This window comes from Scardinius erythrophthalmus, assembly GCF_964197995.2.
Source record: "Scardinius erythrophthalmus genome assembly, chromosome: 12".
Taxonomy (NCBI): domain Eukaryota; kingdom Metazoa; phylum Chordata; class Actinopteri; order Cypriniformes; family Leuciscidae; genus Scardinius; species Scardinius erythrophthalmus.
In genome coordinates this window covers 28,763,385-29,051,742 of record NC_138232.1, presented here as the reverse complement: position 1 = coordinate 29,051,742, position 288,358 = coordinate 28,763,385, and the positions used below count along the sequence as shown (strand labels likewise).

General features: G+C 41.0%; 3 protein-coding genes across 3 annotated transcripts; 1 reads left to right on the top strand and 2 right to left on the bottom strand.

Annotated features, from left to right (window-relative positions):
• Positions 1 to 37,792: 37,792 nt before the first annotated feature.
• On the bottom strand, positions 37,793 to 39,982 carry LOC308699616 (uncharacterized protein; the record flags this gene model as incomplete). Its single annotated transcript, XM_081380511.1, has 2 exons — positions 37,793 to 39,656; positions 39,775 to 39,982. 2 exons carry the CDS (start codon positions 39,980 to 39,982, stop codon positions 39,322 to 39,324), a joined length of 543 nt encoding a protein of 180 aa, XP_081236637.1. The 3' UTR covers positions 37,793 to 39,321.
• A 15,053-nt stretch (positions 39,983 to 55,035) lies between these two features.
• On the bottom strand, positions 55,036 to 62,652 carry LOC308699421 (uncharacterized protein). Its single transcript, XM_081380212.1, has 3 exons — positions 62,635 to 62,652; positions 55,741 to 56,005; positions 55,036 to 55,158 (listed from the first exon to the last, which is right to left on the bottom strand). Exons 1-3 carry the CDS (start codon positions 62,642 to 62,644, stop codon positions 55,131 to 55,133), a joined length of 303 nt encoding a protein of 100 aa, XP_081236338.1. The 5' UTR covers positions 62,645 to 62,652; the 3' UTR covers positions 55,036 to 55,130.
• An 8,457-nt stretch (positions 62,653 to 71,109) lies between these two features.
• On the top strand, positions 71,110 to 265,415 carry cygb2 (cytoglobin 2; the record flags this gene model as incomplete). The annotated part of the gene is made up of 3 exons (XM_081380168.1): positions 71,110 to 71,390; positions 263,920 to 264,151; positions 265,251 to 265,415. The coding sequence occupies 3 exons, from the start codon at positions 71,110 to 71,112 to the stop codon at positions 265,413 to 265,415; spliced, it is 678 nt and encodes a 225-aa protein (XP_081236294.1).
• Positions 265,416 to 288,358: the final 22,943 nt, after the last annotated feature.

Sequence of the window (288,358 nt, the reverse complement as noted above, 5' to 3'; positions counted from 1 at the left end):
CCCAAGTGTTACTAAAGACCACCACGTCGTCTAAGTACACTGCACAACCCTCTAGACCAGCGACCACGGTGTTCATCAGTCGCTGGAAGGTGGCAGGAGCGTTTCGTAACCCAAAACTCATTACCTTATACGAGAACAACCCTTGTGAAGTAATAAAAGTGGACACCTCTCTTGCACGGTCAGTCAAAGGCACCTGCCAATAGCCCTTAAGGAGGTCGAATTTACTAACAAATGTCGCGGCACCAACCTGGTCTACACAATCCTCTATACGAGGTAAGGGAAAACTATCTGGCTTTGTGACCGCATTAAGTTTCCGATAGTCGGTGCAAAACCTAAAGGTACCATCTGGCTTGTTAACCAGAAGGCATGGTGATGCCCAGGCCGATGCAGAAGGTTCAGCCAGCCCACTGTTGAGAAGGTACTCTACCTCTGTGTCGATGTACTTCCGCTTCTCTTGAGAAGCACGATAAAACCGCTGCCTAATTGGAGAAGCCTCACCAACATCTATATCATGTTCCAAGAGATGCGTCTGAGTCGGAGTATCTGAGAAGAGAGTTGGAAAGTCATTAATTAAATTAATTATCTCAGCACACTTGTCCCCAGACAAAAAAGTGTCCCCAGACAAGTGTTGCAGCAACTGTGGAAGTTGCTTCAATGTCTCAGAATTGTGCAAACGCGCACGCAAAACCCCATCATCAGGAGTTCTGATCTCCTCTTGCTCCTGCGCTGCCACCGGAGGAACAAGAGAAAAAACAGGAAACAAACTTGCATCACTTAGAGCTACAGGCTGTATAGCAGTTTTACTCTTAAATGCATCTGAATGTTCGTGATATGGCTTAAGCAGGTTAAGGTGACACAACTGAGTACTTTTCCTTCTGTCCGGAGTGGCAATTACATAATTAACATCTGAAACCTTCTTGACAACCGTATACGGTCCAGAAAACTTTGCCTGGAAAGGAGATGACACAACCGGCAAAAGAGCCAACACTTTATCACCGACTGCCAAAACACGACGCTCTGTTCGCTTATCATACTGCTCCTTCATTTTAGACTGAGTATTTGTTAACTTCTCACGAGCCAACCTCCCCGCCTCATAAAGACGTCTCCTAAAACCATTGACATAATCACACAAGGCTTTTGGTGGTTCTTTGAGGTCCAAACCATCTTTTAGGACAGCCAAAGGTCCACGTACAGAATGGCCAAACACTAAATCATTAGGGCTGAACCCTGTACTCTCTTGAACGACTTCCCTAGAGGCAAGCAACAGCCATGGCAAACCTTCCTCCCAGTCACGTCCCAACTCCATACAATATGCACGGAGAAGGGACTTCAGTGTCTGGTGGAAACGTTCAAGAACAGTCTGACTCTGAGGATGGTAAGCCGAGGCTTTGTTGTGCTTAATATGAAGCTGGCGTAAGACCTGAGCAAAAACACGAGACATAAAATTTGACCCCTGGTCAGTCTGGACAACTTTTGGTATACCAAATATAGAAAAAAACTGCGTAAGAGCCCTTACAATGGCCCTGGTAGTAATAGAGCGTAGTGGGTAGGCAGCAGGATAACGGGTTACCTGACACATTATGGTCAGCAAATACCTAGACCCAGATTTAGCACCAACTAATGGCCCTACACAGTCCAACTGTAAATGTTCAAAAGGACCAGCTACAACAGGTATTGGATGCAGAGGTGCAGGCTTTATAACCTGATTGGGCTTTCCAGTCATCTGGCAAATGTGGCAGGTTTTAATGTAAGCCGCAACATCTTTCTTTAATTTTGGCCAATAGAAATGACGCATAATGCGATCATACGTCTTTCTCACCCCCAAATGCCCCAACATGTCATGAGCAGTCTTTAACACCAGCTGTCGAATGGTGATAGGCACAACAACCTGAAACCATGGTTCCCCCAGTGAAATGTTTGTTGCGGGTGTCCATTTCCTCACTAGCAAGCCATCTAGAACACCATAACCATGATCCACACTCTCAAAACAATCAGCAGGAACAGCTCGCTCAAACAATGAAGACAGAGATTGATCTGTATGCTGTTCCTTGACTAGCTCTTCTTGAGAAAGAGTCAAGGGAAAATCTGTTAAAGCAAAGCTAACCTTTCCTGCAGCAGCCTTAACCTCCAGGTCCTCCATGTCAGCACGACTAGCAGCACGAGTCACCGCACAAGCAGCAAACACCTGAGGAAATTCTTTAAAACAGTCATCAGATTCATTCCCCAGCTGAGGAGAATCAGTCACCACAGGAATAGGAGTAGTCTGCCAAACACGGCCACCAGCCAGATTATTCCCTAATATAACAGACACCCCATCAACAGGGAGGGCCGGGCGTACTCCCAACTCAACTTCCGCCTCTACCAACTCAGAGTAGAGTACAACCTTATGTAAAGGGAATTCTAAAGTACTAAGATCAATACCTCTCACCAAAAGTGACCTCCCGGACCTTGAGGAAGAAGAAAACGGCAACACAGACTCCAAAATAAAGGACTCTGATGCTCCTGTATCCCGCAAGATTTTTACAGGAAACTTCTCCTCGTTGCCAAGTAGTGAAACAAATCCATCTGAAATAAATGGAAGATAATTAGGCTTCAGTTTACCAAGCACAACATCTGAATTACCAGGCGACACAGCCAAAGCAGCAGGTTTCACAAACGAAAAACGAGCTTTAGCTTTTGACTTTAGCACTGGACAGCTCCCTTTCCAATGACCTTTCCCTTGGCAATAACGGCAAATTTGCTCTGCATCAGACGTTACACTTGAGCGATCCTGATTTACCGGTAGAGGATTAACGTTTGGAGTTTTATTACGAAAAGAAAACGCGTCTCTTTGTCCACTTACTGAACGCACGCGTTCGCCAGAATGAGCTTTATGCGTCAGTTCGTATTCATCTACCAACACAGCAGCATCAGCCTCGTTTGTTGCCTGCTTTTCAGCAATATATATCGCAACACGCTCCGGCAATGTGTTCTTAAATTGCTCTAAGACTATTAAGTCTGTCATGTTATCAACTGTTTGAACATTAGAGGCGACGCACCAGCGTTGGTATTGTAACCGCAAATCTCTCGCAAACTCCACATTGGTTTGATCAAAACGTCTTCGCATACCTCTGAATCGCTGCCGATAGGCTTCTGGAATTAACTCAAATGATCTTAAAACTGACGCCTTTATGATTTCGTAGTCTTTCGCATCATCCACACTGAGAGCGGAAAACGCTCTCTGTGCTTTCCCCGTAAGAGTGCACTGCAACATAAGAGCGCGATGTATATCAGGCCAACCCTGCGCGTCTGCCACCCTTTCAAATAATAGGAAAAAAGTGTCGACATCCTTCTCATTAAACGAGGGAAGAAGCCGTAAACTAGTGGAGATATCTAATTTCGAGTCCCCTAAACCAGACATTCTCCCTTGTTTTATTAGATCCAAACGTTCAGCTTCAAGTTCAAGCTTTTGCTGCTCTAGTGCTCGTTTCGCACGTTCATTTTGTTCGTTTAGACGCAACCTATCCATATGCATTTGATGTTCTAACTTACGATTTTCTAATTGTAAAAGTAACAATTCTTTTTGTTTAGCAAAGGTTAAGTTTTCAGCATGACCTGAAGTCGGAGAAACTATTTCATCATCATCATCTTCAGATGCATCAGACGCTATCAGTAAACCCTTGGCACACAAGGCTTCATTCACTATACTTTTGATCTCCGTTTTATATCGCTTACTTGTAAGCTCTATTTTATAATGATCAGCAAGTTCTATTAATTGTTCTTTTGTCAATGCATTTAACAAAAACTTCGAGGGTTCCTCTACAAAGATTTTTACGGGTGACGCCATCCTTCAAACAATGCAGACCGCTATTATTAAGAACTCAAATCAACGTTTCTTATTACAGTCTGTACGATCTGAATGAATTAAACATGAGCCGTTTAGGCCAGCGACATATTCAAAAACCATATAACCATTTCTCTTAAGCTTACAAAAATACCCCATACAAATTAACTATAGACGCGGATCTTCAAACAGGCCTGCGGTGGGATGGATTAAACACCAAGCCCGCAGGAGTGGCTAAACAACCAGTAATCTGGCGATTTCCCCAATTCCTCGGTAGTGCCCCCGAGACCAATGCTCTAGCCACAGACCTGTTCAAAAACAAAAAACCACACGACCCAAAAAACACGCAACCTACAATGTAAGCACAAAAAGAAAGGTTATGGCTAATTGATTAAATACATATCGCTGAACTTACCCTCCATGTCCAACATTCACGTGTAGTCTGATTACAATAGAAAATCCATTGTCCTGGCTCCAACATGACAACAAACACTCATATTAGTCCCAGAAACGCACAAGGCACAATATAACGTTTAGGTTTATCCTACTGATCGACCGCACAGCTTTTTCCTCTGTTCACATTACTTGCAATCGCAAAAAAACAACGCCAGATTTAATAACGGAGACACGCGAGCGAGCGTCCCATCAGCCTCCGATTATAGATTATAGGCTAAATTGTTTTTGGACGAGCCCCCACTTTGTTACTACTGGCTCTCAAATAGTAACAAAAGAGGCAGGAGAAAGTTCGGCAAACAAATGTCTAAGGATTTATTTGTTAACTCAAAAGTTTACATAACCAAGGATCAACTTAACGCAACAATTCAAACACAAAACAAAGCCGCTCTCTCCCGCTCTCTCCCGCTCCACGTGCCACAACCAAGCCCTCTTTATGCCATCAGCTGGGACACGCCTCGCGCGCTGGCACACCCCATCAATTAAGCACAGGAACTGACCTAGGATAACAACAAGACACGGAAATACAGAACAGGAGAAATACAGACAATCGCTGGATGTAACAGTAAGTATAACAATTCGGACTTTTCCACAGCCATACGGTTCTTCACGAGACTTGTACTTTCAGAGAGAGGAAGAGGATTAACAGGAGCCTTCAAATGAGGAATTACTTCACGACAATATTCAGTGGAAGAGAGGACAATACAAAGCATTACTTCACCAGTTCAGTTGTATCGTTCTGGGATTTAGATGGAGACCAGTAGATCATCTCACAAGAATGAAAGCAGGCGTTGGAAGAATCTTCTCAGCATAGCACACAGCACTCGTGTTCACTACAAATCCACAGCATTAATTCGATGTGCATCAGGTAAGGCAAACAACTGCAAATCACTCACACAGTAGGGCTGATCAGAAGCCTCGCTTCATCCATGCATTTCAACGGGAATATTCAACTCTCAATTCCTCTCCAATGTATCTGAAACAGATGTCCTCCTCAACAGTAAATTTCACATTCACAGTCTTTTCTTCAAGCTTTACATTTGATTCAATGATGAAATTAATTCACTTATCTTTCTTCCTTCCTCTTCCAGCGCAGATCCAAGCAGCAGATCAATCCAGTAGTATTCCACAAGCAGTTCTAAACGACAGACTCCAATGGCAGTTCTTCACTTGCACAAATTTCCAGGATCACAGCATCAAATGTAAGCACTCAAACAGGAGATCTTCTACCCCAAAACACAACGACAGAGACCCAGCCAAAACTGATCAACTGAACACCGATTGACTTTTACCAGTTCCAACCTCGACCTCAACTCGACTCTGAATGGCTCTTTTATCCTCCTCTTGTGAAGCGAACAGCCTGTGCAAACGCCGCTCCTCTCTCTCTCACACCTGCCGTGCATCAGCGGTAATCAGGTCGGACAATATCTCCGCTACACCCGGAACCGGAGTGAGGCGTTACACCAAAATAATCCCCTCGGGGAACATGGAAAGAAAGAAAGGTTCCGCTTTTCCCGGCATTTTGTCACCCGTGACATCCCCCCCGCCAATCGGTTCTAGTCCCTAGAACCGGTCTTCTCTAATGCCATTCGCCATATCTCTCAGGCGGCTGTCCTTGGTTGTCCCGCTGGGACCGTCGGGGTGGCGTGGGTGAAGCCGCTCGGGCCTCCGCTTCGGGGTTCCGCTGGGGCCGTCGGGGTGGCGTGGGTGAAGCCGCTCGGGCCTCCGCTTCGGGGTTCCCTGGGACTATTGCCCACCCTACCATGGGCACATTGGGGGCAGGCGGCGCACTCTGTGTTTCAGCCGCTGGCTGTGGATAGTTCGGACATGGACGGAGCAAATTTCGTTGAAGTACTCGTATAGGTCCCGGTTTTCCCTCAGGCCGTACCGAGTAGACTGGAGCATCAGGCCCCTGCCGGTGCTCCACCACATATGGTGTCGATTCCCAACGATCATGGAGCTTTCCTTTCCCTGGACGTCGGTTGTCCCTTACCAGCACTCGCTCTCCAGGCAGTAAAGGGGCTTCTCTGGCAGTTCGATCATACAGTCGCTTGTTCTTAGCTGCTGCAGCACTCAAATGGCCTGAAACTCGCTTGTATGCATTTAGTAATTGTTGGTGGTGTCGATTTACCCAGTCCGTGGTGTTGTACTCTCCTTCGGTGGTCTCGGTGCCCAGAAGCAAGTCTACAGGTAGACGTAGATGACGCCCAAACATGAGGTAAGAAGGGGCATACCCGGTGATGCTGTGCACGCTATTGTTATAGGCTTGTAGTAACGTAGGGAGGCTCTCGGCCCATTGACACTGCTGCTCACTCTCCAACGTTCCCAATAGCCCCAACAGGGTCTGATTGAATCTTTCACATCCCCCGTTGCCTTGGGGGTGATACGAAGTCGTGTGTGTCTTTCGACAACCATAAAGCTGGCTCAGGGACCAGGACTCGGGACTCAAAATTTGGACCTTGGTCCGAATGCAGGGTCTCTGGACAGCCGAACGGCTGTATTACCGTTTTCCAAAAGGCATTGGCTGTAGTCACTGCCGTCTGGTCTACTGTGGGGACGGCCCAGGCGTACTTGGTAAACAGATCCGTCATTACCAGGATGTTTTGGTATCGATCTGCGGGTCTCCCTAGGGTCAGGAAGTCAATCCCTATGATGTGCAGAGGTGCCTTCGGCCGAAAGGGAACCAGTGGGGCTTGAGGTTCCTTCCGGAGTTTAAACAGCGTGCATCGTGGACAACTCTGAACAAACTCTTCAACTTTCTTCTCCATCTTTGACCAGTAGAAATACCTCCTCAGCAGTGACAAAGTCTTTTCTTGGCCCTGATGGCCCGCATGGGTGTGATAGGCAGTCAACAGCTCTTGGACTTGGTCCTCTGGGACCACCACTTGATACCTGATTTCCTGAGTTCTTGAATCTCGCAGTGAACGACAGATTACCCCTTCTCTGATTCGCAATCTCTTCCACTGTTTTAGGAGTTGTCGTACTCCCACTGTCTGAGCCTGCCTTTCCTCGGCTCGCAGCCTGAATCCTCGCCTGAGATGCGAGGCGACCTGACACAGGTCTTCGTCTCCCTGCTGTAATCTGCTCCACCGTCCGGGGTCCCATCCCCAACTGGACGGAACATCCCCCTGGGTCCCGGGAGCTTCCACGACCGCCACCAATAATTCATCCTCTTGACCAGGGATATCGAGGTGCGTTGGACCGTCTCTCTGAATGGCTGGGAGTCTGGACAAGGCATCAGCATTTGCGTTTTCTCTGCCAGGTCGATACTTAAGCCGATAGTCATAATTAGCAAGCTGAGCCACCCAACGCTGCTCCACTGCTCCCAACTTGGCAGTCTGCAGATGGACTAGAGGGTTGTTGTCCGTGATCACAGTCACCTTAGCTCCCCGTAGGTAGTCTTTGAATTTCTCGGCCATGGCCCATTTCATGGCTAGTAACTCTATCTTAAAGGAGCTGTAGTTTGCTGCGTTCCGCTCTGCAGGATGTAAGCTTCGACTGGCATAAGCAATTACCTTCTCCACTCCTTGTTGCTCTTGAGCTAGTACCGCCCCCAATCCTGCGTTGCTGGCATCGGTATACAGGAGAAACGGCTGAGTGAAGTCTGCATAGGCCAGGGTAGGGGCCCTCAAAAGTTCCTGCTTCAGATTTTGAAAGGCTGTTTCACATGCTGAGTCCCATTGCACTGTCGATGAGCCTTTGCCACGGGAACGTCCAGTACCAGCAAGAAGCTTGTTCAATGGCTTCGCAAGCCCCGAAAATCCTTTAATAAATCGTCGATAATATCCTACAAAGCCTAGGAAAGACCGCACTTGTCTCACTGTTCGTGGGGGCTCCCAGCCTTGGACTGCTGCAACTTTCTCTGGATCAGGGGATATACCGGCAGCGCTGACTCGATGTCCCAGAAACTGTACCTCTTTGCGAAACAACTGGCATTTATCTGGCCTCAACTTTAGCCCATATCTCTCCATGGCCCGAAAGAAATTCTCCAAGTGATGCAGGTGAGTTTGAAAGTCAGGGGAAAAAACGATTACATCGTCCAAATAGACCAGCGTGGACTCCACTAGTTGCCCTCCCAGGCACCGCTGCATAAGTCGCTGAAAGGTCGCGGGGGCGTTGCACAAACCGAACGGCATCCGGTCCCACTCGAATAGCCCGAACGGTGTGGTGAAGGCAGTTTTCTCTCTGTCGCGGTCATCCATCTGTACTTGCCAGTATCCGCTGGCCAGATCCAAGGTTGAATACCATGCTGCTTGAGTCAAACTCGTGAGAGAATCTTCGATCCGCGGCAACGGGAATGCATCTTTCTTGGTCACACTATTGAGCTTGCGGTAGTCGACGCAGAATCTCCAGGCTCCCGTTTTCTTCTGTACTAGGACAATCGGGGCTGCCCATGGACTACTACTTTCCCGAACGATCCCTCCATCTAGCATCCCTTTTAGCAGAGCGCGGACTTCAGTGTAGAGAGTGGGGGGCACCGGACGGTACCGCTCCCGACTAGGTGTTGCTTCTCCGGTGGGTATATGGTGCTTAATCACTCCTGTACAGCCATAGTCTTCCTCATGGGTTGAGAACATGTTTCCACCTCTTCAGGAGCTCCTGGAGCTGTAACACTTGTCCTTCCTCCAGGTCCTCACCCTTCAAAGATTCCCCCATCAAATGGGTCGGCATTTCCCCTCTCACAGGGCCTGTACTGGCCTCCACTGGACGGACGGCAACTTCTACCACCGCAGGGCTCATCTGCCTGAAACAGACATCTTGTTGCTCTTGGACTTGGACAGGACGGACAGATGAAACTAGAACCAGCCGTTGGTGTCGACGAAGGAGTACTGGGTAGGGATGGGCATTTCGCACCTTCACGGAAACTCGCCCTTGTCGTATGACCGCTAGCCCATGGGCTACTTCGATGGGTTGACAATCTTCATGGGGCTCTACCAGGACACAGTTACCTGACTCACGGGGTCCAGCAGGCACTCGGACCCAGAGAACAGCCTCGCTCCGGGCTGGAACAGACAGAGCGTACCGGCAGGTGACTCGACCGATATCTTCCCGCTCTTGCACCTGACTTGCTGCATGGACTCTTCGGCAATCGGCCAGGATCCGATCCCAGTCCTGCCTGGCTGCTAACGGGGACGTTCGGGCCGGTCGGCCTTTAAACAGCTCTTCCCAGCAATCCAGAATGACATTCATCCCTAGCAGTGCTCGATGGAGACCCAAGCAGTGGTCTCGAACAATGACAACACCCTTCTGGTGGACAGGGACCCCTCGAACCAGAAAGTCTACCACGATGTACCCAGTGTAAGGGATATCCAATCCATTCGCTCCACGTAATGTGAGTCTTGAAGTTTCCGTCCTGTGAAGCCGATGATCCGCAAATAACTCCAGAGCCAGACTCTCTGAAAACAATGTGACCTGAGAACCTGTATCGACCAGACAATTAATCTTCATTCCATTGACTTGAACTTCTACGGTGGGACAACGCCCAACCCAGTCGTCTCTCATCACCGGAACAGAACAAGGGTCTCTTGAAGGGGTCCCGGCCACTTGACCCACAGTGACCGGTGGGACTAAAAACCCCCTTGAGAACTTCGACGACGGTCGCACTGGCGGCTGATGTGTCCCGGATTTCCACAATTGATACAGATGGGTCGACCCTGATGATCCCACTGAAACCGGGGGCCCGTCGGACGCGGAGGGCGGCGTACAGGTCTTGGCCCTTCCTCTGAATATGATCTTCCTCGCACCATCGGTCCACCTTCGACTCGACCTCGATGAAGCTCACCCAAAAGACTCCGAGACAACTCTGCCATCTGTCCCTTAACATCCTCCAGTAATTCTGTCCTCAACTTCTGCTTCCACTCACTTGACTCAACAGGCGCGGGCACTGTGGCGCTGCTGGCCGCCACACGAACCGGTGTCCGAGTCGTCTCTCCCTGATCTGACTCCAACGCCAAGGCCTCTTGTCGAAGAGCCTCAAAAGACATAGTGGGGTCTCGTCGAAGCTGGAGCCGTATGCCCTGGCGCACCGGTCCTTCACGCAGCCCCAAAACAAACTGGTCTCTCAATAAGCCATCTCCTTCTCCCAGTCCATGATCTTGTCGACCTTTTAGCCGGCCAAACTGCTCTCGCAGTTTCAGGGAGTATGCTCGCAGAGTCTGCTGAGGCCCCTGCTGACAGTTAAAGAACTGGGCACGAAGGATGGCTACCGGGGTAGAATCTCCATATACTCCAGACAAGAAATCAAAGATATTCTTCACAGTGGCCCGCGTGGCTTCTGATGCAGCAAGAACTTCCCTTTTGGCTTCTCCTTCTAATGATCCTAGCACAAACTGTACCTTTTGCGATGCGCTCAGTCCTTGTAATCCAGCCAGATATTCTGTCTGCTCTTTCCAGTCCTGAAAACTCAGCACCGATCCTGGTCCTCCATAGCGTTGTGCCCAAGGGGCTCCCATCATGATGGGCATTACTTGCGAGCGAACTGGTGGGGCCTCTTCGTCCACCATCGCGTACCTGTGGCCGCTACAACTCACGGTGGCAATCCTGCCGACTTACGCTAAATTGTGTCACCGGTGCAGGCCGGGGCGGACTCGGATGGCCAGCCGCCCCTGACTCCAGACACCACCGTGAGGAGCCGACACCACAGGCACGCAACAGACGGACAAAGGAGGAGGCAAGTAATTTAGTTCACAAGTAACAATCTTTATTGAATAATAATCAACTTGAGGAAAGAATAAGCAACTCTTGTCTTCTAAGGCTATTCGACCGGAGTAGCCGCTGGATCGACTATTCACTGTCTTCGAGACCCAATGGTGTAATAGTGGCTGGGAAGGCTTACTCCACAGCGTTGCTGCACATCTGCAGGATTCAGACGGTAAGTAACAGGCAATGTTTCGCTCAGCAGCAGATTCTCTTATCAGGACATGCAAGGGAAATCGTAACTTTAAAACTCACTTCACAGCGTTGCTGTACATCTGCAGGACTCAGACGGTAGGTAACAGGTAAGGTTTCTTCTCTTAACAGCAGCTTCTCTTATCAGGACGTGAGAGGGGAATTGTGACTTTAAAACTCACTTCACAGCGTTGCTGCACATCTGCAGGACTCAGACGGTAGGTAACAGGTAAGCTTTCTTCTCTTAACAGCAGCTTCTCTTATCAGGACGTGAGAGGGGAATTGTGACTTTAAAACTCACTTCACAGCGTTGCTGCACATCTGCAGGACTCAGACGGGAGGTAACAGGTAAGGTTTCTTCTCTTAACAGCAGCTTCTCTTATCAGGACGTGAGAGGGAAATTGTGACTTTAAAACTCACTTCACAGCGTTGCTGCACATCTGCAGGACTCGGACGGTAGGTAACAGATAAGGTTTCTTCTCTTAACAGCAGCTTCTCTTATCAGGACGTGAGAGGGGAATTGTGACTTTAAAACTCACTTCACAGCGTTGCTGCACATCTGCAGAACTCAGACGGTAGGTAACAGGTAAGGTTTCTTCTCTTAACATCAAACGCTTTCATCAGACATTAGCGAGAGACTCGATAGGCAGCTTTACCAGCGATGTTGTACATCTTCAGAGCTCGGTCAGTAAGTATAACAATTCAGACTTTTCCACAGCCATACGGTTCTTCACGAGACTTGTACTTTCAGAGAGAGGAAGAGGATTAACAGGAGCCTTCAAATGAGGAATTACTTCACGACAATATTCAGTGGAAGAGAGGACAATACAAAGCATTACTTCACCAGTTCAGTTGTATCGTTCTGGGATTTAGATGGAGACCAGTAGATCATCTCACAAGAATGAAAGCAGGCGTTGGAAGACTCTTCTCAGCATAGCACACAGCACTCGTGTTCACTACAAATCCACAGCATTAATTCGATGTGCATCAGGTAAGGCAAACAACTGCAAATCACTCACACAGTAGGGCTGATCAGAAGCCTCGCTTCATCCATGCATTTCAACGGGAATATTCAACTCTCAATTCCTCTCCAATGTATCTGAAACAGATGTCCTCCTCAACAGTAAATTTCACATTCACAGTCTTTTCTTCAAGCTTTACATTTGATTCAATGATGAAATTAATTCACTTATCTTTCTTCCTTCCTCTTCCAGCGCAGATCCAAGCAGCAGTTCAATCCAGTAGTATTCCACAAGCAGTTCTAAACGACAGATTCCAATGGCAGTTCTTCACTTACACAAATTTCCAGGATCACAGCATCAAATGTAAGCACTCAAACAGGAGATCTTCTACCCCAAAACACAACGACAGAGACCCAGCCAAAACTGATCAACTGAACACCGATTGACTTTTACCAGTTCCAACCTCGACCTCAACTCGACTCTGAATGGCTCTTTTATCCTCCTCTTGTGAAGCGAACAGCCTGTGCAAACGCCGCTCCTCTCTCTCTCACACCTGCCGTGCATCAGCGGTAATCAGGTCGGACAATATCTCCGCTACACCCGGAACCGGAGTGAGGCATTACACCAAAATAATCCCCTCGGGGAACATGGAAAGAAAGAAAGGTTCCGCTTTTCCCGGCATTTTGTCACCCTTGACACCTTTTTAACCGAAGTTAATTTGGGTGGGTTTCTCCATCCCCAACGTCCCTGACGAGAGCGTTGCTCTCCTTGGCTGTGAATTGCTCCTGGCGCGCGCCTGGCAAATCCGCCGTTACAATAGGAATCCGCTTTAGAAAAAGCGCGTCTGCTCTTAAAGGGAATGTGAGATGACGCTCTGATTGGTTTATTTCACGTTACGCCCAAATCACACCTATGAATAATGAAGCTACTTCAGACCAACCCATTTTAGATTTGCGCCTGGCGCAAGAGTCATTTATTCCGCCGGGAAAATAGCAACAGCGCCAAGACCCGCCCACAAAGTTACTTGCGCTTTGCGCTTTGACACTTGTGTTTCAGATCGTTAAAATAGGGCCCTGAGTCTTCTTACCACAGGACAGCAATGGCAGGATGCAGCAGCGGATATCAGGATCTCTCTCTCTGTTCATATTAATCCTTGGTCCCCCACTGGGCTGGACGGTCTCCGACCGAGCTTTAGAGTACTGGTAAAATCAAGCTTTCAAATACTCGTGCATGTATCAAACCACTTTAAATCTTCACACGTGCTCCCTTCAATCATCAGACACTGCAATGACACCACTTAAAAGTGAAAAGGGTACCTTCACCTCAACTCGTAGGGCCGGCGGATCCGTAATTCAAAGCACACTCGCTCCTCCAAACTGCCGCCTCTGCCTCTCGTCTTCTCGTACCTCAGTTTTGATCAAGTCCGCTTTGCTTGTCTGTACCTCTCCTCTTTAAACTGCCGCTTCTCTCTTCTCAAGCCGCCGTGCACACTGAACACCAGACCGCTGCACAACAGAGCATCTTTTCATAATGCCACTCTCCTCTGCTTCGGCCGAGGCCAAGCTCGCCAGCTGCCCGCTGCCTCCGTTCTGCCCTTCCGCTTTCCCGCACTGCTTGAACGCTACACGCCAAACGTTGAAATAGCCACTTCATAATTCAGTGCAGCTGTCGCTCATCAACACGGGCAGCCATGACAGGCCACCGGAACCGGCCTGGTGTCCCGCCAGAACTGTTTCCCCAAGGGAACTCGTTCAGTTAATTATGGTTCCTAGTTGTCACTCCGTGACAATAACATTCCTAATACCTAATGATAACAGGGTAAAAAAACAGGGAGAACAGGGTAAAACATTTAATAAATATATTGTTAAAAAAAAAAAAAACTTAATACTTAAGTTTACTTTCTTTGGCTTTCAGGTTTTACCAGTTATGATAAGACTTGAATTGTAATGACTATTGTATGCATTTTAATGAATAAAGAGATAATTAATCATTTAATTATAAATATTGTGTTCTATCGCTGCCAGTTTAGTCTTGTATTGTAATGATTTATGACTGCTGTGTGCCTAATGATTATGATATAACGCTTTTTTAATGAATGTAAAAAAAAAACAAAAAAAAACACATCTAATTTTAATGAATTAAATATGTGTTATATTAAAATTAAGTTTTTAGTGAAAGGGTGGATTCTGGAATCCACTGTTGCTTTAATGTATATCTAATGAGTGATTATAATCAAGGTATTAATCAATATTTTTCCTTCTAAATATCAAATGAGTTTAATGACTTCTCTAGGCTTGTGCGATTTTACTTTGTTGTAGAAGTTGCCAGTGTGATTACTAAAATGTTCTTTTCATGTATTCTTTAATGTCTGTATTAAATATCTGAGAGGTGACTGAAAGGTCTGGCCCATGCCAGCCAGGAATGCAGTAACAGTGCTTGCTCATTTAGCCTGGCTTCCAGAAATGAAATATTGACTCGTTTAAATGTAAATCCCCTAACATTAGTGTAATCTTAAATGTAGTTTTATACACCCTGCAGTGACTAGTATTTTGCAGCTAATAGAGATATTTGTGCTCTTTTTTTCCGCAGTAAAGCACATTCCACAAACAATGCAGACTTACTGTACATTTACTAGCAATATAATTATGACCGCCGCTAGCGTAGCTAGCGAAAGCGGTCATATAGGGATTGTCAAAGTTTTTTTTTTTTTTTTTCGTCATCTAACTGATTTTTTCGTCAACGATACCAGGGACACCGAAACACCGGGGAACATGAAATTTGGTGGGCATGTAGCCCCACTAGACTTCTACGGAAAAATTTCGTTTGGTCCCCGGGGGCCACTCCCCCCCCGCGCTGGGCCCCCCCAAACCCAAAAAAATGCAGTTTTTCCTAAATAACTACCTGAAACGTGGCACTGAGGATGAAGAATTTTTTATGGTATGTTGGTCTACTAGACTTTTACGGAAAAATTTCGTTTGGTCCCCGGGGGCCACTTCCCCCCCCGCGCTGGGGCCCCCGTGAATTTTTCGTCAACGATACCAGGGACACCGAAACACCGGGGAACATGAAATTTGGTGGGCATATAGCCCCACTAGACTTCTACGGAAAAATTTCGTTTGGTCCCCGGGGGCCACCCCCCCCCCACGCTGGGCCCCCCCAAACCCAAAAAATGCAGTTTTTCCTAAATAACTACCTGAACCGTGGCACCGAGGATGAAGAATTTTTTATGGTATGTTGGTCTACTAGACTTTTACGGAAAAATTTCGTTTGGTCCCCGGGGGCCACTTCCCCCCCACGCTGGGGCCCCCGTGAATTTTTCGTCAACGATACCAGGGACACCGAAACACCGGGGAACATGAAATTTGGTGGGCATATAGCCCCACTAGACTTCTACGGAAAAATTTCGTTTGGTCAGGGGGGGGCCACCCCCCCCCCCATGCTGGGCCCCCCCAAACCCAAAAAATGCAGTTTTTCCTAAATAACTACCTGAACCATGGCACCGAGGATGAAGAAATTTTTATGGTATGTTGCTCTTAAGGGCCCACATCAACCTAGCCCATAATCACTCTTTTGTGATTTGCGCCCCTCCCATAAAAAATGAAAATGCAATATTATTCTGCTTTAATCGCCCCTATATTCAGTTGAGATGTTCAGAACTGCACCATATTGTCAGGTCCGGGATTCGAACCCAGAGTGTGTTGCTTGTAACCCAAGGTCTTAACCACTGTTCTATAGGACAGTGTGGACTCAATTGGCAGATAATTGAGGCAGATCACAAGAGGCAGGTTAGAAGGGAAAAAATAGTCTTTACTAGTATTCTTCCAGAGCCAACACAAAGGATCCAGCATAAGAGCTGGGTTGAACAAGGTACAAAATCCACACTGGATGATGCAGGCAAAAAGAGTCCAAAACATAAAAGCTCTGACAAAAAGTCCTTCAGGGTAGACTAAACAGGAAAACACAAAAGCATGGGCTAGGCAAGAGACCTTCAAGACTGAGCTAAGATACAAGCAAATGCTAGTCTTTAAATATACACAGGTTACCACTAACTAGCTAGGCACAGGTGATTTCATTGAACCAATAATGAGCAGAGAATTAGGAGGAAGATGTGGAAGGCCTTGTGCTCTCAGTTTCCCTCTGCTGGACAGACCGTGGTGTGACACATATTTCATGTGTATGATTAACTTGACATCCTCTGGGGATATGCTAAGTTTCGTAGAATTTCAACCATGGGGGGGTATAAAATAAATTCATTTATGTACACATTTAGTGACTGTACACTTATCGGCCTGTAGATGGTGCTGTTGAGCGAAGGGTTGCTGGTTTAGGATGATACTGTCACACACACACACATGCAGGAATACAAACAAACGTAAGCATACACACACACTGACATCCACACGCACAGACACACACACACACACAAACACACACGCGCACACACATGTACGCACGCATACATACACGCACAGACACACACACACACAGACACACACATACACAAACACACACACATACACACACACACACAGACATGCACATACTACTACTTTTTTTAGGTATCAGCCATATACCCGATTTACCAATACCCAATGTGTTATTCTTGGGCAGTATACTAATGAGGTGGGTGGGACATGTTTCATGCCATGTTAGATCACATCCTGAGAGTCTACGCTTTCAGAAAATATATAGTTTAAATAGTTGAATCAGTTTTCTCTTCATAGTACAGACCAAAATGTATTATGTGTACACTTTCTTCACCCAAATCCATAAAATCCCATTAATTTCAATGGGACATTTACTTAAGTGTTCTACTAGGTACAGTGGGAATGAGTTTAATTTTGTTAACATTGTTTTTTTTTTAACTCTGGGACCAGGGCTACAAGATAAAACCACTTTTTTGGGGGAAAAAATGTTTTTTATTTCAGTAAAACAACAAACCCATGCCAAAGTCAGATAACTGACTTTTACCATCAACGGGTACCTCAACCGTTTGGTAGAGGTTTGTAGAAATTGAATGGGAGGGTCCTTTGAAAAAAAAAATCACAGATTTTTCATACTTAGTATGTATAAGTATATTTTTTGTGGAAAGCCAGTGCAGGCCTGAGCGGCGGTCATATTTTGTACCGCCTTGCGGTACATCTAGTTAAGGTATCATGTACATCCAGTCAGTTGTTATCTCAGAATAACCCAGACAGGGTGATGAGGACTCCGACGCGAAGCGGAGCTTATTACAAGGCTACTTGCCACATAAGTAAATAATTAGACACGAAATATTGATCTGAGTAGGGATATTTTATTATGCCTTTAAACAAAAAGATAAGTCTTACCACTTATTACACAGCATTTCGCCACATAAATTAGTATGGGGGTGGTTGTATTGAGGAATAACATACTGCTGGATGACCAATCAGAATCAAGTATTCCACAGAGCTGTGTAATAACTGAGATTTCACTGAGGCTTGATAATTGAGACTGTTTAGGTTTTTGGGGGATTAAAAAAAGGAGTGAATGAATTATTACACATTTAAATTCAAACCATGTAAACCAGCGGTCCCCCCCACATGGAAATAACCTATATAAACATATGTTTTAATATAGGTTTTGATATAGGTTTTTAATATATGTGACATATATAAAATTGGCCGTTTTCCTATATTATATGTACATATATGTTCACTTATATATGCACCTATATGTTCACCTATATATGCACCTATATGTTCACCTATATATGCACCTATATGTTCACCTATATATGCACCTATATATGCACCGCAATTGGAAGAAGTCGAACTGGAAGCCATGTTAATCTTGGAATAATACGGCCACCGTAGGAGTTAAAACGCCCTTGAAATTGAAAGGAACAGAAACTAATATTCACTGGGTAGTCATATACAATTTCACCGCTAGATGGGGGAAAATATCACACAGTGTAGCTTTAATATATAGTTTTTCTGTGTATAATAACTATGAAGTTATGTATAAAAATGCATTAAGTACATAAATTCAAATACAAAGTTTGTATATTTACAGTTTTAATTTTTGCATTTCCAATTTCACAACTTTGACCAATCTCTAATTAAGTACTTAATAATAGCAAATGTACAGTCAATTTCTGTTAAATTAATTAAACGTATAAGTACAGAATACCTGCACATTTACAGTATTACTCATTAAACAAACACTGAACATCAGTGTGAATATAGATATGTGAATGATATGAAATACAATCTTAGTATATAATTTAGAACATGTAAAAATATCCACATTAAAAGGCAATTGCTGTATGCCTTTATACTCTAATATAACTTATTTTACACATTTACAATTACATTTTATCCAAAGTGACTTAAAAATTAAGAGAACAATAGAAGCAACAAGTGCAGTGACAAGTCCCAGTTAGTGTAGCACAGTACACAAGTTTATTTATTTATTATTAAAACAAAGATTTAGTATTATTGGGTCAAGTGTTTATGAAAAGATGGATCTTTAGCAGTTTCTTGAAAATGTGTTGAGTTGGGCAGGTCATCCCACCAACAGGGAACAGTCCAGGGAAAGGTCAGTGAAAGTGATTTTGTGTCTCTTTGGGATGATGGCACCACAAGGCACCGTTCACTTGCAGAACACAAGCTTCTGGAGACACATAGATCTGAAGCAGTGAGTTTAGGTCTTGCTGCAGCATCTGGATCAGTTGCAGAGATTTGACTGATTCTGGAAGAGCTGCCAGGAGAGCATTACAATAGTCCAGTCTGGATAGAACAAGAGCTTAGACAAGGAGTTGTGTGGCTCCGATAGGAAGGGCCGGATCTTTCTGGTGTTGTATAAGGCAAAGCAGCAGGATCGCATGGTTTGGCTGAAAGTGAAACCATAAGCAGTTCTGTCTTGGCAAGGTTGAATTGAAGGTGAAGGTCATTCATACAGCAAGAATTTTCCATCAGGTAGGCTGAGATGTGAGCAGCAACCGTCAGATCCTCTGGCTGGAATGAAAGGTAGAGATATGTCATTAAGAGATAGGAAAACCCATGTTTCTAAATGACAGAGCCCAGTCATAATACAAAAAAAAAAAAAAAATAGATGGGTGGAATCTAACACAATCATAGTCTTACTGTAGCAAAACCAAACCTTGTGCAGCTCCAGTGGACAAGGATCAAATGAATATTCACATGGGAAAATATAGTATAAAACAAATAAACTGCCATAGAACCGATTGTGGGAAAGTTGTTTTGGTTTGACATTCTGATAGAGGACAGTCCCAACGTTAAATACACCAATTTTGGTGTTTCTAAGTCATTCCCTCTAGCGCCACCACCTTGAAAAGTTTCACTTTTATTTTGTTAATAACTTTTGAACCGTAAGGCCAATCAGCATAATTCTTTTTTCCTCTGATTTCTGAGCTCATGACGATTCTATTGCACCCTATGACGTCATTTTCCGTAATTAAAATATGGCCGCCATTTTGAATTTTTCTAAAAATCTACTTTTTCGAACTCGTCCTAGACGGTTTGTCCGATTTGCATGAAAATTGAACCAGATCATCTTCAGGCAGTGATGACCAAAAGTTATGGAATTCAAATTGATTCGTCAAACCGTTTTCGATAAACGCTCGAACAAATTTTATGTAGCACCTGCAAAAACAGTCGTAAGGCTGTATCTCCGCAACGGTTTATCGTATTCAGACCAAACTTGGTACATGTCATCACAAGCATGACCTGAGGCTATATGCTGCGTTTCGGCGCAGCGCCACCTACTGGTCCGGAGATATGAATAATGGCTATTTTTGCTTATAACTTCTGAACAGTTTGTCCAAAAATCATAAAATTGGTCTCGTTAGATTCAGGGCAACATGCCGAGTCGACTGATATCCAATTTTACCATATCGGCCATTTTGACTGTCGGCCATTTTGAATTTTGTGCTAAAATGCTGTATTTTAAGAACACATGAACGGATTGTTACGAAACTTGGTATGGGTCATCAGCACGATGTCCTGAAGGAGTGTGAGAAGTTTCGAAACAGTGCCACCTAGTGGTGAATTTTTTTTTTCAAATGCTTATAACTTTGGGTGCGGTCGACTTATTTTCACGAGACTCATCTAATTAGACTCCTGAAACCTTGCCGAGTCCTACGATACCAAACATGCTAGGTTTTGCCTTACGGTTTGTGTAGCGTTGTGATTTAGCGCTTAAAAAACATTTGGCTATATCTTCGAAACCGTTTGTCCGATCGAGACGAAACCACCGTCAGAAGTTTGGAAACATAGGTCGATAGTCATTTAACAATGCCCAAATGAAAAAATATTGATTTTTAGGGGTAGTAAATTCCAATCAAACTCATGTGTCAGTCATTTTTTACGTGTTTTTTCATATAAATATCTAGAACTCCGAAGCGAATTGAGATATTTTCACCAAAATCGACACACATATGTATGGGCTCACTCTGAGGACACATAAAAAAAATGGTTGGACAGAGCCTCTTGGTGGCGCTATAATAGAACAAAACATGAAATTCCCATTGACTTCAATACAGTTTTGTGAAATAAAATGCTATACTAAACAAATGCATTGGTGTAATATTACAAAACTCAGAATGTGCCATCTGCACCATCCCCTGAAGGTACCCAACATATTTAGAAACAGCGCCACCTAGTGGTCAAAAGTTATAACAAAATTTCCAAAACTGCTAATAACTTTTGAATAAATTGGCCTATTGTAATGCAACTCATCTTAGTAGATTCCTTGGGTCAAGCTGAGAACATAGATACCAAGTTTACCTTATTTGGCCTAACTTCCTGTCCACCATCTTGATTTTCATTCAAAACCTACTTTTTCAAACTCCTCCTAGACCGTTTGTCCGATTTTCACCAAAATCGAATCGTATCATCTCCAGACCGTGCCGACTAAAAGTTATGGATTTCGTGTCGATTGACGAAACCGTTTTCGTATACCGCAGCAGCAAATTTAAGGCATAATGCCAAAAGGACTATTCAGGCTTTATCTCTGCAATGCCTTGACATATTGACACCAAACTTTGTATGTGTCATTGTCACTTCACTCTGACCACATCACATCAGTTTTGTAACTGCGCCACCTATTGGTCGAAAGTGATAAGCCATTAAATCATATTTTTCATTACTGTTTCCATGATTTTTCAGGCATTTTGCCTAAAATCCTCTTTAAATGTCTTTAATTGCTCATTGTTGCAGTTGGTCTGACACGTCTTGTCGTCTTATTCTGCTTGGCCCCGGTAATGGCTGCTTGCAGCTATATTTTTAATTGTTGTTTCTATGCTTTTTCAGGCATTTTGCCTAAAATCCTCTTTAAATGTCTTTAATTGCTCATTGTTGCAGTTGATCTGACACTTTCAGCAATGTTGGCATGTCTTGTCTTCTTATTCTGCTTGGCCCCGGTAATTGCTGCTTGCAGCTATATTTTAACCCTCAGAGGTCGGAGATCACGCCGGCGTGATCTGCTCGATTTTTTTCCTTATGAGTTGATTGAGACCCGAAATTCTCTTTTGACTTTGATTTTACAAAACAAGTTTCATACATCAATCGATTCTGTTAAATGTGTATTATTTTTGTGTATACTCACAATAAAAACAAAGTGTTGTGCTTTTTGCCAAATGAAGAAAAATAAACACGAAGCGAGTTCTGCCTTCTCTGTGTCCGTGTAGTCCATTCTAAAACGCGTCCGAAAATGAGCTGTAGCTCAGTGAATACTCAGTCAAACAGGCATTCAGACACACAGGCATGAACCTTGAATTCTCTTCTTTTTACTGAAGTAATTTATATAAAAAACAAATATTCTCATCTTGTGAAATCTGTATTAAAAGAGAGCGATTCCAGTCGACCTCATTAGAGCTAATTCAAATGTAATGTGACTCCGCCCACGGAGAGCGCGTGCTATTCAAACGCAAATGGCTGAGGTAATCCGCGCAATCCTGTGAACGCCCCCTGTATCAGCTCGAGACAACCAAAACACAAGTTTATTCAGAACATTACTTGTTTACAACACAGCGCTGTGAGGAATAATGAGGAATATGAGGAATACGAGCTGAGGAATACTAGTAAGTTTTTCCTTCTCGGGTTTCTGTTTATGAATGAATGAACGGCATAGATGCGCGCTGTTTACCACAGCTGGCAAAAAACAATATTACCTGACAGTTCTCCATTATGGACGCGAGCGCTCTAAAACTTTCACAGAGACCTCAAAACAGAAAGTACAAATCCTTTCTTTAAAACGAATTTCGTTTTGTATCAATTGTATCTTAATTTTAATAATTTTTTCATTAACAAATTTCCTGGATTTAAAGTAAATAGGCCTATAGGCAATCACAACATAAGGTGCTTGAACTGGAGATCATCATGAATCATGAGCCTACTCGCCTCACATGTCTAAAAAATGTGAAATATATTTACAGAAAGCTGTTTCTAAACAAAACCATCCAAAACAAAAAAACTATAGCCTAATAAATGTGCATTTATCCGGTGCGTTCACTAGCCTACTGCAAAGATCGCGAGTCAAAAGCCTATCGTCAACGAATGATGATTTTTTTAGCAAACCGTATTGCTATACGGAGATGGGTAAAAATCGACTGAAATATGTTGAAATAAAATGTAGGCTATTTGTATAAGCAACGTAAACTGCAAATTAACATTTATATGCCCTAATATTTCATGAAATCAACGTTACATTCAGGCGAAATACGAAAGACAACATTTTGTTTAGTAGATTTGGGTACAGTTTTTACTGTAGAATATACTGCCTCGTCAAATAAGCTTTTGTTTAGCAATTTCTACATATAAAATAGCCTACTATTTTTGTCAAAAATAAAGTCATCAACTAAGATGTTAGCTGTAATGAATACATAGATAAAATGTAGGCCTATAATCTTTTTTTTTTTTTTTTTACAAAGAAAGAGTACACTTGAAATATTGTTGAAATTGTAGGCTAATTATTGTTGTAATTGTAACCTTTTCAATAAAATAGCAAAACATATTTACAAGATAAATGTAAGCAAAATCTTAAATGGTCAATATAAGTCTTCTTCAAAAGATCCTTTGTCCTTGCATTGTGGCTCAGCCAGTTTCACACCTGTGTGAATGGCTAATTATGCAGAGTGGGATGGGACATTGTAATTTCAGGTGTAAACCACTCCTCGTTCACGCCCCCTCGCATATTGGCTTTCCAAGCAAAACCTGTTTTACATCAATTTAAATCAATGTATGGCTTTATGTGAACAATAAAGCAAGACTATTTTCACATAATTTTGAAGAAAAAATTATAGGCGAGGACATCCATTAGTCAAAAGTCTTATTGACACATATTTACTTTGTGTTTTGAGGCCTTATTTCAGAAATTTTAGTTTTTAGTTTTTTCAATATCCATGCATAAACATTATTCTCTCAAAAATGAAAACATGTACATTCACGTGGCTCACATATTATTGGTGCCCTGTTTGTGCTTTATAGAGTGAATTTACACCTTTGCCATTAATATGTTTATAAGCAACTGAAAAAAGCACAAATGTCAGGGCATGTCAGAACATCTCAAGGGCCCCAAAAACAGCCCAGACTCCAGAGGGTTAAATTACTTCTTCCCATACCTTGTTTGCCATGATCATTCTGCTTTCCACTTGACCTGAAATCACAAAAAAATTATTATTTTTTTTTTTTACAACTCAGTATTACATTTACACATGTCAGAATATGTTCCACTTGGACAATGCAAAACCTCAACTGACTTTATAAGCCTAATATATGCACATATATGCATTCTATAGCTACGTGTTGGCAAGCAGATGCAGCCAGAATATGCAATTTATCATCTGGTGTTCATATTCTAGCCTCATGTGTTTTCCTGTATCATCAACGAGTACAGTATTTACTGAATTCGTTTTCTTAACTGTCTTTATAGCCACGTTAACCCTTATGAAAATCAACTATGGTTTAACAAAAAAAAAAAAAAAAACCTTGGTAACGTTAGGCCTATTTGTAGTATAACTGTGGTTATTAAAAATGGTAATAAAAATCCGCCAAAAACGTGGTTACTATTTTTTAAGAGAAGAGTTTTCAGCTTTCAGACAGTGTTTCAAAATGTCCCGCCATTTAAGAGATTGATTTAAGTTACTGACAGATAGCCTACTATCGCATATTAACAAAGATTTTATACACAATTAAACGGACTTTATATATAACAAGTCTACGAAAGCTTGCTTTAGGTCTTTTGAAGTGGGATATCTTTCTTAAAAACACATGGAAAATGTAAAGATGCATGCTACATTTTCAGTGTTTTGCCCCCAGCTCTCGTCAGTTAACTGAACATCATTTAAAATGCTAACGTTAGCTTGAAAACTGTAACGTAAACTTAACACAAATGTAATATAAAATATCGTTCACATGTAGACTCTTACCTCAGCCGGTGATCGGTTGGCATGATGTCCACTGTGACGAACCAGGCTCACTGAAAAGGGCGTTATTTCCTCTTCAGGGAACCGAGGTTACAGTCGTAACCGAGGCATTCCCTTTCAAGGGAACTCGCGTTGCGTCGAGATTGACGCTATGGGGAACGTCTATACCAACGCCACCATAGCTACAAATGTCTGTCCTGTGTGAAACGAGTGAGCAGCACTAGGATGAAAAAACCTGAGACCCTGGAGTAGAGTCTAGATCCAAAGAGTAAAATCTGACGAAGGTGTGCGGTGAGGACCAGCCTGCCGCATCACAAACATCCTGAAGTGAAACTCCTGAAATAAGGGCCTTGGAGGCTGCCATACTCCTTGTAGAGTGAGACCGGACAGCCATAGGGGAAGGCTGTTCGGCCGCCTCATAAGCAAGTGAAATGGCCTCGACCACCCACTTGCTCATAGTTTGCTTAGATGCCGGGACCCCTTGTTTGGGGACCCGAAACACACGAACAGTTGATCTGTTTTACGCCACAGGGCAGCTCTGTGGACATAAGCATCTAACGCCCGAACTGGGCAAAGCAAATTATTTCTTTCCTGGTCCGCATTCTGAAAGGGAGGAGGACAGAAGGCCTGCAGAATGATAGGTCTGACCACATTAGTGGGGACCTTAGGGATATAACCTGGTCTTGGATAGAGAAATGCCTTGACCATACCAGGTGCAAACTCTAAGCAAGAGGGGGCAACCGACAATGCCTGTAAATCCCCTATTCTCTTAAGAGAAGAAATGGCGAGGAGGAAAAGAGCTTTCAATGTTAAAAACTTAGCAGGAACCTCCTCTATGGGTTCAAAGGGAGCCAGGGAAAGACCTTGCAAAGCAATGGCCAAATCCCAAGTGGGCACCCTGGAACGAGCTGCAGGCCTCAGCCTCAAAGTGCCACGGAGGAAACGAGATACCAAAGGGTCCTTCCCCACAGACATTCCACCCAAAGGAATGTGGTAAGCACCTATGGCCGCCACATAAACCTTTAAAGTGGACGGGGTAAGACCTGCAGTGAACCGTTCCTGCAGGAACTCCAGCACTGTACCCGACTGGGCAGTTAACTGGGTCCAACCGACAGTCACTACACCAAGAAGTGAAAACTCTCCACTTCAGGGCATAAAGTTTCCTTGTGGAGGGAGCTCTGGAATGTAGAATGGTCTCTACAACCTCAGTTGACAGACCTGACTCTATGAGCTGGGCCCCCTCAGGGGCCAAGCCCACAGCTTCCACAGTTCTGGTCAGGGGTGAAATATCGAGCCCTCCGCTTGGGAGCCACGAGATCGGGGAACCATACTCTGCCCGGCCAGTGCGGGGCTACAAGAAGTAGGTGAATCCGGTCCCTGCAAACTCTCTCCAGAACTCCCGGGAGCAGAGCGATCGGAGGAAAAGCATAGAGGAGCTGGATGCGTGAGGGAGAACCAAAGTGGACAGTGAGATGTCTCTCGAGACGCAAACAGATCCACTTGTGCTCGGCCAAACACCCTCCATATCTGGTCCACCACCTCGGGGTGGAGCCTCCATTCCCCTGGCCTCAGCCTCTGTCTCGACAGAATGTCTGCTCCTAAATTCTGGTCCCCAGGGATGTAAGCTGCTCTGAGTGACAACAGCTTGTCTTGGGACCACAAGACGATATGGCGTGCCAGCTTGCATAACGGGCGTGAGCGCAAACCCCCTTGATGATTTATGTAGGCGACTACCGATGTGTTGTCTGTATGAACTAAAACATGGTGTCCCCTGAGGTCTGTGAGAAAATGCTTGAGAGCCAGAAATACGGCCAACATCTCCAGGCGGTTGATGTGCCATGAAAGATGATGGTCTCTCCACAGACCCTGAGTTGAGCGGCCGTGTAAGATCGCTCCCCAGCCCGTGAGGGAGGCATCCGTCGTTAGCAGCTTGCGACGAATGGGAGCTCCCAGCACGGGGCCTTGGGACAGGAACCAAGGTTTCCTACACATAACCAGGGCACGTAAGCAGCGCCGCGTGACCCTGATTTTGCGAAACGGGTTGCCCCTCGGGGAAAACCCCTTGGTTCTGAGCCACCACTGCAGGGGCCTCATGTGCAGTAGTCCAAAAGGTATCACGTTGGAAGCTGCTGCCATAAGGCCCAACAGTTTTTGAAGCTGTTTGACAGTGAGTGACTGGCCTAGCTTTATACTCTTTACAGCTACAAGGATGGACTCTATGCGTGGCGGTGACAGGCGCGCCTGCATCGACACTGAATCCCAAACTACACCCAGAAAAGTGGTCCTCTGAAGTGGAGTGAGTACACTCTTCTTGGCGTTTAGCCATAACCCCAACTCTTCCATATGTGCGAGAACGACATCTCGATGCCAAACCGCCAACTGATGCGACTGAGCTAGAATCAACCAATCGTCGATGTAGTTCATGATGCGAATACCCTGAAGGCGCAGGGGCGCCAGAGCTGCATCCACGCATTTGGTGAAAGTGCGGGGTGATAAAGCTAGGCCGAATGGAAGAACTCGATATTGGTAAGCTTTGCCCCCAAAAGCAAACCTCAGGAACTTCCTGTGATAAGGACGGATGGAAACATGGAAATATGCGTCTTTGAGATCTATCGTGACAAACCAGTCCTCGGACCTGATCTGTGGCACGATCTGTCTCAGTGTTAACATTTTGAACTTGAGCTGCATAACTGACTCGTTTAGAACTCGAAGATCCAGAATGGGACGCAATCCCCTGTCCTTTTTTGGAACTATGAAGTACCGACTGTAAAACCCGGCTTCCCTGCTGGAGGGAGGTACATATTCTATGGCCCCTTTCTCTAACAGAGTGTTCACTTCTTGTTCCATAACCAGAACCTGCTCGGGGTCCACCACTGTGGGTAGGACCCCCATAAACCGAGGAGGGCGAGACCCAAACTGTATTTGATACCCTTTTTCTACGGTCTGCAGGACCCAACGAGAAACATTTGGCAGTAGCTTCCACGTTGTCAAAGATTCTACTAGAGGTACCAATCTCACAAGACTGATTTCTGGATTTTGTTGTTGTTGAATAGTCGGTTCGTCGCCCTGTAACGGCGCACTGGCAGGGAACGACTGAACGGACTGCTCTAATACCCTCCTCAGAGGGGGCGGGCATCCCGAGGCCACTACATCTTCGGGTGGTCCTTGAGATATGTGCCCACCGGAGACCGCTGCGCCCTGAAGCACCAGAGGTGGCAGGGTTGGCAGAACGGTCCCCTGAGGGAACTGAAAAGAGGTGTTGACCGCTCTACTTCGGGGGGGGGACTACCCTCATTTTCCTGAGCCCTCGAGCGTCAGGGTTTTTTCCCTGCAGCCTTCTTGCCGATAATAACGGTCCGCAGATCCTTTCTACCCCTCGAAGGCTGCTGGGTTTGAGAGCACCTTCCGTGTCCCCGTGATTTTTGTGGGGGAGCACGGGAGGAAACGCTCTGTTTCTGAGTGGCACGATGTGATGAAGAGCTCATTTTGGATGTGTGAGGCTGCTCCCGCTCAGCAGCCTCTTGATAAGAGCGGCGGGGAAGGAGTTTTTGAAGGACAGCTGCCTGCTTATATGCCTCTTGAAATTTCTCAACAGCAGTATTGACAGCGTTACCAAAGAGACCTGACATAGAAACAGGCGAATCCAAAAGAATATTCTTTTCTTTATCTTTGATGTTACTGAGGTTGAGCCACAGATGCCTCTCAGTGGCCACCAGGGCTGCCATAGACCGGCCGATGGATTTAACGGTCTCCTTGGTGGCCCTGAGAGACAAATCTGTGGCTCTACGTAGTTCACAAACAACCTCAGGACCAATCCCCCCGCCCTCATCTAGATCGCTCAATAATTCAGCTTGATAGGCTTGCAAAAGTGACATGGTGTGAAGACACGCTGCAGCCTGACCAGAAGCAGAATAAGCATTGCCCACCAGAGAGGATGTTACTCTGACGGGCTTAGTGGGCAGAGCTGGAGCCTTTAGGGAAGATGCCGTCGCTGGAGAGAGCTAGTTCGCGAGCGTCTCCTCCACCTTCGGCATTTCCCCATAACCATACTCTTTATAGTTAGAAATGGAAGAGTGATTGGATGTTTGTGTAGTGTAAACTCTGTATGACACCGGTTTCTCCCACGATCTCGACACCTCGGTGTGGAGATCGGGGAAAAACGGCAGGCTCTTGCGCTGAGGCTGTGATCTAGTAGGCAGGAAGCGTTCGTCGAGCTTACTTTTAGAACGAACGTCCTGCCTATCCGCAGGCCACTCAATACATAATCTCTCAACTGCTCTAGTCACCACCTCTAAGAGCTCTTCAAATGCGTGAGACTGAGGTGGCGAATCCTCAGACTCAGCATCAATACTGACAACATCTAGCTCCTCAGAACTGGATAGTTGCAATATTGGTGCCTCCATCGGGGCGGAAGGAACCGCAACGCGTGCTTCCGAACCCCGAGAAGAGACACTGGATCTATCAGGTGAAGGCTGAGATAAGGCTGAGCCCATCTCAAACCCCACTGATACATCCATTTGCGAACCCCAGGTCTGTGATCGGCGACCAGAGCCCTGGGGAACGCGAGCCTGAGCATCCTCGCTAAAGAACGCCAGGCGAGATTGGAGCGTACGCAGAGGGAGCGCGTCACAATGCTCACAGCCAGCAACCTCGAGTGCTGACTGGGCATGCTCTTCACCCAAACAAGCAACACACAGAACGTGAGTGTCCCCACCCGTTAAATAACGCGGGCAGGGGTGCACACACTGTCTGAATTGCTGCTTTATATATACATATATATATATATATATATATATATATATATATATATATATATATATATATATATATATATATATATATATATATACATATATATGATATAAAGACAAACAACACCAAATAACGGGACAGTTTTCACATAGAGCGCTACTGAAGACAGAGAAGCTTTCGCCTTGAAAGGGAACCCTGAATGTGCAGCAACGGAGATTTGGAAAAATATTAATAAAATATACATGAAATTATGGGAGAATAAGACAATGAAATAATGATCAAAATGAGCATCTATTTGCAAGACAAGATTAAACGACTATAGCCTAGATGCAATAAAAAAGAATTCAATACAGGTCTACTGTAGCCTATGTAGGGTAGGCTACTGTATGTACAATTACTATTATTTAACCTTAAAAAACTCACTTTAACCCCCACATGCTTAATAATCTGTAAGGACAACATATTGAATAGATGCAGATTTCTGCAGTTATACCTTCTTTTCTTTGTTTTCTAATTTCACAGAAAAAAATCTGTAAAATATTACTTTGTAAAAATACAGACAAGTTCCTTTTAAAAACGTAAAATTGATGTAAAACCAAAATACAAGCAATTACCTGTAAATTTAATAGTGGACCTTTAAATTACAGCAAATATCTGTAAAATATCAGGCATTGTATAATGACAAAACGGTAAAATTCTGTAAAAAAATAAAATAAAATTACCAGACCATTACCTGTAAAATTACACTTTTTTTTTTTTTTTTACAGTGTAGGCAACATAAATAAAACCCCAAAATGTAGAAATTTACATTATTTATTTACTTAAGAACAATCAAATAGTACAAAAACAAAAATAAGACAAAAAACTGAACAGAAAAAAAAAATACATTTATCTTTTTGATCTAATCAGCTCCCTGAGCTTCGAATTGATAGATGTGCCTATCTGAGCTAGGCATCATGTATGACAGTTGCCAAAGTGAGATATGAGCTACAAAATGACCATCCTGCCATGAGCTATATTGGATACATATCTTGTATGTACATATAGGGCTTATATGTGGATATAAAGAAGCAATACAGGAGACCTATATGGCCTGTATATGCACATATATGCACCTTAATTTTGCCTATATGTGGCATATATACGCATATATGCAGCATATATATTATAATATATGTGCATATATGCTGTATATATGCAGCATATATATTATCATATATGTGCATATATGCTGTATATATGCAGCATATATGTGCATACAAACTGCATATAGGTTTCATATATGCGCATATATCCTCATATAGGTTCTTTCCATGTGGGCCAACCTTTTTTGCACCACGGACCGGTTTAATATCAGACAATATTTTCACAGACCGGCCTTTAAGGTGTGGCGGATAAATACAACAAAATAGAATGATACGACCGGCATAAAAACTGGGGTATTTTTTAAATATAATAATAAACGTGAATCCAATGTGTAGGCCTACTCGCAACTTTATTAGCAGCGTCCTCGTAACATTGCGCCTAAAGACAACTGATAAAGCCTGAACACAAACAAAAAGAAAAAAATCTCCATGTTTTCGGTGCTGATGCGTTCATGTAACATGTAAGGGTGGCGCTGCCAATAAAGCACCTAAAAGCTGTCACAGAATCGGCAAAATTAATGATTATGAATATGTAAAATATAGCAGGAGACATTTAAATTGTTTACTAATAAACCAGTTTTTTTATGTCAGTGTCGGCTGGAAAGATTAAGTTGACGATGCTGACTCGCGATCTTCGCAGTAGTGAACGCGTGTCACAATCCACACTCAAGGAGACAGGGAAGATCCAAGCGCAGTATCTTTATTTAGGGTAATCCAATATCGTAATCATCCAGGCAGGGGTCAAATCCAAATAAGCAATCCAAACCGAGAAACACAACAGGAACAGGCGAGGAACAGGCGAGGAACAGGCGAGGAACAGGCGAGGAACAGGCATCAGAAGTGGTGTGATATACAGCAAGGACTCCGTAACAAACACTTAACAGGCAGGGTATTTATACACACAGAAACTAACAATCATGATGGGGAACAGCTGATTGCAATGAACAGTGATAAGTGCAGACAAGGATTGTGGGGAATGCAGTTCCTAATGTGAATGACACCGTGGGGGAAGAGGACCTCTAGTGGTTACCCAGGAAACACAAACCAGACACTGTGACAACGCGCCAGAGAGAAATGCACATTTCATACGGATTACATAAGCAGAGAACAGTCAGTTTTCTTTCGTTTTAAATTGTTCTGTTTAAAAGTACAGATTTCAAGCTTTCTTATACGCTGAGTTTCAGTTCATTAAGGAGACGAGCTCCAGGTTCACGCGCCGGGCGCCTCCGTGTCGTAATTATCTATTTTCTAATATATTTACTACTTATTTATTAAATCCAGATAATTGGTTGATGAAACATTGATTAAAATTAAGATACAGTTAATACAAAACGAAATTAAATTTAAAGACAGGCTTTGTGCTTTCTGTCTCTGTGAAAGTTTTAAAGCAGTCTTTTAGTGCCGCAGAACGCTCACGTCCGTAACGGTGAACTGTCCCGTCCGTAACATTGTTGTTTTTTTTTTTTGTGAAACAAATTTCTAAATAAATGCGACTTATAGTCCAGTGTGAATTAGCTATATGTTTTTTCTTATTCATGCCGCATTTTTTGACTGATGCGACTTATACTCTGGAGCGACTTATAGTCTGGAAAATACGGTAAGTTATTTATTCTTTCTGTGCGGCCCGGTACCAAATGTCCCACGGACCAGTACCGGTCCGCGGCCCGGGGGTTGGGGACCCCTGATGTAAACCATGTAAATTTTACCATGTAAAAGTGAATATTTCATGCAAAGTCCCCTTTAATCTTCGGCAGAAGAAAGAAATGAATCTCAATGATTCTCTCACGAGAAGTGAATTGCAGTTTCTCTATGTTTGCGATTGGTTGTTCCCTACTGATGTCACACTTTCATGTGCACGTGCTCCATGAACTCAGGATCAAAGCCTAAGTTGACAGGGAAAGTTGATGATCGGCGTCATGGTACAAACAAAGCCTGATTTAATTGGTTTGGTTTTGTCAACTTGTAACTTGCCCTCGACTTTAAGCAGCGGAAGAAGAAAGAAATGAATCTCAATGATTCTCTCACGAGAAGTGAATTGCAGTTTCTCTATGTTTGCGATTGGTTGTTCGCTACTGATGTCACACTTTCATGTGCACGTGCTCCATGAACTCAGGATCAAAGCCTGAGCTGACAGGGAAAGTTGATGATCGGCGTCATGGTACAAACAAAGCCTGATTTAATTGGTTTGGTTTTCTCAACTTGAAACTTGCCCTCGACTTTAAGCAGCGCTTCACAGACCGATAGGCGAATGACATCAAAGCACAGAGCGAGGAATTAGAGAGCAGACGGCGCCATATGCTTTCAAATCGCTCTTGCCATACTTTTATGCCATACACTGATCAGTCTGCGCAGCGCCACATCAGGTTTAACCAAATGTGAAGGTTCCACCAGTGGAAGGAAGTCAGTGAGTCGAACATACTTAAAGTGACTGGACCATAAGTCGTGATGTAAGGAATACTGCTTCCGGGTCCATGCCTTCATTCGTTTCTACCCCAAAAGCTGCCTCCAGGATCTTTTTCACAAACACTGGTTGTAAACCTTTTCACTGACAACAACCATTTGCACCATCAAATCTTCATATACTGCAGAAACTAAATATGTAGAGTTGTTCACATTTAAAAATCTGATACATTACCAAATGTCACACAACTCTGAACAAAATTCAGTGACATCAAGGCTTTAATGTGATTTGTTACCAAGGCACACACGGTCCAAGTCAACCAATACGCTTTTTCATAATTTTTCTTAACTTTTTTCGTAAAAAAGTGGATGAAACTTAGCCTGGCTAACGTCAGACCAAGTCTCATTTGAAACTTGGTCTGGGAACCACGTGTTCATTTTCTCGTATTTGAGGCGTGGTTTACGAATGCCCAGAGCCGTTTATTGGGCGCTATGAATGTCTATCAAATGCGCCTGCACGTAGCTCATAGCCAATCGCTTCAATTATACCAGATGACGTATGTAGAGTGACAGAAATTCGACGAGGAAAAAGACGATGGGTCAAAGATTTATTTGTACACGATGGCGTTTAGCGAATATTACCGTTTGTGCAAGATAAACATGAGGGTAGAAGATAACGTCGAGTCTGATGCCATGTTGGATCCATAGATATAAACAAACTGCTTCGGTGTCGTCATCGTCTTGCTGCTCCCTCCCCGTTCTGTGATTGGTTCCCTTTTTAGGGGAAAATTTGGTCCATGGTGTCCAGACTGCCTAGCAGCGTGAATAAAATCGCGCTGCGAGCAAGGCAGTATGTGGAAACCCAGGCTAGATGAAACTAATTACACTGAAGAATTGTATGTAGCTTTGTCTGTCCTTTTCCCCTGTTTACTTCCCTTGTATATTAAACACAATTAGCACAATTCGAACTAAAGGTGATATTTTAATAAAGTTAAACTATACTTACACAACTCTGCAACATTACACAACACAGATTTAAATGCAGAAGAAAACCAAAATGGTCTACACATAAACCAAAAGTGGCATTAATTATTATCTCTGGGAACAGGTTACTTGGAAGAAAAAATAATAATAACACAATCACTTACCCCCTCTTATAAGGAGAATAAATGTTACAAGAGCTTAAACTGTAAATTAGCTTTAGCTTTATGGTTAAGTGATAAAGGTGTTGTGATGTCAGTCTGTGTTCCCCTGTCTTTTCATGTTCAGCAGTTCCCTGTTATGTCTATTAAGCCTGGTTCACATGGCAGGATAATTAGGCCGATTTTAGTCCCGATTCACCCCTTCCGACAATCTTAAGGATGCTCCGATATCGTAAAATAATCTGATCAGATATTCCTGCCTTGTGTGGTGTGTAAAGACTGCTCTCGTCTGCTCGGAAGGTCTTCGGGACCGCTCCGATCTCAAATCGGGGATATCCAACATGTTGGATTGTTTTGGCCCGATTTCTCCTCGTGTGTGGTGTCCCCCGGGGACAAATGAGCACGCAGCCTGTGGAGTGTGGTGTGTAGATTTTTCTTTCATCCATTGGCTGCTCTATACTATAGTATTTTATCATGTTATCATTCATTCAAGTGCTAAGAAACAATTCAAGCGCTATAAAACGCAAAAAAGAACTTAAATCTGTACTGGCGGCGCGCTGTCTGTAAATCTCCTCTCTGTGTGATGCACACACACACACACACACAACTCATGCGCACAGAATGCCGCTTCAGACAGCGCACTGCCGCGTTGAGTTCTCTTTCACGCTTGAACGGACAAAAACACACAAAAGTATGCCAAAATGTTCACTTTGTCAAGTATCCTCATAAGCACAGTAATAAATTACGTTTGATCTCGAGGGATTTTGCGAGATTTCCCGTCTGACATGGGAATGCTCAGGAGTCAAATCGGTTCGTGTGTGATGTGTTGATTTTGCAGTGTGGCTGCGCACCACACACTGTACGACCAAAACTGTTAGACCCATGATTTTTTATCGCCGTGTGTGGGGTCTCTCAGGTTTGGAAAATCGGCCGACAATTTTAAAATTATCCCGTGTGAACCAGGCTTTAGTCTCCCCAGGTGTTTCAGGTTAACCACGCCCCCTTGTTATCTTGTTTAGCTTGTTTACCCTTGTATTTAAGCCCTGTGTTTTAGTTCAGTCATTGTGAGTTCTTGGTTTTGTTTAGTACTGATGTTGGTTGTCCTGCTCCCGAGTCCTGCTCCCGAGTCCTGCTCCCGAGTCCGTGTTGGTAAAGTCTGGAGTCTATTGAATAAAGTGTGCTGCATTTGGATCCTGCTTCCTCCTTGTCTCAACCTCAGCGTAACAGAAGAACTCACCAAAATATGGATCCAGCAGCTGCAAGTAATGGAGCTCTAATAAGATTGCTTTCTTCAATGTTTCAGGATGGCCAGCCTATCGAAAGGTATGTGAGGGACTTTTTGGCTTGCTGTCATTTAGCATCATTAGATGACACCCAGCTCATGGACCTGTTTTGGAGCGGGCTGGATGAGGACATCGCTCAAATGATGCCGGATGAATATACCGGCTGGACCCTAGAAGGGTATATCGACCTGGCCCTTTTCTTGAGTGGTTCGGCATTTACTGTGGGCTTGGCTGATAAAGAACCCCGCAAGCTCACAGTGCCACCTGAGCCTGAGTCAGTTCACGTCCCGCCCATCCAGCCTGAGAATCTTCTCGTCACACCAACCATCAAGCCAGCCACCTGATCAGTCTATTGCCGTCCAGGACTGGTTTCCAGCATGATTCCCCGCTGATGTCAGCACGTGTTGCCAAGAGGGCCATCGTGCCAGAGTCTCGTCCCGCCCAGACTGTCCTGCCTGAGTCTCATCCCGCTGAGACCGTCCTGCCTGCGTCTCGTTCCGCCGAGACCGTCCTGCCTGAGTATCTTACAGCCGAGCCTGCACTTCATGTCAGTCCAGCCGAGCCTGCACTTCACACCAGTCCAGCTGAGCCAGCACATCTTGTCATGCTCGCTGAGTCAGAGACTGTTCGCGTCATGCACACCCAGCCAGAGACTGTTCACATCACGTCTGCCGATCCAGAGACTGTTCACTTCACGTCTGCCGATCCAGAGACTGTTCACGTCTCGTCTGTTCCAGTGTCTCTGGACAAGATGGCCGCCGCCGAGCCAGTGTCTCCGGACAAGATGGCCGCCGCCGAGCCAGTGTCTCCGGACAAGATGGCTGCTGCCGAGCCAGTGCCTCCGGACAAGATGGCCGCCGCCGAGCCAGTGTCTCCGGACAAGATGGCTGCTGCCGAGCCAGTGCCTCCAGACAAGATGGCCGCCGCCGAGCCTGTGTCTGTTCCTGTTCCTGAGTCTGTGTCTGTTCCTGTGCCTGAGCCGGTGTCTGTTCCTGTGCCTGAGCCGGTGTCTGTGCCTGAGCCGGTGTCTGTTCCTGAGCCGGTGTCTGTTCCTGAGCCTTTGCCTGCTGGGGGGCAGTAGGTCCCGCGATGGGACCATGGAGGCCGCGCTGCCATGGTCTCCTGAACTGCCGGCTCCACCGTGGCCGCCCGAAGTGTCTTCTCCACCGTGGCCGCCCGAAGGGTCTTCTCCACCATGGCCGCCCGAGGGGTCTTCTCCGCCAGGACTATCCGAAGGATCCTCTCCGCCAGGGCCACTCAAGGGGTCTTCTCCGCCCTGGTCGCCTGCACAGCCTGCTCCGTCCTGGCTTCCAGTCCTAACTCCATCACCAGGCCCTCTTCCGATCCACGGTCTAGGTCCGCCCACGTTCCACGGCCAAGGCCCGCCATTGCAAGGCCCTGGTCCCGTTCCCTGCGCGGGCCTGGGCCTCCATCCCTCCCCCGGGACTGCCTCTGCTCCACCACCCTCCCGAACTGTGTTTTCCCATAGAGGGGGGGCATGTTGTGATGTCAGTCTGTGTTCCCCTGTCTTTTCCTGTTCAGCAGTTCCCTGTTATGTCTATTAGTCTCCCCAGGTGTTTCAGATTAACCACGCCCCCTTGTTATCTTGTTTACCCTTGTATTTAAGCCCTGTGTTTTAGTTCAGTCATAGTGAGTTCTTGGTTTTGTTTAGTGCTGCTGTTGGTTTTTCTGTTCCCAAGTCCTGTTCCCTAATCTGTGTTGGTAAAGTCTGGAGTCTATTGAATAAAGTGTGCTGCATTTGGATCCTGCTTCCTCCTTGTCTCAACCGCAGCATAGCAAAAGGTCTGCAAACATTTTACCAAAAAACACTTGTTCTGATGAAATGTAAATGCAAATGTTCTGCAACAGCCTCTGTATTCAGTGGTATATCACAATTGCAATAGCTTCAATTACACACAGCTTTAAGTACAATGCGGCCAGTATAGGCAAGTGAATAAAATATCAGTGTGAAAAGCTCTCATTCTTTTGCAAGCTCAATTTTGAACATACCTGTCCTGATACAGAAGAAACATGAGATATTTTTTATATAATACCTTGAACAGTTTAGTTCCATAATGGCTCAATAAGGGCACAATAGTGCAACTGTGCAAATCCAGAATAAGCAATTATCTCAATCAGCCCAATGATCTAATCATGCCATTACTGCATTTAAAATTAAGCAATTACAGCAGTTACTAAATTCAGGCCTGGTTTCACTGACAGGGCTTTGTAGCAAATTAGCTCAAAAGATATATATATAATTAATCATAATGAATTTTATTATTAATTAATTATAAATATTTTAATTAGTTATAGAATTGACTGTAGCAGAAGTAATAGTACAATTATTTAATCAGTTCATCCAATGAACGGAAAGTATAATCAATTATCAATTATCTTCCTGGCCAAGAAAGAATAACCTTTTCCAACTAAAGTAAATAAAATACTAGCAAGGTAATAGCATAGGTACAGCTAGATAAAGATGTTTAAGTGACATTGATCTTTTTGTGAGTGGCAAACACAGAGACAATAAAACATGGATATAATGGTTTAATAAACGAAACTACGGTAGGCTACACACACAACTAAACTAAGCAAAGATTGTATACAGTATCAAGAAAGTAAAGAAAAGTGAAGAAAGAGAGAGAGAAGAAAATAGAATGGCAAGAACACAATCAGTTAACCACAACTTACGAGAAACATCAAAGAATCAGGGTCACCTTAAAGGGGCACAATAACAGAAACGCATCTAAAGGCTGCGAACGGGTACTTGCATTGACTTTGGTTGCTGAACAAGTCCAGATGCAGGAGATTCTTGAGATTCTTGATGATTTTGCCAGGAGTGTGCTGAAAAGCGTTCATTTGGGTTCTTGGGGTGGTCCACGTTGAATCCAAAGAAATTAACTTGGTTCACGTTGAATCCAAAGAAGTTAACTTGAAGATGAAGTTGTCGGAAGGAGTCAGGAAAATGTTGTCTCAAAGAGATTGAGCAAAGATCTGAACTAATCAGACACTCTTAAAGGTCATAGCAGTTCACAACCATTTAGTGAGGTGACCAATCAAAGATGACCGGGAGAAAGTCTTTGTTCTATCTTATTTCCCTTTGCATGTTCATGGTGGCATGGAGAATTTGTGCAGTCTTTACACAAAAGTATGGTACAAACATTTATGATGCAATTTATCATAACATGTTGTACACCATTGATTATAAAATCAAAAAAGGATTCTTTTGATACCAAGAAAAGGGATTTGAAGACATAAAAGCAGTGATACATCATCTTTGGATATCAACATTTGAAGTTACTCTAACATAACTAAAGAATCATAACTAGTCATAACTAATAAACCATAGGGACATGCATAAAACACAGGAGAAATACTATAAAAATTTGGAAAAGTTTGTGGGTAAGAATGGAGTAAATGTCATTTGTGTATTGGAAGTTTGTCTCTAGTCTTTGACCAACTGGCTCGTGCCGTCTGGTCTGCTGTGCTATCTTTTGAGGGTTGCAGATACAGTCTCTTGCTGAGATCGTTCAGGAGAGCAGAGGTGATAACGGTCTTTGAAGAGAACTGGTTTGAGGGCCGATGACAACAGGGGAGGGGGTAAGGTTTTATGATGTCTAGAGCATTTAGGATTAAGTCCATTCGTTAAAGCTTAGATTAAGACAGGATTAGGCCTTAGTTCAATTAGTACCTTTTATAAATGTACCTTAGAAAAACATAACTGGTGTGCATCTTGAGACAAAACAATGGCACTGACCTATTTTAAAATATGTAAGTGAAAATTGCTTTCAGTTAACCAGCTCAAATATGCATTTTTGTCTGGGACTAGGCTTAAGCCTTGTCTTTGAAACCTGGGGTCAGTGTTCTCTCAGGTGATTTATAGAATGCAACCATATCTCAAGACATTTACCCATTGCATTAAATGCTATATATACTATATTATTATAGGTTTATATTTTTTTCATACTTTAAGGAGATCAAATTAAACAGGGAAAGTGAAATGCTGGCATTGGTTGGGAGGAGAGTTCAACATCGAAGACTGAAAAGAAAAACTTCTAATTTCAGTCAGAGTTCCGTTCATTCTTTAGGACCTTCTCTTTCAACAAGTCCAGTATGACCTGCCTTTCCTGACTCTCCAGCTCAAACCGTCGTTCCCGCTCTTTTCTCTCTGCTCCAAGACGCTCTCGATCCAGGGCAATCTTACTCCTCTGGATTTCTAGCTCCTCTCTTCTCAGTGCCATCTCCTCCTCTCGCAGACTCTGCTCTGCTTCAAAGCGCTTTTCTAGAAAGCTCAGGATCTCTGAATAGGTTTGGCAGCAGCACTGACATGGCCTTTTGGCTGTAGGAGCTGTGAGCTCAGCCTCCTCCTGCTCTTCAGGTTCTGGGCTTGCTACCACTGTTAAAATTTACACAAATGTGTTTAAATTATATGCAATAAAAGCAATTATCTTCAGGCTGTATGTTGTTTAATGATACATGTGGTTATAATCATTTCCAAACTAAAAGCTCCTTACCAGCAGGTGGAGCTGTTGTTACTGACAGCACAGTGGATTTGTCAGGCTCAAGTGATGAGAATTCTTCCAGTGCTCTCTTCCTGAGCTCTTCATCCTGATATTTATTTTCCCCACTCGCTAGAAGATTCTTCTCGGCTTCCAGCTCCAGCACTTCATGCAATAGGTCTTCTTTCTGTGCATATAGGCGCTCCGTACCAAACCTGGACATCAAAAACTCATATCTAATAACTTTGGTATGCACAAAAGCCACTCAGATTAAACTTGAATATTTTTTCTTAAAATGTTATAAGCATTTCAATTAAGCTTTCTGGAAATTCCTGACCCCAGCTTTTAAAAGCACTTTTCTGTGCACAAAAAAGTTAACTGACCAATGTAAAGCCTGGTTTATACTGGCCACGTCCGCACAAGCACGAAGGTGTAAACAAACAAAAAAAAAAGATGTTGGCAGTCGCGCGCGATGAGTGAACTAATTTTGCGTGGTGGTGTGCATGGCATTTTTTCTAGCTTTTATGTGGCTCAGCTTCCGAAGATGCCCAATTTTGAGCCAATTCTGGCCGAGCAGGTACGTCTGCACCGTCATCTATACCGACACCCAGTATGCGCTTCTCTACATTTACAAAATTACCCTTCAAAAGCAGAAATAAGCCTTTTTGATGAAAATAAAGGTCCATGTTTAATAAAAATGTACATGAAATTAAATGAAAATGTTTAATGAAATTTGAAAATATTTCAGAGAATGTTGTTTGATTTAGTTTTATATATATATTCTCATGTCCATATATTTTGTTCTAATGCCACAAGTTATAATCTCAAGGTTTACTGGGTTTCACACTATTCTTTGGTTCTTTTGCTACGTGGGTTTGGTGAAGTGTAATAAAAACAAACATCTTCACGTGTGTACCTTACGTCTTTTCACCACTGCTTCATGGTGGTTTGGAGGACAATTACTTTGAGTTGCCCACTGTCGTTTCATAGAATAGTACAGTGGCGATCCACCATGAAGGGAGCCCACCTTTATGTAGAATAAAATAGTTTTTTTAGGCAACTGATATTACTGGAATCTGTAAAGCTTTAGATTACAGCCCGCAAAGTACTGCGTAAGTAAAATTAATTTACAACGTAACTTACAGTAATTATAGTGTACCTATAAAGTTCGTCCGTTTAGGTATACTAGTGCAGTGCCTAGGTTTGGGTATCGAGAACCGGTTCCAAAATGCCAAAAACCGGGGATTCGATTTTTCGATAAGATGCGCACATTTCGATTCCGCTTATCGATTCCTTACTTTGGTGATGCTCGCACGCGCGCGGTGAATGGCAGTGAGCATTTGTTTACAGTTGTATTGATCTGCCAGGACCTGCCTGCCGCACATGCGCTGTACGTTATATTTACGATGGCGGAGCGCGGAAGACGTTCGAAAGTTTGGTTAAGATTTTCCAAAAAAGATGAAAATACAGCCAATTGTATCACATGCAAGAAAGACATTTCATTCAAGGGAGGAAGCACCTTCAATATGATGAAACATTTGCTTCAACACGGGGTCAATTTGAAGGAATGCACCGCATTTGATTTGGTGCGATCTCTCAGCAACAGTACCACAGGTTTCCACACACCAGATAAAGCTACTAGCAGCAGCAATAGCAGTCTCTCACACTCAGGTACAAAACACAGATGAGCGGAATTAGAATTAGAGCCGGATAATTTTTTTTGTTTAAAATTGTTCTTGTTGAGTTGTTTTGTTTAAAATAGAGATCATGAATAAATACATCAGACAATTAATACGAGTCAAGTCTATAATTCCTTAAAGTGTTATATATATATATATATATATATATATATATATTGTAAATTAAGACGCATTGTCACAGTTTTACTGGTAGCCTAATAGCCTAAATGTGACAAGAATAAAAGGTAGAATTTTTACAAGTATTTGCTCTCTTTTTTCTCTCCAATAAATATTGGAATCGAAACCAAGAATCGTTAAGAACTGGATTCGATAAGCAGAATCGGACTCGTTAAAATTGAAAGGATACCCAACCCTAGCAGTGCCCGTGCAAAATCAGTTAATAGTTAAGAGCATAATAGCCAGTTTTAGCATTGAGATCAGGCTATGTTTGACTTGTTGACTAATATCCAGTTAACGACTGATAAAACAACGTTAAGCACAACAAAGGAGAACACATAAACAGCTAACTTGGTTGTTTCAATGATGAAAAGTAAGGATTGCTTACACTGGAAAGATGGGGATTTGCCGTCACGATTGGTAACAGGAGAGTTAACCTCGTTTAAGCCTGCATAGCTTACATGAGCTATCCTGTTGAATAGGCCGGGTAACTATTTAACATAGCATATTCAACATAGTTACAGGCTAACTTCAGCGTGCATGACACAGTAATAACTTAGCATTGAGATCAGGCTATGCTTGAGCAAACAGTTTGTGAATAGGCTACTTCAAATGATGGCCGTGAAAGAGACTGTGAACGCATTGAATAGGATATGTTTAGTTGGTGAATAACATAGGCTACTATTACACTGTAGCGATAACGTTAAGCGCACCAGAATAAAATATAATATTCAGAAGTAAACAGTGTAGCTGACTTACAGATTCAGTTAACATCCACAAATGAATAAGCGCGACGATTAATAAGCGCAACGACTCAGGGAGCAGGCTACACAGTGAACTCAGAGAAAACGCTACTTAAGCTCTCTGTCTCTGGTCCTGTGCTGTGCTCACTCAGTGTGCAGTGTGAGAGGGGGAGTGGCCAGCTTTGCTCACTCAGTGTGTAGTGTGAGAGGGGGAGTGGCCAGCTGTGCTCACTCAGTGTCAGTGTGAGAGGGGGAGTGGCCTCTGGTCCTGCGCTGTGCTCACTCAGTGTGCAGTGTGAGAGGGGGAGTGGCCAGCGGCTAGAGCGGCAAAAGCCATTATGTGCTTCTTTTACTGATATATTTAACGATATCTTTTGCATTTCCAATCCAAACAACGTCAAACTTGGCACTGCACTTAAGTGCCCGTAGCAAGACACCTGTCAAGTTTGAAATCCATCGGACTAATGGTTCGAGAGATATGCGAATAACAGACACAGACAGACAGAAAGACGTACCAGTAATTTATAGATAGATGGGAAAAATATTATATACAAATAGTATATAACAAATTATATACTGCAAGTATTTTAGAACTAAGAGGTACTATATTCCTATATACTATATTACTATATTCTACTACTATGATAGGCAACAATCTTACGTTTAGGAGCAATTTAGTGAGAACATACACTGCATACCTTTTTGTAATAATAGTATACCAATACATAAAGGCTTTTTTTTGGTAACACTTTATTTTACAGCGTCCTTGTTACATATGTTACATGTACTTACCATAGTAATAACAGTAAATTATGCATAATTGCATGCAACTAACCCTCAACCAAATCCTAATCCTACCCTATCCCTATAGTAAGTACATGTAGTTAATTAATATTACTCAGTACTTAAATATATAATTACACTGTAACAATGACACCTTAAAATAAAGTGTGACCCTTTTTTAATTACGGGGAACATATTGTAATGCGTCTGGTGGCTGTAGAAAGGCACACGACGAAGGAGATGGTGATGGATGCAAAGTCTTTTAATACAATGACAAACTTCACACTATGTTCACACAAACAATAACCGACAAGGGACTGAACAGAACGGGGAGTATAAGTACACAAGGCAAATGAGGTAACTAAACAGAAACAGCTGACAAGTCTTAAATACAGTGCTATGCATAAGTTTAGACACCCATGCTAAAGTTGACTAAAAAGAGGAATAAAAAATCATCTTTTGGAAATTGAACTTAATGCCTTAATTAAAAAAATTAGGAAAAATCCAACCTTTAAGGACACCAATTTTCTTTGTGAATGAATAATGTATCGTAAATAAATAAATGTTCTTCCTTAAAATACAGGGTGCATAAGTTTGGACACCCCTATGTTAAATTCCCATAGAGGCAGGCAGATTTTTATTTTTAAGTATTTTTTTTTTATTATTTTTTTAGGAAACTATGCATCCTGATAAAGTTCCCTTGGCCTTTGGAATTAAAATAGCCCCACATCATCACATAGCCTTCACCATACCTAGAGATTGGCATGGGGTACTTTCCATAAGATCATCTCTCAATGCAAATCAAACTAGCTATTAGGCTAACTGAAATAAAACCATGCCAATCTCTAGGTATGGTGAAGGCTATGTGATGATGTGGGGCTATTTTAATTCCAAAGGCCAAGGGAACTTAATCAGGATGCATAGTATCCTGGATCCATGAAGTAACTGGCCTTTAAAAATAAAAATCTGCCTGCCTCTATGGGAATTTAACATAGGGGTGTCCAAACTTATGCACCCTGTATTTTAAGGAACATTTATAAGGGACATTTATTTATTTACGATACATTATTCATTCACAAAGAAAATTGGTGTCCTTAAAGGTTGGATTTTTCCTAAATTTTTAAATTAAGGCATTAAGTTCAGTTTCCAAAAGATGATTTTTTATTCCTCTTTTTAGTCAACTTTAGTATGGGTGTCTAAACTTATGCATAGCACTGTAATTAGAAACCATAGTGACTAACTAGAACTAATACAGACAAGGCAGAAACTGAACTAAACTGAACATACATGTGACACAGTGCATTTATACAGTATTCTTTTTGATAACAAAAGTGCACTGATTAAGTTTGGTCTTCCGTGTTTCAAGGCAAGTAAAACTAAAACTTTTTATACATTTTTATAAACAATTTTTTTATAAATACTGGGGAAATATAGTCTTGTTCCATGTAGTTACAGAGTAAGTGGTGCTTGTTACCCTCTTGTTCGATGTAGATGCAAGGTAAACAAGACCGGTGAGCTGTAAATTAATATGCCGCTTGTTACCCTCTCGTTCCATTAAAGGGGTCATGACATGGTTTTTTCTTTTCTTTTATTATGTTCCCTTAGGTGCAATTATAGTATTACTATAGTTTTTTGGACAAAAAACGTTTAAAATTGAGTGATTTATGACCTTTTCCCACCCTGTTTCTCATGCTCTGATTCAAACAGTCTGTTTTGGGGGTGTTTCCCCTTTAAGAGTTCAGTGTTAACGCCCACTGTTATGATTGGATAACGTCAGTGCCTATGCATCAATTGTTAACGCCCCCTTTTCAAAACGTGCAGATTTTGTGGAGCTGTTTACCGTTACCATAGTAACGGGTGATGCGTGCGAGGCGATTGCAATGATGTTTGAGTCGGAATCAGAGGAAATGAACCATCAACACAACTAAGAATGCATCAGCCCGTCCACTTAGAAAGTGTGAAAATATTTTGTCAGTTTGACAGCCTACATCTTTTAATAGCCATCTTTATAGGTCATAAAAACGATAAGTAGGCTAAACTAAGTAAAAACACGGTGATTATTCATAATGAGTAAAACTGCAATTAACGTTTTAAAAAAGTTGTAAGTTTTAAATAGCCTACATTACTTACAGTTTGCGTCGTCGTTTTTGAGCCCAGAATAGTCCACACGGCCTTATCTTATACAAAAGTTTTCTGGCAAAGCCAGCCTCATACTGCGATAGTTCTCAACCGTCACTCATCCTTGAAATGTGGAGAACACACACACTGCCGTGACTGGGACGTCCGCAAAAAATAAACTGCATCCATCTTCCCCTGAAGTCTGTATCTTTCAGCAGCGTATATTATTCAAACATGTTGTTTGTCCACAGCCAGGAACAGCACATCTGCGTGACATCGCAATCTTCTTGTAAATAGACCCACTCGCTGCACGAGAAATGAGGCATAGTTATCTTGCGCTTGAAGCGTAGTTGTCTACGCTGGAGGCAGTCATATGCAAACGACTGCTACGTCACTTCGTACCGTGACGTCACTTCATACCATGGATCCAGAACGAGCTGTATTTAGAGCTTGATTAAATAAATGATTCGTTTATAATGGGGAGGACGTCTTAAGCTATGAAACTCGCAGGACGTTTTAATGGTACAAAGACCTCTTATATACCAAAAGATCAAGGCAAATTTGGTTTCTCATGTCATGACCCCTTTAAGTTACAGGGTAAGTACAATAAAAATACATACACACAATCTGATATCACTGACTCTGAAACTTTTATTTAAAAAAACTACTTATTTCAAAACAGACTTACAACACTTCTTATTAGTTTAAATTTTTTTTTAAATCATCATTTCATTTCAAATACTGACAGTCCTGACAGAAAGTAGCATGTTTTGTTCCCCTCGCCTACCCCCCCCTTTTTTATTCTCTTGCTTGGCTTCTTCCTCTTGTTCCTCTTCATTTTCTTTCTTTCCACTGATGAATATTAAGAAGGAATCCCATGTCTCTTGCTATTCTGTACTATGACATAAAAAAACATACCATTTTAAACTGTAAACTTATCGCAAAAACTATCGCGGAAAGTCATGTGGAAGTCAGATGCTGTCTGTTTTTATTAAAAAAAAAATAATGCTCACAACAAAATACAAACAATAACAATGAGAAACAAACAAGACTGAAGGACAGAGACACCAGTTTTCGCTTGAGTTTCACAAGGCGGTTACATCAAGCTTCACATTGCGCTGCACAACATGCTTACGTTTACATCAAACGTGAACTAGACTCTTGCTGACAACAGTTGGTCGGAAGCAAAAAGATAAAATAAATTATGTGTAAAATTATGTAATTATGTAAAAAAAAAAAAAGCCTAGGCTATAGCTGTGCCCCAATGCCAAAGCTGCATCATCCGAAGGCCGTATTTGAAGGCCGATTGCGTCACAGCGGCACGACGAAGGATGTCTTAATTCAAAGGCTGCACCCTTGGAAGGTCGCATTTGAAGGCCGATTGCGTCACTGCTGCGCGATGAAGGATGTCCCAATTCAATTCTGCATCCTTCGAAGGTTGGTTGCGTAATCGCGGCGCGACAAAGGCTACCCTGATTCAAAAGCAACGGCAAATGCACTCTTCGTTTCCCCGTGAAAGAAAGGATACTTTGGCCCTGTCCCAAATGGCACACTTCATATGCACTATCGGTCTTGTGGACTTACAATGGCTGCCGCGTGCGCGTGTCCGTGAGACCGTAGGGTGTCCCATTTGTCATTTTAGGCCTCAGAAGGGTGCTCACGAGTGCCCCCTCTGCAGTCGATATGCGCCCTCGAGGCGCACTTTTGCCGAGCCCACGCTGATGTGGGCTCTGCAGCAGACTTCTTCCCGACAGTCAAAGCGGCATTACGTCACGAAAGTGCAGACTCGTTGGAAGACCACGAGTGCTTAGGGTGTCATTTGGGACACGGCCTATGGATCCTTAGCGGCCTATCCTAACCCATAAGTCATTGCGCGTCGGTGACGACAGCATTTTTATTTTAAAAAATTGCGGCCGAGAGTTCGGTGATGGACGGCAAATTCACATTTAAATGTAAGTATTATGTTTTAATTTACTCAAATAGCTAGTGAAACCACAGTTAAAAGCCACAAGTTTTTCTTTCTTATAAACTTCATCTTAACTCCTCCGTCATCGTCACCATTGCGTGGCTTAATTTGTCAGGTGGTTTGAGGCAAAACTTGTGCTAATATTAGTTTAATAATTGTTTCAGGGAGCTAGGAGTAGACAGCTCAATTTATTAAATTGCGGTCTGAAAATTAGCATTTCTTTACGGGGGTGAAAAACTCCGCCTGCGTGGCTTGGAGGTAAGACAACAACCTATTTGTAATATTTGAACTAGTCTGTCTCACTTGTGTCTTTGCTGAAATTGATTGTGTTGTTGTTGTTAACAAGCCATGGTTAATTTGCTCTGCCTTAGGATTGCAAGTGTCCTGGGACATGTGAGGGTGTGAGTGGGAAACCCACTGCTGAAACTTGGCCCTGGTTTGTCCTTATGGATGAGGTGTTGGGACAGAGGCATTGCATCAACTCCCCTGTCCTCATTACCTCAATCCCTGAGGACACACCAGAGCCAAGTTCAGCAGTGGGTGCCCACGGTGAGGAGGAGCCAGGGGTAGCAGCACCAGCACCAGCACCAGCACGAAGGCGGCAAGACAGAGAGGACGAGTTTTTGGACTTGATCAGAGAAGACATGCAACTACAGAGGGAGGCAGAGGCGAGGAAAGCACAGGAGAGTAGGGAGAGGATGGACAGGCTGTTTTCTCTTCTTGAGAGAATAATTGAAAATATATATATTTTTTCTATATATTCTTGTTTAACTTTTTTTCACTTATTTTTTAAAAGGAAAGAAAAATTCTGTACTTTATTTATTACATACTTTAAATGTGTAAATAAAAGAGAATGAATTGTTCTGGACATTGTTTATTTTTGTACTGACAGTCATAATTTCTACATGAATCAAATTCTTCTATACCTTTTTTTTTCAAATAAAATTGGTAAATGAAAATCATTTGTTCTATAGGCTATGTAAATGTACTTTTTCCAACTTTACATCAACATAATCATTTAAATTTAGAGTACATAAAATAAGAAAAAATTATGTAGACTTTTATTCAGCTGAGCAGGGACCAGGGTGGTGGTGCTGCTGGACCGGGATGGCCACAATAGAGACCCAGGTAAGGCCTCTCTGCTGGTGGGACATCATCTGGGATGGTCTCCAGAGTGTTTGAGTGCATATTTCCACTATCCAGTTGTCTACCAACAGGTTTGCAGGGTTGACTGAATAAAGTACTTTTATATTTCTGAAAAAAGTACTTTTAATAACTACTAATACCGCATTGGGGAAAAACTACTAGTCATATATTTCAAACCTTAGTTAAGCAAAATTATCTTGCATACTCTAATGTACTTAAGGTATCAAGAGTAAAACGTACTCGGTTACTAACGTAACCTCGGTTCTCTCTAGAAGAGGGAACGAGTACTGCGTAATATCTTACGCTGGGGAAAATCTCTTTTCCACGAGATATTGAAGCCAAAAATTATCCTTAATTTTTAAATAATGTAAAACGCGTTGCAGCAGCATACAGACATAGGCGAGACGGCTCGCGCGCCTATTGGCTGCCCTGCGGCAACTGCAGCAGCCTATCGAGAGAGGCCCCTCGTGACGTCAGATCCAATGGGGGCGCTTCGCGCCCACTACGTCACATCCCGCCGAAACAGGCGTGGCTTGGGCCTATAAATATTCTCGACAGGCTGATAGAATCTGGTTTTTCATCGCCGAAGCGAACCAGAGCGTGTTGCAGGCACGGCAAAGATATGCAGTACTCGTTCCCTCTTCTAGAGAGAACCGAGGTTACGTTAGTAACCGAGTATATTCTCTTACGAGAGGTCTCTCGTACTGCGTAATATCTTACGCTAGGGGAACACAGTGTAAAACGCCGTGCATGCTGTGATCCGTCACCAAAGTCCCAAGGGCAGGTGCCCGGGGCTCATACAGTGCATAATCACCAGGGACTCACATGGGGCTAGAATAGCATCATTCCTGTAATAAGTAGCATCCTATAAGGAGCTAATCATAAAAACAGTGTTCCACACAGTCAGGGTGAAAAAACTCAGCCTGGACTGAAGATTATTTTGGGTCTTACACCCAGCCCGTAGGGTTATTTAATCGATCAGCGAGCGATGCTCAAGCAGTTTCAGTATTCTGGGCCGATAGCATCGGGGCTGATTTCCTAGACCGAAAGCAGCTTAGCCTGCAAGGCGGGAACCTCTAGGTTATAAAACCTTATAAATGTAGACGGGGAGGCCCAGCCTGCCGCCATACAGATATCCTGCAAGGCAATCCCACTAGACCAAGCCCACGACGAGGCCATGCCTCTCGTGGAGTGCGCTCTGACACCCAACGGGCACTGCAGGCCCTTAGAAGTGTAAGCCAGCGCTATAGCGTCAACTATCCACCTGGATAGACTCTGTTTCGAAGTAGCTAGTCCCTTAGAACGTCCGCTGAACGAAACAAAGAGCTGCTCTGTCTGTCTAAAAACAGTCGAGTGAGACACATAAGCCCGTAATGCCCTGACTGGGCAAAGGAAGCTTGCGTCCTTTTCCTCATTAGAGACCAGCAGGGCTGACAGGGAAATGACCTGAACCCTAAACAGTGTGTTGAGGGATTTAGGAACGTACCCATGCCTTGGTTTGAGTATGACTTTCGAGTCATTTGGCCCAAATTCCATGCACGTCACGCTCACTGAGAGCGCTTGCAAGTCCCCTATACTCTTCACCGAAGCGAGAGCCATAAGAAACACTGTCTTGAAAGACAAGTGTTTAACATCTATTGAATGGATTGGCTCGAATGGTGCACCTTTCATGGCTTCCAAAACCGTAGAAAGGTCCCACATGGGGACTGAGGGAGGTCTGGGAGGATTCAGCCTCCTAGCTCCTCTAAGGAAGCGGATGACCAAATCGTTTCTCCCAAGTGACTGGCCAAGCGTCGGTTTAGTAAACGCGCTATAGCCACCACGTAAACCTTGAGCGTGGATGGGGTTCTGCCCTTATCCAGTAGCTCTTGCAGGAAGGAGAGAACCTCCGTCACCCTGCAGTCCGGCGGTGATATGCCACGAGCTGTGCACCAGCTAGAAAACACAGACCATTTCGAGGAATAAAGCCGTCTAGTAGACGGGGCTCTAGCCTGCGTGATCGTGTTTAACACTCCCACTGGGAGGTTAGCGGGTACCCGTTGATGGCCCACGCATGTAGGGACCACAGCTCTGGGCGAGGATGCCAGATCGAGCCCTTGGCCTGAGAGAGGAGGTCCTTCCTCACTGGTATTGGCCATGGGGCAGTGCTTGTCAGCTGCATCAGAACTGGGAACCAAGCCTGGTTCTTCCAGAACGGGGCCACAAGTAGCACTGAGCATCTGTTTTCCCTGATTCGCTCTAATACCTGAGGCAGGAGCGTGACGGGGGGAAAAGCATAGTCAAGTCAAGTCAAGTCATCTTCATTTATATAGCGCTTTTAACAATGTAGATTGTCTCAAAGCAGCTTTACAGAGATAAGCGTATAATTTAAGGTAACAGAGATTGTTTCGGCTTTACAGCAGAGTTAAGTTATTTCCATCTAAAGTTAGTTTTAATTGATTTGCTTCCGTCGCAATGATCATTTGTTATTAAATTAGGGGCCGCTAAGACGACACCATTCTCTCTACACAGACTTTAAACGCGAACCTGTGAGAAACGCTGATGGCGTTCACATGCGCATTTAGAATGGGTTCTATAGTTATGTGCGTTTGAATATACGCTGGTTTGGAATTCCCTACAAGCCAAGCCTAAACAAAATACTTGTCTTTCCTTATAAATTTTGATAAGGAATTTTATTTTATTTGTTGCTTTGGGGTAGGACCGCGAGACGAATTTTCCCGACAACGCCTTATCTGTAGAGTGGTAGTGGGATCCTCCATAGGGAGAGACTAGTTGGCACTTCAGCACTGCGTTGTCATCGGTCCAGGCGAAGGTCCTTCGTCAGATCTGGATACGGCCTGGATCCGGCAGGCTGCAGGAAAACCTCGGGATAAACACAGACACTAAAATTAGCGTAGATGCCATTCATCTCATGATGTAACGAGTACATCAGGATTTTTGGGAAGTGTTCCCGGTTCCGGCTGACCTACTATATGCAGCCTAACATTAAATTATAGAAGTCTATAATGTATTATGTGAAAGCTAGGTCAAAGAGATGTGTCTTTAATCTGGCTTTGAACTGACAGAGTGTGTCTGCTTCCCGGACAATGGTAGGAAGACTGTTCCAGAGTTTTGGTGCTAAATAGGAAAAGGATCTACCGCCAGCAGTCGATTTTGATATTCTAGGTATTATCAACTGGCCGGAATTTTGAGATCGTAATAGACGTGACGGACTATAATGCGTTAAGAGCTCGCTCAAGTACTGCGGAGCTAAACCATTCAGTGCTTTGTAAGTAATCAGCAATATTTTAAAATTGATGCGATGTTTAATAGGGAGCCAATGCAGTTTTGACAGAACCGGGCTAATATGGTCATACTTCCTGGTTCTGGTAAGAACTCGAGCTGCTGCGTTTTGAACCAGCTGTAGTTTGTTTATTAAGCATGCAGGGCAACCACCCAGTAGAGCATTACAATAATCTAGCCTTGAGGTCATGAACGCATGAACCAATTGTTCCGCATTTGTCAATGAGAGCATATGGCGTAATTTAGATATATTTTTAAGATGGAAAAATGCAGTTTTACAGATACTAGACACGTGACTTTCAAATGAAAGATTGGTATCAAAGAGCACACCCAGGTTCCTAACCGACGACGAAGACTTAACAGAGCAGCCATCAAGTGTTAGACAGTATTCTAGATTATTACGTGAGGAAGTTTTTTGTCCAATAATTAGAAACTCTGTTTTTTCAGAATTTAGAAGTAGGAAATTACAAGTCATCCAATTTTTTTATATCCGCTATGCATTCCGTTAATTTTGTGAATTGATAAGTTTCGTTAGGTTTTGAAGAAATATAGAGCTGAGTATCATCGGCATAACAGTGAAAGCTAATGCCATGTTTCCTAATGATATCTCCTAAGGGTAGCATGTACAGAGTGAACAGCAGCGGTCCTAGTACTGAGCCTTGTGGTACGCCATACTGAACTTGTGATCGATGAGACATCTCATCATTTACTGCTACAAATTGATAACGGTCAGATAAGTATGATTTAAACCATGCTAGTGCATTTCCCGTAATGCCAACATAATGTTCTAATCTATTTAAAAGAATGTTGTGGTCGATGGTGTCAAATGCAGCACTAAGATCGAGTAACACTAATAGCGAGATACAACCACGATCGGATGATAAGAGCAAATAATTTGTGACTCTAACGAGAGCTGTTTCGGTACTATGGTACGGTCTAAATCCTGACTGGAAATCCTCGCAGATATCATTTCTTTCAAGAAAGGAACACAGTTGTGAGGATACTGCCTTTTCTAATATCTTTGACAGAAAAGGTAGATTCGAGATCGGCCTGTAATTGACTAATTCTGAAGGATCAAGTTGCGTTTTTTTAACAAGCGGTTTAATCATAGCCAGCTTAAAGTTTTTTGGTACGTATCCTAGAGACAAAGACGAATTAATGATATTAAGAAGAGGATCTATGACCTCTGGAAGTATTTCTTTCAGTAGCTTAGTCGGTATAGGGTCTAACATACATGTTGTAGATTTAGATGATTTAATGAGTTTAGTAAATTCTTCCTCTCCTATAGCAACGAATGAATCAAATTTTTCCTCAGGAAGACTACAATGCACTGCCTGATGTGATACTGTAGTAGACGGTTGCATAGTTATAATTTTGTCCCTGATATTATCAATCTTATAAGTGAAGAAGTTCATAAAGTCATTACTGCTGTGTTGCTTGGAAACTTCGGTGCTTGAAGCTTTATTTTTCGTTAGTTTAGCCACCGTTTCAAATAAATACCTAGGATTATGTTTATTTTCTTCTAATAGGGTTGAAAAATAAGCAGATCTAGCAGCTTTTAAAGCCTCTCTGTAAGTAATTGAGCTCTCTTTCCATGAAATGCGAAATACCTTTAGTTTTGTTTTCTTCCAGTTGCGCTCCATTTTTCTGGCTGCTCTCTTAAGGGCCCGAGTGTGCTCGTTGTACCACGGCGTTGGACTATTTTCTTTAATCTTCTTTAAGCGCAACGGAGCAACTGTGTCTAAAGTGCTGGAAAAGAGAGAGTTAAACGTTTCTGTTGTAATATCTAGTTCTTCTAAGCTATCGGAGATGCTGAGATGATGAAACTGATTAGGAAGATTATTAATAAAGCAATCTTTAGTAGCAGAAGTGATAGGTCTCACATATTTGTAACACAGAGTCGGCTTTGCAGCCTTGGCTAAATGCAAATTACACGAGACTAGGTAATGATCTGAGATGTCATCGCTCTGCTGCAGAATTATAACGGCATCCACATCTATTCTGTGTGATAATATTAGATCTAGAGTATGATTACGATGATGAGTAGGTCCTGACACGTGTTGTCTAACTCCAATTGAATTTACAATGTCTTTAAATGCCAATCCCAATGCATCTTTTTCATTATCGATGTGTATATTAAAATCACCAACAATTAGTACTTTATCTGCAGTCAATATTAATTCTGATAGAAAGTCCCGGCAGCGCCGGGGCTGAAACATCCTCACCATGTCCTCCAGTAAAATGTAAAACATAAAAATGACAATAGCCAATTCTGGCTCCATAGCTGTTTACTCAATTATATTAAATGAATTATCAGGATGGCAGCTGTCCTCTCGCACCGTTGCTTGGCGCCAGGAGCGGTAATCGGGAACACCTGGTTGTGCAATTAGGAAATCCTACGAAGGCTAAATGGTGCGTCCTTCGAAGGACACATAGGCTGCATCCTTCGAAGTCTGCGGCCTTCGAAGGATGCAGCCTTCAAATTGGGACACAGCTTATATATGAAGAGTTCAGATGCAAAAGCCTCTAAGTGCCATCTGAAATTTTCTTCTAGAATGATAATTTTTATCAAGCTTGTATATTTAAATTCAGTAATTTCACTTAAATGGCAATGAAAATGACCTATTAATTGTCATTTAAGTGAAATTACTGAACTTATATATACAAGCTTGATAAAAATGATCATTCTAGAAGAAAATTTCAGATGGCACTTAGAGGCTTTTGCATCTGAACTCTTCATATATTGGTACACTATTATAACAAAAATGTATGCAGAGTTCACGCTAAATTGCTCCCAAACGTAATATTGTTGCCTGTCATAATAGTAGAATAAGTACTCTTTAGCTCTAAACTAAAGGGGTAAAAACCAGAATTTTTTTATTATTTATACTGTAACTTTACAGTATCAATAATGAATTTTTCCTGGTTTTTACCCCTTTAGTTCCCCCAACTTTACACTTTGTTCCCTTATACTTACACGTACGTACTTTATAGGTACACTATAATTACCAAAGGTTATGCTGTAAATTTGTTTTACTTAGGCAGTACTTTGCAGTTGAGGTCTTCAAGGGTCCACTTGGATCCGAAATCCTGAAGTCCGACCCGACCCGGTTCGGGTCCAAAACTTCGACAAGTGCGTTGGACACTAGTCAGATTCGATATTAGTGGCCTCGGGTTCCGGGTAATTTAAAATAAATGTGCACCGACTGGACCTGTGAAGACCCGAATTCTTTATAACTATAATGGGCATTTAACAAAATGTTATTATTTAAAACAATTATATGGCAACATTATTATCTCACGTTTTCTAAGTTCTCTCTGAATCTGCGCTTCTACATGCAATGGACTCTACTCACGATTGCTTCCGCATTTTGACTGAGTTGCTCCACATTTTTTCCTATTGTTTCAACAGGTGCTGTCAGCATGGATTTTAGAATCACTGCTGGCAAGATCTTCCACTGATTACGGTGAGCAATGTCAATAGAAGTGGCATCTCTCACACCCTCTAGTAAGAAGGAGAAAGGCTTTAGATCAGATGTTTCAAGCTATGTCAACAACTTTGAGGGCAAGTATTCTCAAGCTAACAAGCTACCTAGCTTTGTTTGTGACAGTTCATACTCTAGTTTTCTGTTTAACCTTATTATATCTTCTGTTTTAATAGTTTCACTAATGTTATTATATATTATACTAGTATAATAGTCATCCAGTTTAGTTTTTATCATGCTATCACTTTTATTTTTCCAATCCACTGGTCCCAATTAAAAGCCAAACTCAGAAATAACTTGTATTCATCGGTCAGGCAATAATATTAAGTAATAATAAATAAGTAAATAAATAAATAAAAGTAATGGAGCAGCGGCCAAATCAGTCAGCAGGACACCATGATTTTTCCTGACTGAATGCGGGGCTGCAGGCTGTGGACACATCAATGCCATGGCAGGTTAGAAATAAAATGCCGTTGGACTCTGCCTAATTTTATCGGGTCTGTCTCGGGTCAGGTTTTTCTTCAGTTCACTTATTTCAAATATAAAAAAGTACTTAGTGCACCTTCAAGGCAGGTAAACAAGTGAAGTTGACCTCTCCTAACCTGCGCAGACTGGCAAAGTCCTGTTTTTTATAATAATCGAGTAGTAGCATAGTCCTCTCTCTGCATCTGCGTCCATCCACCTCAAAGTTCTCGTCCTGAAGGGTAGCAGTAATAATTTCACCCACCCTTGCCCAGATCCGGCCTGACTCTTTAGAAGTGAAGGGGTTCTGTGCTATCACCTCACGTAGGAGCAGGATGTCATGACGTGCTGAAAATCGCACCTGACGTTTACGGGGATAAGAAGAAGGTCCTGCAAGAGACAAACCTGCATATGGACAGAAAGACGCATATCTGTGAATATTCTTCCATGTACTGTGCATCAGCATTAATGTACCTTAGTAACACTATTATTAAAGTGAGGATACAATTACTGTATAGTCCGTACATGTTTTTTTTCTTATGGTGTGCTCAAGTAATGTAGAAAACATCGCATTTACCAGTTGAATGCACATAAACGCCGTCAGTCAAGTACGAGTGGTAAGCTAAGGATTTTTGCTGCCTTCACGTCGGAATAATTGTAAATTCGAGTTTCCAGGTTAAAAGTTGGATTTCAACGCCCTCTCATGTCATATTTACCACTGGGAAGCTCGGGGATAATTTTGATACCCAAGTTCCCGAGTTGGGCGTGCCATAAACATTAAACATGACGGAGGGGAGAACGATTGCTGCTGTGACTGGTATTCTTTATTAGTTATTTCACAACAGCTACATCGCCTACATCTTGTAATTAAAGTAATGCATATTTACATATACAGTAGGTAGTCAACCAGAATGCCTATTACCGCCAAGCTAGCTGATGTAATAGGTCACCAAAGTCACCACGGCAAAAATAAACCAGTCGCATTTCAAAGTCGTTTGCGAAATGACCGGCAGGTGGCGCAAAGGGACATTTTGCAAAACAGTTGCAATTGCCGCATTTTGAAACGTAAGTGGGGCTAATGTCAATTAACAGTAAGGATGAACTACAACAACTATATGGTAATTTCCAAATAAGCCTATAACAAACATGAAAAATAAAAAAAGAGCTATTGACATTTGCTGTAGCCTACAATAATGAAACAACCTAATATTTGGTGTAGTTGAAACTGCATGTTATAGTAATAGGCCAATTTTATTATTAAATAAAGAAAGAAAATTTGGTTAATGTTGTTTAAACAAGTGATACAAACATAGACTATTATTTGAACGAACAGTGAACTATTATATCTCTGTCTGTAGGCTATCTGTTTATTAAAAAACAAAAAAACAAAACACACACAGCACAATGCATTGTAAAAAAAACAACACATTTTTTTTCATTATTTCCAGAAGAATTAGACTGATATATATATATATATATATATATATATATATATATATATATATATATATATATATATATATATATATATATATATATATAACAAACAAAACAGAATAAAACAAACTTTTAGAACAAAATAAATAAACAAATAAAACAAATTAAATAGCCTATGCCTATACGCTACAACAGAATTGATTAAATTCAACGAAAGCAAAAAATAATATGTAATAGTAAATTTTGACCCGAACAGAGGAAACTTTTAGCACAGAAAATACAATCAAAAGTTAAAAATAGAGACGACAACAATATAGCTGAGGCCTATATTTCATATTGTAGACGTTGGTGGGCAACAGAAGCCTATTCTTCGGGGGAGCAGCGCAATAACAAACAAACATAAAATACACCAAAATACCATCATATCTCGCAGTCAGTGAAAATAAATTAAGTGCAATGACGCTGATTATTTTTACTATTCTATTGAGGAATGAGACGAATGAAGAGCGATTCTCTCTCCACTTCTGGGCTCTCTAGTAAATTCGGGGTTGAGTGGTAGAACTTAGATTTCAATGAAATGCAATTAAATGAAAATTACTTTCAGAATAAATCTCTCGATGTGTCCAAATATGCCCTGTCTTAATTAAATTATAAATATTGTAGCTAATGTTGCTATTTAAAGTTTTTTCATTTAAAGGTGCTCTAAGTGATGTTGGGTGACGTCACTTCTTGTTGACGTTTAAAGTATAGTCAAACAAAACAGAGACTAGCTGGACCCTCCCTCCTCCTCATCCGCACACTAACGCCCCAAACCCCACCCCCAAATCCTTCTTGTCGGTTATTGGCTGGAACAGTTTGTTATGTTTCGTGGTGCAGATTAGCCCAGTTTGTTTTTCTTGCCGTTTGTGGAGCCTGGGGTGTCTACAGAAACATACCACGGTCTTTTACAGTGTGTTCAGGGGACAGGCAGATAGCGGATGGTGAGGAGATGTTTGCTGTATGTGACAAAAAAAGTTTTGGCCTAAAAAACGTGTGACATCGCTTAAAAATAAATTGAAGTATTCAATCCAGTTGTTTCAACTGGTTTTTAAGAGTTTTAGAATGTTAGAGCAGTGTGTATGATTGTCAACAATCTGGCCTTATTTAAACATGAACTGTTGACGAAACGCGTTCATGCCAACTAAATGATACAGTGCGCTTTAATTCCCGATCAACCTCATTTAATTGTAGCCTAAGATGAATTCAACAAGGCATTCTTTTTCTTTAAAGCAACAAAGTCTAAATAATTTGTTCCAGTTGTTTTTTTGTAATTGGTGTGGATGACATCCAGTGCCATATACAGTATCATTAGCTGTAGGCCTATGATGTGTTTCTACCCTGAAACATTTCATTTCAATAGAGACCCGGCGCATGCAGTGAGGGAGACAAAATAAACTTTTATTTTGAACCAGCGCGTCTGCGAGAAAGAGGCAAAGAAAAATGCCCGATATTACTTTATGTTGCTTTGTACTATTTTCATTTTGTAGCCTACTGTTTTAATTGTAGCCTACACAGCAAAGCTGCAATTTTTTGGCAATATTAAAAAATGTTGCAAGAATAGGGTTCTGTACTTTTCATTTTGCTTCGCATATGGAAACGCTAAACTTGACTTAAATTAATAAACTGTCCCGACTCTTTATTTAAACCTTGAAATGTGTGATGCGGTTTTAAACTGAATTGATTTTAGTGTTCTTTTACATTTTCATTGTTTTTTTTTTATTGAAAGCAATACTATTTAGATACCCAGCGGGCACCTTGATATCAATTTGACGTAAAAAGTTAGTCAAGACTTGATCAAGATACTGCATATCATTTTAAGGTCAGTTTGAAAGGCAATGTCTTCCAGTGGTAATTTGGTGAAAAGAGAAAGTTAATACCCTTACTGAATTTGGTTTATGTATATGCAGGTCAATATGTTTGACATTCAGTTTACATCAAATCAATGTTATTGCTTTTGATGTCAATTTGATTTGCATATTTGACCATTTTTTTACGTTGATTTTGACATCAATTTGATGTCTTTTCAACATCAATTGCCCACTGGGTAGTCTGCTATTTTTTGTATAAGTAAACAAAATCAGTATTTTTTTCCTAATTTGTTCAATGCATGGATCTGTTTTGAAAATATTATTTTGTTGCTAAAGCCGGGTATCACTGTCAGTCATCTCAATTTCGTGAATGATTCACAAAACAATAATTTAGCAGATTAAAGACGAGGATCGTCATCTTCATTTTCTGGTGCGATCGGTTGATAATTGAGAATTTGCCTTCAACAGCACCTTCAGGTTTTGTTGTCTGTAGGCTACAGCGCAACAAGAGGCTCAACTGGAATGTAGCAAATTTATGTTGTAGCCTAATATGCCATAATTAATTAAACAAAAAGCTTGACTTTAATAATCTGTTATATTTAAGCATCAAGAACGGTAAAACATAAACGCTGTCGGCCAACATCGGTTAACAGCATGTAGGTATAGTCTAGGTTCAATGTTATCGTCAAAACGCCTATTAATAAAAATAACAGAAAATAACTCCGAAAAGTGTTTCGAATCAATAAATGAACATTTCAGAAGTTTTTATTTTTTGACAAATAGCCTATTAAACTACAAACAAAATTATGAGAATAGTAGAGCTGAGATTCGAACTCAGACCGTTTGAAGCACATGTTGTAGAGTAGACCACAAAGCTATCGCCTGAACTTTGATTTGTGAGCATGAGCTTAACTTCTTATTCTTACGCAAAGCCTCATTGATGTGACATTTTTCTATTGCAATGTTTTATGTTGAAATGTTTTCATTACTTATTAAAGAAAATTATGCTAATCATAACAACCTACTGTACTGTACCTAATGCTAAAACACAAATGGTGCTGATTAACATTGGTTAGCAAGTCATGACAATGTTTTAATTTTACAATCATTTAGATTTATTTCACTGTTATGTTTTAGTTTATAAACCTAGGCCTACTAACAAATTAAAATAACACGAAGTATAAGACGCATAACCATGACAAGCTAAATTAGCCAATAGAAAAACTGGGCACACAATGTTAACATTTAGCCTACGTTGCTTACATTTGCTGCAATAATAGAAATTTGTTTCAGTTCTAAATTTGTACTGTGATTTCAGTATTGGGGATTATGAATTCGTTTAACTATGTTTCACTTGAATTTATTTGCTACCAGTTCTCAACGAGCCGTGGCAGATAACACAATGAAAAAACTGACACTTTTCAAAGTCTGTGATTGAAGCGCGACTTACTGTGCGTTCACACCGAACGCGAACAGCGCGTCAAATTCGCGCCTGCCGCATCTAGTTATACGCTTGACCACTTTGTGTGCATTCGCGTGTCAAGAGCAAAATTGACGCGCGTAAAATCAAAAGTTTGAATTGAAATTTACGCGCGTCACGTGCGTCAGTTCGAAACCTGTTGGCGGCCATCTTTTTTTAGATGTTTATCGAGCATTAGCATTAGCATTAATCGAGAGAGTCACCGCTCGTATATGCTCTGGAGAGCAGAAACAGCAGCGTAGGGGACATCATGGCTGTACTCGGGTCCACCAAACCCTCCGGAGGGTTTCAGGAGTTTCACAATTTGCTCCAGGAGGTAGGTTTGGTGGACCTAACGATGAGGACGCTGACGAGGACAGCGTAGGCCGTATAAGCCTCGGCCTCGAGTGGTGGTCGCTGCCTGACGAGCCCGCGCTGTACAGCCCGGCGCGAGGTTCACCCTCGCCCGCACCCACCTAATCTGTCATTTATTTTTGTTTTGATAATAAATGGAGCCAGCCTCCGAAAGTGAAACCTGTCCTGTGATTTTTTTTTTTAGTTTTTATACACAAAATTGTGATTGTTGTCTTTACATTAGATTAATAAAGTTTCATATAATCTAGAATAGATATGGAATAAATAGCATTCAATAAAAAATGAGCATTTCTCATATTGAAATCGAGTTTTTATGTGAAAGATTTGCTTTTTTGTGCATTTTAGTCATATTACAAAATAATGTATTGAGGCCAAACATAAAATAACATTATAAACTGTCAGTTCACCACGTGATGCAGCAAGCAGGCTCCTGATTGGTTAACGCGGCGCGAATTGACGCAGAAGTTCAGATTTTTCAACTCGGGCGGCAGACGCGAATTCGCGTCAAACGCGTGAATGCACAAAAAGCACTAATAAAATCATTCGCGCGTAACGCGCTTAACGCACCAGACGCTCAATTCGCGCCATTCGCGCGAACTTGACGCGCGAATGAGGCGAATTCGCGTCAACCGCGCTGCGCTAAACGCCTCATTCGCGCCGCAGGAATTTTTTACGCGCGTAACGCGTCTTTGCTTTGACTTAACATTGAAATCACTCGCGCCTGACGCGCTGTTCGCGTCCGGTGTGAACGCACCATTAGTGGTAAAAAGCAGCCACTACACATCCCAATTATTCACTGTATGAATAATTATTTGAAGCACATTGTACAGCAAAAATAGCCTGTATTTGACTGAAATTTCAGAATAATCAGCAAGCTATCTAGATAGGTGAATGTTTATTGATGTCAATGAATGGGAGGCTAAATATCATTTTGGCTTTAATAAGCATTCTACAAAATAGGCTTCAGAAGTGGGAAATAGAAAATATCCAATAGCACATGCAGGCAGCATTTCTTTAAGCCCCATAATCTTATTTGTCTATAAATTTAATTTACTGGCTTTTTAAATTAAACATTTAAATTTAATTTATAACAAAATGCTAATTCCCTGCACAAAATATAATATATAATATAATAACAAAATATAATATAATATATTGTAATATATATATATATATATATATATATATATATATATATATATATATATATATAAAGTTTACAGTGGCTTCATAAATTTAGTTAAAAACATTAAAATTGTGTAGTTCATTAAGAGAATGTGCACCGCCATCTTGCTCCGTAAATAAGTAAGTAAGTAATTTAAACGCACCTGACGTCCTAATCAGGATTTCCTAACTCATAAAATACGAAATTCCCAGGAGGACTTGAATGCATCATTGGTCCAATAGTATGGTAAAGACTTTAACTAGTAAAGAAACATCATAGTTATCTGGAGAAAACAGACGTCATTGTCCAGCTCAGTTCAGTAAGTTCTCTGTCAATTTTGTCTTTGTGCATAACTATTTTGATTTTGACCATTATTTTTTACTAACATGTCACTTTTAATAAGACAAATACACTGTTTTCTATAATAAATATCGTCATGGTGCCTTTATTGACTACTGACACAACAGTGCAGCCTAGGCTTTTACAGCTCGTTAATTGTATGACGTCGCTTATAATTGTATGACATCTTAGTGCAATGCAGAAGTAAAGACTATATCTCCGCGGAGTCCGCACTACAGAGAATCTGAATAAAACAGGTTCTAATGATTATAGATTTAATAGAATCAATGCATTCTATTCTATTCTATTCAAATGTTGAATAGAATAGATTCTATAGATTCTAGATTTAAGACTACAATCAAAGATTCCTTTCTATTCAAATGTTGTGGTTTATCGGCATGGCAGGTCTTACCGCGTTCCATGTCTTCCCGTCTGTATTTGTGTCAGCTGATACGCACAAACTGCTGAGGTCACTGTACACGTCCGCTCACCAGTACAGGTTCCATTCTGACGTGTACCTCAACTTCTCTGGAAATCTGGCATAACTGGAAGATAAAGGAATGCAGGTGCACTGTTCATCCTCAAGAGGGCAGAAGATGATCAAATTAAGTGATTTTGACTTAAAACGGGTTCATTAACATGAACTGAGAATGAACAATACTTATTCAGCATTTATTAATCTTAGATAATATTAATTTCAACATTTACTAATGTCATTAAAATCAAAGGATGTATTTGTTAACATTTGTTAATGCACTGTGAACTAACATGAACAAACAATGAACAGCTAGATTTTTATTAACTAACATTAACAAAAATAAAAAATACTGTGACAAATGTATGGCTCATTGTTAGTTCTGGTTAGTAAATACATTAACTAATGTTAACTAATGAACCTTATTGTAATGTGGTACCAAAATATCTTAATTTTAAAGCTGTGTAGTCAGCAAATTCTTCTTTTTAGTCAGAACTGAACCAAAACAGTGCCATAATTGTGCCACTAGTGAGCAAATTCAAAAAAAAAAAAAAAAAAAAACAGTTGTGGCCCATCTGTGACCCTTAGGCCTATGCAATTCTTGTATGGTCAAGTTCTGTAACATGCAGATGGTCCATGTGGCTGATAGACCAAAAGCCATTATTTACCCATATTTACACCACTCTTATTTTTTTATTTAAAATGTCCATTACAAAATTGATTCACAGTCATTTTTTCTTTTTTATTAAAGAAAGCATTTCAAACAACAGAAGTGTGCTGATATTGGTAGTGATGTTGGAATCTATCTATAACATTCAAATTGAATATATTCTTTACAAGTACAAATGAATGTGTATGGTCTCCATGGTCGCATCAGGGCAAACAGGAAGTTCTTGGCCGACCTCCGTGGTCGCATCAAGGCAGACTCATGGACCACAAGGCTGGGCTCTGGGACAGTAGCTGGAGTGGATTCATGGACTGAAGTGGACTCTGGAGCGGACTTTTAAACTGAAGTGCAGTGCACGGCCCAAACACACCAAATGGCCATCGCCGTAACAGGGAGTACAGTTGTCAGTGGGACCACCTCTGAGACCTCCAGGCTTGATGCCACTACAGAGATACCAGCTGCATCAGCGGTGTGTCTTATATGCTAGATGGCAGTCTCAAACGCCTAAGGGTTACCTTAATGGCTTCATGTGCAAAGTTCATGACGCCCGGGAACACTGACGCTTTGGCATAACACCCATGATGGCTGGAGACTCTAGCATGGCGTCCATGTCGGCTGGGGGCTCTGGCATGGTGGCCATCTTGGCTGAAGGCTCTAGTATGGCAGCCATGTTGTTAACTGGCTGTGGTGTGGCAGCCATGTTGTGAAATGGCTCTGGTGTAGCGGCTATGTTGTGAAACGCCTCTGGCGTGGGAACCACAGGGAAGGAAGGTACATATAGCATAGGGCTAGCGATCATTAAAACAGGATATGCTGGTGATCGTGGTGGGCCAGGTTCCAAGGTGCATGGTGTTGGAAAACAAGGAAGAGTCTTCACAATGAGATAATAAACAGACAGGATGCAATGAGTGTTGAGTCCGGGCAAAGGAGAATGGGTAATGCAGTCCATGACTGAGTAACAATAGTCTAGGCCTCTGGTGGCTATCAAGGGCACTCCAGCTGGTGATTGCAACACTTGGCTCTTTAATTAATTAAACATTTTCTGTCCTGACTGGGATTCTACTGGAGATCCACCAATGTTGTATAACCATCATATTTAAACTGCCTAACTAGTGTCACGGTCACGTTCTTCAGCCTTCATCTGTGTGTGCACTTCATTCCCCAGAATCCTCCATGGCGCACACCTGCACTCACTCACCCAATCACCAATCATCATCACCTGCACTCCCTCATTAACCACCCTTTATATTCAACACTCTCCCTTCACTCCTTGTCTGGTCTCGTCGATGTTCACCTTAACATGACCCACAGACTTCCGAACACTTACCTGGATTCCTACCTGTCATTTCATCCTCTCCAATCCATCCTGCCTGCCATCCTGTTCTGCCTTCAGCCCGACATCATCTGCAAAGAGAAAGAAAGACAAGGACATTACCAACCAGCTAAGCATCCACTGTTATTCTGTGTTTCTGTTACTCACCATCTGTCTGCATCTCCACACTCCCTGAAAATAAACTATTAACCTTACCATCTTGTCTGCATCCTCTGTAAAACCCTGACAGAAGACCAGACCCACACGAAGCATGGAAGTTGCTCACTTCACCCTAACCCCAGCTGATCGTCTGATTCATTGTTTTCAAGATGGCTGCTCAATCGAGGAATATGTCGCCGGCTTTCTGGAGCTTTCTGTTGGGGTAAGCTGGACAGATGATGTCCTAAAAACAGTATTTTGGGGCGGACTGGATAACCATCTGTACCAGCAAGCTCCAGCGGAGGCAATCCCAGGCTCATTTGCCCAGTATCTAGATCATGTGTTGAGGTTGAGTGGCTCAAGGTTCACCGTAGGTGATGTTGAGGACATCGCCACTCAACCACCATCTCCAGCCATCTTCACCACGCCACCCATCATCATCCGGAATTCAGTCACCAGCACTAGCGAGCCTGCATTTGACGCCAGTCCAGCCGAGCCTGCACTTCACGCCAGTCCAGCCGAGCCCGCACTTCACGCCAGAGCTGCCGAGACCAAGGCAGTAGGCGTCGTGCCCGCCGCCCCTGAGTCTATGAGCGTCATGCCCGCCGCGCCTGTGACTGACAGCGTCGCCTGCCCGCCAGAGCCAGAGCCCGAGCCGGTCGCCTGCCCGCCAGAGCCCGAGCCGGTCGCCTGCCCGCCAGAGCCCGAGCCGGTCGCCTGCCCGCCAGAGCCCGAGCCGGTCGCCTGCCCGCCAGAGCCCGAGCCGGTCGCCAGCCCGCCAGAGCCCGAGCCAGTCGCCAGCCCGCCAGAGCCAGAGCCGGTCGCCTGCCCGCCAGAGCCTGTGAGCGTCGTTCTCCCCGAGCCAGAGCCAGAGTTTTCAAAGCCCTCATCGCTGGTCCTGTCCAGCTCAAAGCCCTCATCGCTGGTCCTGTCCAGCACAAAGCCCTCATCGCTGGTCCTGTCCAGCACAAAGCCCTCATCGCTGGTCCTGTCCAGCACAAAGCCCTCATCGCTGGTCCTGTCCAGCACAAAGCCCTCATCGCTGGTTCCGTCCAGCTCAAATCCCTCTTCATCGCTGGTTCCGTCCAGCTCAAATCCCTCTTCATCGCTGGTCCCGTCCAGCTCAAAGCCCTCATCGCTGGTCCCGTCCAGCTCAAAGCCCTCATCGCTGGTTCCGTCCAGCTCAAAGCCCTCATCGCTGGTTCCGTCCAGCTCAAAGCCCTCATCGCTGGTTCCGTCCAGCTCAAAGCCCTCATCGCTGGTTCCGTCCAGCTCAAAGCCCTCATCGCTGGTTCCGTCCAGCTCAAAGCCCTCATCATCGCTGGTTCCGTCCAGCTCAAAGCCCTCATCATCGCTGGTTCCGTCCAGCTCAAAGCCCTCATCATCGCTGGTTCCGTCCAGCTCAAAGCCCTCATCATCGCTGGTCCCGTCCAGCTCAAAGCCCTCATCATCGCTGGTCCCGTCCAGCTCAAAGCCCTCATCATCGCTGGTCCCGTCCAGCTCAAAGCCCTCATCGCTGGTCCCGTCCAGCTCAAAGCCCTCATCGCTGGTCCCGTCCAGCACAGAGCCCTCTTCGCCGCTGGTCCCGTCCAGCACAGAGCCCTCTTCGCCGCTGGTCCCGTCCAGCACAGAGCCCTCTTCGCCGCTGGTCCCGTCCAGCACAGAGCCCTCTTCGCCGCTGGTCCCGTCCAGCACAGAGCCCTCTTCGCCGCTGGTCCCGTCCAGCACAGAGCCCTCTTCGCCGCTGGTCCCGTCCAGCACAGAGCCCTCTTCGCCGCTGGTCCCGTCCAGCACAGAGCCCTCTTCGCCGCTGGTCCCGTCCAGCACAGAGCCTTCTTCGCCGCTGGTCCAGTCCAGCACTGAGCCCTCTTCGCCGCTGGTCCTGCCCAGCACCAAGCCTTCACTGCTGGTCCTGCCCTGCACAGAGCCTTCACTGTTGGTCCCATTCAGCTCAACGCCCTCTTCACAGCTGGTCCTGTCCAGCTCAACGCCCTCCTCACAGCTGGTCCAGTCCAGCTCAATGCCCTCCTCACAGCTGGTCCTGCCCAGCACTGAGCCCTCTTCGCCGCTGGTCCTGCCCAGCACCAAGCCTTCACTGCTGGTCCTGCCCAGCACAGAGCCCTCATCGCTGCCCAGCACAGAGCCCTCATCGCTGCCCAGCACAGAGCCCTCATCGCTGCCCAGCACAGAGCCCTCATCGCTGCCCAGCACAGAGCCCTCATCGCTGCCCAGCACAGAGCCCTCATCGCTGCCCAGCACAGAGCCCTCATCGCTGCCCAGCACAGAGCCCTCATCGCTGCCCAGCACAGAGCCCTCATCGCTGCCCAGCACAGAGCCCTCATCGCTGCCCAGCACAGAGCCCTCATCGCTGCCCAGCTCACAGCCCTCATCGCTGCCCAGCTCACAGCCCTCATCGCTGCCCAGCTCACAGCCCTCATCGCTGCCCAGCTCACAGCCCTCATCGCTGCCCAGCTCACAGCCCTCATCGCTGCCCAGCTCACAGCCCTCATCGCTGCCCAGCTCACAGCCCTCATCGCTGCCCAGCTCACAGCCCTCTTCGCCGCTGGTTCCGCCCAGCTCACAGCCCTCTTCGCCGCTGGTCCTGTCCAGTCCAGAGCCGCCTTCATCACTGGTCCTGTCCAGCCCAGAGCCGCTTTCGCCCCCTGCCTCTTCCAGTCCCGTGTTAAAGCCTGATATTTCCCCAAAGGAATTTTGGGGGGGGGGCTATCAGTCTTCTCCGCCATGGCCACCCGAAGGGTCCTCTCCGCCGTGGCCACCCGAAGGGTCCTCTCCGCCGTGGCCACCCGAAGGGTCCTCTCCGCCGTGGCCACCCGAAGGGTCCTCTCCGCCGTGGCCACCCGAAGGGTCCTCTCCGCCGTGGCCACCCGAAGGGTCCTCTCCGCCATGGCCACCCGAAGGGTCCGCACCGCCATGGCCACCCGAAAGGTCCTTACCGCCATGGTCCCCTGCTCAGCCTGTATCACCATGGTCCCCTGATCAGTCTGCTTCACCTTGGTTCCCTGCTCAGTCTGCACCGTCCTGATCACCTCCTCTGTCTGTCCTGCCACCATCCTGGAGTCCGTACTCCTGAACCTGCTCCACCTTCCCGTCACGGACTCCAGGATGCCCACCCTCCCTCCCGTATGCTGCCTTCTTCGGCGCGGGACGCGCCTTACGGGAGGGGGGAGTAATGTCACGGTCACGTTCTTCAGCCTTCATCTGTGTGTGCACTTCATTCCCCAGAATCCTCCATGGCGCACACCTGCACTCACTCACCCAATCACCAATCATCATCACCTGCACTCCCTCATTAACCACCCTTTATATTCAACACTCTCCCTTCACTCCTTGTCTGGTCTCGTCGATGTTCACCTTAACATGACCCACAGACTTCCGAACACTTACCTGGATTCCTACCTGTCATTTCATCCTCTCCAATCCATCCTGCCTGCCATCCTGTTCTGCCTTCAGCCCGACATCATCTGCAAAGAGAAAGAAAGACAAGGACATTACCAACCAGCTAAGCATCCACTGTTATTCTGTGTTTCTGTTACTCACCATCTGTCTGCATCTCCACACTCCCTGAAAATAAACTATTAACCTTACCATCTTGTCTGCATCCTCTGTAAAACCCTGACAACTAGTACATTCTGTTGATCCTTGATCAATTTTTTCTGACATTCTTAAAAATACCAGCACACAGAAGCAAACAAAAGAACTAAGATCACTGCATTTGACACTCACACTTCCTCTGCCTCTTTACTACTAACAGAAGAAAGAGAACAGCAAAATTTCAACTGATTAATTATTAATTTATTAGTTAATTAGGCTCCCCAGACACAAAATAACTGAAGCTCTGTTCACTGAACCATTTGAATGATTCTCACTAAATTATTAAAGGTCTGGAGCTCAGTTATGCCCAGGTTCACCCCTTTTTGCTCCACAGACAAATGACTGGAATTATCTTGTCGAACAGATGTAGTCAGATGTATGTCCTTTCCTCTCTTTTTGTGTCCATCTCTCCCCAGACAGCAACAGTGTCGGCCCAGATCCGGCCCACATCTGGACCGTGTGAAATCCACATGAACCAGATTTGGGGTGGATCTGGGCTGATACTATGTTGCTGTCTGGGTCCGTATCTCATGCTTGCTGTCTTCATAGCACTGCACCAAATAGACATATTTAACCCTTGTATGGTGTTCGGGTCTGTTGGAAGAAAAGAAAAATGATACAATTAATTATTTTTTCAAACTGAGACTCATTGGCCTTGGCTCATTTTCTGTGAGGAATATATATCAGAACACATTTTTAATGAAAACACACTGTACACCCCCCCTACACATTTATATTACACACAGGATGTTCGGGTCCACTGGACCCGGGACTAATAAAAGTGTGGAAATTGTAGGTCCTGTGTACCTTTACTCTGTCCTCCTCCTGTCAGGGCCTGCTGTTAGTGTGTGTATGTTCTTTTATATGGTTTATGAGGACACAAATGTGTATAATGACATGGGTATTACAACGTAAACATGGTTTATGACGACATCTGTGTCCTCATACTAAAACATACTAAATGGTGTTTTTTGAAATTCAAAAAATGCCAAAAGTTTTCTGTGATTGGTAGGTTTAGGGGTAGGGTTAGTATAGGGGGATAGATTATACAGTACAGTTTGTACATTAGAAAAACCATTATGCCTATGGAGAGTGACCGTACACCACATATCCAAGTGAGTGTGTGTATGTGCATGTGTATGTGTGTGTGTGTGTGTGTGTGTGTGGGTGGGTGTGTGTTTTGTGTCTGTCTGTGTGTGTGTTGTGGGTGTGTGTAGTGTCTGCATGAGTGTGTGTGTGCGTGCGTGTGAGAGAGAGATTGTGTGTAAGTGTGAAAGAGTGCAAGAGTGAGTTTTGTGCTTCTACTCCTGCCATTCCCACACGAGGTTGCAATTCTTAAATGTGATCTAACAAAGGTAAAGAGAAAATATTAACCATATATGCTCTTTATATTGCTTGTAATTGGGATGAAGTAAACATCTGTTGAGTATTTTAACATAACATTTTTGATTGTGTTGAATTAAAAACCCAAAAATGCAGCGGGTCCACCAGACCCACGAACACTGGCTGAGTAACAAAAATATGAACACCACACAAGGGTTAAAGACAAATATTCAAGATGGTGTTTGTGAATTAAGTGACAGAGATTAAATTGGTTATGTTTTGTGTCAGTATCCTCTTTTATCATTATATATATATATTTCTTTCAAAAAAGAAGTCTGTTGTGCTTGTTTATATGAAGTAAAAATAAAAATAAAATATTTGAGAATAAAAAATAAAATAAAAATCTAGATGATCAGTGTTATACTTTGGGATACAGTTGTGGTGTAAATAAAGCAACAGCATTGCATAATCTCACATATAATCACTGCAGTGCAGTTCATTAGGGCAAATTACATCTCAGGTATACAGACATATTTCTGTAAATAGTAGAAAGCAGCTTTTTTATCGTAAAACAGTGGTCCTTTAATACTTTTTTCAAAAAAGAAAGAAATATTATTATTGTTAATTTGTTATTTTGATTTCTATAGACCCTCTTGGTGAGGAGTAATCCTCTTCATTCTTTAGGCAAGACTGTCATCTCTGGATCTGGACATAATTTCTTCTGGCTCAATGAACAATAATAAAATTAAATAAATAAATACAAATAATAATGATAATAAAAAAAAAATATATATATATACTTTTGTGAGAAAATCTTTGTCTGAATTTATGTGTATTTTATTTTGTGTTATAGGCTTCAGATTCATGTTATACCTTTTTAAAGAATGTGATTGTTAAATGAGCTTGTGCGTGTTTGGAATCTGTGAGTGTAAAGGCACAGCTTGGAAAGGCTTGATAGGTAACACAGGAATTGTCATGCGCTCTCTCTCTCTCTCTCTCTCTCTCTCTCTCTCTCTCTCTCTCTCTCTCTCTCTCTCTCTCTCTCTCTCTCTCTCTCTCTCTCCCTCGCTCTCTCTCCCTGTCACTCCTCCCTTCAGCTCCCTCCTTCTCCTCCACACGTTCCATATCTGAGGTCATTACAAATCCAGAAGTTCCAAGCACAGACAACATCTGTGTTAGAGGGTAGACAAAGACCTTAGCAGCTTGGAAGACAAGGAACGGAAAAGCAAACAGAGAGAGAGAAGACAGTGACAGCAGATATATTCATTGAGCGATTGTCAGTAGTGAAATCATCCTGCCTGCTCAAGGGAGTGAGGGGCACAGGGTGAGAGGGGGGCGGATGCACACTCTCTACTCTCTTGCCCTGCGTTTCTGTTGCCCCCTCCGCCAACTTCGTCGGTCCTCTCCACCACCACCACCTCTCATTCCATCGTCTGTGCCTGCTTCAGGCGCAAGTACCCCGTGGTGTGTCTGTGGCATGGAGAAAGAGAGGGAGGATGAAGAGACAGAGGGGAGGGAGAGACCAGAGCCGCTGACAGATGTGGAGCGAGGCATCATTCAGGACACCTGGGCGCGTGTTTACGAGACCTGTGAGGATGTGGGCGTCACTATACTGATCAGGTGCAGTAATTTGCCAAAGAACTGTTAGAGGTCTTGTTTTATTGTCTTTGCACTGTGTTAAAATCATTGTAATCTTTTAATGTGTTATGATATGAAAGTTTTTGGAATTGTGAAGTTCATAGTTATCAAAAATTTTCAAAAGCAGCAAAGACATTCTTCCAGTTTTTTTCAATCATATGCACTTTAAATTTCTTCTTTAACCACACATTTTCATTCTGCCATTAGATGTGCTTCTTGTACATTTGCAAATGACAGCATGTGCAGCTGCATGGTGGGCAGAGAAGAATACTGGCAAGCAGACCTTTCATGGTGGATATTTTAGCACACAGGGACAAGCCGCTGGCATACAAACACACAGACACACAGATACATCCACAGTACATACAAGTGAAAAGAAAATTAGGAACAATAATGATTTACATGATTTTACATGAACTATATTATTCGGAGGGGGGGGGACTACAGATAATGTCTTTCTAAAATGTGACACTTTTTTGAGTATTTTTTTGCTCTTGCAGCTGGCATTCCCAAATTAGGCTTGATGATGGACAGATGCCAAGGGAAGATGTTCCATGACATATTTTTTCCACATGCTTTTTCCTCAGTGTCAAAGCTTCTCAAATATGCACAACATAGAACAAATCCATCTTTACAGTAGCTCCTATTTTTAACACTCACCAAATAGAATTTAGCAGGTACAGATACCTGCTATAGTATTTCCTAATCCCTGCAATACCTTTGTATGGTTTTTGTGATAATTTGGTAGATTCTGTCAGAGCGCTGTACGTGTTAGATTAGAACAAACTCCAGAGGTAGATTTAACAGGGTTTGCAGTACTCACAATCCCTTGTGAGTTTACAGTGCTGTATTGCATAAACTGAAATAAGCCAAAAATGGGTAACACTTTATTTTAAGGGTCCAGAATAATGCATTAGTTAAGGATTAATTAATGATTAACTTGTTCAAAAGTAAGCATTAGTTAAGCACGAATACACTAGTAATTCATGATTAACTTTACATTGTAAGGGTCCTGAATTATGCATTAGTTAAGTAAGGGATAATGTACATCCAGCCGGTGGTTTTCTCAAAATAACCCCCGACAAGGGCGATCAGGACCCCGACGTGAAGCGGAGGTAATATTTATTATTACACGGCTGCTTGCCATATAAGTAAATAATTACACACAAAATATTGATCTGAGTTGAAATATTTGATTAGTTGTTTAAACGCAAAGCTTCCGCGGAGAGCAGTTGCTAGTAAATGTTGAAATTAATATTAACAATGATTAATTAATGCAGTAGAAGTATTGTTCATTCTTTAGTTCATGTTAACTAGGTAGTTAACTAATGTTAACTAATGAACCTTATTATAAAGTGTTACCAAAATGTCAAAAGCGGTACCAATAGTAGTCCGAATGATGATGTGTTGCAGTCGCAGTCCTCTCTGGTGATATATAACAGTTTTGTGTCTGGTACAGAGCAGAATTTAAGTTATTAATTCAGAAAAAAAATGGTATTCCGCTTCACTTCATGCATGTCGCAATCTGCGACGAAGCAAGCGAGAGCCAATGAGCGCTTGATATCACTGCTGTAAAAGGTGTCGTGTCAATCTTTTTGAGGCGGCAATTTTTGAATTCATAACGAGCGCGGGATTTGTTTACGGTCGCTGTTGAGGATGGAGATGAAGATCCCTTGATAAAGAATTGAATTTGGATCTGTTCCTCGCAGTTGTATGGATTCTAAAGATGTGGAGTAAAGCGGATTAAATTGATGCCTTTTGTGAATTTGTGTTACGTTTGGAGTACTTTCTAGTCCTGTGTCTGAGAAAACACCTTTTGTGTCCCATGGCAAACAAAAGAAGTATTACATGATAAATAATGGTTAAACAATTACAAAAATGTTATTCATTTTAAGGTTTTAAAGTGTAGTTTTGTTCAACGTAATCCTTTGAAACGAGTTTGCAGTGGAAGTCACGAACAGAGCAGGGCTGCGTTTCCCAAAAGCATCGTAGGCCAAAGAAGATCATAAAAACGATCGTACGACTGATCTTAATATTACGGTCTGTTTCCCAAAAGCATCGTAATTTAAGTAGCACTAGAAAATCATCGTAGATCTACGAGTGCTCTGGAGTAATCGTAAATGCGATTACGATTACTAAGTGCGTCGTAAGAAGACAGAGAGGTCACCTGCAGGACAACCAGCAGATTACACCTTTATTCAAGTGCAATGTGATTATAAGGTTTCGATTGTACTTTAAGTTTATTGTACACTTTATTACTCGTTTTTTGTTTAAATGAATTTCTAAATGAAATAATTAAAAAGTGCAGAAAACAAAAACAAAAAAATAGAAATAATTTAATCCAATAATTGTACTGGGAAAAATAGCTTTCCTGTAGCTCAGTGGTAAGAGCATTGAGTTAACAACGCAAGGTTGTGGGTTCGATCCCAGGGGATTGCACATACCTATGTATAAAATGTATAGGATAATGCAATGTAAGTCACTTTGGATAAAAGCGTCTGCCAAATGCATAAATGTAAATGTAAATAGGGATGAACTCCTGCCATCTTTGACCTCCTCCTCCACCACCACCTCTTCATCTTATCCCTCCCTGTTAAGGACACTCTCATATGTCCTGAATACAAGTACAAAGATTCTCAAACTGGTGAGGTGTGTGGCTGCAGTCTGGACAACAGAAGATGGAGGCTGAGGCCTGGGAGGGTTGTTTGGAGGACTAGGAGATGTGCTGGGAGATGGCAGATGAAACTGATAGTTCCTTTGAGCATGAAGGACCTGACTCAGGCTCAAGTTGAGTTACCTTTACTCCTCCATGGATGTCAATACCACCACAAATGCCATCTGAAGCACTTGTGCCAAGTATTGACAAGGCCTTTTCTTCCTCTGCTGTGAGAAGGGAGGACTCTTTGGGCCCACCACCTGTTTTATTAAATGTTGTCCTCTGCAGTGCCCATTTCCTTTTAGCAAGGCTTATGCCACTTCTTCCTGACCTCCTTCCCTGATCTTTTAATGCCCCTTGTTGCAGTCGGTTTTCTAGCAATATCCTCCTAGATTTTTTGTTTTTGTTTATTTGTTTGACTGCCCTTAAACTTGCTGAAAATAATACGTTTGTATAGCTCCACCTCATCTAAAATGACATTAATCTCCTCTTTTAGAAAAATAAATTTTCTTTTTTTTTTTTTGGTTCAGCCATTTTGCTGGTGTCTCCACCCGAAGGTTTGTGCTTTTTATAGATTTCAAAATACAAGCGTGTGCTACAATTACGAGCCATTCTACAAGGTGACATTTCAGCACTTGACAAACGGACAGCGACTCTTAAGTAGCACTTACAGTTTTTTACAATCGCTATGACAATTTTTTCAATACTTTTAACAAATTTCCTAAACTCTTAACGCACCAACACACCTAAAACACACAAATGGCAAAACGGTTAATTTCATGCTCAAAATCACACATTGTAAACTAAACTCCAAAACTAATTTTCAAAATACAATAATACACTAACAGAATACACAATGTCTAACAAAACACTGCAAACATGTTTCAAAATCAAATCATTATTCAAAACACTAACATATGTTCTCTTCCAACAGGAACATTTAGTCAATCATAACACAATGAAAACAAAAAAAAAAAAAAAAAAAACTCTATCATCTGCTGAAATTACAGAAACTGCATTATTTTATGTGTCAGGTCTGCCCTTATACAATAGACAGTATATTGTATTGATCATAGATTGTGTTTTGCACTGCAGTTTTTTTTTTTTTTTTTTTTTTGGAAGTCTCTATTTTTTTGTTTTGTTTGTAATGTAAATGCATGCATTTTTTTTTTTTTTTTTTTTTTTTTTTTTGCAGCAGAAATTCAGTACAACAAAATAAATGACCCTTCTTAGAGTAGCCTTCTGTAGTCTTCTGCATTTGTCCACATGTTCTCATCCACATCACACCTGATATCTTCCCTGGCAAGGCATCTTGGGAAGAATCTTTTACAGTAACATGCCTTATTCACCCCTGGCAGTGTTCAGCTGTGATGTATTGGTATGCAGCATCTTTTGCATACAGGAGGGACATTTGGTTCTGTGGACTATGGTCAAAAACCTTTCATCTCCAGGCTGAGAAAACTCCTCAATGGGGGTTGAGGAAAGGGAAGTAAGGGGCAAGGAAAATAGACATCATCCTCTGATGGGCGTCAAACCAGGCTGTGACTAGACGGGAATGGTGGAATACCATTGTCCCATATTTGCATAACTTCAATCAGCTGTTTCTCACTAGCAATGGAATAATGTGAAAATACAAAATATACGAACAGAAAAAGAAAGAGAAAAAAAAAAGAGTCATCTTCTAATTATTTGCATAATTCAATCAGCTGTTTCTCAGTAAGAATAGAATAAAATACAGGGGATATATTTGTGTTTCAATTCACAATATAAGCAGCTGTTTACCTTGACTTTAGCCTGTAAGGTTAGGTTTAGAACATGGTGTTATCTGTTCTGACATACAGGGTTAAAGCATTGGTAAATTTGGCAGTAAAAATCCATTGTTTTGTTCTTGTTTGAGCTTGTTTGTAAAAAAAGTTCAAGCATTTTAAATTTGTGTTAATTATATGCATTTTGTGTTAAAGCAACAAGAAATGTGTTAATGTCACGGGGTGACAAACAGCCCCGGAACAATTCCCCTCTGGAGAATTGTTCCCGTCGGGACGTTTTCAGCGTAACACCATCCCCGGACCTGTATGAGCATAGACATAATATACATAGACGCCCTATTGGCCGCTTTGGAACGTTGCTGCGATACGTCAACGCGTCCGCCATTTTGTGGAGGGCAAGACTGCGCTGTAATCAAATGCAAGTAAACTGCTGAGCTGCGGTTTTTCTGTATAAAAACCAAAAAAAATTACATTTATCAACCGATTTCAGTGGTTTGTATGTGGTGTACAAAAAAAGTTCCATCTGTAGTTAGTTAAACTCTCGATAGTTAGACTTATATATTATTTTTTTTTTTTTTAATAAGGAATGGCCAAAGCTCTGGCTTGTCATGTATTTAGCTTTTCATTCTTGGATAAGAATTGTGAACACCCCCATACTGAGACATAATTTAATTTTCACATTAAATTAAATAAAGTTTTCTTATTGTGGGAAAAGCATATTCTGTCATTGACCCGATTTTAGCAATAACAAAGATAACTGATGGATCCTTTATGGTACATAAATATGGATATGGTACATGGATATGGTACAACTACAGTGCAATGCAAATAGTAAATATAAGATAAAGTGAGAGGTAGGCTAATAGTAAATAGTTTAGTCAATAAAATAAACAAACAGTATACAGTAAATAAAATAGTAATGAAAAGTATAATTATATAATATCCTCCTGGGACCCAGAAAAAAAAAATTTTTTGAATTTAGTTTTTTTCCATGTCATCACACTGTTTAGATCACAATAAACAAATGGTAAAAAAACATTTTTGCAAAATAATATTTTATTCATAAGTTATGCTATGTCCTCTGTAGTGGACGTCAGGACTAAGTTGTTTAAAAAATAAAATGACATGAAATTATATGTATGGGCAAAAACAATGGGATTTTTTTTTCAATCACCAATAAATGTGTGGGTTTCAGGATTTTTTCAACCAAAATTTGTATGAAGATTATTCTCAACTATGTTATGAAAGAAATAACGGAATGAATTGATACACCATTTTACATTATGCAATATGTGGGTAAAATGTCCATAAATTAATATTCCCATTCAATGCAATGTATCTATACACTGCATCTAATTTGCACCTTAATGTGTTCTTGGAGCAACATTTAATGAAAAAAGAAGTGTAATAATTGGAGTAATAATTGGCAACATTTTTATAATAATATCTAATATTTCATAGGAATATTGATGTATAATTTATTTCCATATTCACTTGTTGTGTCTCACAAAATGCCTGATAAACATGATTTAAGTCCTGATGTCCTCTACAGTGGACACGTTTGAAATCAACGCCCTGTTCTGGAACAGAAAATATTTTTTTTATTTGAAACCCCTTAACATTTTCCTGAGATGTTGTTTTATGAAATACAATTTGAAAAGTAGTCCAATTTAAATTATAATTACAATATATTATCATATTTCCATAAGAATGCTACATTTGATCACTAAATTAATGTCAGACATTTTTAAAGACCAAGGAGAAGTTGTTTTCATGGTGAAACCTCCAAACATTTGGTATCTCTGAAAAGTCCTGAATGTGCTCTTTACAGGACACCCAGGTTGTGTCATGTGACATGTATGACGTCAGAGAAATTCCCTAAAATATAATGTCCACTACAGTGGACAAAAGTCTATTCTTGGGTCCCAGGAGGATATCATAAGTACTAATATAATAATAATAATAATAATAATATATTGATAATAGCATATAGTTTATGTATACTTTAATAATAGCAGTAGAATATGAAATATCAATTACAGAATATAGACAATAAAAAATAATAGGTTAAATAGTTACTATGAATAGTAAAATAATTTGACAGCATAACTATAATAGATTGATAATTGTAAGTGGTATATTATTATAATAACAATAATAAATAATGTAAATTTATACATTTTAAAATATTATTACATAGGCTATATAAAATAAAAAATGACGCAACCCTGTCTCTTTTTGTTAAATTTCAGTTTTTAAAAGGTATAAGAAGCTATACAAATCAAGAAATAAAGTAAACGATCCAGTCAAACATACAGCAGGCTACACTGTTATAATAGCCTAAATATATTAAGTTATGAAACTTCACTTTGCCCTCAGCCAAAACAATCTGCCAAGGAACAAATTATAGATTAATGAAACCAAAGATCGCCCTTTAGATAAACACAAGACGAATTATTCTCACTAGACTGACAGCGACTAACGTCAGAACTCAGAAGCGGTGTACGACAGGCACTATAGCCGAGGCAAGGCTGTTCTCGGCGGGGTACATGAGCGCTGAGCGCCCGCGGGGATCGCTGGATCTCACAACTCCGAAACCGTCAGATAACATTTTTAAAAAGGCGCTATCTTTATAAATAAACCACAGATTTGAGCTTTAAACAACTACATTGTCGACTGAAAAACTCTTAAAACTACATTTCGTGACACAATAACAGTAGTATTTTTAAATTTCGTGGCCTTTCTCCTCTGAAAATAAAAATAGTAAATGAAATGCAACCAGAAACAAATTTTCAGTTTTGCTTGAGAAAGGTAATTCCCTGAGACCTGTTTTCAATTGTGTGGCGATTTGTAAAGCCCCAAGCAGCACAAGAAATAGGCATTTTTCTCAATTCTCGTTATGAGAGGTATGGGAAAGTTGCCCTCCGCAGTATGGCGGCGCCGTTGACGTACGATCCAGCGGCCAATAGGGCGTCTATGTATATTATGTCTATGTGTATGAGTGTTTGTCGTCATGACAACTAAACGGCAGATTGGTGACAGGTGTAAGGGCTTCACGTTGAGTGTTTGATTGAGACCACTCCCGCTTCTTGACAGGATAAAAACACACAAGGAAGAGAAGGCTGCGTTGTGCTGTGTGGTGCGGTGCCATGCCATGCTGTGGTGTTGCGCTGTTCTTCTGCCCCGTTGATCTGGATTGTTCTTCCCCCTGATCGTTGGTGGCTTCTCTCCCGTGGGGATTTGTTTATGGAACTGCAGTTGAGGGGTTGTCTTGAAGGAAAAGGAGTGTTATTTGAGAGGACTCGGGGATGGCCAAGAGGAATGAAATTCGCTGACTGAGCTGGGGAAGAGACAGATGAGTAGTTATCAAACTGGATCTCATAACTGCATGTGTTCTACACTAAATTGGGTATTGGATTGAAGTGTTTGGAGCATGTGTACACCCTTCACCGAGTGAAATATTGATTCTTGTTGATTTCCTCATCTCCTCTCCCCGATTGGAGTCCAGCAGAGTGAAGTCCGTCTGTGACCTTGAAGACAAATCTCTGGAGTGTCCTGTCTGCCCCTGGCGATCATCAGTCCGGTAGACCAGGATCTGTGGGTGAGTGCTGGCCTTATGTGCACTAGAAGAGTGGAATTGCAGTGTGTAAATTGACGTTTCCCCTCACGAATACATGTTTAGAGTTGGATTGCAGTGTGTGTGTGTGGAAGAATACCTGTTATTGCCCCGCAACTGCCCATGTGCCCTGGGGATCTACTATTTACTGTGAGAGCTGAGTGAGATTGCTTACATCTACGTGCGGTGTCTAGAAAGAAGAACCTCTGCGAGACAACATCACCCCATTTGAGAACTGTATATTGCTGTTGAAGTTGATTCTGTCTGTCCTAGAGAAGCCCCGTTCAGCCTGCGACTGAGTCTGCTGCAGCCCTAAGCCTACCTGCATGGTGTGAAGTTATCTGTCCCCTGCAACACACGTGAGAACTGTATACTGCTGTTGAAGTTGATTCTGTCTGTCCTAGAGAAGCCCCGTTCAGTCTGCGACTGAGTCTGCTGCAACCTTAAGCCTACCTGCATGGTGTGAAGTTATCTGTCCCCTGCAACACACGTGAGAACTGTACACTGCTGTTGAAGTTGATTCTGTCTGTCCTAGAGAAGCCCCGTTCAGCCTGTGACTGTGAGTCTGCTGCAGCCCTAAGCCTACCTGCATGGTGTGAAGTTATCTGTCCCCTGTAACACACGTGAGAACTGTGCACTGCTGTTGAAGTTGATTCTGTCTGTCCTAGTGAAGCCCCGTTTCGCTTGCGACTTGGAGTCTGCTGCAGCCGAGCCTTGATCCCTCTACTCACTGGAGATACTCACCTGTCTAACGCTCTTCCACTGCTCTCCCACCGTGAGTCTGGCATCCGTCTGTGAGGGAGCGAGCTGGGATTTCTCTACTCACCTGTGATATTCACCTGTCCAACGCTCTCCCACTGTGAGTCTGACGCCAGTCTGTGAAGGAAGTGATCTCCGTTCTCTCTACTCACCTGTGATACTCACCTGTCCAACGCTCTCCCACTGTGAGTCTGACGCCAGTCTGTGGAGGAAGTGATCTCCGTTCTCCCTACTCACCCGTGATACTCCCCTGTCCAACGCTCTCCCACTGGGAGTCTCGCCGGTTCATACCCGCGGTGCTGCTCTGGGTCCCTGGGAAGGAGAGGACAAGGAATTTTAGACTAGGACTTCTTAATTGCTTTTAATACAAAATAAAGTTGTTATTCCTTTTACTCCTGCCTCCTGCCTCCTCCTTTGATACGCTCCTCTGGGTGATAGTGGGTTAGGGGTGGGTGCAGTCTGGTTTGGCCCACCCCGACCTGTGACATTAATAGTATAGCTTACACAGACGGATGTAGTGCTAACTGTTAAGAGTTTTGGAAAATTGTTAAAGGTATTGAAAACTGTCATAGCAATCGTAAAAAACTGTAAAGCGCAGCTGCGTGCGCTCGTGCTAAGGTCGTTTTTGTGAAACGCACGTGAAATGAACACGAACGTTCGTAAAGTCGCTCGTAGAAAATCCTCGTAAGTGCTAAGATCCATTGTTATCTGGAAACGCAGCCCAGGTCAATAAACTTAAATGTCACTCAATAAGTGCCATAATTAATGAGGATATAACTACTTTCAAATAGGGGTCAAATTGTCTTTATTAATACTGTATTAATGGCAGTTTAGCCTAAATTTTTGGCTTATTCTGGTCAATAAACTTAAATATCACTCAATAAGTGCCATAATTAATGAGGATATAACTTTTACTATAGAACAGGGCGTCAAATTGTCTTTATTACACTATTTTAGCAATTTATAACTGCAAAACCAACAGTAATTAAACATAATTACTAGCTCATTTAACTTAATAGAATGGCACAGTATAATTACATCACTACACAAAATAATATACAGCTTATTAAGTTGTAAATAATGACTAAAAGATGTTTACTGTACATTCAGTTAATTATTAATTAATTGGTTAATTGTATTTATTTATAACATAAATGTGTATCTTTCTAATGTTTAATAATTTGTAAATAATATATATTAAAAATGAATAAACACATAACTAGCAACGTATAATATAATTACAGTTGATTAGATTAACTAGATTATGCATTTTAGCACCCAAAAATGTATATTAAAAATGAATAAGCTCATAATTAACAATGTATACTATAATAACAGTTGACTAGATTAACTAGATTATGCATTTTAGCTATGTTTTTCTGTAGTCTCTTCACACACATAAGCGAACATAAATCAGTTTTAAATAGGCAAAGCCTACATGATTCATTACAATAGAATGCTTTAGGTTGCCAGGACAACTGTCAGGGATAATTTTGTGAATTTAAGTTATTAGACTAAATGTGTGTGTGTGTGTGTGTGTGGTTCAGGTATACAGTACCTTACATTATAGGGACAAAATATCCCCAAAAAGATGGCAATATCCGAAACCTTTTTCCTTTTGGGAATATTTTTTGGTCTCCATGAGGAAAATAACTTAAAATTATAGTGCTGTTTTTTGTTGTTGTTGTTGTTGTTTATTTTAATGTAAAAATGCAGAAAGTATTCTGTGCTGAGTAGTTTTAGGGGTAGGGTGAGGGGATATAATGTAGGCCCTACAGTTTTTACAGTATAATAATCATTATGTCTATGTAAAGTCCCCATAAAACATGAAAACCCAACGTGTGTGTGTTGCTAATCTGTGGATACCGAGTATTGGCACACTCTGATGTCTCTCACTCTCCTGTTGGCCACATAGAAATTGTTTTCGTTGGCACCTTCTGTATGCATTTACATTTATGCATTTGGCAGACGCTCTTATCCAAAGCGACTTACATTGCATTTCAAGGTACACATTTACATTCTTATCAGTTCTTGCTTTCCCTGGGAATCGAACCCATGACCTTGGCGTTGCAAGCATAGCATGTACAGCTCTAATATTTGTGTAACTACACACATGTAACAATCGACTGAATGGTATGGGTAAGTACAAATGTGTAACAGGGCATTGGTAACAACACTTTTTTCACTTCCATGCAATTGTATTCTTGTTTAAATTTGTCTTTAGAACTTCTCATGCTTATTACCTCTTTAAGGTGAATTGCTTGTATTCATTATGTGTAAGTTGCTTTGGATAAAAGTGTCTGCTGAATGAATAAATGTAAACTAAATGTAACTTATTTGGTTATTATTTTTCAAAGTTCAAAGTTTCAAACTCATTTAACAAAAAGCAAATGTTTATTTATCATATTGACCATCTGGGGCTCGTTCTTCGTACGTTGCTTATTACATCCGAGATCAAATGACACATCCAAGATGATATCATCGTGCTAATCATGATCCGGCTAATTGGGTTCTTCGAACTCATCTGTTGTTTATGATTAGTATCGCTGGATTGAGTTATCTGAGATAACTGCGCGTTCATGCGCTGGCTTAAAAGGGGATATGTATCGATCGTAGAAACATTGATCAGCAACGCTGCTATTGGCTGTTCAGCGTGGCCAAAGAGCACGCACAGTTTTTCTCCTCAGCAGAGCAAGATAGTCGAAGTTTATTCGGAATTTTAATGTTTAATCAAAACACCAGGAAACACAAAGTCTGCAAAAGCCAGGAGAGAGGGCTGGCAAAAAGTAGCAGACAATTTAAATCTGTTAGAAGTGGCCATGTTAGATGTTTTTATCACTTATTAGCCTTTTTTGTATTTTAATAATTGCATAATTTGGCTACTTTGTTCATTGTAATGTCAGAGTCACCACACTAGAACATGGGAACAAATAAAAGTGAAGTACAAAAATATTCTACACAGCCTAATGGTAATTTTTAGTTATATTATAGTCTCTTCTCTTTTATAAAAGGCACTGTTAAATAAATGGTTGTCTGTTTATAAAAGCAACCAAGAAAAAGGCTGAAAAAAAAGAAAAGATCTTAGTAGCCTACACTGTAAAATAATTGTACAAATATTGCTGCATTAAATGAAGGCCGCATTAAAAGTAATGATGAATTGCTTTGACTTGTGAAAGTGAAAACTGATAAACTTATATTAATGTAAAAATATTTTGCCATGAGTTATTGATCACATTTTCCCGAGTGTAGTTCATTGTAATGACATTGTGTTTTCCTCTTTTGTGCACTTTTACATAATACACCAACACTTGTATCTGTTCCCAAGAAAGTGGTGGCTGAAATATGTGCAGTAAGTGGACATTTTCTAACTTTCCAAAGAAAAGAAAGTATAAGACCTTGTAATGTCCATTTGTTTCCATTGCACTGAATAACCCCTCTCAGATAACTGTCATATGGAGGAATAGCCTACCTGCAAGTGCATAAATAACTTTACTTCATTTATACTTGTATGCTTTATGGCTGCAATATAAGTTGCATGATTCCACATCTATAGAAAGGCCTACAGAAGAGTCTGCACACACAGAGGAGACACAGGCCTACAGGTGGGCAGTGGATAGACAACTTCTCCTTTTTATTTGTTGCATGAGGCATGTGTCTAATATCTTGTTGCAGGCACTTGACCACTGGCTTTTCTTTACAAAGAACAATTGAAATAAAACTCAAGGAACTAAGCATATTTGTCTTTTATTAAACATTTAATGATTTTTTTTTTGGCAATGTTGTGTAATATGGCACATGTAGCAATGTCACAGGCCCTGTCAGGTGTGCAACCCTCAGACTTTTCAGACACTGAAATCTTCCCTTTAGTTAGCTGAAGTTCATTTCATTGTGTGCCCTTGTCCTGGCTAGAGCTGCATTGTAACTGGTTTGGGTCAGGGAATGGGGTCATAAAACACCTGTCTGCAGGAACATGTCATAATCACCTATGAAAAAATGCAGTTCTGTTAGGATCAATAAGTGTATGTAATACAGTGAGCTTGATATTTAATTGTGGAACTTTCCTTACCACTTTCAAATAATGTGCAGGAATGTGAATCTCTGAAAATTCTTAAGTCATGCACAGATCCTGACCTTTTTGCTTTCACATTTGTGATTATGGAAGATTTGTCAACTGCCTTTTTTTTATTTGATATAATATTATTAATCTGGAATATTAAGAATCACAATAGTAACTGGGCTGCACATTTACATTGTGAACCCCCTTTCTGTTCACATAATCCCCTTCATTGAGGCCTTGATGGCAGCCTATAGTCTATGGTACCAATCACGTTAGTGAAGCCTGAGTGACATACTGTAATCGGCATGGTCATGATTGTATGATCTTCATAAAAAAAGATGATAGCCTAAAAAAAAATGTGCTTTAAAAAAAACTGCTTTACAACATTGGGTCTGAAGTGGCTTGGAAATGCCAAAAAAACAACAACTGTTTTTTAAACCTAAAAGCTCCAGGTAAACTCCAAATGACACGACAGACAGCACTTTCCATCAACTTCTCCGCATCTCCAGTGTAAAGGAAAGAGCCACTCGCAAATAATCTTAGGGCAATGCAAACAGTTTGTGCTGTATTTAAAGCCAGACTCCGACAAGTCGAAAATAAATGTGCGTTTCCAACAATTTAATAATGTAAACGACAATCTCACGAGTCACGAGGAAAAAAAACATTTCAGAAAGTGCACTATCGCGCTGCGCTGGACTTCCCGTATCAGCTCCGCTTATGAAGCCGCAAACTAATCCTGTTTACATGAAATAAGCCTGCTCCTGAGCAGGTTTAAGCTTGCGCAGCTGTTGCTATGACAGCAAGTCCAGGATGAGCTTCGAAGAACCAAACGATCCAAGATCATGCTAAATCGTCAACAATCAAATCCAGCTAACTGAGTTAGCGACGTACGAAGAACGAGCCCCAGGACAGCTATTGTATATATATATATATATATATATATATATATATATATATATATATATATATATATATATATATATATATATATATATTGTGGTTGTTTTACAGTTAATAACGTTTACCTGTTTTTATGACTTAAATAAAAACATCTCAACCAAGTTTTATATCTCTGTTGTCTATACACCACTGTGGATGTTTAACAAGTAGATTAAGCTAGATTTCTAATCTCATTAAATAATACAAATAAATAAATAAAATAATCAATAAATAATTTAAGCAGAAGTAACATTAAATAAGGGTGGAATTACTAATTTATTATACTTAAGTCAACTAAATTTAATCAAGCTAAGATAAAGCTTATTTTAAGTTTATATCATTATTACGTTTATTTAAAGTTTATCATTATTAAGTTTATTATTAAGTTTATTTAAGCTTATAAAGTTCTTATCAAGAACTAAATAAAATTGAGTACATTCAACTAGATGTGTTTATTTAAACATATAGGTAAAATCAGTTGATTGCAACCACTTACCTTCCACTTTACTATTGAGTAAATTCAATTAATAATTTTTTTTTCAGTATACAGCTGTGGCCAAAAGTATCAGTAGCACCTAAATGCAGTACATGAGATCCGGGGGGCGGAGTTGGATCCAGATATAAGGGGTGGAGATTGGTAGGTTTAGGGGTGGGTTTAGGGATTAAGGGGTGGAGATGGGTAGGTTTAGGGGTGGGTTTAGGGATCAGGGGGTGGAGACGGGTAGGTTTAGGTATATGTAAGGTGGGAGGAGTTGGATTTTATCCGACTCCTCCCCGTGGATTTCATGTTCCGCAGTGAGGACCATCTCAAAAGTATTGGCAGTGAGATAAATTTTGTCTTTCGAAAAGTTTGCTGCTTCAGTTGTTGTGGTGTTGATTTACATTGTTTCTAGATTATTGTGCAGAGTGATCAGATGCATTTTAAATAATTACAAAAACTTAATTGGCCATAAAAATTTACTTTATCACAAAACCCTTTTTTTTTTTTTTTTGGCCCTGGCACAAAATGACCTGCTAGCATCATTTCACTTTCATATCATAAGCACATGGGAAAGTGTGAACAAGTACTATTCACTTTACTCACTTAAATCTCTATTATTATCATTGGAGTATAAGAGCAGAAAGATTGCTACAAAAGAAGGGAAGAAGTGCTTCCAATCATTGTGTTCATGTGTTACCAATGGTAACCTCCAAAGAAAGATGTGCAGCCATCATCATTTTGCATCAAAATGGCCTGGACTGGACTGTCTCTTCCTGAGAAGTCAGCTGCAGAATTGCTTCACCACCATTGTAGGGCTTGCTCAGTATTGACAGCAGGTGGGTGTGAGTGCATCTGCACGCACAGTGAGGCAAAGGCTTTTGGACAATGGCCCGGTGTCAGCAAAGATGCCACTTCTCAGCAAGAAAAAAACATCAAGGACATACTGAAATTCTACAGGACATACAAGGACTGAACAGCAGAAGACTGTCTGGTGCAAAGTTAATTTCTCTGAGGAAACCCCCTTCCTACTGTTTGGGACATCTGGAAAATGGATTGTCTAGAGAAGAAAAGGTGAATGTTATCATGAGTCCTGTGTCGTGCCAACAGTGAGGCATCCTGAGATCATCCATGTGTGGGGTTGCTTTTCATCCAAGGGACTGGGCTCTCTCACAATTCTTTCTAAAAACACTGCCATGAATAAAAAATGGTATCAAAACATCCTGATAGAGCAACTTCTCCCAACTATCCAGAAGCAATTTGGTGATGATCCGTGCATTTTCCAGCATGATGGAGCACCATGTTGCAAGACAAGAGTGATAATGAAGTGGCTCGGCAACCACACGGATTATATCCGTGGCTACACAATTAAGGCCAAATTCGTGTCTAACAATAAACCATGAAGCATTAGACATCTTGTTTATAATAATAATAATAATAATAATAATAGTTTAATAATAATAATTACAGTTTTTCTCGATTGCTTAACCCTCTGGGCTTCTTCGTAAAAGGGTTACACTTTGCTTCCTCCCGCCCGAAAACGGACGAAGCCTTAAAATTTTACTTTACTTTTTCCCAGGATAACCAATCAAATATATTTTTGTTCTATAATGTTTTCTGATTATTATTTAGAATTTTTAGATTTTTTTTATGATACTTTGCATTAATTATATAATTTTTATGAGCTATTTTTTTCCATTAGAATTAATATATATATTTTTATTTTATTTATTTTATTTTATTTTTCAATAAATGCAACATTTCACATCAAAATAGAGTGCAGGCCTAAAAAAATAAATAAATTTCAAGTGAGAAGAGCGTCATCTAGTGGCTTCAAAATGTATAAATATGTGTCATGTCCTATAACCGCCTATAGGCGGCCTATAGCTTTTTTATTTATTTATTTGATTTATTCCCATTCGGAAAGAAAAAAATTAATTACTAAGCAACCACTGAATGGAACTCCTAACGAGTGCTGAGTAATCCCTCTAAAACCGAGTGTACCGCCAGCAGGCGCCACCTAGCTACGAAAATATTCATTACCATATTTTTCAAAAATCTTGCCTTGATTAACACAAAGTTGATGTCATTTGAAAGCTTAGAGTCTGAACTGTACAGTGAATGTATCCACTTTGAAAAACTCTTAAGTATTGCTGAGTTATTTGCTGATAAATAGAATTTCTTTTTTTTCATAACCTATAAAATAATGTACTGCAATGTGTCAAAAACATCATACAGCTCATGAAACATTCTCAGATAATTGAAAATGGCACTTCATTTTTTTACAGCATATTATTACAATTAAAATGAGCCCAAAATTAACATAATCTATTGCTTTTATGACAAGATATTCTTCATGGAGAAAAAATTGCCCATGAGGGGGTGTCAAAGACTGCACAAAAAGGCTATCTCTTTTCCAAATGCTGTAACTTTTGATTCCTTTATCCAATTTTTTTTTTTTTATCCAGATGCAGCTAACATGTAGGGGGACTTCACTAAAAAAGAATTTTCCTCCTACCTTATTTCCTTCCTGAGTTATTCCATGACAAATAAGAAAGATATGCAAAATCATAATAAAAATTATATATATATATATATATATATATATATATATATATATATATATTGTCTTTTATCCGCCGTTTCTTGGCAGGACAATGTCCAAATGTAATGTAATTTATATTTTCAAAAAATTTAAAAAGAGTTCTTTCAAACGATACTTACCTTTTGACTCTCCTTGCTATAGTTTTGAAGTTATTATGATTATATAATTTTTATATAGTTTGGGGCAAAATTTGCTGTTTCAATCTTACCAGTTCATTTCTCTGTGTGTGTGTGTGTGTTTGTGTGGGTGTGTGTGTGTGGGGGGGAGGGTGTCTTATTTGCACTCTTGATGTTTTAGAGTGTCACCCCTTCATTGCTGTACACTTTTTTTCAGCACAGTGGCTGATCTGTAGCTTGTACCACCAAAAGTTTCTCTAAGTTTTCCTATTTTTTCGTATTTCCCATTCATTTCCTATGTCGCCCGTTTTTGACCGGGAGGAAGCTAAGTGTGACTTTTTTTTTTTTATGACCCTTTAACATATTAGAATCATCTCCTTGATTCTTTTGTGTGTTCATATAGGTAATACAACAAAAGTCACCAAGTTTCACCCCCATCCGATGAAGCAAAAAAAATTAAACAATTCGAAACGTTCAAGTTTTCGGTCGTTTTCGGACGAAGAAGCCCAGAGGGTTAAACACATTTCTTGAACCTATGCCTCGTATTCTCAAAACTGTAAACACAAATCCATAACGTCTCACCCAATTCCCCAAACATCCTATTTTCAGGTCAAAATGAAGCTCTACACTCAAAACCATTCACTCTTGCTGAAAAACCAAACTTTGCCCTCAGACAGGACACACAAGCCCTCAAAATCACACGCACTACAACATAGTCTAACACACTGGTGCAATAAATTCAAAACAACATTTCCAAAACTGGTAAGTTATGTTGCTTGTGTTTCCCCCCTCACAAACCTTTTCACATGATGAACACAAAAGACACAACCAATGGATACATTGGCATATTTTTATTCATTCATGTACACAGTACAACACACACACAACAAAACAAAACAAACATTTTTTCCCTGTTTTACTTTTTTTTAATGTAATCTCTCCTCTAAAATGTTTTTTTTTATATTTACTTACACTAAGATGTGTGTGACCATCATATGACAGTAAAAGAGCACACACAAACCTTATTCTACAGTTTTTTCTGATGGCTTAAGCAGTGTTGTTTTTGGCAGCCCTTTTAGTTTTAGTCTTAGTCTTTTGGACGAAAATGCTTTTTAGTTTTAGTCACATTTTAGTCACTTATAAACTTGATAGTTTTAGTCAAGTTTTAGTCGACGAAAACACAAAAAGGTTTTAGTCAAGTTTTAATCGACGAAAACGCAAAAAAGTTTTAGTCAATTTTAGTAAAAAAAAAAAAAAAGTAGTCTTTAACAAATTAATTTAGGTTAAAAAGTATTGGAAATGGGCTTAGGTTTGACAGGTTGTAGCAAGTGTTGCAATTCATTATTTTTTTTTAATTATTTTTTTTAATAACCCCTGAAATTATGACTTCTGGTGAATATTGTGGAAATTAATTGATACATTTAGATAAATATATTTCATACCTTATAGCATATTATAATACAACTTATTAGGCCTATATATTTATAGAATAGCAAAGTAGTCAATATACAAGACTGAATTCATATACAATAGCCTATACAATATACAAGCCTAATCAATATCCAAGACTGAACCACATAGATGTGAAATATAAAGGCTATCATTATTTTGCCAACAATGAACCATGGATTTGTTTAGTTTATAATACGTTTTATTTTTAACTTAAACAAATACCACATATAACATTCAAAACTCACCGGCTTAGACTGCATTTGAAGAAAAATAAACACAACAGTTTTCTGTAGCCTTGTGTGCGAACTTATTCAATAGAATTATTAGATTATCTCCTGATGCGTGCTGCTTAATATCACACACTCCGCCGTGACAAACGGAAAAAAAAAAAACGCGACGGCATATGGTACAATTGGCCTTGTATTCATTGTCCCTCACGCATTCCAGCCACGGGTATTTTAATCCCATTCAATTTTACATTTCTGTGCTCTTTTCTTTTTCGCCGGCTGCTCTGAGGTAGTCATTTTTACATTTCCCGCTGTTGTCACTTGTCGTCATCGTTAGATCGTTAGCTACGATACGTGACTCACAATGACTGAAACGACCAATTAAAAGGGCATTCTCTGATGATGTTCCAAGATGTTAAAAACGCTATGCTGATCATAGACAAACAGGGGGAGAAATTAGTAGGCCTATCTACCGCACCGTCGGGTTTTTTTCTCATAGCCTACAAATGTCTTCGTTCATAGTCTGACATATTAGAAGGCGGCTGTGTGTCTGTCCTGGATTTGCACTGAATTGATTCTCAAAAATACGGAACTGAACAAGACTTGTGTCAAATATGGGACGATTCCGTATTATACGGAACGGTTGGCAACCGTCAGACTTGTAAATGTAATAATATTCGTTCCCTCTCGTCTCGTCAACGAAAACTCGAAAACGTCTCGTCATGTTTTAGTCACATTGGAGCCATTTTTAGCCAGTCATCGTTGCGTTATCATCATAAAAAAAAAGGTGCGTCAACGAAATCATTTCGTTATCGTCATCGTTGACGAAAACAACACTGGGCTTAAGCACATTTTTTGTAACTACTGGCTATTTTTGCCAAACTCTACACACAAATAAGAAAACCTTTCACTAAATCAGCAAAACATTGTAGTTCTCTTGCAAAAGCTAATAAACCGTGCTTAACTCTTCAAACCTTCGTAAAAATGGTATTTTCGTATCAAACAGTTAACACAAGCCATCACATTAATAAGCACACAATGCGCCAAAACTACACACTGATGGTACGAATAAAAAACACATCTGGCTTTTGCTTTCTCTGTGCACAAGGTAGGCTATGTCAGTTTGAGGTCATACTTTTGTCATAGCTCTGTAAACATACAGGGATCCAAACTTCAAGTATTGTTGTTTATTTACACACATCAAAACAAACAAGTCAAGTATTTCCAAGTCAAAACACAAAATAGTAATTTCACAGAAAAAAAAAAAAAATCAGTCTACATAATGTCGTCTCTCTGGGTCCGGCCACAAAATTTCGTCAACATCACATGCAATGTCCTCTAGTCCAAGGCACCGGGGAAAATATCTTCTGGAATGCCGTATCCAGGCCTGACATGATGCCTGGTCAATATCCCCACATGCCTCCTCCATTGCCTGTAAAAGGGCTATGTGTTGATGGGGATGACGGTCATAGACCTTCCAGCGCCAGGCAGAGAAGAACTCTTCAATTGAATTTAAGAATGGAGAGTATGGGGAGGTTGAGTACAGTGAAGAGTGGGTGATCTGTAAACCAGTTGCGGACCAAAGCAGCCCTATGGAAACTAATATTGTCCCATATGATGACGTATCTGGTCTGCTCTGGTCTCTGAACATTAGTGAGCATGTCATGTAAGGTGTCCAGGAATGTAATAATGTGTGCAATGTTATATGGGCCTAGGGTTGCATGATGGTGAACAACACCATTTTGACTTATAGCTGCACACAGTTATGTTACCACCACGTTGTCCTGGGACATTGATTATGGCACGGTGTCCAATAATGTTCCTGCCACGTCTCCTTGTTTTAGTGAGGTTAAAACCAGCCTCATCCACAAAAAGCAGTTCATGACCCATGGCATCTGCCTCTAGCTCCATCACTCTCTGGACAAGACAAAACAAATGCAGCACAGCAGGCCCATGCACAGCACTACAATATGCACTTCCAGATTCAGTACCAATGATACTATATGATACTATAGCTTACCTGCACATAGTCATAACGCAGTTGTTTTACACATTCACTGTTTCTTTCAAAAGGGACTCTGTAGATTTGTTTCATTCGGATTCTGTTGTGGGCAAGTACACGAGATAATACAGAAATGCTCACATTGTGTATGTTTTGGAAGGTGGTGTCATCCTCAATTATGCGCTGCTGTATTTCTCGTAGATTATGGAATTATTTTCAATCACCATATTGACTATATGTGTCTCTTGTTCTGCAGTGAACATTCTTCCTCTGCCCCCAGCATCTGGACGTCTAGCAATTCTGTAAAGTAACAATTTCAGTATTTTTACATGTATGGTATTGTTGTGTTTCTCATTAGAGTATGGCAGTGCTGCAAAACTTAGTGCAAAGTGACTGTACTAACCGATTCTCATTTCGAAATGTCCTTATGATGCTTGCTACAGTGTAGCGGCTCAAGTTAAGCTGAACCCGTTGGCCAGCTTCCCCTCAGGGTCATTCCATGGTTGATTACATGGTCCACTATTGTAGCTCTGATGTCATCAGTAATTCTATTTCTTACTCTTCTTACCCTTCCTCTTTCCCCTCCTCGTCCTCCTCTTGCTCCTCCTTGTCCTTTTCCTCTAACTTCACCTCCTTGTCCTTGTCGTCCTCTCCCTCTCACTTCTTCACCTCCGCGTCCTCTTCCTCCTACTTCTTCACCTCCGCGTCCTCTTCCTCCTCCTCCTACTTCTTCACCTCCACGTCCTCTTCCTCGGCCTCCTCTAATTCTCACTCTTCTCACTCTTCCTGCTCCTTCCATTGTACTCCACACAGACAGCTTACCTGTGGTTTATTTATAGTGCTTAGGCTGATTGCAAAGTGAACTAATTATCTAAAATTGTTTTCACATGTGACAATGTGCCAGACAGTTGGCAAAATAGTGTAAATAATAGCCATACATGTGTATAGTTTTGCTAGGAGTGTGTTGATCATTTGGAAATTGAGTGTAAAGCAGTGAGTTGTGTTTACAGTTCCGCAAAAAGAGTGCTGTGCAGTGGATTGTACCTACAGTTTTGCAAAGTGTGTTTTACAAAATTGCAAACTGAGTGCAAAGCAGTATTTGTGCTTTTAGTTTTGCACTCAGTGAGTGGTTTTGCTATAAGTATTAATAGTTTTAGAAATTGTGCTATAAGAATCACGTTTAGGGTTTAAGCATTCAGAAAAAACTGTAATTTGGAATTGTATTGGAATGGTAAAGAGTGTTGGTCATGACAGGAGGGCCTCCACTCAAGGAGACAGTATGATGAACACATCTAAGATGTTCCACATATGGCTGAAATACCATCATTGGCCTAGAAAGATAACATTCTGGGAGTCAAGACTATAAAGGAGAAAGGATGCCCTCCCCTCACTGTCACACTCTGCAGCCACTCTGTGTGACTGTACGACTGCTGGCCTTTTCTTGCAAGAAAATACACCTCATCAAAGACTATTGGAAATGTTTGTCTTTTATTCAGTGATAGAATTTTGTTTGCCACCACTCCTCCCTGAGGGTTCTCGAGGCGATGGTAAAGCGACTCAAATTTGGCCTTATTCGTAGCCCAGCCTCCCTCATAGTCATACCATTGATAAAGACATGGGCAACTAGAGTGGCTTGAATTTCATCTGAGACTGCTTGTCTTCTTGCCCTTGCCCTTCGCCCTCCTCCTCCTCCTCCTCCTTATCCCTCCTCAATCTCTTCCTTCATGTCTTTCTGGATCCATTGTTCCAAAACTCAATAAACTGATTTGGGCCCTTTTATCTATCTATTGAAGGATCTGATTGATGTGTGTTCAATTTTAACTCTTAGTGTTTCCACTTGGGTAATTGTGTGCTAACTGAGCTGAAGCTGTGCTGACTTGAGTGAACAATATTGAATGCTAGTGCTTTCTAAATGACAACATGGTGTAGGCAATGAGAAATGAAGGGATTTGTGTGTAGAGTTTTGCAGTGACAGTTCAACAAATCTGACTCATGTGTCAAAACAGGGAATAGTGTTTATAGTTTAGTGAAATGGGTGTGCTTTTTGATAAATGGCATTATGGTTTTGAAATTTTAGTTCAAAAGCCTGGTTATAGTGTTTAAGCAATCGAGAAAAACTGTAATAATAATTTGTTACATTTATATAGTGCTTTTCTGGGTACTCAAAGCGCTTTACATGGAAGGGGGAATCTCCTCAACCACCACCAATGTGCAGCATCCACCTGGATGATGCGACGGCAGCCATACTGCGCCAGAACGCCCACCACACACCAGCTTACTGGTGGAGAGGAGACAGAGTGATGAAGCCAATCAGTATATATGGGGATGATTAGGAGGCCATGATGGACAGAAGCCACTGGGCGAATTTGGCCAGGATGCCGGGGTTACACCCCTACTCTTTTTCGAAGGACATCCTGGGATTTTTAATGACCACAGAGAGTCAGGACTTGTTTACTACTGGCTCATACCACAAATGTCTGCATCAAGGAAGGAGATTTAAACAATTAATTGTATTTGCATTATAATATAAGCTATCTCAAACCTTAAAGTTTTTAATTATGATTTTTATGCCCTGTTATTCTAAAAAAATAATAATAATCATAGCAACATATATTATTTTGTTTTTGTTTTTATTTATTAACAATTTTTTTATTTTAACACAATAAGCCAATATTTTTTTATTAATTTGAGTTACCATTTTCTAAATTCTTTCCACTTACTCAGACTTTGATCTGTGAATCTTAAAAGTCTATGATTCGTCTGAAATCTTGGTAACAATTTGCATTAACTTTTCGGAAATCCAAGATGGCGTAAGGTGCAAGTCACGCTATTTTCTGTCCAGTGTATAGGCCTAGTCCCTGTCTGTCATTTTTATTTATTGTTTGCACTTATTTCTTTATACGATCTTCCTAAATCACAACGGATCTCCCCTGGATTCAATTTACCAGATCGGGAACCTATTCAAAATATACTTGCTATTTATGCCTAGCCGACATATGATCTCATACAACTCCGGCCAGCCAGCCTGCGTGGTGTATCATTACTTCTAGTGCCTTTGGACTCATACTTTTCATCATCAGGAATATTCACGGCTAACCAGCTACTATTATTGACTAGCCCCGTTGTCAACAGAGCTGACAATAACATCACTGGCTAACAACACGGCATTAAGCTCGACGTACCTTCCACCTGACCAACGAGGCGATTTGTCCCGGGAGATTTCCCCTGCTGACGTTCCGGTGCTGTGATCTTCGGTGCTGCGGCTAGTTCATCCGTTGCCCGCTCGATTGCTGACTGCTGTGGCGGCGCCGTTTTTCTCGGTTGGCCGCCCCTGCCCGGGCCCGGTTCGGCGGCTCTCTGTCTTCATTCTTCGGTCGGCTCCACGGGATGGAAGGATTTCTGGTGCGGCCGATTAACGCGGTCCCTCTTCGTCGGGGTGATGCCTATGCTCTGTTGGTCTGACCATTGCCTGGATTTCGTAGGCTAAAGACAATACTAACTGTTGCGATCTAACTTTCCGCGGAAGCATTGTTTTGATTCTCCCGCTCTGAGAGTGCATGCGCAGTATACTCTCTGGGAAGGAGAAAGGGAGAACTTTTTTTTTTTTTTTTTTTTGATAGTTTTGGACAATTTTTACATCTGGACATTATGGCCCATTTTTGGTTGCTTCTGTTAACTTTTTTAGCTTGTTCTTATTATAGATGTCCTTTTCATCAAACCCGAGTTAAATTTATGATCCCCCCTCCAAATTTCTTTGTGACTTCTGTAACAACATTGGCTATCGAATCATTCGTCGTTGGTTTGAATTAACAAATTCAAATACTCTGTGTTGCTAAAAACATTTCTTCCTGAATACAAAAGCTGGTGCACTTTGAACTCGTGAGTGCAAATCAGGCTTTGGCTCCAGCTAGTCGGCCAATTGACTTTTACGACACTAATTTCACCTCAGAGACATTCCGAACCCCCCCTTTCCCCTCTCTGGACCACAGAGAGATAACGAAACTTGAAACTTTCTACACACACACAAACACACACAAACATCCCTTTGTGTTTAAATTAGGATAGAATATACTTTAATTTATGTACAATTACATTAGGCATGTGTGATTTAGTTTGGCTTTATAATAGAGGTTTTGAAATGTATTCTTTAATCAATAGTGTTTTAGTTAGAGAATGTTCAACAATATTCTCTGGCAATTGCCTTCCCCCCACTTTGCTGTTTTATTGCCTAAAGGAATGTCCAGCAACAAAGATTTTAGGAGTGGAGCAGTGTTAATCTTTAACCCTACTTAAATCCTACATTTTCTATATGTATAACCATTGAAGAAATATGTAAACCTGAATGTAATTTCTCTTTTCCACGATTGTTCTTCTCTGTGATGGGTTGTTGTATTCTTGTAAACCTTAAAGGAATAATGTTTCAGATGTGCACCCTGTTGCAATCATAGATATGCCATGTGGATCTTTTTAAAAAAGTCCAATTTTCATTCCCACTTGTAAATGCACATCACATTTTAGGTTAGTCTTATTCTCAGTTTGTTAATCGAACTTTTAATACTTATCTTACAGAGTAAGAAGGTACTTCTAGGCCGTAGCTTTTAAACATACCAAATTTGGTCTTGAATTAAACCTCCATATACCCGTAGGAAAGATATGGATACCAAATTATGATAAAATGCATTTTACTGCAGTTATAATTGTTTAACGTAGAAATGGCATGATCCTAAGACTGCCATAAAACATGCAAATCCAACTCATAGTGAGACAAAGAACTTTTCTCCCGCCTGGAATTTCGCATTCCAATTGGCTCAAGCCCCAGGGAGGAGTGAAATTCCTGTGCCCTAGAAAAACGGTTACACTCCGTGTTCTGCTGAGTGAGTCCGGTATTTTCTTTCGTCTTGTTTGTTCCTGCTTGTTCGAACCCTCCTCATCAGGGAGACCATCAATGGCTCCCGTTTAGGGGGCTTTATATTTTATTTTCTTTAAGTCTTTTAGTTTTGTTTCGTCTTCGAACTTCAGCCGACAACTTCAACTCAAAGTGAACCTTTAAACTGCGCGCCCCGAAGATACGAGGAAACACGCCCCGCTCTTAAAGGAGCTCTTCTTCAGCAAATACAAAGAGAACCATGTGCATGCAAGTATCGATTATTGAATTGAACTTACAATGTGATTTCTTTGTTGTCTCTTACGGGTTACCGTCTGTGATTTTTGCCATGCTGAGATCATCTCGGTGATCTCTCTCGTCCTGAAACTTTAGTTTCACTTTCTCCCTTCCTCTCCCTCTCTCATCTGTTATCCGTTTAGTCTTGTATTTTGTTTACGTGTCCTGTACATACATTTACTCGTGTAAATTGTAGAACTTGTATTCCTTAGTTCGATGTAGTATTAGTCCAATTATTAAATTCCATATGCCCTTGACTGACTCTGATTTAATTGCCCATGTTACTTAGTCCCTGAAATGTTCGATCTTAGCTATATGCTTTACCTTGGTAGGCTACGATTTAAGTAACCTAATTTTAGTCTACAAGCACCGAGAGTGTCTTTTCAAGGCCTGGAAAAGATACTCTTTCTCGTGTTTGTAAGAAGGATAATTTTCCTTGAGAGTTAATTTAATCTTACGTACAATCTGTTCGCTGGACAAACAGATTGTTTGATAACTAAATTAATTCCATTAAAGTTATCCCATAACTTCGAGCTGAAATAAGAACAATTGATGTATTAATGACGAACCATAAGCCGTTATGGTAATCGTTCATATATCAATCTAGTTCAGCTGCGATAAATTAATGTAACTGTAACATACAAAATATTAATCATATTCATGATTAATTATTAAAATTCCCTATAGATCATTTGAGCTAATATTAATATTAATGTACGACCCATTGTTTTTACATGTTTTGGTGGAGAACGCGACGCATTTCAAACTTTGTTTATGGGCAATATTCAGTTTCAGTCTGTTTATATGGTTATTAATAATTTTTGCGCATTATGAAATTATGAATTTGTGAGTTAAGTCGCTAACGCGAACTCACTCCTAACTGTCCAAGGCAAAAAGCCGAAGTCAGTAGGCCTAACGTACATTTTAACAAGTTGCTAAAATATGCCTAGACGATTTTAGCACTGTTAAATGCTACGTACACTGCAGTATTTAATATTACAAATGTCCTGTTAAGAGATGAAGAAATATCTCTGCAGTTGATACATTTCTAATATTTGTTTTAAATCGCTGTGAACGAAGAATTCTCACGTGCGTACTACCGGTATTAATAAATATGTTTTCTAAGCGAGATTCCTTATTAAACATAGGCCTTGCATGCATGCTATATCGTTATTGAATTCGTGGTTAGTCCAGTGATATTCAACAAAACGGTAAACTCCTGGTTAACATTGACCTAGCTAATCAATCGAAAACCTAAATACACAAATCAAGTGCTATTTTGATAAATGTGTAATATGGGAGTCTAGCAACAGACGGAAAATTCCTGTTGTCCACATTTGAGTATTTGCGGGAAGAAACCCCGCCATACTTTCCTGTGCAGTATTAATAGCACCAAAAGGTCCGCCGAGACCTCTGTCCTATTTGTGAGTGTTGCAGAAATCAGCGCGTGACGCGAGCTGAAAAGCTCTTAGCGTTTGAATCACATTGAAGTTGTGTAATTCCATTTACTAAACGCCAGAGGGCGTAAGTGTTTAGCAGCCTCAAATTACCCCTTTGCCCTCTGATTTCCGCCTGCATGAGCGCAACAACGCCATCTCGTGGCCAGTTATCAGATAACGCTCTCTTTACGGCTGAATTCATTTCCCTGTGAATTAATGTTTAAACTCTAAATAACTATTCGCATTTATAGCTTTGCTCGTGCGTTTATTATTTTGTGTTAGACAATTTTCCTGCTTTTTACTGATACATTTACTCTGAGTTTGGTTCAAACAAGATTTGGATTAAAACTCAGATTAAATCTCAGCCATTCCCTTAGAGGAAACAACGGCACCTAGTGGCCGCCACCCGCGAGGTCGGTTCACTCAGCTCTCTTTCCTCTCTTTTCAAATCCTTTCGTGAATTGTTTACTTCTACTTTTCTCTTTTGGATTATCTTAATAAATTATTGATGAGACTTCACTGTTAACATTAATTTTTATGGGATATTATTCTGAGTTCTCCGTTTCTTTACACGCTCATTTAAATTTGATTTGAACTAGTTTGAATTTTAAATTTAAATTGAGTTGTCTATTCAGCCACTGGTATCCACTTGGAAGAAACAGCGCCACCGTGTGGCCTTGTGGATACTAAGTCGGCATCACTGTTTCCCTCCTTTCACTCTTTTATATCGTCTTCCTCTCCTGATTATTTTTATAAATAGGACTGATACTTTAGGGTATCTGGATTATTATAAGAGATCATTCTTATTTTTACATTTCTTTACATGCTTATTTTAAATTTTAATTTAAACAAGTTTTGAATTTTTAATTTGAATTAAGTTTTATGTTTGCCAGGTTAAGCACAGAGAGGGAGCACGCCCCCTTGTGGTGAAAACCAACTACTGCGGCCTGCTTCTTCTCCCGTGTTTCAATCCTGTCCCTTTCTATTTTGATTTTTAAATTTTTAATTTTTTTTTTATTCTATTATTTTATTTCTACTGTTATTCTTTTCCTTCTCTCTTTTGGGTTAGGTCATTTTGATAAGTAACATTATCATAATCTCCTTTTGTTTATTATTATTTAGTAAAACCTTTGACTCTTATTGCCACATAAATAACTAATCCATTTGGTTTAAACAAACTAGCCTTAATTCACTTTAAGTTTCACTTGTTTATCCTTTGTGTATTTATAGGTGGCATTCACTAGAGCACTGTGGGAAGTTGCAGTCATCTCGGATTGGTTTCCGCGAGCGAGGTTGTCCAACCGGCGTTACTGACACTCGCCGTTCTGTGAGTTTCGGACACTTCCGAATCCCGTACCATCGTTGCGGCACGCAACTTCGACATTAGCAATTTGGCACTCCAAAGGTCAACCGCGCCAGCCGACACACACAAAGCAATTTTGGGACAATAAACCCGAACCGAGGCCTAAAAGTGGGCCACTCTTCGGAGGGTTCCGGGCTAAAACCCAATTTTGCCGTATTGTCTGGCCGGGGAAACCTTGGTGTTGCCAGGTTGTGTTTTAAAGTCGCAAGTTGTCTGAGAGGGCGCAGCGAGGTACAGGGAGAAAACGAAGTTGCCCGAGAACACTGCGGTCAAGTGTTGGGAACCGTCGGAGGGGTTGACTTAGCCACGGATCCCACCAGAGCGGCTTCAATTCACCACAGGTTAATTTAAATTTAGTAAAACCCATTCCACTTTCTATAAGCCACAGAATATTAGATATTCCCCCGGGTATATTCTAGATGTATGGCCCACCTTTCCCTCTTCTCTTAGCCATACCATCTCCTAGGTTTCCTACCCCGATAGCCCCCACTCACCTGGTGGCCTATCTTAAACCCTAACAGTGGTAATAGCTTAGGTCTCTTTATCCTCTTGAACACGTACTGTGTTACTATTCTGTGTATTTAATTTCAGACCTAGTCATCACTAGTGTTTTGTTTTACCTCAGTCTTTTCTATCCTTTGTTCGGTTGTGATTTGTTTCTTTCATTTTCACCCAGAGACAAGTAACCTATGAGAGCCACCAAGGAAGCTAGATAATAGGGCGACAAACCAAGCAGCCGGTGTCATCACGTGACCCGCGAGGCTACTGCCTGTCAAATCTCTAGTTCGGGTCCTTCGACCCAAGTCAATTGGCTCCGCTAACTGTCTAACTGTGCATCAGTTAGCCCAAAATTCTCATAAACAGCATAGCCCGTATGAGTATAGCTCTTTAACCTTAGAACGAACTTGCATTGGTCTCTTTGTGTGTGTGCTGTGCTTCTCTCGCCTACAGTGAAGCCAATATGTCCCGTGCATCCAGTCCCGCAGTCCGTCGGGAGCACTTAGCGACATGGCTGGAAGCGACAACGAGCACCTTCCTGCCCAAGGAAGCCAGTGACCTGCAGCATCTGAACCAAACGCAGCTGGACACTGAGCTGGACCAGCTGATGGCACAGGATCCTAGCCAGAGTTACACCCACAAAGAACTCGCCAGGATCACCGGGACCCTAGCTCACCTCCTCGTCGCCCAGGCACGGCTCAGCGAACGGAGCAACATCGACCTGGAGCAGCAAGCCGCAACGCTAAAGCTTCAAGCGGATGAGGCCTGGAAGGACCAGGCCCGGACCCAGAATCGTCTAGATCAGCTCCTCCTCGAGACCCAGAACCAGCGCGAGAAAGAGGACGCCACAGATCCAGAACTACAGAAAGAAGTAGAAAGACTTCGAAATGCCCTGCAAGATCTGCGCCTCGACACAGACCAAAGAGAACAGTTGGAGAGAGAAACCAGAAAAGAACTCGACGAAAAACTCCAACAAGTTGAAGCTCTCCTTGCAAGAGCAGAGACTGAAATAAAAGACAGAGACGCTAAAGCCAGGGCCTGCGAGAAACACTTGCAAGCGGCCCGAGCTGAGATCCATGAGCTTACTCTGCAGAAACACGATCTCAAAGACGAACTTGACATTGTTCACAGAGAGCTGAAACATTCTTACAGACTGCAGAGTAGCTGGAACGGAGAAACACACATCACAGAGTTTCTCCCGGCCCGCCACTCCAATTCTTTCAGCCAAGAACCCAGAGCTGAAAAGGTAGATGTAAGCCCACGGCTCAAGACATCACCAGCCAGCTTTCCAGAACACCTGTCAGCAGCAAAAGGGGGAGGACCCCTTCAGACAACCCATGCCACTAACCACGGCACGACCCCCCGAGAACTTGACAAGCTAGCTCGAAACATTCCTATGTTCGATCCAGATTCTGCAGAAGGTCGTGACGTTCATGCTTATTTAAAAGACATCGACTTTCACTTGCAAACTGTCACCAACATGACAGCTTGGGACAATTTGTATCTGTTAAGAATAACGGCTAGCAGTGATGTTCGTAGCTTCCTAGACCGTCAACCTCAGACTGTCAAAACGGACGTCCAACAATTACGGCAAGCTTTGATCCTTGAATTCTCTGATCCAGACTCCGATCAAGGTTTCTTCGCTGCTGTAGACCTCAAGCAAGGTCGGCGTGAACACCCCCAGACCTACTACAACCGACTCCGACAAGTCTTCTTCGGAGCACGGAATGAGCCCGGGATGGAACAGGACATCAACTTTAAGACTCTGTTCCTCAGAAACCTACATCCCACTTTAAGTTACCATTTGGGCGTGGCCGTGTGCCCACGTAGCATGTCTACACAACAGCTGCGAGAACTAGCCCATAAAGCCTACACCAAGCAAAAGACTATTTCTGAAAAGACTGTGAAAAACCCCACAATCTATTCTGTCTCTGAACACTGTTCAAAACTGACTTTAGAGGGTGTCCCACAACACCACAGTCACAGACATTTTTACAGAGAGTCACGACCGTTCCAAACCAGCAGAGGGCAACACAATCGCGGTGGTGCTCGTCCAAAGCACCAGAGCGAGCGCTCTAAAAGATTCCGGGAAACCGGCCGGCGACCCAAGAAGAGCCGATCTCCACCGTCCAGGACAACAAGCCCCGACAGAGAGTGGAACCACTCTCGACACGACAATGGTAAGCTCAAGCCTGAGCTCACATCAGATAACCACAGTGCATCCACGTCTGAGACAGCAGAGATCCTAAAGGTGCTGAAAGAGCTTCTTCACCAGAAACGTTGCAAGAAAGACAAGAAGGACGAGCCAGACATCTTATGCCTAAGCATAAGAACTGAAACCAAACCGTCTGTCCGCCATCTGACTGAGCCAAGCACCTCGAACACTGCTCATCATCCACAGACCACAGAGCTAACTGTCACATCACAACGTGACAGCATCACCCAAGCCCCACAGCTGACAGCTGCACACCATGAACGAAACAGCACACCTCCTCACACCAGGTACCAAAATACCAAGGTACCAGAAAACGCTGTTCTGTCTAACTGCCCCCACAGCAAGCTACACGAGACCGGTCCTAACCACCCAACGACCGTCACACCTGCCATGCCAACATTCCTGGGCAACCTAATCAAAAAGGGGGTGGCCCAAAAACTCTACCTGAACATCACGTTGGAAGAGGAAGTGAGCATGGAAGCCCTGATAGACACAGGATCGGACATTACGGTGATCTCAAATCAACTGTTCCAAAGACTCCAATTTAAAGCTAAGAGACAAGATCGAACTCTTACACCTCAAACTTGTGAACTGAACGTACAGTCATACAGTCAACATGACATCCGGCTCGAACAGGTAGCCCACATTCACCTGACGATTGGTCCTTTGAGTCTAGTCCATCCCGTGTTCATCTCAAAAATGGACACTTTTCCATTCCTCATCGGCAGAGACCTTCTAGATCGTTTTGAACCGTTACTGGACTTGAAACAGCTCAAAGTCTGGGCTCAAGTACGAGAACTTTGCCCCCTCCAGTCACAGCCAGACGGTCAGGTCACAACGGTCACAGAGTTCATGGGAACTCCCACAGCCAGCCAAAAAGTCACAGACTCAGCACCAACGGAAGGTTCGAATCCGCTACCCTGCACCTTACAGCCCACCAAAGACTTTGACACTTGCTGCCTCAATGTCATGACTGACCTGCAGCGACATGACCTCATTCAAGCCATTGCCAAGCCTGGCGCACTAAACAACAAGCTGTGGCCACTTTCAACCCACCCACCCACCCTAAAGAAAGTGAAGATTAAACACAGCATAAGAACTTTACAAGCTCAACTGCCTACCTCAGAGCCGCTTACGCTGGCTCCGCTGTTTACAAAGACAACCATAACTGACATGCGGGCTTCTGACATCCACATCAAGACTTTAAATGCCCACCTCTCAAAACCCTCCAACCACCCTCGCATGCCGTCTGACCTCACTGACAACCAGTGCCTCAGACCACTGCATAACACAACGCACATGCTGCGCGTACAGAACAACATTATGAGTTGTGCACCGATTGACATCACAATGCCAAGGCTTGTACTGCCACGGCGTACAAAGGGGGATAAACTGCTAATGTTCATCTATAACGCATCATGTGCTGCACAACGCAACACCAGAGACACTGGCGAGACACTGAAGCAAGCGACAAGCCGACAGCAAGATGTGGCAAAACATGGGCCAAGGCGAACTAAACCCAGTCGCCGCCCACAAAGTAAAAAGACTGCCCTGTCCAATCAAAGACAACCCTTGCTGGCTTCTTCCTCCCCTTTCTCTCTCTCTCTCCCTGTTGTCTGTGCCAGGTTGCTGCTGTGGTTCGCCATGCTGTACTGTTTGCCAACCAGAGGACAGCTGCCACCGAGAGAACGACCGAGACCCCAGATCACTGACGGCAGGACCTACCCCCAGCAAGTGCATGTTCGACTCATCCAGCCCCGCCCGGTCTACAGAGCACACCACCCCAGCTCCGTAGCCCAATACATCTGGACAAGTGTCCGACGGACAGAGGACTCCCTCTCTCACGCCGAGGCCAAGGTCGAACACATGTTCAACCAACTTGAGAAAGTGACTGTTGCACAATCGGGACTCCTAAGCACCAACCACCACTCCAGCCAGTTCCTGGGAGCATTGCTCAGAACCGGAGCTGCTGCCAGAACTCTGTTTAACATTGGTGTGTCCATTGTAAATGCAGCGAACTAGACCGCAAACTCCATGAAGCCGCAGTTTACTGTCTTACAGAGTGACTTTGTCCAGACTCAGCTGGTTACAGTGCCAACGACAGACATGCTGTGGGAGGTTAGCTCCTCCAATGACAGCATAGCCACAGGTGTAATCCCACCATACCTGATACTAAGCCTGATGCTAACTGTGCTGGTTCCCGCCATCAACATGCCAGCTGACTTTCTACAAAAACACCTGGCCTACTCTCTGGGTAGCGCCATCTCACTCTGCTTCGATCCCGAGCAGAGAGAAGTGGGCCTTCTCCTAAATCCGCCTATCATCGAGTCAAGCCAAGTCTACAGACTTACAGGCATTTGCAAGGTCAGATTTTGGGAAAACAACACCCACCTCAAGATAAGCCCTCCAGACGTGGTGGCCTACCACGATGGCGACACACAACGGTACTCAGCTCCAAACCTACACCTGTGTACTATGACCAAAGACATTTGTTATCTCTGCCTTAGCAAACCCTTACTCAGAGACAACGCTGAAGAAATCTGCGGGTTGCACCCCCTGGTCAGCAAAGTCACCCACACACAAGCAGAGATAGCAGGTGAAAGGTGGCGTGCTAACGCACCTATGCACACCGCCACTGTCACTCACGACCAGCATGACACAACCAGCCGTGTCAACATGCTCAACCAGAAAATGGGACTTCAAGTACTGAAAGGTGTCATCCTACACCTTGATAGCCTGACATGGTACCAGCTTCCCAGCAAAGAGTACCAGACAGCACTGAAACTACCATCCTCCAAAAACTTCAACGTCACCTTGAATCCAGGACTGGAACTCCGTAGTGAGAAAAGGGGGTCCCAACTCATGGACATTGCTCCTGCCAACAAAACCCTCCGAGCACCGGCTCGACGGCCCGTTCTGAACACTTCATCTGCGGTCCGAGGCTGGAACGCCGCCGACATTGGGCTGTGCACCTTTGCAGGTAATCAGCCACACCCTAACACTAGGTTGGTCTCCATCCTGTACAGAAGACTCAACGAGATGCGATGCAGCCAAGCGCACGAAAGCTGTGTCCAAAGGTTTCAGACGGAATCCCCAGAAAGGGGGTGTCAAGTCAGAGACCACGCCGAACCTCATCGAGCTGAATCCTCAGCTCCAAGCACCACCTGCCTTCCTACCGTCATGATCCACCTGCTACACGACTGTCATGATTCACCTGCCATGTGACCATTGTGATGATTGTCGTCCGACGATGTCCACACGGACTTCACCGGACGAAAAGGGGGAATATGTAACAACATTGGCTATCGAATCATTCGTCGTTGGTTTGAATTAACAAATTCAAATACTCTGTGTTGCTAAAAACATTTCTTCCTGAATACAAAAGCTGGTGCACTTTGAACTCGTGAGTGCAAATCAGGCTTTGGCTCCAGCTAGTCGGCCAATTGACTTTTACGACACTAATTTTACCTCAGAGACATTCCGAACCCCCCCTTTCCCCTCTCTGGACCACAGAGAGATAACGAAACTTGAAACTTTCTACACACACACAAACACACACAAACATCCCTTTGTGTTTAAATTAGGATAGAATATACTTTAATTTATGTACAATTACATTAGGCATGTGTGATTTAGTTTGGCTTTATAATAGAGGTGTGGTTTTGAAATGTATTCTTTAATCAATAGTGTTTTAGTTAGAGAATGTTCAACAATATTCTCTGGCAATTGCCTTCCCCCCACTTTGCTGTTTTATTGCCTAAAGGAATGTCCAGCAACAAAGATTTTAGGAGTGGAGCAGTGTTAATCTTTAACCCTACTTAAATCCTACATTTTCTATATGTATAACCATTGAAGAAATATGTAAACCTGAATGTAATTTCTCTTTTCCACGATTGTTCTTCTCTGTGATGGGTTGTTGTATTCTTGTAAACCTTAAAGGAATAATGTTTCAGATGTGCACCCTGTTGCAATCATAGATATGCCATGTGGATCTTTTTAAAAAAGTCCAATTTTCATTCCCACTTGTAAATGCACATCACATTTTAGGTTAGTCTTATTCCCAGTTTGTTAATCGAACTTTTAATACTTATCTTACAGAGTAAGAAGGTACTTCTAGGCCGTAGCTTTTAAACATACCAAATTTGGTCTTGAATTAAACCTCCATATACCCGTAGGAAAGATATGGATACCAAATTATGATAAAATGCATTTTACTGCAGTTATAATTGTTTAACGTAGAAATGGCATGATCCTAAGACTGCCATAAAACATGCAAATCCAACTCATAGTGAGACAAAGAACTTTTCTCCCGCCTGGAATTTCGCATTCCAATTGGCTCAAGCCCCAGGGAGGAGTGAAATTCCTGTGCCCTAGAAAAACGGTTACACTCCGCGTTCTGCTGAGTTGAGTCCGGTATTTTCTTTCGTCTTGTTTGTTCCTGCTTGTTCGAACCCTCCTCATCAGGGAGACCATCAATGGCTCCCGTTTAGGGGGCTTTATATTTTATTTTCTTTAAGTCTTTTAGTTTTGTTTCGTCTTCGAACTTCAGCCGACAACTTCAACTCAAAGTGAACCTTTAAACTGCGCGCCCCCCGAAGATACGAGGAAACACGCCCCGCTCTTAAAGGAGCTCTTCTTCAGCAAATACAAAGAGAACCATGTGCATGCAAGTATCGATTATTGAATTGAACTTACAATGTGATTTCTTTGTTGTCTCTTACGGGTTACCGTCTGTGATTTTTGCCATGCTGAGATCATCTCGGTGATCTCTCTCGTCCTGAAACTTTAGTTTCACTTTCTCCCTTCCTCTCCCTCTCTCATCTGTTATCCGTTTAGTCTTGTATTTTGTTTACGTGTCCTGTACATACATTTACTCGTGTAAATTGTAGAACTTGTATTCCTTAGTTCGATGTAGTATTAGTCCAATTATTAAATTCCATATGCCCTTGACTGACTCTGATTTAATTGCCCATGTTACTTAGTCCCTGAAATGTTCGATCTTAGCTATATGCTTTACCTTGGTAGGCTACGATTTAAGTAACCTAATTTTAGTCTACAAGCACCGAGAGTGTCTTTTCAAGGCCTGGAAAAGATACTCTTTCTCGTGTTTGTAAGAAGGATAATTTTCCTTGAGAGTTAATTTAATCTTACGTACAATCTGTTCGCTGGACAAACAGATTGTTTGATAACTAAATTAATTCCATTAAAGTTATCCCATAACTTCGAGCTGAAATAAGAACAATTGATGTATTAATGACGAACCATAACCCGTTATGGTAATCGTTCATATATCAATCTAGTTCAGCTGCGATAAATTAATGTAACTGTAACATACAAAATATTAATCATATTCATGATTAATTATTAAAATTCCCTATAGATCATTTGAGCTAATATTAATATTAATGTACGACCCATTGTTTTTACACTTCTTCGGGCTCATTTGGTTTTTCCAAAGAGGCTGCCTCCTTCTTCATCACTAAACACCTTGGTTTACCATCTCAGGTCAACACGTATGTATCATCACTCTCTGCTTTTAATGCTATAAATCTAACTCATTTTGTCCCGAAATCATTCCCCCTCCTTTACTTTCATAAAGGTATTAAACGACCAGTTCTTAAAGCCATTACTCGATCACTCATTTTAGCCCTTCTCATATCCTCTGGAGATATAGAGACAAATCCTGGCCCAATAGCCCATACTAATACCTCAACCCCTCAGGTATTATCATTTTAAGACTTCTGCGACCATACTAGTTTGGGTTTTATGCACGTGAATATTAGAAGCTTACTGCCCAAACTTGATCTACTCACTACTCTAGTACATTCTGCTAACCCTGGCATCTTAGCAGTTTCGGAAACTTGGCTCAGAAAAACAACAAAAAAACTCTGATATCATTCCCAACTATATCATCTTTCGTCAAGATAGAGTTACTAAAGGAGGGGGGTAGCTGTATTTTGTAGGGATAATTTTCAGAGTTCTATTGTCCTATCCAAGTCCGTGGCTAAACAATTTGAGTTACTTGTCTTGAAAATCAACCTTTCCAGAAATAAGTCTATTATTGTTGCTGTTTGTTATAGACCACCCTCAGCCCCTAGTTGTGCCCTTGACACCATATGTGAACTGTTAGCTCCCTAATCCAAGCCTTCCTAATTGACTTAGCCCGGGTACCTTGGAAGAACGTTGACCTTATACCGACAGTGGAGGATGCATGGTCATTTTTTAAAAATGCTTTCCTGTCTGTCTTAAACAAACATGCTCCTCTCAAAAAGTTTAGAACCAAAAATAGATACAGCCCTTGGTTCACTCAAGATCTGACTGCTCTAGCCCAGCACAAAAACACCTTGTGGCGTACTGCTATAGTCTAAAAAAATCCACACGACATGCAACTCTTCAGAGAAGTAAGGAACCGGTACACACAGGCAGTCAGGAATGCCAAGAGTAGTTTCTTTAAACAGAAATTTGTGGCCTGTAGTACCAACTCAAAAAAGTTCTGGGACACTGTGAAGACCATGGAGAATAAGAACACCTCCTCCCAACTGCCTACTGCGCTGCGGCTAGATAACACTATCACTACTGTTAAAACTGCTATAGTTGAACATTTCAATAAGCATTTTGCTAGGGCTGGCCAAGTGTTCAACTTGGCTACCCATGCAGCCATAAGCTCTTCACCCCCCGCATCACCTTGCCTTAGTCCCTCTAATTTCTCATTCATGCAAATTCAATCAGCAGATGTCATGAAAGATTTGCAAATGCTTGACCCTTATAAATCAGCTGGATTAGATCATCTGGATCCGTCCTTCCTGAAACTCTCAGCAGCAATCATTGCAACTCCTATTACCAGTCTGTTCAACCTTTCCATCGTATCCTCAGAGATACCTAAAGACTGGAAAACAGCAGCAGTCATCCCCCTCTTTAAAGGGGGTGACACGCTGGACCCCAACTGTTACAGACCCATATCTATCCTGCCCTGTCTCAGTAAAGTTTTCGAAAGCCAAATCAATAAACAGATGATCAAACATTTTGAATCAAATGATACGCTTTCTGCGATGCAATCAGGTTTCCGAGCTGGTCATGGCTGCACCTCTGCTACACTCAAGGTCTTAAATGATATTACAACTGCCATTGATAAAAGACATTACTGTGCAGCCGTATTTATTGACCTGGCCAAGGCTTTCGACTCGGTCGATCATCATATCCTCATTGGCAGACTTGGTAGCCTTGGTTTCTCGAAAAACTGTCTTGACTGGTTCACCAACTACTTCTCGGACAGGGTTGAACATGTTAAATCTGAGGGTCTGATGTCTGAACCTATTGCTGTCTCAACTGGGGTGCCACAAGGTTCGATTCTTGGACCAACTCTATTTTCTGTTTATATCAACGATGTTGCTCTTGCCGCTGGTATCTCGCAGATCCACCTCTATGCAGATGACACCATTTTATATACATCTGGTCCTGCATTGGATACTGTCCTAACTAATCTTCAAAAGAGCTTCGAGGCCATTCAGCATGCATTCTGCGGACTTAAACTGCTCCTAAACTCCAGCAAAACTAAATGCATGCTGTTCAATCGCACACTGCCCGTACCTGCCAACCTTACTAGCATCTTGACTCTGGATGGATCAAGTCTAGATTATGTTAGCACCTACAAATATCTAGGTACCTGGTTAGATAATTCACTTTCTTTTCAGTTCCACATTAACGAGCTTCAATCCAAAATTAAATCTAGAATTGGCTTTTTATTCAGAAACAAAACCTCTTTCACTTATTCTGCCAAACATACGCTGGTAAAAATGACTGTTCTTCTGATATTAGATTTTGGTGATGTCATTTATAGGACTGCCTCTACCTCTCTTCTGAAAAGGTTAGATGTGGTCTACAACAGTGCCATCCGCTTTGTCACCAATGCACCTTTTAATACTCATCATTGCGATCTATATGCATTAGTAGGCTGGCCCTCTTTACATACTTGGCGCTTGACCCACTGGTACCATCTGATATATAAGTAAATTCTACGCAAAACCCCTCTGTATTTGAACTCTTTACTCACCATTGCCTTACCGGTCCGTAACCTGCACTCTAGTAGGTACATTTCCCTAGTAACCCATAAAGTAAATACTTCCTTCGGCCATAGCTCCTTCCAATTTGCAGCTGCACACGACTGGAATGAGTTACAAAAGACTATTAAACTTGAGAACATCATCTCTCTCACGTCTTTTAAAGCTCGACTATCAGAGCTTTTTCCTCTTTGTTGCACATGTTGATCTCCCTTATTATAATATCGCACTCAATTTACCTCTGCTTTGGTGCCTTTTTGTCCGTTGGTGCCCTGCTGAGAGTCTCGTGCACTCTGTTTGTGTGTTGTATGCTATTTGCACAATTTCTCCTTGCACAATTATGCCCAGTATTATTACTACTTATGTAGTTGCCTTGATATTTTTATTATCATCTCGATCCTTTTGTAGATTATGATGCACTAATTGTTTACATACCAAGGCTGCTTTTACTACTGCCTAGAAAACTTGTATTTTATTCATAATTTTTATCCCCTTGTGTATTTTGTGTAACTTTATGTTATCTTGCACCTTCGCTTTATCTTGGCCAGGTCGCCGTTTCAATTGAGAACGTGTTCTCTACGTGCTCACCTGGTTAAATAAAGGTAAAATAAAAATATAAAAAAATTGGCTTATGGATTTTTATCATTTTATGATGGTTGTGTACAGGCACTGCCAACACACATTTCAGTACAATCAACTTGTAAAAGTGCATGTACCATTATATGACCCCTTTAATAATAATCATATTTCATAGGAATATTGATGTATAATTTATTTCCATATTCACTGGTTGTGTCTCCCAAAATGCCTGATAAACATGATTTAAGTCCTGATGTCCTCTACAGTGGACATATATGAAATCAATGCCCTGTTCTGTAACAGAAAGTCATATTTTGATTTGAAACCCCATAACGTTTTCCTGAGATGTTGGTTTATGAAATACAATTTCATAACTGTACTCTTTTGAAATACAAATAAGAGTGCTACATCTGATCACTAATTAATGTCAGTCATTTTTAAAGACCAAGGAGAAGTTGTTTTCATGGTGAAACCTCCAAACATTTGGTTTCTCTAAAAAGCCCTGAATGTGCTCTTTACAGGACACCAGGATTGTGACATGTGACATGTATGTTGTCAGAGAAATTCCTTCCTCATGGAAGGTATACAATCATTTGATAGTCTCAAAATTTATTTTAAAGTCAAAACACAAGAGGCATTGAACACATTGAGAGTATGTCCTAAAAATAACATGGATTATATTAATGAGCCTTTAGATAACTGTCCTTATTAATTCATTCATTCAGGAGGGGGAGTTACGCAAGCACACAAGCATAAGATGTCATCCTTTACAAGTATGAAATGTGTTACCAACTACTCAACAAGGAGAAAGGCAGCAAAAAGCATTGGGTTTAACAGCTACAATTCTCAGTATTCTGATATGGTAGTTTGTGCTCATATCTTTCATGCTAAATGTGCAGCTTGCATGAACCATGTTAAATCTCATTGAACAGTGCAGCATTGGTTATACTCTTGAGCACACAATGGTTGGGCTCAACGTCTGTGTTTCTAGGAGAATGAAGTGACAGCTGCGTAGGTTACGCATGGCCAGCTATGAGCTGCCACACATTTTCATCTCTAGTCATGGGATCCAGGATGCATTTTAGTGTTTTGGCTAAAGGCTAAATCTAATAAATGAGCAAAATGCCTCCGGTTTGTCTTAGTGGCATAAAAGAACATCCAGAGAAGTGAAATGAGGTCAACACGAAGAGAGCAGTGCACTGTGGAATTCTAAGAAAAGGAATACTAGGTTAATAGATTTATTCACAGGAAAAAACATTAGTTGTCAGCAGAAGGATCTCATAACAACCTCAAACCAAGTTGAAGTCATATCACATGCACAGTAGCGCTATGCAGTGATGTGTGTTTGTAATGAGGTTCAAAATCTCCTGCCATCCAGCCTCTAGAGAAACCTAGAGGAGCTGGTCTTAGAACTGTCATTAAAACTGGTTACTAGGACAACCTTGAGGAATACATAATCCCCTCCATTGAAGTAATGCTGGAGGTGTTAATAACACACCTGTAGTATATGCATCACACCAATGTTTTTCCCTAAACAGTAAGGATTATGAATTAATGCTCAGCAATATAATGTAGGATGTGTATGCAGCATTAATCATTAATAAAACAAATCATTTCAAATCATTTAAGCAAATGTGAACCTTTCAGTATTGTTACCATTACCTGTTTAAACAGCCTTGATCATTGATATGTTTTCAAACTACATGATATAATGCAACAGAGGCTACATGAATCATATTGTACTATCAGGGCTGTAACAATGGTGTAAATAACCATGAGTTTGTTACAGAAGAGGTGACAAAAAAAAAAGTCTTTTATTTTGAAATTGTGTTGAGGTGGCTGACTTCCGGTTTTGAGCTGCGCGCTTTTGTTTTCTTTTTGAACGCACGCTCTCTAGCTAGCGCAGTTTATAGCATATAGCAGCTTGTCATTCCAAATAGCAGCTACGGCACTTCGACACGGAGACCTGATAAACATTGATTTTCATGCTTGCAGCCCCTCCGAAGAGGCAAAAGGTGTGTTAATGTAAATCAGTTGAGCAATTTGTCTGTAAATATGTTCGTTTTTGCACAAATGTAAGACCATATGAATGTGAACAATGTTAGCTGATCAGTTATATCATTTGTATACATTTCAGCTCTTACGTTGGTGATATGGTGAACGGAGTAAAGTTTATAAAGGATTAAACATCATAAAACCATCAGTAAAAGTCTCATCCTTGTTCGGGGGGCATGCTACAGTAAGAGCTTCACCTCAGAGTGCTAACGTTACGTCAAGCGGCCCGTGAATTCAAAGGACAACGGCAACAGCACAGGCAGCGAGCTAACGTTACGACAACACGGAAAATGGACGACATTGAAGAGCAAACACGTAAGCTACAAACTGAAATCAATGAAACGAGAGCTTTATTACATCAAGGAGATACAGAGAGCAGGTCAAGGCAGGAATTAAAGGACGATATTGAACGCAAAGAAAAACAATTAGCTGAACTACATAAAATGGAGGCTGCGACCGAGTTATCATTACCCAGGCGTTCAGAGCGGCCTAGTGTGTTAACGGAGAAAATGCTAGTCTACCAAAAGGACGAACTGATTAAAAAGGACAAAAAACTGCTAAGTCTCTATGAACAATGGAAAGGGCTAATCAGAACATCCAGAGAAAGCCTAAAGACTGACTTATCAGAGCACGAGTTGTGTGAAATGGCCGATGACATTGAAAAGGGTCTGAACAACATGATGAAGGTGTACAATGAAATAAGGGAACGTACTATGCCATCTTCTGACACAAGACGCAAAATGGACTCTTGTGAAGCAGTAACTAGAGACATTATGAAAATACTTAATGAACGTATAACAGCAATAGATGGTGATTTTGAAGCAGATAGAGAAAGACAACGCCTTCATCAGCTACTGTCACACCAGTACGCCCGCTCCATCTACGGTACCGCCTCTCAGTCTAGTGTCGGTAAGCAGTCAGACACTTCAAGCATCGCAGCCAAAAGGATTGATGCAGCTGCGGAGTTGGCTGCAAAGGAAGCAGAATATAAAATTGTGCAGGAGGAAATTAAACAAAAGGAAAAAATGAAAGATATAGAATCTGAACTTGAGCGTTTAAAGGCAGAAAGGGAAATGCAAGCTGCTCGCGCAAAACTTGAGATCTACGACAGAGAAATGAACATGGATATGGACAATCCGCAAATTCAACCAAATAATATGCCTTTCTCTGTTGACCACCAATCTGTTAATGAAGCACCAGCTCTCTCTAGTGGCTTACCACCATTAATGCCACAAAACATGTCTATCCATATGTTAAATCCCACGGTGAACAATCCAAACCCTCAAATTGTCACTCAAGCACCTCCCACGGACATTTCCCAGTTGGCCCAAGCAATTCAAAACAGTATAACCATAAACAGAATCCCGGTGCCAATGCCCACAGTGTTCAGCGGAGATCCAATTAACTACATTGAATGGAAGGCTTCATTCTCTTCACTTGTGGACTGCAAAAGCATCTCACCTGCTGATAAGCTTCACTTGCTCAAAAGGTATGTCACAGGCCCAGCACAAAAATGTCTTGAGGGCATATTCTATCGCAGTGATGAAGAGGCATACAAGGATGCATGGCGAAAGCTTGACCAACGTTATGGACCACCCTTTGTTGTCCAGAGAGCTTTCAGAGACAAGCTGTCAAAATGGCCTAAAATAAGCTCAAAGGATGCGGAAGGATTAAGGACATTTTCAGACTTTCTAAATGCATGTCTCCAAGCCACACCATATGTAAAAGGTCTAGAAATACTAAGTGACTGTGAGGAAAATCAAAAGATGTTGCAGAAAGTTCCTGACTGGCTGGCAGCCCGTTGGAATCGACAGGTCACAGTTACACTTATGGATGGCAAGGATTTTCCCTCTTTCAAAGACTTTGCACAATTTGTGGCAGTCGAAGCAGAGATTGCATGCAACCCGGTCACTTCTTCATATGCTCTTCACTCATGCAGCTCATCCTACGAAAAAAGGACCACAAAGGACTTTAAACCAAACAGATCCTCACAAGTCTTCACAACGCAAACCACGGTCCAAAACAACAAGGCAAGGACAAGCAACACAAAATTAAAGGTACCCTGCATGTTTTGCAAAGATGAAAAACACCAGTTGTCAAAGTGCCCTAACTTTTCAGATCAGCCCTTAGAAGAGAAGCGTACATATGTTAAGGACAATAAACTGTGCTATGGATGCTTAAAGGTGGGCCATAACGCCAAAGATTGTTGCCATCGCCACACTTGTGACATTTGCAAAGGAAGGCATCCCACTTGTCTGCACAATGACAATCACAAGGCATATGAAAGATCTCGCAGCTCTGGCAACACCGCTCCAAGCACTCCAAATGAAACCGCGACAGTCACAGCTCTCAACGTTACTAAGGTGGGTGAGTCAAGTAGCACATCCATGATTGTTCCTGTTTGGGTGTCTACAGTTCAGAGCCCGTCTAAAGAGCAGTTAGTTTATGCACTATTAGACACACAAAGTGACAGCACATTTGTCTGTGAAGAATTAAGCAACCAGCTACGCGCGGACACTCACCCTGTAAAGTTAAAATTAACTACCATGCTGGGTGTTCACTCTATTGTCAAGAGTAACAGAGTATCTGGTCTGCGTGTGAGAGGTTATGACTCAGACATTTGTATCGACCTACCCCTCTCATACACCAAAGACTTTATTCCAGTTAACTATGACAACATTCCCACTAGTGACACAGCAAAACAATGGCCCCACCTGACCGAAATTGTTGATAAGTTACCACCTCTTCTGAGTTGTGATGTTGGACTTCTTATCGGATTTAACTGTCCCAGAACTTTAGCTCCAAGACAAGTTCTATTAGGAGAAGGTGAGGAGCCATATGCCATCCGCACTGACCTAGGGTGGAGTATCGTTGGAGGCTCCACACCAGCGCTCAATGAAACTCAGTCAAGTTTGTGTCATAGAATCACAATAAAGGAATTACCCCCTGTAACTCCCATGGACGTGATTAACGTGCTAGAGTTAGATTTTAAGGACACAAAGGCAAGCGACAAAACAGTCTCACAAGAGGATCTCATCTTTTTGGACAAGCTCAAGGAGGGAATAAGGAAAAACGAACAAGGACACTGTGAGATGCCACTACCATTCAGACAAAGGCCACACTTACCCAACAACCGAAAGCTTGCTGAAATCAGACTCGAACACTTAAAGCGAAAGTTCAACAAAGATGAAAAGTACAAAGGAGACTATATAACCTACATGAAAGACATTATTGAAAGGGGTGACGTCGAAGAAGTACACAATGAAGGGAAACAAGGTGAACAATGGTACCTTCCCCATCACGGGATTTATCACCCCAAAAAGCCCACTAAACTTCGTGTTGTATTCGATTGTTCCGCCAAACACAATGGTACAAGTCTAAACGATCATCTTCTCCAAGGGCCAGACCTGATTAACAATCTTACAGGCATCCTCCTACGGTTCAGACGACATCCTATTGCTCTAATGTGCGATATAGAGAAGATGTTCCACCAGTTTCACGTCCAGCGGTGCGACAGAGGTTACCTGAGTTTTCTGTGGTGGAAAAACGGCAACACAGAGACACAGCCACGGGTATACAGAATGAAGGTACATCTTTTCGGTGCGACATCATCTCCAGGGTGTGCAAATTACGGTCTAAAGTATTTAGCTAAAGAACACTGTCACACACATCCTGTAGGATCTGAGTTCATGGAAAGGGACTTTTATGTGGACGACGGAGTCACAAGCACAGACACAGTTGAAAAGGCAATACAGCTCGCACAAGAGGCCACAGAGATATGCAAGCAAGGAGGACTCCGTCTACACAAATTTATCTCAAATAGCCCTGCTGTTCTACAAAGCATTCCTCCGTCTGAATGTGCAGTAGAGACAAAAACAAAGGACTTAACATTCAAAGACATGCCACAAGAAAGGGCCTTAGGCATCCAATGGAACGTTGAAAGGGACTGCTTCAGATTTGACAACACTTTAAAAGACCAACCAGCAACACGTAGGGGCATCTTATCTACTGTTGCATCCATCTACGACCCCCTTGGCTTCCTGGCGCCATATGTGCTTCACGGAAAAAGGATCCTGCAGGAAATGTGTCATCAAGGTATCAACTGGGATGACTCTCTGCCAGAAGCACTGAGGCCAAGGTGGGAGAGCTGGCAACGTGACTTTGCCAACTTAGACAAGGTAAACATAACTCGTTGTTACTTTCCTGCTAGTTTTGGTGAGCTTAAAGAAATAGAGTTGCACCACTTTTCGGATGCGAGCACGAGTGGTTATGGACAATGCACCTATTTAAGAGCCAAAAACGTTAAAGAGGAGATTCACTGTTCGCTGGTAATAGCCAAAGCCCGTGTTTCTCCTACCAAGTTGACTACAATTCCCCGACTTGAGTTAACTGCAGCTGTAGTTTCAGTCTCAGTTAGTAACATGTTGCGAGATGAACTCTGCTACGCTCAAGTCAAAGAGTATTTCTGGACTGATTCGAAGGTAGTTTTGGGCTACGTAAACAATGAGGCGCGTCGTTTCCATACCTTTGTAGCGAATAGAGTCCAAAAGATTCGCCAAAGTACAAACCCTCAGCAATGGTTTTATGTGCCATCGGAAGAGAACCCAGCCGATAGTGCGTCTAGGGGTAAATCGGTCACTGAGCTTCTCTCATCCAACTGGTTCACCGGCCCCTCCTTTCTCTGGGAGAGGGACCTGCCCACAACACAAAGTGTAGAGCTGGAACCGTCCCTTGGAGATCCAGAAGTCAGAAGAACACAGACAATGTTAACCAAAGTTACAGTGACATTTAGCATTGCAGAAAGTTTGTCCAAGTTCTCGTCATGGTCCAAAGCAGTCAAAGCTGTAGCACGTCTCATAAGAAGGGCCAAGAAAGTCAAATCAAATGCACCGGCTACAGTGAGTGAACAAGAAAGTGCAGTGCATGTCATCATTCAGGATGTACAAAAACAAACATATGGAAAAGAGATAAAACTGTTAATCAAAGGCAACCAGCTTCCACATCACAACAAACTGTTCCACTTAGACATTTTCAGGGACACGGACGGTCTCATCAAGGTCGGAGGGAGACTTTCATCTATCAAGGACTCTTTCAAACACCCTATTGTGATTCCAAAGGAACATCATGTGACCAAACTCATAATAGCTCACTGTCATGACAAAGTAAAACACCAAGGAAAAGGATTCACCATTAACGAAATCAGATCCAGTGGCTACTGGATCCCAGGGATGAGCAGAACCGTTGCTTCTTTCGTCCGCCAGTGTGTCATCTGTCGCAGACTCCGCAAAGCTCCGGAAGGTCAGAGAATGAGCGATCTACCTGCAGAGCGCGTAGAGCCCTCTCCTCCCTTTACATATTGCGGCATGGACTGTTTTGGCCCTTTTGTAACCACAGAAGGCCGAAAACAACATAAACGGTATGGACTTTTATTCACTTGCTTTTGCTCTCGTGCCATTCACATTGAGCTATTAGAGGACTTATCCACTGACACTTTCATTAATGCATTAAGGTGTTTCATTGCTATCAGAGGTGCAATTCGCCAAATCCAATGTGATCAGGGAACAAACTTTGTTGGTGCAAAGAATGAGTTTAAGGCTGCCCTAAGTGAACTGGACACCCAAAGACTGAGTACTTATCTGTCCCAAAAACAGTGCGACTTTGTGATGAATGCACCACACTCCAGTCACGCAGGTGGAGTGTGGGAGCGTCAGATAAGAACTGTCAGGAGTGTATTGAATACTACTCTGTCCCTTGCGCATGGCAGACTTAATGATGCTTCATTAAGGACTTTATTCTATGAAGCGATGGCCATAGTCAATAGTCGCCCACTGACTGTAGACAACCTTAACAACCCTGATAGCTTGGAACCACTTACCCCCAACCACCTGCTCCACATGAAATCCAGAACAATACTACCTCCACCTGGTGCCTTCCCAAAGGAGGACCTCTATGGAGCAAAGAGATGGCGTCGTGTTCAGTTCTTGACTGAGCAGTTCTGGTGCCGGTGGAGGCGTGAGTATCTGCACAACATTATTGCTAGGCAGCGCTGGCACTCCCCAAAAAGAAATCTAAGAGTAGGTGATGTTGTGTTGGACATTGATGAACTGTCACCCAGAGGTGAATGGAGACTTGCCAGAGTCCTGGAGACTGTTACCGGAAAGGACGGTCTCGTGAGAAGAGTGAAAATCTCCTTTGGAGATAAGAGACTGAATAACAAAGGTCAACGCAGTAATAAGCTTTCTAGTGTAGAGCGTCCTGTGCAAAAGCTAATTCTGATATTAGAATGCTCATAAGTTGATTTAAGAGAAATGGTTATTTCATGTTGAAAATTCTTCGTTGTTGTTATCCTGATATAACAAACTCTCATAATTTGGTGGGAGTGTAAATAACCATGAGTTTGTTACAGAAGAGGTGACAAAAAAAAAAGTCTTTTATTTTGAAATTGTGTTGAGGTGGCTGACTTCCGGTTTTGAGCTGCGCGCTTTTGTTTTCTTTTTGAACGCACGCTCTCTAGCTAGCGCAGTTTATAGCATATAGCAGCTTGTCATTCCAAATAGCAGCTACGGCACTTCGACACGGAGACCTGATAAACATTGATTTTCATGCTTGCAGCCCCTCCGAAGAGGCAAAAGGTGTGTTAATGTAAATCAGTTGAGCAATTTGTCTGTAAATATGTTCGTTTTTGCACAAATGTAAGACCATATGAATGTGAACAATGTTAGCTGATCAGTTATATCATTTGTATACATTTCAGCTCTTACGTTGGTGATATGGTGAACGGAGTAAAGTTTATAAAGGATTAAACATCATAAAACCATCAGTAAAAGTCTCATCCTTGTTCGGGGGGCATGCTACAAATGGTTTGAAATTTTTGAGTTGAGAGATAACATATGAAATGATATTAATTAAAGAGGCTATATGCGATTTTCTGAAATTTAAACTCGCAACTGACACCTGTGGCCAAAAAACAGAACTGCTCTTCCTCTCTGCTCGCTCTCGCAGCACGCGCTTGTACGTGCACACTTCACAAGTCATCTGCTGCAAAGAGGTCAACATTATGTTTACAGAGGTAAGAACAGTCAAATACATATATTGTTTGAGAAACTAATTTTGTTTGCTTACTAGCTGTGGTGGCAGAGTGATCTAAAACGTTTAACATGAACGCGCTTGACGTCACATCCGCAGACAGCGCGGGAAAAATCCGACCCGACAGAAAATAGGAAAAATAGGATACAGGCTTATAGGTGCACCCACTGTGAGCGGACAAGGTGTCAGTATGCTCATCAGGAGATGTTTGAGTCATAAATGGTAAAATAAAAAGGCTATTGTTACGTTTATTTTGGGGAAAAAGTTGCATATAGCCCCTTTAAGTGTCATCATAGAATCATTTGGGGGACGGGATGAGGAGGAGGGAGGGTCGAACTAGCCTCTATTTTGTTTGACAATACTTTGAACGTCAACAAGAAGTGACGTCACCCAACATCGCTTTGATCACCTTTAATGTGTTAATTACCACAATCGGTTGAAGCTATGGAATTCAACTTCCAGCCATCTGCAACTGGGATGCCATTGTACCAGATAAAATGGCGCATGCTACCTTGTGCCTTTGTTGTTCATGGCACAGGAATATTTCTGGAGGATGTTTGAGGTCTAGAATTCAAAGGTGGGACACTGAGGACATTTGCCCGGGCACTGCTATTTTGTAACGTGTCTAGACCGGATGCAAGCGGCACAACACTACAAAAGACTTTAGAACCAGTTATAAACAGTGATGCTATCCACACTGGATGCGGTATGAAATGACAAATCCTCGACAGTAAATTGATGCCCCATTCGATTTCTGATAAACTCCAAGCACTTGTACTACTTCTGATATGAAGGATAAATGTATTTGGTATGGTCGCCTTGTCGCATCCAGTGTACACAGCTGTTGCGGCGTGATGCAACAAGTCACGTACAGTTTAGACACAGTGTAACAGCTGTTAGAAGTTTAGATTCTGGTTCACTGACAATTCTGTGCAGCCCAACTTACCCATCCTTCAAACATATTCTCTGACATTACATTCATTCTGCAACTGTCCCACAAACCACAAACTTTATTGTGGTTATGTGGCCTGTCAGACAATATCAAATCCATAACCATAATGGCATATTACTTAATAATGAGTTAACAGTCATGAGCTCAAGTCATAACATAATGATATCTTTTCAAATCATTAGCTAAGGATTCGTTTAAACGATGGTTAAAAGTACATTAATGGTTAAAAATACATTACTTCAGCCCATTGTGGTAATTAACACATTAATTTACAGTATTATTGAATACTAGATGTTTATAGGGAATTAATCCATGACACATTAAATCAATAGCAATTAATATACGACTTAAACTATTAATCATATGTGACCCTGGACCACAAAACCAGTCAGTTGCACGGGTATACAGTATTTGTGGCAATAGCCAACAAAACATTGTATCGGTCAAAATTATAGATTTTTCTTTTATGCCAAAAATCATTAGGATATTAAGTAAAGATCATGTTCCATTAAGATATTTTGAAAATTTCCCACCTTAAATATATAAAAAAAATATTTTTGTGAATGGATGCCAATAGACGCCAATAAAAATGGACAACTTTAAAGGCCATTTTCTCAATATTTCGATTTTTCTGTACCCTCAGATTCCAGATTTTCAAATAGTTGTATCTCGGCCATATATTGTCCTATCCTAACAAACCATACATCAATGGAAAGATTATGTATTTAGCTTTCAGATGATGTATACATCTCAATTTATTTTTTTTTAAAAAATTGGTTTTGTGGTCCAGGGTCACATATAGACTCTTTATTAGTTGATGTGGCAGTCATTAATGAATGGATTAGGTCTTCATGAGTCATACATTAACTCAATATTAGGGGTGTGACGGTACACATATTCGTACCAAAGATTTTGAGTATGGGTCTTTTGGTTCAGTATGCATGTGTTCTGACTGAGTACAATGTCGTTTTAACCACTGCACATGCGGAATTTCTCTGTGTGCAGAACGTAATTTAGAACTCTGTGTTTTCCCCCTAAGATGGGACAATATAATTTATTTAAAATAATTTACTTTGATGTTGCAAACACATCTGAAAAATAAGGACACTGCTGCTACGGAAATAGTGCTTCAAACTAAATCAAAAACCTACATGGCTTGCCCGTCGAATCACGTGGCCATATTAAGTCCCATTATCACCCTAACCCTAATCCTACCATCAGAACAGCACCACTATATGTATATGGTCTGTGATAAAGCCAGGTAGTAAGGCATGAGAACACAGGATTTCCAAAAAAAAAAAAAACGTATCGGTTACGGATGTAACCCTCGTTCCCTGAGTAGGGAACGGAGACGTTACGTCGGATGACGACGATTGGGGTTTCGCTTAGAAAGCCTCTCACCTTCGAGTATATAAAACGAGCCAATGGCAATGAAATGCCATGGGTCTGCGGAATTTGCATAGCGTATCTCCGCCCACCGCAGGGGGTATATAAGGAAGTACGCTGCAATATGCAGATATGTCTTCGCTGAGGAGCCGAGACTGAACTCAGGCGTTTTTCAGCGATACAGCGGAAGTGGCAGGAAGACATAACGTCTCCGTTCCCTACTCAGGGAACGAGGGTTACATCCGTAACCGAGACGTTCCCTTTCGTGGTCACTCCGAGTTACGTCGGATGACGATGATTGGGGTTCCAGTCTAATCACGCCACCTCGGCTGTCATCCAGTGCCCTGCGTAAGTCTGAGCTCCCTGTTGTGAGACTAGCACGAACGAAGGAGTCCTACTTAACACAGGAATACCAAGGTACACTGGGAAGCATATCTCAGGAGAAATATGCAATTATGCCCAACCATTAAGGGGGGGGATTTGAGAGACACATATGACCCAGAGGGATGCATATGGGGTATCACTGAGGTGTCCAGCCGCAGGTGGAATATTTAAACCCCAGGGGTGGCAAGGTGGCTTGCCAAGGGAAAGACACACGCTCAAAAGAGACTTACAGTGGAATACACATGTGGGGGTCGCCCAAAGGGGGGACAATGCACATGGAGGCACCTAGTCAAGCGCAAAAGCTGTGTTATGGCAGATTGGCATAACTCAGGCGTTGACGTAACCAGTGCTGGAGGAACTCAGAGCTTATCAGACTCACCTGAGAAGATGATCGCACGTATCCCGTCCGTGGAGAGGAATGGCGAGCAAGCGAAGACACCTGAGCAGAATCTAGTACCGGCTGGTTGAAGCGAGTACATGAGAAGAAACTGGCTCTACTCGGAGATTATAGAATCTCGCGAATGTGTTGGGTGTCGCCCAGCCTGCAGCTCTACAAATGTCTGTTAGCGAGGCGCCATGCGCTAGAGCCCAAGAGGAAGCCACACTACGAGTGGAGTGGGCTTCCACACCAAGGGGGCATTGACGACCTTGCTGCTGGTATGCCAAAGCAATGGTATCCACTATCCAGTGAGATAACCTTTGCTTTGAGAGAGCCTTTCCCTTCAGCTTCCCACCATAACAGACAAAGAGCTGGTCTGAGGTCCTGAAACACCGAGTTCTGTCTACGTAAGCACGAAGGGCGCATACTGGACAGAGCAGTGCCAAGGCTGGGTCTGCCTCCTCCAAGGGCAGCGCTTGCAGGTTCACTACCTGGTCTCGAAAGGGTGTGGTAGGAACCTTGGGCACATATCCAAGCCGGGGTCTCAGGATCACGTGAGAGTTAGCCGGCCCGAATTCCAGGCACGCTTCGTCAACCGAAAATGTCTGCAGGTCCCCTACCCTCTTGATGGAGGCCAATGCAACCAGGAGCGCTGTCTTCATAGACAGGAACTTAAGCTCTGCTGATTGCAAAGGCTCAAAAGGAGCACTCTGCAGGGCAGTTAGAACCACTGAGAGGTCCAAAGAGGGTACGAGGGGAGGACGAGGAGGATTCAGTCTTCTCGCTCCCCTCAGGAACCTGACGATCAGGTCGTGCTTCCCCAGAGACTTTCCATCAACTGCTTCGTGATGTGCGGCAATGGCGGCAACATACACTTTCAGGGTGGAGGGAGACAGCCTTCGCTCCAACCCTTCTTGCAGGAAGGAAAGCACGACACTGATGGGGCAATTCGTGGGTTCTTGATGTTTTAGAAGAACACCAGTTGACGAAGAGGTTCCACTTCAACGCATAGGCATGTTTCGTGGACGATGCTCTAGCGGAAGTGATGGTAGCCACCACCGCTGGTGGTAGGGTACTCAAACCTGCCTCGTCCCGTCCAGGAGCCACACGTGGAGGTTCCAAAGAACGGGGCAAGGGTGCCAAAGGGTGCCCCGTCCCTGAGAAAGGAGGTCCTTCCTCAGGGGAATTGGCCAGGGAGGTGCTGTCGCGAGGAGTACTAGTTCGGAGAACCAGGTCCGGTTGTGCCAATACGGGGCAACCAAAATGACCTGCTCCTCGTCCTCCCTGATCTTGCGCAAGGTCTGCGCAAGAAGGCTCACTGGGGAAAACGCATACTTGCGTAGGCCCCGCGGCCAGCTGTGCGCCAGTGCATCCGTGCCGAGCGTGCCCTCGGTCAGGGAATAATACAGGTCGCAGTGGGATGAGTCGTGGGAGGCAAACAGATCTACCTGTGCGTCGCCGAACTGATCCCAAATCAGCTGGACCGACTGGGGATGGAGTCGCCATTCTCCAGCGAGAGGCCGAACTCGAGACAGCTCGTCGACCGCCTGGTTCAGGTGTCCCGGGAAATAAATGGCTCGAAGCGACCTCAGATGCTTCTGACTCCATATGAGGAGGTGGCGGGCGAGTTGCGACATACGGCGGAAGCGTAGACCACCCTGATGGTTGATGTACGCTACTGTCGCGGTATTGTCTGATCGGACTAGTACGTGCTGACCCCTGATCAGCGCATGGAAGCGGTGCAGGGCGAGACGTACAGCCAGCAACTCGAGGCAATTGACATGCCCAAGGCGCTGGGGTCCTGTCCAGGAGCCCGCGGCAGCATGACCATTGCACATGGCGCCCCAGCACGTGGTGGAGGCATCTGTTGATACAACAACATGCCGGGAAACTCGTTCTAAGTGCACTCCGGCCCGTAGAGAATTGAGGTTCGTCCACGGGGTGAAGGTCTGACGGCAGGCTGGAGTCACTAGGACTCGGAGCATGCCGTGTTGCCATGCCCGCCTCGGGACTCGATCGCGAAGCCAAAGCTGAAGCGGTCTCATATGAAGCAATCCCAGCGGCGTTACTGCGGCTGCGGATGCCATATGCCCCAGGAGCCTCTGAAATAATTTCAGTGGAACCGCACTCTTGCCCTCGAACTGACGAAGACAAGTCAGCAGTGACTGCGCGCGCTTGCTCGTAAGATGCGCGCACATGGCGGCCGAGTCGATCTCCATACCGAGAAAAGAGATCCTCTGCACGAGGCAAAGTTTGCTCTTCTCCCAGTTGACCCGAAGGCCCAGACGGACTAGGTGCCGGAGCACTAGATCCTTGTGTGCGCAAACCTGGTCTCGAGAGTGAGCTAGGATTAGCCAGTCGTCGAGATAGTTCAGGATGCGAACCCCGTGTTCCCGGAGGGGAACAAGGGCTGCCTCGACGACCTTTGTAAAGACGCGAGGAGACAGGGGTAGCCCGAAAGGGAGAACTGCGTACTGGTATGCCTGCCCCTCGAAAGCAAACCGTAGAAACGGTCTGTGTCGAGGTAAAATGGAGACATGGAAGTAGGCGTCCTTCAGGTCGATCGCTGCAAACCAATCCTGAGGCCGCACACACTGGAGGATGTGTTTGGCCGTTAGCATCTTGACAGGCCGCCTGTGAAGGGAGCGGTTCAAGACGCGCAGGTCGAGGATTGGCCGTAACCCACCGGACTTCTTGGGTACAATGAAGTAAGGGCTGTAGAAGCCGGACTTCATCTCGGCTGGAGGGACAATCTCGATCGCACCCTTCGCCAGTAGGGTGGCGACCTCCGCTCTCATGACAGGGGCATTGCCACCGACCATAGTGAAGCGGACTCCCCTGAAGCGGGGAGGAGATCACGCGAACTGAATCGCGTAGCCGAGCCTGATGGTTCTCGCGACCCAGCGGGACAGTCTGGGAAGCTCTAGCCAGGCCTCCAGAAAGTGCACCAGCGGGGTCATACGAACCACAGACGTACCGTCGGTGGGGCAGCGAGGCGGAATGACCGGCACCGGCGAGGGTGGCATAGCGGCCCTGTGCGGGGGCACGGTCATTAACCGCGTCCTGCCAGAGGAGGCCAGGGGAGGGCGCACGTCCCACGGGGGCGTGCTCTGGCAGGGGTCTGGCGACAGAGGGGGGATGAGAGGAGCGTGGCCCGTGGGCGGCGCGTGCTGTCATCCACTGCCTCTTAAAGCTCAGAGAAAGAGCATCAGTTCTTTTAGAACAAGATTCTCCCCCAGCCCTCCACTGGGGGAAGGAGTGGTCCTGCTCCCAACTCCCCGAAGAACTAAGCCCTAACTCCAAGCTGCCCATCTCAGGAGTGCTGCTTAGCCAGGTGTTAGCCGGCTAAGGGGCAGAGACAGGCGGTGCTAGCCTCCAGCGACCTCCTCGTGCTCGGACCGGTGAAGGCTCGAGGGAAGGAGCCGCATGGAGGTGGCGTCGGCGGGAAGCGGACATCACCTGACCCAGGATCACGCAGGTACCGATGTCGCCCGAGAGCGAGGTCAGTAGTGTGCGCGGCGGAACAACCAGGCCGGGCATGGGAGGCATAGCGTCCCAGTATAGGGGCGTGGTTAAAATTTTCCGCGTTCTGCCAGGGTTGGCCAGGGAAGGACTAGCGTTCCACTGCGGCCGGTTCGACAGAACTCCCGGGACAGCACTGCATCGAAGGCGCAGGCGACACACAGTACTGCATGACCGTGCCACGATAGTGACAGGGAACATACAGACCATGATCGTCGTGCGATCGAAAGCAGCGAAGGCGGAGGACACCCGCGGGCCGCGAAAGTCACGTGGAGTCTCGCGCAGCGCAGGCGTCCTGATGCACGTCCGGGAGAAGCTTACAGCGCTCGGGGGGAGGGCGGGGCCACTCCAGCCGATGCTTTCAGCTGCCCGGGAAAGCATGGCTGACAGCTCTGGATCGGTCCCGGCAACGATGGCACTCCCGTGGGAGGCAACGCAGTCGAAACTTCATTTCCAGAGGAATCAAGCCCGCCTTGTGATGCTGTGAGTGCATGGTCTGCGATGTGGAGGGGGGTGTGGCCCGAGGAATTGACTCGTCGGTTGTTGTGCCACACCAAACCCTCAGATCACCCTGGCCACCAGCCAAAGTATCCCTTCTCGAGGAAGAGATAAATTGGGGTGTGGCAGAGGGGACTCTACTCACATGGAGATCATTGAGTCTTGATCTATAAACATCGCGATGTCATGTTCCCGCAATGAACACATGACTCATCAACGAGCGCTGCCAAGCGTGATTAAGCCCAACACACAAAACAGCGCTCGCGACCGTTAGGCAGATGACCGCACACACATCCAGAAAATACACGGGCGAACCGTCTTAAAAAAGACGTGCCGCGTGCAGCTCTTTTAGAGAGTGGAAAAGCTCAGCAGAGTGCTGAAGCGCCCAGGGAGAAACACACTCACTGTCGGCAGATTACTGCACAAATCAGCAGCAGGAAATGCGATCTCGCTGGAAAGCGCCGTCACACCAACACACTGAAGAGCCGCTCGTCTCGAAGAGATTTGAGATGACACTCAAAAGGCTTGTGGAGTGAAGTACTGAACTTGGCTCCGAAGCGAAAACATATCTGCATATTGCAGCGTACTTCCTTATATACCCCCTGCGGTGGGCGGAGATACGCTATGCAAATTCCGCAGACCCATGGCATTTCATTGCCATTGGCTCGTTTTATATACTCGAAGGTGAGAGGCTTTCTAAGCGAAACCCCAATCGTCATCATCCGACGTAACTCGGAGTGACCACGAAAGGGAAAGGGGGTTTATTTTATCCAAAAAAAAAAAAAAAAGGGGTTATTTTACCCAGTTTTTTGTTCACACGAAGACCGTTTTTAAAAAACTTGCACTTTGAAACCCGTTTTTATAAGTTTGCATTTTCGGGCACCCAAACTTTTCGGGTACATTGTCGTGTAAACGAACGGCCAAAACGCATAAAATGTTTTTAGTTTTTAGTTGAAAATGGTGTTGTGTAAACAGCCTCTTAGTCTGTCTGTGTCATTTTAGTTTCACTTTCACTGACTTTTTCCTTTGTTCTTTTCCCGCCACTCGTGTATCGTCATGGTAATATATGATTTGTCATTCTGTTCAGCTGTGCTCACCTTATTATCGTCTGTATATAAGTTCCTGTGTTTTCAGTGTTTTTTGTCCGGTCTCATTAATGTGTTGTGGAGGTTATCCTGTGTGTCATTATCTGTGAGTTATATTAAAGTACTATTTTATCCTTTATCATTGTCTTCGTGTTCCCTACAACCTGTGACACTGAGACAACAGACAGGTATTTAAGACAAACTGTGAGCTTACTTAAAAAAAAAAAAACAGGGGAAAACATACAATCAACAAATTATTTACAATTCAACTGGTCAAAGTAAATATGATAACAAACAAAATAAAATAATCCAAAACAATAAATGTTAATAATAGAAATAAATAAGAACCAATCAAAATCAAATTCCGTTCACTTCTCCCACCTATGACATAGCTTCTAGTTGGTATCGGCAAGAGGAACCCTCAGGCCATAAATCACTACTGCTGCACGAGCGTCAGCCTTTTTCCAGTCAAGACTGCTATAACTGATAGATGCACACACCACAGCCAATGTCATTCATCTCAACTTCAATCCACCTCACAGTAACTTAAACTCAATAACAAGGATAAGAGAACAGAAATAGCACAATGCAAGCTAGTAAGTGTGCACCCCAACCAATGAACGAAGTACTAAAGTAAATAAATACAAAATTGCAAATATGTCAAACAAAATCTGTGTAGCGTTTTTATCAGATATAACATAAACCTTCAAATCTATATTATAAACTTAAATTAAAGGGTAGAGGAAGAGAAAGAAAATGACTCTGTATCAGTATGTGAATGTATAGGTGGAATGTATGTAAAACGAAGTAAAACGAGAAATTAGGAGGGCAAAAATGAAATATAGCTGCGAGCAGCGATTGCAGGCCCAAGCCGGTGGCACCGCCAACCTGGTGCCTTTAGTTACACTAAAGGCACCGGGGTGGCGGTGTCACCGGCTTGGGCCCTCCATCGCTGCTCGCAGCTGTATATATATATATATATATATATACTAAAATATCTGACTTCCTGTTGGTCGGAGCTAATGACTGTAAATTAGAAAGTTGTCCGGCTCAATGAAACCAATATACGTACAGATTTTTTTAACTGTGGGTAAAACTAACCCCCCCACTTTTGTCAAAAGCATGTTGAAAGTGACACACTTCCTGCTGCCAGTTGGTGGCGCTATAACTTTGACTCACAATAGTTACATCCATCTGATCGGCCTCTTACCATGAATACACTGCTGAAGTTTCATCAAGATCAGTTAATGTATGCAGAAGTTATAACACTTCGTGTCTCTCTTTTCTCGCCATAAATTAGTTTCCTCGCCATGGCCAAACCGTTCAAGATATCAAAAATCTGTCCGCAATTTAGCATCCTCAATGTCTTGACTTCATGCACTCCGAGATTGGTGGGGATGGGATGAATTCTCTAGGAGGAGTAGTTCACATTCCAAAGGAAGCGTTTTGCAAACAACCCATAATAGCCGACTTCCTGTTGGGCTGGCGTGAAACTTGACGGAGGGAAAATTGTTCGGCCCGATGAGATCTATTTGTGTACCGAGTTTTATATTAATTCATGCAAGCGTGTTTGATATAAGGACCAAGTTTTCAGACCCCGTTCAAGGGGGCGCTGTTGAGCCCCCCTGCCACGCCCGTTTCTGAAACTTTTCACATGTCTACTGGCTAATAAGTGTTATGTGTCTGTCGAGATTCATCCAATTTCAAGCTTGCTAAGAGTCTCAAACGCATCCGAAAAGAATATTAAATTTTGTTGCGTTGCCACGGCAACAGTCTCTAAGATATCAATAATCCTTTCACAGTTCTACATCTGCCGTGTGTTTACATTATACACAAAAAAAGTTTGAAGCAAATCGGGTAAAAATAAGAGGGTGACTTCAAAGCATTTTGAAAGTGACACACTTCCTGCTGCCAGTTGGTGGCGCTATAACTTTGACTCACAATAGTCACATCAATGTGATTAGCCTCTTACAACGAACACACTGCTGAAGTTTTATCAAGATCAGTCAATGTATGCAGAAGTTATAACACACTTCCTGTTTCTCTTTTCTCGCTATAAATTCGTTTCCTCGCCACGGCCAAACCGTTCGAGATATCAAAAATCCGTCCGCAATTTAGAATCCTCAATGTCTTGACTTCATGCTGACCGAGTTTGGAGGCGAGTGGATGAATTCTCTAGGAGGAGTACATCAAATTCCACAGCATGCGTTTTTCAAACAACTCATAATAGCCGACTTCCTGTTGGGTTGGCGTAAAACTTAGAGCACGAAAGTTGTTCAGCCCGATGAGATCTATATGTGTGCCGAGTTTCATATTATTACATACAAGTGTGTTTGATTTATGGACAAGTGTTCGGATCCCGTTCCAGGGGGCGCTGTCGAGCCCCCCTGCCACGCCCGGGTACCAGCTTCAGCCCGGCCCTGATGGCCGCGGGTTCTGACCCGTGTGCAAAGTTTCAAGAGTTTTTGAGCATGTTAAAGGCCCCAAAAGTGACCGAAAGGTTGACAAAATAATAATAATAATAATAAATATAGCTGCAAGCAGCGATTACGGGCCCAAGCCGGTGGCACCGCAACCCCGGTGCCTTTAGTTACCTAAAGGCACCGGGGTGGCGGTACCAATGGCTTTGGCCCTTCATCGCTGCTCGCAGCTATATTTATATTTATTTATATATATATATATATATATATATATATATATATATATATATATATATAAAAGACCAAAAATATTACTTGACTTACCTTATTCTGATTTTATGATACACTCAAAATATTCCACAACAAATCCTTTAAATTTAATGTAAAAATAAAAAAGAAAGAAAGCAGTGTTGGGCTCACGTAACCCTCTCATTAGAATCAAAATGTTTCAACATTTGCGATGTATTTGGATGCTAAACTATTCTTTATTATAGGCTTTGTTCTTCACCTGTGTTCCAATATCGATGGAAAAAAATCATCCTCTTCACAAGCGCAAAAATGTGCTTGGAAACATCACAGTGGAGCGGTGCTTACTGTGAATGTATGAATTGTACTACTGACTATTTAGAGCAGTGCCATTTTTATATGTTAGGTTGACTATTTTATTATTATATTTTATGAAGGCTATAATGAACAGGCTGCGATGTCAAGATTACAATGCTGGAATGTGTGTGTGTGTGTGAGTGTGTGTGTGTTCATGTTTTTTTTATCCCGGTGGGAAATTCAACCTGAATGCACACAGACTCATGGGGACTCGTGTCACAGTGGGGACCTAAATAGAGGTCCCCATGGGTAAACAAGCTTATAAATCATACAGAATGAGTTTTTTTGGAAATGTAAAAATGCAGAAAGTTTTCTGTGATAGGTAGGTTTAGGGCTAGGGTTAGTGTGAGGAGATAGAATATACAGTTTGTACAGTATAAAACCATTATTTCTATGGAGAGTCCCAACAAAGATAGTAATCCGTGTGTGTGTGTGTGTGTGTGTGTGTGTGTGTGTGTGTGGCGTGGGTGCGATTGAACAGTGGACACATAAAAACATACTCCGTCATTATACAGGACGACATTCAAACTGCAAAGTGTTAACTTATATTTGTGTACAGTCACAATAAAACACAACATTGTGCTTTTGTAAAATAATTTCAAGCAATCCTCCCCCCAAAAGGTGCTAATTTTAAAATTAAACTAAAATGCTCATATTAGCGATTTAAAACGGTGCGCATCCACGGTGAGGAACGAGCAGAACAGAGTGAATGTTTTTCAGTTAATTCCTACTTCCATAGGAATTCATTTGAAATGCTCGCTCAACCACTATCAATGTCAGTGCGGACGAACATATTTTACTTTCGTTTTTAAGTTGGCAATTCAAAAGCCCCCAGCGGTGTTACACGTCGATTAACCGGTGGGAAAATATCCTCAGACACAAACCTAATAAATGTATATTTAAATACAATATTGGCCTACCTGGTAAAAAGTTTTATATACTATTTTGATGTCCTTTTGGACACAAGAGGGCAGTATAGCCCTATGTTTGCTTTTTTTTATTTTTAACCAAATAGCACTAAATAGCCTGTTTTTAACTTTTTCATTCTTCTTGAATTGCAAAAACAGAATAAAATGGGTTTAGTTGTGATATTTGTATACTTTTATATAGAAATAAATGGTATAAAATTACATTTTTAGAAGATTTTTAGATTATTTTTAGATTACTTTAATCCCTCGCCATAGCAAAACCGTTTGAGATATTTATTATCCATTCACAATTTAGCATATTTAATGTATTTTCATCATGTTTAAAAAGTTTGGTGGGAATAAAATAAATAGTTTAAGAGGAGTGGCTAAAAATTTAGAGGCTGATTTTGCAAAAAAATCCACATTCAGACCAAATTATCTGACTTCCTGATGGCCGGAGCTAATGAATGTAAATTAGAAAGTTGTCCGGCTTGATGAGAACAATATACAAACAATTTTTTTTTACTGTAGTTAAAACTAACCCCCCCACTTTTGTCAAAAGCATGTTGAAAGTGACACACTTCCTGCTGCCAGTTGGTGGCGCTATAACATTGACTCACATTAGTTACATCCATCTGATCGGCCTCTTACCACGAACACACTGCTGAAGTTTCATCAAGATCAGTTAATGTATGCATAAGTTATTCCACTTCGTGTTTCTCTTTTCTCGCCATAAATTCGTTTCCTCGCCACGGCCAAACCGTTCGAAATATCAAAAATCCGTCCGCAATTTAGAATCCTCAATGTCTTGACTTCATGCACACCGAGTTTGGAGGGGATTGGATGAATTCTCTAGGAGGAGTACTTCGCATTCCACAGCAAGCGTTTTCCAAACAACCCATAATAGCCGACTTCCTGTTGGGCTGGTGTAAAACTTGACGGGGGAAAGTTGTTCGGCCCGATGAGATCTATATGTGTACCGAGTTTCATATTAATTCATGCAAGCGTGTTTGATCTATGGACCCAGTTTTGGGACACCATTCAAGGGGGCGCTGTTGAGCCCCTCTGCCACGCCCGGGTACCAGCTTCAGCCCGTCCCTGATGGCAGTGGGTTCTGACTTGTGTGCAAAGTTTCAAGAGTTTTTGAGCACGTTTAGGACCCCAAAAGCCCCTGAAACCTTGATTAACAATGTAAAAGCAATAGTCAAATCCCCCCTCTCCTCACACACACAGAGACACAGAGAGAGGGAGAGAAAATTCTTCAGAAAATCCACATTCAAACCAAAATATCTCTCTTCCTGTTGGTCGGAGATCGTTAATGTAAATTAGAAAGTTGTCCGTCTTGATGAGAACAATACACATACCAAGTTTTGTTGCTGTTGATAAAACTAACCCCCCCACTTATGACTAAAGGTGGCGCTACTGAGCCCCTCACCACGCCTGTTTCTGAAACTTTGCACAAGTCTACGGGCTAATAATTGTGATGTGTCTGTCGAGTTTCATCCAATTTCAAGTATGTTAAGAGTCTCAAAAGCATCAAAAAAGAATATTAAAGGGACACTTCACCCATTTGCATTAAGCTTTGCATTGTTAGAAACCCAGTCATACTATTGAATGGTCGTGCAACACTCTCTCATTTTCCCCTGAGACGGGAGAAATCTGTTATTTACCTCTTACACTTCCTCCTACAATGACGCAAAAATCGTCATTTTGCGTCATTGTAGGAGGAAGTGTTAGAGGGGGGGATTTCTGTTAAGACTACAGACACTAGTTTCTCATCTTTCCCAGGGTGGGGCACGCTCACGCTACAGACCTATTACAGATCAGTGGGTGGGACTTTACTCTCTGAAACTGAAAGCAATATCCTCCATCTTGTTTGAAGCTAAGCTAACAGGCGCTGTGGAGACAGATGTAAAGTTATGACAATAGCGGAGGAGAGTGCTCAATATGATATAGAAGAAGAGGATTTCGGAAGTCTGATGCTTGAATCAGGTGTTTGTGGCTACCTTTACAAGCCGCATTATAGCGAAGAGCAGCCGAGGCAGAGAAGACCTGCCTGCCGCGGACGAGGAGCCCGGACTGGCTCGAGTTAGGGCGGACTGGTGGCGCCGGTGATCTCATTATGCAACTACGAACCGCTACGAACACAGAGATAGAGTCCGTCTGCGGCAAAGAATTTCAACGATGACAATTTCTCCTGGACGAAATCTCTGAATCAGACGAGGACACGGACGTTTGTGTTGAGAACTATCCTAGTTTCGCACCGCATATGTTCTGACTGAACATCCAGGTACCATGCAATAATTCACCTTTTCGAAAGAAATACAAACGAGGAGTAATGCACTATATGAGTTCGCCAACTAACTAGACATTTTGTGTGAATGTGAAATGAATTACAAGCTCTGGTAGTAGCTAGCCTTGTAGACGGAAGAGTGATTTCTCTTATAGGCAGATATGCGCTTTCTGGATTAGTGGGAGTGGCTTGCGGAGCTGTGCAATGTGGTGCATTGTGGGAGTTGTTGTCTTTCATACAAATGCGTTCTGAAGTTATTTTTTATCTTTTCTCGGTCACGAAGGCACCAAATTCAAAAATTATTTTACATTTCGACTACATATATGACCCACTTTAAATAAAAAACAATGTTCAAATGGGTGAAATGACCCTTTAAAGTTTGAAGCGTTGCCATGGCAACAGTATTAAAGATATCAAAAATCCTTTCACAGGTCTACATCTGCCCTGTGTTTACATTATACACATAAAGTTTGAAGCAAATCGGGTAAACATAAGAGGGTGATTTCAAAGCATTTTGAAAGGGACACACTTCCTGCTGCCAGTTGGTGGCGCTATAACTTTGACTCACAATAGTCACATCCATGTGATCGGCCTCTTACAACGAACACACTGCTGAAGTTTAATCAAGATCAGTTAATGTATGCAGAAGTTATAACACACTTCCTGTTTCCATTATTCGCCATAAATTCGTGTCCTCGCCACGGCCAAACCGTTCGAGATATTAAAAATCCGTCCGCAATTTAGCATCCTCAATGCCTTGACTTCACGCTGACCGAGTTTGGAGGCGAATGGATGAATTCTCTAGGAGGAGTACATTAAATTCCACAGCATGCGTTTCCAAACAACCCTAAATAGCCGACTTCCTGTTTGGCTGGCGTAAAACTTAGAGCACGAAAGTTGTTCGGCCCGATGAGATCTATATGTGTACCGAGTTTCATTTTATTACATGCAAGCGTGTTTGATTTATGGACACGTGTTCGGATCCCGTTCCAGGGGGCGCTGTCGAGCCCCCCTGCCACGCCCGGGTACCAGCTTCAGCCCGGCCCTGATGGCCGCGGGTTCTGACCCGTGTGCAAAGTGTCAAGAGTTTTCGAGCACGTTAAGGGCCCCAAAAGTGCCCGAAAGGTTGACAAAATAATAATAATAATAATAATAAATATAGCTGCGAGCAGCGATTACGGGCCCAAGCCGGTGGCACCGCAACCCCGGTGCCTTTAGTTACCTAAAGGCACCGGGGTGGTGGTACCGCCGGCTTTGGCCCTTCATCGCTGCTCGCAGCTATATTTATATATATATTAGAGGTGGGCATAGATTATTTTTTTTAATCTAGATTAATCTAGATTAATTTTGAAATTAATCTAGATTAATCTAGATTAAAATGGCTCATTTGAATTCTGCCGAAGGCATTCAGAATATGTGTGCTACCCAAATAATGACTATAAAAGTAAGTCTTTGAGAACGGGTTTCTCAAGCCAGGTGGCGCATTAGACCAGGGGCTCATCTCCTGTTTCCAAAATGCATCACAAACTGCTTGAGAAAGCTGTTCTACTCATAGACTGTAAAAAGTTACTACAGTACTGTTACCGTCCGTAGGCAACATTAGGTAGGCCTATGTTATTATCAACTACTATAGGCTATCAATTAGGGATGGGCGATATGGCCTAAAATCCATATTGTGATATACATTGCAGCCTCTTGCGATAACGATATTATAGTTACACAGACCCTGCTAAACAACTGCTAAAGGTTTTTTTTTTGTTTTGTTTTTTTTTTGTTTTTTTTTAAGGGTGCATGTAGTTTTGAGAACATATATTGTGCAAAACTGTAAGTATACAACATAATTTTGCAGATAAAAAAAATTTAAGTACACTAGCTGCAGAGACTTGAGTAGGTCTAATGTTTATTATGGCTTGGAGCTTATGAAACCCCAAATTTAAAATTAGAATATTCTAACTGATGTCTTTTCAGTTAAAAAGAAACACAACAACAATTCTTTAAATCGGGCGCAGACAGAGATTATGTTTTACACCACTCAGATATATTGGGAATAATACGCGCGCACTGGTATTCAGTGATATGTTTCGTTTTGAATTTGAGGTGGTAGAACGGATTAGTCGTGTGTTAACTTACCGAACTGTTACACCACACAGTCTACGTCGGACGGCTTAAATCCGAACCAAGTCCAAATAATGAATGTTGCACCGATCTTTTACACCAGCTTTCACTTTCAGCCGTGTTTACTTAAGATGACGACGAATATGATGCGTTGCAGCCGGGTGTACCTCGCGGCCGCGGGTAGATTGCGTCATCATAGCTTGTGTAGCTTGAGCCAGCTCCCAACCCAACTTGGAGAATAGATTAACGCCGATATTTTTTTTATCGCGCGATAAGAGTCTCGCGTTAACGCCGATAACGGCCCACCACTAATATATATATATATATATATATATATATATATATATATATATATATATATATATATATATATATATATATATTAGAGGTGGGCATAGATTAATTTTTTTAATCTAGATTAATCTAGATTAATTTTGAAATTAATCTAGATTAATCTAGATTAAAATGGCTCATTTGAATTCTGCCGAAGGCATTCAGAATATGTGTGCTACCCAAATAATGACTATAAAAGTAAGTCTTTGAGAACGGGTTTCTCAAGCCAGGTGGCGCATTAGACCAGGGGCTCATCTCCTGTTTCCAAAATGCATCACAAACTGCTTGAGAAAGCTGTTCTACTCATAGACTGTAAAAAGTTACTACAGTACTGTTACCGTCCGTAGGCAACATTAGGTAGGCCTATGTTATTATCAACTACTATAGGCTATCAATTAGGGATGGGCGATATGGCCTAAAATCCATATTGTGATATACATTGCAGCCTCTTGCGATAACGATATTATAGTTACACAGACCCTGCTAAACAACTGCTAAAGGTTTTTTGTTTTTTTTGTTTTTTTTTGTTTTTTTTAAGGGTGCATGTAGTTTTGAGAACATATATTTTGCAAAACTGTAAGTATACAACATAATTTTGCAGATAAAAAAAATTTAAGTACACTAGCTGCAGAGACTTGAGTAGGTCTAATGTTTATTATGGCTTGGAGCTTATGAAACCCCAAATTTAAAATTAGAATATTCTAACTGATGTCTTTTCAGTTAAAAAGAAACACAACAACAATTCTTTAAATCGGGCGCAGACAGAGATTATGTTTTACACCACTCAGATATATTGGGAATAATACGCGCGCACTGGTATTCAGTGATATGTTTCGTTTTGAATTTGAGGTGGTAGAACGGATTAGTCGTGTGTTAACTTACCGAACTGTTACACCACACAGTCTACGTCGGACGGCTTAAATCCGAACCAAGTCCAAATAATGAATGTTGCACCGATCTTTTACACCAGCTTTCACTTTCAGCCGTGTTTACTTAAGATGACGACGAATATGATGCGTTGCAGCCGGGTGTACCTCGCGGCCGCGGGTAGATTGCGTCATCATAGCTTGTGTAGCTTGAGCCAGCTCCCAACCCAACTTGGAGAATAGATTAACGCCGATATTTTTTTTATCGCGCGATAAGAGTCTCGCGTTAACGCCGATAACGGCCCACCACTAATATATATATATATATATATATATATATATATATATATATATTAGAGGTGGGCATAGATTAATTTTTTTAATCTAGATTAATCTAGATTAATTTTGAAATTAATCTAGATTAATCTAGATTAAAATGGCTCATTTGAATTCTGCCGAAGGCATTCAGAATATGTGTGCTACCCAAATAATGACTATAAAAGTAGGCTAAGTCTTTGAGAACGGGTTTCTCAAGCCAGGTGGCGCATTAGACCAGGGGCTCATCTCCTGTTTCCAAAATGCATCACAAACTGCTTGAGAAAGCTGTTCTACTCATAGACTGTAAAAGGTTACTTCTGTACTGTTACCGTCCGTAGGCAACATAGGCCTATGTTATTATCAACTACTATAGGCTATCAATTAGGGATGGGCGATATGGCCTAAAATCTATATTGTGATATACATTGCAGCCTCTTGCGATAACCATATACAGTATATTATAATATATATTAGTATATTATTATATTTATTATATATATATATATATATATATATATATATATATATATATATATATATATATATATATATATATATAACCATTTCAGAACAGGTTACACAGACCCTGCTTAACAACTGCTAAATTTTTTTTTAAAGGGTATATGTAGTTTTGAGAACATATATTGTGCAAAACTGTAAGTATACAACATAATTTTGCAGATAAATAAAATTTAAGTACACTAGCTGCAGAGATCTTAAGTAGGTCTAATGTTTATTATAGCTTTGAGCTTATGAAACCCCAAATTTAAAGTTATAATATTGTCTAACTGATGTCTTTTCAGTTAAAAAGAAACACAACAACGATTCTTAAAATCGGGCGTAGACAGAGATTATGTGTTAACGTTACACCACTAAGATATATTGGAATGAGAATAATACGCGCGCGCTGGTAGGCTATTCAGTGATATCATGTTTCGTTTTGAATTTGAGGTGGTAGAACGGATTAGTCGTGTGTTAACTTACCGAACCGTTACCCCACACACTCGGATAGTTTGCTGCTGTTTGTCGGACGGCTTAAATCCGAACCAAGTCCAAATAATGGATGTCGCAGCTTTCACTTTCAGCCGTGTTTACTTAAGATGACGACGAATATGCGTTGCAGCCGGGTTTACCTCGCGGCCGCGGGTAGATTGCGTCATCATAGCTTGTGTAGTAGAGCCATCTCCCAACCCAACTTGGGGAATAGATTAACGGCGATATTTTTTTTATCGCGCGATAAGAGTCTCGCGTTAACGCGCCGATAACGGCCCACCACTAATATATATATAAATATATATATATATATATATATATATATATATATATATATATATATATATATATATATATATATATATACACACACATATATAAATATATAAAAGACAGAAAATATTACTTTACTTACCTTATTCTGATTTTATGATACACTCAAAATATTCCATAACAAATCCTTTAAATTTAATGTAAAAATAAAAATGAAAGAAAGCAGTGTTGGGCTCACGTAACCCTCTCATTAGAATCAAAATGTTTCAACATTTGCGATGTATTTGGATGCTAAACTATTCTTTATTATAGGCTTAGTTCTTTACTCGTGTTCCAATATCGACGAAAAAAATCATCCTCTTCACAAGCGCAAAAATGTGCTTGGAAACACCACAGTGGAGCGGTGCTTACTGTGAATGTATGAATTGTACTACTGACTATTTAGAGCAGTGTGATTGTTATATTTTAGGTTGACTATTTTATTATTATATTTTATGAAGGCCATAATGAACAGGCTGCGATGTCAAGATTACAATGCTGGAATGTGTGTGTGTGTTCATGTTTTTCTATCCCGGTGGGGACTTCAACCTGAATGCATACAGACTCATGGGGACTCGTGTCACAGTGGGGACCTAAATAGAGGTCCTCATGGGTAAACAAGCTTATAAATCATACAGAATGAGTTTTTTTGGAAATGTAAAAATGCAGAAAGTTTTCTGTGATAGGTAGGTTTAGGGTTAGTGTGAGGAGATAGAATATACAGTTTGTACCGTATAAAAACCATTAAGTCTATGGAGAGTCCCCACAAAGATAGTAAACCGTGTGTGTGTGTGTGTGTGTGTGTGTGTGTGTGATTGAACAGTGGACACATAAAAACATACTCCGTCATTATACAGGACGACATTCAAACTGCAAAGTGTTAACTTATATTTGTGTACAGTCGCAATAAAACACAACATTGTGCCTTTGTAAAATAATTTCAAGCAATCCACCCCCCGAAAGGCGCTAATTTTAAAATTAAACTAAAATGCTCATGGCTGCACGGGCATTCATAACGGTGCGCATCCACGGCGAGGAACGAGCAGAACAGAGTGAACGTTTTTCAGTTAATTCCTACTTCCATAGGAATTCATTTGAAACGTTCGCTCAACCACTATCAATGTCAGTGCGGACGAACATATTTTACTTTCGTCTTTACGTTGGCGATTCAAAAGCCCCCAGTGGTGTCACACGTCGATTAACTGGTGGTTTAATATTCCCACCGTCATATACCTAGTATATTTTTATGTAGATACAATAGGCCTACCTGATTTTGAACACAAGAGGGCAGTATAGCCCTATGTATGACTTGACTTTTATGGGACTAAATAGTACAATTACTATTTTTAAACTTATAAATAATTATTAAATTTAACAAAAAAAAAGAATAAAATGGGTTTAGTTGTGATATTTGTATACTTTTATATAGAAATAAATGGTGATTAATTACATTTTTAGAAGATGAGGCTTTTAGTGTTTCATTTTTGTACATTACTTTAGTCCCTCACTATAGCAAAACCGTTTGAGATGTTTAATATCCGTTCACAATTTAGCATCTTTAATGTATTTTCATCATTTTGAAAAAGTTTGGTGTTAATAAATAAACCACTTAGGAAGAGTAGCTAAAAACTCAGAGTCTGAAATATCCCAAAAATCCACATTCAAACCAAAATATCTGACTTCCTTTTGCTCGGAGCTAATAACTGTAAATTAGAAAGTTGTCCGGCTCGGTGAGACCAATATATATACTGATTTTTGTAACTATTGGTAAAACTAACCCCCCCACTTTGTCAAAAGCATGTTGAAAGTGACACACTTCCTGCTGCCAGTTGGTGGCGCTATAACTTTGACTCACAATAGTTACATCCATCTGATCGGCCTCTTACCACGAACACACTGCTGAAGTTTCATCAAGATCAGTTAATGTATGCAGTAGTTATACCACTCTGTGTTTCTCTTTTCTCGCCATAAATTCGTTTCCTCGCCATGGCCAAACCATTCAAGATATCAAATATCCGTCCGCAATTTAGCATCCTCAATGTCTTGACTTCATGCACACCGAGTTTGGTGGGGATTGGATGAATTCTCTAGGAGGAGTACTTCGCATTCCACAGCAAGCGTTTTCCAAACAACCCATAATAGCCGACTTCCCGTTGGGCTGGCGTAAAACTTGACCGGGGGAAAGTTGTTCGGCCAGATGAGATCTATATGTGTACCGAGTTTCATATTAATTCATGCAAGCGTGTTTGATCTATGGACCAAGTTTTGGGACCCCGTTCAAGGGGGCGCTGTTGAGCCCCCCTGCCACGCCCGGGTACCAGCTTCAGCCCGTCCCTGATGGCAGGGGGTTCTGACTTGTGTGCAAAGTTTCAAGAGTTTTTGAGCATGTTAAGGACCCCAAAATCCCCTGAAACCTTGATTAACAATATAAAAGCAATAGTCAAATCCCCCCTCCCCTCACACACACAGAGACACAGAGAGAGGGAGAGAAAATTCTTCAGAAAATCCACATTCAAACCAAAATATCTCTCTTCCTGTTGGTCGGAGATAGATCATGTAAATTAGAAAGTTGTCCGTCTTGATGAGAACAATACACATACCAAGTTTTGTTGCTGTTGATAAAACTAACCCCCCCACTTATGACTAAAGGTGGCGCTACTGAGCCCCTCACCACGCCCGTTTCTGAAACTTTGCACATGTCTACTGGATAATAAATGTGATGTGTCTGTCGAGTTTCATGCAATTTCAAGTATGTTAAGAGTCTCAAAAGCATAAAAAAAGAATATTAAAGTTTGATGCGTTGCCACGGCAACAGTATCTAAGATATCAATAATCCTTTCACAGGTTTACATCTGCCGTGTGTCTACATTGTACACATAAAGTTTGAAGCAAATCTGGTAAAAATAAGACAGTGATTTCAAAGCATTTTAATAGTGATGTACTTCCTGCTGCCTGTTGGTGGCGCTATAACTTTGACTCACAATAGTCACATCTGTGCGATCGGCCTCTTACAACGAACACACTGCTGAAGTTTCATCAAGATCAGTTAATGTATGCAGAAGTTATAACACACTTCCTGTTTCATTTTTTCGCCATAAATTTGTTTCCTCGCCACGGCCAAACCGTTCGAGATATCAAAAATCCGTCCGCAATTTAGCATCCTCAATGTCTTGACTTCACGCACACCGAGTTTGGAGGCGAATCGATGAATTCCCTAGGAGGGGTACATTAAATTCCACAGCATGCATTTCCAAACAACCCTAAATAGCCGACTTCCTGTTGGGCTGGCGTAAAACTTAGAGCATGAAAGTTGTTCGGCCCGATGAGATCTATATGTGTACCGAGTTTCATATTATTACATGCAAGCGTGTTTGATTTATGGACACGTGTTCGGATCCCGTTCCAGGGGGCGCTGTCGAGCCCCCCTGCCACGCCCAGGTACCAGCCTCAGCCCGGCCCTGATGGCCGTGGGTTCTGACCTGTGTGCAAAGTTTCAAGAGTTTTCGAGCATGTTAAGGGTCCCAAAAGTGGCCGAAAGGTTGACAAAATAATAATAATAATAATAAATATAGCTGCGAGCAGCGATTACGGGCCCAAGCCGGTGGCGGTACCGCCGGCTTTGGCCCTTCATCGCTGCTCGCAGCTATATATATATATATATATATATATATATATATATATATATATATATATATATATATATATATATATATATATGTATATAAAAGACCAAAAATATTACTTGACTTACCTTATTCTGATTTTATGATACACTCAAAATATTCCACAACAAATCCTTTAAATTTAATGTAAAAATAAAAATGAAAGAAAGCAGTGTTGGGCTCACGTAACCCTCTCATTAGAATCAAAATGTTTCAACATTTGCGATGTATTTGGATGCTAAACTATTCTTTATTATAGGCTTTGTTCTTCACTCGTGTTCCAATATCGATGGAAAAAATCATCATCTTCAAAAGCGCAAAAATGTGCTTGGAAACATCACAGTGGAGCCACCGCATGTATGAATGTATGAATTGTACTACTGACTATTTAGAGCAGTGTAATTTTTATATGTTAGGTTGACTATTTTATTATTATATTTTATGAAGGCTATAATGAACAGGCTGCGATGTCAAGATTACAATGCTGGAATGTGTGTGTGTGTGTGTGTGTGTGAGTGTTCATGTTTTTCTATCCCGGTGGGGACTTCAACCTGAATGCACACAGACTCATGGGGACTCGTGTCACAGTGGGGACCTAAATAGAGGTCCCCATGGGTAAACAAGCTTATAAATCATACAGAATGAGTTTTTTTTGGAAATGTAAAAATGCAGAAAGTTTTCTGTGATAGGTAGGTTTAGGGCTAGGGTTAGTGTGAGGAGATAGAATATACAGTTTGTACAGTATAAAACCATTAATTCCATGGAGAGTCCCCACAAAGATAGTAAACCGTGTGTGTGTGTGTGGCGTGGGTGCGATTGAACAGTGGACACATAAAAACATACTCCATCATTATACAGGACGACATTCAAACTGCAAAGTGTTAACTTATATTTGTGTACAGTCGCAATAAAACACAATATTGTGCTTTTGTAAAATAATTTCAAGCAATCATCCGCCCAAAAGGTGCTAATTTTAAAATTAAACTTCACTAGTTCACACTTACAAATAAGTTAGATAGAATAAATGCGTATTTGGCGTGCTGTCCGAGGAGAGGGCTCCGGGCTCGGTATTCGGCCCGAACCCAGAGTACTCCCCCCGTATTCCTGGCTGTAAAGATTAAGCCAAGAGTGAGGAGTCGGGGTGGTGGAGGGATGCTGAAAAACTGTCAAGGAATATTAGGTGAGTTGACAGTGTGGATATATATATACTTCTTGTCATGCTGATTAGGGTAGACATAATTGTTTGATGACGAGTAGATTGGATTGCTTATTTGAACGTGCTCCTCCCGAACTTTGTTTATAAAACATCATTAAAATGCTCATATTAGCGATTTAAAACGGTGCGCATCCACGGTGAGGAACGAGCAGAACAGAGTGAACGTTTTTCAGTTAATTCCTACTTCCATACGAATTCATTTGAAACGCTTGCTCAACCACTATCAATGTCAGTGCGGACGAACATATTTTACTTTCGTTTTTAAGTTGGCAATTCAAAAGCCCCCAGCGGTGTTACACGTCGATTAACCGGTGGGAAAATATCCTCAGACACATACCTAATAAATGTATATTTAAATACAATATTGGCCTACCTGGTAAAAAGTTTTATATACTATTTTGATGTCCTTTTGGACACAAGAGGGCAGTATAGCCCTATGTTTGCTTTTTTGTTTAACCAAATAGCACTAAATAGCCTGTTTTTAACTTTTTCATTCTTCTTGAATTGCAAAAACAGAATAAAAATGGGTTTAGTTGTGATATTTGTATACTTTTATAGAGAAATAAATGGTAGATAATTACATTTTTTAGAAGATTTTTAGTGTTTCCTTTTTGGACATTACTTTAATCCCTCGCCATAGCAAAACCGTTTGAGATATTTATTATCCATTCACAATTTAGCATATTTGATGTATTTTCATCATGTTGAAAAAGTTTGGTGGGAATAAAATAAATAGTTTAAGAGGAGTGGCTAAAAACTCAGAGTCTGAAATATCCAAAAAATCCACATTCAGACCAAAATATCTGACTTCCAGATGGCCAGAACTAATGAATGTGAATTATAAAGTTGTCCGGCTTGATGAGAACAATATACAAAAATTTTTTTTTTACTGTAGTTAAAACTAACCCCCCCACTTTTGTCAAAAGCATGTTGAAAGTGACACACTTCCTGCTGCCAGTTGGTGGCGCTATAACTTTGACTCACAATAGTTACATCCATCTGATCGGCCTCTTACCACGAACACACTGCTGAAGTTTCATCAAGATCAGTCAATGTATGCAGAAGTTATACCACTTCGTGTTTCTCTTTTCTCGCCATAATTTCGTTTCCTCGCCACGGCCAAACCGTTCGAGATATCAAAAATCCGTCCGCAATTTAGAATCCTCAATGTCTTGACTTCATGCAAACCAAGTTTGGTGGGGATTGGATGAATTCTCTAGGAGGAGTACTTCGCATTCCACAGCAAGCGTTTTCCAAACAACCCATAATAGCCGACTTCCTGTTGGGCTGGCGTAAAACTTGACCGGGGGAAAGTTGTTCGGCCTGATGAGATCTATATGTGTACCGAGTTTCATATTAATTCATGCAAGCGTGTTTGATCTATGGACCAAGTTTTGGGACCCCGTTCAAGGGGGCGCTGTTGAGCCCCCCTGCCACGCCCGGGTACCAGCTTCAGCCCGTCCCTGATGGCAGGGGGTTCTGACTTGTGTGCAAAGTTTCAAGAGTTTTTGAGCATGTTAAGGACCCCAAAAGCCCCTGAAACCTTGATTAACAATATAAAAGCAATAGTCAAATCCCCCCTCCCCTCACACACACAGAGACACAGAGAGAGGGAGAGAAAATTCTTCAGAAAATCCACATTCAAACCAAAATATCTCTCTTCCTGTTGGTCGGAAATAGATCATGTAAATTAGAAAGTTGTCCGTCTTGATGAGAACAATACACATACCAAGTTTTGTTGCTGTTGATAAAACTAACCCCCCCACTTATGACTAAAGGTGGCGCTACTGAGCCCCTCACCACGCCCGTTTCTGAAACTTTGCACATGTCTACTGGATAATAAATGTGATGTGTCTGTCGAGTTTCATGCAATTTCAAGTATGTTAAGAGTCTCAAAAGCATAAAAAAAGAATATTAAAGTTTGATGCGTTGCCACGGCAACAGTATTAAAGATATCAATAATCCTTTCACAGGTTTACATCTGCTGTGTGTCTACATTGTACACATAAAGTTTGAAGCAAATCTGGTAAAAATAAGACAGTGATTTCAAAGCATTTTAATAGTGATGTACTTCCTGCTGTCTGTTGGTGGCGCTATAACTTTGACTCACAATAGTCACATCTGTGCGATCGGCCTCTTACAACGAACACACTGCTGAAGTTTCATCAAGATCAGTTAATGTATGCAGAAGTTATAACACACTTCCTGTTTCATTTTTTCGCCATAAATTCGTTTCCTCGCCACGGCCAAACCGTTCGAGATATCAAAAATCCGTCCGCAATTTAGCATCCTCAATGTCTTGACTTCATGCACACCGAGTTTGGAGGCGAATCGATGAATTCCCTAGGAGGAGTACATTAAATTCCACAGCATGCGTTTCCAAACAACCCATAATAGCCGACTTCCTGTTGGGCTGGCGTAAAACTTAGAGCACGAAAGTTGTTCGGCCCGATGAGATCTATATGTGTACCGAGTTTCATATTATTACATGCAAGCGTGTTTGATTTATGGACACGTGTTCGGATCCCGTTCCAGGGGGCGCTGTTGAGCCCCCCTGCCATGCCCGGGTACCAGCCTCAGCCCGGCCCTGATGGCCGCGGGTTCTGACCTGTGTGAAAAGTTTCAAGAGTTTTCAAGCATGTTAAGGGCCCCAAAAGTGGCCGAAAGGTTGACAAAATAATAATAATAATAATAAATATAGCTGCGAGCAGCGATTACGGGCCCAAGCCGGTGGCACCGCAACCCCGGTGCCTTTAGTTACCTAAAGGCACCGGGGTAGCGGTGCCCCCGGCTTAGGCCCTTCATCGCTGCTCGCAGCTATATTTATATATATATATATTTATATATATATATATATATATATATATATATATATATATATATATATATATATATATATATTTATATATATCTTTAAAGTATTTTTATCATGTTGAAAAAGTTTGGTGTGAATAAAATAAACCACTTAGGAGGAGTAGCTAAAAACTCAGAGTCTGAAATATCCAAAAAATCCACATTCAGACCAAAATATCTGACTTCCTGTTGCTCGGAGCTAATGACTGTAAATTAGAAAGTTGTCCGGCTTGATGAGAACAATATAGGTACTGATTTTTGTAACTGTGGGTAAAAGTAACCCCCCCACTTTTGTCAAAAACATTTTGAAAGTGACACACTTCCTGCTGCCAGTTGGTGGCGCTATAACTTTGACTCACAATAGTTACATCCATCTGATCAGCCTCTTACCACGAACACACTGCTGAAGTTTCATCAAGATCAGTTAATGTGTGCAGAAGTTATACCACTTCGTGTTTCTCTTTTCTCGCCATAAATTCGTGTCCTCGCCACGGCCAAACCGTTCGAGATATCAAAAATCCGTCCGCAATTTAGCATCCTCAATGTCATGACTTCATGCTGACCGAGTTTGGAGGTGATTGGATGAATTCTCTAGGAGGAGTACATCAAATTCCACAGCATGCGTTTTTCAAACAACCCATAATAGCCGACTTCCTGTTGGGCGGAGCTAATAACTTAGAGTGCGGAAGTTGTTCGGCCTGATGAGATCTATATGTGTACCGGGTTTCATATTAATTCATGCAAGCGTGTTTGAAATATGGACCAAGTTTTCGGACCCCGTTCAAGGGGGCGCTGTCGAGCCCCCCTGCCACGCCCAGGTACCAGCTTCAGTCCGGCCCTGATGGCCGCAGGTTCTGACCTGTGTGAAAAGTTTCAAGAGTTTTTGAGCACGTTAAGGGCCCCAAAAGCCCCTGAAACCTTGAAAAACAAAGATTAAATGGAATAGACAAATCCCCCCCACCCTCTCCACACACACACACACACAGAGAGAGAGAGAGAGAAAATTCTCCAGAAAATCCACATTCAAACCAAAATATCTGACTTCCTGTTGGTCTGAGCTAATGACAATAAATTAGAAAGTTGTCCGGCCTGATGAGAACAATATACGTACCAAGTTTTGCGATTCTAGGAAAAACTAAGCCCCCATTTTTGGCTAAAGGTGGCGCTACTGAGCCATTCCACCACGCCCATTTCTGAAACTTTGCACATGTCTACTGGATAATAAATGTGATGTGTCTGTCGAGTTTCATGCAATTTCAAGTATGTTAAGAGTCTCAAAAGCTTAAAAAAAGAATATTAAAGTTTGAAGCATTGCCACGGCAACAGTATCTAAGATATCAATAATCCTTTCACAGGTCTACATCTGCCGTGTGTCTACATTATACACATAAAGTTTGAAGCAAATCGGGTAAAAATAAGAGAGTGATTTCAAAGCATTTTGAAAGTGACAAACTTCCTGCTGCCAGTTGGTGGCGCTATAACTTTGACTCACAATAGTCACATCCATGTGATCGGCCTCTTACAACGAACACACTGCTGAAGTTTCATCAAGATCAGTTAATGTATGCAGAAGTTATAACACACTTCCTGTTTCCATTATTCGCCATAAATTCGTTTCCTCGCCACGGCCAAACCGTTCGAGATATCAAAAATCCGTTCGCAATTTAGCATCCTCAATGTCTTGACTTCATGCTGACCGAGTTTGGAGGCGAATGGATGAATTTCCTAGAAGGAGTACATCAAAATCCACAGCATGCGTTTCCAAACAACCCATAATAGCCGACTTCCTGTTGGGCTGGCGTAAAAAGTAAAAGTACGAAAGTTGTTCCGCCCGATGAGATCTATATGTGTACTGAGTTTCATATTATTACATGCAAGCGTGTCTGATTCATGGACCAAGTTTTCGGACTTCGTTCAAGGGGGCGCTGTTGAGCCCCCCTGCCACGCCCGGGTACCAGCTTCAGCCCGGCCCTGATGGCCGCGGGTTCTGACCCGTGTGCAAAGTTTCAAGAGTTTTCGAGCATGTTAAGGGCCCCAAAAGTGCCCGAAAGGTTGACAAAAAAATAATAATAATAAATAATCCTACCGAAAACAATAGGGCCTTCGCCCTTTCAGGGCTTGGGCCCTAAATATAGCTGCGAGCAGCGATTACGGGCCCAAGCCGGTGGCACCGCAACCCCCCTCCATCGCTGCTCGCAGCTATATTTATATATATGAAGAGTTCAGATGCAAAAACCTCTAAATGCCATCTGAAATTTTCTTCTAGAATGATCATTTTTATCAAGCTCGTATATTTAAGTTAAATAATTTCACATAAATAGCAATTAATAGGTAATTTTCATTGCCATTTAAGTTGAATTACTGAACTTAAATATACGAGCTTCATAAAAATGATCATTCTAGGAGGAAATTTCAGATGGCATTTAGAGGTTTTTGCATCTGAACTCTTCATATATATATATATATATATATATATATATATATATATATATATATATATATATATATATATAAAATATCTATCTATCTATCTATCTATCTATCTATCTATCTATCTATCTATCTATCTATATCCATATCTATATATATCTATATAAGACAGAAAATATTACTTGTCTTACCTTATTCTGATTTTATGATGCACTCAAAATATTCCACAACAAATCCTTTCAATTTAATGTAAAAATAAAAACGAAAGTAAGCAGTGTTGGTCTCACGTAACCCTCTCATTAGAATCAAAATGTTTCAATATTTGCGATGTATTTGGATGCTAAACTATTCTTTATTATAGGCTTTGTACTTCACTCGTTTTCCAATATCGATGGAAAAAATCATCCTCTTCACACGCGCAAAAATGTGTTTGGAAACATCACAGTGGAGCTCTGCTTACTGTGAATGGTACAAATTGTACTACTGACTATTTAAACAGAGCAGTGTAATTCGTTTATGTTAGGTTGACTATTTTTATTATTATATTGTATTAGGGCTATAATGAACAGGCTGTGATGTCAAGATTGCAATTCTGGAATGTGTGTGTGTGCGTGTGACGCGGTTGAACAGTGGACACAAAAACATAAATACAATTTTTTTGTTAATTCCTACATTCATAGGAATACATTGAAAATGCTCGCTCTACTCCACACCATTATCAATGTCTGTGCGGACGTCTGTATTTTACTAGTATATAGTATACTATAGTTAGCAATTTAAAAGCCCTGAGCGGTGTCACACGTCGATTAACCGGTGGGGAAATTTTATCACAGTCACATCCCTAATATATTTATATATACAATAGGCCTACCTGAAAGAGAATTTTACTTGCCCGACCAGAGTATATCCTGATTAGAACGTCAATAACAAAAAAATAACTTGGGAATCACTAAAACGAGATATTATTCTAATTTCATTACATTCATTTTAAGTTGCAATCAGGAGTTAATAATAAATGTATTACTGATCAATGGTAACAAGGTTGCACTGCTGAGGCTCATGCAGCTTCTCCAGGAGTACTGTAAACAAATGAGCGCAGCACACAAAAATGCAACCCTGTTAACAACATACTGACTATAAAAATTACAAATATGCAGTTTTTATATATTTTATAACATATGATAGAGTTAAGCAACCTCACTTGACGAGTAGGCAACTATTTCCTGAATACAATCACGATTGAAACTGTGACATTGATTTCATGCAACAGGTTAATAAACAGTTACAATTAAGTCACTTACATTTTAGATGCAATATTGACTGTTAAAATAGTTAAACAAAGATCACAGCCGAACCATCGCACATCTCACAGCAACTTGTTTTCTCATTACTGAATGATTCAGCATTTTGAAACGAATCGGTTGACTCAAAGATTCAATGGTCAATCCATAAACATCTGTCTCAATCATGAATGACTCAGTCATTGGAACGAATCGTTTAAACAAATGAATCAATGTCTCGCTCATTAAGATGGTCGCCTGGCAACACCTAAGGGCGGTTTAGTGTTATGTTTAGAAGTATCATTCTTTCCAACGTGCACCATTATCAATGTCCGTGCGGAAGTCCGTTTTTTACTTTCACTTATATATTAGTGTTTTAAAAGCACCCGCTCGTGTCACACGTCGTGATTAACCGATGGAAAAATATCCTCACAGTCATATACCTAATAAATTTATATTTAAATACAAAAGGCCTACCTAGTAAAACGTTTTATATACTATTTTGATATCCTTTTGGACACAAGAGGGCAGTATAGCCCTATGTTTGCTTTTTGTTAAACCAAATAGCACTAAATAGCCTGTTTTTAACTTTTTCATACTTCTTGAATTGCAAAAACAGAATAAAATAGGTTTAGTTCTAATATTTGTATAATTTTATATAAAAATAAATTGTGTATAATTACATTTTTAGAAGTTATGAGATGTTTCCTGCTTCCTTTTTGACATTAATTTAATCCCTCGCCATAGCAAAACCGTTTGAGATATTCAATATCCGTTTACAATTTAGCATCATTAATATATTTGTATCATGTTGAAAAAGTTTGGTGGGAATAAAATAAACCTTTTAGGAGGAGTAACTAAAAACTCAGAGGCTGATTTAACAAAAAATCCATATTCAGACCAAAATATCTGACACCCTGTTGGTCGTAGCTAATAACTGTCAATTAGAAAGTTGTCCGGCTCGATGAGGCCAATATACGTACTGATTTTTGTAATTGTGGGTAAAACTAACCCCCCCACTTTTGTCAAAAACCTTTTGAAAGTGACACACTTCCTGCTGCCAGTTGGTGGCGCTATAACTTTGACTCACAATAGTCACATCCATCTGATCGGCGTCTTACCACGAACACACTGCTGAAGTTTCATCAAGATCAGTTAATGTGTGCAGAAGTTATAACACTTCGTGTTTCTCTTTTCTCGCCATAAATTCGTGTCCTCGCCACGGCCAAACCGTTTGAGATATCAAAAATCCGTCCGCAATTTAGCATCCTCAATGTCTTGACTTCATGCACACCGAGTTTGGTGGCGATTTAATTAATTCTCTAGGAGAAGTGTTTCAAATTCCACAGCAAGCATTCTCCAAACAACCCATAATTGCCGACTTCCTGTTGGGCTGGCGTAAAATTTAGAGCACGAAAGTTGTTCGGCCCGATGAGATCTATATGTGTACCGAGTTTCATATCATTACATGCAAGTGTGTTTGATTTATGGGCAAGTGTTCGGATCCCGTTCCAGGGGGCGCTGTTGAGCCCCCCTGCCACGCCCGGGTACCAGCTTCAGCCCGGCCCTGATGGCCGCGGGTTCTAACCTGTGTGCAAAGTTTCAAGAGTTTTCGAGCACGTTAAAGGCCCCAAAAGCCCCTGAAACCTTGAAAAACAGGAATTTTAAACAAATCTCACTCAAAAGACAAATCCCCCCACCCCTCACACACACAGAGACGCAGAGGCAGAGAGAGAGAGGGAGAGAATTCTCCAAAAAATCACATTCAAACCAAAATATCTCACTTCCTGTTGGTCACAGCTTATGACTATAAATTAGAAAGTTGTCCGGCTTGATGAGAACAATATACATAACGATTTTTGTGACTCTACTTAAAACTAAGCCCCCATTTTTGACTAAAGGTGGCGCTACTGAGCCCCTCACCACGCCCGTTTCTGAAACTTTGCACATGTCTACTGGATAATAAATGTGATGTGTCTGTCGAGTTTCATCCAATTTCAAGTATGTTAAGAGTCTCAAAAGCATCTGAATAGAATATTAAAGTTTGATGCATTGCCACGGCAACAGTATTTAAGATATCAATAAACCTTTCACAGGTCTACATCTGCCGTGTGTCTACATTATACACATAAAGTTTGAAGCAAATCGGGTAAAAATAAGAGGGTGATTTCAAAGCATTTTGAAAGTCAAGTCAAGTGACACACTTCCTGCTGCCAGTTGGTGGCGCTATAACTTTGACTCACAATAGTCACATCCATGTGATCGGCCTCTTACAACGAACACACTGCTGAAGTTTAATCAAGATCAGTTAATGTATGCAGAAGTTATAACACACTTCCTGTTTCCATTATTCGCCCTAAATTCGTTTTCTCGCCACGGCCAAACCGTTCGAGATATTAAAAATCTGTCCGCAATTTAGCATCCTCAATGTCTTGACTTCATGCCGACCGAGTTTCGAGGGGATTGGATGAATTCTCTAGGAGGAGTACATTAAATTCCACAGCATGCGTTTCCAAACAACCCATAATAGCCGACTTCCTGTTGGCTGGCGTAAAACTTAGAGCACGAAAGTTGTTCGGCCCGATGAGATCTATATGTGTGCCGAGTTTCATATTATTACATACAAGTGTGTTTGATTTATGGACAAGTGTTCGGATCCCGTTCCAGGGGGCGCTGTCGAGCCCCCCTGCCACGCCCGTGTACCAGCTTCGGTCCGGCCCTGATGGCCGCGGGTTCTGACATGTGTGCAAAGTTTCAAGAGTTTTTGAGCATGTTAAGGGCCCCAAAAGTGCCCGAAAGGTTGACAAAATAATAATAATAATAATAAATATAGCTGCGAGCAGCGATTACGGGCCCAAGCCGGTGGCACCGCAACCCCGGTGCCTTTAGTTACCTAAAGGCACCGGGGTGGCGGTACCGCCGGCTTTGGCCCTCCATCGCTGCTCGCAGCTATATTTATATATATATATATATATATATATATATATATATATATATATATATATATATATATATATATTATTGTTCAAAAGTTTGGGGTCAGTAAGATTTTTAATGTTTTTAGGAGAAGTCTCTTCTGCTCACCAAGGCTGCATTTATTGATTAAAAATACAAACAAAAACAGTAATATTGTGAAATATTATTCCAATTTAAAACAGCTGTTTTCAATTTTTAAATATTTTACATAGTAATTCATTTCTGTGATCAAAGTTGAGTTTTCAGCATCATTACTCCAGTCTTCAGTGTCACATGATCCTTCAGAAATCATACTAATATGATGATTGATGCTCAATAAATATTCATTATTATTTTCAATGTTGAAAACAGTTGTGTACAGATTTTTTTTTTTCAAAATGCTTTGATAAATGTAAAGTTCAAAAGAACAGCATATATTTCAAATATATATATTTTTAACATTATAAATGTCTTTACTGTAACTGTTGATCAGTTTAACTCATCCTTCATAAATAAAAGTACTGATTTATTTTATTTATTTCCCCAAAAAATAAAATTTTAATTATTACTAACCCAAAACTTTTGAGCGGTAGTGTTTAACGTTACAAAAGCTTTAGATTTCAGATAAATGCTGTTCTTTTGAACTTTCTATTCATCAAAGACTGTACACAACTGTTTTCGACATTTAAAATAATAATGAATGTTTCTTGAGTATCAATCATCATATTAGAATAATTTCTGAAGGATCATGTGACAGTGACGACTGGAGTAATGATTCTGAAAACTCAGCTTTGATCACAGGAATAAATAACAGTTTAAAATATATTAAAATAGAAAGCAGCTGTTTTAAATTGGAATAATATTTTACAATATTACTGTTTTTGTTTGTATTTTTAATCAAATAAATGCAGCCTTGGTGAGCAGAAGAAACTTCTCTGTTATGTGCGCGCCACAGACTGCACACACGTCCGCTTAGAGTTCCGCCTTTTGCCTTCCGTCAATATTACGTTATTAGAAAAATATTTTTTTAGAGAATCGATTTTTTGACATTTGTGAATCGATTCATAATCGTCCACGTCCGCATCGCGATGCATCTAAGAATAAATTTTTTCTCCCACCCCTAGATTTCATACAACAGGTTAATAAACAGTTACAATTAAGTCACTTACATTTTAGATGCAATGTTGACTGTTTTTGTTCTGTTTCAGCAGCGAAAATAGTTAAACAAAGATCACGGCAGAACCATCACGCATCACGTGTTTTCTCATAACTGAACGATTCAGCATTTTTAACGAATCGGTTGACTCAAAGATTGAATGATCAATCCATAAACATCTGTCTTAATCATGATCGACTCATTCGAACAAATCGTTTGAACGAATGAATCAATGACTCGCTTATTAAGATGGATGCCTGGCGACACCTAATGGCGGTTTAGTGTTGTTTAAAAGCATCATTCTTTCCCACATGTGTGTGATATGTGCGTGCAACATTATCATTATTTTTCTTACACTATTATATTAGCGATGTAAAAGCACCCACTCGTGTCACACGTCGATTAACCGGTGGGAAAATATCCTCAGACACATACCTAATACATGTATATTTAAATACAATATTGGCCTACCTGGTAAAAAGTTTTATATACTATTTTGATGTCCTTTTGGACACAAGAGGGCAGTATAGCCCTATGTTTGCTTTTTTTTGTTGAACCAAATAGCACTAAATAGCCTGTTTTAACTTTTTCATTCTTCTTGAATTGCAAAAACAGAATAAAATGGGTTTAGTTGTGATATTTGTATACTTTTATATAGAAATAAATGGTATATAATTACATTTTTAGAAGATTTTTAGTGTTTCCTTTTTGGACATTATTTAATCCCTCGCCATAGCAAAACCGTTTGAGATATTTATTATCCATTCACAATTTAGCATATTTAATGTAGTTTCATCATGTTGAAAAAGTTTGGTACGAATAAAATAAATAGTTTAAGAGGAGTGGCTAAAAATTCAGAGGCTGATTTTGCAAAAAAATTCACATTCAGACCAAAATATCTGACTTCCTGATGGCCAGAGCTATTGAATGTAAATTAGAAAGTTGTCCGACTTGATGAGATCAATATACAAACTGTTTTTGCTTTACTGTAGTTAAAACTAACCCCCCCACTTTTGTCAAAAGCATGTTGAAAGTGACACACTTCCTGCTGCCAGTTGGTGGCGCTATAACTTTGACTCACAATAGCTACATCCATCTGATCGGCCTATTACCACGAACACACTGCTGAAGTTTCATCAAGATCAGTTAATGTATGCAGAAGTTATTCCACTTCCGTGTTTCTCTTTTCTCGCCATAAATTCGATTCCTCGCCACAGCCAAACCGTTCGAGATATCAAAAATCCGTCCACAATTTAGCATCCTCAAAGTCTTGACTACATGCACACCGAGTTTGAAGGGGACACGGTGAATTTTCTAGGAGGAGTATTTCACATTCCACAGCAAGCGTTTTCCAAACAACCCATAATAGCCGACTTCCTGTTGGGCTGGCGTAAAACTTGACTGGGGTAAAGTTGTTCGGCCCGATGAGATCTATATGTGTACCGAGTTTCATATTAATTCAGGCAAGCGTGTTTGATATATGGATCAAGTTTTAGAACCCCGTTCAAGGGGGCGCTGTTGAGCCCCCCAGCCACGCCCGGGTACCAGCTTCAGCCCGGCCCTGATGGCCGTGGGTTCTGACCTGTGTGCAAAGTTTCAAGAGTTTTTGAGCACGTTAAGGACCACAAAAGCCCCTGAAACCTTGATTAACAATATAAAAGCAATACTGCCCTACAAAGGCAAAAGACCTTAAGTCGCTAGAGTGTGGAACTGAGAAAAATGACTTTAAAGATTTTTAGTTGTCCCGCTTAATTAATTATAGGTAGGACACTGGAAATTTGGCAAATAGATGTTTTAGTAGTGGAAATTATATACATAAAAAAATCTTGAGCTCAAACTTGACTTTTGACCACTATTTTAAAGTTACTGTACTCTGCCTTTGTATTGTCAGCAAAAAGTGAGAGGTCATACCAAGGCAAAAGGCAGTAACTTCCACATTATCAATATTTACTTGCTGATCACCATTAACAAAATCATTATAGTACACACCAGTATAAAATCTAGTGATCATGGCATTTATTTTGTATGATTTACAATTATTTATAGCCATCTACTTATTGCTATCCTGTGCTTTGGTTGCATTCTGATGGCATTATTAATACATTTGACATGACAAAATACCTCCTATTAGTCCAGCGTTGACTCGACCGCGTTTAGGGCGGGGCTGAAGGCGAAGTTTTGGCACTCTACCAGCTAGTTTGCGAGCTTTAATTCATGGATGTATTCATCTGATACGGCAATGTGTAACGTTTTTCTGTCAACTCTGCATAATCCTTCGCGATCGTAATCGCACGTTTGTCGATGGAGCAGACCATACTAAATGTTCTGACCGCTCTGAGGACATCAGAAGTTAGAGCGACTGATGGCAGCTGTACAAAGTACACAGGATACACCGTAATTTTAATTTTAATGGACATTAAAACAAAGGCAGATAACCTTACAATCTGGTAGGTAGCATTATTTGATTGAACACCGGCACCGTAACTTCATATTGACGCGCGGCTAAACAAAGGCAGAGCACCGTAACTCGTAATTTGAGCGTTCCAAAACAAAGCCAAAGAGCGGTAACTGATGTTACGGTGCTCTGCCTTGGTTTCTCATGGGCTTTTGGAAGTTACTGTTAAGACAAATCATTATTTTCTCGAAAAATAAACGGAATTGATTCAAGATACTTATCCACATGATAAAGAAGGTCTTGAATGTGTCAAAAATATAAATAACTCATTTTCGACCAAAAACGAAGTTACGGTCTTTTGCCTTTGCACGGCAGAATAGTCAAATCCCCCCCTCCCCTCACACACACACAGACACAGAGAGAGGGAGAGAAAATTCTTCAGAAAATCCACATTCAAACCAAAATATCTCTCTTCCTGTTGGTCGGAGATGGTTCATGTAAATTAGAAAGTTGTCCGTCTTGATGAGAACAATACAGATACCAAGTTTTGTTGCTGTTGATAAAACTAACCCCCCCACTTATGACTAAAGGTGGCGCTACTGAGCCCCTCACCACGCCCGTTTCTGAAACTTTGCACATGTCTACTGGATAATAAATGTGATGTGTCTGTCGAGTTTCATGCAATTTCAAGTATGTTAAGAGTCTCAAAAGCATAAAAAAAGAATATTAAAGTTTGATGCGTTGCCACGGCAACAGTATCTAAGATATCAATAATCCTTTCACAGGTTTACATCTGCCGTGTGTCTACATTGTACACATAAAGTTTGAAGCAAATCTGGTAAAAATAAGACAGTGATTTCAAAGCATTTTAATAGTGATGTACTTCCTGCTGCCTGTTGGTGGCGCTATAACTTTGACTCACAATAGTCACATCTGTGCGATCGGCCTCTTACAACGAGCACACTGCTGAAGTTTCATCAAGATCAGTTAATGTATGCAGAAGTTATAACACACTTCCTGTTTCATTTTTTCGCCATAAATTCGTTTCCTCGCCACGGCCAAACCGTTCGAGATATCAAAAATCCGTCCGCAATTTAGCATCCTCAATGTCTTGACTTCATGCACACCGAGTTTGGAGGCGAATCGATGAATTCCCTAGGAGGAGTACATTAAATTCCACAGCATGCGTTTCCAAACAACCCTAAATAGCCGACTTCCTGTTGGGCTGGCGTAAAACTTAGAGCACGAAAGTTGTTCGGCCCGATGAGATCTATATGTGTACCGAGTTTCATATTATTACATGCAAGCGTGTCTGATTTATGGACAAGTGTTCGGATCCCGTTCCAGGGGGCGCTGTCGAGCCCCTCTGCCACGCCCGTGTACCAGCTTCAGTCCGGCCCTGATGGCCGCGGGTTCTGACCTGTGTGCAAAATTTCAAGAGTTTTCGAGCATGTTAAGGGCCCCAAAAGTGGCCGAAAGGTTGACAAAATAATAATAATAATAATAATAATAATATTAATTAAAGCTGCAAGCAGCGATGAAAGGGCCCTCGCACCCGTGCCATCAACACTCGGTGGCTTTAGGAAGACAGAGCATGGTTGGGAAATGTACATTTAAGGAGGTATATATAGTAAGAGTATGTCAAAGTCAGTTACAAAATGTTTTGTATAATGGTGATAATAGCATGCTTCATGACTCAGCTAAGTGTTGCTAGCATGTTTAGTGTGTTTCTAGCATGCTTAGTACACAATAATTATGTGGTTAGTACTGCATTACTGTGTTAACCATGTCAGTTTCTGTTGCCAGTAGGTGGCGTTATGACTATAACTGAATATGAGCTTGGATGTGTGTTCAGGACAGAACTCTTATCAAACGTGTGAAGTTTGGTGCAAATTGGACATTGCCTTCTTGAGTAACAACAAAGTCATGTTTCATTGAATTAGCATGCTTTAGCACTTAGCTAAGCATTGTTAGCATGTTTTAACATGTTTCTAGCATGTTTAGAACTCAATGGCATTTTTAACATGTTGCTAGAACGGCATCAACGTGTTAAACATGTCACTTCCTGTTGCCAGTTGGTGGCGCTATTACTATAATTGAACATTCTCATGTAGATGTGTTCAGGCCATGACTCTTATCAAAAGTGTGAAGTTTGGGGCAGATTGGACATTCCATGCCTGAGTTACAGCAAATTCCTATTTAATTGCAATAATAGCATGCTTTAGCACTTGGCTAAGAGTTTGCTAGCATGTTTTAGCATGTTTCTAGTATGTTGTTAGCATGTTTAACACTTGCTGGCACTTTTTTATATGTTATTAGGAGTCCATAACAGTGTTAAACATGTCACTTCCTGTTGCCAGCAGGTGGCGCTATGACTGTAACTGAATATAAGCATGGTCATGTGTTCAGGACAGAACGCTTATCAAAAGTGTGAAGTTTGGGGCAGATTGGACATTCCATGCCTGAGTTACAGCAAATTCATATTTAATTGCAGTAATATCATTCTTTAGCACTTAGCTAAGTGTTTGCTAGTATGTTTTAGCATGTCTATAGTATGTTGGTAGGATGTTTAGCACCTACTGGCATTTTTTTATATGTTATTAGGAGTCAAGAACAGTGTTAAACGTCACTTCCTGTTGCCAGCAGGTGGCGCTATGACTATAACTAAATATGAGCATGGACATGTGTTCAAGAGATAACTCTTATCAAACGTGTGACGTTTGGGGTAGATTGTACATTGCCTTCTTGAGTAACAACAAAGTCCTGTTTCATTGAATTAACATGCTTTAGCACTTAGCTAAGTATTGCTAGTATGTTTTAACATGTTTCTAGCATGTTTAGAAGTCAATGGCATTTTTAACATGTTGCTAGAATGGCATCAACGTGTTAAACATGACACTTCCTGTTACCAGTAGGTGGCGCTATTACTATAACTGAATATTCTCATGTAGATGTGTTCAGGACAGAACGCTTATCAAAAGTGTGAAGTTTGGGGCAGATTGGACATTCCATGCCTGAGTTACAGCAAATTCCTATTTAATTGCAATAATAGCATGCTTTAGCACTTAGCTAAGAGTTTGCTAGCATGTTTTAGCATGCTTCTAGTATGTTGTTAGCATGTTTAGCACTTGCTGGCACTTTTTTATATGTTATTAGGAGTCCATAACAGTGTTAAACATGTCACTTCCTGTTGCCAGCAGGTGGCGCTATGACTGTAACTGAATATGAGCATGGTCATGTGTTCAGGACAGAACGTTTATTAAAAGTGTGAAGTTTGGCGCAGATTGGACATTGCCTTCTTGAGTAACAACAACATCCTGTTTCATTGAATTAGCATGCTTTAGCACTTAGCTAAGTATTGCTAGTATGTTTTAACATGTTTCTAGCATGTTTAGAAGTCAATGGCATTTTTAACATGTTGCTAGAATGGCATCAACGTGTTAAACATGACACTTCCTGTTACCAGTAGGTGGCGCTATTACTATAACTGAATATTCTCATGTAGATATGTTCAGGACAGAACGCTTATCAAAAGTGTGAAGTTTGGGGCAGATTGGACATTCCATGCCTGAGTTACAGCAAATTCCTATTTAATTGCAATAATAGCATGCTTTAGCACTTAGCTAAGAGTTTGCTAGCATGTTTTAGCATGCTTCTAGTATGTTGTTAGCATGTTTAGCACTTGCTGGCACTTTTTTATATGTTATTAGGAGTCCATAACAGTGTTAAACATGTCACTTCCTGTTGCCAGCAGGTGGCGCTATGACTATAACTGAATATGAGCATGGTCATGTGTTCAGGACAGAACTCTTATCAAACGTGTGAAGTTTGGGGCAGATTGGACATTCCATGCCTGAGTTACAGCAACTTCCTGTTTCATGGCGAAACATCAAAATTTGTCAGGCCGCCGAGGACCCGCCCTTCGACGAAAACTCAAGATCTTCGCAATTTAACGTCGCAAAGGCCTTAAGATTACACTCACCAAATTTGAAGATGATCAGATTAAAACTGTAGGAGGAGTTCGTTAAAGTATGAGGCCTGAAAATGTCAAAAACTGCACAAAAATCTGGGAGGAAGTTCAAAATGGCTGACTTCCTGTTGGGTTTAGGGCTATGCTCCAAGAGACTTTTTTGTAGGTATTAGGTCATTACATGTATGTACCGAATTTCGTGCACGTACGTGGAACGTTGCGGGAGGCGCACTCCGTTGAACTTTTATAGGTGGCGCTATCGAGCCGTTTTGCCCCGTCCAATTCTGAAACCTATATCAGATGTAAATTTTCGCCAGTTCTGACGCGTGTGCAAAGTTTCGTGAGTTTTCGCGCATGTTTAGGCCCTCAAAAATGCAATTCAATGCGGAGAAGAATAATAATAATAATAATAATAATAATAATAAACAGAGCAATTCCAAGAGGGTCCTCACACCATCGGTGCTCGGGCCCTAATAAATATAGCTGCGAGCAGCGATTACGGGCCCAAGCCGGTGGCACCGCAACCCCGGTGCCTTTACTTACCTAAAGGCACCGGGGATGGCGGTGCCACCGGCTTTGGCCCTCCATCGCTGCTCGCAGCTATATTTATATATATATATATATATATATATATATATATATATATATATATATATACATACACACACACACACATATATATATATATATATATATATATATATGTGTGTATATAAATATCTATCTATCTATATCTATATCTATATATATATATATATATATATATATATATATATATATATAATACACACACACACACACACACACACACACACACACACACACACACACATATATATATATATATATATAAGACAGAAAATATTACTTGTCTTACCTTATTCTGATTTTATGATACACTCAAAATATTCCACAACAAATCCTTTAAATTTAATGTAAAAATAAAAACGAAAGTAAGCAGTGTTGGTCTCACGTAACCCTCTCATTAGCATCAAAATGTTTTAATTTTTGCGATGTATTTGGATGCTAAACTATTCTTTATTATAGGCTTTGTACTTCACTCGTGTTCCAATATCGGTGGAAAAAATCATCCTCTTCACACGCGCAAAAATGTGCTTGGAAACATCACAGTGGAGCTCTGCTTACTGTGAATGGTACAGATTGTACTACTGACTATTTAAACAGAGCAGTGTAATTCGTTTATGTTAGGTTGACTATTTTTATTATTATATTGTATTAGGGCTATAATGAATGTCAAGATTGCAATTCTGGAATGTGTGTGTGACGCGGTTGCGGTTGAAAAGTGGACACAAAAACATAAATAAAATGTTTTAGTTAATTCCTACATCCATAGGAATAAATTGAAAATGCTCGCTCTACTCCGCACCATTATCAATGTCTGTGCGGACGTCTGTATTTTACTAGTATATAGTATACTATAGTTAGCGATTTAAAAGCGCTCAGCGGTGTCACACGTCGATTAACCGGTGGGAAAATTTTATCACAGTCACATCCCTAATATATTTATATATAAATACAATAGGCCTACCTGAAAGAGAATTTTACTTGCCCGACCAGAGTATAGCCTGATTAGAACGTCAATAACAAAAAAAATAACTTGGGAATCACTAAAACGAGAGATTATTCTAATTTCATTACATTCATTTTAAGTTGCAATCAGCAGTTAATAATAAATGTATTACTGATCAATGGTAACAAGGTTGCACTGCTGAGGCTCATGCTGCTTCTCCAGGAGAATTGTAAACAAATGAGCGCAGCACACAAAAAAGCAACCCAGTTAACAACATACTGACTATAAAAATTACAAATATGGAGTTTTTATATATTTTATAACATATGATAGAGTTAAGCAACCTCACTTGACGAGTAGGCAACTATTTCCTGAATACAATCACGATTGAAACTGTGACATTGATTTCATACAACAGGTTAATAAACAGTTACAATTAAGTCACTTACATTTTAGATGCAATATTGACTGTTTTTGTTCTGTTTCAGCAGCAAAAATAGTTAAACAAAGATCACAGCAACTTGTTTTCTCATTACTGAATGATTCAGCATTTTGAAACGAATCGCTTGACTCAAAGATTCAATGGTCAATCCATAAACATCTGTCTCAATCATGAATGACTCAGTCATTGGAATGAATCGTTTGAACGAATGAATCAATGACTCGCTCATTAAGATGGTCGCCTGGCGACACCTAATGGCGGTTTAGTGTTATGTTTAAAAGTATCATTCTTTCCAACGTGCACCATTATCAATGTCCGTGCGGACGTCCGTTTTTTTACTTTCACTTTTATATTAGCGATTTAAAAGCACCCGCTCGTGTCACACGTCGCTTAACCGATGGGAAAATATCCTCACAGTCATATACCTAATAAATTTATATTTAAATACAATAGGCCTACCTAGTAAAACGTTTTATATACTATTTTGATATCCTTTTGGACACAAGAGGGCAGTATAGCCCTATGTTTGCTTTTTTGTTGAAACAAATAGCACTAAATAGCCTGATTTTAACTTTTTCATACTTTTTGAATTGCAAAAACAGAATAAAATAGGTTTAGTTCTAATATTTGTATAATTTTATATAAAAATAAATGGTGTATAATTAAATTTTAAGAATATATGAGATGTTTTCTGATTCCTTTTTTGACATTATTTTAATCCCTCGCCATGTCAAAACCGTTTGAAATATTTAATATCCGTTCACAATTTAGCATGTTTAATGTATTTTCATCGTGTTAAAAAAGTTTGGTGTGAATAAAAAAAAAACACTTAGCAGGAGTGGGTAAAAAGCAGAGGCTGAATTTGCAAATAAATCCACATTCAAACCAAAATATCTGACTTCCTATTGGTCGAAGCTAATAACTGTATATTAGAAAGTTGTCCGGCTCGATGAGACCAATGTACGTACTGATTTTTAAAACTGTGGGTAAAACTAACCCCCCCACTTTTGTCAAAAGCATTTTGAAAGTGACACACTTCCTGCTGCCAGTTGGTGGCGCTATAACTTTGACTCACAATAGTTACATCCATCTGATCGGCCTCTTACCACGAACACACTGGTGAAGTTTCATCAAGATCCGTTAATGTATGCAGAAGTTATACCACTTCGTGTTTCTCTTTTCTCGCCATAAATTCGTTTCCTCGCCACGGCCAAACCGTTCGAGATATCAAAAATCCGTCCGCAATTTAGAATCCTCAATGTCTTGACTTCATGCACACCGAGTTTGGTGGGGATTGGATGAATTCTCTAGGAGGAGTACTTCGCATTCCACAGCAAGCGTTCTCCAAACAACCCATAATTGCCGACTTCCTGTTGGGCTGGCGTAAAACTTAGAGCACGAAAGTTGTTCAGCCCGATGTGATCTATATGTGTACCGAGTTTCATATCATTACATGCAAGTGTGTTTGATTTATGGACAAGTGTTCGGATCCCATTCCAGGGGGCGCTGTTGAGCCCCCCTGCCACACCCGGGTACCAGCTTCAGCCCAGCCCTGATGGCCGAGGGTTCTGACCTGTGTGCAAAGTTTCAAGAGTTTTCGAGCATGTTAAAGGCCCCAAAAGCCCCTGAAACCTTGAAAAACAGGAATTTTAAACAAATCTCACTCAAAAGACAAATCCCCCCACCCCTCACACACACAGAGACGCAGAGGCAGAGAGAGAGAGGGAGAGAATTCTACAAAAAATCACATTCAAACCAAAATATCTCACTTCCTGTTGGTCACAGCTTATGACTATAAATTAGAAAGTTGTCCGGCTTGATGAGAACAATATACATAACGATTTTTGTGACTCTACTTAAAACTTAGCCCCCATTTTTGACTAAAGGTGGCGCTACTGAGCCCCTCACCACGCCCGTTTCTGAAACTTTGCACATGTCTACCGGCTAATAAATGTGATGTGTCTGTCGAGTTTCATCCAATTTCAAGTATGTTAAGAGTCTCAAAAGCATCTGAAAAGAATATTAAAGTTTGATGCGTTGCCACGGCAACAGTATTTAAGATATCAATAAACCTTTCACAGGTCTACATCTGCCGTGTGTCTACATTATACACATAAAGTTTGAAGCAAATCGGGTAAAAATAAGAGGGTGATTTCAAAGCATTTTGAAAGTGACACACTTCCTGCTGCCAGTTGGTGGCGCTATAACTTTGACTCACAATAGTCACATCCATGTGATCGGCCTCTTACAACGAACACACTGCGGAAGTTTCATCAAGATCAGTTAATGTATGCAGAAGTTATAACACACTTCCTGTTTATCTTTTCTCGCTATAAATTCGTTTCATCGCCACGGCCAAACCGTTCGAGATATCAAAAATCCGTCCGCAATTTAGCATCCTCAATATCTTGACTTCATGCTGACCGAGTTTGGTGTGGATCGGATCAATTCCCTAGGAGGAGTACATTAAATTCCACAGCATGCGTTTTTCAAACAACCCATAATAGCTGACTTCCTGTTGGGCAGAGCTAATAACTTAGAGCGCGAAAGTTGTTCGGCCCGATGAGATCTATATGTGTACCGAGTTTCATACTAATACGTTCTTGTATGTGTCCAAGATTTAAGATTGTGTTCTAGGGGGCGCTGTTGAGCCCCCCTGCCACGCCCGGGTACCAGCTTCAGCCCGGCCCTAATGGCCGCGGGTTCTGACCTGCGTGCAAAGTTTCATGAGTTTTTGAGCACGTTAAAGGCCCCAAAAGCCCCCGAACCCTTGAAGAACAATAATAATAATAATAATAATAATCCTAACGAAAACAATAGGGCCTTCGCCCCTTCAGGGCTTGGGCCCTAATAATCCTACCGAAAACAATAGGGCCTTCGCCCTTTCAGGGCTTGGGCCCTAATTAAAGCTGCAAGCAGTGATGAAAGGGCCCTCGCACCCATGCCATCAACACTCGGTGGCTTTAGGAAGACAGAGCATGGTTGGGAAATGTACATTTAAGGAGGTATATATAGTAAGAGTATGTCAAAGTCAGTTACAAAATGTTTTGTATAATGGTGATAATAGCATGCTTCATGACTCAGCTAAGTGTTGCTAGCATGTTTAGTGTGTTTCTAGCATGCTTAGTACACAATAATTATGTGGTTAGTACTGCATTACTGTGTTAACCATGTCAGTTTCTGTTGCCAGTAGGTGGCGTTATGACTATAACTGAATATGACCATGGATGTGTGTTCAGGACAGAACTCTTATCAAACGTGTAAAGTTTGGTGCAAATTGGACATTGCCTTCTTGAGTAACAACAAAGTCATGTTTCATTGAATTAGCATTCTTTAGCATCTTAGCTAAGCATTGTTAGCATGTTTTAACATGTTTCTAGCATGTTTAGAACTCAATGGCATTTTTAACATGTTGCTAGAACGGCATCAACGTGTTAAACATGTCACTTCCTGTTGCCAGTAGGTGGCGCTATTACTATAACTGAATTTGAGCATAGACATGTGTTCAGGCCATGATTCTTATCAAATGTGTGAAGTTTGGGGCAGATTGGACATTCCATGCCTGAGTTACAGCAAATTCCTATTTAATTGCAATAATAGCATGCTTTAGCACTTAGCTAAGAGTTTGCTAGCATGTTTTAGCATGTTTGTAGTATGTTGTTAGCATGTTTAGCACTTGCTGGCACTTTTTTATATGTTATTAGGAGTCCATAACAGTGTTAAACATGTCACTTCCTGTTGCCAGCAGGTGGCGCTATGACTGTAACTGAATATAAGCATGGTCATGTGTTCAGGACAGAACGCTTATCAAAAGTGTGAAGTTTGGGGCAGATTGGACATTCCATGCCTGAGTTACAGCAATTTCATATTTAATTGCAGTAATATCATTCTTTAGCACTTAGCTAAGTGTTTGCTAGTATGTTTTAGCATGTCTCTAGTATGTTGGTAGGATGTTTAGCACCTACTGGCATTTTTTTATATGTTATTAGGAGTCAAGAACAGTGTTAAACGTCAATTCCTGTTGCCAGCAGGTGGCGCTATGACTATAACTAAATATGAGCATGGACATGTGTTCAAGAGATAACTCTTATCAAACGTGTGAAGTTTGGGGTAGATTGTACATTGCCTTCTTGAGTAACAACAAAGTCCTGTTTCATTGAATTAGCATGCTTTAGCACTTAGCTAAGTATTGCTAGCATGTTTTAACATGTTTCTAGCATGTATAGAACTCAATGGCATTTTTAACATGTTGCTAGAACGGCATCAAAGTGTTAAACATGTCACTTCCTGTTGCCAGTAGGTGGCGCTATTACTATAACTGAATTTGAGCATAGACATGTGTTCAGGCCATGATTCTTATCAAATGTGTGAAGTTTGGGGCAGATTGGACATTCCATGCCTGAGTTACAGCAAATTCCTATTTAATTGCAGTAATAGCATGCTTTAGCACTTAGCTAAGTGTTTGCTAGCATGTTTCTAGTATGTTGCTAACCTGTTTAGCACTTGCTGGCTCTTTTTTATATGTTATTAGGAGACCACAAGAGTGTTAAACATGTCACTTCCTGTTGAAAGCAGGTGGCGCTATTTCTATAACCGAATATTCTCATGTAGATGTGTTCAGGCCATGACTCTTATCAAACGTGTGAAGTTTGGGGCAGATTGGACATTCCATGCCTGTGTTACAGCAAATTCCTATTTAATTGCAGCAATAGCATGCTTTAGCACTTAGCTAAGTGTTTGCTAGCATGTTTTAGCATGTTTCTAGTATGTTGTTAGCATGTTTAGCACTTGCTGTCACTTTTTTTATATGTTTTTATATGTCCACAACAGTGTTTAACATGTCACTTCCTGTTGCCAGTAGGTGGCGCTATGACTGTAACTGAATATGAGCATGGTCATGTGTTTAGGACAGAACGTTTATTAAAAGTGTGAAGTTTGGGGCAGATTGGACATTGCCTTCTTGAGTAACAACAACATCCTGTTTCATTGAATTAGCATGCTTTAGCACTTAGCTAAGTATTGCTAGCATGTTTTAACATGTTTCTAGCATGTTTAGAAGTCAATGGCATTTTTAACATGTTGCTAGAATGGCATCAACGTGTTAAACATGACACTTCCTGTTACCAGTAGGTGGCGCTATTACTATAACTGAATATTCTCATGTAGATGTGTTCAGGACAGAACGCTTATCAAAAGTGTGAAGTTTGGGGCAGATTGGACATTCCATGCCTGAGTTACAGCAAATTCCTATTTAATTGCAATAATAGCATGCTTTAGCACTTAGCTAAGAGTTTGCTAGCATGTTTTAGCATGCTTCTAGTATGTTGTTAGCATGTTTAGCACTTGCTGGCACTTTTTTATATGTTATTAGGAGTCCATAACAGTGTTAAACATGTCACTTCCTGTTGCCAGCAGGTGGCGCTATGACTATAACTGAATATGAGCATGGTCATGTGTTCAGGACAGAACTCTTATCAAAAGTGTGAAGTTTGGGGCAGATTGGACATTCCATGCCTGAGTTACAGCAACTTCCTCTTTCATGGCGAAACATCGAAATTTGTCAGGCCGCCGAGGACCCGCACTTCGACGAAAACTCAAGATCTTGGCAATTTAACGTCGCAAAGGCCTGAAGATTACACTCACCAAATTTGAAGATGATCAGATTAAAACTGTAGGAGGAGTTCATTAAAGTACGAGGCCTGAAAATGGCAAAAACTGCACAAAAATCTGAGAGGAAGTTCAAAATGGCTGACTTCCTGTTGTGTTTAGGGCTACGCTCCAAGAGACTTTTTTGTAGGTATTAGGTAATTACATGTATGTACCGAATTTCGTGCACGTACGTGGAACGATGCGGGAGGCGCACTCCGTTGAACTTTTATAGGTGGCGCTATCGAGACATTTTGCCCCGTCCAATTCTGAAACCTATATCAGATGTAAATTTTCGCCAGTTCTGACGTGTGTGCAAAGTTTCGTGAGTTTTCGAGCATGTTTAGGCCCTCAAAAATGCAATTCAATGCGGAGAAGAATAATAATAATAATTAAAGCTGCAAGCAGCGATGAAAGGGCCCTCGCACCCGTGCCATCAACACTCGGTGGCTTTAGGAAGACAGAGCATGGTTGGGAAATGTACATTTAAGGAGGTATATATAGTAAGAGTATGTCAAAGTTAGTAACAAAATGTTTTGTATAATGGTGATAATAGCATGCTTCATGACTCAGCTAAGTGTTGCTAGCATGTTTAGTCTGTTTCTAGCATGCTTAGTACACAATAATTATGTGGTTAGTACTGCATTACTGTGTTAACCATGTCAGTTTCTGTTGCCAGTAGGTGGCGTTATGACTATAGCTGAATATGAGCATGGATGTGTGTTCAGGACAGAACTCTTATCAAACGTGTGAAGTTTGGTGCAAATTGGAAATTGCCTTCTTGAGTAACAAAAAAGTCATGTTTCATTGAATTAGCATTCTTTAGCACTTAGCTAAGCATTGTTAGCATGTTTTAACATGTTTCTAGCATGTTTAGAACTCAATGGCATTTTTAACATGTTGCTAGAACGGCATCAACGTGTTAAACATGTCACTTCCTGTTGCCAGTAGGTGGCGCTATTACTAAAAATGAACATTCTCATGTAGATGTATTCAGGCCATGACTCTTATCAAAAGTGTGAAGTTTGGGGCAGATTGGACATTCCATGCCTGAGTTACAGCAAATTCCTATTTAATTGTAATAATAGCATGCTTTAGCACTTAGCTAAGAGTTTGCTAGCATGTTTTAGCATGTTTCTAGTATGTTGTTAGCATGTTTAACACTTGCTGGCACTTTTTTATATGTTATTAGGAGTCCATAACAGTGTTAAACATGTCACTTCCTGTTGCCAGCAGGTGGCGCTATGACTGTAACTGAATATAAGCATGGTCATGTGTTCAGGACAGAACGCTTATCAAAAGTGTGAAGTTTGGGGCAGATTGGACATTCCATGCCTGAGTTACAGCAAATTCATATTTAATTGCAGTAATATCATTCTTTAGCACTTAGCTAAGTGTTTGCTAGTATGTTTTAGCATGTCTCTAGTATGTTGGTAGGATGTTTAGCACCTACTGGCATTTTTTTTATATGTTATTAGGAGTCAAGAACAGTGTTAAACGTCACTTCCTGTTGCCAGCAGGTGGCGCTATGACTATAACTAAATATGAGCATGGACATGTGTTCAAGAGATAACTCTTATCAAACGTGTGAAGTTTGGGGTAGATTGTACATTGCCTTCTTGAGTAACAACAAAGTCCTGTTTTATTGAATTATCATGCTTTAGCACTTAGCTAAGTATTGCTAGCATGTTTTAATATGTTTCTAGCATGTTTAGAACTCAATGGCATTTTTAACATGTTGCTAGAACGGCATCAACGTGTTAAACATGTCACTTCCTGTTGCCAGTAGGTGGCGCTATTACTATAACTGAATTTGAGCATAGACATGTGTTCAGGCCATGATTCTTATCAAACGTGTGATGTTTGGGGCAGATTGGACATTCCAGGCCTGGGTTACAGCAAATTCCTATTTAATTGCAGTGATAGCATGCTTTAGCACTTAGCTAAGTGTTTGCTAGCATGTTTCTAGTATGTTATTAACCTGTTTAGCACTTGCTGGCTCTTTTTTATATGTTATTAGGAGACCACAACAGTGTTAAACATGTCACTTCCTGTTGACAGCAGGTGGCGCTATTACTATAACTGAACATTCTCATGTAGATGTGTTCAGGCCATGACTCTTATCAAACGTGTGAAGTTTGAGGCAGATTGGACATTCCTTGCCTGTGTTACAGCAAATTCCTATTTAATTGCAGCAATAGCATGCTTTAGCACTTAGCTAAGTGTTTGCTAGCATGTTTTAGCATTTTTCTAGTATGTTGTTAGCATGTTTAGCACTTGCTGGCACTTTTTTTATATGTTTTTATATGTCCACAACAGTGTTTAACATGTCACTTCCTGTTGCCAGCAGGTGGCACTATGACTGTAACTTAATATGAGCATGGTCATGTGTTCAGGACAGAACGTTTATTAAAAGTGTGAAGTTTGGCGCATATTGGACATTGCCTTCTTGAGTAACAACAACATCCTGTTTCATTGAATTAGCATGCTTTACCACTTAGCTAAGTATTGCTAGCATGTTTTAACATTAGCTAGCATGTTTTAACATGTTTCTAGCATGTTTAGACCTCAATGGCATTTTTAACATGTTGCTAGAATGGCATCAACGTGTTAAACATGACACTTCCTGTTTCCAGTAGGTGGCGCTATTACTATAACTGAATATTCTCATGTAGATGTATTCAGGCCATGACTCTTATCAAAAGTGTGAAGTTTGGGGCAGATTGGACATTCCATGCCTGAGTTACAGCAAATTCTTATTTAATTGCAATAATAGCATGCTTTAGCACTTAGCTAAGAGTTTGCTAGCATGTTTTAGCATGCTTCTAGTATGTTGTTAGCATGTTTAGCACTTGCTGGCACTTTTTTATATGTTATTAGGAGTCCATAACAGTGTTAAACATGTCACTTCCTGTTGCCAGCAGGTGGCGCTATGACTATAACTGAATATGAGCATGGCCATGTGTTCAGGACAGAACTCTTATCAAACGTGTGAAGTTTGGGGCAGATTGGACATTCCATGCCTGAGTTACAGCAACTTCCTGTTTCATGGCGAAACATCGAAATTTGTAAGGCCGCCGAGGACCCGCCCTTCGACGAAAACTCAAGATCTTCGCAATTTAACGTCGCAAAGGCCTTAAGATTACACTCACCAAATTTGAAGATGATCAGATTAAAACTGTAGGAGGAGTTCGTTAAAGTACGAGGCCTGAAAATGTCAAAAACTGCACAAAAATCTGAGAGGAAGTTCAAAATTGCTGACTTCCTGTTGTGTTTAGGGCTATGCTCCAAGAGACTTTTTTGTAGGTATTAGTTCATTACATGTATGTACCGAATTTCGTGCACGTACGTGGAACGTTGCGGGAGGCGCACTCTGTTGAACATTTATAGGTGGCGCTATCGAGCCATTTTGCCCCGTCCAATTCTGAAACCTATATCAGATGTAAATTTTCGCCAGTTCTGACGCGTGTGCAAAGTTTCGTGAGTTTTCGCGCATGTTTAGGCCCTCAAAAATACAATTCAATGCGGAGAAGAAGAATAATAATAATAATTAAAGCTGCAAGCAGCGATGAAAGGGCCCTCGCACCCGTGCCATCAACACTCGGTGGCTTTAGGAAGACAGAGCATGGTTGGGAAATGTACATTTAAGGAGGTATATATAGTAAGAGTATGTCAAAGTCAGTTACAAAATGTTTTGTATAATGGTGATAATAGCATGCTTCATGACTCAGCTAAGTGTTGCTAGCATGTTTAGTGTGTTTCTAGCATGCTTAGTACACAATAATTATGTGGTTAGTACTGCATTACTGTGTTAACCATGTCAGTTTCTGTTGCCAGTAGGTGGCGTTATGACTATAACTGAATATGAGCTTGGATTTGTGTTCAGGACAGAACTCTTATCAAACGTGTGAAGTTTGGTGCAAATTGGACATTGCCTTCTTGAGTAACAACAAAGTCATGTTTCATTGAATTAGCATGCTTTAGCACTTAGCTAAGCATTGTTAGCATGTTTTAACATGTTTCTAGCATGTTTAGAAGTCAATGGCATTTTTAACATGTTGCTAGAACGGCATCAACGTGTTAAACATGTCACTTCCTGTTGCCAGTTGGTGGCGCTATTACTATAATTGAACATTCTCATGTAGATGTGTTCAGGCCATGACTCTTATCAAAAGTGTGAAGTTTGGGGCAGATTGGACATTCCATGCCTGAGTTACAGCAAATTCCTATTTAATTGCAATAATAGCATGCTTTAGCACTTGGCTAAGAGTTTGCTAGCATGTTTTAGCATGTTTCTAGTATGTTGTTAGCATGTTTAACACTTGCTGGCACTTTTTTATATGTTATTAGGAGTCCATAACAGTGTTAAACATGTCACTTCCTGTTGCCAGCAGGTGGCGCTATGACTGTAACTGAATATAAGCATGGTCATGTGTTCAGGACAGAACGCTTATCAAAAGTGTGAAGTTTGGGGCAGATTGGACATTCCATGCCTGAGTTACAGCAAATTCATATTTAATTGCAGTAATATCATTCTTTAGCACTTAGCTAAGTGTTTGCTAGTATGTTTTAGCATGCTTCTAGTATGTTGTTAGCATGTTTAGCACTTGCTGGCACTTTTTTATATGTTATTAGGAGTCCATAACAGTGTTAAACATGTCACTTCCTGTTGCCAGCAGGTGGCGCTATGACTATAACTGAATATGAGCATGGTCATGTGTTCAGGACAGAACGTTTATTAAAAGTGTGAAGTTTGGCGCAGATTGGACATTGCCTTCTTGAGTAACAACAACATCCTGTTTCATTGAATTAGCATGCTTTAGCACTTAGCTAAGTATTGCTAGTATGTTTTAACATGTTTCTAGCATGTTTAGAAGTCAATGGCATTTTTAACATGTTGCTAGAATGGCATCAACGTGTTAAACATGACACTTCCTGTTACCAGTAGGTGGCGCTATTACTATAACTGAATAGTCTCATGTAGATATGTTCAGGACAGAACGCTTATCAAAAGTGTGAAGTTTGGGGCAGATTGGACATTCCATGCCTGAGTTACAGCAAATTCCTATTTAATTGCAATAATAGCATGCTTTAGCACTTAGCTAAGAGTTTGCTAGCATGTTTTAGCATGCTTCTAGTATGTTGTTAGCATGTTTAGCACTTGCTGGCACTTTTTTATATGTTATTAGGAGTCCATAACAGTGTTAAACATGTCACTTCCTGTTGCCAGCAGGTGGCGCTATGACTATAACTGAATATGAGCATGGTCATGTGTTCAGGACAGAACGTTTATTAAAAGTGTGAAGTTTGGCGCAGATTGGACATTGCCTTCTTGAGTAACAACAACATCCTGTTTCATTGAATTAGCATGCTTTAGCACTTAGCTAAGTATTGCTAGTATGTTTTAACATGTTTCTAGCATGTTTAGAAGTCAATGGCATTTTTAACATGTTGCTAGAATGGCATCAACGTGTTAAACATGACACTTCCTGTTACCAGTAGGTGGCGCTATTACTATAACTGAATATTCTCATGTAGATATGTTCAGGACAGAACGCTTATCAAAAGTGTGAAGTTTGGGGCAGATTGGACATTCCATGCCTGAGTTACAGCAAATTCCTATTTAATTGCAATAATAGCATGCTTTAGCACTTAGCTAAGAGTTTGCTAGCATGTTTTAGCATGCTTCTAGTATGTTGTTAGCATGTTTAGCACTTGCTGGCACTTTTTTATATGTTATTAGGAGTCCATAACAGTGTTAAACATGTCGCTTCCTGTTGCCAGCAGGTGGCGCTATGACTATAACTGAATATGAGCATGGTCATGTGTTCAGGACAGAACTCTTATCAAACGTGTGAAGTTTGGGGCAGATTGGACATTCCATGCCTGAGTTACAGCAACTTCCTGTTTCATGGCGAAACATCGAAATTTGTCAGGCCGCCGAGGACCCGCCCTTCGACGAAAACTCAAGATCTTCGCAATTTAACGTCGCAAAGGCCTTAAGATTACACTCACCAAATTTGAAGATGATCAGATTAAAACTGTAGGAGGAGTTCGTTAAAGTACGAGGCCTGAAAATGGCAAAAACTGCACAAAAATCTGAGAGGAAGTTGAAAATGGCTGACTTCCTGTTGTGTTTAGGGCTATGCTCCAAGAGACTTTTTTGTAGGTATTAGGTCATTACATGTATGTACCGAATTTCGTGCACGTACGTGGAACGTTGCGGGAGGCGCACTCCGTTGAACTTTTATAGGTGGCGCTATCGAGCCGTTTTGCCCCGTCCAATTCTGAAACCTATATCAGATGTAAATTTTCGCCAGTTCTGACGCGTGTGCAAAGTTTCGTGAGTTTTCGCGCATGTTTAGGCCCTCAAAAATGCAATTCAATGCGGAGAAGAAGAATAATAATAATAATAATTAAAGCTGCAAGCAGCGATGAAAGGGCCCTCGCACCCGTGCCATCAACACTCGGTGGCTTTAGGAAGACAGAGCATGGTTGGGAAATGTACATTCAAGGAGGTATATATAGTAAGAGTATGTCAAAGTCAGTTACAAAATGTTTTGTATAATGGTGATAATAGCATGCTTCATGACTCAGCTAAGTGTTGCTAGCATGTTTAGTCTGTTTCTAGCATGCTTAGTACACAATAATTATGTGGTTAGTACTGCATTACAGTGTTAACCATGTCAGTTTCTGTTGCCAGTAGGTGGCGTTATGGCTATAACTGAATATGAGCATGGATGTGTGTTCAGGACAGAACTCTTATCAAACGTGTGAAGTTTGGTGCAAATTGGACATTGCCTTCTTGAGTAACAACAAAGTCATGTTTCATTGAATTAACATTCTTTAGCACTTAGCTAAGCATTGTTAGCATGTTTTAACATGTTTCTAGCATGTTTAGAACTCAATGGCATTTTTAACATGTTGCTAGAACGGCATCAAAGTGTTAAACATGTCACTTCCTTTTGCCAGTAGGTGGCGCTATTACTATAACTGAATTTGAGCATAGACATGTGTTCAGGCCATGATTCTTATCAAATGTGTGAAGTTTGGGGCAGATTGGACATTCCATGCCTGAATTACAGCAAATTCCTATTTAATTGCAATAATAGCATGCTTTAGCACTTAGCTAAGAGTTTGCTAGCATGTTTTAGCATGTTTCTAGTATGTTGTTAGCATGTTTAGCACTTGCTGGCACTTTTTTATATGTTATTAGGAGTCCATAACAGTGTTAAACATGTCACTTCCTGCTGCCAGCAGGTGGCGCTATGACTGTAAGCATGATCATGTGTTCAGGACAGAACGCTTATCAAAAGTGTGAAGTTTGGGGCAGATTGGACATTCCTTGCCTGAGTTACAGCAAATTCATATTTAATTGCAGTAATATCATTCTTTAGCACTTAGCTAAGTGTTTGCTAGTATGTTTTAGCAAGTCTCTAGTATGTTGGTAGGATGTTTAGCACCTACTGGCATTTTTTTATATGTTATTAGGAGTCAAGAACAGTGTTAAACGTCACTTCCTGTTGCCAGCAGGTGGCGCTATGACTGTAACTGAATATAAGCATGGTCATGTGTTCAGGACAGAACGCTTATCAAAAGTGTGAAGTTTGGGGCAGATTGGACATTCCATGCCTGAGTTACAGCAAATTCATATTTAATTGCAGTAATATCATTCTTTAGCACTTAGCTAAGTGTTTGCTAGTATGTTTTAGCATGTCTCTAGTATGTTGGTAGGATGTTTAGCACCTACTGGCATTTTTTTATATGTTATTAGGAGTCAAGAACAGTGTTAAACGTCACTTCCTGTTGCCAGCAGGTGGCGCTATGACTATAACTAAATATGAGCATGGACATGTGTTCAAGAGATAACTCTTATCAAACGTGTGAAGTTTGGGGTAGATTGTACATTGCCTTCTTGAGTAACAACAAAGTCCTGTTTCATTGAATTAGCATGGTTTAGCACTTAGCTAAGTACTGCTAGCATGTTTTAACATGTTTCTAGCATGTATAGAACTCAATGGCATTTTTAACATGTTGCTAGAACGGCATCAAAGTGTTAAACATGTCACTTCCTGTTGCCAGTAGGTGGCGCTATTACTATAACTGAATTTGAGCATAGACATGTGTTCAGGCCATGATTCTTATCAAATGTGTGAAGTTTGGGGCAGATTGGACATTACATGCCTGAGTTACAGCAAATTCCTATTTAATTGCAGTAATAGCATGCTTTAGCACTTAGCTAAGTGTTTGCTAACATGTTTCTAGTATGTTGCTAACCTGTTTAGCACTTGCTGGCTCTTTTTTATATGTTATTAGGAGACCACAAGAGTGTTAAACATGTCACTTCCTGTTACCAGTAGGTGGCGCTATTACTATAACTGAATTTTCTCATGTAAATGTGTTCAGGACAGAACGCTTATCAAAAGTGTGAAGTTTGGGGCAGATTGGACATTCCATGCCTGAGTTACAGCAAATTCCTATTTAATTGCAATAATAGCATGCTTTAGCACTTAGCTAAGAGTTTGCTAGCATGTTTTAGCATGCTTCTATTATGTTGTTAGCATGTTTAGCACTTGCTGGCACTTTTTTATATGTTATTAGGAGTCCATATCAGTGTTAAACATGTCACTTCCTGTTGCCAGCAGGTGGCGCTATGACTGTAACTGAATATGAGCATGGTCATGTGTTCAGGACAGAACGCTTATCAAAAGTGTGAAGTTTGGGGCAGATTGGACATTCCATGCCTGAGTTACAGCAACTTCCTGTTTCATGGCGAAACATCGAAATTTGTCAGGTCGCCGAGGACCCGCCCTTTGACGAAAACTCAAGATCTTCGCAATTTAACGTCGCAAAGGCCTTAAGATTACACTCACCAAATTTGAAGATGATCAGATTAAAACTGTAGGAGGAGTTCGTTAAAGTACGAGGCCTGAAAATGGCAAAAACTGCACAAAAATCTGAGAGGAAGTTCAAAATGGCTGACTTCCTGTTGTGTTTAGGGCTATGCTCCAAGAGACTTTTTTGTAGGTATTAGGTCATTACATGTATGTACCGAATTTCGTGCACGTACGTGGAACGTTGCGGGAGGCGCACTCCGTTGAACTTTTATAGGTGGCGCTATCGAGCCGTTTTGCCCCGTCCAATTCTGAAACCTATATCAGATGTAAATTTTCGCCAGTTCTGACGCGTGTGCAAAGTTTCGTGAGTTTTCGAGCATGTTTAGGCCCTCAAAAATGCAATTAAATGCGGAGAAGAAGAAGAAGAAGAATAATAATAATAATAATAATAAACAGAGCAATTCCAAGAGGGTCCTCACACCATCGGTGCTCGGGCCCTAATAATAAACAGAGCAATTCCAAGAGGGTCCTCACACCATCGGTGCTCGGGCCCTAATAACTAGAATGTACATTTCCTGAAGAAAATGTGAAGTGGTGCTTGCAGTGGCAAAACTCACCACTCGGTTGCTAAAGTGCGTTTAGCTAGTTTTTAGCAAGATTATAACAAAATTATCATCATGCTAGCATTATAAGCATGTGACTAACATAATGCTAGCATGTTGCTAGCATGATGTTAAAATGATTAGCATGTTTCTAGCATCATGCTAGCATGTTTTTAGCAAAAGCTAACGTGAATGTAGCTAGCATGATTAGCATGTTGTTAGCATGATGCTAGCATTTTTTAACAAGATGCTAACATGAATAGCATGTTTGCTAGCATGTTTGTAGCAAGAAGATAGCATGATTAGCATGTAGCTAGTATCATGCTAGCATTATTAGCATGTTGCTAGCATCATGTTAGCATAATTAGCATGTAGCTAGCATGATGCTACATGCTAATTATGCTAACATGATGCTAGCAACATGCTAATAATGCTAGCATGATACTAGCTTGTTTTACCACGTTGCTAGCATGGTTTACCATGATTTACCATAGTTTACCATGATTTACCACAATTTACCATAGTTTACCATGATTTACTATAGTATACCATGATTTACCATGTTAAAGTATGATTTACTATGATTCTAGCATGATTTACCATAGTTTACCATGATTTACCACGATTTACTATAGTATACCATGATTTACCATGTTCAGGTATGATTTACTGATTCTAGCATGATTTACCATAGTTTACCATGATTTACCATAGTTTACCATGATTTACTATAGTATACCATGATTTACCATGTTCAAGTATGATTTACTGATTCTAGTATGATTTACTATAGTTTACCATGATTTACCATAGTTTACCACGATTTACCATGATTTACCATAGTTTACCATGATTTACTATAGTATACCATGATTTACCATGTTCAAGTATGATTTACTGATTCTAGCATGATTTATCATAGTTTACCATGATTTACCATAGTTTACCATGATTTACCACGATTTACCATAGTTTACCATGATTTACTATAGTATACCATGATATACCATGTTCAAGTATGATTTACTGATTCTAGCATGATTTATCATAGTTTACCATGATTTACCATAGTTTACCACGATTTACCATGATTTACCATAGTTTACCATGATTTACTATAGTATACCATGATTTACCATGTTCAAGTATGATTTCCTGATTCTAGCATGATTTACCATAGTTTACCATGATTTACCACGATTTACCATAGTTTACTATGATTTACTATAGTATACCATGATTTACCATGTTTTAGTATGATTTACTATGATTCTATGATGATTTACCATAGTTTACCATGATTTAGTCAAAAGAGCCAAGTCCCATCTCTATACTATGTTTTGATGCAGAGATATACGTTTTGCTAAACGGTTGCTAGGGTACTCTTTTTGGTTGTTATGGAGTTGCTTGACAGCGGCCAATGATGAAACTGCAAAGGCTTCTTGACACTTTGAACGATATAAACCAACTCCCATGCCTCTGTGACATTCAGAATGGAAGATATCCCTCTATGGATTTTGGTTGCTAAGGTGCTCGACAATGGTTGCTATGGAGGGGCTAGGAAGTGTTGAGGTGATTCATGATTGGCCGTTTGCTGCCCCGAGTCAAATGAGACCACCCTCGTGTTTGTATGACAATTCAGTCTGGAGATATCCCTTTGATCTATTTCAATGGAAGTCTATGGGACTTGTTGCTAAGTTTCTCTAAATGGTTGCTAGGGCGTGGCTTGATAGCTTCACAATGAGCCTGAGAGACGGATTGGTCGTCTGAGTAAAATAAGCCCGCCCCCTTGTCTCTATGACACTGTGATCCAGAGCTACGTTCAATAGAAAATCCCTATGCAATTTACCATAGTAGGAAAAGCATGTGTGTTTCACGGGACGTTCCTTCCCCATAGTAAGTCAATGGGGCAACTTTGGGCAGCTCCTGCCCCCCAGGGGTGCAACTTTCACCCCATTGTGAGGTATGTTCTTACAGAGCCTGTTAGCCTCTTCAAATGTGGCAAATCACACGTTTCTGCGAAATCCTCGCTCCGAGCTACGAGTGCTCAAAGTTCGTCGCAATGTTAAGTCATTGGGACTTTTTGGGCCGCTTTTTCGCCCCTGGGGCGAACACCGCCCCCCCGATCACTTATAAAAGTCATAGCACACCTCTCCTCAATGAGCCGGTCGATTTGACACCTCATTCATGGATCTGTGACAAACGGTGCGGGACGAGTTACGCGCCAAACTTTGTGTGGAATAATAATAAAAAGAAGAATAATAACTAGAATGTACATTTCCTGAAGAAAATGTGAAGTGGTGCTTGCAGTGGCAAAACTCGCCACTCGGTTGCTAGGGTGTTGTACATGATTGCATACAAGCCAACAACCATGTCTGTACGATGTTGTGGAGCTGAAATATGGCTTCTATATGTTGCAATATGGTTGCTAGGTGGCTCTAAATGGTTGCTAGGGTGTGAATACACAGTTACCATGGTGGTATTTACAGACTGTTTTCCAACTGAAACTAATGAGCCAACCCCCATCTCTATACGATGTTCTGATGCAGAGATATACGTTTTGCTAAACGGTTGCTAGGGTACTCTATTTGGTTGCTAGCGAGTGGCTTGTCAGCTGCCAATAATGAAACTCCAAAGGCTTCTTGTCACTATGAATGATATAAACCAACTCCCATGCCTCTGCGACATTCAGAATGGAAGATATGCCTCTTTGGATTTTGGTTGCTAGGGTACTCTGTTTGGTTGCTAGGGAGTGGCTTGTCATCTGTCAATGATGAAATTCCAAAGGCTTCTTGTCAGTATGAATGATATAATCCAACTCCCATGCCTCTGTGACATTCAGAATGGAAGATATGCCTCTTTGGATATTGGTTGCTAGGGTACTCTGTTTGGTTGCTAGGGAGTGGCTTGTCAGCTGCCAATCATTAAACTCCAAAGGCTTCTTGTCACTATGTATGATATAAACCAACTCCCATGCCTCTGTGACATTCAGAATGGAAGATATCCCTCTTTGGATTTTGGTTGCTAATGTGCTCGACAATGGTTGCTAGGGAGGGGCTTGGAAGTGTTGAGGTGATTCATGATTGGCTGTTTGCTGCCCCGAGTCAAATGAGACCACCCCCACGTTTCTATGACAATTCAGTCTGGAGATATCTCTTTGAACTCTTTCAATGGAAGTCTATGGAACTTGTTGCTAAGGGGCTCTAAATGGTTGCTAGGGCGTGGCTTGATAGCTTCACAATGATCCTGAGAGACTGATTGGTCGTCTGAGTAAAATGAGCCCTCCCCCTTCTCTCTATGACACTGTGATCCAGAGCTACGTTCAATACAAAGTCCCTATGCAATTTACCATAGTAGGAAAAGCATGTGTGTTTCACGGGACGTTCCTTCCCCATAGTAAGTCAATGGGGCAACTTTGGGCATCTCCTGCCCCCCAGGGGTGCAACTTTTACCCCATTGTGAGATATGTTCTTACAGAGCCTGTCAGCCTCTCCAAATGTGGCAAATCACACGTTTCTGCGAAATCCTCGCTCAGAGCTACGTGTGGTCAAAGTTCGTCGCAATGTTAAGTCAATGGGACTTTTTTGGCCGCTTTTTCGCCCCTGGGGCGAACACCGCACCCCCGATCGCTTATAAAAGTCATAGCACACCTCTCCTCAATGAGCCGGTCGATTTGACACCTCACTCAGGGGTCTGTGACAAACGGTGCGGGGCGAGTTACGCGCCAAACTTTTGTGTGGAAGAATAATAATAAAAAGAATAATAAGTATGAGCAATAACAATAGTGATGCCTTGCTTTCAGCAAGCACCACTAATAACTAGAATGTACATTTCCTGAAGAAAATGTGAAGTGGTGCTTGCAGTGGCAAAACTCTCCACTCGGTTGCTAAAGTGCGTTTAGCTAGTTTTTAGCAAGATTATAACAAAATTATCATCATGCTATCATTATAAGCATGTGACTAACATAATGCTAGCATGTTGCTAGCATGGTGCTAATATGATTAGCATGTTGCTAGCATCATGCTAGCATGTTTTTATCAAAAGCTAACGTGAATGTAGCTAGCATGATTAGCATGTTGTTAGCATGATGCTAGCATTTTTTAACAAGATGCTAACATGAATAGCATGTTTGTAGCAAGAAGCTAGCATGATTAGCATGTAGCTAGTATCATGCTAGCATTATTAGCATGTTGCTAGCATCATGCTAGCATTATTAGCATCATGCTAGCATCATGTTAGCATGATTAGCATGTAGCTAGCATGATGCTAGCTTGTTTTACCACGTTGCTAGCATGGTTTACCATGATTTACCATAGTTTACCATGATTTACCACAATTTACCATAGTTTACCAGATTTACTATAGTATACCATGATTTACCATGTTCAAGTATGATTTACCATGATTCTACCATGATTTACCACGACTTACTATAGTTTACCACGATTTACTATAGTATACCATGATTTACCATGTTCAAGTATGATTTACTGATTCTAGCATGATTTACCATAGTTTACCATGATTTACCATAGTTTAACATGATTTACCACAATTTACTATAGTTTACCATGATTTACTATAGTATACCATGATTTACCATGTTCAAGTATGATTTACTGATTCTAGCATGATTTACCATAGTTTACCATGATTTACCATAGTTTACCACGATTTACCACGATTTACTATAGTATACCATGATTTACCATGTTGAAGTATGATTTACTGATTCTAGCATGATTTACCATAGTTTACCATGATTTACCATAGTTTACCATGATTTACCACGATTTACCATAGTTTACCATGATTTACTATAGTATACCATGATATACCATGTTCAAGTATGATTTACTGATTCTAGCATGATTTATCATAGTTTACCATGATTTACCATAGTTTACCATGATTTACCATAGTTTACCATGATTTACTATAGTATACCATGATTTACCATGTTCAAGTATGATTTACTATGATTCTAGCATGATTTACCATAGTTTACCATGATTTACCACGATTTACCATAGTTTACTATGATTTACTATAGTATTCCATGATTTACCATGCTTTAGTATGATTTACTATGATTCTATGATGATTTACCATAGTTTACCATGATTTAGTCAAAAGAGCCAAGTCCCATCTCTATACTATGTTTTGATGCAGAGATATACGTTTTGCTAAACGGTTGCTAGGGTACTCTTTTTGGTTGCTATGGAGTTACTTGGCAGCTGCCAATGATGAAATTCCAAAGGCTTCTTGTCACTATGAATGATATAAACCAACTCCCATGCCTCTGTGACATTCAGAATGGAAGATATCCCTCTTTGGATATTGGTTGCTAGGGTACTCTTTTTGGTTGCTATGGAGTTACTTGGCAGCTGCCAATGATGAAATTCCAAAGGCTTCTTGTCACTATGAATGATATAAACCAACTCCCATGCCTCTGTGACATTCAGAATGGAAGATATCCCGCTTTGGATATTGGTTGCTAGGGTACTCTTTTTGGTTGCTATGGAGTTACTTGGCAGCTGCCAATGATGAAATTCCAAAGGCTTCTTGTCACTATGAATGATATAAACCAACTCCCATGCCTCTGTGACATTCAGAATGGAAGTTATCCCTCTTTGGATATTGGTTGCTAGGGTACTCTGTTTGGTTGCTAGGGATTGGCTTGTCAGCTGCCAATCATGAAACTCCAAAGGCTGCTTGTCAGTATGAATGATATAAACCAACTCCAATGCCTCTGCGACATTCAGAATGGAAGATATCCCTCTTTGGAATTTGGTTGCTAAGGTGCTCGACAATGGTTGCTAGGGAGGGGCTTGGAAGTGTTTAGGTGATTCATGATTGGCTGTTTGCTGCCCTGAGTCAAATGAGACCACCCCCATGTTTCTATGACAATTCAGTCCGGAGATATCTCTTTGAACTCTTTCAATGGAAGTCTTTGGAACTTGTTGCTAAGGGGCTCTAAATGGTTGCTAGGGCGTGGCTTGATAGCTTCACAATGATCCTGAGAGACTGATTGGTCATCTGAGTAAAATGAGCCCTCCCCCTTGTCTCTATGACACTGTGATCCAGAGCTACGTTCAATACAAAGTCCCTATGCAATTTACCATAGTAGGAAAAGCATGTGTGTTTCATGGGACGTTCCTTCCCCATAGTAAGTCAATGGGGCAACTTTGGGCATCTCCTGCCCCCCAGGGGTGCAACTTTTACCCCATTGTGAGGTATGTTCTTACAGAGCCTGTCAGCCTCTTCAAATGTGGCAAATCACACGTTTCTGCGAAATCCTCGCTCAGAGCTACATGTGGTCAAAGTTCATCGCAATGTTAAGTCAATGGGAATTTTTTGGCCGCTTTTTCGCCCCTGGGGCGAACACCGCACCCCTGATCGCTTATAAAAGTCATAGCACACCTCTCCTCAATGAGCCGGTCGATTTGACACCTCATTCATGGGTCTGTGACAAACGGTGCGGGGCGAGTTACGCGCCAAACTTTGTGTGGAATAATAATAAGAAGAACTAGAATGTACATTTCCTGAAGAAAATGTGAAGTGGTGCTTGCAGTGGCAAAACTCTCCCCTTGGTTGCTAGGGTGTTGTACATGATTGCATTCGAGCCAACAACCATGTCTGTACAATATTGTGGAGCTGAAATATGGCTTCTATATGTTGCAATATGGTTGCTAGGTGGCTCTAAACGGTTGCTAGGGTGTGAAATCAGTTACCATGGTGATAGTTACAGACAGTTTCCCAACCAAAACAAAAGAGCCAACCCCCATCTCTATGTGATGTTCTGATGCAGAGACATGGGTCATGATAAACGGTTGCTAGGGTCCTCTGTTTGGTTGCCAGGGAGTGACTTGGCAGGTGCCAATGATGAAACTCCAAAGGCTGATTGTCAGTATAAATGATTTCAACCAACTCCCATGCCTCTGTGACATTCAGAATGGAAGATATCCCTCTTTGGAATTTGGTTGCTAGGGTCCTCTGTTTGGTTGCAAGGGAGTGACTTGGCAGGTGCCAATCATAAAACTCCAAAGGCTGCTTGTCATTATGAATGATATAAACCAACTCCCATGCCTGTGTGACTTTCAGAATGGAAGATATCCCTCTTTGGATTTTGGTTACTAGGGTACTCTGTTTGGTTGCTATGGAGTTACTTGGCAGCTGCCAATGATGAAATTCCAAAGGTTTCTTGTCAGTATGAATGATATAAACCAACTCCCATGCCTCTGTGACATTCAGAATGGAAGAGATCCCTGTTTGGATTTTGGTTGCTAGGGTACTCTGTTTGGTTGTTATGGAGTTGCTTGGCAGCTGCCAATCATGAAACACCAAAGGCTTCTTGTCAGTATGAATGACATAAACCAACTCCCATGCCTCTGTGACATTCAGAATGGAAGATATCCCTCTTTGAATTTTGGTTGCTAGGGTAATCTGTTTGGTTGCTATGGAGTTGCTTGACAGCTGCCATTGATGAAACTGCAACGGCTTTTTGTTACTATGAAGGATATAAACCAACTCCCATGCCTCTGAGACATTCAGACTGGAAGATATCCCTCTTTGGATTTTGGTTGCTAGGGTACTATGATTGGTTGCTAGGGAGTGGCTTGGCAGCTGCCAATCATGAAACTCCAAAGGCTTCTTGTCAATATTGAATTATATAAACCTCCCCCCATCTCTATACGATGCTCTGATACAGAGATATAGGTCTTGCTAAATAGTTGCTAGGGTACTCTGTTTGGTTGCTATGGAGTGGCTTGGCAGCTGCTAATGATGAACTCCAAAGGCTGCTTTTCAGTATGAATGACATAAACAAACTCCCATGCCTCTGTGACATTCAGAATGGAAGATATCCCTCTTTGAATTTTGGTTGCTAGGGTAATCTGTTTGGTTGCTATGGAGTTGCTTGACAGCTGCCATTGATGAAACTGCAAAGGCTTTTTGTTACTATGAATGATATAAACCAACTTCCATGCCTCTGTGACATTCAGAATAGAAGATATCCCTCTAGGATTTTGGTTGCTAAGGTGCTCGACAATGGTTGCTAGGGAGGGGCTAGGAAGTGTTGAGGTGATTCATGATTGGCCATTTGATGCCCTGAGTGAAACGAGACCACCTTGGTGTTTCTATGATCTACTAGAGCGTTTCTAGACGTTGCTAGGGTGTTCAGGATGGTTGCTAAGGTATTTTTGGTAGTTGCTATTTTGTTACTAGGTGGTTGGTAGTTGTCAAAGATGGTTACTATGGAGTTTTTATAGAGTTATTAAAATCTTTAATAACGAGTGCCTTCAGTACGGCACTCGGCCTGCGGCCTCGTGCCTATGGCTGAATAGGCACAAGCATGGAGCAATATCGCAAGGCCACGAGTGTAATATTGCGTTAAAAAATACAAAAAAATGTAAAAAAAATGTTTTTTTGGTTTAGGGTGGTTGCTAGGGAGCTCTTAGTGGTTGCTAGGGTGCTAAAACTGGTTGCTAGGGTGTGGCTATGAAGATTTAAGGAAATTACTTATTGGCTGCTTGATAATATAAATCCTCTGAGGGAGAGAGAGAGGGAGAGACGCAGGGCTGTCAGGCCCTTTGGAGTGGTGTGTGTGTGAAAACGTCGGTTGGGATTCAAATATTTTTAGAATGCCCAATGTAAAGTCAATGGGGACTTTTTTGGCCGCTTTTTCGTCCGCTGTGCGAACATCGTATACCCGATCGCTTAGAAAAGTCATAGCACACCTCTCCTCAATGAGCCGGTCGATTTGACACTTCACTCAGGGGTCTGTGACAAACGGTGCGGGGCGAGTTTCGCGCCAAACTTTTGTGTGGAAGAATAATAATAAAAAGAATAATAAGTATGAGCAATAACAATAGTGATGCTTTCAAAAAAGCACCACTAATAATAATAAGTATGAGCAATAACAATAGTGATGCCTTGCTTTCAGCAAGCACCACTAATAATAATAAGTATGAGCAATAACAATAGTGATGCCTTGCTTTCAGCAAGCACCACTAACTAGAATGTACATTTCCTGAAGAAAATGTGAAATGGTGCTTGCAGTGGCAAAATTCGGCACGGTTGCTAGGGTGCAGTTAGCTAATTTTTAGGAAGATGATAACATAAGCATGTGACTAATATAATGCATGGTTGCTAGGCAGTTACTAGGGTGTTCTGGGTGGTTTCTAAGTGGTTGCTAAGGTGTTCTAGGTGGTTGGTATGGTGTTGCTAGGGTGTTCTGGGTGGTTGCTAGGGCGTTGCTAGGGTATTCTGGGTGGTTGCTAGGTGGTTGCTAGGCAGTTGCTAAGGTGTTCTGGGTGGTTGCTAGGGCGTCGCTAGGTGGTTGCTAGGGTGTTCTGGGTGGTTGCTATGGTGTTGCTAGGCAGTTGCTAGGGTGTTCTGGGTGGTTGCTATGGTGTTGGTAGGCGGTTGCTAGGGTATTCTGGGTGGTTGCTAGGCGGTTGCTAGGGTATTTTTGGTGGTTGCTAAGGCGTTGCTAGGCAGTTGCTAGGGTGTTCTGGGTGGTTGCTATGGAGTTGCTAGGCGGTTGCTAGGGTATTCTGGGTGGTTGCTATGGTGTTGCTAGGTGGTTGCTAGGGTATTCTGGGTGGTTGCTAGGGCGTTGCTAGGCAGTTGCTAGGGTATTCTGAGGGGTTGCTATGGTGTTGCTAGGGTGTTCTGGGTGGTTGCTATGGTGTTGCTAGTCGGTTGCTAGGGTATTCTGGGTGGTTGCTAGGCGGTTGCTAGGGTATTCTTGGTGGTTGCTAGGGCGCTGCAAGGCAGTTGCTAGGGTGTTCTGGGTGGTTGCTATGGTGTTGCTAGGCGGTTGCTAGGGCGTTGCTAGGCAGTTGCTAGGGTATTCTGGGTGGTTGCTATGGTGTTGCTAGGCGGTTGCTAGGGTATTCTGGGTGGTTGCTAGGGCGTTGCTAGGGTATTTTTGGTGGTTGCTAAGGCGTTGCTAGGCAGTTGCTAGGGTGTTCTGGGTGGTTGCTATGGAGTTGCTAGGTGGTTGCTAGGGTGTTCTGGGTGGTTGCTATGGTGTTGCTAGGCAGTTGCTAGTGTGTTCTGGGTGGTTGATATGGTGTTGGTAGGCAGTTGCTAGGGTATTCTGGGTGGTTGCTAGGCGGTTGCTAGGGTATTTTTGGTGGTTGCTAAGGCGTTGCTAGGCAGTTACTAGGGTGTTCTGGGTGGTTGCTATGTAGTTGCTAGGCGGTTGCTAGGGTATTCTGGGTGGTTGCTATGGTGTTGCTAGGTGGTTGCTAGGGTATTCTGGGTGGTTGCTAGGGCGTTGCTAGGCAGTTGCTAAGGTATTCTGAGTGGTTGCTATGGTGTTGCTAGGGTGTTCTGGGTGGTTGCTATGGTGTTGCTAGGCGGTTGCTAGGGTGTTCTGGGTGGTTGCTAGACGGTTGCTAGGGTATTCTTGGTGGTTGCTAGGGCGCTGCTAGGCAGTTGCTAGGGTGTTCTGGGTGGTTGCTATGGTGTTGCTAGGCGGTTGCTAGGGCGTTGCTAGGCAGTTGCTAGGGTATTCTGGGTGGTTGCTATGGTGTTGCTAGGCGGTTGCTAGGGTATTCTGGGTGGTTGCTAGGGCGTTGCTAGGCAGTTGCTAGGGTGTTCTGGGTGGTTGCTAGGCAGTTGCTAGGGTATTCTTGGTGGTTGCTAGGCAGTTGCTAGGGTGTTCTGGGTGATTGCTAGGCGGTTGCTAGGCAGTTACTAGGGTGTTCTGGGTGGTTGCTAGGGTATTCTTGTTGGTTGCTAGGCGGTTGCTAGGCGGTTGCTAGGGTGTTCTGGGTGGTTGCTATGGTGTTGCTAAGGCGTTACTAGGCGTGTTACTAGGTGGTTAGTAGTTGTCAAAGATGGTTACTATGGAGTTTTTATAGAGTTATTAAAATCTTTAATAACGAGTGCCTTCAGTACGGCACTCGGCCGCGGCCAAATAGGCACAAGCATGGAGCAATATCGCAAGGCCACGAGTGTAATATTGCGTTAAAAAATACAAAAAAATGTAAAAAACATTTTTTTTTGGTTTAGGGTGGTTGCTAGGGAGCTATTAGTGGTTGCTAGGGTGCTGAAACTGGTTGCTAGGGTGTGGCTATGAAGATTTTAGGCCATTACTTATTGGCTGCCTGATAATATAAATCCTCTGAGGGAGAGAGAGAGGGAGAGATGCAGGGGTGACAGGCCCTTTGGAGTCTATGTGTGTGAAAACGTCGGTTTGGATTTGAATTTTTTAGAATGCCCAATGTTAAGTCAATGGGACTTTTTTGGCCGCTTTTTCGTCCGCTGTGCGAACATCGTACACCCGATCGCTTAGAAAAGTCATAGCACACCTCTCCTCAATGAGCCGCTCGATTTGACACCTCACTCAGGGGTCTGTGACAAACGGTGCGGGGCGCATTACGCGCCAAACTTTTGTCCGGAATAATAAGAAGAAGAACTAGAATGTACATTTCCTGAAGAAAATGTGAAGTGGTGCTTGCAGCGGCAAAACTCGCCACTCGGTTGCTAGGGTGTTGTACATGATTGCATACGAGCCAACAACCATGTCTGTACGATGTTGTGGAGCTGAAATATGGCTTCTATATGTTGCAATATGGTTGCTAGGTGGCTCTAAATGGTTGCCAGGGTGTGAATACACAGTTACCATGGTGATATTTACAGACTGTTTTACAACTGAAACTAATGAGCCAACCCCCATCTCTATACAATATTCTGATGCAGAGATGTAGGTCTTGTAAAATGGTTGCTAGGGTACTCTGTTTGGTTGCTATGGAGATGCTTGTCAGCTGCTAATGATGAAACTGCAAAGGCTTCTTGTCAGTATGAATGATATAAACCAACTCCCATCTCTATACGATGTTCTGATGCAGAGATATACGGTTTGCTAAACGGTTGCTAGGGTACTCTATTTGGTTGCTAGCGAGTGGCTTGTCAGCTGCCAATCATGAAACTCCAAAGGCTTCTTGTCAGTATGAATTATATAATCCAACTCCCATGCCTCTGTGACATTCAGAATGGAAGATATGCCTCTTTGGATTTTGGTTGCTAGGGTACTCTGTTTGGTTGCTATGGAGTTACTTGGCAGCTGCCAATGATGCAATTCCTAAGGCTTCTTGTCACTATGAATGATATAAACCAACTCCCATGCCTCTGTGACATTCAGAATGGAAGATATCCCTCTTTGGATTTTGGTTGCTAGGGTACTCTGTTTGGTTGCTAGGGAGTGTCTTGGCAGCTGCCAATCATGAAACTCAAAGGCTGCTTGTCAGTATGAATGATATAAACCAACTCCCATGCCTCTGTGACATTCAGAATGGAAAATATCCCTCTTTGGATTTTGGTTGCTAGGGTACTCTGTTTGGTTGCTATGGAGTGGTTTGGCAGCTGCCAATGATGAAACTCCAAAGGCTTCTTGTCAGTATGAATGATATAAACCAACTCCCATGCCTCTGTGACATTCAGAATGGAAGATATCCCTCTTTGGATTTTGGTTGCTATTGTACTCTGTTTGGTTGCTATGGAGTGGTTTGGCAGCTGCCAATGATGAATTTCCAAAGGCTTCTTGTCAGTATGAATGATATAAACCAACTCCCATGCCTCTGTGACATTCAGAATGGAAGATATGCCTCTTTGGATTTTGGTTGCTAGGGTACTCTGTTTGGTTGCTAGGGAGTGGCTTGTCAGCTGCCAATGATGAATTTCCAAAGGCTTCTTGTCAGTATGAATGATATAAACCAACTCCCACGCCTCTGCGACATTCAGAATGGAAGATATCCCTCTTTGGATTTTGGTTGTTAGGGTACTCTGTTTGGTTGCTATGGAGTGGCTTGGCAGCTGCCAATGATGAAACTGCAAAGGCTTCTTGTCACTATGAATAATATAAACCAACTCCCATGCCTCTGCGACATTCAGAATGGAGGATATGCCTCTTTGGATTTTGGTTGCTAGGGTACTCTGTTTGGTTGCTAGGGAGTGGCTTGTCAGCTGCCAATCATGAAACTCCAAAGGCTGCTTGTCAGTATGAATGATATAAACCAACTCCCATGCCTCTACGACATTCAGAATGGAAGATATCCCTCTTTGGATTTTGGTTGCTAGGGTACTCTGTTTGGTTGCTATGGAGTGGCTTGGCAGCTGCCAATGATGAAACTGCAAAGGCTTCTTGTCACTATGAATGATATAAACCAACTCCCATGCCTCTGCGACATTCAGAATGGAAGATATGCCTCTTTGGATTTTGGTTGCTAGGGTACTCTGTTTGGTTGCTAGGGAGTGGCTTGTCAGCTGTCAATGATGAAATTCCAAAGGCTTCTTGTCAGTATGAATTATATAATCCAACTCCCATGCCTCTGTGACATTCAGAATGGAAGATATGCCTCTTTGGATTTTGGTTGCTAGGGTACTCTGTTTGGTTGCTATGGAGTTACTTGGCAGCTGCCAATGATGCAGTTCCAAAGGCTTCTTGTCACTATGAATGATATAAACCAACTCCCATGCCTCTGTGACATTCAGAATGGAAGATATCCCTCTTTGGATTTTGGTTGCTAGGATACTCTGTTTGGTTGCTAGGGAGTGGCTTGGCAGCTGCCACTGATGAAACTGCAAAGGCTTCTTGTCATTATGAATTATATAAACCAACTCCCATGCCTCTGTGACATTCAGAATGGAAGATATCCCTCTTTGTATTTTGGTTGCTAGGGTACTCTGTTGGTTGCTAGGGAGTGGCTTGGCAGCTGCCAATCATGAAACTTCAAAGGCTGCTTGTCAGTATGAATGATATAAACCAACTCCCACGCCTCTGCGACATTCAGAATGGAAGATATCCCTCTTTGGATTTTGGTTGTTAGGGTACTCTGTTTGGTTGCTATGGAGTGGCTTGGCAGCTGCCAATGATGAAACTGCAAAGGCTTCTTGTCACTATGAATAATATAAACCAACTCCCATGCCTCTGCGACATTCAGAATGGAGGATATGCCTCTTTGGATTTTGGTTGCTAGGGTACTCTGTTTGGTTGCTAGGGAGTGGCTTGTCAGCTGCCAATCATGAAACTCCAAAGGCTGCTTGTCAGTATGAATGATATAAACCAACTCCCATGCCTCTACGACATTCAGAATGGAAGATATCCCTCTTTGGATTTTGGTTGCTAGGGTACTCTGTTTGGTTGCTATGGAGTGGCTTGGCAGCTGCCAATGATGAAACTGCAAAGGCTTCTTGTCACTATGAATGATATAAACCAACTCCCATGCCTCTGCGACATTCAGAATGGAAGATATGCCTCTTTGGATTTTGGTTGCTAGGGTACTCTGTTTGGTTGCTAGGGAGTGGCTTGTCAGCTGTCAATGATGAAATTCCAAAGGCTTCTTGTCAGTATGAATTATATAATCCAACTCCCATGCCTCTGTGACATTCAGAATGGAAGATATGCCTCTTTGGATTTTGGTTGCTAGGGTACTCTGTTTGGTTGCTATGGAGTTACTTGGCAGCTGCCAATGATGCAGTTCCAAAGGCTTCTTGTCACTATGAATGATATAAACCAACTCCCATGCCTCTGTGACATTCAGAATGGAAGATATGCCTCTTTGGATTTTGGTTGCTAGGGTACTCTGTTTGGTTGCTATGGAGTTACTTGGCAGCTGCCAATGATGCAATTCCAAAGGCTTCTTGTCACTATGAATGATATAAACCATCTCCCATTTCTCTGTGACATTCAGAATGGCAGATATCCCTCTTTGGATTTTGGTTGCTAAGGTACTCTGTTTGGTTGCTATAGAGTGGCTTGGCAGATGCCAATTATGAAACTGCAAAAGCTTCTTGTCACTATGAATGATATAAACCAACTCCCATGCCTCTGTGATATTCATAATGGAAGATATCCCTCTTTGGATTTTGGTTGCTAAGGTGTTCGACAATGGTTGCTAGGGAGGGGCTAAGAAGTGTTGAGGTGATTCATGATTGGCTGTTTGCTGCCACGAGTCAAATGAGACCACCCCCATGTTTCTATGACAATTCAGTCTGGAGATATCTCTTTGAACTCTTTCAATGGAAGTCTATGGAACTTGTTGCTAAGGGGCTCTAAATGGTTGCTAGGGCGTGGCTTGATAGCTTCACAATGATCCTGAGAGACTGATTGGTCGTCTGAGTAAAATGAGCTCGCCCCCTTGTCTCTATGACACTGTGATCAGGAGCTATGTTCAATACAAAATCCCTATGCAATTTACCATAGTAGGAAAAGCATGTGAGTTTCACAGGATGTTCCTTCCCCATAGTAAGTCAATGGGGCAACTTTGGGCAGCTTCTGCCCCCCAGGGCTACAACTTTTACCCCATTGTGAGGTATGTTCTTACAGAGCCTGTCAGCCTCTTCAAATGTGGCAAATCACAAGTTTATGTGAAATCCTCGCTCTGAGCTAGGAGTCGTCAAAGTTTGTCGCAATGTTAAGTCTATGGGACTTTTTTGGCCGCTTTTTCGCCCCTGGGGCAAACATCGCACCCCCGATCGCTTATAAAAGTCATAGCACACCTCTCCTCAATGAGCCGGTCGATTTGACACCTCACTCAGGGGTCTGAGACAAACGGTGCGGGACGAGTTACGCGCCAAACTTTGTCCAGAATAAAAATAAGAATAATAACTAGAATGTACATTTCCTGAAGAAAATGTGAAGTGGTGCTTGCAGTGGCAAAACTCTCCACTTGGTTGCTAGGGTGTTGTACATGATTGCATTCGAGCCAACAACCATGTCTGTACAATGTTGTGGAGCTGAAATATGGCTTCTATATGTTGCAATATGGTTGCTAGGTGGCTCTAAACGGTTGCTAGGGTGTGAAATCAGTTACCATGGTGATAGTTACAGACAGTTTCCCAACCAAAACAAAAGAGCCAACCCCCATCTCTATGTGATGTTCTGATGCAGAGACATGGGTCATGATAAACGGTTGCTAGGGTCCTCTGTTTGGTTGCCAGGGAGTGACTTGGCAGGTGCCAATGATGAAACTCCAAAGGCTGATTGTCAGTATAAATGATTTAAACCAACTCCCATGCCTCTGTGACATTCAGAATGGAAGATATCCCTCTTTGGAATTTGGTTGCTAGGGTCCTCTGTTTGGTTGCAAGGGAGTGACTTGGCAGGTGCCAATCATAAAACTCCAAAGGCTGCTTGTCATAATGAATGATATAAACCAACTCCCATGCCTGTGTGACTTTCAGAATGGAAGATATCCCTCTTTGGATTTTGGTTACTAGGGTACTCTGTTTGGTTGCTATGGAGTTACTTGGCAGCTGCCAATGATGAAATTCCAAAGGTTTCTTGTCAGTATGAATGATATAAACCAACTCCCATGCCTCTGTGACATTCAGAATGGAAGAGATCCCTGTTTGGATTTTGGTTGCTAGGGTACTCTGTTTGGTTGTTATGGAGTTGCTTGGCAGCTGCCAATCATGAAACACCAAAGGCTTCTTGTCAGTATGAATGACATAAACCAACTCCCATGCCTCTGTGACATTCAGAATGGAAGATATCCCTCTTTGAATTTTGGTTGCTAGGGTAATCTGTTTGGTTGCTATGGAGTTGCTTGACAGCTGCCATTGATGAAACTGCAACGGCTTTTTGTTACTATGAAGGATATAAACCAACTCCCATGCCTCTGTGACATTCAGACTGGAAGATATCCCTCTTTGGATTTTGGTTGCTAGGGTACTATGATTGGTTGCTAGGGAGTGGCTTGGCAGCTGCCAATCATGAAACTCCAAAGGCTTCTTGTCAATATTGAATTATATAAACCTTCCCCCATCTCTATACGATGCTCTGATACAGAGATATAGGCCTTGCTAAATAGTTGCTAGGGTACTCTGTTTGGTTGCTATGGAGTGGCTTGGCAGCTGCTAATGATGAACTCCAAAGGCTGCTTTTCAGTATGAATGACATAAACAAACTCCCATGCCTCTGTGACATTCAGAATGGAAGATATCCCTCTTTGAATTTTGGTTGCTAGGGTAATCTGTTTGGTTGCTATGGAGTTGCTTGACAGCTGCCATTGATGAAACTGCAAAGGCTTTTTGTTACTATGAATGATATAAACCAACTTCCATGCCTCTGTGACATTCAGAATAGAAGATATCCCTCTAGGATTTTGGTTGCTAAGGTGCTCGACAATGGTTGCTAGGGAGGGGCTAGGAAGTGTTGAGGTGATTCATGATTGGCCATTTGATGCCCTGAGTGAAACGAGACCACCTTGGTGTTTCTATGATCTACTAGAGCGTTTCTAGACGTTGCTAGGGTGTTCAGGATGGTTGCTAAGGTATTTTTGGTAGTTGCTATTTTGTTACTAGGTGGTTGGTAGTTGTCAAAGATGGTTACTATGGAGTTTTTATAGAGTTATTAAAATCTTTAATAACGAGTGCCTTCAGTACGGCACTCGGCCTGCGGCCTCGTGCCTATGGCTGAATAGGCACAAGCATGGAGCAATATCGCAAGGCCACGAGTGTAATATTGCGTTAAAAAATACAAAAAAATGTAAAAAAAAATTTTTTTTGGTTTAGGGTGGTTGCTAGGGAGCTCTTAGTGGTTGCTAGGGTGCTAAAACTGGTTGCTAGGGTGTGGCTATGAAGATTTTAGGCCATTACTTATTGGCTGCTTGATAATATAAATCCTCTGAGGGAGAGAGAGAGGGAGAGACGCAGGGCTGTCAGGCCCTTTGGAGTGGTGTGTGTGTGAAAACGTCGGTTGGGATTCAAATATTTTTAGAATGCCCAATGTAAAGTCAATGGGGACTTTTTTGGCCGCTTTTTCGTCCGCTGTGCGAACATCGTACACCCGATCGCTTAGAAAAGTCATAGCACACCTCTCCTCAATGAGCCGGTCGATTTGACACTTTACTCAGGGGTCTGTGACAAACGGTGCGGGGCGCATTACGCGCCAAACTTTGTCCAGAATAATAATAATAATAATAATAATAATAATAATAATAAGAATAATAAGTATGAGCAATAACAATAGTGATGCCTTGCTTTCAGCAAGCACCACTAATAAGTATGCAAGAGAACACTAATGATGCCTTGCTTTCAGCAAGCACCATTAATAATAAGTATGAGCAATAACAATAGTGATGCTTTCAAAAAAGCACCACTAATAAGTATGAGCAATAACAATAGTGATGCCTTGCTTTCAGCAAGCACCACTAATAATAATATGTATGGAGGATAACAATAGTGATGCCTTGCTTTCAGCAAGCACCACTAATAATAATAAGTATGCAAGAGAACACTAATGATGCCTTGCTTTCAGCAAGCACCATTAATAAGTATGAGCAATAACAATAGTGATGCCTTGCTTTCAGCAAGCACCACTAATAAGTATGAGCAATAACAATAGTGATGCCTTGCTTTCAGCAAGCACCACTAATAATAATAATTAAAGCTGCAAGCAGCGATGAAAGGGCCCTCGCACCCATGCCATCAACACTCGGTGGCTTTAGGAAGACAGAGCATGGTTGGGAAATGTACATTTAAGGAGGTATATATAGTAAGAGTATGTCAAAGTCAGTTACAAAATGTTTTGTATAATGGTGATAATAGCATGCTTCATGACTCAGCTAAGTGTTGCTAGCATGTTTAGTCTGTTTCTAGCATGCTTAGTACACAATAATTATGTGGTTAGTACTGCATTACTGTGTTAACCATGTCAGTTTCTGTTGCCAGTAGGTGGCGTTATGACTATAACTGAATATGACCATGGATGTGTGTTCAGGACAGAACTCTTATCAAACGTGTGAAGTTTGGTGCAAATTGGACATTGCCTTCTTGAGTAACAACAAAGTCATGTTTCATTGAATTAGCATTCTTTAGCACTTAGCTAAGCATTGTTAGCATGTTTTAACATGTTTCTAGCATGTTTAGAACTCAATGGCATTTTTAACATGTTGCTAGAACGGCATCAAAGTGTTAAACATGTCACTTCCTGTTGCCAGTAGGTGGCGCTATTACTATAACTGAATTTGAGCATAGACATGTGTTCAGGCCATGATTCTTATCAAATGTGTGAAGTTTGGGGCAGATTGGACATTCCATGCCTGAGTTACAGCAAATTCCTATTTAATTGCAATAATAGCATGCTTTAGCACTTAGCTAAGAGTTTGCTAGCATGTTTTAGCATGTTTGTAGTATGTTGTTAGCATGTTTAGCACTTGCTGGCACTTTTTTATATGTTATTAGGAGTCCATAACAGTGTTAAACATGTCACTTCCTGTTGCCAGCAGGTGGCGCTATGACTGTAACTGAATATAAGCATGGTCATGTGTTCAGGACAGAACGCTTATCAAAAGTGTGAAGTTTGGGGCAGATTGGACATTCCATGCCTGAGTTACAGCAATTTCATATTTAATTGCAGTAATATCATTCTTTAGCACTTAGCTAAGTGTTTGCTAGTATGTTTTAGCATGTCTCTAGTATGTTGGTAGGATGTTTAGCACCTACTGGCATTTTTTTATATGTTATTAGGAGTCAAGAACAGTGTTAAACGTCAATTCCTGTTGCCAGCAGGTGGCGCTATGACTATAACTAAATATGAGCATGGACATGTGTTCAAGAGATAACTCTTATCAAACGTGTGAAGTTTGGGGTAGATTGTACATTGCCTTCTTGAGTAACAACAAAGTCCTGTTTCATTGAATTAGCATGCTTTAGCACTTAGCTAAGTATTGCTAGCATGTTTTAACATGTTTCTAGCATGTATAGAACTCAATGGCATTTTTAACATGTTGCTAGAACGGCATCAAAGTGTTAAACATGTCACTTCCTGTTGCCAGTAGGTGGCGCTATTACTATAACTGAATTTGAGCATAGACATGTGTTCAGGCCATGATTCTTATCAAATGTGTGAAGTTTGGGGCAGATTGGACATTCCATGCCTGAGTTACAGCAAATTCCTATTTAATTGCAGTAATAGCATGCTTTAGCACTTAGCTAAGTGTTTGCTAGCATGTTTCTAGTATGTTGCTAACCTGTTTAGCACTTGCTGGCTCTTTTTTATATGTTATTAGGAGAACACAAGAGTGTTAAACATGTCACTTCCTGTTGAAAGCAGGTTGCGCTATCACTATAACTGAATATTCTCATGTAGATGTGTTCAGGCCATGACTCTTATCAAACGTGTGAAGTTTGGGGCAGATTGGACATTCCATGCCTGTGTTACAGCAAATTCCTATTTAATTGCAGCAATAGCATGCTTTAGCACTTAGCTAAGTGTTTGCTAGCATGTTTTAGCATGTTTCTAGTATGTTGTTAGCATGTTTAGCACTTGCTGTCACTTTTTTTATATGTTTTTATATGTCCACAACAGTGTTTAACATGTCACTTCCTGTTGCCAGCAGGTGGCGCTATGACTGTAACTGAATATGAGCATGGTCATGTGTTTAGGACAGAACGTTTATTAAAAGTGTGAAGTTTGGGGCAGATTGGACATTGCCTTCTTGAGTAACAACAACATCCTGTTTCATTGAATTAGCATGCTTTAGCACTTAGCTAAGTATTGCTAGCATGTTTTAACATGTTTCTAGCATGTTTAGAAGTCAATGGCATTTTTAACATGTTGCTAGAATGGCATCAACGTGTTAAACATGACACTTCCTGTTACCAGTAGGTGGCGCTATTACTATAACTGAATATTCTCATGTAGATGTGTTCAGGACAGAACGCTTATCAAAAGTGTGAAGTTTGGGGCAGATTGGACATTCCATGCCTGAGTTACAGCAAATTCCTATTTAATTGCAATAATAGCATGCTTTAGCACTTAGCTAAGAGTTTGCTAGCATGTTTTAGCATGCTTCTAGTATGTTGTTAGCATGTTTAGCACTTGCTGGCACTTTTTTATATGTTATTAGGAGTCCATAACAGTGTTAAACATGTCACTTCCTGTTGCCAGCAGGTGGCGCTATGACTATAACTGAATATGAGCATGGTCATGTGTTCAGGACAGAACTCTTATCAAAAGTGTGAAGTTTGGGGCAGATTGGACATTCCATGCCTGAGTTACAGCAACTTCCTGTTTCATGGCGAAACATCGAAATTTGTCAGGCCGCCGAGGACCCGCACTTCGACGAAAACTCAAGATCTTCGCAATTTAACGTCGCAAAGGCCTGAAGATTACACTCACCAAATTTGAAGATGATCAGATTAAAACTGTAGGAGGAGTTTGTTAAAGTACGAGGCCTGAAAATGGCAAAAACTGCACAAAAATCTGAGAGTAAGTTCAAAATGGCTGACTTCCTGTTGTGTTTAGGGCTACGCTCCAAGAGACTTTTTTGTAGGTATTAGGTAATTACATGTATGTACTGAATTTCGTGCACGTACGTGGAACGATGCGGGAGGCGCACTCCGTTGAACTTTTATAGGTGGCGCTATCGAGCCATTTTGCCCCGTCCAATTCTGAAACCTATATCAGATGTAAATTTTCGCCAGTTCTGACGTGTGTGCAAAGTTTCGTGAGTTTTCGAGCATGTTTAGGCCCTCAAAAATGCAATTCAATGCGGAGAATAATAATAATAATAATAATAATAATAATTAAAGCTGCAAGCAGCGATGAAAGGGCCCTCGCACCCGTGCCATCAACACTCGGTGGCTTTAGGAAGACAGAGCATGGTTGGGAAATGTACATTTAAGGAGGTATATATAGTAAGAGTATGTCAAAGTTAGTAACAAAATGTTTTGTATAATGGTGATAATAGCATGCTTCATGACTCAGCTAAGTGTTGCTAGCATGTTTAGTCTGTTTCTAGCATGCTTAGTACACAATCATTATGTGGTTAGTACTGCATTACTGTGTTAACCATGTCAGTTTCTGTTGCCAGTAGGTGGTGTTATGACTATAGCTGAATATGAGCATGGATGTGTGTTCAGGACAGAACTCTTATCAAACGTGTGAAGTTTGGTGCAAATTGGAAATTGCCTTCTTGAGTAACAAAAAAGTCATGTTTCATTGAATTAGCATTCTTTAGCACTTAGCTAAGCATTGTTAGCATGTTTTAACATGTTTCTAGCATGTTTAGAACTCAATGGCATTTTTAACATGTTGCTAGAACGGCATCAACGTGTTAAACATGTCACTTCCTGTTGCCAGTAGGTGGCGCTATTACTAAAAATGAACATTCTCATGTAGATGTGTTCAGGCCATGACTCTTATCAAAAGTGTGAAGTTTGGGGCAGATTGGACATTCCATGCCTGAGTTACAGCAAATTCCTATTTAATTGCAATAATAGCATGCTTTAGCACTTAGCTAAGAGTTTGCTAGCATGTTTTAGCATGTTTCTAGTATGTTGTTAGCATGTTTAACACTTGCTGGCACTTTTTTATATGTTATTAGGAGTCCATAACAGTGTTAAACATGTCACTTCCTGTTGCCAGCAGGTGGCGCTATGACTGTAACTGAATATAAGCATGGTCATGTGTTCAGGACAGAACGCTTATCAAAAGTGCGAAGTTTGGGGCAGATTGGACATTCCATGCCTGAGTTACAGCAAATTCATATTTAATTGCAGTAATATCATTATTTAGCACTTAGCTAAGTGTTTGCTAGTATGTTTTAGCATGTCTCTAGTATGTTGGTAGGATGTTTAGCACCTACTGGCATTTTTTTATATGTTATTAGGAGTCAAGAACAGTGTTATACGTCACTTCCTGTTGCCAGCAGGTGGCGCTATGACTATAACTAAATATGAGCATGGACATGTGTTCAAGAGATAACTCTTATCAAACGTGTGAAGTTTGGGGTAGATTGTACATTGCCTTCTTGAGTAACAACAAAGTCCTGTTTCATTGAATTAGCATGCTTTAGCACTTAGCTAAGTATTGCTAGCATGTTTTAATATGTTTCTAGCATGTTTAGAACTCAATGGCATTTTTAACATGTTGCTAGAACGGCATCAACGTGTTAAACATGTCACTTCCTGTTGCCAGTAGGTGGCGCTATTACTATAACTGAATTTGAGCATAGACATGTGTTCAGGCCATGATTCTTATCAAACGTGTGAAGTTTGGGGCAGATTGAACATTCCATGCCTGGGTTACAGCAAATTTCTATTTAATTGCAGTGATAGCATGCTTTAGCACTTAGCTAAGTGTTTGCTAGCATGTTTCTAGTATGTTGCTAACCTGTTTAGCACTTGCTGGCTCTTTTTTATATGTTATTAGGAGACCACAACAGTGTTAAACATGTCACTTCCTGTTGACAGCAGGTGGCGCTATTACTATAACTGAATATTCTCATGTAGATGTGTTCAGGCCATGACTCTTATCAAACATGTGAAGTTTGAGGCAGATTGGACATTCCATGCCTGTGTTACAGCAAATTCCTATTTAATTGCAGCAATAGCATGCTTTAGCACTTAGCTAAGTGTTTGCTAGCATGTTTTAGCATTTTTCTAGTATGTTGTTAACATGTTTAGCACTTGCTGGCACTTTTTTTATATGTTTTTATGTCCACAACAGTGTTTAATATGTCACTTCCTGTTGCCAGCAGGTGGCACTATGACTGTAACTGAATATGAGCTTGGTCATGTGTTCAGGACAGAACGCTTATCAAAAGTGTGAAGTTTGGGGTAGATTGTACATTGCCTTCTTGAGTAACAACAACATCCTGTTTCATTGAATTAGCATGCTTTAGCACTTAGCTAAGTATTGCTAGCATGTTTTAACATGTTTCTAGCATGTTTAGAAGTCAATGGCATTTTTAACATGTTGCTAGAATGGCATCAACGTGTTAAACATGACACTTCCTGTTACCAGTAGGTGGCGCTATTACTATAACTGAATGTTCTCATGTAGATGTGTTCAGGACAGAACGCTTATCAAAAGTGTGAAGTTTGGGGCAGATTGGACATTCCATGCCTGAGTTACAGCAAATTCCTATTTAATTGCAAGCTTTAATAGCAAGCTTTTAATAGCATGCTTTAGCACTTAGCTAAGAGTTTGCTAGCATGTTTTAGCATGCTTCTAGTATGTTGTTAGCATGTTTAGCACTTGCTGGCACTTTTTTATATGTTATTAGGAGTCCATAACAGTGTTAAACATGTCACTTCCTGTTGCCAGCAGGTGGCGCTATGACTGTAACTGAATATGAGCATGGTCATGTGTTCAGGACAGAACGCTTATCAAAAGTGTGAAGTTTGGGGCAGATTGGACATTCCATGCCTGAGTTACAGCAACTTCCTGTTTCATGGCGAAACATCGAAATTTGTCAGGCCGCCGAGGACCCGCCCTTCGACGAAAACTCAAGATCTTCTTAATTTAACGTCGCAAAGGCCTTAAGATTACACTCACCAAATTTGAAGATGATCAGATTAAAACTGTAGGAGGAGTTCGTTAAAGTACGAGGCCTGAAAATGGCAAAAACTGCACAAAAATCTGAGAGGAAGTTCAAAATGGCTGACTTCCTGTTGTGTTTAGGGCTATGCTCCAAGAGACTTTTTTGTAGGTATTAGGTCATTACATGTATGTACCGAATTTCGTGCACGTACGTGGAACGTTGCGGGAGGCGCACTCCGTTGAACTTTTATAGGTGGCGCTATCGAGCCATTTTGCCCCGTCCAATTCTGAAACCTATATCAGATGTAAATTTTCGCCAGTTCTGACGCGTGTGCAAAGTTTCGTGAGTTTTCGAGCATGTTTAGGCCCTCAAAAATGCAATTAAATGCGGAGAAGAATAATAATAATAATAATAATAATAATAATAATAAACAGAGCAATTCCAAGAGGGTCCTCACACCATCGGTGCTCGGGCCCTAATAAACAGAGCAATTCCAAGAGGGTCCTCACACCATCGGTGCTCGGGCCCTAATAAATATAGCTGCGAGCAGCGATTACGGGCCCAAGCCGGTGGCATCGCAACCCCGGTGCCTTTAGTTACCTAAAGGCACCGGGGTGGCGGTACCGCCGACTTGGGCCCTCCATCGCTGCTCGCAGCTATATTATATATATATATATATATATATATATATATATATATATATATATATATATATACATACATACATACACACACATACATATATATGTATATATATATATATATATATATATATATATATATATTATTGTTCAAAAGTTTGGGGTCAGTAAGATTTTTAATGTTTTTAGGAGAAGTCTCTTCTGCTCACCAAGGCTGCATTTATTGATTAAAAATACAAACAAAAACAGTAATATTGTGAAATATTATTCCAATTTAAAACAGCTGTTTTCAATTTTTAAATATTTTACATAGTAATTCATTTCTGTGATCAAAGTTGAGTTTTCAGCATCATTACTCCAGTCTTCAGTGTCACATGATCTTTCAGAAATCATACTAATATGATGATTGATGCTCAATAAATATTCATTATTATTTTCAATGTTGAAAACAGTTGTGTACAGATTTTTTTTTTTTTCAAAATGCTTTGATGAATGTAAAGTTCAAAAGAACAGCATATATTTCAAATATATATATTTTTAACATTATAAATGTCTTTACTGTAACTGTTGATCAGTTTAACTCATCCTTCATAAATAAAAGTACTGATTTATTTTATTTATTTCCCCCAAAAATAAAATTTTAATTATTACTAACCCAAAACTTTTGAGCGGAAGTGTTTAACGTTACAAAAGCTTTAGATTTCAGATAAATGCTGTTCTTTTGAACTTTCTATTCATCAAAGACTGTACACAACTGTTTTCGACATTTAAAATAATAATGAATGTTTCTTGAGTATCAATCATCATATTAGAATAATTTCTGAAGGATCATGTGACAGTGACGACTGGAGTAATGATGCTGAAAACTCAGCTTTGATCACAGGAATAAATAACAGTTTAAAATATATTAAAATAGAAAGCAGCTGTTTTAAATTGGAATAATATTTTACAATATTACTGTTTTTGTTTGTATTTTTAATCAAATAAATGCAGCCTTGGTGAGCAGAAGAAACTTCGCTGTTATGTGCGCGCCACAGACTGCACGCACGTCCGCTTAGAGTTCCGCCTTTTGCCTTCCGTCAATATTACGTTATTAGAAAAATATTTTTTTAGAGAATCGATTTTTTGACATTTGTGAATCGATTCAGAATCGTCCACGTCCGCATCGCGATGCATCTAAGAATAAATTTTTTCTCCCACCCCTAGATTTCATACAACAGGTTAATAAACAGTTACAATTAAGTCACTTACATTTTAGATGCAATGTTGACTGTTTTTGTTCTGTTTCAGCAGCGAAAATAGTTAAACAAAGATCACGGCAGAACCATCACGGCAGAACCATCACGGCAGAACCATCACGCATCACGTGTTTTCTCATAACTGAACGATTCAGCATTTTTAACGAATCGGTTGACTCAAAGATTGAATGATCAATCCATAAACATCTGTCTTAATCATGATCGACTCATTCGAACGAATCGTTTGAACGAATGAATCAATGACTCGCTTATTAAGATGGATGCCTGGCGACACCTAATGGCGGTTTAGTGTTGTTTAAAAGCATCATTCTTTCCCACATGTGTGTGATTTGTGTGTGCAACATTATCATTATTTTTCTTTCACTATTATATTAGCGATTTAAAAGCATCCACTCGTGTCACACGTCGATTAACCGGTGGGAAAATATCCTCAGACACATACCTAATAAATGTATATTTAAATACAATATTGGCCTACCTGGTAAAAAGTTTTATATACTATTTTGATGTCCTTTTGGACACAAGAGGGCAGTATAGCCCTATGTTTGCTTTTTTGTTTAACCAAATAGCACTAAATAGCCTGTTTTAACTTTTTCATTCTTCTTGAATTGCAAAAACAGAATAAAATGGGTTTAGTTGTGATATTTGTATTCTTTTATATAGAAATAAATGGTATATAATTACATTTTTAGAAGATTTTTAGTGTTTCCTTTTTGGACATTACTTTAATCCCTCGCCATAGCAAAACCGTTTGAGATATTTATTATCCATTCACAATTTAGCATATTTAATGTAGTTTCATCATGTTGAAAAAGTTTGGTATGAATAAAATAAATAGTTTAAGAGGAGTGGCTAAAAATTCAGAGGCTGATTTTGCAAAAAAATTCACATTCAGACCAAAATATCTGACTTCCTGATGGCCAGAGCTATTGAATGTAAATTAGAAAGTTGTCCGACTTGATGAGAACAATATACAAACTATTTTTTCTTTACTGTAGTTAAAACTAACCTCCCCACTTTTGTCAAAAGCATGTTGAAAGTGACACACTTCCTGCTGCCAGTTGGTGGCGCTATAACTTTGACTCACAATAGCTACATCCATCTGATCGGCCTCTTACCACTAACACACTGCTGAAGTTTCATCAAGATCAGTTAATGTATGCAGAAGTTATTCCACCTCCGTGTTTCTCTTTTCTCGCCATAAATTCGATTCCTCGCCACAGCCAAACCGTTCGAGATATCAAAAATCCGTCCGCAATTTAGCATCCTCATCTTGACTACATGCACACCGAGTTTGAAGGGGACACGGTGAATTTTCTAGCAGGAGTATTTCACATTCCACAGCAAGCGTTTTCCAAACAACCCATAATAGCCGACTTCCTGTTGGGCTGGCGTAAAACTTGACTGGGGTAAAGTTGTTCGGCCCGATGAGATCTATATGTGTACCGAGTTTCATATTAATTCATGCGAGCGTGTTTGATATATGGATCAAGTTTTAGAACCCCGTTCAAGGGGGCGCTGTTGAGCCCCCCAGCCACGCCCGGGTACCAGCTTCAGCCCGGCCCTGATGGCCGTGGGTTCTGACCTCTGTGCAAAGTTTCAAGAGTTTTTGAGCACGTTAAGGACCCCAAAAGCCCCTGAAACCTTGATTAACAATATAAAAGCAATAGTCAAATCCCCCCCTCCCCTCACACACACACAGACACAGAGAGAGGGAGAGAAAATTCTTCAGAAAATCCACATTCAAACCAAAATATCTCTCTTCCTGTTGGTCGGAGATGGTTCATGTAAATTAGAAAGTTGTCCGTCTTGATGAGAACAATACACATACCAAGTTTTGTGATTCTAGGAAAAACTAAGCCCCCATTTTTGACTAAAGGTGGCGCTACTGAGCCATTCCACCACGCCCGTTTCTGAAACTTTGCACATGTCTACTGGCTAATAAATGTGATGTGTCTGTTGAGTTTCATGCAATTTCAAGTATGTTAAAGGAGAACTCCGGTCAATTTTAACATTGAGCTCATTTTTTTGTACATTTGGAGTGCTGTCAATACAGAGAACAACGACAAAAATCGGTGTTGCCTACACCGAGTTATTCTATTTTTAAAATTTGCACCCTGTTGACTTCAATAGGGCAAGTAGTAAGCCTGCTTTTTAGCCTCTTAACATCCTTTAAGTGTCATTACAAGTGCACAGAAAATGTGAGTGATTCCTTCCGAGTGAACACGGGTGGATCTGACTGCAGTAGATGTTAGAGATATTAATAAAAACGAAGTTAATTCAGCCAGCGCTCATACCTTTGTTTACATCCTGTTTTCGGTGGAACGCCATAGTAATCGATTGTCGAGTTCACGCGCATAGGTTTAGTTACCAATGATCACGCGCGTGAACTTGACAATCGATTACTATGGCGTAGTAAAATTCTTCATAAAAACCACATTCAAACCAAAATATCTCTCTTCCTGTTGGTCAGAGATGGTTCATGTAAATTAGAAAGTTGTCCGTCTTGATGAGAACAATACACATACCAAGTTTTGTTGCTGTTGATAAAACTAACCCCCCCACTTATGACTAAAGGTGGCGCTACTGAGCCCCTCACCACGCCCGTTTCTGAAACTTTGCACATGTCTACTGGATAATAAATGTAATGTGTCTGTCGAGTTTCATGCAATTTCAAGTATGTTAAGAGTCTCAAAAGCATAAAAAAAGAATATTAAAGTTGGATGCGTTGCCACGGCAACAGTATCCAAGATATCAATAATCCTTTCACAGGTTTACATCTGCCGTGTGTCTACATTGTACACATAAAGTTTGAAGCAAATCGGGTAAAAATAAGACACTGATTTCAAAGCATTTTGAAAGTGATGTACTTCCTGCTGCCTGTTGGTGGCGCTATAACTTTGACTCACAATAGTCACATCCATGTGATCGGCCTCTTACAACGAACACACTGCTGAAGTTTCATCAAGATCAGTTAATGTATGCAGAAGTTATAACACACTTCCTGTTTCATTTTTTCGCCATAAATTTGTTTCCTCGCCACGGCCAAACCGTTCGAGATATCAAAAATCCGTCCGCAATTTATATATATATATATCCCGTTCAAAAGTTTGGGGTCAGGACGATTTTTAATGTTTTTAGGAGAAGTCTCTTCTGCTCACCAAGGCTGCATTTATTTGATTAAAAATACAAACAAAAACAGTAATATTGTGAAATATTATTCCAATTTAAAACAGCTGTTTTCTATTTTAAAATATTTTACACTGTAATTAATTTATGTGATCAAAGCTGAGTTTTCAGCATCATTACTCCCATCTTCAGTGTCACATGATCCTTCAGAAATCATTCTAATATGATGATTGATGGTCAATCAATAAATATTAATTATTATTTTCAATGTTGAAAACAGTTGTGTACAGATTTTTTTTCAAAATGCGTTGATGAATGTAAAGTTCAAAAGAACAGCATTTATTTCAAATATAATTTTTTTTAACATTTTAAATGTCTGTACTGTAACTTTTGATCAGTTTAACTCATTCTCGATTAATAAAAGTATTGATTTATTTTATTTCTTTCCCCCAGAAATAAAATTAAAATTATTACTGACCCCAAACTTCTGAACGGTAGTGTTTAATGTTACAAAAGCTTTAGATTTCAGATAAATGCTGTTCTTTTGAACTTTCTATTCATCAAAGAGTGTACACAACTGTTTTCGACATTTAAAATAATAATGAATGTTTCTTGAGCAATCATCATCATATTAGAATAATTTCTGAAGGATCATGTGACAGTGACGACTGGAGTAATGATGCTGAAAACTCAGCTTTGATCACAGGAATAAATAACAGTTTAAAATATATAAAAATAGAAAGCAGCTGTTTTAAATTGGAATACTATTTTACAATATTACTGTTTTTGTTTGTATTTTTAATCAAATAAATGCAGCCTTGGTGAGCAGAAGAAACCTCGCTTAAAAATCTTACTGACCCCAAATTTTTGAACAGTAGTGTATATATATTATATAAAAATGTAATGGATAAGACACAGATAGTTTTACTTGCCTGACCTGATTAGAACAATGAAAAAACTTAAATGAAAAAATAACTTGGGAATCTCTAAAACGAGGGCGCGATTAAACAGTGGACACATAAAAACATACTCTGTCATTTTGTTCAGAACATCATTCAAACTGCAAAGTGTTAACTTATATTTTTGTACAGTAGCAATAAAACACAACATTGTGCTTTTTTTAAATACATTCAAGCAATCCTCCCCGAAAATGAAACTAAAATGCTCACGGCTGCACAGGCATTCATAATGGTGCGCGTCCTCAGCGAGGAACGAGCAGAACAGAGTCAACGTTTTTTAGGTCATTCCTCCTTCCATAGGAATTTATTGAAAATGCTCGCTCTGCTCCGCACCATTATCAATGTCCGTGCGGACGAACATATTTTACTTTGGTTTTTAAGTTAGCGATTAAAAAGCCCCCAGCGGTGTCACACGTCAGTTAACCGGTGGTAAAATATTCTTACCGTCACATACCTAGTATATTTTTATATAGATATAATAGGCCTACCTGATTTTGAACACAAGAGGGCAGTATAGCACTATGTTTGACTTTATTTATTTATTGTTTAGACTAAACAACCATTCTGGCAGTTTTTAAACTTAAACTTCATTCTTAAATTGAAAAAAAAAAGAATAAAATGAGTTAAGTTCTGATATTTGTATACTTTTATATAGTAATAAATGGTTTATAATAAATTTTTTAGAATATATGAACCTTTTAGTGTTTCCTTTTTAGACAATACTTTAATCCCTCGCCATAGCAAAACCATTTGAGATATTTATTATCCGTTCACAATTTAGCATCATTAATATATTTTTATCATGTTGAAAAAGTTTGGTGGGAATAAAATAAACCACTTAGATAAAGGTGGCTAAAAATTCAGAGGCTGATTTTGCAAAAAAATCCACATTCAGACCAAAATATCTGACTTCCTGATGGTCAGAGCTAATGACTTTAAATTAGAAAGTTGTCTGGGTCGACAACTGAGTTATGAACTGAGTTTTTTTTACTGTAGTTAAAACTAACCCCCCCACTTTTGTCAAAAGCATGTTGAAAGTGACACACTTCCTGCTACCAGTTGGTGGCGCTATAACTTTGACTCACAATAGTTACATCCATCTGATCGGCCTCTTACCACCAACACACTGCTGAAGTTTCATCAAGATCAGTTAATGTATGCAGAAGTTATTCCACTTCGTGTTTCTCTTTTCTCACCATAAATTCGATTCCTCGCCACGGCCAAACCGTTCGAGAAATAAAAAATCAGTCCGCAATTTAGCATCCTCAATGTCTTGACTACATGCACACCGAGTTTGGAGGGGACACGGTGAATTTTCTAGGAGGAGTATTTCACATTCCACAGCAAGCGTTTTCCAAACAACCCATAATAGCCGACTTCCTGTTGGGCTGGCGTGAAACTTGACTGGGGTAAAGTTGTTCGGCCCGATGAGATCTATATTTGTACCGAGTTTCATATTAATTCATGCAAGGGTGTTTGATATATGGACCAAGTTTTCAGACCCCGTTCAAGGGGGTGCTGTTGAGCCCCCCTGCCACGCCCGTTTCTGAAACTTTTCACATGTCTACTGGCTAATAAGTGTTATGTGTCTGTCGAGTTTCATCCAATTTCAAGCATGCTAAGAGTCTCAAAAGCATCCGAAAAAAATATTAAAGTTTGATACGTTGCCACGGCAACAGTATCTAAGATATCAATAATCCTTTCACAGGTCTACATCTGCCGTGTGTCTACATTATACACATAAAGTTTGAAGCAAATCGGGTAAAACTAAGAGGGTGATTTCAAAGCATTTTGAAAGTGACAAACTTCCTGCTGCCAGTTGGTGGCGCTATAACTTTTACTCACAATAATTACATACATCTGATTGGCCTTTTACCACGAACACATTGCTGAAGTTTCATCAAGATCAGTTAATGTATGCAGAAGTTATAACACACTTCCTGTGTCCCATTATTCGCCATAAATTTGTTTCCTTGCCACGGCCAAACCGTTCGAGATATCAAAAATCCGTTCGCAATTTAGCATCCTCAATGTCTTGACTTCATTCACACCGAGTTTGGTGGCGATCGGATGAATTCCCTAGGAGGAGTATTTCACATTCCATTGTATGCGATTTCCAAACAACGTATAATAACCGACTTCCTGTTGGGCTGGTGTAAAACTTAGAGCATGAAAGTTGTTCGGCCCGATGAGATCTATATGTGTACTGAGTTTCATATTATTACATGCAAGCGTGTTTGATTTATGGACCAAGTTTTCAGACACCATTCCAGGGGGCGCTGTCGAGCCCCCCTGCCACGCCCGGGTACCAGCTTCAGTCCGGCCCTGATGGCCGCAGGTTGTGATGTGTGTGCAAAATTTCAAGAGTTTTTGAGCATGTTAAGGGCCCCAAAAGTGCCCGAAAGGTTGACAAAATAATAATAATAATAATAAATATAGCTGCGAGCAGCGATTGCGGGCCCAAGCCGGTGGCACCGCCACCCTGGTGCCTTTAGTTACACTAAAGGCACCAGGGTGGCGGTGTCACTGGCTTGGGCCCTCCATATATATATATAAGTTATACCACTTCGTATTTCTCTTTTCTCGCCATAAATGCGTTTCCACGCCACGGCCAACCCGGTCGAGATATCAAAAATCCGTCCGCAATTTAGAATCCTCAATGTCTTGACTTCATGCACACAGAGTTTGGTGGCGATTTAATTAATTTTCTAGGAGGAGTGTTTCAAATTCCATAGCAAACGTTCTCCAAACAACACATAATAGCTGACTTCCTGTTGGACGGAGCTAATAACTTAGAGTGCGGAAGTTGTTCGGCCCGATGAGATCTATATGTGTACCGAGTTTCATATTAATTCATGCAAGTGTGTTTGATATATGGACCAAGTTTTCAGACCGTGTTCAAGGGGGCGCTGTTGAGCCCCCCTGCCACGCCCGGTTACCAGCTTCAGCCCGGCACTGATGGCCGTGTGTTCTGAACTGTGTGCAAAGTTTCAAGAGTTTTTGAGCATGTTAAGGACCCCAAAAGTGCCCAAAAGTTTGACAAAATAATAATAATAATAATAATAATAATAAAATATAGCTGCGAGCAGCGATTACGGGCCCAAGCCGGTGGCACCGCAACCCCAGAACCGGTGGTGGCGGTACCGCCGGAACATATATATATTTATATGTATTTATATATGTGTATTTATATAAATATATATACACATATATAAATATATAAAAGACAGAAAATATTACTTGACTTACCTTACCCAAAATATTCCACAACAAATCCTTTAAATTTAATGTAAAAATAAAAATGAAAGCAAGCAGTGTTGGGCTCACGTAACCCTCTCATTAGAATCAAAATGTTTCAACATTTGCAATGTATTTGGATGCTAAACTATTCTTTATTATAGGCTTTGTTCTTCACTCGTGTTCCAATATCGACGGAAAAAATCATCCTCTTCACACGCGCAGAAATGTGCTTGGAAACATCACAGTGGAGCGTTGTTTTGTACTACTTACGAATTGTACTACTGACTATTTAGAGCAGTGTAATTTTTATATGTTAGGTTGACTATTTATAATGAACAGGCTGCGATGTCAAGATTGTAATGCTGGAGTGTGTGTGTGTGTGTGTGTGTGTGTGTGTGTGTGTTTGTTTTTCTGTCCCGGTGGGGACTTTAACCTGAATGCACACAGACTCATGGGGACTCGTGTCACAGTGGGGACCTAAATAGAGGTCCCCATGGGTAAACAAGATTATAAACCATACAGAATGAGTTTTTTTGGAAATGTAAAAATGCCGAAAGTTTTCTGGGATAGGTAGGTTTAGGGGTAGGGTTAGTGTGAGGAGATAGAGTTTGTACAGTGTAAAAACCATTAAGTCCATGGAGAGTACCCACAAAGATAGTAAACCGTGTGTGTGTGTGTGTGTGTGTGTGTGTGTGGCGTGGGCGCGATTGAACAGTAGACACATAAAAACATACTCCGTCATTATACAGGACGACATTCAAACTGCAAAGTGTTAACTTATATTTGTGTACAGTCGCAATAAAACACAAAATTGTGCTTTTGTAAAATAATTTCAAGCAATCCACCCCCCGAAAGGCGCTAATTTTAAAATGAAACTAAAATGCTCATGACTGCACGGGCATTCATAACGGAGCGCGTCCACGGCGAGGAACGAGCAGAACAGAGTGAACGTTTTTCAGTTAATTCCTACTTCCATAGGAATTCATTTGAAACGCTCGCTCAACCACTATAAATGTCAGTGCGGACGAACATATTTTACTTTCGTTTTTAAGTTAGCGATTCAAAAGCCCCCAGCGGTGTCACACGTCAGTTAACCGGTGGTAAAATATTCTCACCGTCACATACCTAGTATATTTTTATATAGATATAATAGGCCTACCTGATTTTGAACACAAGAGGGCAGTATAGCACTATGTATGACTTTATTTATGTATTGTTTAGACTAAACAACCATTCTGGCAGTTTTTAAACTTAAACTTCATTCTTAAATTGAAAAAAAAAAAGAATAAAATGGGTTTAGTTGTGATGTTTGTATACTTTTACATAGAAATAAATGGTATATAATTACATTTTTAGAAAATTTGAGGCTTTTAGTTTTTCCTTTTTGGACATTACTTTAATCCCTCGCCATAGCAAAACCGTTTGAGATATTTATTATCCGTTCACAATTTAGCATATTTGATGTATTTTCATCATGTTGAAAAAGTTTGGTGGGAATAAAATAAATAGTTTAAGAGGAGTGGCTAAAAATTCAGAGGCTGATTTTGCAAAAAAATCCACATTCAGACCAAAATATCTGACTTCCTTTTGCTCTGAGCTAATGAATGTAAATTAGAAAGTTGTCCGGCTTGATGAGAACAATATAAAAACAATTTTTTTTTTACTGTATTTAAAACTAACCCCCCCACTTTTGTCAAAAGCATGTTGAAAGTGACACACTTCCTGCAGCCAGTTGGTGGCGCTATAACTTTGACTCACAATAGTTACATCCATCTGATCGGCCTCTTACCACGAACACACTGCTGAAGTTTCATCGAGATCAGTTAATGTATGCAGAAGTTATTACACTTCGTGTTTCTCTTTTCTCGCCATAAATTCGATTCCTCGCCATGTCCTTACCGCTCGAGATATCAAAAATCCGTCCGCAATTTAGCATCCTCAATGTCTTGACTACATGCACACCGAGTTTGGAGGGGACACGGTGAATTTTCTAGGAGGAGTACTTCACATTCCACAGCAAGCGTTTTCCAAACAACCCATAATAGCCGACTTCCTGTTGGGCTGGCGTGAAACTTGACAGAGGGAAAGTTGTTCGGCCCGATGAGATCTATATGTGTTCCGAGTTTCATATTATTTCATGCAAGCGTGTTTGATATATGGACCAAGTTTTCAGACCCCGTTCAAGGGGGCACTGTTGATCCCCCCTGCCACGCCCCTTTCTGAAACTTTTCACATGTCTACTGGCTAATAAGTGTTATGTGTCTGTCGAGTTTCATCCAATTTCAAGCATGCTAAGAGTCTCAAAAGCATCAAAAAAGAATATTAAAGTTTGAAGCGTTGCCACGGCAACAGTATCTAAGATATCAATCATCCTTTCGCAGGTCTACATCTGCAGTGTGTCTACATTATACACATAAAGTTTGAAGCAAATCAGGTAAAAAGAAGAGGGTGATTTCAAAGCATTTTGAAAGTGACACACTTCCTGCTGCCAGTTGGTGGCGCTATAACTTTGACTCACAATAGTCACATCCATGTTATCGGCCTCTTACAACGAACACACTGCTGAAGTTTTGTCAAGATCAGTTAATGTATGCAGAAGTTATAACACACTTCCTGTGTCCCATTTTTCGCCATAAATTCGTTTCCTCGCCACGGCCAAACCGTTCGAGATATCAAAAATCTGTTCGCAATTTAGCATCCTCAATGTCTTGACTTCATTCACACCTAGTTTGGTGGCGATCGGATGAATTCCCTAGGAGGAGTATTTCACATTCCATTGTATGCGTTTTCCAAACAATGTATAATAACCGACTTCCTGTTGGGCTGGTGTAAAACTTAGAGTACAAAAGTTGTTCGGCCCGATGTGATCTATATGTGTACTGAGTTTCATATTATTACATGCAAGCGTGTTTGATTTATGGACCAATTTTTCAGACACCATTCCAGGGGGCGCTGTCGAGCCCCCGTGCCATGCCCGGGTACAACCTTCAGTCCGGCCCTGATGGCCGCAGGTTCTGACGTGTGTGCAAAATTTCAAGAGTTTTTGAGCATGTTAAGGGCCCCAAAAGTGCCCGAAAGGTTGACAAAATAATAATAATAATAAAATATAGCTGCGAGCAGCGATTACGGGCCCAAGCCGGTGGCACCGCAACCCCAGTGCCTTTAGTAACCTAAAGGCACCGGGGATGGCGGTGCCGCCGGCTTTGGCCCTCCATCGCTGCTCGCAGCTATATTTATATATATATATATATATCTCTTTCTATCTATCTATGTCTATATATATATATATATATATATGTATATTTACACACACACACACATATATATAAGACAGAAAATATTACTTGTCTTACCTTATTCTGATTTTATGATACACTCAAAATATTCCACAACAAATCATTTAAATTTAATGTAAAAATAAAAACAAAAGTAAGCAGTGTTGGTCTCACGTAACTCTCTCATTAGAATAAAAAATGTCAATATTTGCGATGCACACTCCTAATAATCCCCTTACATTGAATTGGCTCTATCACTCTCTCTCTCCTCTCTCCACCTATAGCTGGTGTGTGGTGAGCGCACTGGCGCCGTTGTTCTGTGGCTGCCGTCGCATCATCCAAGTGGATGCTGCACACTGGTGGTGGTTGAGGAGAGACCCCTGATATGATTGTAAAGCGCTTTGGGTGTACAGTAGTACATATGAAAGCGCTATATAAATGCCTCATTCATTCATTCATTCATGCATTTGGATGCTAAACTGTTCTTTATTATAGGCTTTGTACTTCACTCATGTTCCAATATCGATAGAAAAAATCATCCTCTTCACACGCGCAAAAATGTGCTTGGAAACATCACAGTGGAGCTCTGCTTACTGTGAATGGTACAAATTGTACTACTGACTATTTAAACAGAGCAGTGTAATTCGTATATGTTAGGTTGACTATTTTTATTATTATATTGTATTAGGGCTATAATGAACAGGCTGCGATGTCAAGATTGCAATTCTGGAATGTGTGTGTGTGTGACGCGGTTGCGGTTGAACAGTGGACACATAAAAACATAAATAAAATGTTTAAGTTCATTCCTACTTCCATAGGCATACATTGAAAATGCTCGCTCTACTCCGCACCATTATCAATGTCTGTGCGGACGTCTGTATTTTACTTTCACTTTTAAGTTAGCGATTTAAAAGCCCTCAGCGGTGTCACACGTCGATTAACTGGTGGGAAAATTTTATCACAGTCACATCCCTAATTATATATAAATACAATAGGCCTACCTGAAAGAGAATTTTACTTGCCCGACCAGAGTATAGCCTGATTAGAACGTCAATAACAAAAAAATAACTTGGGAGTCACTAAAACGAGAGATTATTCTAATTTCATTACATTCATTTTAAGTTGCAATCAGCAGTTCATAATAAATGTATTACTGATCAATGGTAACAAGGTTGCCCTGCTGAGGCTCATGCAGCTTCTCCAGGAGAATTGTAAACAAATGAGCGCAGCACACAAAAACGCAACGCAGTTAACAACATACTGACTATAAAAATTACAAATATGGAGTTTTTTATATATTTTCTAACATATGATAGAGTTAAGCAACCTCATTTGACGAGTAGGCAACTATTTCCTGAATACAATCACAATAGAAACTGTGACATTGATTTCATACAACAGGTTAATAAACAGTAACAATTAAGTCACTTACATTTTAGATGCAATATTGACTGTTTTTGTTCTGTTTCAGCAGCAAAAATAGTTAAACAAAGATCAGCAGAACCATCGTGCATCTCACAGCAACTTGTTTTCTCATTACTTAATGATTCAGCATTTTGAAACGAATCGGTTGACTCAAAGATTCAATGGTCAATCCATAAACATCTGTCTCAATCATGAATGACTCAGTCATTCGAACGAATCGTTTGAACGAATGAATCAATGACTCGCTCATTAAGATGGTCGCCTGGTGACACCTGATGGCGGTTTAGTGTTATGTTTAAAAGTATAATTTTTTCCAACGTGCACCATTATTAATGTCCGTGCGGACCTCCGTTTTTTACTTTCACTTTTATATTAGCGATTTAAAAGCAGCCGCTCGTGTCACACGTCGATTAACCGATGGGAAAATATCCTCACAGTCATATACCTAATAAATTTATATTTAAATACAATAGGCCTACCTAGTAAAACGTTTTATATACTATTTTAATATCCTTTTGGACACAAGAGGGCAGTATAGCCCTATGTTTGATTTTTTGTTGAACCAAATAGCACTAAATAGCCTGTTTTTAACTTTTTCATACTCCTTGAATTGCAAAAACAGAATAAAATGGGTTTAGTTCTAATATTTGTATCATTTTACATAAAAATAAATGGTGTATAATTACATTTTTAGAAGTTATGTTGAGATGTTTCCTGCTTTTTGATATAAATTTAATCCCTCGCCATAGCAAAACCGTTTGAGATATTCAATATCCGTTTACAATTTTGCATCATTAATATATTTTAATCATGTTGAAAAAGTTTGGTGGGAATAAAATAAACCTTTTAGGAGGAGCAACTAAAAACTCAGAGGCTGATTTAGCAAAAAATCCATATTCAGACCAAAATATCCGACACCCTGTTGGTCATAGCTAATAACTGTCAATTAGAAAGTTGTCCGGCTTGATGAGAACAATACACCTACCAAGTTTTGTGATTCTAGGAAAAACTAAGCCCCCATTTTTTAACTAAAGGTGGCGCTACTGAGCCATTTCACCACGCCCGTTTCGGAAACTTTGCACATGTCTACTGGATAATAAATGTGATGTGTCTGTCGAGTTTCATGCATTTTCAAACATGTGAAGAGTCTCAAAAGCATCCGAAAAGAATATTAAATTTTAATGCGTTGCCACGGCAACAGTATCTAAGATATCAATAATCCTTTCACAGGTCTACATCTGCCGTGTGTCTACATTATACACATAAAGTTTTAAGCAAATCGGGTAAAAATAAGAGGGTGATTTCAAAGCATTATGAAAGTGACACACTTCCTGTTGCCAGTTGGTGGCGCTATAACTTTGACTCACAAATGTCACATCCATGTGATCGGCCTCTTACAACGAACACACCGCTGAAGTTTCATCAAGATCAGTTAATGTATGCAGATGTTATAACACACTTCCTGTTTGAATTATTCGCCATAAATTCGTTTCCTTGCCACGGCCAAACCGTTCGAGATATCAAAAATCCATCCGCAATTTAGCATCCTCAATGTCTTGACTTCATGCACACCGAGTTTGGAGGCGAATGGATGAATTTCCTAGGAGGAGTACATCAAATTCCACAGCATGCGTTTCCAAACAACCCATAATAGCTGACTTCCTGTTGGTCTGGCGTAAAACTTGACCGGGGGAAAGTTGTTCGGCCCGATGAGATATATATGTGTACCGAGTTTCATATTAATTCATGCAAGCGTGTTTGATCTATGGACCAAGTTTTGGGACACCGTTCAAGGGGGCGCTGTTGAGCCCCCCTGCCACGCCCGGGTACCAGCTTCAGCCCGTCCCTGATGGCAGGGGGTTCTGACTTGTGCGCAAAGTTTCAAGAGTTTTTGAGCACGTTAAGGACCCCAAAAGCCCCTGAAACCTTGATTAACAATATAAAAGCAATAGTCAAATCCCCCCTCCCCTCACACACACAGAGACACAGAGAGAGGGAGAGAAAATTCTTCAGAAAATCCACATTCAAACCAAAATATCTCTCTTCCTGTTGGTCAGAGATAGATCATGTAAATTAGAAAGTTGTCCGTCTTGATGAGAACAATACACATACCAAGTTTTGTTGCTGTTGATAAAACTAACCCCCCCACTTATGACTAAAGGTGGCGCTACTGAGCCCCTTACCACGCCCGTTTCTGAAACTTTGCACATGTCTACGGGCTAATAAATGTGATGTGTCTGTCGAGTTTCATGCAATTTCAAGTATGTTAAGAGTCTCAAAAGCATAAAAAAAGAATATTAAAGTTTGATGCGTTGCCACGGCAACAGTATCTAAGATATCAATAATCCTTTCACAGGTTTACATCTGCCGTGTGTCTACATTGTACACATAAAGTTTGAAGCAAATCTGGTAAAAATAAGACAGTGATTTCAAAGCATTTTGAAAGTGACACACTTCCTGCTGCCAGTTGGTGGCGCTATAACTTTGACTCACAATAGTCACATCCATGTGATTGGCCTCTTACAACGAATACACTGCTGAAGTTTAATCAAGATCAGTTAATGTATGCAGAAGTTATAACACACTTCCTGTTTCAATTATTCGCCATAAATTTGTTTCCTCGCCACAGCCAAACCGTTCGAGATATCAAAAATCCCCTGGCAATTTTTCATCCTCAATGCCTTGACTTCATGCACACCGAGTTTGGGGGCGATTGGATGAATTCCCTAGGAGAAGTGTTTCAAATTCCTGAGCATGCGTTTCCAAACAACCCTTAATAGCCAACTTCCTTTTGGTTTGGCGTAAAACTTAGAGCATGAAAGTTGTTCGGCCCGATGAGATCTATATCTGTACCGAGTTTCATATTATTACATGCAAGCGTGTTTGATTTATGGACCAAGTTTTCGGACCCCGTTCAAGGGGGCGCTGTCGAGCCCCCCTGCCACACCCGGGTACCAGCTTCAGCCCGGCCCTGATGGCCGCGGGTTCTGACCCGTGTGCAAAGTTTCAAGAGTTTTTGAGCATGTTAAGGGCCCCAAAAGTGCCTGAATAGTCGTAAGAAAAATAATAATAATAATAAATATAGCTGCAAGCAGCAATACGGGGCCAAGCCCTGCAAGGCACAGCAAGAAAAAGCTGCTATAGCGCAATGCGGAGCCAGAAGAGCAAAACATTAGATATTTAATGTACATCAAGCACAGCAAGTTCTGTAAGCACATCAATTACAGCAGCACAGCAAGCATTTAAGCACCAACAGCAGTGCGGAGCCAGAAGAACAAAAAGAGCAGAAATTGAATATACATGTAAATGTACATCAAGCACAGCAGCGCAGCAAGCATTTAAGTACCAACAGCAGTGCAGAGCCGCAAGAACAAAAACAGCAGAAATTCAATATAAATGTAAATGAAGCACAGCGAGCATTTAAGCACCAACAGCAGTGCAGAGCCGCAAGAACAAAAACTGCAGAAATTAAATATAAATGTAAATGAAGCACAGCGAGCATTTAAGCAACAACAGCAGTGCAGAGCCGGAAGGAATTTAAATGACAACTTTAAAGTCATCCCACATGGGACTCGAACCCACAACCAGAATGGTTCAGGATTCTACATACACGGTTTAGCAGATTGCGCCACTCAGAGGACATACAATCACAATCTTCAGAGGAGAGGATTCAGTGTAAGAATGAGCACACAAAAGCAAGTTAACCAGATTAGCATGCTAAGCTGTCTTAATGCTGATGTAGCTTATGGTTTATGATGACGTGGTACATCCAATCCTGGCAAAATAGATATCCTCAGATTCGACATGCAAGAAATCGATAGACACCAATTTTATGATTTTGTGACAAATGGTTCACAAGTTACAGCCTCTGAACCAATTTTGGGTCGACCTTGTTAAATTTGATCTAATCTAATCCCAGTGTTAGAAACATTAGTACAGCTCTTACCCAGCTAATAAACGAGCTCAATTGACAATTTATACACAATTTCAAAGTCGCCCCACACTGGTCTCGAACCCACGACCAGAATGGTTCGGGATTCATGACGCATGGTTGAACAGATTGCGCCACCCAGAGGACATGTTTTGCAAAGCTGCAGAGGAGTGGTTTCAGTGTAAGAATGAGCACACAAAAGCAAGTTAACCAGATTAGCATGCTAAGATAGATTAATGCTAATGTAGCTTATGATGTGGTATATCCAATCCTGGCAAAATACATATCCTCGGATTCGACATGACGCAAGGAATCGATAGACACCAATTTTATGATTTTGTGACAAACTGTTCACAAGTTACAGCCTCTGAACCAATTTTGGGTCGACCTCATTAAGTTTGCAACATCATAACTTTTTTTTTTTTTGTATAGCAAAAAAATCGGGGACAGTACTTTTATGCGGCTCAGTCCGAAGATCATTTGAGCACATGTTTGGACAAAATTAGACCAATTTTGAAGGAGGAGTTGCAAAAAAAACTGTTTTACATTCGCTCCAATATGGCGGCCAGTCACATTGTTGAAAAATAACATATGGGATATCGTTGAAATCGGCATAAGCCAAGGAATATATTGACATAAAGAAATCAAATTTCAAGCAATGTTGGCAAAAGTTATAAGCGTTTTTGCAAAAGACCTTATATTTATGGAAGACTAGGTGGCGCTGTGTTCAATCTTCTCATGTACCTTCAGGACATTGTGTCGATGATCCATACTAAATTTTGTGAAAATATGTCAAATAGTTAAAAAGTTATTGCAAATTATGACAAAATTCAAAATGGCGGACAGGTGGTACAGCCAATCTCAGATAATTCGGTATCCACGGATTCGGCATGACCCAAGGAATCCATAGATACCACATTTATGATTTTCTGACAAAGTACTCAAAAGATATTGACCAAAATAGCGATTTTTCATATCTCATTACCCGTAGGTGGCGCTGTTCCCAACTTTGGCATGGACCCTCAGACCATGCTTCCAATGAAGCGTACCAATTTTCGTTTCGATTGATTAAACTTCGGCCGAGATACAGCCTCTTAGCCAATTTTGGGTCGACCTCGTTAAGTTTACGACACAATAACTTTTGAACAAAGATGAATAAAAAAAATCTGTTCAGTCATTTCTGTGCGGCTCAGTCCAAAGATCATTTGAGCAAAATTTGGACAAAATTGGACAAATTCTGAAGGAGGAGTAGCGAAAAAACTGAATACTGTACTTTTCAAAATGGCTACTACTGTAATGGGCGGAGTCTTAATCTAAGGTATTGGTTGTGATCAGCATGATGAGAGGAATCAGGTGTACTAAGTTTTATTTCTCTAAATCAAAGGGTTCAAAAGTTATAACAATTTCAATGTTGAATATTTGAACTGGTGGTGGCGCTATGGAGTTGGTTCTAAAGACTCAAAAATTGGTCCAATTACTATACATTACCATCACTAGAAGTGTGCCAAATTTCATCATTTTCCTATGTACGGTTCATAGGGCTGCCATAGACTTCCATTGGCGGAAGAAGAAGAAGAAGAAGAAGAAGAAGAAGAAGAAGAAGAAGAAGAATTAAAGCTGCAAGCAGCCTTTCCGGGGCCAAGCCCTTCTGGTTGTTTGGCTTGTTTGGATACATTATTTTTTTTACTAGGAATCTTTTGAACATTGCACAATTCACATGGTTTAACATTTGCTACACATTGGAAATGATTTAACAATCTTCAAAGTTAAAGCCTTTTGCTTTACTTAGTATTTGGTTTACACTCATACACTGTGGTTTGCTTAATAATTTTACAGAGACTTAAGATGTTGAAGGTAGAATCGCTGTAGCACAATGCGGAGCCAGAAGAGCAAAAGATTAGTAGAATGCTTGAATACAAGAATCGACTCGACATAATACACAATTTTATGTAGTCATCCTACGCAGGATTCGAACCCCCAACCAGAATGGTTTGGGACTCATAGCACATGGATTAACAGCTTGCGCCACTTAGAGGACATAGAGTTACAAGCTGCAGAGGAGAGTATTCAGTGTAAGAATGAGCACACAAAATCATGTTAACGAGATTAGCATGCTAAGCTAGCTTAATGCTAACGTAGCTTATGGTTATCCTGATAGCTGAAGAGCCACATTAGAAAGAATGGCATTTGGTTAGCATGCTAACCAATAATTATGCTAAGCTAACTAGCATAAGACAACAAACAGGGTCAACTTCAGAGAGGAATATCATGGGAATGTAGACAACTATCAAAAATCTGTTCAGTCATTTCTGTGCGGTTCGGTCTAAAGAACATCTGATAAAATTTTGGACAAAATTGAGCAAGATTTGAAGGAGTAGTGAAAAAACAGTTTTTCATTTGTTCCAACATGGCGGACAGTCACATTGTTGGAAAATGACAAATGAGACATTGTCGGAATTGGCATAAACCAAGGAACGTAATGACATAAAGCAATCAAAATTTGAACAATGTTTTCAAAAGTTAAGCATTTTTGCAAAAAACATAACTCTGGAACACTAGGTGGCGCTGTGTTCAAACTTCTCAGGTACCTTCAGGACATGGTGTTGATCATCCCTACCAACTTTTGTGATATGTCAAATAGTTTAAAAGATATGTCAATTTATGACAAAATTCAAAATGGCGGACACATGGTTCATTCGGAATGTTCAAGAAAACACATTTCTAATTAAATGGGAAGAAAGATTAATGTAAGTATTATCTGGGTAAAAATAATTCAAGTGACAATTCACAGCTTTATAAATGTTCAGAGAAAGAGCAAAATATATATTTATCTGGGTTATAGGTAATTCAGAATGTATCAGTACTGAAGGGTGATAGTTCAGCCCTTATAGTAGTATTTATTTTCATTGTAACAATTCAAAGTTCATTGCAGTGCTGAAACAATTGAATAAACAAGACAATGTATCTGGAATGTGGAAACCACAGTCTTTTGGTCAACTGAATGTCATTTACGACAGTAACATGTGGTTGGCCAACACATTGCAGTTTCTGAGTTCTTGGTTGGGAACAATTTAAGAAAAAAGAATCTGGTTTAACCATTTTTGTGCAGCTCATTTATAATTTGACTGAAATTACACACTAGACATTTAGACCAATAATGGAAATTTTATAGGGGACTAAAAATAAAGTACAGTTCGTATGAAAAGAGGATTAGTTGGAGTTTAAAAACAAACCAAAATTTAAAGCAATATAAATGGAAGTACAGGTACAAAGATAAAGAGGACAAAAGTTAGTGACGTATTGCATTTATTTAGAAGGAAATCAATTTGGGTGAAAAAAAAAGTAACCATCAAAAGTAAAACATTGATAAAGAAAGCAAAACATTGATAAAGAAAGCATCCTCTATAGTTGCAAAACTTAAACATTTAATCAAGTAGGAAAAAAGCATCATAATTAAATCATTTTATAGTAATGCATATTTCCATTACAAATTTTAGCAACTAGAAATGGGGGAAAAAAAACAAACAAACATTTTAACTATTGAAAAGTAAACCCCTATAGATACACATCTACACATTTTTTACAACAAAATACAAGTTATACAGGCTATATAGACTTATCACAAGTTTTGTTTTTTTTACAAAATTGTTTGTTTTTTGTTACAGGTCTTTTTTGCGGGATGAAAACTGCAGCAGGTTCTTGTGATGATTCAGTTTCTCCAATTTGAAGAAATTGTTCGTCGCTTGAATGTTTGGTTTCTGTTGCAGGTGTTTTTTGCGGGATGAAAACTGCAGCAGGTTCTTGTGATAATTGAGTTTCTTCAATTTGAACAAATAGTTTGTCGCTTGAATGTTTGGTTTCTGTTACAGGTGTTTTTTGCGGGATGAAAACTCTGGCAGGTTCTTGTGATAATTCAGTTTCTTCAATGTGAAGAAGTTCCTCATCAGTATCGTGGTTGGGTGTTGTTTGCATTTGTAGAACCTGCATGTTGTGTGTAAATGTTACGGTTAAACTGTTCATGGCCAGGAACAGCTGTTCGATGTCCTGGGCATCGGTGTGGTTCAGGTCAAGTAGTGGTGCTAAAAATGTCTTCAAAATGGAATTTGACACTGTTAAAGAGAGCTCCGTTTTGTTTTCTTTAAACTCAAAAATGCCACCGAGTTTTGTGACGTAAGCGGTGCCACTCCTTAACATTTTGCACTTTGTGCAGCGGTGGAAAGCAAATTGCGGAGAAAAATCTTGCTGAAGAGTGGCACACTTTGGGCAGTGTTTACTAATGTTTATTTGGACACCTTGCAAAGCAGAGGTGATGGTTTTGTGAGAAGTAATTTCGTCTTCAGACATTTGGTGAAGTGGTCCAGTAGAAATTTGAACTTTTGAAGGTGTAATTGTCGAGTGTCTGGTTGATTGTAAAAAGGTTTTTTGTTGGTACCTTTTTGTCATTAAGTTCGTAAAGTCATACGAATTCCCTTGATGGACGTCATTAATAAAGTTGTCCCACAAGGCAATTTGAATTCCTCCGGTTTCATCATTTATCCAACAGTTCATTACCTCTCCTTCAGTCTTGTTAAAAAATACATTTTTAACAGACTGTATCTTTGTTACTTTGGCTTTTAGTGTGGGTATCTGTACACAGAGAGAGTGCGAGAGAGAAATCAGTCATGCCATTTGTTTTCAATGTACTTCAACTTTTAATTTGTATGGAAAAATGTTGTGCAACTTACATGATGCTGTGCATCTAGGGTTTTCATTTCGGCAATGGTGGAGGGGTATAGTTGCTTTGGGGGTTTATGGGGGAATGGTACTTGAGTCACTTCGAGTGTTGTAGAGCTGGTACTCTGGATATCATATTTTGTGTCATTGCTGTCTGGAAAATGAAAGAAACATTTTTAAAAAATTAGATGACAAGGAGGCACATGTGCAATCACTTACATTTTACTTAAAATACCATGTCATTTTTTTAAAATACTAATAATAACAACAAACAAAGCATTGTAAGTTTGTAATAAATGTTTACCACGTCACAAAAGTAAACCGAAACCATGTATACAACTATATACGTGCCTCACAGACATGAGAAATATATTAATGGAAAGTTTGAAATGTCTACTTTAAAAAACATGAACTGATTCAAATCTTAAACACTTTCAGATTATGTAATCTGCATGAAACAGTTTCTTGTTTTTTCAAGACACATTAATTATTGTTTGCAGGTGCACCACAGCAAGCTTTATGCGTTTGAGCACTGATTAGTTGATTATGTACATAGGGGATTAAAGGCTTATGATTTATTCATATAAATGTGCTATCCGTTGACTAATTGCTTAAGTGAACAATTGCTAGTTGACTAGAAAAATCTTGGGCAACCAAAGGAAAAAAAAAAAAAGTAAAGTAACTTATGGGATCACAATTAAAAATGACTACAAATAAAAAGTGGAGTAAAATATACAAGGCATACTTACTTGGAACTTTCTTTGCATTCATGAGTTTGATTGCAGAGCAGTTTCTTGCAGCATTGTTCCATGAGGTTTGTTGATTACACTGAAAGATGACGGTGTGGTGGTATGTGTCCCTGTCGGTTTGTAGTGAAGCGGTGAAGTATTTGCTATTAATTTTAGATAGTTTTATGGGTGATACAGAATGCACGTATCCTGAAATTGAGTCTGGAAGTTGGTTCATTTTTCTCTCAATTTTGTTTTTCAATATTTCTGTTCTTACAGTGGAAAAGTTCTAATGGAATTCTTTGCAGGATACTCTGGTATTTAACATAATTCACAATTGATTGGGAATGTACCATTACTAATTAAAACAGATTGAGTTGGTTCATAGTTAATTAATTGGAGTGTGTCATTCGTTGATGTTGATTTTAAGTTTATTAGTTAATTAAGGTCTTTAGTGGTAAGTTGTGGATAGATTAATACCTGTAAGTTAATTGGCTTGTTTGTCATTACACTACATTTGATTTTTGCCTGTTATGTATTTGTGGTATAGGCAGGTAAAAATAATACACCGATTTATGTATAGTTTTTTATAGATATTTACAAGTATTGTGCAATAAAGAAAAATGACAATGATATTTTATGAAATTATTTCTTTATTCATTTTAGTAAATATAATTTTTGTGTGGTAAACTTTGAAAAGTTGAGTGACATGTACAGCAATGATACTGGTATAATGAAACTGTCTGTTAAGTCTATGTTACTGCTGTTGTTGATATTATCACTGGTCCAGACAAAGTAATTAATATGAATCAAAGCAGTCAATGTTTGCATACAATGCATCAAATAGAGATTGTGGTAAGTCTATTCAATATTAAGTATCAGTTATATCCATTGAACAACAAAATTCCCTTAGCGGTTTTAGTTAGTGTGTACATTTGGAGTATTAAAGTATTGATGGGTTATTATGTTTACTTCATTTCTATATAGATGAGTACTATTTATTTCATTTTTACCCAAAATGAGGTGATATGAGAATTATGCAGCATGTGTCATGTAATGTCTGTTTCATTCATACATGAAGTTAGAGGGCGCCCTTGCCTAGAAAGTGTTCAAAACATTTCAGAAAATCCTTTATATAGCATTTAACGATCGGTGCAGCTGAATAACATGCAGGTAAAGACATTCTGAGGGATGAATGTTCAAGATAATAAACAAACTTTTATGAAGATATATGTTTTGTGTTATTACAGCCACATCCTAAATATGTGTTTTAAATTACTTCACCGTACATTTAAGCTCTTTATAGGTGCGTTTCTTGTGACAATAATTAATTCTGTCTTGGCAACAAATTGCGAAGTGTCTGCTTTCAAATGAGGCTGAAAAGAGGTGGAGTCATTCGTCTGTGTTCCTAGAGCAGGTGAGGTTGATTCTAAGATAGATCTAAGATAGGTCAGAGCAAAAGATTAGAACAATGCTTGAATCAACACAATTTTTATACTAATCCAACACGGGGTTCGAACCCACAACCGGAACGGCTCGGGATTAGTAACACATGGTTCAGCAGACTGCGCTACTCAGAGGACGTACAATCACAAACTGCAGAGGAGAGGCTTCAGTGTAAGAATGAGCACACAAAAGCAAGTTAACCAGATTAGCATGCTAAGCTATCTTAATGCTGATGTAGCTTATGGCTTATGACGTGGTACATCCAATCCTGGCAAAATAGATATCCTCGGATTCGACATGACGCAAGGAATCGATAGACACCAATTTTATGATTTTGTGACAAACGGTTCACAAATTACAGCCTCTGAACCAATTTTGGGTCAACCTTGTTAAATTTGATCTCATCTAATCCCACTGTAAGAAACATTAGTACAGCTCTTACCCAGATAATAAAGGAGCTCAAATTTAAATTTATACACAATTTCAAAGTTGCCCCACACTGGTCTCAAACCCACGACCACAATGGTTCGGGATTCATGGCGCATGGTTGAACCGATTGCACCACCCAGAGGACTTGTTTTACAATGCTGCAGAGGAGAGGCTTCAGTGTATGAATGAGCACACAAAATCATGTTAACGAGATTAGCATGCTAAGCTAGCTTAATGCTAATGTAGCTTATGGTTATCCTGATAGCTGAAGAGCCACATTAGAAAGAATGGCACCTGGTTAGCATGCTAACCAATTATTATGCTAAGGTAACTAGCATAAGGCAACAAACAGGCTAGGTCAACTTCGGAGATGAATATCTCGGGAACGGTAGCAAATATCAAAAATCTGTTCAGTCATTTCTGTGCGGCTCGGTCCAAAGAACATCTGATCAAATTTTGGACAAAATTGAGCAAGATTTGAAGGAGGAGTAGCGAAAAAACTGTTTTTCATTTGTTCCAATATGGCGGACAGTCACATTGTTGGAAAATGACAAATGAGATATCGACGGAATTGGCATAAGCCAAGGAACATAATGACGTAAAGAAATCAAAATTTGAACAATGTTTTCAAAAGTTATAAGCGTTTTTGCAAAATACCTTATATCTCTGGAACACTAGGTGGCGCTGTGTTCAATCTTCTCATGTACCTTCAAAGCCTTGTGTTGATCATCCATACAAAATTTTGTGAAGATATGTCAAATAGTTTAAAAGTTATTGCAAATTATGACAAAATTCAAAATGGCGGACACGTGGTACATCCTATCCTGGCAAAATTGATATCCACGGATTCGGCATGACCCAAGGAATCCATAGATACCACATTTGTGATTTTCTGACAAACTGTTCAAAAGTTATTGACCAAAATAGCAATTTTTCATATCTCATGACCCGTAGGTGGCGCTGTTCCCAACTTTGGCATGGAACCTCAGATCATGCTTCCGGTGAAGTGTACCAATTTTCGTTTCAATTGATCCAATTTTGGCCGAGATACAGCCTCTTAGCCAATTTTGGGTGGACCTCGTTAAGTTTGCGACACCATAACTTTTGAACAAAGATGAATAAAAAAAATCTGTTCAGTCATTTCTGTGCGGCTTAGTCCAAAGATCATTTGAGCAAATGTTGGACAAAATTGGAGAAATTTTGAAGGAGGAGTAGCAAAAAAACTGAATACTGTACTTTTCAAAATGGCCACTACTGTAATGGGCGGAGTCTTAATGTAATGTATTGGTTGTGATCAGAATGATGAGAGGAATCAGGTGTACTAAGTTTCATTTCTCTAGATCAAAGGGTTCAAAAGTTATAACCATTTCAATGTTGAATTTTTGAACTGCTGGTGGCGCTATAGAGTTGGACCTTGTGGCGCTATAGAGTTGGACCTAGAGACTCAAAAATTGCTACAATTACTTTTCATTACCATCACTACAAGTGTGCCAAATTTCATCATTTTCCTATGTATGGTTCATAGGGCTGCCATAGACTTCCATTGGCGGAAGAAGAAGAAGAAGAAGAAGAAGAAGATTAAAGCTGCAAGCAGCCTTTCCGGGGCCAAGCCCTTCTGGTTGTTTGGCTTGTTTGGATACATTATTTTTTACTAGGAATCTTTTGAACATTGCACAATTCACATGGTTTAACATTTGCTACACACTGGAAATGATTTAACAATCTTCAAAGTTAAAGCCTTTTGCTTTACTTAGTATTTGGTTTACACTCATACACTGTGGTTTGCTTAATAATTTTACAGAGACTTAAGATGTTGAAGGTAGAATCGCTGTAGCACAATGCGGAGCCAGAAGAGCAAAACATCAGAAATGTAATGTACATCAAGCACAGCAAGTACATCAATTACAGCAGCACAGCTAGCATTTAAGCACCAACAGGAGTGCAGAGCCGGAAGGAATTTAAATGACTATTTTATACACAATTTCAAAGTCGCCTCACACTGGTCTCGAACCCACGACCACAATGGTTCGGGATTCATGACGCATGGTTGAACCACATGCGCCACCCAGAGGACATGTTTTACAAAGCTGCAGAGGAGAGGCTTCAGTGTGTGAATGAGCACACAAAATCATGTTAACGAGATTAGCATGCTAAGCTAGCTTAATGCTAATGTAGCTTATGGTTATCCTGATAGCTGAAGAGCCACATTAGAAAGAATGGCATCTGGTTAGCATGTTGAAGACTAAAATTTTTATCTAATATTGTTTTTAGTATTATTATTACTTTTTTATTAATATTCATAATCAGTAGTATTATGAATCAGTAGTATTATGTATCTGTGTTATAATTTTTATATACATTTATAATCATTTGTAATCAATTGTATTTTGTGAATCATGGAGGAGAGACTTTGTGAGACTTTGAGTGTGTTGGAGTTAGACTGAAATGTTTGTGCAGTGTTTACCAAGCATAGCATAAGGAGATACATTGTTAATGGGAACCACATGTTTCTCTGGTGATGTACTGTTTTAGTTACATTATAGTCATGTGTTTCACATCATGTGTTTTTCTGATAATGCAGTTTTCTGGTCAACATATACAATAACTGATAGTCTTTGTCTATGGCAGAGAGATGACGAGATGTTGGCTATAAAAACCAAGCCCTTCTGTCCGAAAAAGCAGAAAGAGATGGAAGATGACTGCGAAGCTGAATCACGACCTTCGTTTTATCCATTGTCTCTTTTTCCTATGTCTTATATAAAATAAATAAGAGATCTCTTGGCAAAATCACTGGTGTCTGTTTCCATGAAATCAACCAACAGGGGAAAGCAAGATTTTTAAATCAACAATTGGCGTCACGAACAGGATTCGCATATCCAGGCATTGTCTCAATCATTGATCGCAGGTAAGACTTTGTTTTTTATTCTTATAAAATAGTTCTAAGTCTGCCTGATGATTAGAGACAGTGACTGAAACTGCTTAAAAGAACTGTGTGATTTCAAGTACCAGTGTTTTGCCAATGAATATAAGACATAGTAATAAAAATAAATATAAAAATTATTTAATTTAATTTGGCTTATTTAAGTTTCTCTGAAAAGTAAACCTCTAAAGTTATTTGATATGCTGGGATTGAGAAGGATCTTTTTTAGAAAAAAGACCATCTAGTCAAAAATTTGGGAGAATTAGCTGTAAGACGGTAAAACTATTATTTGCTGGTTGTCACTGATTGGTGGTTGGAAAATATGGCGAGACTGTTTAAAACGATGGCAGAGTAATCTCTAAAATATATCCAACACACGGAAGATTCGTACTCGAGGCGAGGAGGTGAAACACAAGCAAAGCTCGATTGACATGAGCGGTTAAGTGTGGCGAGTCTGTTTAAAACGATGGCAGGGAAAAACTCTAAAACATTAACACGCTGGAGTAATACGAGTTAAAATAGTTAGGATCGCGTGCATTCCAACTTTGACCGTAAAGCTGTTCAGATATTTTGAGGATACTGATCAGAGTAAGCTTAAAGAAAGGAAAAAAAAGAAAAAGAAAACAAGAAATTAATCTGAGGGAAAATCCACAAATATTTTAAAAAAAAAAAATAAAAAAATTGTTTTGAGTTAACTGGAACCTAAACAAAAATACTGAAAAACATTGAAGTTAACTTTTCTATAAAATTTTCTTTTGTTCTGTGAAGGGAGAAAGAGTGAGGCAGCCCCTCCCTTTAGAATTTGCTCCATACCTTCACACACACATATACTGTAGTTTGGAGAAGGGAGGGAGAGAGAGAGAAGAAGGGTAGCCTCTGACACACATACACACACATACATAGGCTTGCAGTTCTGAGCGCACACACATAATATACAGAGAGAAGCAGAGTACCATAGCCCCACCCTTAGAGAAACACACTCACAGACACACACATCCCTGCTGTTCTGAGCAGCACAAAGTAACTTTGCAAGATGGCAGAAAGTGACTGTAACAGCAGAACAATTTCGGCTTGGTACCTTGAAAGAAAGAACAAGAAACAAGCTAAACTTTTAAAAAAAGGACTTGACATAAATGCAAATATGGATGCACAGTTACACTGGTTCATGTCTCAAAAAGACAAGATAAAATCCAAAGCTTTCCCAATTTTGGCGGCTCATTGGATTGTGAGACAAGGTGGAATTTGTTGCGATATAAATGGCGGTCCAGTTCCACTTGCTGAAGCAATGAAGCCTCAAATCGAAGCATTTAATAAGTTGAACAAAATCATGTCTATTAAATGTTCAGATGGAGAAAATACAACCAATGATGATTCGTTTGATCCAGATTGGACAAATATAATAACTGAAGCGGAAAGAAAATATTCACAACCACCAGTGAAATCCGCAACCACAGTAACGCCTCCTCCTTATAAACCAATCTATCCAGCTTTGCCCGAACAATATACAAGTTCATCTAAACCTGTGACACAGTCTCAACTTTCGAGATCAAATGGAAGTCCAGTTGACAAAATGTATATTGCATCTGTACAAGCAGCTCCAATAATAACAAGATCTAAATCAGCCCAGCCAAACAGAGACATGCTACGATGTACACCAGCTCGTAATTATGGATCTGACTGGGATGATGAGACAAGAGATGACGACATGATCACAGTCGACAAGATCGGTCCTGAATTTTCTTCACCTGTTGTTAAAAGGGAAGACTTACAATCTGAAATGATGACAGAAGAGAGACCATTCACACCAGGAGAACGTCAAGCCATTCTCACAGCCTTGCCTCCTCTGAAGAGACAAGATCCAAACACGGAGTTTTGGCGAGAATTAGACTCTCTGGTTGAAGCACATCAAATGACATTAAAAGACATACACACCATTGTGAAAGCTAAAATCCCAAGAGACAGATGGGAACGCTTGCCAGCTTCGATAACCACAGCCCAATGGATAAATTTGTGGGTTGATGACCAGGGGCGACCCTTGGGTCTTTGGCAAGCATTAGATGTGTTTCGAAAAGAAATCCAAGAAATCTTGGGCAGTGGAAAAATTCCTTTCACATTAGTGACATTGATTAAGCAAAAGGATGATGAATCTCCAGATGAATATGCTCTGCGTAAGTGGAATGCTTACGAGAGATGGGCTCTCTGTGCTAAGAAACAACCTGACAGAGATGATGTACAGTTCACTGACACACTTGTGGATGGACTTAGTACAAAATACCAACAAGCCTTATCACTTGGAGTCAATCCAGGTGAGACATATGATCAAATTTTACAATGGGCGGGGCGTTTAGAGATGGCTATGAGATCAAACAAGGAAGAAGGAAACAAGCCAAATCGAAGAGGAGTGGCAACAGCTCAATACAACATGGACACAAAGAAGAGGATGATTTTCTGCACCAACTGTGGAAAGCGTGGCCACTCAATAAAAGATTGTTGGGCTAAAGGAGGTGGAGCAGAAGGTCAAGGTCCATCATTTAAACAAGTCAGTGCGAAAAAACATGATGAAACCTCTCAAGGGAAGACGTGGACTGAAGCACAAGTCCGTCAGCTCATAGAGGGAATTGTGCATCCACAATAGGAATCAGCGGCCCCCTGTATTAGTAAGAAAAGAGACAATCGCCTTTTCGTCAATGCATTAATAGGGGGCCACCCATGTGACATTTTGGTCGACACAGGAGCGGCGATTTCAATAACAGATCTGAACCTACCTACAACAGATGAAACTATGGAAGTTGAAGGAGTTGGAGGAGGTATCACTAAATTTCGCAAAAGTATACAAGTTCCTTTGCAAATACATGAAGATGAAGTCTTATGGACATCTTTCTGGGTGGGTCCGAATTCACAAGGAAGCCTTATTGGCATGGACATTCTTCCATTGTTGAACATGATCATATTTACTGACAGTCGTCAAATTGCTACAACAGCTGGGATAATACCACACGAAGATCGCACATGTAATCTAACGTCTGTTGGTACAGCAAAACCAATTATCAGAGATTGGGGAAAAGACGGTGTGTGGGGACTTCTGTGCAGTTTATATCCAGATGTTTGGGCTAAACACAAATTGGATTGCGGTAAAGCCAACATTAACCCTGTTGTTATTGAGGGACCGATACATGCCCCTCATAAACAATACCCTATCCGACCTGAAGCAAGACAAGCTGTGGAAGAGATAGTGGCAGACTTGGAAGCTGAAGGAATCATCAGACAATCTTCATCAACCACTAATAGTCCTGTATGGCCTGTCAAGAAATCGGATAACTCATGGAGATTAACCATCGATTACACAAGACTTAACAGTGTAACACCAAAACCGCATCCTATTGTGGCCAATCCTGCCACCATTCTGAATGATGTTCCAGGAAATGCAAGAATTTTCACGGTACTAGATGTACTGTCGGCTTTCTGGTCTATACCTATTGATGAAAGATCTCAAGAGAAATTGGCCTTCACAGTGGGTGCAAAACAGTATGTCTGGAACAGACTCCCACAAGGTCTTAATCTTTCTCCTGTGGTATTTCACAGAACTTTGGACCAGTTCTTAACGGAGCGAAAAGCTGAAATTGAGAGCTCAGGAAGTGTTTGCCTCCAATACGTGGATGACTTGTTGATTGCAAGCCCAGATGAAAACAGCCATATATTTGCTCTGAATGTTGTCCTACAAGCCCTTAAGAAAGGAGGATTCAAAGTCAATCCCGACAAAGCACAGCTGGCCAAAACCAAGGTTATCTACTTGGGCCAAGAAATATCTGTCGAGGGGAGGAGAATGACAACAGAGCGTGTAGAGGCATTACGGCAACTCCCAAAACCTCTAACAGTTACAGGAATACGGAAGGTGATGGGACTTTTCAACTATTGTCGCCAATATATACCTGATTTTGCCAGCATCACTAGTCCTCTCATCGACTTGTACAAGGGAGGAAAGCCTGGAGTGGAGCAGATAACCTGGACACCAGAAGCTGAGGAAGCATTTACTTCTATGAAAGAGAAACTGACATCAGCCCCAGCCTTGGGACTTCCCGATGGACGATTACCATTCCATTTGTGGACCAGGGTGGGAAATGAGACCTACTCAGCAGTACTGTGTCAAAAACCAGGTGATCGATACAGACCAGTTGGATATTTTTCCACAAAGATTCCTGTCACAATGATTGGTCAACCACGATGTATACAAGCTCTCGATGGTGCCACATGGGCAGTGGATGCTGTCGAAAATTTGATAGGGGCACAAACTATCATATTGCACACTCCACACAGTATAGTGACGTTGTTGAACAACACAAACATCAAGACCATAACTGATGCAAGAAGAGCAAAATGGGAAGCAACTTTGTTGAACAAGGATTTGAGAGTGGAAATAATTAGAGACACATCTCTTAACCCTGCAACAATGATGCTAGAAACACATGAGGGAACACCACATGAGTGTGAAAAACAAGTAGAAGAGGAAAGCCATGGTCCTGTTAATCCAATCCCTCTTGAAAATCCAGATAAGGAGTTATGGGTTGATGGATCCAGTTATTATGTTGATGGAAAACGACATACTGGATGGGCTGTAGTGGAAGTAGATGGAACTGTTGTGAAAAAAGGAGCTCTTCCGGGGCAATTTTCAGCACAAGTAGCTGAGCTCATGGCACTTACGGAAGCTTTTGAACTATCAGAAGGAGATCGAGTCAACATCTACACAGATAGTCGTTATGCTTTTGGCGTGGTCCATGACTATCTTGCTCTGTGGAAAAGACGTGGACTTATCACTAGTAGCGGGAGCGAAATACAACACGCTTCCATAATTCGTCGCTTGATTGCAGCATGTCACTTACCAAGAGAAGCAGCCGTGATCAAAGTAAAATCACATCAATCAGACAAGTCCAAAGAAAGTCAAGGAAACGCGGCAGCAGATGCAGCAGCTAGAGAAGCAGCTTTACTACCTCTTACTCCTGTTACCATGGTACAGGAAAACAGCAAAGATAATCCTGAGCGCCATCTTCTGTCATATCAAACAGAGACAGATGAAGAGAAAGAACAATGGATAAAAGCAGGAGCGAAAGAAGATGATCAAGGCATTTGGAGAATTCCAACAGGACAAGTGGTGATGCCTATTGGAACAAGAAGAGAACTAATGCAGCTGTATCATGGAAAAGTGCATGCTGGAGCAAAAGCAATGAAAGCTCAAATCAGCGAGACGTGGTGGTGGCCACGAATGATGAGAGACATTGATGATTACTGTAGAAGATGCTTAATTTGCATGAAAGCAAATGTGGGAAAATCTGTAAAGGTGCGAATGTCACATGCACCCAGACCAACAGGTCCATGGACACACCTCCAAATCGATTTCACAGGACCTTTATCACCCAGTGGAGGGTACCAATACATTCTAGTAATCATTGACAGATTTACTAGGTGGGTGGAAGCATTCCCTACGAGAACTTGCACTGCTGAAGCGGCAGCACGAGTAATGGTGGAAGAAGTTTTTCCTCGCTGGGGTCTTCCATATGAAATTGATTCTGACAATGGAACTCACTTCACTGGAAAACTGATGAAGGAAGCAATGAAATTGATGGGGATTAAACAGAAATTCCACATTCCGTACCATCCAGAAAGCTCGGGGATGGTAGAACGAATGAACAGATCGTTAAAAACCGCTCTTACCAAAGCCATTCTGCAAACTGGCCAAGGTTGGCATAAGTTATTACCTGCTATTCTGTGGAACTTGAGAACAACTCCAAACAGAGTTACGGGACTAACTCCTTTTGAACTGATGACTGGAAGAGCAATGGTTCTACCTCCTGATGCTCCGCCACCTGCGGGAACGGGAGGAGATTCTACTTTGTTCCAAGAGAAGTTACGACGCTATCTCACAATGCTGGACAAAGCTACCAAAAACAATAATAAGAAAGTGCGCGAAGCTCAACAGCAATGGGATGAAAAACATACCACTACTGACATTCCACACATTCCTGAGTTAGGCAGTTTTGTTATGGTCAAACGCATTGCTAGGAAAGGTTTAGAACCTAGATGGGAGGGACCATATGAGATACTCTTAACAACCGACACAAGTGTTTGCCTTAAAGGGAAGGGGGTAGGAACAGATAGATGGTATCATTGGTCACAAGTTAAACCTTGCTTAGTGAATGAACAAAATGATAATGATGGCTTAAGGCCTGATATTGAGCACTGTTCATCCATTAGCTTTAAAGATTGGGAACAAAGAAGTGATGTTTAATTATTTCTCTGCTTCCATTTCAGGGTTCAATTCCATTGACATTGATTAGAGATGGTTGCAAGTTATTCTCAATACCCAACGACAATGGTATGCTTATTTTTAATTTTACTTGGCATTTACCAAGGAAGCCAGGCTTTATGGACTCCTCGAGTTCAAGAAATCACTCGGAATGCAACTCTGAAATCTGGCCAACATTTTACTCTTCCCTTTATTTCCAAATGGGGATTATGGGATTGGGTGCCACGTAATGATAAAGACCTTGCTAAATATCGTGAGGGCATCTATGGTGGATGTAACTTTCATCATCAATGTTACAAAAGCAGAATAATTTGGCCGGTGAAAGATGGGGGGTATTCTGGTAGTGCTCAAAGACGAGAAATTTGTTCAAAAGAACAATGTGAAATTGTGGGGTTAGACCTCATAACATCTTCTAATGTGGAAATTAATTTCATATTGAATCGTACCCACATGCTTACAATATGGGATTCATTAGCTCAAGGCTGTATCTATCCTATAGTGTTGCCATGTGAGGGGTTTCTAAGGGATACTTCCTCGGGGACAACAAGATTCAAGGGAAATTATGTACGAGTATGGCATTCAGAAGATGAGAATGAATATTGTGAGACTGAACTAGAAACTGGGGAAATTGGACGGTGTTTTTATCTTTCTGCGGAAAAGACAAACAGAGCTAAAACTTGTCCAAATACAACTACTGCACCAGCTCATGGTATCTTGTTAGCAAAAGAAACCAAAACCTTGATAAATGAAGCCCACATGGTGCGACAACGCATTAATTATAACTTGATATCTCTTCTTACCGTTTTTGATCAGTCCTATTGTGGAAATTTCACAAAAATACGGAGTTGGTTGGAAAAAGAAATTAAATATTATACCTCTAAAGATCCTCTGAGAAGTCGAAATCGTAAATCTCGAAGTATATGGGGAGACATAGCGGGGGTATTTGGTTCTGTCAATTCAATTAGTAATACTGCTCAAATGAACCAACTAAGCAAATACACTCAGTGGGTGGGAACAATGACTGGGAAAGGACTCACTGAGGCTCTTCAAGGTTCTCTACATATTATAGCAGCGGGTGAGCATCTTAATAATGCAGCGAAGGAATTGGCAGATGCATTAACAAAATCGTCTAATTTTGAGATGCATCGTGCGGCATGTTTATTTTTGGCTCAGAATTTGAAGGACCAAATGGTAGAGGATATTCAAATTATTCGAATGGGTCAAGTTCCTGAACGAATAGCGGAATCTTTGTTAATGGTTTTTGGTAATCAACTTAATTTGACTTCTGCTAAACATGTTCCATTAGTTAAAATTGCCATTAATGAAAATTTGTTGTCAGGTTCTGGAACTTTACCTTTGTTTATAGTATGGCCTCAATATGGGAAGCGCAATATTATGACAGTTAGACGATTCCAATCAATGGGGGTTAGACAAGGGAATTCAGTAATTAGATTAGGAAAGAATGGATATTGGACTGAAGGTGATACACCAATGATTTCTACCACAGACTGTTGTGTTGAGGAACATGAGTGGGTAATTTGCTCATGCTCTACAATGTTTAGTTTATCTCTTAATGGATCTGCAGTTTGGGAAGTAGTTCCTTTAGATCAAGCCACAGGTGCATGGCAGGTGTCAGAAGCACAGTGGTGCATATTACATGATGGGATAAGTGAAAATATGATATACGGAGGGAAGTTGTGTCCAATTCCTCCTGATCCGTTTTGTCTTGAGATTCTCTATCCTCTTCACTTGGGTGGAATTCATGTTCCACATGTGCAATTGTTGCAGTTAGAGCCGCAATGGTGGAATAATGATTTAGTAGAAGAAAGGAATTATGAACTCTTTGAAATGGTTAGAATAGTTAAAAAGAGTGTTAAAGCAGCTCAAGAGGAGGGAATTCAAGCAATGGGTCATGTTATCGTAGCGAATGGAATAGCTAAATTAATGTCTGAGACTAAATTATCGCAAATTCCAGGAAATCTGTCGTGGTCGGAATGGATAGTTTTGACTATGGTAGTAGTCTTGGTGATTTTATTAGTAATACTACTCATCATATGTGTTACTAGAAGGAAAAGTACCAAACCTGTTAAATTGGTTACTATTAACCAAATGGATAGAACCGAGAATGGGAAATTTGGAGTGAAATAGGAGATTTTACACATTCTATAATACTTACAAAACACAACCTCACAAACAATGAACACTCGCTTACTGATTTTCTACCCCAAGGGATAGGATCCTTTAACATCAACGTTTATTTTAGTTTGTTGTTTTGGCCAGGAACTTGAGGAGTTAAGTAATTAACGAGTCGAGGCACTGGCAGAAGACGTATTAGTTTTTCTTTTCTTAGATGATTGGGGTTCATTTTTTAAATGCATACACATAGATGTTAAATGACACATAGTATTTGGGGACATGACATGGGTTGGGTTCTTTGTTATTTTGTTCTTTGTTTTGTTTCTCTTCTTTTCTGTTTCTATTCTTCTGTCCTTTATGTCTATTCTTTTGGTCTGCTATTTCTCCTCACTGTCAATTTCAATAGGTTGGCCACCTGGGAATGATGGTGTGGAACTGACGGCCGTAGTTCCAGTGGAGGGACTGAAGACTAAAATTTTTATCTAATATTGTTTTTAGTATTATTATTACTTTTTTATTAATATTCATAATCAGTAGTATTATGAATCAGTAGTATTATGTATCTGTGTTATAATTTTTATATACATTTATAATCATTTGTAATCAATTGTATTTTGTGAATCATGGAGGAGAGACTTTGTGAGACTTTGAGTGTGTTGGAGTTAGACTGAAATGTTTGTGCAGTGTTTACCAAGCATAGCATAAGGAGATACATTGTTAATGGGAACCACATGTTTCTCTGGTGATGTACTGTTTTAGTTACATTATAGTCATGTGTTTCACATCATGTGTTTTTCTGATAATGCAGTTTTCTGGTCAACATATACAATAACTGATAGTCTTTGTCTATGGCAGAGAGATGACGAGATGTTGGCTATAAAAACCAAGCCCTTCTGTCCGAAAAAGCAGAAAGAGATGGAAGATGACTGCGAAGCTGAATCACGACCTTCGTTTTATCCATTGTCTCTTTTTCCTATGTCTTATATAAAATAAATAAGAGATCTCTTGGCAAAATCACTGGTGTCTGTTTCCATGAAATCAACCAACAGGGGAAAGCAAGATTTTTAAATCAACACATGTTAACCAATTATTATGCTAAGTTAACTAGCATAAGGCAAAAAACACAGGCTAGGTCAACTTTGAAGATGAATATCTCGGGAACGGTAGCGAATATCAGAAATCTGTTCAGTCATTTCTGTGCGGCTCAGTCCAAAGATCATCTGATCAAATTTTGGACAAAATTGAGCAAGATTTGAAGGAGGAGTAGCGAAAAAACTGTTTTTCATTTGTTCCAATATGGCGGACAGTCACATTGTTGGAAAATGACAAATGAGATATCAACGGAATCGGCATAAGCCAAGGAACATAATGACGTAAAGAAATCAAAATTTGAACAATGTTTTCAAAAGTTATAAGCGTTTTTGCAAAATACATTATATCTATGGAACACTAGGTGGCGCTGTGTTCAATCTTCTCATATACCTTCAGGACATTGTGTCGATGATCCATACTAAATTTTGTGAAGATATGTCAAATAGTTAAAAAGTTATTGCAAATTATGACAAAATTCAAAATGGCGGACACGTGGTTCATCCAATCTCAGATAATTCGGTATCCATGGATTCAGCATGACCCAAGGAATCCATAGATACCACATTTATGATTTTCTGACAAAGTGCTCAAAAGATATTGACCAAGATAGCAATTTTTCATATCTCATGACCCGTAGGTGGCGCTGTTCCCAACTTTGGCATGGGACCTCAAACCATGCTTCCAATGAAGCGTACCAATTTTCGTTTCGATTGATCAAACTTCGGCCGAGATACAGCCTCTGAACCAATTTTGGGTCGACCTTGTTAAGTTTACGACACAATAACTTTAGAAAAAAGATGAATAAAAAAAATCTGTTCAGTCATTTCTGTGCGGCTCAGTCCAAAGATCATTTGAGCAAAATTTGGACAAAATTGGACAAATTCTGAAGGAGGAGTAGCGAAAAAACTGAATACTGTACTTTTCAAAATGGCTACTACTGTAATGGGCGGAGTCTTAATCTAAGGTATTGGTTGTGATCAGAATGATGAGAGGAATCAGGTGTACTAAGTTTCATTTCTCTAGATCAAAGGGTTCAAAAGTTATAACCATTTCAATGTTGAATTTTTGAACTGGTGGTGGCGCTATGGAGTTGGTCCTAGAGACTCAAAAATTGGTCCAATTACTATTCATTAGCATCACTAGAAGTGTACCAAATTTCATCATTTTCCTATGTACGGTTCATAGGGCTGCCATAGACTTCCATTGGCGGAAGAAGAAGAATAATAATAATTAAAGCTGCAAGCAGCCTTTCCGGGGCCAAGCCCTTCTGGTTGTTTGGCTTGTTTGGATACATTATTTTTTTACTAGGAATCTTTTGAACATTGCACAATTCACATGGTTTAACATTTGCTACACATTGGAAATGATTTAACAATCTTCAAAGTTAAAGCCTTTTGCTTTACTTAGTATTTGGTTTACACTCATACACTGTGGTTTGCTTAATAATTTTACAGAGACTTAAGATGTTGAAGGTAGAATCGCTGTAGCACAATGCGGAGCCAGAAGAGCAAAAGATTAGTAGAATGCTTGAATACAAGAATCGACTCGACATAATACACAATTTTATGTAGTCATCCTACGCAGGATTCGAACCCCCAACCAGAATGGTTTGGGACTCATAGCACATGGATTAACAGCTTGCGCCACTTAGAGGACATAGAGTTACAAGCTGCAGAGGAGAGCATTCAGTGTAAGAATGAGCACACAAAATCATGTTAACGAGATTAGCATGCTAAGCTAGCTTAACGCTAACGTAGCTTATGGTTATCCTGATAGCTGAAGAGCCACATTAGAAAGAATGGCATTTGGTTAGCATGCTAACCAATAATTATGCTAAGCTAACTAGCATAAGACAACAAACAGGGTCAACTTCAGAGAGGAATATCATGGGAATGTAGACAACTATCAAAAATCTGTTCAGTCATTTCTGTGCGGTTCGGTCTAAAGAACATCTGATAAAATTTTGGACAAAATTGAGCAAGATTTGAAGGAGTAGTGAAAAAACAGTTTTTCATTTGTTCCAACATGGCGGACAGTCACATTGTTGGAAAATGACAAATGAGACATTGTCGGAATTGGCATAAACCAAGGAACGTAATGACATAAAGCAATCAAAATTTGAACAATGTTTTCAAAAGTTAAGCATTTTTGCAAAAAACATAACTCTGGAACACTAGGTGGCGCTGTGTTCAAACTTCTCAGGTACCTTCAGGACATGGTGTTGATCATCCCTACCAACTTTTGTGATATGTCAAATAGTTTAAAAGATATGTCAATTTATGACAAAATTCAAAATGGCGGACACATGGTTCATTCGGAATGTGTAAGAAAACACATTTCTAATTAAATGGGAAGAAAGATTAATGTAAGTATTATCTGGGTAAAAATAATTCAAGTGACAATTCACAGCTTTATAAATGTTCAGAGAAAGAGCAAAATATATATTTATCTGGGTTATAGGTAATTCAGAATGTATCAGTACTGAAGGGTGATAGTTCAGCCCTTATAGTAGTATTTATATTCATTGTAACAATTCAAAGTTCATTGCAGTGCTGAAACAATTGAATAAACAAGACAATGTATCTGGAATGTGGAAACCACAGTCTTTTGGTCAACTGCATGTCATTTACAACAGTAACATGTGGTTGGCCAACACATTGCAGTTTCTGAGTTCTTGGTTGGGAACAAGTATTATCAATAAGTATTAGTTGGGAATAAGTATTATCTGGGTAAAAATAATTCAAGTGACAATTCACAGCTTTATAAATGTTCAGAGAAAGAGCAAAATATATATTTATCTGGGTTATAGGTAATTCAGAATGTATCAGTACTGAAGGGTGATAGTTCAGCCCTTATAGTAGTATTTATTTTCATTGTAACAATTCAAAGTTCATTGCAGTGCTGAAACAATTGAATAAACAAGACAATGTATCTGGAATGTGGAAACCACAGTCTTTTGGTCAACTGCATGTCATTTACAACAGTAACATGTGGTTGGCCAACACATTGCAGTTTCTGAGTTCTTGGTTGGGAACAATTTAAGAAAAAAAAATCTGGTTTAACCATTTTTGTGCAGCTCATTTATAATTTGACTGAAATTACACACTAGACATTTAGACCAATAATGGAAATTTTATAGGGGACTAAAATTAAAGTACAGTTCGTATGAAAAGAGGATTAGTTGGAGTTTAAAAACAAACCAAAATTTAAAGCAATATAAATGGAAGTACAGGTACAAAGATAAAGAGGACAAAAGTTAGTGACGTATTGCATTTATTTAGAAGGAAATCAATTTGGGTGAAAAAAAAAGTAACCATCAAAAGTAAAACATTGATAAAGAAAGCAAAACATTGATAAAGAAAGCATCCTCTATAGTTGCAAAACTTAAACATTTAATCAAGTAGGAAAAAAGCATCATAATTAAATCATTTTATAGTAATGTATATTTCCATTACAAATTTTAGCAACTAGAAATGGGGGAAAAAAAACAAACAAACATTTTAACTATTGAAAAGTAAACCCCTATAGATACACATCTACACATTTTTTACAACAAAATACAAGTTATACAGGCTATATAGACTTATCACAAGTTTTGTTTTTTTTACAAAATTGTTTGTTTTTTGTTACAGGTCTTTTTTGCGGGATGAAAACTGCAGCAGGTTCTTGTGATGATTCAGTTTCTCCAATTTGAAGAAATTGTTCATCGCTTGAATGTTTGGTTTCTGTTGCAGGTGTTTTTTGTGGGATGAAAACTGCAGCAGGTTCTTGTGATAATTGAGTTTCTTCAATTTGAACAAATTGTTTGTCGCTTGAATGTTTGGTTTCTGTTACAGGTGTTTTTTGCGGGATGAAAACTCTGGCAGGTTCTTGTGATAATTCAGTTTCTTCAATGTGAAGTTCCTCATCAGTATCGTGGTTGGGTGTTGTTTGCATTTGTAGAACCTGCATGTTGTGTGTAAATGTTACGGTTAAACTGTTCATGGCCAGGAACAGCTGTTCGATGTCCTGGGCATCGGTGTGGTTCAGGTCAAGTAGTGGTGCTAAAAATGTCTTCAAAATGGAATTTGACACTGTTAAAGAGAGCTCCGTTTTGTTTTCTTTAAACTCAAAAATGCCACCGAGTTTTGTGACGTAAGCGGTGCCACTCCTTAACATTTTGCACTTTGTGCAGCGGTGGAAAGCAAATTGCGGAGAAAAATCTTGCTGAAGAGTGGCACACTTTGGGCAGTGTTTACTAATGTTTATTTGGACACCTTGCAAAGCAGAGGTGATGGTTTTGTGAGAAGTAATTTCGTCTTCAGACATTTGGTGAAGTGGTCCAGTAGAAATTTGAACTTTTGAAGGTGTAATTGTCGAGTGTCTGGTTGATTGTAAAAAGGTTTTTTGTTGGTACCTTTTTGTCATTAAGTTCGTAAAGTCATACGAATTCCCTTGATGGACGTCATTAATAAAGTTGTCCCACAAGGCAATTTGAATTCCTCCGGTTTCATCATTTATCCAACAGTTCATTACCTCTCCTTCAGTCTTGTTAAAAAATACATTTTTAACAGACTGTATCTTTGTTACTTTGGCTTTTAGTGTGGGTATCTGTACACAAAGAGAGTGCGAGAGAGAAATCAGTCATGCCATTTGTTTTCAATGTACTTCAACTTTTAATTTGTATGGAAAAATGTTGTGCAACTTACATGATGCTGTGCATCTAGGGTTTTCATTTCGGCAATGGTGGAGGGGTATAGTTGCTTTGGGGGTTTATGGGGGAATGGTACTTGAGTCACTTCGAGTGTTGTAGAGCTGGTACTCTGGATATCATATTTTGTGTCATTGCTGTCTGGAAAATGAAAGAAACATTTTTAAAAAATTAGATGACAAGGAGGCACATGTGCAATCACTTACATTTTACTTAAAATACCATGTCATTTTTTTTTAAATACTAATAACAACAAACAAAGCATTGTGAGTTTGTAATAAATGTTGACCACGTCACAAAAGTAAACCGAAACCATGTATACAACTATATACGTGCCTCACAGACATGAGAAATATATTAATGGAAAGTTTGAAATGTCTACTTTAAAAAACATGAACTGATTCAAATCTTAAACACTTTCAGATTATGTAATCTGCATGAAACAGTTTCTTGTTTTTTCAAGACACATTAATTATTGTTTGCAGGTGCACCACAGCAAGCTTTATGCGTTTGAGCACTGATTAGTTGATTATGTACATAGGGGATTAAAGGCTTATGATTTATTCATATAAATGTGCTATCCGTTGACTAATTGCTTAAGTGAACAATTGCTAGTTGACTAGAAAAATCTTGGGCAACCAAAGGAAAAAAAAAAAGTAAAGTAACTTATGGGATCACAATTAAAAATGACTACAAATAAAAAGTGGAGTAAAATATACAAGGCATACTTACTTGGAACTTTCTTTGCATTCATGAGTTTGATTGCAGAGCAGTTTCTTGCAGCATTGTTCCATGAGGTTTGTTGATTACACTGAAAGATGACGGTGTGGTGGTATGTGTCCCTGTCGGTTTGTAGTGAAGCGGTGAAGTATTTGCTATTAATTTTAGATAATTTTATGGGTGATACAGAATGCACGTATCCTGAAATTGAGTCTGGAAGTTGGTTCATTTTTCTCTCAATTTTGTTTTTCAATATTTCTGTTCTTACAGTGGAAAAGTTCTAATGGAATTCTTTGCAGGATACTCTGGTATTTAACATAATTCACAATTGATTGGGAATGTACCATTACTAATTAAAACAGATTGAGTTGGTTCATAGTTAATTAATTGGAGTGTGTCATTCGTTGATGTTGATTTTAAGTTTATTAGTTAATTAAGGTCTTTAGTGGTAAGTTGTGGATAGATTAATACCTGTAAGTTAATTGGCTTGTTTGTCATTACACTACATTTGATTTTTGCCTGTTATGTATTTGTGGTATAGGCAGGTAAAAATAATACACCGATTTATGTATAGTTTTTTATAGATATTTACAAGTATTGTGCAATAAAGAAAAATGACAATGATATTTTATGGAATTATTTCTTCATTCATTTTAGTAAATATATTTTTTGTGTGGTAAACTTTGAAAAGTTGAGTGACATGTACAGCAATGATACTGGTATGATGAAACTGTCTGTTAAGTCTGTGTTACTGCTGTTGTTGATATTATCACTGGTCCAGACAAAGTAATTAATATGAATCAAAGCAGTCAATGTTTGCATACAATGCATCAAATAGAGATTGTGGTAAGTCTATTCAATATTAAGTATCAGTTATATCCATTGAACAACAAAATTCCCTTAGCGGTTTTAGTTAGTGTGTACATTTGGAGTATTAAAGTATTGATGGGTTATTATGTTTACTTCATTTCTATATAGATGAGTACTATTTATTTCATTTTTACCCAAAATGAGGTGATATGAGAATTATGCAGCATGTGTCATGTAATGTCTGTTTCATTCATACATGAAGTTAGAGGGCGCCCTTGCCTAGAAAGTGTTCAAAACATTTCAGAAAATCCTTTATATAGCATTTAACGATCGGTGCAGCTGAATAACATGCAGGTAAAGACATTCTGAGGGATGAATGTTCAAGATAATAAACAAACTTTTATGAAGATATATGTTTTGTGTTATTACAGCCACATCCTAAATATGTGTTTTAAATTACTTCACCGTACATTTAAGCTCTTTATAAGTGCGTTTCTTGTGACAATAATTAATTCTGTCTTGGCAACAAATTGCGAAGTGTCTGCTTTCAAATGAGGCTGAAAAGAGGTGGAGTCATTCGTCTGTGTTCCTAGAGCAGGTGAGGTTGATTCTAAGATAGATCTAAGATAGGTCAGAGAAAAAGATTAGAACAATGCTTGAATCAACACAATTTTTATACTAATCCAACACGGGGTTCGAACCCACAACCGGAACGGCTCGGGATTAGTAACACATGGTTCAGCAGACTGCGCTACTCAGAGGACGTACAATCACAAACTGCAGAGGAGAGGCTTCAGTGTAAGAATGAGCACACAAAAGCAAGTTAACCAGATTAGCATGCTAAGCTATCTTAATGCTGATGTAGCTTATGGCTTATGACGTGGTACATCCAATCCTGGCAAAATAGATATCCTCAGATTCGACATGACGCAAGGAATCGATAGACACCAATTTTATGATTTTGTGACAAACGATTCACAAATTACAGCCTCTGAACCAATTTTGGGTCAACCTTGTTAAATTTGATCTCATCTAATCCCACTGTAAGAAACATTAGAACAGCTCTTACCCAGATAATAAAGGAGCTCAAATTTAAATTTATACACAATTTCAAAGTTGCCCCACACTGGTCTCAAACCCACGACCACAATGGTTCGGGATTCATGACGCATGGTTGAACCGATTGCACCACCCAGAGGACTTGTTTTACAATGCTGCAGAGGAGAGGCTTCAGTGTATGAATGAGCACACAAAATCATGTTAACGAGATTAGCATGCTAAGCTAGCTTAATGCTAATGTAGCTTATGGTTATCCTGATAGCTGAAGAGCCACATTAGAATGAATGGCATCTGGTTAGCATGCTAACCAATTATTATGCTAAGTTAACTAGCATAAGGCAAAAAATGCAGGCTAGGTCAACTTCGGAGATGAATATCTCGGGAACGGTAGCAAATATAAAAAATCTGTTCAGTCATTTCTGTGCGGCTCAGTCCAAAGAACATCTGATCAAATTTTGGACAAAATTGAACAAGATTTGAAGGAGGAGTAGCGAAAAAACTGTTTTTCATTTGTTCCAATATGGCGGACAGTCGCATTGTTGGAAAATGACAAATGAGATATCGACGGAATTGGCATAAGCCAAGGAACATAATGACGTAAAGAAATCAAAATTTGAACAATGTTTTCAAAAGTTATAAGCGTTTTTGCAAAATACCTTATATCTCTGGAACACTAGGTGGCGCTGTGTTCAATCTTCTCATGTACCTTCAAAGCCTTGTGTTGATCATCCATACAAAATTTTGTGAAGATATGTCAAATAGTTTAAAAGTTATTGCAAATTATGACAAAATTCAAAATGGCGGACACGTGGTACATCCTATCCTGGCAAAATTGATATCCGCGGATTCGGCATGACCCAAGGAATCCATAGATAACACATTTGTGATTTTCTGACAAACTGTTCAAAAGTTATTGACCAAAATAGCAATTTTTCATATCTCATGACCCGTAGGTGGCGCTGTTCCCAACTTTGGCATGGAACCTCAGATCATGCTTCCGGTGAAGTGTACCAATTTTCGTTTCGATTGATCCAATTTTGGCCGAGATACAGCCTCTTAGCCAATTTTGGGTGGACCTCGTTAAGTTTGCGACACCATAACTTTTGAACAAAGATAAATAAAAAAAATCTGTTCAGTCATTTCTGTGCGGCTTAGTCCAAAGATCATTTGAGCAAATGTTGTACAAAATTGGAGAAATTTTGAAGGAGGAGTAGCGAAAAAACTGAATACTGTACTTTTCAAAATGGCCACTACTGTAATGGGCGGAGTCTTAATGTAATGTATTGGTTGTGATCAGAATGATGAGAGGAATCGGGTGTACTAAGTTTCATTTCTCTAGATCAAAGGGTTCAAAAGTTATAACCATTTCAATGTTGAATTTTTGAACTGGTGGTGGCGCTATGGAGTTGGTCCTAGAGACTCAAAAATTGGTCCAATTACTATTCATTAGCATCACTAGAAGTGTACCAAATTTCATCATTTTCCTATGTACGGTTCATAGGGCTGCCATAGACTTCCATTGGCGGAAGAAGAAGAAGAATAATAATAAGAAAACTAACAGATACAATAGGTGCCTTGCCCCTTCGGGGCTTGGCCCCTAATAAGAAAACTAACAGATACAATAGGTGCCTTGCCCCTTCGGGGCTTGGCCCCTAATAATAAGAAAACTAACAGATACAATAGGGGCTATCCCCTTCGGGGCTTGGCCCCTAATAATAAGAAAACTAACAGATACAATAGGGGCTATCCCCTTCGGGGCTTGGCCCCTAATAATAATAATAAGAAGAAGAAAACTAACAGATACAATAGGGGCTATCCCCTTCGGGGCTTGGCCCCTAACTAACAGATACAATAGGGGCTATCCCCTTCGGGGCTTGGCCCCTAATAATAAGAAAACTAACAGATACAATAGGGGCTATCCCCTTCGGGGCTTGGCCCCTAACTAACAGATACAATAGGGGCTATCCCCTTCGGGGCTTGGTCCCTAAATATAGCTGCAAGCAGCAATACAGGGGCCAAGCCCTTAAACGCACCGCAAGCAGAACAAGTATGGTGCACAGCAAGCACAGCCAGCACATCATGGACATGAAGCACAGCAAGTACTGTAAGCACTGCAGCGCAGCATATATTTAAGCACCAACAGCAGTGCGGAGCCAGAAGAACAAAAAGAGCAGAAATTTAATATACATGTAAATGTACATCAAGCACAGCAGCGCAGCAAGCATTTAAGCACCAAAAGCAGTGCAAAGCCGGAAGGAATTGAAATGACAACTTTATACAAAATTTTAATGTTGTTCCACACAGGACTCGAACCCACGACCGGAATGATTTGAGATTCATGACATGTGGTTTAGCAACTTCCGCCACTCAGAGGACGTGAATTGGTTAGCAAGGCAACAAACACAGGCTAGCTCAACTTTGCAGACGAATATCTCGGGAATGGTAGCGAACATCAAAAATCTGTTCAGTAATTTCTGTGCGGCTTGGTCCAAAGATCATTTGATAAAATTTCTGTTCAAACTTTTCAAAAGTTATTGGCTAAAATAGCCATTTTCCAGATCTCATGACCCGTAGGTGGCGCTGTTCCCAACTTTGGCATGGAACCTCAGATCATGCTTCCGATGAAGTGTACCAATTTTCGTTTCGATTGATCAAAGTTTGGCCGAGCTATAGCTTCTGAACCAATTTTGAGTCGACCTCGTTAAATTTGCCACATCATAACTTTTTTTTTTCCAGTATAGCAAAAAATTCTGTTCAGTCATTTCTATGCGGCTCAGTCCGAAGATCATTTGAGCACATGTTTGGACAAAATTGGACAAAATTTGAAGGAGGAGTAGCGAAAAAACTGTTTTTCATTTGTTCCAATATGACGGATAGTCACATTGTTGGAAAATGACAAATGAGATATCGACGGAAGCGGCATAAGCCAAGGAAAATAATGAAGCAAAGAAATCAAAATTTTAACAATTTTTTCAAAAGTTATAAGCGTTTTTGCAAAAGACCTTATATCTCTGGAACACTAGGTGGCGCTGTGTTCAGTCTTCTCATGTACCTTCAGGGCATTGTGTCAATCATCCATACTAAATTTTGTGAAGATATGTCAAATAGTTTAAAAGTTATTGCAAAATATAACAAAATTCAAAATGGCGGACACGTGGTACATTCGATCTTGACAAAATTGGCATCCACGGATTTGGCATGATGCAAGGAATCCATAGATACCACATTTATGGTATTCTGACAAACTGTTCAAAAGTTATTGACCAAAGTAGCAATTTTTCATATCTCATGACCCGTAGGTGGCGCTGTTCCCAACTTTGGCATGGACCCTCAGAACATCCTTCCAATGAATACCAATTTTCGTTTCGATTGATCAAACTTTGGCCGAGATACAGCCTCTTAGCCAATTTTGGGTCAACCTCGTTAAGTTTGCAACACCATAACTTTTGAACAAAGATGAATAAAAAAAATCTGTTCAGTCATTTCTGTGCGTCTCAGTCCGAAGATCATTTGAGCACATGTTTGGACAAAATTGGACAAAATTTGAAGGAGGAGTAGCGAAAAAACTGAATACTGTACTTTTCAAAATGGCCACTACTGTAATGGGCGGAGTCTTAATGTAAGGAATTGGTTGTCATCAGCATGATGAGAGCAATCAGGTGTACTATGTCTCATTTCTATGGATCAAAGGGTTCAAAAGTTATAACCATTTAAATGTTCAATTTTTGAACTGGTGGTGGCGCTATAGAGTTGGTCCTAGAGACACAAAAATTGCTACATTTACTATTCATGGTCATCAATACAAGTGTGCCAAATTTCATCATTTTCCTATGTACGGTTCATAGGGCTGCCATAGACTTCCATTTACGGAATAATAATAATAAGAAAACTAACAGATACAATAGGGGCTATCCCCTTCGGGGCTTGGCCCCTAATAAGAAAACTAACAGATACAATAGGTGCCTTGCCCCTTCGGGGCTTGGCCCCTAATAAGAAAACTAACGGATACAATAGGTGCCTCAGCCCCTTCGGGGCTTGGCCCCTAATAATAATAATCCTACCGAAAACAATAGGGCCTTCGCCCTTTCAGGGCTTGGGCCCTAATAATCCTACCGAAAACAATAGGGCTCTGCGCCCTTTCAGGGCTTGGGCCCTAATAATAATAATCCTAACGAAAACAATAGGGCCTTCGCCCTTTCAGGGCTTGGGCCCTAATAATCCTAACGAAAACAATAGGGCTCTGCGCCCTTTCAGGGCTTGGGCCCTAATAAACAATAATCCTACCGAAAACAATAGGGCCTTCTTCCTTTCAGGGCTTGGGCCCTAATAATAATAATAATCCTAACGAAAACAATAGGGCTCTGCGCCCGGAAACAATAGGGCCTTCGCCCTTTCAGGGCTTGGGCCCTAATAATAATAAACAATAATCCTACCGAAAACAATAGGGCCTTCGCCCTTTCAGGGCTTGGGCCCTAATGATAATCCTTACGAAAACAATAGGGCCTTCGCCCTTTCAGGGCTTGGGCCCTAATAATCCTACCGGAAACAATAGGGCCTTCGCCCTTTCAGGGCTTGGGCCCTAATAATCCTACCGAAAACAATAGGGCTCTGCGCCCTTTCAGGGCTTGGGCACTAATAATCCTAACGAAAACAATAGGGCCTTCGCCCTTTCAGGGCTTGGGCCCTAAATATAAGGCATTAGTGGAAGAGAAGTTTATTAAGGGAAATATTCAGTCAGCATGGAAAGAAATAAAAGTAATGGCCGGTGCAAAAAATAAAGAATTAACTGGAATTACTTTGACTGAGTCTAGGAAAGAAAAGGGAGAGATAGCAAATGAATTTAAATTATTTTTTTAGGCGATTCGATACACATAATTTTAATAAAATGAGTAGGGATTTTTTATTCTGGTTTGAAAACAGAGGAATATCTGCAAACTGATAAAGCTTCTGTTTTAAGGGTTTTACAGACCACCCAACAAAATAAAAGCCCTGGGCCTGATAAAGTTAGTGGGAGAATTTTGAAGAGCTGTGCTTACCAGCTCTGTGATATTAGTCATTTAATTTTTCAGACCTCATTGAAATTACAGAGAGTACCCTCAGTGTGGAAAAAATCCATTATTGTATCGATTCCTAAAAAGACCAACGCCAAACAAATGAACGATTTTAGACCAATTTCTTTAACATCATTATTAATGAAGTGTTTTGAGAGAATTATTACATTTTGGCTTGTAGAGCATACTAGTCAGCTGATGGATCCGCTACAATTTGCCTATAGGAGAAATAGGAGTGTGGAGGATGCCACTCTGCCACTCTTAAATTACATATATAAACATGTGGATATCGGTAAGCATCATGCTCGTTTATTATTAATAGATTTTTCTTCAGCGTTTAACACTATTCAACCAATTCTTTTAGCTGAACGTTTGCTTTCTGAGTTTGATGTTCCTAAGGGTTTGGTGGCCTGGATTTTAGATTTTCTGACCAGAAGATCTCAAATAGTACGGGTAAATGGAGAACATTCACAGGAACTGTATTCTTCAGTGGGCTGTCCCCAAGGCTGTATTCTTTCACCTTTATTATTTCACGAGTTCACACTTACATATAATTTTGAAGGGGTAAAGTTTAATGCGTGTTTGGCGTGCTGTCCGGAGGGAGGGCTCCGAGCTCGGAGTTCGGCCCGAACCCAGAGTACTCCCCCCGTATGTAAGTGTTTTAGGACTAGAAGCATGGAGAAGGGGTGGTGGAGGGATGCTGCAAAAACTGTCAATGAAATGAGGTGAGACTGCTGAGTATATATACCTCTTACCATTGATTGCTGAGTGCTCTCCACTTGTGTTAATTATCTGAACGTGCTCCTCCCGAACCTTGTTAGTAAAACGTCATTTATTTTATATACAGATAGGTGAAGAAGTCAATATCCAGACAGACATATTATTAAATATGCCGATGATACAGTGGTGCTAAGTCTGTTAAAGCAAGGTGACACAGAGCATGGGCCCATTTTGAAATATTGTTTTGGATTGGTGTGAGAGTTCTCATTTACAAATTAACATCTCCAAAACTAAGGATATGACTATATAATTTTATAATTTTGTCGGAACTCCATCTAAAGTAGTTATTGCAGGTAAAGAAGTTGAGAAGGTCAGTTCATATAAGTATTTGGGTACATTAATTGATGATAAGCTTAGGTAGGTGGAAAACACAAATCTTATTATATCGAAAGCACAAAACCGGTTATATTTATTGAGGAAGCTTAAGTCCTTTGAAGTGGATAAATCTATATTGATAATATTTTATAGATCTTTTATTGACCTTTGCTATGATTTGTTGGTTTTATGGATTAAATGTTAAAAGTAGATCCCAGCTTCAGCACATTATTAATTTAGGGTCAAAGATTACAGGATCTGCACAGCTGGGTTTGTCTGTTCTGTGTGAGAGAAATGTTCTTAGGAAGTCCTTGACTATCCTAGAGGATACATCTCACATTTTGTTTTTAGAATTTGAACTGCTTCCCTCAGGAAAGCGATATAGAGTGCCCAAGTGGAGGACCGTTAAAGCTTCTAGGTCTTTTGTTTCAAATGCAATTATGAGTGTAAATACTTATTTGAAACAAAGATCAAGGTACCATGAAATTTTAATAGTAGTTATATATGAAGAATCATATAAATGCCCGGGTTTTGTGATTGTGATGTTTTCGTAAATGTTTGTGATGTTTTTTTTCTTTTTTTTTTTCTGTTTTATAAAAATGTGTATGTTTGTGAGGTTGAAGCTACTTAAATTGCCCTGTAAAGGGACAAATAAAGATTTTTACTACTACTACTATGTGTTGGGAAATGAATTATTACCCTTGTCAATGTGTGGCCATCACACGGTCACGTAAATCGATGGGTGACAGAGTTTGGTTGTAATGGTGGCGGTCTGCTAAGCATTCTCGCCTTGAGTCTCTCAGTATCTGAGTGTGAAGTGGAGGTTTACTAGATATACTAGATACTAGGTAAAACTAGATTTACGGGAATAAAATCTCATGATGGGCTCTAGCTCTAAGTAACCTAGAGCTAGAGCCCATCATGAGATTTTATTCCCGTAAATCTAGTTTTTCCTAGCACTGGCCTCCTCTTACTACAAGAGTCATCTAGCCAAGGTCCGCCTTTTGCACTAGGTGTAAAAAATGCTAGTGGTGTTACAGGGTAGACACAACCTCCATGAGCTCCTCATATCCCTCATTAGGGATACGGCTGGCGAATCACCAATATCCCCCACTTCAAAGCTGAGGGCTGAGAAAGGGCCAAAGCCTTCTCAAACCCCTCCACTTGTTCTATTTGCGAACCCCACAAATGTAGCCGACGCTCCACCTAATTCAGAGCCATGAGTATGACAGGTATACAATCGTGGCTGTGAGGAATAGACTTGCCATGTTATCAATGGCATCTGCTGTAAAAAGCTCCTAGATCACTAATAATGTTCCACAGCTCATGTGTTCTAGAGTTTTTTGTCTACAGAAATTTCTTGGAAAGACATTTTTGCAGTGTTTCGTAAGCAGAACAATCCAAAAACACATTAAATAACAATACAACCCACTAAAGAGAGTACAACCCACAACTCACAGCCTCGCTTTTATTCTCATTAAAAAGCAAAGATGGCTCGCACTGAAGACCGAAACAAACATTCTGAAGAGAATACAGATATTCATCGTCCCAAGTTTCAAGACATTATGGTAAGTATTGAGCACTGAAATTATACTCCAAAGTTCAGGACCCGGTATAAAGTTTAAAAGGCATTTTGTGGAATTGCGAGTTCATGCATTCATTGGTTTCATGATCATGTTTTCCCGGTTACCACATAATTTTCTGATGGTAGCCAATATTTTTATTTTCCTCATGTCATATATGTCTACAATACAGTTTGCTTCTGAGATGTAATTTGTGTGATATGTGAGAACACAGTGCTGTTAGACACTACCTGCCTTTTAATATCAAATATGTCAAGCGTGTGATTATTTTTATTAATCCAATATTTTATTTATTTTTTTAACTTTAAGCAGTCCTGAAAATCTGGATATATTTACATACCACAAAATAAACAAAAAAAAGCAAAATCTACATCGCCTGACACAAGTATCATTCTCATTATATAATTAAGTAACTTCTGTTCTGTCAGCTGTCAGATGTGATGCAGGGAACTTTGTCATTAATTTGTCCTTTGTCATTTGTTTTTATTTGTATTTGCAGATTTTAAAACCTATGCAGTGCTGCTTTTGAAAGTTTTTTTCAGCACATCAAGACATCCTGTTATACAGAATACTTTTTTGAATGTATTCATTGTTTTTCCTTATTTTAAATAAGGTATTTTCACAAAATATCCTGTGTTGGAATTGATTTGTTAATAAAGTCAAGTGACAAAATGTCAACCCTGTTGTCTGTGTTCTGTATTTTGCTTAATATATGTATGTTTTTCTTTTTCTTTTTCTCTTGGGACAGTGATAAATAAAATTGCTACTAAAATTTTAAATATTTAATTGGACCAACAACACAGTTTGGTAAACTACATTTTCCATTGGCTCAATATATTATTTCTGATGTTAAAGGCCCACTGAATTGCTGTGAAATGCACAGCATTATCCAATGTGTTGACGTAATTTCCGCTGAAACAGGAAGACATATCAAACAGCTCCACCTCGTTTCATTTATATCACAACTGGGGCAGAGCCGTTGAGTTCGGTAAAACTGCAGTTTCCTCTTAATGTCTAACAATTTCTCCTCATAATCTCCTCCATATCACTTTAAAATAGCATTCTTTGCTGAATTCAAATGGGTCTGATACATTTTCTTGTGTATATGATCTGCTCTGTCCTGTCAAGTCTCTGGACTGGAGCAGACTGTGTGCACACTGCAGCAGTTCACGTGACACTAATATGAAACCAAACTTCATTCACCCCAATGGAAAACATATTTACAATGTCTGAATCGTTGCCTGTCCCATACTGTATATAGTGCACTATGTGCCATTCACCATGTCGAAAATATTAAATGTGTGAACAAGTGACCAATTTTAGTTGCAATTTCAGCGTCTATTTATAATGTAGGGGGCGGGATGCTTTCAATTCTAGAGAGCATTTGATTGGACAGAAAATTAGATGAGAAGCTGAAGTGCAGGGTGATTTCATCAAAATCATTGATCCATATTGGCGGAAGTGAGAGACTTTAAGTGTTGAATGCTTATATCTTCTAAATGCGAATTTTGTCATTGTTTTGAAGCACACCAGCTTATAAATAACATGCTAAATATATATAAGTATTGTGGTATTTCAAGTTTCTTACTGACACACCCACCACACTCATAAACTCTGGACAATCCTGAGCTTCCCACTTATTTACGACTTTGTGGTGGCATTGATGTGTATTCAACTAGTAAACATGATCTTTCCGACATGACTTGAACAAACCAACAGCCATGCTGATATAGAGCCATATTGCACGACTGTGAGTGTGATATTGCTTATCAGTTTGATGGCAAAAGTATGTAAATAAATAAGAAACAACCACAAAGTGTCTTAAAAAATATCTCAGATTTGAGGGCCATCAAAATGAACTCTACTATAATAGCTAAAGCTTTCTGAACAGACAATTGCACTCTTTGCAAATATTAACATTCTGTACAATTTTGTATGTTACAGCTAAATTTGTATGTTACGCGCCCATTGGCTGCTCTGCGGCAACTGCACCACCCTATCGAGAGAGGCCCCTCATGACGTCAGAACCAATGAGGGCGCTTCGCGCCCAATACGTCATGTCCCGCCAAAAGAGGGTGGGGCCCGGCTATAAATATAGCCTCGAGAGGCTGGTTTGACCAATTTTTCATCTCTTCGCAAACTGCGCCGTTCACAGGGGATGTCAGGAGCGGAAGGTCACGGGGCTAGCTTTCTCTCTCCCTCTGTTCGAGAGTGTTTTTTGTCCCGCCGAGGCTGGACTTAACCTCCAAGCTTATGTGCCCCCCCCCCCTGTGGCTTAGTGGCGGAATCTGAGGCTTTCGCACGAGAGACCCGTGTTCAAATCCCGGGTATACCGGCACACAAAATTATGCCGTCAATGCTTCGCTCTGTCAGTTCCCTTAAAAGGCGACTGCAGATGTGTATTTTGCAGCCAACGAGCGCGTTGTACAACCCGCTCGCCTGCACCCAGACACCGTTTCTATGGTTCGCGTGCGTCGCTGGCGAAATGAGAAAAGAGAGTGCTTTTAGTCCCGCTGAGGCCGGATCAGTCTTCATTTCTCATTCCCCTCTGAAGTTCAGGCGACTGGAAATATCAATATTGCAGCAAACGAGCCTTTTATAAATACACGCACGCCTGCAAACAAACGCCGAAGCATACATGTTGATGCTATCTTATATGCTCGTGCTAACTGAAAGCTTACGGATTCCCCCCTGTGGCTCAGAGGTGGAATCTTAGGCTTTCGCACGAGAGACCCGTGTTCGAATCCCGGGTTTACTGGCATAAAATTATGCCGTCAATGCTTTCGTTCTGTCAGTTCCCTTAAAGGGACTGCAGATGTGTATTTTGCAGCCAACGAGCGCGTTGTACAACCCGCTCGCCTGCGCCCAAACACTGTTTCTATGGCAACACAAAGTATTCCTAGCCGCTGCGGTCGGACTCCCACCAAAACTTCTCGCTCGCTCAGTTCCAGTAATTGCGACTGTTCCAGCGTATTCTGCAGTAAACAAGTCGGCAACACAGCCCGCTTGGCTGCACACAAACGCCGTTTTTACGGCGACCCAGATAAATCCCATAAAGAGTGTATTTTCTGGTATTCCGGCCACGGCCGATGGTGTTATGAGTGTAGTAAAAATGCCCACTGCCCAGTGCCCATTCCTACACACAAACACGGCCCGCCACACACGGCCCGCACAAATAAAATCGACTCATGTCGATTGTGCACCAAATGTAGTGATTGTGCCCACTTCCCAGTGCCCGCAAACACTACACACTACATGTCTCACGGTTTCTGTAAAAACGAAACCAACGCACATACAGTCTGCACAAACAGACGGTGTTCTCAGCGTTTTGCATGGGCCCGATGTCCCGCGCCCTCATTCGCTCACAGACATAATAAACCCATAATAAACAGACATAAAAAATTCGCCCCGCTCGCTCTCTCTCAGCACACCGCTGTAGGAGAACTGAGCGCGGGCAGGCTGCCCGCTGTGATCAGCGTGCCCCCAGTCTCACACGCTGCAAGCGCGGCGCTCATGTTACAGCACACCGATGCTCTCCGCTCGCCACTAGGTCGCGACCAGAGCCCAGATATCATTCTACCCCTAGCCACTCACGCGAAAGCGTGGGCAGAGCTTCCCGGGGTATCAGAGTGGGTGCTGAACATTATAGAAAGAGGCTATTCGCTACAGTTTGGTCGACGCCCGCAACGCCAAGCGGCGCGAATCAAACTACGGTGAAAAAGGAAGTAGCACACCTACTTCGAGCCGAAATAGCTAAGTTACTGAGCAAAGGGGCTATAGAACCCTTATCACAAGCTCAGAGCGAAGGGGGTATGTACAGCAGATATTTTCTGGTACCCAAAAAAGATGGGGGTCTCAGACCCATTCTAGATCTAAGACGACTAAACAAAGCACTTCTGAAACGACTGTTCAGAATGCTCACGACCAGGAAAATCCTATCGCAAATTTGCCAAGGGGACTGGTTCATGTCGATAGATCTGAAAGATGCTTATTTTCAAATACAAATAGCGTCACGTCACAGGCGATTTTTGAGATTCGCCTTCGAGGGCCAGGCATATCAGTACACAGTCCTGCCGTTTGGCCTATCCCTGGCACCTCGTGCATTCACGATGTGCATAGATGCAGCGCTCGTACCCCTCAAGCTCCGAGGCATACGAGTGCTGAATTATTTGGACGATTGTTTGGTTCTAGCTCGATCACAGTCAGAGCTCATAGAACACAGGACCATATTACTCGATCACCTCGAGAATTTAGGTCTCAAAGTCAATTGGGCGAAGAGTTCGCTGTCTCCCAGTCAGAAAATATCTTTTCTGGGTACAGAACTGGACTCGCTGTCTATGACAGCACAACTGTCACCGCAGCGCAGGCTGAGTATTCAGTGCATGACAGAAACTTTTCGCCACGGCACTTTAGTCCCGCTCAAAAAGTTTCACAAAATGCTGGGTCTCATGGCTTCAGCATCTTCAGTGCTTCAGCTGGGTCTGCTTCGCATGCGCCCGCTGCAGTACTGGTTAAAACCGCGCGTTCCGCGCAGAGCGTGGACCTCCGGTCTCTTGCGCCTCAAGGTCGATCAGAAATGCATCGCAGCTCTGAAACCTTGGACAGTGACCGATTGGTACCGGTCAGGTGTAAGCCTGGGGACTTCCTCGAGTGTGAAGGTGGTGTCTACGGACGCCTCAACCTCGGGATAGGGAGCGCTGCTAGAGGGCAGACCGTTCTTCGGCCAGTGGTCAGAACAGGAGAAGCTTCTACACATAAACTGCCTGGAAATGATGGCAGTCGACAACGCGCTGAGGCGCTTTTGTCCCCATATAATAGGACACCACGTCCTGGTCCGTTCGGACAACATGTCAGTGGTGGCTCATATAAATCACCAAGGAGGTATCAGATCCAGAACCCTTCACAGGCTGACGGAACGCCTCCTGGTCTGGGCTCAGCACAATCTGCGCTCGCTCAGAGCAGTGCATGTGCCCGGCCACCTGAATGTGGGACCAGACAGACTGTCCAGGAACAATCTTCCGGCAGGAGAATGGTCTTTACACCCGCAGACAGTCAAACTGCTGTGGAGGACATTTGGCAGAGCGAAAATAGACCTATTTGCATCTCAAGAGAACGCTCACTGTCAGGAATTTTTCTTCAAGAGCAGGGATGCACTGGCCCACGTCTGGCCCCGCTGCCCGCTCTATGCGTTTCCTCCTGTCACGCTTCTACCCCAGGTGTTAGAGCGAATCAGGAAAAACGGATGCCCAGTGCTACTCGTCGCCCCATTATGGACGAACCAAGCCTGGTTTCCAGTCCTGTTGCAGCTGACGAGTACCGCCCCGTGGCCGATACCGGTGAGGAGGGATCTCCTCTCGCAGGCAAACGGCTCGATCTGGCATCCTTGCCCGGAGCTTTGGTCCCTACACGTGTGGGCCATCAACGGGTACCCGTTAACCTCACAGCGGGAGTGTTAAACACGATCACGCAGGCTAGAGCTCCATCTACGAGACGGCTCTATTCCTCAAAATGGTCTGTGTTCACTAGCTGGTGTACAGCGCGTGGCACTTCACCCTCACACTGTGGGGTGTCGGAGGTTCTTTCCTTTTTACAAGAGCTTCTGGATAAGGGCAGAGCCCCATCCACGCTCAAAGTTTATGTGGCAGCCATAGCAGCGTTCGCTGAACCAACGCTTGGCCAGTCATTAGGAAGGAACGATCTGGTCATTTGCTTCCTTAGAGGAGCTAAGAGGCTGAATCCTCCCAGACCTCCCTCGGTTCCCGTTTGGGACCTTTCCACGGTTCTGGAAGCCATGAAAGGTGCCCCATTCGAGCCAATACAATCAATAGACCTAAAACACTTGTCTCTCAAAACAGTGTTTCTTCTGGCTCTCGCTTCAGTGAAGCGCATAGGGGACTTGCAAGCGCTCTCAGTGTGCGCGACGTGTATGGAGTTTGGACCTAATGACTCGAGAGTCATACTCAAACCAAAGTACGGATATGTTCCTAAATCCCTCAATACACCGTTTAGGGCACAGGTGATCTCCCTGTCGGCCCTGCCGGTATCTGAAGAGGAAGGGGACGCAGGCTTCCTTTGCCCGTTCAGGGCGTTAAGAGCCTATGTGTCTCGCTCATCCGTTTTCAGACAGACGGAGCAGCTCTTTGTTTTGTTCAGCGGACGTTCTAAGGGACTAGCCGCGTCAAAACAGAGTTTATCCAGATGGATAGTCGATGCTATAGCACTAGCTTATACATCTAAGGGCCTGCAATGCCCGTTAGGTGTCAAAGCACACTCCACGAGAGGCATGGCCTCGTCGTGGGCTTGGTCTAGTGGGATTGCCTTGCAAGATATCTGTACGGCGGCAGGCTGGGCCTCCCCGTCTACATTTATAAGGTTTTATAACCTCGAGGTTCCCGCTTTACAAGCTAAGTTGCTCTCGGTCTAAATTTTCAGTATTGCCTGCCCGATGCTATCGGCTCAGGATGCTGAAACTGCTAGAGCGTCGATCACTGATCGTCTGTATACTTCTGTGGGCAGTGCGTAAGTCCCCCATATTTATCAGTCCAGGCCGAGTTCGCCCTGGCTGTGTGGAACACTTGATATAATCTGCTCTTATTAGAGCTCTGTATTACAGGAATGATGCTATTCTAGCCCCTCTTTCCGGATTCTCTGTGAGTCCCGTGTGATTAGGCACTGTATGAGCCCCGGGCACCTGCCCTTGGGACTTTAGTGTTGTATCTCAAGCACGCACGGCGTTTTACACTGTGTTCCCCTAGCGTAAGATATTACGCAGTACGAGAGAACCTCTCGTAAGAGAACGTACTCGGTTACTAACGTAACCACGGTACTCTCTAGAGAGGGAACGAGTACTGTGTATCTTGCCGTGCATGCATCACGCTCTGGTTCGCTTCGGCGATGAAAAACTGGTCAAATCAGCCTCTCGAGGCTATATTTATAGCCGGGCCCCACCCTCTTTTGGCGGGACATGACGTATTGGGCGCGAAGCGCCCTCATTGGTTCTGACGTCATGAGGGGCCTCTCTCGATAGGCTGGTGCAGTTGCCACAGAGCAGCCAATGGGCGCGCGAGCTGTCTCGCCCATGTCTGCATGCTGCTGCAATGCGTTTTACATTGTTGCAAAATTAAGGATAATTTTTTGGCTTCAGTATCTCGTGGAAAAGAGGTTTTCCCCTAGCGTAAGATATTACGCAGTACTCGTTCCCTCTCTAGAGAGATCCGAGGTTACGTTAGTAACCGAGTACGTTTTCAGTCATATTTGAACAGGATACTGCCAGGCACAAAGCTGACAATTTTAAAGCCAACTGCGGAACTGAAAACAGAAACAGAGCAGCAGTTGTCATTTATGACAGATTTGCACTCTTGAATATTAGAGTATAATATGTTCATTATCAATGCTGAGGCTCTTTAACCAACAGAGCTAAAGCACTGTAGTGACTGGTTGGTTTGAACTCTTACTCTCTCACTCTCTCTGTCTGTGCACCTGCCTCTCATTTTCCCTGCTGTGACTTAATGACATCCTTCTCATCAGAGCCACTTCAGCTCTGCACTGCAGTCTTACACCACGCTGTCATTCATTGCCCAAAATTTCTCTCTCTGCTTTTAGCTATATTCATTCCTCCTTCCTAGTCTTCCAGTCTATCATTTTTCATAATTTGCATTTATTGGCTTGTGTCTATCTAATTTATGCAGCTTGTGCTCTCTGGATTCCAAAGGCATAAATACTCTATTTCTTCTTAGCTGAGAAGTATACCCATGGGCAAAATGTTAACAAAGAGTGATGGCTTTGGTTATCATGGGCCTTAGAACATTTCTAGTGTCTTACTGTAATAAACTGATAAAAATATGTCTTAGCTTCTGAGGCCAGTATGAATTTAAACATTCTATCTCTACTACAATGTTAACAAATATTTTGTTATATACATATAATTAAAACGCAAACATACAACAAATGTAAAAATACTAATGACACAATATAAAAGCAATTTTCATCTAAGTTTTCTTTGATGAAAAAGCCACAGTTTGTGTTACTGCTGGATAACAGAAATCAAACCTTCTTTTGAAATGTTCACTTGGAAGTCTTTTAAACTCTGGTTGCAATATTAGATGGTCTTGTTTTTGTGTTTCTCAGATTCTTTGTGAACTTCCCCTCAGCAAAGCAGTACTTTAGTCAGTTCCAGGATATGGAAGATCCAGAAGAGATGGAGAAAAACTCTCAGCTGAGGAAACATGCCCGTCGTGTCATGAATGCCATCAACACAGTTGTGGAGAACCTTCATGATCCAGAGAAGGTTTCATCTGTGCTGGGACTAGTGGGAAAAACACATGCCCTCAAATACAAAGTGGAGCCAATGTACTTCAAAGTAAGAAAAATAAGATTTAAGAAAATAAGGTAACACTTTATTTTACAGCGTCGTTACGTATGTTACATGTACTTACCATAGTAATAACAATAAATTATGCACAATTACATACCCTCAACCAAATCCCACCCTAACCCTATAAGAAGTACATGTAGTTGCTTAACATTACTCAGTAATTAAATACAAAATTACACTGTAACAATGACACCTTAAAATAAAGTGTAACCAAAAATAATTTTGCCCACTGGCACAAAGTGTTAGGATTGCAGTTGTCAAATGATTAAATATCTGGGATGATAACAAGTTTGAGAATTTTATCTTAATAAGGGATGACTCATGAATTAGAAGAATCACTATCCCCTCATTCATCACTACTGAGTAAGGCACTCCAGGTTAGACTTTTTATCTCTAGCTGTTACAAACCTTATGGTTTCAGTAACAGCTAGAGATAAAAAGTCTAACCTGGAGTGCCTTACTCAGTAGTAAGGCTGAGACTCATGAATTAGAAGAATCACTATCCCCTCATTCATCACTACTGAGTAAGGCACTCCAGGTTAGACTTTTTATCTCTAGCTGTTACAAACCTTATGGTTTCAGTAATTGATCTTTTCATGGCACAAAACATGCATTTTCTTTTTTAATGTGCATTAAATCGATTACTTTTTTCAGGCTTTGGAGAGTTTTCATTTCATAAAGCAAATTAAATTCGACATCATAATATATGTAGTTGTTGTGGTCTAAAGCATTCTCTGTATACGATTACATTCTGCCCCTAAGAGATGGTGAGTTTAGATCTTGACAAAACATTTAATTCACGTGTATTTTCAAGGGATTAGGGTCTTGAAGTGGCAAAGTTTTCATCTGACATGCATTAGTCATAGGGGTTTGTTTTTAAAGATAATATCATAAGATAAATCACTTCCTCCAGGGTCATGAATGAAAATATTAAGACACTTTTGTTAATTGATAAGCAGCTTTACCTATACCAATATGCACTGTAAACCAGGCGAAAGCTATTCCTTACTAAACCAACCAATGATCTATTTGTGCTCTTTTTCAATCCTCTTTCAACATTTTACTTTATTTCTTTTCACAACAGATCTTAAGTGGGGTTATTCTGGAGATACTTGCAGAGGATTTTGGAGAGTGCTTTACCCCAGAGGTGCAGACATCCTGGACCAAACTGATGGCAGCATTGTACTGGCATATCACGGGGGCTTATACTGAGGTGGGGTGGGTCAAACTCTCCAGCTCAGCAGTCTGAGCAGGCTGGAGCATTTGTTCCCACTGCACATGAACATTAGTTATGAACCATCAGTTTGGCTAGCCAAAGGACTGAATTATAAAGAAAAACATAAATGAAATAGAATCGGAAGAAGTGAGGCTGAAATCTAAAATGTTTTTCATCATAGGTGTCATTCTCTTTTACCCAAATTTATACATATTCTTTTTTAGTATATATATATATGTTGTCTTTGCTGTATAGTGAAATGTGCTTGTGTGTCTTTTAGGGCTAGTATCTTGTGTTTCTATATACATCATAAAACAAATCACAATACAATTCATTATAACTGCACCTGAATCACAAAACCTATATTAAAGCCCAATGAAAGTGAACAGCATAAACCTGCTGTTCATTTTTCAACTTTATCAAGAGTTCTTGACTCTTCCTCCAAACTGCAAACCACACAAGTCTAGATTTTTTTAGTACTTTATTCATGTTTATTGAACTTAAGCTCCTCACATATTAGAGGTACAAGAGATCACATTAGGGTACAACAGGGCTAAAGGTGCACCTGGGTAAAATGCGCCTTTTATTTTATTTTCCTCAAAACCACAAAATGGCACAAAAGCTTGCCATAGCACTTTTCAAAACATCCGCTTTTCAAGATGCACGTAGAAATTTGGCTGATCCTTGACACGATTGCGGGCAGCAGCACAAAGTTGATTCTGTGCTAAATGTATCTAATATTTGATGTTTTTAAAAATGTTGTAGATTTAAGTAGCTGATGAGAATCGCTGAAAGTCTTGAATATATTTTGAAACAAAGGTCTTCCTAATGATTTTCAGTTTTGTTCAAGGTAATTAAAGCACCAGTTTTTTTTTTTTTTTTTGTTTTTTTTTTAATAATGGAAGAATATGTAAAAGTATGGAATCTGGGGTAAAAGGTGCCCCTTATGTTGGGGCTAAAGGCACAATAATTAACATGATAATAAATAGCTGGCTGACTTTTCCATTTGTTGACATGACATGTTTAGATTCAGATGGTAAATTTTATATATTAAGTTGGGTGTCCAACTTAGAGATAATCACAATATGTATGATGAAACAATTTTTAAAAATGTGATATTAATCACATCATATAATAAAATATAATTTATTGTTACTACTATAAATCTATATTAAATTATTATGGGATCTCCTTCAATGCTTTCAGAAACTTTAGTTTTTAAAATAATGTTGTTTATGTATTTTTTTAAATATATTAGTATATTAACATACTTTAATTTGTCACAAATCACCTCAGTTTGGACTTTGTTTTCGTTTGCACCTTTTCTCCCTGCCTTGTTTGTTGTCATAGTTACAGATTTGATTTAGTCATTCAGTTCAGGGGCCTGTAACATGAAGCCTGTTTAGGTGGCTAGCCAGCTATGTTTCAGTTTAGTTTCCGCCAACCCTGGGTTTTAGGTACTATGAAAGTAGCTTGGCTTTAATCGGTGTTCGTCGCCATGGTATCTTACGCTGCACGGCTAACCTGCTCCGGGGCAGGTTATGTTCTGGATTCAAGATCTCAGACTGAAGTTTGACCAATCAGCTGAGAGCAAAGAAACATATAGGTGACATAACTTATTCCCAGTGTCTGTTGCAATGACTTCACCTTTTCTTCCAATTCCTGTGACATCTCAGCGCAAATTGTTAGACGAGCACTTCGTAGAGAAAGAGTTTTTAGCATGACAAAATCCCCTTGCCTTTCCTGATAGTTATTTGTATGAAAGATACAGATTTTCCGCGGAAGGAATGTCTTATCTTTGCGAACTTCTTGAGCCGCACATAAAGAATTTAACACGTCGAATTCATGCACTTACTGTACCGCAAATATTGCGGTGCGTTTTTTTGCAAGTGGTACATTCTTGCATGGTGGGAGACGCCCAGAAGCTAGGGGAAAACACGGTTTGTCGAACCATTCGCAAGGTGGTCCTCGCTCTGCGGGAGTACATGAATAGTTTCATTAATAGTGTTCTCGGACATTTATCGACCATGTCCATAAAAGAGGGCTTTTATAAAATTGCCGGTAAGATATATTGATAGGGTGACATCACATAAACAAAAGTATTATTATTATTTTTTTCAAAAAGCAAATTTCACAAATGTAGGCTACTATACAATACATGTTAAGAATTATTTTAAATCTTTTTTATTATTATTCTGTTAATCTTATGATATGATTCCCTAGAGTCATTGCAACATGTATGCAGTCTATTGCTCCAATCTCCACTGCTCTAGGGGAACATGAGGCAGATTATGTTAATAGGATCACAGCCTTAATGTTCAGGTAGAGATGATGTGAATATGTGAGATGATTATTTTGTGAGATGAATCTTTAAATTAATAGTAACATTAACAGATATAACAATAATCTACTAAACATTTCATCTGCAGACGACTTGTGGTCATGAACCAAGTTCACAAGTTTGGATGCCAAATGGCCTGGCTCCAGTGCTTGACTCACAAATTTTCTGTGAGTCTTTGTTGTGTCAGCGCTTTGAGGAAAGCAAGTTAAATTTGGTACAGTACAAAACACTTAATTTGAACTGAGATAGAAAAACCTACACAATAACCCCCTATCATGACCCTCAGATCGGGCCACAGCACGCATCAATGTGGCCCTCAGTAAAACCAGAGTGGAGATAGATATGACCTTTGGCCTCCTAAAGGCACGTTTCAACTGTGTTCGGCGCTTCAGAGTCACCAGAGCGGACCACCCGGTGCAGATGTAGATGCAATCACCATACAATTTTACACTTAATAAAAGCACATTGGAACTGCAGATAGGTCTCAAACTGTTTTATTGGTTTTGTGGGATGGGAGGGAGAAAGAGAGCAAGACAAAGTTGCATTAATAAATATTCATACTAAAGTGTTACTTGGTTAAATAAGTTCACATACTGAGATCAGTTTAATCCAGCTGTTTGATCTCCAATTTTTTTTTTTTGGGAGACTCCTCAGCTCAGTCCAGCTCCTTTAGTGAACAGTCTAGTTCAAGTCTCCTTTAGTGTGCAGTCTAGTTCAAGTCTCCTTTAGTGTACAGTCTAGTTCAAGTCTCCTTTTGTACAGGGCCCTGACTGAGTCTGTTTCCACCTGAAACATAATTCCACCACAAACATGATCATTACAAGTTTTCTGGAGGCTCATCAAATCACAAAAAGTTCCTTGACTTCCTACAAACACAGGACTGACTGTAATTTATGTCAAGGGTTTTAAATCCTTACACATTTCTTCTGAAGCCCATTGAGGTAGAGGCCTCAGTTTCTAGGGCAGGTTGTGAAAAATCCTACAGTAAAAGAGATGTTTAAGGGCCAGTCCCTTTTTTATGCCACACATTCAAATGTTTGCCATAATAAAAAGCCCAGTGCATTCACATCAGCAACTGTCTGAGAACACACAGACAGAGTGTCTTCATCATTTCCTCCACCCTAATAAATAAAAATAGGCCAATGTAAAGCATAACTGTTGTAAAGCAGGTTATGTTTGGTGTTCTGTCTGCTGCATACTGACCTCTGTGTGGGAGACTGTGTGTGTGTATGTGTGCTGGCTTCAACAGGGACACTGTATTTCCCTCTACTGCAGAACATACAGTCAGCCATATTTAAAACTTAAAAAAAGTAGTAATGTATTGCACACGTACCCAGTGTTACTTGCTTAGAGGAGCCAACACCAGGGTCAGATTGTACAGCACCTGTAATCCCATTCATAATCGTCCGTCCCTTATTGCCTACTCAGAGCCAACTCCTTCGCAGTGTATTCTGGTTTTCTGAATTTAACTCTTTACTTCTGTTTGCTGCAAACAAATGTTTGTGATAAAATGTTCACAAAAGTAATAAAAGGTTGTGGTAAATACTCACCACTTTGAATTATATTTTTATATTTTGTCTTTATCAGCTGCCAAGAACATTTGGAGTTGTTCTGCTCCTGTCTGCCTCGCTGCCTGCTGTGAGTGTGTTTGTTTGATTCGGTGCGATAAGCTCCGTCTTAGCCATATATTTCTTTGTTTTGAACCATCATTTTACTACCATTTCTAGTTGTTTATACTACTACATTTTACCCAACATCTCAGATTAACCTGACATCGCTAGCTTTTGTTATTAGTACTACTAGCACAAAACGCTAGTAATTCGCTAGCCTGTTAACGCGCCACCCGTGCGCTCAGCTATTTTATTTATTTATTTTTCTCTCGCGCGTCCGCGCCTTTGAGTTCATAAAAAGCTCAGGTGAGTAAGAATCACTCAACAAACACGGTGAGTAATGTCTTGTCCTGTTATTGTCACTTGCACTTCATGTCACATGTTTAGTATAGGCTTCTCTGTCGACAATATAGGATTTATATGTGATAAATGTAAGGAGACAGTTAGGTTGACAGAGAAGATTTCAGAATTAGAAACACGCATCCAAACTTTAATTGAGGATAGTAAGAGTGCTAGTGCTTTAGATGTTTTGGATGCGCATAGAATAGTGCACACTTTACATGAGTCGGTTCTGGCTGAAGTAGAGCCTGTGCAGCCGGGCAAATGGGTGACAGTGAGGGATCGCTCTAGTCGCGGATCTAAAAACCACTCTTCCGTTCCGATTACCATAACAAATCGATTTGCCCCGCTCAGTGAAACACCCACTGAGAATGATTGTGCCCTAGTTATTGGCGATTCTATTACACGGAACGTGAAAATAGAGACACCAACCACCATAGTCACATGTTTGCCGGGAGCCAGAGCGCCTGACATCAAAGCAAATTTAAAAGTGCTTGCTAATGCTAATCGTAAATTCTCTAAGATCATTATTCATGTCGGCACTAATGATGTTCGACTCCGCCAGTCGGAGATCACCAAAATTAATATTAAAGAGGTGTGTGAACTTGCAAGTACGATGTCAAGGACTGTAATTTGCTCTGGCCCCCTTCCTGTTCGCAGGAGTGATGAGATAGTTAGTAGATTGTGTTCGCTTAACGGTTGGCTGTCTAAGTGGTGTCCGCTTAATAATATAGAATTCATAGACAATTGGAAAAGTTTTTGGGGCAAACCTGACCTGTTGAAAAGAGATGGTATTCATCCCTCCTGGGATGGTGCTGCTCTTCTCTCTAGTAATATGGCTCATAGTCTTAGAGCTCAAACATGACAATCTGGGGCTCAGGTCAGGAAGCAGACAGACTGGCTAAACCGACTGTCTGCTAGCGGCCTCTCGTCACCAAGGTCAGATAAATCCCATCACATAGAGCCTCTTTCACCTAGCTATCATCATATAGAGACTGTGTCTGTTCCCCGAATTTGGAAATCCAAAAAACGTTTAAACCCAACTAAGGTTAAAAATTTAATTGATGTTCAACAAATAAAAAACAGCTATAATACAGATGAGCAAATGCTAAAGCTTGGGTTGCTGAATATTCGATCGCTTACTTCAAAAGCACTCATTGTTAATGATATGATTTCAGATAATAACCTAGATGTGCTGTGTTTGACAGAAACCTGGCTAAAACCAAACGATTACATTACTTTAAATGAATCAACCCCGCAAGATTACTGTTATAAACATGAGCCTCGTCTGAAACGCAAAGGGGGTGGTGTTGCTGTAATCTATAGTAATAGTTTCAAAACCACTAAGAAATCAAGTTTTAAATATAATTCTTTTGAAGCATTGGTGCTTAATGTAAAAATATATAGTGTAAACGATAAATCACGTTTGAGATTTGTGCTGGCTACTGTATACAGGCCACCAGGGCACCATACAGACTTTATCAAAGAATTTGCGGACTTTCTATCAGAATTAATATTGACTGCAGATAAAGTACTAATTGTTGGTGATTTTAATATACACATCGATAATGAAAAAGATGCATTGGGATTGGCATTTAAAGACATTGTAAATTCAATTGGAGTTAGACAACACGTGTCAGGACCTACTCATCGTCGTAATCATACTCTAGATCTAATATTATCACGCGGAATAGATGTGGATGCCGTTGAAATTCTGCAGCAGAGCGATGACATCTCAGATCATTATCTAGTCTCGTGTAATTTGCATTTAGCCAAGGCTGCAAAGCCGACTCCGTGTTTCAAATATGTGAGACCTATCACTTCTGCTACTAAAGATTGCTTTATCAATAATCTTCCTAATCAGTTTCATCATCTCAGCATCCCAGATAGCTTAGAAGAACTAGATATTACAACAGAAAAGTTTAACTCTCTCTTTTCCAGCACTTTAGACACAGTTGCTCCGTTGCGCTTAAAGAAGATTAAAGAAAATAGTCCAACGCCGTGGTACAACGAGCACACTCGGGCCCTTAAGAGAGCAGCCAGAAAAATGGAGCGCAACTGGAAGAAAACAAAACTAGAGGTATTTCGCATTTCATGGAAAGAGAGCTCAATTACTTACAGAGAGGCTTTAAAAGCTGCTAGATCTGCTTATTTTTCAACCCTATTAGAAGAAAATAAACATAATCCTAGGTATTTATTTGAAACGGTGGCTAAACTAACGAAAAATAAAGCTTCAAGCACCGAAGTTTCCAAGCAACACAGCAGTAATGACTTTATGAACTTCTTCACTTATAAGATTGATAATATCAGGGACAAAATTATAACTATGCAACGTCTACAAAAATTTGATTCATTCGTTGCTATAGGAGAGGAAGAATTTACTAAACTCATTAAATCATCTAAATCTACAACATGTATGTTAGACCCTATACCGACTAAGCTACTGAAAGAAATACTTCCAGAGGTCATAGATCCTCTTCTTAATATCATTAATTCGTCTTTGTCTCTAGGATACGTACCAAAAAACTTTAAGCTGGCTTTGATTAAACCGCTTGTTAAAAAAACGCAACTTGATCCTTCAGAATTAGTCAATTACAGGCCGATCTCGAATCTACCTTTTCTGTCAAAGATATTAGAAAAGGCAGTATCCTCACAACTGTGTTCCTTTCTTGAAAGAAATGATATCTGCGAGGATTTCCAGTCCGGATTTAGACCGTACCATAGTACCGAAACAGCTCTCGTTAGAGTCACAAATGATTTGCTCTTATCATCCGATCGTGGTTGTATCTCTCTATTAGTGTTACTCGATCTTAGCGCTGCATTTGACACCATCGACCACAACGTTCTTTTAAATAGATTAGAACATTATGTTGGCATTACAGGAAATGCACTAGCATGGTTTAAATCATACTTATCTGACCGTTATCAGTTTGTAGCAGTAAATGATGAGATGTCTCATCGATCACAGGTTAAGTATGGCGTACCACAAGGCTCAGTATTAGGACCGCTGCTGTTCACTCTGTACATGCTACCATTAGGAGATATCATTAGGAAACATGGAATTAGCTTTCACTGTTATGCTGACGATACTCAGCTCTATATTTCTTCAAAACCTAACGAAACTTATCAATTCACAAAATTAACGGAATGCATAGCGGATATAAAAAATTGGATGACTTGTAATTTCCTACTTCTAAATTCTGAAAAAACAGAGATTCTAATTATTGGACAAAAAACTTCCTCACGTAATAATCTAGAATACTGTCTAACACTCGATGGCTGCTCTGTTAAGTCTTCGTCGTTGGTTAGGAACCTGGGTGTGCTCTTTGATACCAATCTTTCATTTGAAAGTCACGTGTCTAGTATCTGTAAAACTGCATTTTTCCATCTTAAAAATATATCTAAATTACGTCATATGCTCTCATTGACAAATGCGGAACAATTAGTTCATGCGTTCATGACCTCAAGGCTAGATTATTGTAATGCTCTACTGGGTGGTTGCCCTGCACGCTTAATAAACAAACTACAGCTGGTCCAAAACGCAGCAGCTCGAGTTCTTACCAGAACCAGGAAGTATGACCATATTAGCCCAGTTCTGTCAAAACTGCACTGGCTCCCTATTAAACATCGCATAAATTTTAAAATATTGCTGATTACTTACAAAGCACTGAATGGTTTAGCTCCGCAGTACTTGAGCGAGCTCTTAACGCATTATAGTCCGTCACGTCTATTACGATCTCAAAATTCCGGCCAGTTGATTATACCTAGAATATCAAAATCAACTGCTGGCGGTAGATCCTTTTCCTATTTAGCACCAAAACTCTGGAACAGTCTTCCTACCATTGTCCGGGAAGCAGACACACTCTGTCAGTTCAAAGCCAGATTAAAGACACATCTCTTTGACCTAGCTTTCACATAATACATTATAGACTTCTATAATTTAATGTTATGCTGAATAGATTAGGTCAGCCGGAACCGGGAACACTTCCCAAAAATCCTGATGTACTCGTTACATCATGAGAAGAATGGCATCTACGCTAATTTTAGTGTCTGTGTTTATCCCAAGGTTTTTCCTGCAGCCTGCCGGATCCAGGCCGTATCCAGATCTGACGAAGGACCTTCACCTGGACCGATGACAACGCAGTGCTGAAGTGCCAACTAGTCTCTCCCTATGGAGGATCCCACTACCACTCTACAGATAAGGCGTTGTCGGGAAAATTCGTCTTGCGGTCCTACCCCAAAGCAACAAATAAAATAAAATTCCTTATCAAAATTTATAAGGAAAGACAAGTATTTTGTTTAGGCTTGGCTTGTAGGGAATTCCAAACCTGCGTTTATTCTAACGCACATAACTATAGAACCCATTCTAAATGCGCATGTGACCGCCATCAGCGTTTCTCACAGGTTCGCGTTTAAAGTCTGTGTAGAGAGAATGGTGTCGTCTTAGCGGCCCCTAATTTAATAACAAATGATCATTGCGACGGAACCAAATCAATTAAAACTAACTTTAGATGGAAATAACTTAACTCTGCTGTAAAGCCGAAACAATCTCTGTTACCTTAAATTATACGCTTATCTCTGTAAAGCTGCTTTGAGACAATCTACATTGTTAAAAGCGCTATATAAATGAAGATGACTTGACTTGACTTGAGTTGGGGTTGCATCTAAAAATAAAAAATCAATGAATATTAATCTTTCTTAGTACATGCACATTTTTATATATTATAAAAATAGGCTATATAGGCTATATTACACGTATAGGCTACACATACATATATACATAATTTTACATATAGAATGTATTTGTTGAACTTACACATTAACAATCAGCAATCTTTCTCCAACAGTCTTCTCTTGCTTTGGCAGCAGAGACCGTATTGTTTCGAGCTTGAAATACATATTTAAATTCATCGTAATAATGAATGATTATCTCTTGCTCCTCCACGGAAAAATATATCGCTCTCGCTCTACCCGCGATTGGTTATTCAGTGTCGACGTCACTCTTTTATGTGCACACGCGCGTGGAGTAATCATAGCTTGAGGATTAAAGCCTGAGTTGACAGAGAAAGTTGATGAGCTGCATCATGGTACCAATAAAGCCTGATTGCATCGGTTTGGTTTTGTCAACTCAAAACTAATCCTGTAACCCCGAGTTTGTTCAGCTACCTTCATGGTACAGGCCCCGGGTGTGCTCATCATTGTTTTCAGTTGTATATGAGTTCTTGTGTGCTCCCTTGTCTTTGTTTTATCAGGTCTTGTGGTGCATTGGATTTACCTATGGATATTATTAAACACTGCTTTGAACTTTAATCGTCTTATTCGTGTGCTTAATACTGCTACACAACCGTGACATAATGACAGTATATTTATTGAACAAAAATTAATGATTTTTTTATCAAAATAAACAGAAAATAGTACAGACTTTGCTAAAGCGATTGTTCTGAACAAGTATTAACTAAGACATTAAAGACATTAAAAACATATTATTTTAGCTAAAGTATTTGTAACAATATTGTGCCTTATGCCCCATGCTGATGAGCCTTTTCCCCTGTGTATGTGGGATTTATTTATGTTTCTCCAGCAATGTTCAATACAAACATATATATTTTTTCTGCAATCATACACTATGGGAGGAGTGAAAAGCACTTTTTTTAAGGTGTGCTTTTAGCCCTTTTAAGGTGTGCCTTTAGCCCTGTTGTGCTCTATTATTTAAAAAATGTTATAGCCAAGAGGTGACCCAATATTCTCAGATCTGCACTCTAATGCTGTCTCAGGCCCCAGAGATCATAATTACTAAATTAACTCCATCTTTTCAACACAAAACACAAATTTCATTATTATTAAGTATTTATTGCTGATAGATAACAATACATACGCATTCCAATGCACTCTCAGACACAAGTCACAAACACACACACACACCATTCCAAATAGTGGTGAAATAATACACACATATCCATACCTGACTCCATCTCCAGCAAAACAGTAGTCTCTTTCTTTCTAAGATGACCTCCTTCTCTTTACCAGCTTTTCCATCACATTTCTCGTCTTCCTCCTCTTTGTCTTCACTCTTAAAATTTCTCTTTTTCTCTCGTTCTGTATAGAGCTGGTAAGTCCCGCCCCTTCCGCTAACCCCGCTGGACCTCAAGGTTGAAAAATCGTCAATGCAAGTGAATGGGAGAAAATAATTATTTTCTGGTCCCATTTGAATTTTGCCATGAATGTGAACATATGTTGTCTGTGATTTTTTTTATATAATCTTTCATGTGAAGAATGCTACAATTTAGCAGGTAGAAGTTTGATACGGTTAGACTTTGTGTGAGGGCACTTTGTGGACTTCAACTCTTCGCTGCTTTCGACGCGTTTGAAACGTCACCATCATTCGCACACGGACACTAGCTCACGGATCCCGCTAAACATGGCTGTGTCTTTGGTGCACTTCACCGCCGTCTTTCAGGGAGAGAACAAAATCGTTGAGGTTGGCGAAAACCACGGGTAAGTCAACTTTATGGGGTGACGTCACATGGGCGACATGTAGTCTTTCTCATTATGTCTTTTCCACAACTGCTAGCCGAAGAATCATACCATATACTGTCAAACTCGTAACATGAAAGATTATATAAAAAATTCACAGACAACATATGTTCACATTCATGGCACAATTCAAACGGGACCAGAAAATAATTATTTTCTCCCATTCACTTGCATTGACGATTTTTCAACCTAGAGGTCCAGTGGGGTTTTACGTAAGGGGCGGGACTTACCAGCTCTATTACCATGACATATTTTTCCATTATCTAGCCAATTCCACCTCCTGCGTGAGCCTGTCTCTGTGCGATGGGCTATGCCAGGTTTCCTTTGAATCACACACATCCACAAATGCACACAAACACTGGTCCAGCTGTATAATATTGAAATATGCACTATGTACTAAAACTGACAGCAGACAAAAACCTGTTTTTCTGGGCTTGTACTCAGCATAGTATTTATATATTTCCCAAAATCACACAAACACACACACACACACACACACACACACACACGCATACACACACACAGAGACATACTAAAATATAGGCTACAGGACCTAAGCAGAGGGATCACATATTTAAATTTTAGCCACTAACATGGATGTTCTGTTGTAAACTATATTTTTCTAAGTGTTATAGCTTCTGTATCTAAATTTATTAAGATGTATCTAGTATCGCAATATCGACAGACTGTGCTCTTTTTTTCTTTTGGTACATAATACTAATCTTGGAGGAGTCATTATACATTATACAAAATAAAATTAAGATATAAGTATTAATATAATAAATACTATCTACAAGCATGTGATGTGTCATCTGTTATTACAAATTATACAGCCTTTGAATTGTGATGTTCAGAAGTCTCTCTTTCGTTCAGTTCTGCCACGTGATGAGCTACATGTCAAGTGGTCTTCTCTCTTATCTTAGTCCGATCTTTTCTTTGCTGACTCAACATTTTCAGAGAGTTAGAGAGATTAAAACTAGCTCTATTAATAGTCCAGACAAAAATAATATTTGGCTGCATATAGCCTACTAGTGTGCAACTAAAATCTACAACCTTGTTATCTCAAGATACATGCATACAATATCTGTTTACATATAAATTTGTATCTAACACAAAATGTAAATCAATTAAATTTTCTTTGCTGGTCTTAGAACACTTAACACGGTCTAAGATGTGAAAACTGACACAAACAAATATGGAGACCCACAGCAGGCATTCTGCTTATCCCCCAGGTTTCAGAGAATTTAAACAATGCTTATTTATTAAGACTAACTGACTGTTATGTAATCTTTTCACATTTTCATCTAAAAAATATTCTGTTTACTTGGACACTGAAACAATTTAATTTAGAAAAATATTTCAAATATTTGATCTGAAAAGAACACATTCCTGTGTTAGCAAGATAAAGGTGTAAAGGAACCAACACAAATATCTGATATTCACATTAACCGATGTCTTAAAGGTGGGATCAGTAGTTTTTGAAAAACACTTTTGAAAACTGTGTCGGACCGACTACCAAAACACACTTGTAACCAATCAGCAGTAAGAGGCGTGTCTACCACTGATGGAGAGGAGAGAGCGCTCAGTGCACAGACCGATATTAGCCGAATTACTACAGAAAGAGAGATGGTAGATAAAGAACAAAAGAGGAAAATGTCTGTGGAACTTAAATTTAAAAAGAAGGCTTATGTGGTAGATTTTTCCCTAAACCTAACTATCTGGGTCTCGTCTACAAATCAATGTCCCCGAACGTCTACTGTCGACGTTTAGTTTATCTGGGTCTCATCTACAAATCAACGTCCCCTATCGAATCACCATCACTTGGTAGTAAGGTCTCTAGTGTTCTTTACGCGATCCACACTATCACTTGGCACCAAGGTCTTTAGTGTTTCGCTAAATAACTTGTTTCCCTAAACTAGCTTACTTTCTTAAACTAGCTTACTTCCTGCGCAGGAATAATCGACAAACAGACTTCAGCTAATGTCCTTTAAATGCTTTAATCACGACTGGAAGAGTTCCCGAGCAGTTCTCAGGGAATCTCTCCCAAGAAGAAGCAAGGCCGGAGGATCTCAGACAAATTCCATTGAGAATCCCACCAGAAAACACGGATACAACAGTTTTTATAGAATCAAGACAACAAATAAGATTATCGTGACTAACATGTCACCTTCAATATGATTGGTTCAATTGGTTCAAAAGCCCCAACCTTTTCCCTCTGTCAGTGGCACAAGCAAACTCTGTTTTTATGATTACTTATCACAAGATAAGTAGAACTCGTGTTAATATCTGAGAAGCTTACCAGCGCGCTGGAGAGAAATCAAGGAGCGGGAAGGTCTTTGTTTGCTTTATTTCTTCTTGATAGGTGAGTAACATTGATTAGCTTTGTTTCACAGAACAAATACTGTATGTGTCATCTTTGCTTGACATTTTTCAACTCTGTCTCGTATTCTGTCCAAACATTCCGCGTCATTATGTCAGGTGACCTGTAAATGCGCAGAAACTGTTTCCATTGCAGTTTTGCGAAATATTTATTTTTTAAAAAACCACCTCATGCGAGTGTAAAAACTTTTTTGCGATAAATGGGAGTTTTTGCTAAATTTATGTGTTTCGATTGGGCATATTTTCAATTCGCAATTTCAATTTGCGCAATTTGAAGGCTAATGGAAACGCAGCTAGTGTCAGTTTGTTTTGATTTCTGTCCTTGTCTGTGTTTGGTTAATCTGTTAATTAGATCAGTTCTGTCTTTCTCCTCCCCCAGCCTGTTTGTTTCCATGGTTACTGATTTGATTTGAGTTTCAGTTCAGGAGTATCTCATTACTTCCTCTGTTTGCTGTCTATTTAAGCCTTGTGTTTCTTTCAGTTCTATGTTGCATTTAGCTGGTTGTTCTGTTCATGTTCCTGAGATTTTGTTTTGTGAAGTTTTGAGTTTGTTTTTGAATAAAGCTCCTGTACTTAGATCCTGTTTCATTTCTGCTGCAACCACCTTGTAACACCCTGTAACATGAGCATATCTGAGTATTTTGGATATGCTTGAAGAGATGTGTGGAAGACACAGCTATGCTGTCAAAGAGTAAGTAACAGCAGAGCCTAAAGTGTTGAGATGTATGAAATGGCAAGACATTAATATTAATAAGACGACAGTTGTTCATCTACGTCCCAGGATTATTTTGCAGCTCCCTAACAAAGAAAAGTTCTGTGGTGGTACCATGGTACAGTGATGGTTTGACATGGTAATGCAAATTTTTATTCGTAATACAGTGACTGTTTTAGCCAAGTTGAAACTCATGTATAAAGGCTTTTCAAACTGTGCTTTCAAATATTTCATCTTTCAAAAATCATGCTTATGAGTCAGCAACATTTCACATGTGTAATTTTAAAAAGGGGTTTAAAAAAGTGTTGCTAAAAACAATTCCCTAAACACAGCGTCGTCTCAAGAAATATCTGTGTACACACGAAACGTCTCGGTTACGGATGTAACCCTCGTTCCCTGAGTGGGAACGGAGACGTTACGTCGGATGACGACGATTGGGGTTTCGCTTAGAAGCCTATCACCTTCGAGTATATAAAACGAGCCAATGGCAATGAAATGCCATGGGTCTGCGGAATTTGCATAGCGTAACTCCGCCCGCCGCAGGGGGTATATAAGGAAGTACGCTGGCAGAATGCAGATATGTCTTCGCTGAGGAGTCGAGACTGGACCCAGGCGTTTTTCAGCGGTACAGCGGAAGTGGCAGGAAGACGTAACGTCTCCGTTCCCACTCAGGGAACGAGGGTTACATCCTTAACCGAGACGTTCCCTTTCGTGGTCACTCCGAGTTACGTCGGATGACGACGATTGGGGTTCCAGTCTAATCACGCCACCTCGGCTGTCTTCCAGTGCCCTTCGTAAGTCTGAGCTCCCTGTTGTGAGACTAGCACGAACGAAGGAGTCCTACTTAACACAGGGATACCAAGGTACACTGGGAAGCATATCTCCAGAGAGAGAAATATGCAATTATGCCCAGCCATTGATGGGGGGGACTTAGAATACACATATGACCCAGAGGGATGCATATGGAATATCACTGGGGTGACCAGCCGCAGGTGGAATTTTTAAACCCCAGGGGTGGCAAGGGCTTGCCAAGGGAAAGACACACGCTCACAAGAAGACTTACAGTGGAATACACATGTGGGGGTCGCCCAGAGGGGGGACCATGCACATGGAGGCACCTAGTCAAGCGCAAAAGCTGCATTATGGCAAAATGGCATAAGTCAGGCGTTGACGTAAGCAGTGCTGGAGGAACTCAGAGCTTATCAGACTCACCTGAGAAGAAAGTCGCACGTATCCCGTCCGTGGAGAGGAATGGCGAGCAAGCGAAGACACCTGAGCAGAATCTAGCACCGGCTGGTTGAAGCGAGTACATGAGAAGAAACTGGCTCTACTCGGAGATTATAGAATCTCGCGAATGTGTTGGGTGTCGCCCAGCCTGCAGCTCTACAAATGTCTGTTAGCGAGGCGCCATGCGCTAGAGCCCAAGAGGAAGCCACACTACGAGTGGAGTGGGCTTTCACACCAAGGGGGCATTGACGACCTTGCTGCTGGTATGCCAAAGCAATGGTATCCACTATCCAGTGAGATAGCCTCTGCTTTGAGAAAGCCTTTCCCTTCAGCTTCCCACCATAACAGACAAAGAGCTGGTCTGAGGTCCTGAAACACCGTGTCCTGTCTACGTAAGCACGAAGGGCGCGTACTGGACAGAGCAGTGCCAAGGCTGGGTCTGCCTCCTCCAAGGGCAGCGCTTGCAGGTTCACTACCTGGTCTCGAAAGGGTGTGGTAGGAACCTTGGGCACGTATCCAAGCCGGGGTCTCAGGATCACGTGAGAGTTAGCCGGCCCGAACTCCAGGCACGCTTCGTCAACCGAAAATGCCTGCAGGTCCTACCCTCTTGATGGAGGCCAGTGCAACCAGGAGCGCTGTCTTCATAGACAGGAACTTAAGCTCTACTGATTGCAAAGGCTCAAATGGAGCACTCTGCAGGGCAGTTAGAACCACTGAGAGGTCCCAAGAGGGTACGAGGGGAGGACGAGGAGGATTCAGTCTTCTCGCTCCCCTCAGGAACCTGACGATCAGGTCGTGCTTCCCCAGAGACTTACCATCAACTGCTTCGTGATGTGCGGCAATGGCGGCAACATACACCTTCAGGGTGGAGGGAGACAGCCTTCGCTCCAACCCATCTTGCAGGAAGGAAAGCACGACACTGATGGGGCATTTCGTGGGTTCTTGATGTTTAGAAGAACACCAGTTGACGAAGAGGTTCCACTTCAACGCATAGAGATGTCTCGTGGACGATGCTCTAGCGGAAGTGATGGTAGCCACCACCGCAGGTGGTAGGGTACTCAAACCTGCCTCGTCCCGTCCAGGAGCCACACATGGAGGTTCCAAAGATCGGGACGAGGGTGCCAAAGGGTGCCCCGTCCCTGAGAAAGGAGGTCCTTCCTCAGAGGAATTGGCCAGGGAGGTGCTGTCGCGAGGAGTACTAGTTCGGAGAACCAGGTCCGGTTGTGCCAATACGGGGCAACCAAAATGACTTGCTCCTCGTCCTCCCTGATCTTGCGCAAAGTCTGCGCAAGAAGGCTCACTGGGGGAAACGCATACTTGCGTAGGCCCCGCGGCCAGCTGTGCGCCAGTGCATCCGTGCCGAGCGTGCCCTCGGTCAGGGAATAATACAGGTCACAATGGGACGAGTCGCGGGAGGCAAACAGGTCTACCTGTGCGTCGCCAAACTGATCCCAAATCAGCTGGACCGTCTGGGGATGGAGTCGCCATTCTCCAGCGAGAGGCCGAACTCGAGACAGCTCGTCGGCCGCCTGGTTCAGGTGTCCCGGGATATAAATGGCTCGAAGCGACCTCAGATGCTTCTGACTCCATATGAGGAGGTGGCGAGCGAGTTGCGACATACGGCGGGAACGTAGACCACCTTGATGGTTGATGTACGCTACTGTCGCAGTATTGTCTGATCGGACTAGTACGTGCTGACCCCTGAGCAGCGCACGGAAGCGGTGCAGGGCGAGACGTACAGCCAGCAACTCGAGGCAATTGACATGCCAAAGGCGCTGGGGTCCTGTCCAGGAGCCCGCGGCAGCATGACCATTGCACATGGCGCCCCAGCCCGTGGTGGAGGCATCTGTTGATACAACAACATGCCGGGAAACTCGTTCTAAGGGCACTCCGGCCCGTAGAAATTTGAGGTTCGACCACGGGGTGAAGGTCTGACGGCAGGCTGGAGTCACTGGAACTCGAAGCGTGCCGTGTTGCCATGCCCACCTCGGGACTCGATCGCGAAGCCAAAGCTGAAGCGGTCTCATATGAAGCAATCCCAGCGGCGTTACCGCGGCTGCGGATGCCATATGCCCCAGGAGCCTCTGAAATAGTTTCAGTGGAACCGCACTCTTGCCCTCGAATTGGCGAAGACAAGTCAGCAGTGACTGCGCGCGCTCGCTCGTAAGCTGCGCGCACATGGCGACCGAGTCGATCTCCATACCGAGAAAAGAGATCCTCTGCACGGGGCAGAGTTTGCTCTTCTCCCAGTTGACCCGAAGGCCCAGACGAGCTAGGTGCCGGAGCACTAGGTCCCTGTGTTCGCAAACCTGGTCTCGAGAGTGAGCTAGGATTAGCCAGTCGTTGAGATAGTTCAGGATGCGAACCCCGTGTTCCCGGAGGGGAACAAGGGCTGCCTCGATGACCTTCGTAAAGACGCGAGGAGACAGGGCTGGCGCACACTGTGGCCCTCGTGCTCTGTTGGCTCAGGATTGGGGGATTCGATTCTGTCTTTAACCACATTAGGGTACTGCTCGTCGTTGGACGAGCAGCGGGGAGTGGAGAACAAAAGATTCTCCCCCGGCCCTCCAACGGGGGAAGGAGTGGCCCTGCTACCAGCTCCTGAACAGAAAAGAATGCCAATCCTGAGCTGCCCGTCTCAGGAGCGCCGCTTAGCCTGGCGTTTAGCGGGCTGCGGGGCTGGAGAGGGCTGTGGCGCCTTCCTACGGCTTCCTCCACGACGCGGCCCAGATGAAGGCTGCTGCTGGGGCCGTGCGGGAGGGGCGGGAGCCGCGGGAGGGCGCCCTCGGCGGCGAGCAGGCTGAGGATTCTGTGCCGACGGCTGAGCAGCGGAGCGTCGGGGCAGAATGTGCTTAATCGCCTCAGTCTGCTTCTGGGCAGTCGAGAACTGTTGGGCAAAGTCCTCGACTGCACCGCCGAAAAGGCCCGCCTGGGATATGGGAGCGTCAAGCAGACGAGTCCGCTCGGGCTCACGCATATCGGCCAGGTTCAGCCAGAGATGTCGCTCCTGGACCACAGCTGTGGACATCACCAAACCCAGGGAGCGCACGGTCACCTTCGTCGCCCGGAGAGCGAGGTCGGTGGCGGCACGCAGCTCATCAAAGAGCCCTGGGTCTGTCCTACCCTCGTGCATGTCACGAAGCATCTTGGCCTGGTAGACCTGTAAGATGGCCATGGCATGCAAAGAGGCAGCTGCCTCTCCCGCCGCTCTGTAGGATTTCGCCACCATGGTAGCCTGAATCTACAGGCTTTGGACGGGTGCTTAGGATCACCACGTGATGAAGCGCTTGCCGGACACAGCTGCATCGCGACAGAACGTTCAACCGTGGGAATCCCAGTGTACCCACAAGCATCAGCTCTATCGAGGGGAGGAAAGGTGGAGAAAGCCGACGAACGATCGCGGGAGGACATGGGAGCCTTCCAGGACCGCGTGACTTCCTCATGCACTTCCGGGAAGAATGGTATTGGGGTTGGGCGGCGACGGGTGTCAGCGGCCGCTCCCAAAAACCAATCATCCAGCCGCGAGCGCACTGGATCTGGTGGCGGGGACCACTCTAATCCAATGGCTGCGGCTGCCCGGGAAAGCATGGCAGTCAGCTTGGGATCAGACTCGGGCAATGCTGACACGCCCGAGGGCGGCAACACAGCCGAATCCTCACTTCCCGAGGACTCACGCCCACCTTGTGATGCAGCGATCGACATCGTATCCTCTTCTGGAGGGCCAAACGAAACACGCGGGGCCTCCGTAGAGGGACCAGCGGTTTCGGTTTGGACACTCGCGGGTACCGATGCTGAAGAGGGGTGTGTGGACCGTGGACGTGTCGGCGGTATGTCCCACACAGTCACCCTCAGGTCACCCTGGCCACCAGCCGAAGTACAGCCTCTCGGGGAGACCGTAGATCGGGGTGTGGATGAGGGGACTCTCGCTCTGACGAGCTCATTGAGTCTCGACCGAAGCATGGAGATGGACATGTTCCCGCAATGGGAACATGAGTCATCCACAAACGCTGCTTTAGCGTGATCAACGCCCAAACACGCTAAGCAGAGATTGTGCCCATCAGAAAAGAATATGTCGCGACCGCAACCAGAAGTGCACGGGCGAGGCATCTTTAAAAAGACGTGCCGCGTGCAATGCTCTTTTTGTGAGAGGAAAAACTCCGCGAATGTTGAAGCGAACAGGGAGAAACACACTATCTGTCAGATCACTGAGCAGATCAGCAGGGTAGTGAGCACTCGCTGAAATCGCCGTCACACCAACACCGGAGAGTTCGTTCGTCTCGAAGGGAATGAGAAGATTAACTCAGAATATTTGGCTTGCAGGAGTGGAGAAGTTCTCGGCTCCGAAGCGAAAACATATCTGCATTCTGCCAGCGTACTTCCTTATATACCCCCTGCGGCGGGCGGAGTTACGCTATGCAAATTCCGCAGACCCATGGCATTTCATTGCCATTGGCTCGTTTTATATACTCGAAGGTGATAGGCTTCTAAGCGAAACCCCAATCGTCGTCATCTGACGTAACTCGGAGTGACCACGAAAGGGAACTGCTGAAACCGACTCAAAACAATGTATACATGCCAGTATGTAGCGCTGTAATTCTGCTACAGAGATACACTAAAAAGACTTGGAGCATGTGCATAAACCTTGCGTGCTGTATACAATAATAATAGGCTCAGTAGGTTTTTTTTTTTTTTTTTTTTTTTACCAAGAACTTTATTGAACAATATATATATATATATATATATATATATAAAAATGGCCTGGTACAAAGTATGATAAATCTTAATCAGACAACAGACAATCATCATAGCATAAGAAAGAAAATATAAAAAAAAAAAAATAAATAATACATTCAAGTAAATTATAAATAAAGAAATAAAAGAGGCTCTGTAGCTTCTGCAACACGAACACAAGCATTTTCATAAGTCTTCATTTGTTGTTAGTGTTTCGTGACGTAGCGGTGTCTGACTAGGGTCGCCACGTGGGGTGATGACATCCTCGTTTCACAAAATATCCGGATTGACAGTACGCAAGGGTGTCGTTTTCAGATTTATCCACTCTGGCACCCGGTTAAAAAAAAAAAGCGGTTTCAGGCTCCCAGATGCTGGATCCGTCTAGACGCAAAGCCGATAGGATACACATTTTTTTACGTATACAGCTAAAAGTGTGGGCAAGGCCTAAGACAACAGCACCTTAGACCTTGAGGTGGAGCCCAGATCAAGGTTGTAAAATCTGACGAATGTGTGTAGAGAGGACTAGCCCGCCGCATACGTCCCTTGAAAGGGAATGCATGTAGCTGGTTATATGTTTACTGGTAAAAAGTAAAATCCTTTTTTTCTTTAAAAAAAAGACTGCTCAGTTCTCATATTGTCCCAATCTATAGAGTAAAAGTAACACTGAAGTAATGTTGCAGTTAGTGAAATAAAGATGATTTACTCTACACATGATGATTGAGCATTAGTTATGACACTGGCAGTTAACAAGCAGAATCACTGAAGATAAGTGGAACAACAAAAAAAGAAAAAAAAGAGATAAGCAGAAACACAAAAACTACAACTGACTTACAGCCACAATGATTGCATTCATCATCGGACTCGCGCTCGGATTGATATTGTAAAATCAACGTCATTGTTACTGTCTTTACAGTGTGTAAAATCGCTGAGCTTTAGGAAGCCTCCGGACAAAGCTGACGTTCAGTTATGGTAATGGGAGTGTAGCTTCTGACAGGCGCTGTACGTGGTAGACCATCTGGCCAATCAGAGCAGAGCAGGCTGTAACGACTGAGACAAGTCAGACACAAGTGTTTGTTATAGCTTAACAACTGATATTTAGAACTCACTCTGGAATCTGTGGCCCAGCCCCAAAACAGGGCAAGAAGGTCTTCTCGTTACTATGGCCACGATCAGATAAGAAGTTTTATGACTTTTAGCAATGTGGACAAAGCCCCTGCTGCAATACTAGAACAGACTCTCCTGCATTCATTTATTGATGAACTGACTAACATGAAATTAACATGCATTCCAGAACATTTTGTGAATGATTTACTGTTGTGTGTTGTCTTTTAATACTATTATCTACTATTAAACATTGTATGCAAGCAGACAGTAATCAATCATGTTGTCCCATAAGTTTTTATTAACATTTATTAACAAGTTTCTGATAAAATCAGCAAAACTATAGCTTGAATATGCATTCCTACGAACGGCAGAAAGTTTCTCGTACAAGTTTAAATCGTACGATAAGAAACTTCTGATGTCAACGAAGAAATTCTGATTTCATTTTTAAATCGAGCGTAAGCCTTCTCTGACGAAGAAATCTCAGATTAACCGCACGTATAAATGGTACCAGAACTAATTATTCTGATCATTGGGCGAAGAAATCCCCATTTTCAGCATTTTTTTAACGTGACTGAGCGATGCTCCTCAGTCACCGATTAAGGCCTTATTATTATTCGTTACGTCATTGTATTCATATTAAACCGCTGAACCGCTCATATGAAACAATCACGTCGAATTAGTGGTATAAATGCTAGCCTAGCTAACTAGTAATTTGCCATTGTCTGTAAAGGGACTGTGCTGTTATGATTTGTGAAAGAGTTGCATCACTTGCATGCAACTTCATGTGTTTAAACTGGAGTTCTCAATGCAGACCTTCAGCACAACTCGATCGCTGCTCCGTTCGATTTGTGTTGTTGGTTGGCATTGGTCTCTCAGCAACACATGACACCGGGAAGTACAAGCAGGCACTTTGACAATCTGATAACAGCACAAAACCTCACAGACCCTTGTGTAAAGCTTGCTCCGTAGCAACCCTACACACATACAAGTTAAAAACCCTTTACCTCGACTGATAGCTTTTAGCGCCGACTAAAACTTAGACACGTGCGAGCGTAAAGTGTAACCTTTAAACCAAAGACTATAGACTTTGGACCTTGGCCCTAAAGGGATAGTATTTGTTCAGGGATAGTGACGTGTTAAAATCACTATCACTAAAGGGATAGTGATTTGAACACGAGTAACGAGAGTCAAAGCTCCTCGAGGATTTGAATCAAAGGAGTCAGTTGCGTCACAAATGATTCTTTGTTTTGAAGCGCCCTCGCTGGCGACCCCTGCTGGTCAGAACAGTGTGAGTGTAGAGAAAACTCAACTCAATGAAACACCTTTCACAAACCAATCGCAAAGGTTTGATCAAATGTGTAAGCAAGTAATAGCAACGCATCATATGAGGTGTCTTTCAAGGCACGATAACTTAGTAAACTGTAGAGCTCGTTTTATGAAAGCTTGGTCAACCAGACCAATAAGAGACTATTAAATTCGGCTCGTCCTTTTATCAAATGTGTCATTAAATGTGCATGAATCTATAAAGTGATACAAGATCACATAGAAATCAAATACACACTGGTTCACGAACCATTGAAATCTAGAATGATTTCGAAACAGCTATGACGCGCAACGAAGCCTGTTTACTGAAATCGTACTCGGTTACTAATGTAACCTCGGTTCTCTCTAGAAGAGGGAACGAGTATTGCGTAAGGTTAGCTTACGCATCGGGAAAGTCTTCTTTCTTCGAGATCTGAAGCCAAAAAATTATCCTTAATTTTGTATTCATTGTCAACGCAGTGCAGCAGCCGACAGACCTAGGCAGGCTGTATAAGCGTGCTCATTGGCTGCTCGGTGGCAACTGCTTAAGCCTATCGGTGAGCGCTCTGAACGCGGCAACCAATGAGGGCACTTCGCGCCCTCCACACCCTTCTAACCGTCAGAATGGGTGTGGCCAGCGTGTATATATTCAGCGCTCACAGGCTAAAATTCTGGTTTTCGCAGTCTGAAGCGCAAA

Coding starts and splice junctions, on each gene's coding strand:
- LOC308699421 (XM_081380212.1), bottom strand. Junction 55,159..55,740: donor GACTTTGCCAGTCTGCGCAG/GTTAGGAGAGGT, acceptor CCTTCTTACTAG/AGGGTGTGAGAGATGCCACT.